General features: G+C 41.7%; 1 protein-coding gene and 1 long non-coding RNA gene across 2 annotated transcripts; one reads left to right on the forward strand and one right to left on the reverse strand.

The window, feature by feature from the left end:
- Positions 1 to 36,933: 36,933 nt before the first annotated feature.
- Positions 36,934 to 38,533, reverse strand: LOC311294603. The gene is made up of 3 exons (XR_014628089.1): positions 38,340 to 38,533; positions 37,842 to 37,887; positions 36,934 to 36,986 (listed from the first exon to the last, which is right to left on the reverse strand). It is a non-coding gene; the product is annotated as an uncharacterized lncRNA (long non-coding RNA).
- A 46,964-nt stretch (positions 38,534 to 85,497) lies between these two features.
- Positions 85,498 to 243,057, forward strand: LOC311295562 (uncharacterized protein). Its single transcript, XM_084417035.1, has 53 exons — positions 85,498 to 85,627; positions 111,722 to 111,781; positions 121,546 to 121,581; positions 121,859 to 121,906; positions 122,436 to 122,471; positions 122,749 to 122,796; positions 128,960 to 129,001; positions 131,896 to 131,931; positions 132,209 to 132,256; positions 140,679 to 140,720; positions 141,250 to 141,285; positions 141,547 to 141,594; positions 148,573 to 148,614; positions 152,106 to 152,141; positions 152,420 to 152,467; positions 153,005 to 153,040; positions 153,318 to 153,365; positions 157,136 to 157,177; positions 157,707 to 157,742; positions 158,005 to 158,052; positions 163,600 to 163,641; positions 165,720 to 165,755; positions 166,035 to 166,082; positions 166,619 to 166,654; positions 166,933 to 166,980; positions 170,740 to 170,781; positions 171,312 to 171,347; positions 171,609 to 171,656; positions 177,204 to 177,245; positions 179,324 to 179,359; positions 179,639 to 179,686; positions 180,223 to 180,258; positions 180,537 to 180,584; positions 184,355 to 184,396; positions 184,926 to 184,961; positions 185,224 to 185,271; positions 190,819 to 190,860; positions 192,939 to 192,974; positions 193,254 to 193,301; positions 193,838 to 193,873; positions 194,152 to 194,199; positions 197,958 to 197,999; positions 198,528 to 198,563; positions 198,842 to 198,889; positions 213,343 to 213,384; positions 213,915 to 213,950; positions 214,229 to 214,276; positions 223,281 to 223,316; positions 223,524 to 223,571; positions 240,789 to 241,002; positions 241,112 to 241,255; positions 241,359 to 241,445; positions 242,674 to 243,057. Exons 1-53 carry the CDS (start codon positions 85,611 to 85,613, stop codon positions 242,848 to 242,850), a joined length of 2,673 nt encoding a protein of 890 aa, XP_084273161.1. The 5' UTR covers positions 85,498 to 85,610; the 3' UTR covers positions 242,851 to 243,057.
- The last annotated feature ends 11,567 nt before the right edge of the window (positions 243,058 to 254,624 follow it).

Consider the following 254,624-nt stretch of genomic DNA (forward strand, 5'->3'; position numbering starts at 1 on the left):
CGTCCTGCTCCTCTTCTTTCTCATCTTGATTAACCTCGAGCCAGTTCGTAACACCTTCTAAGAAACTTTTGAAAAGGTGATATTTAGGTTGGTACCAGTCTAAGTTATCAGCCTCCTTTTCGTATGCATCTTTCGTCAATTTTTGTACAGTTGCTTGTAAACTAATAAACTCAGCGAAAAATCCATCAAACGAGTTAACTTGTTTCCTAACAGTTTCTTTGTCCTGTCCAGCTTCAATAAGACTATTAATTTCATTTCGTTTGCGTGTTAAAACACCAAGCTTCCCCCTACGTGTTGCAATTAACTTAAACAGTTCTTTTTCTTCGTACAAATCCTGCTCTTCAGGCTCTTCGTCAGACATTTTTTCAAGGATTAACTCAAAGTTCAACACATAAGTGAGAAAACAAACGCAAGTGAAAGGTTCAGTTTGTGGTGTAAGCACGGCGGCTCACATTCAAAGTCATTTTATGAGCGCAGCGGCTCGCTTCAATTCAGCGTTTTACTCACAAACGTCCAAGGAGATAAAGGTTAAATCCTCCCATATTTCCAGCAGGAAACGTGTATAATCCACATACTTTAAAGAATGCAGCTCCCAATCTTCCAAGTATTCTTAGGATAAATCCGCAAATCAAACTTTCCAAACGCAGGTGACTACCAAATGTTCCAATGCAGCAGGTTTCACTTTCCAATAGCAGGGTTTTTCAACTATGTAGTGCCTTCCATAAGTCACTTCGGACGCCTCAGGGGTTTCAATAAATTGTTCATTTTATTCCAGTATAGCATTTTGTCACTAAACTGGTAAATAAACCAAAAGTAAATAAATTGAAAAACCATATGCCTGCTGGCGTCCATGCATTTCCAACATCCAATTCCAAACTTTTCAACACCTCAAGGATTCCTCCTTTGTCTACCTCTATGCCACTAATTGGCACAGGTGTGCAATTTTAACTCCTTCTGAGCCAAGGCCTTCCAAGGCCGCAAGGTCATAATTCACCAGCAGGGGTCATTAAATTAAATTTAACATAAATGTAACAAATGGCTCTTACACATGCTGATATCAAGAGAAACTATGCTGCACAATTTGGGGAATACATTTAAGATTTTTCAGGTTAAAATAGCTTTTTAAAATGTACAGAATACACACACACATATATATATATATATTAGCCTACTTTTACCATGCTGTGTTTTATTAGAATATAAAAACATCCTCGTGTTGAACACATAGGCTATACAAGCACTGAAAGGTTGCCTATCATTCTAGTTCACATTTCACATTTCATGTTTCTGTCTACATGTACATATATGACATTAGGCTTAGTTCATGTTTTTACTCCAAACTCATTTCATAACATACATTTTAATCTGGCACGACCAGTTTAACATGTCTTACCTTAAAAATCTTCTCATCTTCAAATCGCGTTGTTCTGAGGTAAATCCGAGGAAATTCAAGGTAAACAGCACAGCACAGCACAGCTTACAGTTGTCCAAACCCGATGAAAGCAGAGAAGAGTAAGTTACGAAGTCTCTGCTTCTTTGTTTTGAGGTGATGAGGGCGTTTACAGGTCTGCGTTTCTCCACATGGATCATTTGCATGTCAATCGCTCGTGCGCACGTAGGCGTGTTCAACTTAAATTTAATGAGGACGCGTTTGAGAAACTGTACATGCCGCTGCTTTCGTATGGATTACTTAAAAATAGAATATTTGTTTTTTATATAATTTACATACTTTAAAAATAGAGATTCCAAGCGTTGTATAGACATGCGTTTCAAGTCTGTGTGACAAACATTCGCTGAGTTACAGGTCATTTTCTGTCGCGTTTCAGAATGAGTTTCACATTGAGAGAGACGGCAGAACGCGCATCATGTTTATTTTCTTTGTTTTACGAAAAACACAACATTTTGTTTTTATAATGAGTGTACACAAATAAAAGAAGACATTTAACAGTTTTGAATGATGTACAATACAAGTATGTAAAATCAAAATCAACAGAGTATTTTGCACTGATATAAAAAAAAAACGAGCAGATCACGCCGGCGTGATTGCCGACCTCAGAGGGTTAACCAAGATGGCCTTTGTTGTAGCCTGGGAAAACCCAGACAGCTTCCGGCAAATTCAGATTTGCTCGAGAAGTAAGTCTGGCAAAGAGCTCATTCAAGCCCATTTCCATGGCCTAGAAATCGCGGACCAATCAGAAACGTTGAGGCTGGCTTTACACAATGACGATCGCTCTGATTGGTTTTAGGTCTATCCAATTGCACCCAGAGGCATTTGAGCCGACGTCCGTTCAACTTTTGAATGCATTATTATATTCAAATTGCAAACACATGAGGACAGTCTCCATGAAAGACCCACTGGCAGATGAACGTGCTACTACATTTCTCTCCCAAACGGTAGGAAATTAAATGAGATTTCATGAGTTCACATCTACATATAATTAGTACAATAAGTTTATGCGTATTTGGCGTGCTGTCCGGGGGGAGGGCTCCGAGCTCGGAGTTAGGCCCGAACCCAAAGTACTCCCCCCAGTTGGTAAGTGTAGATGGAACTGGAAGTGAGGAGATTGGGTGGAGGAGGGATGCTGACAAACTTTCAATGAACAGAGATAGGTCTGCTGTGAATTTATACTCTGTCATTGAGTTGATTACTGATTAATCTCCAGCTGTGCATAATTTGGTTAATTATCTGAACCTGCTCCTCCCGAACTTTGTTAATAAAACATCATTTAATAGAGGATTTTAACTGTGACACGATGATTGACAGGGCAGTTTACGTGACAGGATGCACGCGACAGATGCGTCCAATAAAGATGACGAAGTAGTATATCCCAAAGCTTGCCTACTTTTTTGCTACATATTCAAAAGTAAATACCTTTTCTTCACAAAAAGAGTACATACTTTTATGGCGTAGTGTAACTTAGGCGAATTGGGAAGCAGCATATGGCTTTACAAGATGACGATCGCTCTGATTGGTTTTAGGTAGGTCTATCCGACGTCCGTTGGTGACGCCCCTTTGGAAATGATTTGTCTATGGAGCTTTGCCAGACCATAACTCAGTTACAACTGAGAATGGTCTGGGGTCCGTTCTTCGTACGTCGCTAACTCACTTAGCTGGATTTGATTGTTGGCGATTTGGCATGATCTTGGATTGTTTGGTTCTTCAACGCTCATCCTGGACTTGCTGTCATAGCAACAGGTGCGCAATCTTAAACCTGCTCGGGAGCAGGCTTATTTCATGTTAACAGTATTAGATCCCGGCTTCATAAGCGGAGCTGATACGGGAAGTCCAGCGCAGCGCGATAGTGCACTTTCTGAGAGATATATTTTTTCTCGTGACTCGTGAGATTGTCGTTTTTTGTCGCTTTTAGGTTTAAAAAACAGTTTTAGTTTTTTTTGTGGTATTTCCAAGCCACGTAAGACCCAATGTTGTAAAGCAATTTTTTTTTTTTTAGGCTATCATAATTTTTTATGAAGATCATACAATCATGACCATGCCGATTACAGATATGTCACTCAGGCTTCACTAACGTGATTGGTACCATAGACTGCCATCAAGGCCTCAATGAAGGGAATTATGTGAACAGAAAGGGGGATTGTGTGAACAGAAAGGGGGATTATGTGAACAGAAAGGGGGATTATGTGAACAGAAAGGGGGATTGTGTGAACAGAAAGGGGGATTATGTGAACAGAAAGGGGGATTGTGTGAACAGAAAGGGGGATTATGTGAACAGAAAGGGGGATTATGTGAACAGAAAGGGGGATTGTGTGAACAGAAAGGGGGATTATGTGAACAGAAAGGGGGATTATGTGAACAGAAAGGGGGATTGTGTGAACAGAAAGGGGGATTATGTGAACAGAAAGGGGAATTATGTGAACAGAAAGGGGGATTATGTGAACAGAAAGGGGGATTGTGTGAACAGAAAGGGGGATTATGTGAACAGAAAGGGGGATTATGTGAACAGAAAGGGGGATTGTGTGAACAGAAAGGGGGATTATGTGAACAGAAAGGGGGATTATGTGAACAGAAAGGGGGATTGTGTGAACAGAAAGGGGGATTGTGTGAACAGAAAGGGGGATTATGTGAACAGAAAGGGGGATTATGTGAACAGAAAGGGGGATTGTGTGAACAGAAAGGGGGATTGTGTGAACAGAAAGGGGGATTATGTGAACAGAAAGGGGAATTATGTGAACAGAAAGGGGGATTGTGTGAACAGAAAGGGGGATTATGTGAACAGAAAGGGGGATTATGTGAACAGAAAGGGGGATTGTGTGAACAGAAAGGGGGATTATGTGAACAGAAAGGGGGTTCACAATGTAAATGTGCAGCCCAGTTACTATTGTGATTCTTAATATTCCAGATTAGTAATATTATATAAAAAAAAAAAAAAAAGGCAGTTGACTAACATCTTCCATATCACAAATGTGAAAGCAAAATGGCCAGGATCTGTGCATGACTTAAGAATGTTCAGAGATTCACATTTATGCACATTATTTGAAAGAAAAGAAAAGTTCCACAATTAAATATCAAGCTCACTGTATTACATACACTTATGCTGATCCTAACAGAACTGCATTTTTCATAGGTGATTATGACATGTTCCTGCAGACAGGTGTTTTATGACCCCATTCCCTGACCCAAACCAGTTACAATGCAGCTCTAGCCAGGACAAGGGCACACAATGAAATGAACTTCAGCTAACTAAAGGGAAGATTTCAGTGTCTGAAAAGTCTGAGGGTTGCACACCTGACAGGGCCTGTGACATTGCTGCATGTGCCATATTACACAACACTGCCAAAAAAACACTTTTCATTAAATGTTTAATAAAAGACAAATATGCTTAGTTCCTTGAGTTTTATTTCAATTGTTCTTTGTAAAGAAAAGCCAGTGGTCAAGTGCCTGCAACAAGAGATATTAAACACATCATGCAACAAATAAAAAGGAAAAGTTGGCTATCCACTGCCCACCTGTAGGCCTATGTGTCCTCTGTCTGTGCAGACTCTTCTGTAGGCCTTTCTGTAGATGTGCAATCCTGCAACTTATATTGCAGCCATAAAGCATACAAGTATAAATGAAGTAAAGTTATTTATGCACTTGCAGGTAGGCTAGTTCCTCCATATGACAGTTATCTGAGAGGGTTTATTCACTGTCCAGTGCAATGGAAACAAATGGACATTACAAAGTCTTATACTTTCTTTCCTTTGGAAAGTTAGAAAATGTCCACTTACTGCACATATTTCAGCTCCACTTTCTTGGGAACAGATACAAGTGTTTGTGTTTTCCTCTTTTGTGCACTTTTACACAATACACCATGTCATTACAATGAACTACACTCGGGAAAAATGTGATCAATAACTCATGGCAAAATATTTTTACATTAACATAAGTTTATCAGTTTTCACTTTCACAAGTCAAAGCAGTTCATCATTACTCAAGATTTAACAGCTGAAATGACTATACAGCCTTAATTTAATGCAGCAAAAATGATTTTACAGTGTAGGAGAGTAAGATCTTTTCTATTTTTTTTTCAGCCTTTTTCTTGGTTGCTTTTATAAACACAACCATTTATTTAACAGTGCCTTTTATAAAAGAGACTATAATATAACTAAAAATGACCATTATGTAGAATATTTTTGTACTTCACTTTTATTTGTTCCCATGTTCTAGTGTGGCGACTCTGACATTAAAATGCACAAAGTAATTATGCAATTATTAAAATACAAAAATTTAGGCTAATAAGTGATAAAAACATCTAGCATGGCCACTTCTAACGGATTTAAATTGTCTGCTACTGTTTGCCAGCCCTCTCTCCTGGCTTTTGCAGACTTTGAGGTGTTCCCTGGCGTTTTGATTAAACATTAAAATTCCGAATAAACTTCGACTATTAGTTCTTGCTCTGCTAAGGAGAAAAACTGAGCCGCTCTTTGGCCACGCTGAGCAACCAATAGCAGTGTTGCTGATCAATGTTTCTACTATCGATACATATCCCCTTTTAAACCAGCGCATGAACACGCAATTATCTCAGATAACTCAATCCAGCTATACTAATCATATCCGGCAAGTGTGTTCGAAGAACCGAGTTAGCCAGATCATGATTCGCACGATGATATCATCTTGGATGTGTCATTTGATCTCGGATGTAATAAGCAACGTACGAAGAACGGGCCCCTGGTTTTAACCAGGCTACCTTTGTTGTTGATATGAGTGTGTGTTGTCTCGTTTTTTCACCATAATTCTTAAAGTTAATATAATCTGACTGAGGAATCTTAGACCTGTAAATATTTTAACTGTGGTCAAATGTAAATGAACTTGTGCTTATTTAACTTTATTCAAAGAATTATTATTTAATTCTGCAATTTGCCTTCATTAGCGATTATCATCAATTTGATTACACAGATACTAATTAAACTAAACGGAGCTAGACAATGACATCTCTGAATTCAATAATGAAATGCCTTTAACTGAAAATTGAATATTTAATCTTATTATTATACATTACTGACACTCTATCCTCCAATTTGATACTGTTAAGTGCTTTGACACAATCTGTATTGTTAAAAGCACTATATAAATAAAGGTGAACTGACTTGACTTCATGTCGATCCAGTTGTTTTCGCGTTATGCACGCACGTTTGCGTTTAAATCTGTTCATCAAATAACGTTAATGTGTTAACCAGCATTTATGCTTTTGAACAAGTGCACTACCTCTGGACATTTTTTTTCATGTAAAATATACCTCATTGTCATGTTCTAGACTTGTTATATTTAGCTTTAAATAAATAAAAAATGCCCCCTTTAACCCTCTGGGGTCTGAGAGGTTTTTGGGGTCCTTGAGATGTTCTGACATGCTCTGACATTTGTGCTTTTTTCAGTTGCTTATAAACATATTAATGGCAAAGGTGTAAATTCACTCTATTTAGCACAAACAGGGCTACCATAATATGTGAACAACTTGCATGTACATGTTTGTATTTTTGAGAGAATAATGTTTATGCATGGTTTTTTAAAAAACAAAAAACTAAAGTTTCTGAAATAAGGCCATAAAACACATTCTAAATATATGTAAATAAGACTTTTGACTAATGGATGTCATTGCCTACTGTTTTTTCTTCAGAATTATGTGAAAATCATCCTGCCTAATCATTCACATAACACAATACATTGATTTAAATCTTGTAAAACACTTTTTGTTTGGAAAGGCCATATGCGGGTGGGCGTGATTCACACCTGCAGAGTCAATGGGGCCCGCATAATGAGGCTGCATACGTAATGAGCCTTTCATTCAGGTGTGTGACTGAGCCACAAGAATGCAAGGACAATATATAACTGGTTTGTTGTTTTTTCCACAAATTTTGCTTGCAAATTGTACAATATCCAAGGTAAACATTTCTAGTAATTGTGCAGTTAATTGTTCTCATACTGTCAGATTTGGAATATATTCTCTTCCCAAATGTGTCACTAATAAAGCATAATAAAATTATTTAAAGAGAAGGCTTATAATGACCTTTTAAGATTTTGTTTACATCTATCCTTATATAGGCCTATATATATATATATATATATATATATTAAGGTTATACAATTACAACAACATTTAAAATTGTAACAGTATTTCCAGTGTAATCTTTCTTTGTATTCGCGATTCATATTAAAACAGTATTTTTGCCAGCTGTAGTAACTCCACAACAGCGCGCATCTGTGCGTTCATTCATTCCGATTAGAACAAAGCAAACAGAACTGACCTATTCCTCAGCGGGATCCGTTTGCTCCTCGAAATGATACTTCCAGAACTTCTGAGGTACATTTTTGCAGGATTATTATCAAGATAGTATTATTCCTCACAGCATCGTAAAGTACATACGTCTGAAAGTGAACTCGCGGTGTGTGTTATCCAGCTGATGTGGGCGTTTCACAGGTTTGTATGGATCGGCTTACATTTGCGTTTGAATAGCGCGCGCTCTCCGTGGGCGGAGCACATTATAACGTAATTAGCTGAGATGAGAACGACTGACATCTCTCTCTTTGCATACATATTACATAAACTGTGAATATTTGTTTTTTATAAAAATTACTTCATTTAAAAGAAGAGAATTCAAGCTTCATGTCTGTATGCCTGTATGCCTGTTTGACTGAGTATTCGCTGAGTTATGGTTCATTTTCGGACGCGTTTCAGAATGGACTACACTGAAAGAGAGGAGGCAGAACTCGCTTCGTTTTTATTTTTCTTTATTTGGCAAAAAGCACAACACTTTGTTTTTATTGTGAGTATACACAAAAATAATACACATTTAACAGAATCTATTGATGTATGAAACTCCAATGAAAAATCAAAGTCAACAGAGTATTCATTAGTTTCTTTTACACTGCTAAAAAAAAAGCGAGCTGGTATCGCCGGCGATACCGCCGACCTCAGGGGGTTAATATTGTGGCAGTTTTTTTCTCCGTGGTATCGAAAATGGTATCGAATATCGATATTTTTCAAGGTATCGTATCGAAGGTAGAAATTCTAGTATCGTGACATCACTAATACAGGTTATGGTGAATAATCTGGTCTGATGAAGGGAACCAATGAGGATGGCTTCTGTCTTTGAGCTGTTCAACTGGAGAAAGTTGTGATTCATCCAAGCTCTTATTCATCCAACTACTGGATGAATTTATCCAACTACTGTTCGGACGTTCCTGCTTACTGCTCCGCACTTTGCTCTATCGCTTTTATATTTTATCTCCTAATTTTAACTTCAGCAAATCAGCATAGTGCTAAATCGACGTAGCTTGGCATCAGCGTTAAAACTAGAAACTTTTGTGACTGGAAGATTACTACAAATAAGCGGTTTTCCTATCCGACCAGCCACTGCCATCAGCTTACATTCCAGAGAAGGGAAAACACAGCTGCCTACATCCAAAAGGATAAGAAACAAAATGCCTCTTCTAGAATACAGAATACTTTGTTCCCTTTCGTCCTGGGAACTCCAATGTGTCGTCGGGGGAGTTCCCCTGACGAACTGGGATCACGCTAGGAAGACCAATTGCCTACGAGTGAATTAAAACGAGCCAATGAAATTGGCATGCAGGATTTGCATCCCAACCAGCGGGGGTATATAAAAGGCGGAAGCAACGCATGCATAGTGCTTTTTGCTTCGGAGCCGACCGATTGTGTCCTCTCTGAGTGAATGAGCTTTAAGATTGTATTTATCTTACGCTCTACGAGTCTGCTGTTTCGGGAAGGGATCTCTCTGTGTTGGCTTGACGGCGTTTCAGCGGCCGCGCGATTTCCTGTCTGCCGGCTGCGTCTACACGCTGTTAATTTAAAAGCTGTTTTCACAGCTGGTAAACGGTTGAGTGCGCACAGCGGGCTTGCAGTTTCCCCGCTGTGTTGCCGCGTTGGGTCCCTGTGTGCTTCAGCACAATAAAGAGAGTACTTTCTTCCTGAGAGAGCAACACGGGTGAAGATCGCGTCCTTTTCAGGATGACGTTTCACTCGTGTGTTTCTGGATGCGATCGTTTCCTGTCCTCATTTGACGGCCACGTTCATTGTTTCACATGCCTAATCAGTGTGTGAGACTGCGTTCGTGGGTGGTTCATGTTCTCTCAGGAGTGCATGACCACGTCGGCACGTTGTTCGTCTCCCCTTTTTAAATGCTCAAGCCGCTCAGCGTGCCATGTGCCGTCGAGCGCTGGTTGACAGCGCGGGTTGTCACGGCAACCCAGCGCGCGTCATTCGGCGCTCAAGATGTGTGGTCAAGATCAAGACTCGCGTGCCTCTATGAGGTGAGTCCCTTTGCTTATTTCCCGATCTAGTTTCTCTTCTAGTGCACCAGAGGAGGGCTACTTTGGCGAATAACATTGGTGATCTGAGGGTTATAGTGAGCACGAACCACTCACTCCTCTAGCGCATCACAAACATGCTGAGACTGTGTTTGTGGGTGGTTTGTGCTCTCTACATGAGAGCATGACCACGTCGGCACGTTGTTTGTCTTGCCTGAGGGCTTGAACGCTCAGCGTGCCATGTGTCATCGAGGCGATAGCCACGTTCACTGTCTTGCATGCCTGGTTGACGGCCATGATCGCTGTTTCACATGCCTAATCAGTGTGTTGAGACTGCGTTCATGGGTGGTTCATGTTCTCTCATGAGTGCATGACCACGTCGGCACGTTGTTCGTCTCCCCTTTCTCGTAAAGGCTTGAGCCGCTCAGCGTGCCGTGTGCCGTCGAGGCTTTGAATGGGATTTTGGTCCTTCTCATGAGGGACCAAGCATTTCATTCGGGGCCCCAGGGGAGGGCAGATGTCGATCGCTACATCGGAGAGAGGGCTGTTATACTCTGAAAATGATGCTGAGTTCCTACTGTAATGGTGTGTTCTCATGCTGAAGATTCAGACTTAACAGCCACACTTCCTGGGTCTAAAGTGCCTGGATGCGTGTGAAAAATTTTGGCAGTATGGAAGCATTTTGGTGCCAATATGGCAAGCCAAAAATGCCTAAATCTGCAGAAGTTTTTCCTCTCTCACTACCCCTGCACATTCAGTGCACGTTGGTAGTTCTGATTTGGGGTGGAGCTGTCCTTAGTGACTGACCGTAATTAGTCACAGCGCTGGCCCTCGGTCAGACGATGTCCACACTGGTGGTCCAGAAGCGCCTCAAAACCGCCCGCTCGGAGTTCGTTTCCCCCCCTCAAAGGGTAAGGGAAACGACCCTGAGAGGAGCGACCCGGAGTATGTGATGTCTGCTCTTCGGGAGTGTGTGTCATCACCACTCCTTCCCCCGGGGGAGGGCCGGGTGGAGAATTTCATTTCTGTTCCGCCGCTGGTCATCCAGTCAGCGGTACCCAAATTTGAGCAGTCCACTTCCTCTGAGTCACTCACGGGCCCCAGTGCTCAGATGACAGTGAGGGCTTCGGCCTTGTCACTCTCGTCTCTCGCTGGGTGAGGAGGTGGGAACCAGGACTCGATGCCCCCGGGCCTCGCTCCTCGTTTCCCCTCACGGTCGAGTCTGGCAGACCAGTAAGACCAGTCTCCTCCGTCCGAGAGGGTCAGAATGGCAGTGCGCGCCGCCCACTAACGGCGCCACTCCCATTCCCCTCTCCCCAGCTCGCGGATAGCAGTGACGCAGCCTCAGCTGCGTCGCTCCTGTCTGCAGCTGGGCCCGGAGGCGCTGAGACCAGGTCAAAAGGAGTCAGGGCCTCGTTCCTCGTCTCTCCCCCTCCCCTTGCCACTGGACAGCCCGCAGCAGAATGCCCACGGCCTTCTCTGCCGTCTGCCCACAGGTGGAAGCAGGTTGGTGTCAAGTTAACCCTCTGGGGACCAAGCTGTTTTTGGGGTCCTTGAGATGTTCTGACATGCTCTGACATTTGTGCTTTTTTCAGTTATTTATAAACATGTTAATGGCAAAGGTGTAAATTCACTCTATATAGGACAAACAGGGCTACCATAATATGCGAGCAACGTGTATGTAGATGTTTGTATTTTTAAGAGAATACAAATGTTTATGCGTGGTTATTGGAAAAAAATTAAAATGAAAGTTGCTGAATTAAGACCACAAAACACATATTAAATATGTGTCCACAAGACTTTTGACTAATGGATGTTGTCCCTTTGAGTTCTAGCTTCAAAATTATGTGGAAATAGTCTTGCTTTATCGTTCACAAAAAAAAATACATTGATTTAAATGGTGTAAAACAGGTTTTGCTTGGAAAGCCAATATGCGAGGGGGAGGAGTAGTTTACACCTTAGATTACAATGTCCCACCCACTCTGCATAATGACTCTGCATAATTAGCCATTCATTCAGGTGTGACACTGACTGAGCCACAATGCAAGGACAAAATATGTATTTAGAAGAAGACTTATATTGACCATTTAAGATTTCGCTTACATCTATCTTGTAAATATGTTTTGCTATTTTATTAAAAATGTTACAATTACAACAATAATTACAATTTCAACAATATTTCAAGTGTACTCTTTCTTTGTAAAAAAGAAAAAGAAAAAAGATTATAGGCATACATTTTATCATATGTATTCATTATTTTGAATATAGCAAATATATATATATATATATATATATATATAATATATATAAATATATATAATATATATAAATAATATAGTTATATATATATATATATAGTTATATATATATATAACGTTAGATATGAGCAGAAATTGCTAAACAAAAGCTTAGGCTATTTGATGTGGCAGTATATTCTACAGTAGCCTAAAAACTGTACCCAAATCTAGTCAACAAGTGACTGACTGTAACGTTGTTTTTATGAAATATTAGGGCATATAAATGCTAATTTGCAGTTTAATACGTTGCTTATACAAATACATTTTATTTCAACATATTCCAGTCGATTTTTACTCATCTCAGTAGGCTACAGCAAAGCAGTTTATTCTTTCACACACAGACGCGCGATTCATATTTAGGCTAAACAGTCTTTACAAATATGTACCCTTCATTCATCTCACAGAAAGGCGAGTCATATTATAGAAATGCGATTCATCTTTTTGCGGTTTGCATAGGCCTACACTAACGTTATTCCATAACGTTATTCCACATCAACACTTGAGAAAAGAAAACAGCCTACCTCACTCCTCAGCGGGATCTATTGCTCCTCATATCAGGAGATATTGCTCCTCATATCAGCACTGTTCTGAGGAAACTTTTCTCCAGGTAGGCTATATTAAGCCTCACTCGATTGCAACGCGCTTTGTTTACAGCTGATGTGGGCGTTCTCAGAATTTGCGTTTGAATAGCACGCGCTCTCCGGGGAGTGGTCAAATTACTTTTGAATGGCTCGTAATGAGCTCGACTGGAGTCACTCTCTTTTTATACAGATTACAGAAGCTGAGAATATTTGTTTTTTAAATAAATTACTTCATTTAAAAGCTGCGATCTCAAGCTTTATGCCCGTGGGTCTGTTTGCCTGTTTGACTGAATTTTCGCGGAGTTATAGATCATTTTCGAACGCGTTTCAAATGGGAGTTTACTGACAGAGAGAAGGCAGAAATCGCATCATGTTAATTTTTCTTTATTTGTCAAAAAGCAAAACACTTTATTTTTATTGTGAGTATACAGAAAAAAAATAGAAACTGAACAGGATCGATTGATGTATTACACGAAAATGAAAGATCAAAATTAACAGAGCATTTAGTGTTTATTTTCATTGCTAAAAAAAAAAAACTAGCAAAACTCGCGGGCGCGTTTTTGGTCCCCAGAGGGTTAAAACGCCCAGTACAATGCCACCAGAGCCGGGTCCCTGTCTTCCACCTCGCTGCCCCTCCGCGGGTACGCCGGTGGTTCGGGTGGGTGTGTTGAGACGGTATCTGGAAGCCTGGCTAGCGCTTCCGGGTCCGTCCCGATGGCTCATCCGCACCATTCGGTTCGGCTATGCAATTCAGTTTGCACGCCGGCCTCCCAAGTTCAGGGGCGTCCACTTCACCCGTGTGCAGTCAGTGGGTGCCCCTGTCTTGCGGAAAGAGATCGATGTCCTGCTGGCGAAGGACACGATCGAGACGGTCCCTCCTGCCGAGATGAGGTCCGGGTTTTACAGCCCATACTTCATTGTACCCAAGAAAGGCGGTGGGTTATGGCCAATCCTGGACCTGCGAGTTTTGAATCGGGCCCTGCACAAACTCCCGTTCAAAATGCTCACGCAGAGGTGCATTTTCGAATGCATCCGTCCCCAGGATTGGTTTGTAGCAATCGACCTGAGGGACGCGTACTTTCACGTCTCGATTCTTCCTCGACACAGACCATTTCTACGGTTTGCGTTCGAGGGTCGAGCATATCAGTACAAAGGTCCTGCCCTTCGGGCTGGCCCTGTCGCCCCGTGTCTTCACGAAGGTCGCCATTGTTCCCATGAGAGAACAAGGCGTTCGCATTCTCAACTATCTCGACGAACTGGCTCATTCTAGCTCACTCGCGAGATGTGTTGTGCGATCACAGGGACATGGTGCTCCGGCACCTCAGTTGGTTGGGGCTTCAGGTCAACTGGGACAAGAGCAAACTCTGCCCCGTGCAGAGGATCTCTTATCTCGGTATGGAACTGGACTCTGTCGCCCAGACTGCACGCCTCACAGAGGAGCACGTCCAGTCAGTGCTCACCTGCCTCAAGTCCTTTCGAGGCAGGACAGCGGTTCCACTGAAACAATTTCAGAGGCTCCTGGGGCATATGGCAGCCGCAGTAACGCCGCTCTGCTTGTTACATATGAGACCGCTTCAGCGCTGGCTTCACGATCGAGTCCCGAGGTGGGCGTGGCAGAGCGGTACGCTCCGGGTCAAAGTTACCCCACGCTGCTGCCAAACCTTCTTCCCATGGTCGGACCCTGTGTTTCTACGGGCCGGAGTGCCCCTAGTCCAGGTTTCCAGGCATGCTGTGGTGTTCACGGATGCCTCTGCCATGGGTTGGGGGGCCACTTACAACGGGCATGCAGTCTCGGGTCTGTGGACGGGGCCCCAGCTGCATTGGCACATCAACTGCCTAGAGTTGCAAGCAGTATGTCTAGCTTTGTGTCGCCTCAAGGGGTTTTTCAGACACAAGCATGTACTGGTCCGTACGGACAGCACTGTGACCATTGCGTACATCAACCATCAAGGTGGTCTACGCTCCCGTCGTATGTCGCGACTCGCCTCCCACCTCCTCCTATGGAGTCAGAAGCATCTGAGGTCGCTTCGTGCCGTTCATCTTCCAGGGGAGCTCAACCGTGTGGCAGACGAGCTCTCACGGCTGCCTCCCCTGCCAGGAGAATGGCGACTCTATCCCCAGACGGTCCAGCTGATTTGGAGTGTTTTCGGAGTCGCACAGGTAGACCTGTTTGCTTCTCCGGACAGGACCCATTGCCAGTGGTTTTACTCCCTGACCGAGGGGACCCTCGGCACGGACGCCCTGGCTCACAGCTGGCCCCGGGACCTGCGCAAGTATGCGTTTCCCCCAGTGAGCCTTCTTGCACAGACTCTGTGCAAGGTCAGGGAGGACGAGGAGCAGGTCCTGTTAGTGGCGCCGTATTGGCCCACCACTTGGTTCACGGAACTCATGCTCCTCGCGACAGCCCCTCCTTGGCCGATTCCTCTGAGGAAGGACCTTCTTTCTCAGAGACGGGGCACTCTTGGCACCCGCGTCCAGACCTCTGGAAACTCCATGTCTGGTCCCTGGACGGGACGCGGAGGTTCTAGGTGGCCTGCCACAGGCGGTGGTAGACACCATCACTTCCGCTAGAGCCCCCTCTATGAGGCGCCTCTATGCGTTGAAGTGGAACCTGTTTGTCGAATGGTGTTCCTCCCGTCAGGAGGACCCCCGAACTTGCCCGATCAGAGTCGTGCTTTCCTTCCTGCAAGATGGGTTGGAGCGAAGGCTGTCTCCCTCCACCCTCAAAGTGTATGACGCTGCAGTAGCAGATCATCACGATGCAGTAGAATGTAAGTCCTTGGGGAAGCACGACCTGATCATCAGATTCCTTAAGGGTGCTAGGAGGTTAAATCCACCTCGTGTTTTGCACTCTGTACCCTCTTGGGACCTAGCTCTGGTTCTTAGAGTTCTTCAAAGTCCTCCCTTTGAGCCCTTGTCAGCAGTTGAGTTGAATATCCTGTCCATTAAGACAGCGCTCCTGTTGGCATTGGCTTCTTTCAAGAGGGTCGGGGATCTGCAGGCTTTTTCAGTCGACGAGTCGTGCCTAGATTTCGGGCCGGGCCTTTCTCATGATGTATTGAGACCCCGGCTCGGATATGTGCCCAAGGTTCCTACCACTCCCTTCGTGGACCAGGTAGTGGACCTGCAAGCGCTGCCCCAGGAGGAGGCAGACCCAGCCCTAGCTTTTCTCTGTCCCGTCCGCGCCCTGCGGGTTTATACTGACAGAACGCAAAGCTTCAGAACCTCAGATCAGCTCTTTGTCTGTTACGGAGGCCAGCAGAAGGGGAAGGCTGTCTCCAAGCAGAGGTTAGCCCACTGGTTAGTGGATGCTATCACCCGAGCGTATGAGTCTCTGGGTGAGCCTTGTCCTCCCAGGTTGCGCGCTCACTCTACTAGAGGTGTTGCCGCTTCCTGGGCTTTGGCTCAAGGCGCCTCGCTGACAGACATCTGTAGAGCTGCGGGCTGGGCAACACCGAACACGTTCGCTAGATTCTATAGCCTATGTGTGGAACCTGTTTCCTCCTGAGTACTCGCTATGGCCAGTGGTGCGAGGGAATAGATTGTGTCGGCTTGCTACGCCACTCCGCGCCTCGGCCGGATACGTGCGTCCTTTGCTCCGTTGGCGCCCTACGTCGGTGAGCCTCGTGAGTTCCTCCATCACCCCTCCGGGGCCAGGCGTGGCGGACCGCCTGGCGCCAGGTCTGCTACATCTAGTAGGAGTTGCTAGTAGACTGGGTGTTTTTCCAGTGGTCTCTATGGTGACCCATGATGCCACGTGCAGTTCAGCCGTGTCTTCCCCTTGACAGACTCGTTCTGTCGTCCCTGTTGAGTACGCTCCCACTTCCCTCGGATTGGGACTACCTCAGGGACTGCCATATGTTTCACTACCCCAAATGGTTAGTACATAGGTTTTTCACTTCACTGGCTCTATGTACTTCAGGGATTGACATTAACCCCATGGGGTCGGCAATCACGCCGGCGTGATCTCCTCGCTTTTTTTTCTGATCAGTGCAAAAGAGACTCAAAATACTCTGTCGATTTTGATCTTACATACAAGTGTTCATGTTAAGTGTCTATTTTTTTGTGTATACTCACAATAAAATCAAGGTGTTGTGCTTTTTTCCAAATAAAGAAAAATAAACATGATGCGAGTTCTGCCTCTCTCTGTCAGTGAAGTCCATTCTGAAACGTGTCTGAAAAAGAACTGTAATTCAGCGAATACTCAGGCGTGAAGCTTGAATTCTCTTCTTTTAAATGAAGTAATTTATATTTAAAAAAAAAAAGAGAGAGATGTCAGTCATTCTCATCTCAGCTCATTAAGTTTTAATGTGACCCCGCCCACGGAGAGCGCACGCTATTCAAACGCACATGTTCTGGCAAACGTGTCAACGCCCACATCAGCTGCATAAAACACATTTGTTTTATCAGACTCATGCACTTTGCCTCGTCTTGCTTCGCTGTGAGGAATAATCCTTAGGAATAATTTAGTTTCACATCGAGGAGCAACGGATCCAGCTATTCAGAGGACTGTAGTAAATTTTTTATTCTTAAGTGCTTTGTTCTAATCGCGATATGCAATAGTAAAACTCGACTGAAATATGTTGAAATAAAATGTCTTTGTATAAGCAACGTATTGAACTGCAAATTAACATTTATATGCTGATATATCATAAAAATGATATGTTAAAGACGAAATATGAATGTTTAGACAAGATTTCGTTGATTTGTTTTTTATAAAGTTTTTACTGTAAAAAGACTACTGTAAAATCATATAAGCATTGTTTGCCAATTTCTGCTCATATGTTAAATATGTAGTATGTGATGTTTTGTTAAAAATAAAGTCAACTAAGAATTAGTTGAATTATCAACTAAGATGTTATTATAGTGTTTGTTCCAATATTCAAACTAATGAATCCTTAACTTTGAAATACGTTTGATAAAATCGATGTATACTTTTTAACAAGAAATATTACACTTGAAATATTGTTAAAATTGTAATTGTTGTTGATTTATATGTTAAAAATGTTTAATAAAATAGCAAAACATATATTTACAAGGTAGATGTAAGCCACATCTTAATAGGTCAATATAAACATTATCATTAAATTATTTATTATAGTTTTTTTTATTAGTGACATATATTCCAAAACATTCTGAAAATACAGTATGAGAATTAACTGCATAGTTACTAGAAATGTTTACCATGGATATTATGCAATTTGTATGCATACAAAATAAGTCCTCACATTCTTTACTTGTCAAGTCAAGTCAAGTCAAGTCACCTTTATTTATATAGCGCTTTTTACAATACAGATTGTATCAAAGCAGCTTCACATTGAAAAAAAATGAAAATAATACAACATAGTTTGTTTCTAGAAGAAAATTGCATCATTGTCTACCCTAATTAGGCAGATCAATAATATCGTTGAATAATAAATGTCCCCAACTAAGCAAGCCAAAAACCAAGGCAACAGTGGCAAGGAACCAAAACTCCATCAGGTGACAGAATGGAGAAAAAAACCTTGGGAGAACCCAGGCTCAGTCGGGGGCCAGTTCTCCTCTGGCCAACGAGCGAACAGTGTATGATTATGATCCAGGCAGCATTACGGGTCAGAAGTCAGATTGGTCGTGTCGATGAGGCCGGCACTTCAGGGATGCGTCATGGTTGGGTCCACATGCAGATCCACCATCTAATCTGGATACAGCTGGAGTCCACCTCACTTCAGAAAGGGAGAGACTGGTTGACACTTCAGTACTGCGTTGTCGTCGTGTCCAGGCGCAGGTCCTTCATCGGATCTGGATACGGCCTGGATCCGGCGGACTGCGGTAAACCTCGGTATAAGCAGAGAGACTAATATTAATGTAGACGCCATTCTTCTTATGATGTAACGAGTACATCAGGATTCATGGGAAGTGTTCCCGGTTCCGGCTGAACTAATCTATGCAGCCTAATATGGAATTATAGAAGTCTATAATGTGTTATGTGTATGCTAGGTCAAAAAGATGTGTTTTTAGTCTAGCTTTGAACTGACAGAGTGTGTCTGCTTCCCGGACAATGTTAGGAAGACTGTTCCAGAGTTTTGGTGCTAAATAGGAAAAGGATCTACCGCCAGCAGTCGATTTTGATATTCTAGGTATTATCAACTGGCCGGAATTTTGAGATCGCAATAGACGTGAAGGACTATAATGCGTTAAGAGCTCGCTCAAGTACTGCGGAGCTAAACCATTTAGTGCTTTGTAAGTAATCAGCAATATTTTAAAATTTATATGATGTTTAATAGGCAGCCAGTGCAGTTTTGACAGAACCGGGCTAATATGGTCATACTTCCTGGTTCTGGTAAGAACTCGAGCTGCTGCGTTTTGAACCAGCTGTAATTTGTTTATTAAGCGTGCAGGGCAACCACCCAGTAGAGCATTACAATAATCTAGCCTTGATGTCATGAACGCATGAACTAATTGTTCCGCATTTGTCAATGAGAGCATATGGCGTAATTTAGATATATTTTTAAGATGGAAAAATGCGGTTTTACAGATACTAGACACGTGACTTTCAAATGAAAGATTGGTATCAAAGAGCACACCCAGGTTCCTAACCGACAACGAAGACTTAACAGAGCAGCCATCAAGTGTTAGACAGTATTCTAGGTTATTACGTGAGGAAGTTTTTTGTCCAATAATTAGAATCTCTGTTTTTTCAGAATTTAGTAGTAGGAAATTACTAGTCATCCAATTTTTTATATCAGCTATGCATTCCTTTAATTTAATGAATTGGTAAGTTTCGTCTGGGCGTGAAGAAATATAGAGCTGAGTATCGTCGGCATAACAGTGAAAGCTAATGCCATGCTTCCTAATGATATCTCCTAATGGTAGCATGTACAGAGTGAACAGCAGCGGTCCTAGTACTGAGCCTTGTGGTACGCCATACTGAACTTGTGATTGATAAGACATCTGTTCATTTACTGCTACAAACTGATAACGGTCAGATAAGTATGATTTAAACCATGCTAGTGCAATTTCACTAATCCCAACATAGTTTTCAAGTCTATTTAAAAGAATGTTGTGGTCAATGGTGTCAAACGCAGCACTAAGATCGAGTAACACTAATAGAGAGATACAACCACGATCGGATGATAAGAGCAAATCATTTGTGACTCTAATGAGAGCAGTCTCAGTACTATGGTATGGTCTAAATCCTGACTGGAAATCCTCGCAGATATCATTTCTTTCTAAAAAGGAACATAGTTGTGAAGAGACTGCCTTTTCTAGTATCTTTGACAGAAAAGGTAGATTCGAGATCGGCCTGTAATTGACTAATTCTGTAGGATCAAGTTGCGTTTTTTTAACAAGCGGTTTAATCATAGCCAGCTTAAAGGTTTTCGGTACATATCCTAATGATAAAGATGAATTAATGATATTAAGAAGAGGATCTATGACCTCTGGAAGCATCTCTTTCAGTAGCTTAGTCGGTATAGGGTCTAACATACATGTTGTTGATTTAGATGATTTAACGAGTTTAGTAAATTCTTCCTCTCCTATAGCAACGAATGAATCAAATTTTTCCTCAGGGAGACTACAATGCACTGCCTGATGCGATACTGTCGTAGACGGTTGCACAGTTATAATTTTCTCCCTGATATTATCAATCTTGTTAGTAAAGAAGTTCATAAAGTCATTACTGCTGTGCTGCTTAGAAACTTCTGGGGTTGAAGATTTATTTTTTGTTAGTTTAGCCACTGTTTCAAATAAATACCTAGGATTATTTTTATTTTCTTCTAATAGGGTTGAAAAATAACCAGATCTAGCAGCTTTTAATGCCTCTCTGTAAGTAATCGAGCTCTCCTTCCATGAAATGCGAAATACCTCTAGTTTTGTTTTCTTCCAGTTTCGCTCCATTTTTCTGGCTGCTCTCTTAAGGGCCCGAGTGTGCTCGTTGTACCACGGCGTTGGACTATTTTCTTTAATTTATTCCGTGTGATAATATTAGATCTAGAGTATGATTACGACAATGAGTAGGTCCTGACACGTGTTGTCTAACTCCAATAGAGTTCAGAATGTCTTTAAATGCAAACGCCAATGCGTCTTTTTTGTTATCCACATGTATATTAAAATCACCAACAATTAGGACTTTATCTGCAGCCAATACTAACTCTGATAGAAAATCAGCAAATTCTTTGATAAAGTCTGTATGGTGCCCTGGTGGCCTGTATACAGTAGCCAGCACAAATGTTAAACGTGATTTATCATTTACACTAGATAGTGTTACATTTAGCAACAACACTTCAAAAGAATTATATTTAAAACAAGTCTTCGCAGAAATTCGGAAAATATTACTATAAATTACAGCAACACCTCCCCCTTTGCCCTTCAGACGAGGTTCATGTTTATAACAGTAATCTTGCGGGGTGGACTCATTTAAAGTAATATAATTGTCTGGTTTTAGCCAGGTTTCTGTCAAACACAGCACATCTAGATTATAGTCTGTAATCATATCATTAACAATAAGTGCTTTTGAAGTAAGGGATCGAATATTTAGCAACCCAAGCTTTATCATTTGTTCATTCGTATTATGTCTGTTTTTTATTTGTTGAACATCAATTAAATTTTTACCCTTGAATGGGTTTAGGAGTTTTTTGTATGTCGTAATTCGGGGAACAGACACAGTCTCTATATGATGATAGCTAGGTGAAAGAGGCTCTATGTGGTGGGATTTATCTGACCTTGGTGAGGTGAGACAGCTAGCAGACGGTCGGTTTAGCCAGTCTGTCGGCTTCCTGACCTGAGCCCCAGATTGTCATGTTTGAGCTCTAAGACTATTAGCCATATTACTAGAGAGAAGAGCAGCACCATCCCAGGAGGGATGAATACCATCTCTTTTCAACAGGTCAGGTCTGCCCCAAAAACTTTTCCAATTGTCTATGTGGTACCCTCTTAGTGACACACCTGAATGAAAGGCTAATTATGGAGCTCATTATGCAGCTCATTATGCGGGTCATTGTCTTCTCAGGTGTGAATCACGCCCCCACGCATATTGCCTTTCTAAACAAAATGTGTCTTACAAAGTTTAAATCAATGTATTGTTTTATGTGAATGATTAGGCAGGATGATTTTCAGATAATTTTGAAGAACAAACTCTAAGCGACAACACCCATTAGTCAAAAGTCTTGTGGACATATATTTAGTATGAGTTTTGTGGCCTTATTTCAGAAACTTTAATTTTTTGTTTTTTCAATAACCATGCATTATTGAGAAACATTATTCTCTTAAAAATACAAACATCTACAAACATGCTGCTCACATATTATGATAGCCCTGTTTGTGCTAAATAGAGTATAATTATTCCTTTGCCATTAATATGTTTATAAGCAACTAAAAAAAAGCACAAATGTCAAAACATCTCAAGGAACCCAAAAGCACCTCAGACCCCAGAGGGTTAATGGGGACCTTCCTGCTATTGCTCATCCACTTTGTTAAAGTGAAGCCTCTGCTGGCACACAGGGTACAAAGATCTTTAGTCAAAGTCACCGCATCTTCTTCTTTAGCTACACTCTTCAGAAAGTCATCTACGTAGAAGTTGCGCAGAACTGTCTGGACAGCTTCTGGAGATGCATCAGCCTTGTGATCTTCAGCAGTTCTTTTCAGTGCATATGAGGCAACACTTGGTGAAGAAGTGGCTCCGAAGAGGTGCACGGCCATTCGGAATTGCTCCATAGACTCGTTCAAATTGCTGTTGGGCCACCAAAGAAAACAGAGTAGGTCTGCGTCACGCTCCGGCACCTTGACCTGATAAAACATCGACTCAATGTATGCCATTATAGCTACTGGCTCCTCACGAAATCTTAAAAGCACACCAACTAATGTGTTGGTCAAATTGGGTCCTTGAAGCAGTTCACTATCCAGAGACCTATCCTGAAATGAAGCTTTGCAGTCGAAGACCACCAGCAACTTTCTCTTCGGGTAATACACCCCATGATGCGATATGTAAAATAACCTGTTGTCGTCATGGTTCATTGCTGTGCTTCCCAGGTCCAAAAAGGCGTATTTTTCAACACTTGTCACTTTTCGACTTGATCTTCACTGGTACTATTGACAGTGTTGTGGCAAATTCAAAGTCCGTGGTTCAGGTCTCAAAGAAATGATTAAGTTCCCAGCGAGCAAAAAGTCGTCTAGAAGACGTCTAAAAGACATCATTCTTAGACATCCAGAAGACGTCCTCACAGGAGCCAGAATGAAAGTTTTTTATACGTCTTTTCTGGACATTGTATAGACGTCAATTAAAGACGTGCTAAAGACGTCATTCTTAAACATCCAGAAGACGTCCTCACAGGAGCCAGAATGAAAGTTTTTTATACGTCTTTTCTGGACATTGTATAGACGTCAATTAAAGACGTGCTACAGACGTCATTCTTAAACATCCAGAAGACGTCCTCACAGGAGCCAGAATGAACGTTTTTTATACGTCTTTTCTGGACATTGTATAGACGTCAATTAAAGACGTGCTAAATACGTCATTCTTAAACATCCAGAAGACGTCCTCACAGGAGCCAGAATGAAAGTTTTTTATACGTCTTTTCTGGACATTGTATAGACGTCAATTAAAGACGTGCTACAGACGTCATTCTTAGACATCCAGAAGACGTCCTCACAGGAGCCAGAATGAAAGTTTTTTATACGTCTTTTCTGGACATTGTATAGACGTCAATTAAAGACGTGCTAAATACGTCATTCTTAAACATCCAGAAGACGTCCTCACAGGAGCCAGAATGAAAGTTTTTTATACGTCTTTTCTGGACATTGTATAGACGTCAATTAAAGACGTGCTACAGACGTCATTCTTAGACATCCAGAAGACGTCCTCACAGGAGCCAGAATGAAAGTTTTTTTTACGTCTTTTCTGGACATTGTATAGATGTCAATTAAAGACGTGCTACAGACGTCATTCTTAGACATCCAGAAGACGTCCTCACAGGAGCCAGAATGAAAGTTTTTTTTACGTCTTTTCTGGACATTGTATAGACGTCAATTAAAGACGTGCTAAAGACGTCATTCTTAGACATCCAGAAGACGTCCTCACAGGAGCCAGAATGAAAGTTTTTTATACGTCTTTTCTGGACATTGTATAGACGTCAATTAAAGACGTGCTACAGACGTCATTCTTAGACATCCAGAAGACGTCCTCACAGGAGCCAGAATGAAAGTTTTTTATACGTCTTTTCTGGACATTGTATAGACGTCAATTAAAGACGTGCTACAGACGTCATTCTTAAACATCCAGAAGACGTCCTCACAGGAGCCAGAATGAACGTTTTTTATACGTCTTTTCTGGACATTGTATAGACGTCAATTAAAGACGTGCTAAATACGTCATTCTTAAACATCCAGAAGACGTCCTCACAGGAGCCAGAATGAAAGTTTTTTATACGTCTTTTCTGGACATTGTATAGACGTCAATTAAAGACGTGCTACAGACGTCATTCTTAGACATCCAGAAGACGTCCTCACAGGAGCCAGAATGAAAGTTTTTTATACGTCTTTTCTGGACATTGTATAGACGTCAATTAAAGACGTGCTAAATACGTCATTCTTAAACATCCAGAAGACGTCCTCACAGGAGCCAGAATGAAAGTTTTTTATACGTCTTTTCTGGACATTGTATAGACGTCAATTAAAGACGTGCTAAATACGTCATTCTTAAACATCCAGAAGACGTCCTCACAGGAGCCAGAATGAAAGTTTTTTATACGTCTTTTCTGGACATTGTATAGACGTCAATTAAAGACGTGCTAAAGACGTCATTCTTAGACATCCAGAAGACGTCCTCACAGGAGCCAGAATGAAAGTTTTTTATACGTCTTTTCTGGACATTGTATAGACGTCAATTTAAGACGTGCTACAGACGTCATTCTTAGACATCCAGAAGACGTCCTCACAGGAGCCAGAATGAAAGTTTTTTATACGTCTTTTCTGGACATTGTATAGACGTCAATTAAAGACGTGCTACAGACGTCATTCTTAAACATCCAGAAGACGTCCTCACAGGAGCCAGAATGAAAGTTTTTTATACGTCTTTTCTGGACATTGTATAGACGTCAATTAAAGACGTGCTAAATACGTCATTCTTAAACATCCAGAAGACGTCCTCACAGGAGCCAGAATGAAAGTTTTTTATACGTCTTTTCTGGACATTGTATAGACGTCAATTAAAGACGTGCTACAGACGTCATTCTTAGACATCCAGAAGACGTCCTCACAGGAGCCAGAATGAAAGTTTTTTATACGTCTTTTCTGGACATTATATAGACGTCAATTAAAGACGTGCTAAAGACGTCATTCTTAGACATCCAGAAGACGTCCTCACAGGAGCCAGAATGAAAGTTTTTTATACGTCTTTTCTGGACATTGTATAGACGTCAATTAAAGACGTGCTAAATACGTCATTCTTAAACATCCAGAAGACGTCCTCACAGGAGCCAGAATGAAAGTTTTTTATACGTCTTTTCTGGACATTGTATAGACGTCAATTAAAGACGTGCTACAGACGTCATTCTTAGACATCCAGAAGACGTCCTCACAGGAGCCAGAATGAAAGTTTTTTATACGTCTTTTCTGGACATTGTATAGACGTCAATTAAAGACGTGCTAAAGACGTCATTCTTAAACATCCAGAAGACGTCCTCACAGGAGCCAGAATGAAAGTTTTTTATACGTCTTTTCTGGACATTGTATAGACGTCAATTAAAGACGTGCTAAATACGTCATTCTTAAACATCCAGAAGACGTCCTCACAGGAGCCAGAATGAAAGTTTTTTATACGTCTTTTCTGGACATTGTATAGACGTCAATTAAAGACGTGCTACAGACGTCATTCTTAGACATCCAGAAGACGTCCTCACAGGAGCCAGAATGAAAGTTTTTTTGACGTCTTTTCTGGACATTGTATAGACGTCAATTAAAGACGTGCTAAAGACGTCATTCTTAAACATCCAGAAGACGTCCTCACAGGAGCCAGAATGAAAGTTTTTTATACGTCTTTTCTGGACATTGTATAGACGTCAATTAAAGACGTGCTACAGACGTCATTCTTAGACATCCAGAAGACGTCCTCACAGGAGCCAGAATGAAAGTTTTTTATACGTCTTTTCTGGACATTGTATAGACGTCAATTAAAGACGTGCTAAATACGTCATTCTTAAACATCCAGAAGACGTCCTCACAGGAGCCAGAATGAAAGTTTTTTATACGTCTTTTCTGGACATTGTATAGACGTCAATTAAAGACGTGCTACAGACGTCATTCTTAGACATCCAGAAGACGTCCTCACAGGAGCCAGAATGAAAGTTTTTTTACGTCTTTTCTGGACATTGTATAGACGTCAATTAAAGACGTGCTACAGACGTCATTCTTAGACATCCAGAAGACGTCCTCACAGGAGCCAGAATGAAAGTTTTTTTTACGTCTTTTCTGGACATTGTATAGATGTCAATTAAAGACGTGCTACAGACGTCATTCTTAGACATCCAGAAGACGTCCTCACAGGAGCCAGAATGAAAGTTTTTTTTACGTCTTTTCTGGACATTGTATAGACGTCAATTAAAGACGTGCTAAAGACGTCATTCTTAGACATCCAGAAGACGTCCTCACAGGAGCCAGAATGAAAGTTTTTTATACGTCTTTTCTGGACATTGTATAGACGTCAATTAAAGACGTGCTACAGACGTCATTCTTAGACATCCAGAAGACGTCCTCACAGGAGCCAGAATGAAAGTTTTTTATACGTCTTTTCTGGACATTGTATAGACGTCAATTAAAGACGTGCTACAGACGTCATTCTTAAACATCCAGAAGACGTCCTCACAGGAGCCAGAATGAACGTTTTTTATACGTCTTTTCTGGACATTGTATAGACGTCAATTAAAGACGTGCTAAATACGTCATTCTTAAACATCCAGAAGACGTCCTCACAGGAGCCAGAATGAAAGTTTTTTATACGTCTTTTCTGGACATTGTATAGACGTCAATTAAAGACGTGCTACAGACGTCATTCTTAGACATCCAGAAGACGTCCTCACAGGAGCCAGAATGAAAGTTTTTTATACGTCTTTTCTGGACATTGTATAGACGTCAATTAAAGACGTGCTAAATACGTCATTCTTAAACATCCAGAAGACGTCCTCACAGGAGCCAGAATGAAAGTTTTTTATACGTCTTTTCTGGACATTGTATAGACGTCAATTAAAGACGTGCTAAATACGTCATTCTTAAACATCCAGAAGACGTCCTCACAGGAGCCAGAATGAAAGTTTTTTATACGTCTTTTCTGGACATTGTATAGACGTCAATTAAAGACGTGCTAAAGACGTCATTCTTAGACATCCAGAAGACGTCCTCACAGGAGCCAGAATGAAAGTTTTTTATACGTCTTTTCTGGACATTGTATAGACGTCAATTAAAGACGTGCTACAGACGTCATTCTTAGACATCCAGAAGACGTCCTCACAGGAGCCAGAATGAAAGTTTTTTATACGTCTTTTCTGGACATTGTATAGACGTCAATTAAAGACGTGCTACAGACGTCATTCTTAAACATCCAGAAGACGTCCTCACAGGAGCCAGAATGAAAGTTTTTTATACGTCTTTTCTGGACATTGTATAGACGTCAATTAAAGACGTGCTAAATACGTCATTCTTAAACATCCAGAAGACGTCCTCACAGGAGCCAGAATGAAAGTTTTTTATACGTCTTTTCTGGACATTGTATAGACGTCAATTAAAGACGTGCTACAGACGTCATTCTTAGACATCCAGAAGACGTCCTCACAGGAGCCAGAATGAAAGTTTTTTATACGTCTTTTCTGGACATTGTATAGACGTCAATTAAAGACGTGCTAAATACGTCATTCTTAAACATCCAGAAGACGTCCTCACAGGAGCCAGAATGAAAGTTTTTTATACGTCTTTTCTGGACATTGTATAGACGTCAATTAAAGACGTGCTACAGACGTCATTCTTAGACATCCAGAAGACGTCCTCACAGGAGCCAGAATGAAAGTTTTTTATACGTCTTTTCTGGACATTGTATAGACGTCAATTAAAGACGTGCTAAAGACGTCATTCTTAGACATCCAGAAGACGTCCTCACAGGAGCCAGAATGAAAGTTTTTTATACGTCTTTTCTGGACATTGTATAGACGTCAATTAAAGACGTGCTAAATACGTCATTCTTAAACATCCAGAAGACGTCCTCACAGGAGCCAGAATGAAAGTTTTTTATACGTCTTTTCTGGACATTGTATAGACGTCAATTAAAGACGTGCTACAGACGTCATTCTTAGACATCCAGAAGACGTCCTCACAGGAGCCAGAATGAAAGTTTTTTTGACGTCTTTTCTGGACATTGTATAGACGTCAATTAAAGACGTGCTAAAGACGTCATTCTTAGACATCCAGAAGACGTCCTCACAGGAGCCAGAATGAAAGTTTTTTATACGTCTTTTCTGGACATTGTATAGACGTCAATTAAAGACGTGCTAAAGACGTCATTCTTAGACATCCAGAAGACGTCCTCACAGGAGCCAGAATGAAAGTTTTTTATACGTCTTTTCTGGACATTGTATAGACGTCAATTAAAGACGTGCTAAAGACGTCATTCTTAGACATCCAGAAGACGTCCTCACAGGAGCCAGAATGAAAGTTTTTTTTACGTCTTTTCTGGACATTGTATAGACGTCAATTAAAGACGTGCTACAGACGTCATTCTTAGACATCCAGAAGACGTCCTCACAGGAGCCAGAATGAAAGTTTTTTATATGTCTTTTCTGGACATTGTATAGACGTCAATTAAAGACGTGCTAAAGACGTCATTCTTAGACATCCAGAAGACGTCCTCACAGGAGCCAGAATGAAAGTTTTTTTACGTCTTTTCTGGACATTGTATAGACGTCAATTAAAGACGTGCTACAGACGTCATTCTTAGACATCCAGAAGACGTCCTCACAGGAGCCAGAATGAAAGTTTTCTATACGTCTTTTCTGGACATTATATAGACGTCAATTAAAGACGTGCTACAGACGTCATTCTTAAACATCCAGAAGACGTCCTCACAGGAGCCAGAATGAAAGTTTTTTATATGTCTTTTCTGGACATTGTATAGACGTCAATTAAAGACGTGCTAAAGACGTCATTCTTAGACATCCAGAAGACGTCCTCACAGGAGCCAGAATGAAAGTTTTTTTACGTCTTTTCTGGACATTGTATAGACGTCAATTAAAGACGTGCTACAGACGTCATTCTTAGACATCCAGAAGACGTCCTCACAGGAGCCAGAATGAAAGTTTTTTTTACGTCTTTTCTGGACATTGTATAGATGTCAATTATAGACGTGCTACAGACGTCATTCTTAGACATCCAGAAGACGTCCTCACAGGAGCCAGAATGAAAGTTTTTTTTACGTCTTTTCTGGACATTGTATAGACGTCAATTAAAGACGTGCTACAGACGTCATTCTTAGACATCCAGAAGACGTCCTCACAGGAGCCAGAATGAAAGTTTTTTATACGTCTTTTCTGGACATTGTATAGACGTCAATTAAAGACGTGCTACAGACGTCATTCTTAGACATCTAAAGGCAGCCAGAATAAAAGTTGTATTAGACGTGTTTTATGTAGTAGAAATGTCAAAGACCCATACTGACATGGAAATCCTATATGTGCATTTTACAAGGATCCAACTTTAAAAAATATTTACTTACAAATATTTACAAAACAGTGGCAGTGAGTGAGCTAGTTCTCACTGAGAAAAACCCAGTTACTCATTGTTAATGGTTGTCGTGTCATGAAACTGCAGACACACAGACCATAGACCTAGATAAGATTTTTAAGAATATTGATAATATTAAATATTCAATTGAATAACTGTGTAGTGTATATACTTGCATTTGTATATCTTAACAATATAACTGTAATAAACTGCTTACCATTTTCCTGTAAACCAAACTAATCACTCCAAGAAATCAACTATTTAAATCTCAAAATATATTTTTATTACTATTTTGTTCTGCTGGACCAAGACTTAACAGCCGGAAGATTAAAGTATAAATTAACACAATACACAACTTAAAAGCCAGAACAGTAAAGTTGTAAATTAACACAATTTCCCTTTAAATAATCTATAAAATGTTGTTAAACAATATAACATAACAATTAACAAAATATGGCTGCTATAAGCTTCATTTATAGCAGCAAGCAGTTTCAGATGATCGGCTACAGACTTTATTTGGGCCTCTGTTGCAGCTGGGTCCCATTTCATGACAGCAGCTACAATCAAAGCAAAAAAATCCACATGTAAAATAAATAAATACAAATGCCACTGTTGTGGTTTAGCTTATAGCAGAGATACATAGTTGAAAATTTGAGTACTCGAATCAATTAAATGAAATAAATCACAAATCAAGTAAAATTACATCAAGCCTGATATAAGGCATTCCACACACACACACACACACACACACACATACACACACACACACTCACACACACATATAGGTGCCATTTACAACTTCATGCGATTTTAGTGATCGGATAGCTATATGATCATGAAAAGACCAGGTGTAAATGCCCTCCGAAACGCATTCGTGACGCATTTGAATCTGAATGCTCAAACCACTTCAGGAGGAGGTCTGGGCCGCATTCCAGAAGAAACTGGACAAGTGTAAATGAATCTGGTTGTTGAAACCACATTTAAATTTTACTCCTCCCAAAAACGCTCTAAACCTCTACCGTTAGGCTATTCATCAAGCCAACGCGCAAACTATCGCAAATCAAAGTGAAAGTAAGTCCCTGATGCTTAACACACAGTTATCATCATTAAAAGTAAAGAAACAAAATGATCTTACCAGGGCTGTTGCGCTCTCTCCTATTGCAGTCTTTGATTTAGAAATTTTAACGGATGATCAATAAAATGCAGCTCATATCTGTTGCTTTCGGTGACGTGAACGCCATTACATTTGCATAGCGAGGGAATCGAAGATCTGATTTATATCCGTTTTGCAAAAACACATTTATGTGACCAGGTGTTAATGGAATTGTTGTGATGAAACAGATAGCTATCCGATCTGAGAAAACGCATTAAGTGGCCAGGTTTAAACAGCCCCATATACACACACACTAGGGCTGTGCAATTAATCGCAATCGCAAAAAAATCGCGATTTAAGCACATGCGATTTCTAAACCGCATAAGGCTGCGATTTTATCTATTAATTTATTTAGATTTTTATACAGAATGCGTTCTTGTGCGCATGATTTTAATATGTTAACCAACCAGAGCTTACGCAGCGCACAGCTAAGCTGAGCGGGAGAAAGATGTTAACCAATCAGAGCTCACTCAGCGCACGACGAAGCTGAGCGGGAGAACCGAATAGGCGAGCGGGAGGAAAGAACATAAAATATGGATGCAGGTCAAAATAAAAATGAATTGGTGCCAAAGAGAAATTCAACGTCAGTCGTTTGGGAGTATTTTGGATTCAGGAGAGAGGATGTGTCACAGAGCAAGGTAATTTGCAAGACTTGTGAAATGATAATTCCAACGAAACGGAGCAATACTACAAATCTGTTCCAACACTTAAAACAGCGTCATAAAAAACTGCATGATCAATGCATGTCGACAAAGTCCATCGAAACAAACAAAAGCACACATCATAGCCAGCCCGAACAGCCTGAACAAGTATCCATTGCTCAAGCATTTGCAAGCGCCGTGCCTTATGAGAAAGGATCAAAACGGCACAAAGAAATTACAGACGCAATCACCTATCATATATGCAAAGATATGATGCCTGCGCACATCGTGAGTAAAGACGGCTTCCGAAGACTAATTCAAACACTTGACAAAAGATACCAGCTGCCATCTCGCACTCATTTCACACGATTTGCTATTCCCGAAATGTATGAGAAATGTAAGGCGGGCGTTGAACACGAGCTCAAGCAGGTGAAATACTTCGCCACGACCACAGATTTGTGGTCCAGCAGAACGATGGAGCCATACATGAGTTTAACGGTCCACTATATGAATGACAACTTTGAAATGAAAAGTCGATGTTTGCAAACAGCATTCTTCCCAGAAGATCACACTGGAGAAAATATATCTGAAGGTTTAAAAGAAGCTTTAGCATCATGGGGACTTTGTGAAGAGCAACAAGTGTCTATCACCACAGACAATGGAACTAATATAGTGAAGGCTGTCACTTTGAACAACTGGACACGATTGCAGTGCTTCGGACACAGACTGCATTTGGCAATTGGTAAGTTTGATTTTATTATACTTCACATTAAGTAATGTATAATTTACATTAGGACACTTTGTAGGGCATTACAGTTACTTTTTTATTAAGAAACAAATTGCGCAAAGATGTTTAATATGAAAACGTATTATAATGTTTTGTAATAGTATTTTCAACTTGTACCATAGTTGGTACCATAAGTCTGAAGGAAACCGATTGTCATCAGAAATTTTTGGATGTCATTTTATTTTTATTTTTCCATAACTTACATGCCCGATAAAGCAGCCGAGCGTTGCAATGCTTTGTATATAGCGTTACCAAGGAAACCGCTCTCTGTTAACGTTAGTTCATGTCAGCCTCCTACTGGCGGAGAATGAATTTGCATATATGTCGCCACAAATACTAATATTTTAGCTAACAATAAACAATTTTCTTTTTCAGCATTTATTCATTCTTGTTAATGTTAGTTCATGTCACTACAGCTATTCATGTTAGTTCATGGTGCATTAACTAATGTTAACAATGACAACGTTTGATTATAATGTATTAATAAATGCTAAAATTAACATGAACTAACATTATTAGTATTGCTCATTGTCAGTTCATTTTAGCTAATGTATTAACTAGTTGTTAACAAATAGCACCTTTTTGTAAAGTGTTACTCAATAGTTTTATATTTAAATGAATGAAATACACATTTTCATTATGTTTTGCAATATTTTATTTTTTAGAAAATGCAATCAAAGATGAACCTCGCATTTCCCGAGCCAACGGTTTGTGTAAAAAGCTAGTGGGACATTTTTCCCACAGTTGGAAAAAAAAGAAGATGTTAGCCGAAGCCCAGGAAGAACTCCAGCTTCCCCAACATGCCCTCATAACATCATGCCCAACAAGATGGGGCTCAATGCAACAAATGATAGACAGGGTTTTGGAGCAACAGAGGGCACTGTCCCAGGTCCTGTCAGCTGACCGTAAAACAAGACACCTAGTGCCCCAATGGCAAGACACAGATGTTCTAGAATCTGTAAGTAAGGCATTAGGTCCACTTCAGGAGTTCACGGATGCCCTTTCCAGTGAAAACTACATCAGTGTGTCGTATGTGAAACCGGTTCTTCACCTGCTGAACACCAAGATACTTGCAGTGGAGGATGTAGATACTGACTTGACAAAGACTATAAAGTCAAAAATTCTGAACTACCTCAACAAACATTATGAGGATGAAACTACCCAAGAGCTTCTGGATACAGCAACATTTTTGGATCCAAGATTCAAAACCAGCTACACTGATGAGGATAAACTTCCAAACATTAAGGCCAGGGTCATGTCTGACATGGAAATGAGTTCACACAAGGTGAGTTAATTTATGTAAACTGGATGAAACTGTCATCTCCTTAGATAAACACTATTTCATATGGCTTTTTAATCTTTTCTTTCTGTTCTGTATGTCGAAGGACACATCTGAATCTGTGAGTAACACATGCAGAGAGAATCCTGACATCGATCTACCTCCACAAGGCAAAAAAGCACGGAAGTCCTTAGGAAGCTTCTTCAAAACGACATCAGCCATGCCAGCAGCTCTGCGACTTGAAGAAGCCATAGCCGCTGAGTTAAACAGCTACCTGCTTTCTCCATCCATTGACAGTGAGGAAGATCCTCTGAAATGGTGGAGACTCCATCAGATACATTTTCCAAGAATGAGCTGGGTTGCACAAAAGTATCTTTGTATTCCTGCCACCAGCTCACCTTCGGAGAGAGTGTTTAGTACTGGGGGAAATGTGGTGACATGTCACCGGTCATGCTTAAAACCAGAAATGGTGGACATGCTGGTTTTTCTTGCAAAAAACCTTTAAGAGAGCAATCTGGTTTTTTTTTTTTTTTTTGATTTACGTTAGTTTTTAATTATTGTTATGACTGAAATTGAGGCTAGTTAATCTTTATTTTGTTCATGTTGTCTGTTTAAGACAATTTATTACAGTTTTATCAAGCAGTTAGTACTACTGTGTACAGTATGTTATTACTGTAACTAGAGTTTGAGGTTAGTTAATCTTGATTTATTTTATGTTGTCTGTTTTAAAGACAATTTTACTACAGTTTTGTTTATTAAACTTAATACTATGTTATTTCATTGTGAAATGTTTTGTTATGCACTTCTTGTGCACTGAATACATTTAGAATGTATGGCTGTAGCTTGTTTGAAAAAGCAAAAACAGTTGCCAAAATCGCAAATAAAATCGCAATCGCAATATTCGTTCAAAAAATCGCAATATGATTATTTTGTCCATATTGCACAGCCCTAACACACACACACGCACATATTAGGGGTGTAAGTTAACGGTTCACAAAATCCATGGTTCGGTTCAATACGATACACTCGTGTCACGGTTCGGTACGTTTTCGATACAGGAAAAAGAAAGAAATTGCCAGAGAAATTTCCTTGATTTAATACTTTTTTTTTTGTATTAAACCTAACATCATAAAGTATGATTTTTTTTTTTACTTTGAGGAATGATGAAGCTATAATTGACTCTTAGAAGCATGTAAAACAGCTCCTTGAAAAAAAATGTAATGTAATATTGTAGTTATAAACAAAGGTTTATTTTAGTTCAGATTAACATTTGAGGGCAGTAATTTTATTCATGTCAAAATTAAACCAACGTAATGTAACTTGAAAGCATTATAGCCTACTATTCCTGCCAAACTTCCATGGTTACAGTTAGTGTTACTACAGTAAATCCATGGTGAATGTTGCTGATCTGTGGACACTGGATTGTTCATTCATGGCACAATGTTTCCACGTCAGCACTGTTTGATCCGTTAATAACAGAGAAATATGAATGCTTCTCACTAGATCTCGCAGCGATGTTATTACTTCAGTGGGGATCTATTAGCACCGTGTAGAAGCCTAACAGTGTCGCTTGATCAAGATCGGCTCGCGCTGCACTGGTCCAAACTGATAAACGGCCCGTGAAGCACATAATAACAGCACCTGCTTTCTGGTCAGTTAGCCTACAGTACCTGCTTTTTTTGTAGAAACCAAATCTTTTGATTGTGAGAGAGCCATGTGTTAAAAGTCAGATGGCACTTAAGCTACTTTATGATTTGCCCTATGTCTGAACAAAAGAAATAAAAGTTAACTATCTATACCATATTGAATTGCATAGCATCATATTTTTGCAATGCGTTGAATCGAAATCGAATCGCACCGGATCGTAATAATAGTGAATCGTATTGCATTGCATCGGTAGCTGGCAGCTGCTTATCTGTATCATTAATGTATTGTATCGTTGGCTATGCATCGAGATGCGTATCGTATCGGCCTCAGTTATGGAGATGCACATCCCTAATACCTACATAGGAAAAGTAACTACATTTACATACTGTGAATCGTTTTTTTATTTATCGAGAATCGTTTTTGAATCGAAAATCGCAATCGTATCGAATTATGACATTTTCTTAATCTTACACCCCTAATATAAACATACATATAGTACTTTGGAGACCAATTGTGTTGAAATAACATTGAGACAAAGGAGGTAGAGGACGAATACTCACTTCTCTTGGTAGCTGTTCCGATGAATGACGGATCCTGGCCACAGAAAGATAAAAGAGAGAGGTAAAAGGGGGGAATAAATTAGCATGGGTCACATTTCATTCGTTTTGTCTGGTATCTAAAACTTATGTCTGATAGAAAAATGTGCATCACCAAAAGAAGGAACATGTAGATTAACACAGTGGATCTGTCCAAATGGTAATCGTTTTAATAACGTTGTCATCTGAACAAAGAAAGAACTCTTCCGTTTTTAGTACATTGTTGTTGTGTAAAAGTTCCTTAAGTTTGTGTGTTCTTGACGTCTTTTCTTTTAACCCTGCAGGTAGTTACATTAACGCATCTATTAATAAAAGTTTTACCTATGGAACTTCGGTATGATGAAAATGTGTGTAATATAGCAAACCCAAACAAACAACTCAATTATTCTGTGTTAAATGGAACTCTTCCACCATATCTAGTTTTAAAATGAATCACAGGAACTTGCCATCCTAGGTCACATTACCATAAATATAATATAAAATTACTATAAGATAAAATTACTTCAGTTAATTTACCATCGCATGCATGTCCCCCTTTGCTAACCCTTTTGTGGAAGGGCTCGTTGTGAAGGGATTTAGATGTTTGCTTGGAACACCCCTTTAATTTTACATTTATTAAATCACATGTAAGGTTTATAAATAATACTAGGTAAAGGAGAGCAAACTGATTCCCCCTTCATTTTATCTACCTTATGCCGACCGAAAGGTATATGATTTTCTTTCTTCAGATGAAAACACATATTTTAGAAAAAATAAACTAGACTTTTAGAAATATTATCCATCTCTTGTGTTTGTGTGTCAAATAATGCAAGTGAATAGACACCAAAATGCTGAAGGTCGAAAAAGTCCAAGAGCATTGCTCACATGATAAGTGCAGAAAACATCTTGTGTGAACAACACAGCAAGCTGTGAGTATAGGCTGTATGAAGTTTCTGGCGTATGCACTTGCATTATATTGGCTTAGAATAATGGATAATTAAAAAATATATATTTGTGGAAAGAAAGTCAGATATACATCTGGAATGGCACGAGTGAAGAAAAAAAAGAGATCATTTTTTAATTTCGGAGTGCATTGTGCCTTTAAAATTGACTGTGAATTTAGATACTGGGTAACACTTTATTTGGATAGTCCACTTTAGACATTCTACTAACTATAAGTAACTTTGCAACTACATGTCAACTATATTAGAGTATTAGTAGACTGTCTGCTTAATATTTGCTAACACTCTGTTTTGTTGGTCCCCTAACAGACATTCTACTGACTATAAGTTACTTGGCAACTACAAGTCAACTTATTCTCCTAACCCAAATCCTACCATCTAAACTTAACCTACCAGTCTATTGACTGTCTACTACAGCCTACTAATACTCTAATGAGAGTTAGTTGACATATTAGTGAAAGTGGACTATCGAAATAAAGTGTAACCAGATACTGCAGTGGATACTTACTAGTGATGGACTTTTTTCTCTGTTGGTGCCTATTCTGCTCCGTAAGTCCAATGCTTGATCTAAATAAAAAAATAAAAAAAGCAAAGTGTGTTAATAGGATTATTGATCGGGTAACATAGGACCATTTTTTTATGTTCCATAAGTGTTATATAAATCTGGAGAACCCTTACTAAAAATTAACACTGTTTTGCGACACTAACCAAATGGTAATACATTATTGTAATACGTAAAATAGGAAAGAGGCCGCACTATGCATAAACTTTTATTTGCAAAAACAGGTTTCGGCGCGTGCCTTCATCAGTTTGCACCCGCCGAAACGCATTTTTGCAAATAAAAGTTTATGCATAGTGCGGCCTCTTTCCTATTTTACGTATTACAATTATCCAAAAAAAATAATACTATGGAAGTCAATGGGACCCAAGTTACAGACATTCTTCAAAATATCTTTGTGTTCAGCAGAAGAAAGAAATTCATTCAGGTTTGAAACAACTTGAGGGTGAGTAAATGATGACACAATTTTCAACTTTGAGGTGAACTAATCCTTTAAAAGAACAGCTCATCCAAAAAAAAAAAAAAAAAAAAATAGTTATCTCATTATGTAGCTTACTCACCCTCATGTTGAAATTGTATGAGATTCTTATGTAGAACCATAATTAAGATATCTTGAAAAATGCCTTTTATTTTTGTCATAGGTTACAACGAATACAGTTGTTTTATTCTCAAAATTCTTGTGTTTCACAAAAGTAAGTTATACAGGTTTGAAAATACTTTCATTTTGAAAGACATTTATTTTTGGGTCAGCTAGGCCTGTAAACTCAAGAAGATAAAGCTTGTCTGGAGGGTTTGAACCAGTGCATTTGAGCAGAGTAACATGTTCTGTCTCTATTTCACGTGTATTTTATGACAATACTCACCGCATCTGAACATCGTGTGGCTGGATAATATTTATTCCCAAAATGCCTGGATCATGAAGGAAACACACACATACACATCAATATTAGTTATTTGTTTTACTTACTAACGGAGACATTTGCAAAAGCTTGCTAAATTGACGTACCAGCTCCAAAACATATTATTACGACTCGTTAATTTAACTGATCGGTTAGCCATCCCACGATCAATAGATTCATAAGCCTAGTTTGCAGATTCTTAGAGTAAGACTGTGACAGTTCCTTTCTGTCTAAAGATACAATATATATTCTCAGTTCACTCGTTGTAAAGCTCCCATGCTGAGTTTTATTTTATTTTTTATCATAAACTAGGCTAAGTTAGACAAGTGAAGTTACACATGCTAGCAGCACGTAACATGAATACCGTATGCACTAATAATATTGTTCTAATCGCGTTTAAGTTCTCAATTTAATACACTTTATCTTGATGTAGCAGAATTTGTATAAAATAAAGTTATTTACCTTCCGTAGATTGCAATATGTCCGTTGTTAAAATTCTTTGTCCATTTCCTTGTTTGTTCTTCATTTACACCCAGCAACTCGCTCAAAATAAACATTTAGCAGTCCGATGTAAAATAATCCATGTTTTAAACGATGTAAAACCCACAGAATAGGCTAATATTGAAGATCCCGCGCAGCAGCAAAGCAAACACCGACTCGCTCAACTGACGTTTATTCAAACTTGACTCGTAAAGGCGCGCTTAGTTGTCATTGGCTAGATTCCTGGATGACAGTCAGAATAAACAGAGAATAACCAATCATGCTCAAAACAGCTAGGAGAGACAGCCAATAGTGTGGCAACATTGCAATTACAGGAAAATATGAATATATATATATATATATATATATATATATATATATATATATATATATATATATATAATGTGCTATTTATTTGGTTGTATTTGTAGGCTGGCTGTATATTTAATCAATTGGTTAAATTGTTTTTTCATTGCAGTGCATGATTAAAAATTAAATAATAAAAATGAAAGATAAAAAATACTGTAAGAACTTACAGTAACTGACCATATATAATATTTATTTACCACTGTTCTTATAAAGCGCAATTTAATAGAGCAAACAGTGTATTAAACAGAGCAAACACTGCATATATTCATATACAATTCTGTATGTAGATCTATATGAAAATCTAATGAATTGGTGTCATGGTGGTGACAGTTACATTCATGTGACCCATAATGACCCTTTTACACTTTCACAAATTCTTGACCTTTCCTTTAGAAACACTCTTATGCCTAATAATGTCAACATCCTTTTTCACCCTGAGTGGCACTGGTACACAACCTGTTGGTTTAGAGTTAATCCTCTGTCCAACGCAACACTTTGGTAACATTGGCATAATTATATACAAGTTTCGGTAACACTTTACAATAATAGTACATGAATTATCATGTACTAATACCTGAATTAATAATTACTTTACTATGAACTAATGATGAGTTAAGACATGTACTAATGAGGAACTAACCTTAACTACGACATGAGTCATATGAATTCCTGCATGAATATACCATCTTAACTACACGTTAGTACATGCTTGTTAATTAATGTATTAATTAACATTTCGGGGTAAACTAACTCAAACTTTCTCTAGAAAATGGACACATTTAGTGTCCCAAAAGAAGAGCAAGAACCCTAACTGACTAACATCCGACTGCATTATGATATAAAGACAGTAAACCAATCCATAAAATAACCACATAAATAACCATCATCTGTGCTAACACTGATTTTAATTTTGAAAATTGCATCTGCATGTTAGTGTAGGTATTTCACTCTTGATGGCAGCAGTGGAATCACTTAAAACAGAATGAGATTAAATAGTTTTTAATGATGAATGCATCATTGTGTGTTCAATGAGTAAGGTTAAATGTAAACATTGCAAGACATCTAGTGTCATTCACTGATGTTTGTGACAGTTGCTGGTGTCAAATTTATGAACAATTTTACATTGTGCCCTTTTAGTACATCTTTCTTCTGATCTGGAACATGTTTGATTTAGTTTAAACCCGAAATGTTAACTAATACATTAATTAACAAGCATGTACTAACGTGTAGTTAAGATGGTATATTCATGCAGGAATTCATATGACTCATGTCGTAGTTAAGGTTAGTTCCTCATTAGTACATGTCTTAACTCATCATTAGTTCATAGTAAAGTAATTATTAATTCAGGTATTAGTACATGATTATTCATGTACTATTATTGTAAAGTGTTACCCAAGTTTCAACATAATACCCTTTTTTTTCTAAAGCACATTTTTAAAAGCTATAATTAAATACCCAAATTGAACTAAGGACAAATCCTGGCTTTATCTAAACCCTGTCTGTGAAACCGGGTCTGGGTTAGAAATTAAGGGTTAAGGTTAACCCTAACCCTAACCTTAAGACTTGCCTACAGACTTTTATTTAACAGCATGGTGTTAACTGCAGTGGTTAGGCCTTTAGCATTGCTAAAGAACAAAAATCTTCTCACTGTGACAGTCTGTTTAGTAAAGATTGTTTGTATGGATTGTCCCTAAACTAGAGCTATTGATGCATTCAAAACATACCTGTATCATAAAGATCGTATTTACAAATTGAACACACATGAACGCCGCCACAATGATGAAAATATGAGTAGGAAGCTTGGGATTTTCTTTAATCCACAATCTCGAGTTATGAGTGTGTCAGTGAGAAACATTGTGGAATACCACAATACTTGGGTATTTACATTGTCAGGCTTTTCTATTTACGATGAAGTAAGTTAATGCCTGCACAAAATATGACAGTATTATAGTATAACAATATAACTTGTAGGCTAATGATAAATTTGACAGTGGCTTCATAAATTAATTTAAAACATAAAAATAAAAAATAAAAAAAATAAAAACCTCATGAATACAAACTTCCCAGGAGGACTTAAAAGCATCATGTGTGCATCATGAACCCTGTTGGTGTCTGACCAGCAAGATCAATTTAACAGTTAATGATATAGTCCGTAAATTAACAGTCAGTTAATTAATTTACAGATTTTGTTTGTCATTTTGTTCTGAATTAGTTCTGGCTGTCAGTCATTGACTGTTTCTGGATTTCAACGGACGTCCAGATCAGTATGAACGTCTTTTCTGAACTAGTTCTGGCTGTCAGTGGACGTTTAGATTATGGCTGGATTGGACATCTTTATTCACGTCATTTATGGACTGTTTCTGGATGTCAACGGACGTCCAGATTATAGTCAGTATGAACGTCTTTTCTGAACTAGTTCTGGCTGTCAGTGGACGTTTAGATTATGGCTGGATTGGACATCTTTATTCACGTCATTTATGGACTGTTTCTGGATGTCAGCGGACGTCCAGATTATAGCCAGTATGAACGTCTTTTCTGAACTAGTTCTGGCTGTCAGTGGACGTTTAGATTATGGCCAGATTGGACATCTTTATTCATGTCATTTATTGACTGTTTCTGGATGTCAAAGGACGTCCAGATTATAGCCAGTATGAACGTCTTTTCTGGACTAGTTCTGGCTGTCAGTGGACGTTTAGATTATGGCCAGATTGGACATCTTTATTCACGTCATTTATGGACTGTTTCTGGATGTCAAAGGACGTCCAGATTATAGCCAGTATGAACGTCTTTTCTGGACTAGTTCTGGCTGTCAGTGGACGTTTAGATTATGGCCAGATTGGACATCTTTATTCACGTCATTTATGGACTGTTTCTGGATGTCAACGGACGTCCAGATTATAGTCAGTATAAACGTCTTTTCTGGACTAGTTCTGGCTGTCAGTGGACGTTTAGATTATGGCCAGATTGGACATCTTTATTCACGTCATTTATGGACTGTTTCTGGATGTCAACGGACGTCCAGATTATAGCCAGTATGAACGTCTTTTCTGAACTAGTTCTGGCTGTCAGTGGACGTTTAGATTATGGCCGTATTGGACATCTTTATTCACGTCATTTATAGACTGTTTCTGGATGTCAACGGACGTTCAGATTATAGTCAGTATGAACGTCTTTTCTGAACTAGTTCTGGCTGTCAGTGGACGTTTAGATTATGGCTGGATTGAACATCTTTATTCACGTCATTTATTGACTGTTTCTGGATGTCAAAGGACGTCCAGATTATAGTCAGTATGAACGTCTTTTCTGAACTAGTTCTGGCTGTCTGTGGACGTTTAGATTATGGCCAGATTGGACATCTTTATTCACGTCATTTATTGACTGTTTCTGGATGTCAAAGGACGTCCAGATTATAGTCAGTATGAACGTCTTTTCTGAACTAGTTCTGGCTGTCAGTGGACGTTTAGATTATGGCCAGATTGGACATCTTTATTCACGTCATTTATGGACTGTTTCTGGATGTCAACGGACGTCCAGATTATAGCCAGTATGAACGTCTTTTCTGAACTAGTTCTGGCTGTCAGTGGACGTTTAGATTATGGCCGTATTGGACATCTTTATTCACGTCATTTATAGACTGTTTCTGGATGTCAACGGACGTTCAGATTATAGTCAGTATGAACGTCTTTTCTGAACTAGTTCTGGCTGTCAGTGGACGTTTAGATTATGGCTGGATTGAACATCTTTATTCATGTCATTTATGGACTGTTTCTGGATGTCAAAGGACGTCCAGATTATAGCCAGTATGAACGTCTTTTCTGAACTAGTTCTGGCTGTCAGTGGACGTTTAGATTATGGCTGGATTGGACATCTTTATTCACGTCATTTATGGACTGTTTCTGGATGTCAAAGGACGTCCAGATTATAGTCAGTATGAACGTCTTTTCTGAACTAGTTCTGGCTGTCAGTGGACGTTTAGATTATGGCCAGATTGGACATCTTTATTCACGTCATTTATGGACTGTTTCTGGATGTCAAAGGACGTCCAGATTATAGCCAGTATGAACGTCTTTTCTGGACTAGTTCTGGCTGTCAGTGGACGTTTAGATTATGGCCAGATTGGACATCTTTATTCACGTCATTTATGGACTGTTTCTGGATGTCAACGGACGTCCAGATTATAGTCAGTATGAACGTCTTTTCTGAACTAGTTCTGGCTGTCAGTGGACGTTTAGATTATGGCCAGATTGGACATCTTTATTCACGTCATTTATAGACTGTTTCTGGATGTCAACGGACGTCCAGATTATAGTCAGTATGAACGTCTTTTCTGAACTAGTTCTGGCTGTCAGTGGACGTTTAGATTATGGCCAGATTGGACATCTTTATTCACGTCATTTATAGACTGTTTCTGGATGTCAACGGACGTCCAGATTATAGTCAGTATGAACGTCTTTTCTGAACTAGTTCTGGCTGTCAGTGGACGTTTAGATTATGGCCAGATTGGACATCTTTATTCACGTCATTTATAGACTGTTTCTGGATGTCAACGGACGTCCAGATTATAGCCAGTATGAACGTCTTTTCTGGACTAGTTCTGGCTGTCAGTGGACGTTTAGATTATGGCCAGATTGGACATCTTTATTCACGTCATTTATGGACTGTTTCTGGATGTCAACGGACGTCCAGATTATAGTCAGTATGAACGTCTTTTCTGAACTAGTTCTGGCTGTCAGTGGACGTTTAGATTATGGCCAGATTGGACATCTTTATTCACGTCATTTATAGACTGTTTCTGGATGTCAACGGACGTCCAGATTATAGTCAGTATGAACGTCTTTTCTGAACTAGTTCTGGCTGTCAGTGGACGTTTAGATTATGGCCAGATTGGACATCTTTATTCACGTCATTTATAGACTGTTTCTGGATGTCAACGGACGTCCAGATTATAGCCAGTATGAACGTCTTTTCTGAACTAGTTCTGGCTGTCAGTGGACGTTTAGATTATGGCCGTATTGGACATCTTTATTCACGTCATTTATAGACTGTTTCTGGATGTCAACGGACGTTCAGATTATAGTCAGTATGAACGTCTTTTCTGAACTAGTTCTGGCTGTCAGTGGACGTTTAGATTATGGCTGGATTGAACATCTTTATTCATGTCATTTATGGACTGTTTCTGGATGTCAAAGGACGTCCAGATTATAGCCAGTATGAACGTCTTTTCTGAACTAGTTCTGGCTGTCAGTGGACGTTTAGATTATGGCCAGATTGGACATCTTTATTCACGTCATTTATGGACTGTTTCTGGATGTCAACGGACGTCCAGATTATAGTCAGTATGAACGTCTTTTCTGAACTAGTTCTGGCTGTCAGTGGACGTTTAGATTATGGCCAGATTGGACATCTTTATTCACGTCATTTATAGACTGTTTCTGGATGTCAACGGACGTCCAGATTATAGTCAGTATGAACGTCTTTTCTGAACTAGTTCTGGCTGTCAGTGGACGTTTAGATTATGGCTGGATTGGACATCTTTATTCACGTCATTTATAGACTGTTTCTGGATGTCAACGGACGTCCAGATTATAGCCAGTATGAACGTCTTTTCTGAACTAGTTCTGGCTGTCAGTGGACGTTTAGATTATGGCCAGATTGGACATCTTTATTCATGTCATTTATTGACTGTTTCTGGATGTCAAAGGACGTCCAGATTATAGCCAGTATGAACGTCTTTTCTGGACTAGTTCTGGCTGTCAGTGGACGTTTAGATTATGGCCAGATTGGACATCTTTATTCACGTCATTTATGGACTGTTTCTGGATGTCAAAGGACGTCCAGATTATAGCCAGTATGAACGTCTTTTCTGGACTAGTTCTGGCTGTCAGTGGACGTTTAGATTATGGCCAGATTGGACATCTTTATTCACGTCATTTATGGACTGTTTCTGGATGTCAACGGACGTCCAGATTATAGTCAGTATAAACGTCTTTTCTGGACTAGTTCTGGCTGTCAGTGGACGTTTAGATTATGGCCAGATTGGACATCTTTATTCACGTCATTTATGGACTGTTTCTGGATGTCAACGGACGTCCAGATTATAGCCAGTATGAACGTCTTTTCTGAACTAGTTCTGGCTGTCAGTGGACGTTTAGATTATGGCCGTATTGGACATCTTTATTCACGTCATTTATAGACTGTTTCTGGATGTCAACGGACGTTCAGATTATAGTCAGTATGAACGTCTTTTCTGAACTAGTTCTGGCTGTCAGTGGACGTTTAGATTATGGCTGGATTGAACATCTTTATTCACGTCATTTATTGACTGTTTCTGGATGTCAAAGGACGTCCAGATTATAGTCAGTATGAACGTCTTTTCTGAACTAGTTCTGGCTGTCTGTGGACGTTTAGATTATGGCCAGATTGGACATCTTTATTCACGTCATTTATTGACTGTTTCTGGATGTCAAAGGACGTCCAGATTATAGTCAGTATGAACGTCTTTTCTGAACTAGTTCTGGCTGTCAGTGGACGTTTAGATTATGGCCAGATTGGACATCTTTATTCACGTCATTTATGGACTGTTTCTGGATGTCAACGGACGTCCAGATTATAGCCAGTATGAACGTCTTTTCTGAACTAGTTCTGGCTGTCAGTGGACGTTTAGATTATGGCCGTATTGGACATCTTTATTCACGTCATTTATAGACTGTTTCTGGATGTCAACGGACGTTCAGATTATAGTCAGTATGAACGTCTTTTCTGAACTAGTTCTGGCTGTCAGTGGACGTTTAGATTATGGCTGGATTGAACATCTTTATTCATGTCATTTATGGACTGTTTCTGGATGTCAAAGGACGTCCAGATTATAGCCAGTATGAACGTCTTTTCTGAACTAGTTCTGGCTGTCAGTGGACGTTTAGATTATGGCTGGATTGGACATCTTTATTCACGTCATTTATGGACTGTTTCTGGATGTCAAAGGACGTCCAGATTATAGTCAGTATGAACGTCTTTTCTGAACTAGTTCTGGCTGTCAGTGGACGTTTAGATTATGGCCAGATTGGACATCTTTATTCACGTCATTTATGGACTGTTTCTGGATGTCAAAGGACGTCCAGATTATAGCCAGTATGAACGTCTTTTCTGGACTAGTTCTGGCTGTCAGTGGACGTTTAGATTATGGCCAGATTGGACATCTTTATTCACGTCATTTATGGACTGTTTCTGGATGTCAACGGACGTCCAGATTATAGTCAGTATGAACGTCTTTTCTGAACTAGTTCTGGCTGTCAGTGGACGTTTAGATTATGGCCAGATTGGACATCTTTATTCACGTCATTTATAGACTGTTTCTGGATGTCAACGGACGTCCAGATTATAGTCAGTATGAACGTCTTTTCTGAACTAGTTCTGGCTGTCAGTGGACGTTTAGATTATGGCCAGATTGGACATCTTTATTCACGTCATTTATGGACTGTTTCTGGATGTCAACGGACGTCCAGATTATAGTCAGTATGAACGTCTTTTCTGAACTAGTTCTGGCTGTCAGTGGACGTTTAGATTATGGCCAGATTGGACATCTTTATTCACGTCATTTATGGACTGTTTCTGGATGTCAACGGACGTTCAGATTATAGTCAGTATGAACGTCTTTTCTGGACTAGTTCTGGCTGTCAGTGGACGTTTAGATTATGGCCGGATTGGACATCTTTATTCACGTCATTTATTGACTGTTTCTGGATGTCAGCGGACGTCCAGATTATAGTCAGTATGAACGTCTTTTCTGAACTAGTTCTGGCTGTCAGTGGACGTTTAGATTATGGCCAGATTGGACATCTTTATTCACGTCATTTATGGACTGTTTCTGGATGTCAACGGACGTTCAGATTATAGTCAGTATGAACGTCTTTTCTGGACTAGTTCTGGCTGTCAGTGGACGTTTAGATTATGGCCAGATTGGACATCTTTATTCACGTCATTTATGGACTGTTTCTGGATGTCAGCGGACGTCCAGATTATAGTCAGTATGAACGTCTTTTCTGAACTAGTTCTGGCTGTCAGTGGACGTTTAGATTATGGCCGGATTGGACATCTTTATTCACGTCATTTATGGACTGTTTCTGGATGTCAACGGACGTCCAGATTATAGTCAGTATGAACGTCTTTTCTGAACTAGTTCTGGCTGTCAGTGGACGTTTAGATTATGGCCAGATTGGACATCTTTATTCACGTCATTTATGGACTGTTTCTGGATGTCAACGGACGTCCAGATTATAGTCAGTATGAACGTCTTTTCTGAACTAGTTCTGGCTGTCAGTGGACGTTTAGATTATGGCCATATTGGACATCTTTATTCACGTCATTTATGGACTGTTTCTGGATGTCAACGGACGTCCAGATTATAGTCAGTATGAACGTCTTTTCTGAACTAGTTCTGGCTGTCAGTGGACGTTTAGATTATGGCCAGATTGGACATCTTTATTCACGTCATTTATGGACTGTTTCTGGATGTCAACGGACGTCCAGATTATAGTCAGTATGAACGTCTTTTCTGAACTAGTTCTGGCTGTCAGTGGACGTTTAGATTATGGCCAGATTGGACATCTTTATTCACGTCATTTATGGACTGTTTCTGGATGTCAACGGACGTCCAGATTATAGTCAGTATGAACGTCTTTTCTGGACTAGTTCTGGCTGTCAGTGGACGTTTAGATTATGGCCAGATTGGACATCTTTATTCACGTCATTTATGGACTGTTTCTGGATGTCAACGGACGTTCAGATTATAGTCAGTATGAACGTCTTTTCTGGACTAGTTCTGGCTGTCAGTGGACGTTTAGATTATGGCCGGATTGGACATCTTTATTCACGTCATTTATTGACTGTTTCTGGATGTCAGCGGACGTCCAGATTATAGTCAGTATGAACGTCTTTTCTGAACTAGTTCTGGCTGTCAGTGGACGTTTAGATTATGGCCAGATTGGACATCTTTATTCACGTCATTTATGGACTGTTTCTGGATGTCAGCGGACGTCCAGATTATAGTCAGTATGAACGTCTTTTCTGGACTAGTTCTGGCTGTCAGTGGACGTTTAGATTATGGCCGGATTGGACATCTTTATTCACGTCATTTATGGACTGTTTCTGGATGTCAACGGACGTCCAGATTATAGCCAGTATGAACGTCTTTTCTGAACTAGTTCTGGCTGTCAGTGGACGTTTAGATTATGGCCAGATTGGACATCTTTATTCACGTCATTTATTGACTGTTTCTGGATGTCAGCGGACGTCCAGATTATAGTCAGTATGAACGTCTTTTCTGAACTAGTTCTGGCTGTCAGTGGACGTTTAGATTATGGCCAGATTGGACATCTTTATTCACGTCATTTATGGACTGTTTCTGGATGTCAACGGACGTTCAGATTATAGTCAGTATGAACGTCTTTTCTGGACTAGTTCTGGCTGTCAGTGGACGTTTAGATTATGGCCAGATTGGACATCTTTATTCACGTCATTTATGGACTGTTTCTGGATGTCAGCGGACGTCCAGATTATAGTCAGTATGAACGTCTTTTCTGAACTAGTTCTGGCTGTCAGTGGACGTTTAGATTATGGCCGGATTGGACATCTTTATTCACGTCATTTATGGACTGTTTCTGGATGTCAACGGACGTCCAGATTATAGTCAGTATGAACGTCTTTTCTGAACTAGTTCTGGCTGTCAGTGGACGTTTAGATTATGGCCAGATTGGACATCTTTATTCACGTCATTTATGGACTGTTTCTGGATGTCAACGGACGTCCAGATTATAGTCAGTATGAACGTCTTTTCTGAACTAGTTCTGGCTGTCAGTGGACGTTTAGATTATGGCCATATTGGACATCTTTATTCACGTCATTTATGGACTGTTTCTGGATGTCAACGGACGTCCAGATTATAGTCAGTATGAACGTCTTTTCTGAACTAGTTCTGGCTGTCAGTGGACGTTTAGATTATGGCCAGATTGGACATCTTTATTCACGTCATTTATGGACTGTTTCTGGATGTCAACGGACGTCCAGATTATAGTCAGTATGAACGTCTTTTCTGAACTAGTTCTGGCTGTCAGTGGACGTTTAGATTATGGCCAGATTGGACATCTTTATTCACGTCATTTATGGACTGTTTCTGGATGTCAACGGACGTTCAGATTATAGTCAGTATGAACGTCTTTTCTGGACTAGTTCTGGCTGTCAGTGGACGTTTAGATTATGGCCGGATTGGACATCTTTATTCACGTCATTTATTGACTGTTTCTGGATGTCAGCGGACGTCCAGATTATAGTCAGTATGAACGTCTTTTCTGAACTAGTTCTGGCTGTCAGTGGACGTTTAGATTATGGCCAGATTGGACATCTTTATTCACGTCATTTATGGACTGTTTCTGGATGTCAGCGGACGTCCAGATTATAGTCAGTATGAACGTCTTTTCTGGACTAGTTCTGGCTGTCAGTGGACGTTTAGATTATGGCCGGATTGGACATCTTTATTCACGTCATTTATGGACTGTTTCTGGATGTCAACGGACGTCCAGATTATAGCCAGTATGAACGTCTTTTCTGAACTAGTTCTGGCTGTCAGTGGACGTTTAGATTATGGCCAGATTGGACATCTTTATTCACGTCATTTATGGACTGTTTCTGGATGTCAACGGACGTTCAGATTATAGTCAGTATGAACGTCTTTTCTGGACTAGTTCTGGCTGTCAGTGGACGTTTAGATTATGGCCAGATTGGACATCTTTATTCACGTCATTTATGGACTGTTTCTGGATGTCAGCGGACGTCCAGATTATAGTCAGTATGAACGTCTTTTCTGAACTAGTTCTGGCTGTCAGTGGACGTTTAGATTATGGCCGGATTGGACATCTTTATTCACGTCATTTATGGACTGTTTCTGGATGTCAACGGACGTCCAGATTATAGTCAGTATGAACGTCTTTTCTGAACTAGTTCTGGCTGTCAGTGGACGTTTAGATTATGGCCAGATTGGACATCTTTATTCACGTCATTTATGGACTGTTTCTGGATGTCAACGGACGTCCAGATTATAGTCAGTATGAACGTCTTTTCTGAACTAGTTCTGGCTGTCAGTGGACGTTTAGATTATGGCCATATTGGACATCTTTATTCACGTCATTTATGGACTGTTTCTGGATGTCAACGGACGTCCAGATTATAGTCAGTATGAACGTCTTTTCTGAACTAGTTCTGGCTGTCAGTGGACGTTTAGATTATGGCCAGATTGGACATCTTTATTCACGTCATTTATGGACTGTTTCTGGATGTCAACGGACGTCCAGATTATAGTCAGTATGAACGTCTTTTCTGAACTAGTTCTGGCTGTCAGTGGACGTTTAGATTATGGCCAGATTGGACATCTTTATTCACGTCATTTATGGACTGTTTCTGGATGTCAACGGACGTTCAGATTATAGTCAGTATGAACGTCTTTTCTGGACTAGTTCTGGCTGTCAGTGGACGTTTAGATTATGGCCGGATTGGACATCTTTATTCACGTCATTTATTGACTGTTTCTGGATGTCAGCGGACGTCCAGATTATAGTCAGTATGAACGTCTTTTCTGAACTAGTTCTGGCTGTCAGTGGACGTTTAGATTATGGCCATATTGGACATCTTTATTCACGTCATTTATGGACTGTTTCTGGATGTCAACGGACGTCCAGATTATAGTCAGTATGAACGTCTTTTCTGAACTAGTTCTGGCTGTCAGTGGACGTTTAGATTATGGCCAGATTGGACATCTTTATTCACGTCATTTATGGACTGTTTCTGGATGTCAACGGACGTCCAGATTATAGTCAGTATGAACGTCTTTTCTGAACTAGTTCTGGCTGTCAGTGGACGTTTAGATTATGGCCAGATTGGACATCTTTATTCACGTCATTTATGGACTGTTTCTGGATGTCAGCGGACGTCCAGATTATAGTCAGTATGAACGTCTTTTCTGGACTAGTTCTGGCTGTCAGTGGACGTTTAGATTATGGCCGGATTGGACATCTTTATTCACGTCATTTATGGACTGTTTCTGGATGTCAACGGACGTCCAGATTATAGCCAGTATGAACGTCTTTTCTGAACTAGTTCTGGCTGTCAGTGGACGTTTAGATTATGGCCAGATTGGACATCTTTATTCACGTCATTTATTGACTGTTTCTGGATGTCAGCGGACGTCCAGATTATAGTCAGTATGAACGTCTTTTCTGAACTAGTTCTGGCTGTCAGTGGACGTTTAGATTATGGCCAGATTGGACATCTTTATTCACGTCATTTATGGACTGTTTCTGGATGTCAACGGACGTTCAGATTATAGTCAGTATGAACGTCTTTTCTGGACTAGTTCTGGCTGTCAGTGGACGTTTAGATTATGGCCGGATTGGACATCTTTATTCACGTCATTTATTGACTGTTTCTGGATGTCAGCGGACGTCCAGATTATAGTCAGTATGAACGTCTTTTCTGAACTAGTTCTGGCTGTCAGTGGACGTTTAGATTATGGCCATATTGGACATCTTTATTCACGTCATTTATGGACTGTTTCTGGATGTCAACGGACGTCCAGATTATAGTCAGTATGAACGTCTTTTCTGAACTAGTTCTGGCTGTCAGTGGACGTTTAGATTATGGCCAGATTGGACATCTTTATTCACGTCATTTATGGACTGTTTCTGGATGTCAACGGACGTCCAGATTATAGTCAGTATGAACGTCTTTTCTGAACTAGTTCTGGCTGTCAGTGGACGTTTAGATTATGGCCAGATTGGACATCTTTATTCACGTCATTTATGGACTGTTTCTGGATGTCAGCGGACGTCCAGATTATAGTCAGTATGAACGTCTTTTCTGGACTAGTTCTGGCTGTCAGTGGACGTTTAGATTATGGCCGGATTGGACATCTTTATTCACGTCATTTATGGACTGTTTCTGGATGTCAACGGACGTCCAGATTATAGCCAGTATGAACGTCTTTTCTGAACTAGTTCTGGCTGTCAGTGGACGTTTAGATTATGGCCAGATTGGACATCTTTATTCACGTCATTTATTGACTGTTTCTGGATGTCAGCGGACGTCCAGATTATAGTCAGTATGAACGTCTTTTCTGAACTAGTTCTGGCTGTCAGTGGACGTTTAGATTATGGCCAGATTGGACATCTTTATTCACGTCATTTATAGACTGTTTCTGGATGTCAACGGACGTCCAGATTATAGTCAGTATGAACGTCTTTTCTGGACTAGTTCTGGCTGTCAGTGGACGTTTAGATTATGGCCAGATTGGACATCTTTATTCACGTCATTTATGGACTGTTTCTGGATGTCAACGGACGTCCAGATTATAGCCAGTATGAACGTCTTTTCTGAACTAGTTCTGGCTGTCAGTGGACGTTTAGATTATGGCTGGATTGGACATCTTTATTCACGTCATTTATGGACTGTTTCTGGATGTCAACGGACGTCCAGATTATAGTCAGTATGAACGTCTTTTCTGAACTAGTTCTGGCTGTCAGTGGACGTTTAGATTATGGCCAGATTGGACATCTTTATTCACGTCATTTATTGACTGTTTCTGGATGTCAGCGGACGTCCAGATTATAGTCAGTATGAACGTCTTTTCTGAACTAGTTCTGGCTGTCAGTGGACGTTTAGATTATGGCCAGATTGGACATCTTTATTCACGTCATTTATGGACTGTTTCTGGATGTCAGCGGACGTCCAGATTATAGCCAGTATGAACGTCTTTTCTGAACTAGTTCTGGCTGTCAGTGGACGTTTAGATTATGGCCAGATTGGACATCTTTATTCACGTCATTTATTGACTGTTTCTGGATGTCAGCGGACGTCCAGATTATAGTCAGTATGAACGTCTTTTCTGAACTAGTTCTGGCTGTCAGTGGACGTTTAGATTATGGCCAGATTGGACATCTTTATTCACGTCATTTATGGACTGTTTCTGGATGTCAACGGACGTCCAGATTATAGCCAGTATGAACGTCTTTTCTGAACTAGTTCTGGCTGTCAGTGGACGTTTAGATTATGGCCAGATTGGACATCTTTATTCACGTCATTTATGGACTGTTTCTGGATGTCAACGGACGTCCAGATTATAGTCAGTATGAACGTCTTTTCTGAACTAGTTCTGGCTGTCAGTGGACGTTTAGATTATGGCCAGATTGGACATCTTTATTCACGTCATTTATGGACTGTTTCTGGATGTCAACGGACGTCCAGATTATAGTCAGTATGAACGTCTTTTCTGAACTAGTTCTGGCTGTCAGTGGACGTTTAGATTATGGCCATATTGGACATCTTTATTCACGTCATTTATAGACTGTTTCTGGATGTCAACGGACGTTCAGATTATAGTCAGTATGAACGTCTTTTCTGAACTAGTTCTGGCTGTCAGTGGACGTTTAGATTATGGCCAGATTGGACATCTTTATTCACGTCATTTATGGACTGTTTCTGGATGTCAACGGACGTTCAGATTATAGTCAGTATGAACGTCTTTTCTGAACTAGTTCTGGCTGTCAGTGGACGTTTAGATTATGGCCAGATTGGACATCTTTATTCACGTCATTTATGGACTGTTTCTGGATGTCAACGGACGTTCAGATTATAGTCAGTATGAACGTCTTTTCTGGACTAGTTCTGGCTGTCAGTGGACGTTTAGATTATGGCCAGATTGGACATCTTTATTCACGTCATTTATTGACTGTTTCTGGATGTCAGCGGACGTCCAGATTATAGCCAGTATGAACGTCTTTTCTGAACTAGTTCTGGCTGTCAGTGGACGTTTAGATTATGGCCAGATTGGACATCTTTATTCACGTCATTTATGGACTGTTTCTGGATGTCAACGGACGTCCAGATTATAGCCAGTATGAACGTCTTTTCTGAACTAGTTCTGGCTGTCAGTGGACGTTTAGATTATGGCTGGATTGGACATCTTTATTCACGTCATTTATGGACTGTTTCTGGATGTCAACGGACGTCCAGATTATAGTCAGTATGAACGTCTTTTCTGAACTAGTTCTGGCTGTCAGTGGACGTTTAGATTATGGCCAGATTGGACATCTTTATTCACGTCATTTATTGACTGTTTCTGGATGTCAGCGGACGTCCAGATTATAGTCAGTATGAACGTCTTTTCTGAACTAGTTCTGGCTGTCAGTGGACGTTTAGATTATGGCCAGATTGGACATCTTTATTCACGTCATTTATGGACTGTTTCTGGATGTCAGCGGACGTCCAGATTATAGCCAGTATGAACGTCTTTTCTGAACTAGTTCTGGCTGTCAGTGGACGTTTAGATTATGGCCAGATTGGACATCTTTATTCACGTCATTTATTGACTGTTTCTGGATGTCAGCGGACGTCCAGATTATAGTCAGTATGAACGTCTTTTCTGAACTAGTTCTGGCTGTCAGTGGACGTTTAGATTATGGCCAGATTGGACATCTTTATTCACGTCATTTATGGACTGTTTCTGGATGTCAACGGACGTCCAGATTATAGCCAGTATGAACGTCTTTTCTGAACTAGTTCTGGCTGTCAGTGGACGTTTAGATTATGGCCAGATTGGACATCTTTATTCACGTCATTTATGGACTGTTTCTGGATGTCAACGGACGTCCAGATTATAGTCAGTATGAACGTCTTTTCTGAACTAGTTCTGGCTGTCAGTGGACGTTTAGATTATGGCCAGATTGGACATCTTTATTCACGTCATTTATGGACTGTTTCTGGATGTCAACGGACGTCCAGATTATAGTCAGTATGAACGTCTTTTCTGAACTAGTTCTGGCTGTCAGTGGACGTTTAGATTATGGCCATATTGGACATCTTTATTCACGTCATTTATAGACTGTTTCTGGATGTCAACGGACGTTCAGATTATAGTCAGTATGAACGTCTTTTCTGAACTAGTTCTGGCTGTCAGTGGACGTTTAGATTATGGCCAGATTGGACATCTTTATTCACGTCATTTATGGACTGTTTCTGGATGTCAACGGACGTTCAGATTATAGTCAGTATGAACGTCTTTTCTGAACTAGTTCTGGCTGTCAGTGGACGTTTAGATTATGGCCAGATTGGACATCTTTATTCACGTCATTTATGGACTGTTTCTGGATGTCAACGGACGTTCAGATTATAGTCAGTATGAACGTCTTTTCTGGACTAGTTCTGGCTGTCAGTGGACGTTTAGATTATGGCCAGATTGGACATCTTTATTCACGTCATTTATTGACTGTTTCTGGATGTCAGCGGACGTCCAGATTATAGCCAGTATGAACGTCTTTTCTGAACTAGTTCTGGCTGTCAGTGGACGTTTAGATTATGGCCAGATTGGACATCTTTATTCACGTCATTTATGGACTGTTTCTGGATGTCAACGGACGTTCAGATTATAGTCAGTATGAACGTCTTTTCTGAACTAGTTCTGGCTGTCAGTGGACGTTTAGATTATGGCCAGATTGGACATCTTTATTCACGTCATTTATTGACTGTTTCTGGATGTCAGCGGACGTCCAGATTATAGTCAGTATGAACGTCTTTTCTGGACTAGTTCTGGCTGTCAGTGGACGTTTAGATTATGGCCAGATTGGACATCTTTATTCACGTCATTTATTGACTGTTTCTGGATGTCAACGGACGTTCAGATTATAGTCAGTATGAACGTCTTTTCTGGACTAGTTCTGGCTGTCAGTGGACGTTTAGATTATGGCCGGATTGGACATCTTTATTCACGTCATTTATTGACTGTTTCTGGATGTCAACGGACGTTCAGATTATAGTCAGTATGAACGTCTTTTCTGGACTAGTTCTGGCTGTCAGTGGACGTTTAGATTATGGCCGGATTGGACATCTTTATTCACGTCATTTATTGACTGTTTCTGGATGTCAACGGACGTCCAGATTATAGTCAGTATGAACGTCTTTTCTGGACTAGTTCTGGCTGTCAGTGGACGTTTAGATTATGGCCAGATTGGACATCTTTATTCACGTCATTTATTGACTGTTTCTGGATGTCAGCGGACGTCCAGATTATAGTCAGTATGAACGTCTTTTCTGGACTAGTTCTGGCTGTCAGTGGACGTTTAGATTATGGCCAGATTGGACATCTTTATTCACGTCATTTATTGACTGTTTCTGGATGTCAGCGGACGTCCAGATTATAGTCAGTATGAACGTCTTTTCTGAACTAGTTCTGGCTGTCAGTGGACGTTTAGATTATGGCCAGATTGGACATCTTTATTCACGTCATTTATGGACTGTTTCTGGATGTCAACGGACGTCCAGATTATAGTCAGTATGAACGTCTTTTCTGGACTAGTTCTGGCTGTCAGTGGACGTTTAGATTATGGCCAGATTGGACATCTTTATTCACGTCATTTATTGACTGTTTCTGGATGTCAGTGGACGTCCAGATTATAGTCAGTATGAACGTCTTTTCTGAACTAGTTCTGGCTGTCAGTGGACGTTTAGATTATGGCCAGATTGGACATCTTTATTCACGTCATTTATGGACTGTTTCTGGATGTCAACGGACGTCCAGATTATAGTCAGTATGAACGTCTTTTCTGAACTAGTTCTGGCTGTCAGTGGACGTTTAGATTATGGCCAGATTGGACATCTTTATTCACGTCATTTATGGACTGTTTCTGGATGTCAACGGACGTCCAGATTATAGTCAGTATGAACGTCTTTTCTGGACTAGTTCTGGCTGTCAGTGGACGTTTAGATTATGGCCAGATTGGACATCTTTATTCACGTCATTTATTGACTGTTTCTGGATGTCAGCGGACGTCCAGATTATAGTCAGTATGAACGTCTTTTCTGAACTAGTTCTGGCTGTCAGTGGACGTTTAGATTATGGCTGGATTGGACATAATTTCTCAGTGTCATTAATCGACTAATTCTGGCTGTCAATGGACGTTCAGATCATGGCCTGGACGGGCGGACTTGATATCAACCTGTTTTGTACGTCCACAGACGTCGCTTGCTCAGTGGGTTATAGCAAATTTGAAGTCCTTGGTTCAGGTCTCAAAGGAATTTGTCAGAGTTGAAGTTCCAGGTCAGAAGAATTAACTTTATTGACAAGCAACAAAGTGAGAAGCCAGCTGGCCATCTGAGGTTACAATGGCCAGTGTCTTGACTTTAGTCCCACCTTCACTTTTGTCCCAGAATGTATCTTAATGAATAAACCTCTCTCTGTTATCTATCAATCATGGCCAATATAGACCATCCATCTTTCTTATCAATAGGCTTTCAACATAAAGGTACACTTTTGATTTCCAGTATAATCAACATATCTCAGTGTGCAGACTTGAAGTTAGGATTGTCCCACGGTGCCAGAGGAACTGCACAGGCGCTTCCGGTGGCCTGGAGTGCTACCTGGGTTGCTCCATCGTTGACAGAGGTGCCCTGGTCCTGTCTAGGGCGCTATCTGGTGTTGGAGCAGACAGCGGGTTTTTAAACCACCAGTTGAGTCTGCCCTTGCTGGTCTGGCAATTGGTGACCGCGCTTGTAATTAATTTCTAATTAATTAATTAATTAATTTGTAATAAAAAAAAAATTTATCCAGTGGAAACATTTTCCAGTAGTCTAATGCATGTACTTCACATTTAATTCATAAAAAACTTTAAAATGTTAAAAGAACTCTTTTATAGCAAGTAAAGTGATTAATAAGTGATAAAAGTAGTAAAAACATTCTTATCTTTTTCCTTTATATCTGGTTGCATTACCTCGTACCAAGGGCAATGACCTGCTTCAAACCTTGTATCGTCCCCTCTCATTTACATATTCATATTTTGTGAACAGTTAGTGTGATTATATAAAATATACTGAGTAGGATTATATGTAAAATATATGTAAGAATATACTCTGGAAGGAGCCCTTGTATCAAATCAAAAAACAAAATTAACCCCTCTACCTAACTCCCTGCACTACCCATGTGCTGCATATTATACATCTCAACAACCGAAGGACGAGTTCCTCGCTAGTGTCTTGCAGAGCAGTATGGATTTTGAACATCTAGGTCCTGGGCCGATGACCCGGGCTCGTGCTCGACTGCATCAGTCTGTTTGTTGGATCGCTGATCGATTGCTCCTGTCTGCCTCGCTGCCTGCTGTGAGTGTGTTTGCCTCGGTGCTGTAAGCTCCGTCTTAGCCTCGTATTTCTTTGTTTTGAACCATCATTTACTACAATTTGTAGTTGTTTATACTAAATACAGCTTACCCAACATCTCAGATTGACATCGCTAGCTTCCATTACTACTAGCACAACACGCTAATTCGCTACTGCTAGCCTGTTAACGCGCCACCCGTGCGCTCAGCTGTTTTATTTATTTATTTTTCTCTCGCGCGCTCGCGCCTTTGAGTTAATAAAAGCTCAGGTAAGTAATAATCAGTCAACAAACACGGTGAGTAATGTCTTGTCCTGTTATTGTCACCTGCACTTCATGTCACATGTTTAGCATAGACTTCTCTGTTGGCAATGTAGGATTTATATGTGATAAATGTAAGGAGACAGTTAGGCTGACAGAGAAGATTTCAGAATTAGAGACATGCATCCAAACTTTAATTGAGGATAGTAAGAGTGCTAGAGCTTTAGATACTATTTTGGATGCGCCTAGCATAGTGAACTCTTTACATGAGTCGGTTCCAGCTGAAGTAGAGCCTGTGCAGCCGGGCAAATGGGTGACAGTGAGGGATCGCTCTAGTCGCGGATCAAAAAACCACTCTTCCGTTCCGATTACCATAACAAATCGATTTGCCCCGCTCAGTGAAACACCCACTGAGAATTCTGTTGATTGTGCCCTAGTAATTGGTGATTCGATCACACGGAACGTGAAAATAAAGACACCAGCGAACATAGTCACATGTTTGCCGGGAGCCAGAGCGCCTGACATCAAAGCAAATTTAAAAGTGCTGGCTAATGCTAATCGTAAATTCTCTAAGATCATTATTCATGTCGGCACTAATGATGTTCGACTCCGCCAGTCGGAGATCACCAAAATTAATATTAAAGAGGTGTGTGAACTTGCAAGTACGATGTCAGGCACTGTAATTTGCTCTGGCCCCCTTCCTGTTCGCAGGAGTGATGAGATAGTTAGTAGATTGTGTTCACTGAATCGCTGGCTGTCTGAGTGGTGTCCGTGTAATAATATAGAATTCATAGACAATTGGAAAAGTTTTTGGGACAAACCTGACCTGTTGAAAAGAGATGGTATTCATCCCTCCTGGGATGGTGCTGCTCTTCTATCTAGTAATATGGCTCATAGTCTTAGAGCTCAAACATGACAAATTGGGCACCAGGTCAGGAAGCAGACAGACTGGCTAAACCAACCATCTGCTAGCGGCCTCGCGTCACCCAGGTCAGATAAATCCCATCACATAGAGCCTCTTTCACCTAGCTATCATCATATAGAGACTGTGTCTGTTCCCCGATTTTGGAAATCCAAAAATTTTTTAAACCTATCTAAGGTTAAAAATTTAATTGATGTTCAACAAATAAAAAACAGCTATAATACAGATGAGCAAATGCTAAAGCTTGGGTTGCTGAATATTCGATCCCTTACTTCAAAAGCACTCATTGTTAATGATATGATTTCAGATAATAACCTAGATGTGCTGTGTCTGACAGAAACCTGGCTAAAACCAAACGATTACATTACTTTAAATGAATCAACCCCGCAAGATTACTGTTATAAACATGAGCCTCGTCTGAAACGCAAAGGGGGAGGTGTTGCTGTAATTTATAGTAATAGTTTCAAAACCACTAAGAAATCAAGTTTTAAATATAATTCTTTTGAAGCATTGGTGCTTAATGTAAAAATATATAGTATAAATGATAAATCACGTTTGAGATTTGTGCTGGCTACTGTATACAGGCCACCAGGGCACCATACAGACTTTATCAAAGAATTTGCGGACTTTCTATCAAGAGTTAGTATTGGCTGCAGATAAAGTACTAATTGTTGGTGATTTTAATATACACATCGATAATGAAAAAGATGCATTGGGATTGGCATTTAAAGACATTGTAAACTCAATTGGAGTTAGACAACACGTGTCAGGACCTACTCATCGTCGTAATCATACTCTAGATCTAATATTATCACATGGAATAGATGTTGATGCCGTTGAAATTCTGCAGCAGAGCGATGACATCTCAGATCATTATCTAGTCTCGTGTAATTTGCATTTAGCCAAGGCTGCAAAGCGGACTCCGTGTTTCAAATATGTTAGACCTATCACTTCTGCTACTAAAGATTGCTTTATTAATAATCTTCCTGATCAGTTTCATCATCTCAGCATCTCAGATAGCTTAGAAGAACTAGATATTACAACAGAAACGTTTAACTCTCTCTTTTCCAGCACTTTAGACACAGTTGCTCCGTTGCGCTTAAAGAAGATTAAAGAAAATAATCCAACGCCGTGGTACAACGAGCACACTCGGGCCCTTAAGAGAGCAGCCAGAAAAATGGAGCGCAACTGGAAGAAAACAAAATTAGAGGTATTTCGCATTTCATGGAAGGAGAGCTCGATTGCTTACAGAGAGGCTTTAAAAGCTGCTAGATCTGCTTATTTTTCAAACCTATTAGAAGAAAATAAACATAATCCTAGGTATTTATTTGAAACGGTGGCTAAACTAACGAAAAATAAAGCTTCAACCCCAGAAGTTTCCAAGCAGCACAGCAGTAATGACTTTATGAACTTCTTCACTTATAAGATTGATAATATCAGGGATAAAATTATAACTATGCAACCGTCTACTACAGTATCGCATCAGGCAGTGCATTGTAGTCTCCCTGAGGAAAAATTTGATTCATTCGTTGCTATAGGAGAGGAAGAATTTACTAAACTCGTTAAATCATCTAAATCTACAACATGTATGTTAGACCCTATACCGACTAAGCTAATGAAAGAGATGCTTCCAGAGGTCATAGATCCTCTTCTTAATATCATTAATTCATCTTTGTCTCTAGGATACGTACCAAAAAACTTTAAGCTGGCTATGATTAAACCGCTTGTTAAAAAAATGCAACTTGATCCTTCAGAATTAGTCAATTACAGGCCGATCTCGAATCTACCTTTTCTGTCAAAGATACTAGAAAAGGCAGTATCTTCACAACTATGTTCCTTTCTTGAAAGAAATGATATCTGCGAGGATTTCCAGTCCGGATTTAGACCATACCATAGTACTGAGACAGCTCTCATTAGAGTCACAAATGATTTGCTCTTATCATCCGATCGTGGTTGTGTCTCTCTATTAGTGTTACTCGATCTTAGTGCTGCGTTTGACACCATTGACCACAACATTCTTTTAAATAGACTAGAAAACGATGTTGGCATTAGTGGAATTGCACTAGCATGGTTTAAATCATACTTATCTGACCGTTATCAGTTTGTAGCAGTAAATGAAGAGATGTCTTATCAATCACAAGTTCAGTATGGCGTACCACAGGGCTCAGTACTAGGACCGCTGCTGTTCACTCTGTACATGCTACCATTAGGAGATATCATTAGGAAACATGGAATTAGCTTCCACTGTTATGCCGATGATACTCAGCTCTATATTTCTTCAAAACCTAACGAAACTTACCAATTCACTAAATTAACAGAATGCATAGCTGATATAAAAAATTGGATGACTCGTAATTTCCTACTTCTAAATTCTGAAAAAACAGAGTTTCTAATTATTGGACAAAAAACTTCCTCACGTAATAACCTAGAATACTGTCTAACACTTGATGGCTGCTCTGTTAAGTCTTCGTCGTCGGTTAGGAACCTGGGTGTGCTCTTTGATACCAATCTTTCATTTGAAAGTCACGTGTCTAGTATCTGTAAAACTGCATTTTTCCATCTTAAAAATATATCTAAACTACGCCATATGCTCTCATTGACAAATGCGGAACAATTAGTCCATGCGTTCATGACCTCAAGGCTAGATTATTGTAATGCTCTACTGGGTGGTTGCCCTGCACGCTTAATAAACAAACTACAGCTGGTCCAAAACGCAGCAGCTCGAGTTCTTACCAGAACCAGGAAGTATGACCATATTAGCCCGGTTCTGTCAAAACTGCACTGGCTCCCTATTAAACATCGCATCAATTTTAAAATATTGCTGATTACTTACAAAGCACTAAATGGTTTAGCTCCGCAGTACTGGAGCGAGCTCTTAACGCATTATACTCCTTCACGTCTATTGCGATCTCAAAATTCCGGCCAGTTGATAATACCTAGAATATCTAAATCGACTGCTGGCGGTAGATCCTTTTCCTATTTAGCACCAAAACTTTGGAACAGTCTTCCTACCATTGTCCGGGAAGCAGACACACTCTGTCAGTTCAAATCTAGATTAAAGACACATCTCTTTGACCTAGCGTTCACATAATACATTATAGACTTCTATAATTCAATATTAGGCTGCATAGATTAGGTCAGCTGGAACCGGGAACACTTCCCATAAATCCTGATGTACTTGTTACATCATGTGAAGAATTGCATCTACGCTAATTTTAGTGTCTTTGTTTATCCCAAGGTTTTCCCGCAGCCTGCCGGATCCAGGCCGTTTCCAGATCTGATGAAGGACCTTCGCCTGGACCGATGTCAACGCAGTGCTGAAGTGCCAACTAGTCTCTCCCTATGGAGGATCCCTTTCCCACTCTACAGATAACGCGTCGTCGGGAAAACTCAATTTGCGTATCTACCCCAAATTGATAAAATAAAATTCTGAATCAAAACTATAAGGAAACACCAGTAATTTGTTTAGGTTTGGTTTGTAGGGAATTCCAAACCTGCACACATATATTCGAACGCACATAACTATAGAACCCGTTCTTAATGCGCATGTGAACGCCATCAGCGTTTCTCACAGGTTCGCGTTTAAAGTCTGTGTAGAGAGAATGGTGTCGTCTTGGCGGCCCTAATTTAAAAACAAATGATCGTTGCGACGGAAGCGAATCAATCAAAACTAACTTTAGCTGGAAAATAACTTTATTAAAGAACCGCTATAAAGCCAAACAATCTTACGTTAAATTATACATTTATCTCTGTAAAGCTGCTTTGAGACAATCTACATTGTTAAAAGCGCTATATAAATGAAAATGACTTGACTTGACTTGACTTGACGACGACAGCCGGTCTAAATGTCCCAGTGGTGTTTGCTGTGGACGGTGGTGAACCTAAACAACCAAAGGGCGAGTGTTTCGCTGATGTGTTGCAAAGCAATCCGGGCTGTGTATATCGGAAACCCAGACTGTTGAAATCCAGCTTGAGTGTTCCTGAAACACAAGGACTTGTAGATGGTATATTTCATCAAGTGAAGGGTGAGTGCTCCGTTATGGTGTCACAGAGCAATCAAGATTCTACACAGCTCCCAAAGACAGACGTGAGTAATCCAGACTCTTTACCATCCGAAAATGTGTTGGCTGTTTCATCTTCACAATTTTTAAATCAAGAAAGCTTAAAGGTTGGATTTAAGTATAGAGTAAACCCGGCGATTGTCAAATTGCAACAAATGAAACTTTTTAAAACTGTAAATCATGCACGGATCTTATGGGACACTGATGCCAAACCAAAAGGACTGTTGGGCGGTCATTTAAATATTCGCAGTATTATGGCAAAGTGTGATGAAATGAAACATCTTGTCAGAAATTCGAATTTAGATTTTTTATGTCTGACTGAAACATGGCTAAGTAGTACTTCACCATCAGCAATGTTAGATATCCCTGGCTATAATATTTTTCGAAGAGATAGGTTGGTTGGTAGGGGTGGGGGTATGTTAGGGATAGTATTAGGTGTACAGAGCTACAAATAGCTTATAATTTTGATATTGAATGTATAGTTTTAGATGTTTCCCTCTCACCACAAATGTCATTTATAATTATAGCTGTTTATCGACCACCATCAACAAATAATGAATTTTATGATAAATTACTTGGGCTTCTTAAAATGTGCGATTTTACTAAAGAAGTTATTCTACTCGGTGACTTAAATGTAAACTGGTTAGATAAAATTGGGAGGAAAAAATTGAAAAACATAACTAGAAGTTTTGATTTGGAACAACTTGTAAATGGACCTACAAGAATAACTAGATCGTCTGAAACACAAATTGATTTAATCTTTACCAATAAATCTGATCATATAGTTAAGTCTTTTAATATGATTACAGGATTGTCTGACCATAACTTAACACTTATAGTGAGAAAATTGACAAAAAAAACAAGGTTTAGTCATCAGGCTTTAAATTAAAAAAAAACCAGATCATTTTAGAATACCAAAAAGTGAATTTAGTCATTTAAAAAGGCTTTAGAAGACATAAATTGGGAAGAGCATTTCTCTCATAATTGTACTGAAAAAGATTCAAAGGTTTTATCAGATATCATTCAAAATACTGTAGATAGTTTTATGAGACAAGTTAAAAGTAGACAGAGGAAGCAAAATTGTCTGCCGTGGTTAAATGAAAATATTTGGTCACTTATGAAACAGAGAGATTATGCACTGAAACAGTTTCTTAAATCTAGGATGGAATACGAGAAGCGACATTTTAATAAATTAAGGAATAAAGTAATAAGTGAAATAAAAAAAACAAAAGCTAAATTTTATATTTCTATAATAGAAGAAGGAAAAGGTAATACAAAACGCATATGGGAAAATTTGAAAAATTTAACAGGAAAATATAAAAGAGTGCGAAATATAGAACTTGAGTTAGAAGGAAAATGTATTAGTGATCATGGTATGATAGCAAATACTTTTAACAATTACTTTGTGGACACAATAAGCGTTCTCTCGAAGTCATTTTGTCCAGAAATTCCTTGTATTACAGTGACGGATACTGCTCTACCTACATTTACTCTTAAGCAGGTGTCCAGCACAAATGTTGACAGAATAATAAGCTCTCTTAAAAATTCCAGAGCTAGAGATAAATATGGATTAGATTCCATTTTTTTAAAAACTCATAAAGATTTGCTCAGAGAACCACTAACTCAGGTTATTAATTTATCAGTAAAGCAAGGAATCTTTCCCTCTGTATGGAAATATGGAGTAATTACACCAATTTATAAATCTGGAAATTGTGTAGAAATAAGTAATTACAGACCAATAAGTATTCTCCCCATAATGTCTAAAGTTGCTGAAAAATGGGTAGCAGAGCAAATAATTACATATCTCAATAAAAGTATGTTTTCTCTTCATCCTATGCAATTTGGTTTTAGAAAAAAATATTCAACAGAAACAGCAAACTGTTTTATGTTGGAAAATATCAAATCTAAGATGGACAAAGGAGGGGTAGTTGGTGCTGTGTTCTTGGATTTTAAGAAAGCCTTTGAAACTGTGAATCATGACATTCTACTTTTTAGGTTACTTAATTTTAATTTTTCGCCTGAAGCCATTATGTGGTTCAAATCTTATCTAAAAAATAGAAAACAGTGTGTAAGAGTTATAAATGCAATATCAGACTATCGAGATTATAATATTGGAGTTCCACAAGGTTCTATTTTGGGTCCATTGTTGTTTATGTGACAGGTTGATAATCTAACGTTCAGTTTTGCTCATTGGAATTGGGGAACTTGTAATGGTTGCATATTGCGAATGACTAGACACGCCCACCGGCGTTGAGCCGCAGTTGATATTGAGTACACCTGTGCGGTGCAATCATGAGGGTGCGTCTGTGTCTAGTGGCGTGATAAAAACCCTGTCTAAGTTTGGTTGATTGTTGTTCTTCTCTGTGCGGTGTGAAGTAACCGGCTACCCATTTCTAGTTGATTTGCCTCTCTGGAATGTGTGTGTGTGAAGTGGCGAGCGCAGGGAACATAAAGGTTACTATAGCTTAAATTCCCCTACGAGGTGCGGCCCAAGAGCGCTAGCTGCTGTTTGTTTTTAATTATTTTTATTATTTATTTTGTCACTGTTTCATGGTCCTAGTACAACTGACGGCAGCGGATATTGCGGTTTGAACCGCTAACGATCGAGCTCTTTAACGAGCTGCTCGTAAGAAATGTGTTGAAATACAAATGTATGTTCGATGGGCTATTAAGTTATAGTAAACTGCTATGCTGGTAGCCTGGTCCATTTTAAAGCAGGGCAATCTTGGCGTATAGTCGGCAGGGTAACCTTTTGTGTGAAGTGGAGATGTGACCTTATTACTCTGTATGTGTTATCAATTTTTTTATTTTTTTATTATTATTTTTTTTTACAGCAGCTAGCGCATTAGAATACTGTTTTGTACTTTCCTCTCCTGTGTTTTTGTTTGTCACTTAGATTGTCACTATGGAGGATGAGGTGCAGCAATTGCGAGACTTGGTAGCCCAACTTAAGGCTGATAATGAACACCTGCGGCAAGAACGTTTGGAGGTTCAGGCAAGTCCGAGTGTTGCGCCCTCTGAGTTTAATCATAGGGGGGCGGGGTTGGACACGGGCCCGAGATCTTCCTCCAATGGTAATTCAGTAGTGACGGAAAGGCTGATCTATGTGCTTAGGGAGAAGAAATGTCCTATTTTTAGGGGCCGCACCGGAATTTCTTTGGAAATAGGGCGTGATAAAAACCTTGTCTAAGTTTGGTTGATTGTTGTTCTTCTCTGTGCGGTGTGAAGTAACCGGCTACCCATTTCTAGTTGATTTGCCTCTCTGGAATGTGTGTGCGTGAAGTGGCGAGCGCAGGGAACATAAAGGTTACTATAGCTTAAATTCCCCTACGAGGTGCGGCCCAAGAGCGCTAGCTGCTGTTTGTTTTTAATTATTTTTATTATTTATTTTGTCACTGTTTCATGGTCCTAGTACAACTGACGGCAGCGGATATTGCGGTTTGAACCGCTAACGATCGAGCTCTTTAACGAGCTGCTCGTAAGAAATGTGTTGAAATACAAATGTATGTTCGATGGGCTATTAAGTTATAGTAAACTGATATGTTGGTAGCTTGGTCCATTTAAAGCAGTGTAAACAATATTAACATGAGTCTTAATTGAGAAGTGAAATATGATGTTACTGTGACTGAGTGGTGTAATTATTTTCTTTTCTGTTCGTTTTTTTGTATTATTAAATCCATTTGCCAGTTATATCCGCTGGTGGCTGGGACATATTGAGGCTTAACAGAAGGGGGAGTGTATTTGTTCTCTTTTGATATTCTCTTTATTTGATGTGACACTTATTTTATGTTTTGTTTACTCACTGATTTGCTGTGTTTTTCCCTTCTGTTAAAGTGGTCCAATTGTGGTCTCTTGTTTCTGTCGGTATTAATTGGTAAGCTGTATTTGAGATCTATTTTGATGTTTTTAAGTGAATGATTTCTTCCCTGTGATAAATAAATTTGGTATATTTTTGTAAAGTCACGTCTCCGTCTTCAGTGCAATCCGAACCAGCAGGGTCCTTCCTCTTGTTGTAATTCTTTTTGGTTTAACTTTCTTTTTGGGTTATTTGTATTATTTTTATACTTTCCTGGGTAGAGAAGGAACCTAGGTGGCGTAGTCGGGTATTTTTATATCTAACCAAAGGTTACATTTAGTATGTATGTAAATGATTTGCCAAATGTTTGTCCTCCAGATGTTATTTGTCAAATGTATGCTGATGATGTTGTCCTGTATGTACATGCGAAAAGTCAAAAACAGGTGGCACAGAAATTGACTGATACCATGGAACTGGTTTCAAAATGGATCGTTAAATCATGTTTACATCTTAATATAAAAAAAACTGTTTGTATGTTTTTTACTAAAAGGCCAGATCATGATGCAAAAGCAGAAGTATTCATCCAGGGGCAGAAAATTGAGGTAGTACACGGATTTAAATATTTAGGAATAATAATAGATTCTCAGCTTTCTTTTAAAAAACATGTGAAAAAAGTGATAAACACAGTGAAATTTAATTTAGCAAATTTTAGATTTATTAGAAATTGCTTGACTACAGAGGCAGCAGTGTTATTTATGAATTCAATGATTGTTCCACATATTACATATTGTATGACTACCTGGACAAACACATTCAAGTCATTTCTTAAGCCCATTGAAAACATATATAAACAAACTCTCAAGGTTTTAGATAAAAAGCAAAATAGTTTTCATCATTGTAGTATTTTAGCAAAGTACTCCCTTTTAAGTTGGGAACATTTGATTCAATATGCTGATTTGATACTTATTTTTAAAATTCTGAATGGCATTGCTCCTCCGGTTTTTAAGGATTATATTGATCAGCTAACAGGACGGTATACACGAGCTGGTATTAGGGGTGATTGTAAGGTGCCATTAAGAAAAACTACCTTTGGCCAGCTATCTTTGGCTTTTAGAGGAACACATGAATGGAATAGACTTCCAACGGAGTTGAAAGAATTAAAACAAATAACAGGTCATTGTGGTTTCTCAAAAAAAGCTGAAAAGTTGGTTAATGTTAAATCAAAATTGTGAACATTTATAGGTATTTTGGTATGGTAGTTTTCTATTTGTTATTTTTTTTATATTGTGCTGTATATGTCCTTAACATCAACCTGCAGAAGGGACAACGGATGAAAATTTGCCAGTGTTGGCTAAATCTGTCCCATTTTACATATGGCTATGTATTATTGGGGATATTTTGGGGATATTTAATTTTATTCTATCAATCAATAAATTCCATTAGAAACAAACTTTGTTGTATTATTTTATTTTAATTTAATACTGTGAAGCTGCTTTGATACAATCTGTATTGTGAAAAGCGCTATACAAATATACTTGATTTGATTTGATTAGATTATTAATGTGTATTGTCCCTGATAAAAAAAAAAAAATAATTATCTATTTAATTTTACCCCAAAAATAAAATACACAGTGTGGCTACCTCCCTCTCTATCAAAAACACTGTCAAATTGTTAAACCCAATAAAGGTAAAGTAAAAAAAAAGAAAAAAGAATAAACAAGGCAAATTATTGCTTCCTTACTCCTCCACTAGGACTTCTTACAGGAAGTCATCTAGCTCATCCAGTCCTTGTCCAATTGGGTACACTCCTGAGTTTGTGCACCCGATGTCAACTCCTGATGGTTTGACTGACACATTAATCATCTGTCTGGCGGCCACGTTGGCTAGCATGGATCTGAGAAAAGGCACAACACAGCAGAACAACAAAAGAAAAATGACAACAGCCACAGCTATTATTATTCCCACCTTAATGAACCATTTTTTCCAGGACCCAAATACAGAGTCAAATCAGTATCCAACGTGTCTGTCTCTCCCCGCATTTTCAGCAACTTCTTGTCTTAGATCCTTCAGATTCTTCATGGCCCTAGTAAAAGCTCCAACAGAGGCTGTTTTATTCGGATTAAAGGTACAACAGTCAGTTCCAAACATCACACATACCCCTCCTTTTTCTGCCAGTAGCCAATTCAGAGCTTGTCTGTTTTGCCATGTCATTTTGCTGGTGTATTTTAGTTGATGGCCTAAGGCATCCATTGCTTGATCTGTGTAATCTCTGCTTGATCTGTGGTAATAAATCTCTACTGATTATAATAAATATAGCTGATCTACTCTTGATTCTTATTTGGTAATATCCATACAAGTATCGACTCCCAACCTGCTGATATCTCATTTCTAGCTTTAAATTCATGGGGTATCCCCCTTGGTTGTCCAATTGAATGTATCATTACTTTGGGGTCTGGGACATAGGCTCTTTTAACTCTGTGTTTTTGTCTATTTAGTTTCTCCAGTGTTCCTGTGTCATTAGGATCCCAGTCTACAATTCCCACCTCCTGGGCTAATCTTAATCTGACACAAAGAAGATTTCACAACTAGAGACACGCATCCAAACTTTAATTGAGGATAGTAAGAGTGCTAGAGCTTTAGGTACTATTTTGGATGCACCAGCCTGTATAAGTTTCGGGATCTGAGACCGCCCTGGCGATTTATGTAGGACACCACAGACATGTTGTCCGAGCGGACTAAGACGTGGTGGCCCTTTATTTGGGGACGAAAACGCGTCAGCGCGTTGTCCACTGCCAGCATTTCCAGGCAGTTGATATGTTGAAGCTTCTCCCGTTCTGACCACTGGCCGAAGAACGGTCTGCCCTCGAGCAGCGCTCCCCATCCCGAGGTGGAGGCATCTGTCGACATCACTTTCACTCTCGAGGAAGTCCCCAGGCTTACACCTGATTGGTACCAGTCGCTTGCCTTCCAAGGTTTCAGAGTTTCAGAGCCGCAGCGGAAAAAGCTCGCTGCGCGCTGAATGTCTAGCACGCGCTGTGATGACAGCCGCTATCATAGACTGCGAGTCCAGTTCTGTGCCCAGAAACGACATCGTTTGTTCATCAGTTCATCAAACATATCAATTGACTCTGAGACCAAGATTTTTGAGGTGATCGAGTAAAATGGTCCTGTGTTTCATGAGCTCTGATCGTGATTGAGCTAGAATCAGCCAGTCGTCCAAATAGTTCAGCACTCGCATGCCTCGGAGTCTGAGAGGCAGGGTTCGTACGGTCATGAAAAACCTGGAAAAGTCATGGAATTTTAAAATGGCAATTTCCAGGCCTGGAAAAGTTTTGGAAAATGAATAAACTCAGAAAGTTTTGGAAAAGTCATGGAAATTTGTTTTTCAAAATATCCGTGTTCTTTAATTTGTTTAATTAATATTATTGGTGAAACAAATTGCAATACTTTTTTCTTTAGGGTGATCAGTCGAATCACGTGACTCACTTGCGGCAGATTTTGATTGTAGGTGGGGCCTCCAGAAAACTAGATGGGCCAAAAGAAATGGGTTCCCCTTCATGTCCGTTTCAGCGCTTTTCTGCGGCACTGAGGACAGCGACTAAGTATAGCCATACCTGTGTGGCTCTTGTGTCGCTGTCCTCAGCTCAGTGCTTCAAATGAAGATAAGCTGCTTTGCGTTTTCATATTAGCTTTAGCTATACCGTCTGTATGCGCCTTTCCATTACAGATTTGAGCAAAACTTTTTTTTCCTTCTAAATATCGATAAATAACTATTGCAAAATGACGGCGTTTCCATTAACCGATGTTAAGCGACTAAAACGTTCTTTTTTCCTCTCGCGATCAGTCATTCCAAAAAGCATGGCAACGGAGGACCAGGTAGGTTTATATCTCAGCCACCGGCCTACAAATTATTATTATTAATGGAAGGAGACGTGTCTTATCCAAGCATTAATGTCAGGGAAAGACCCTTTTATGCGAACGGCACATATAGTATATAGTATATATATAGTTTATTTTATGAATTTAATAAAGAACCCTGGCTGTCATGTATTCTTTCTGTCCAAAAGGTCCGTGTTCTTTTGTGTCCACTCGTTTTTCCTTTAACCCCCAAATGAAAAACGAAAAATGAAGAGTTGTTGTAAGTAGGCTATTTTTAAAACGCAAAGTTGAACACCAACATTTGAATTTGAACTGTAGGCTACACCAAATACTGCGCGAAAAAAAATATATATATATCGACGAATTTTCTGATTTTTGTTTATGACTTTTTGCCTCTTTGTTAAACATTTTTAATACATACAAATTAATATGGATGATTTTTTTCTTTAAAAAAAATGTCTTTTATTTTCCGTGTTCGCATTTATGAGGAAAAAACAATGTTACATGACCGTTCTCCATTACGGTAATGAGTGCTCTGAAAGCGGCACTAAAAGACTTTAAAACTTACACAGAGACCTCAAACAGAAAGCACAAAGCCTTTCTAAACGAATTTCGTTTTGTATTAATTGTATCTTGATTTTAAAATATGTTTCATTAACCAATTGCTTAATAAATAAAAAGTAAATTGCAGAAAATAGATAGGCTAATCACGACACAGAGGCGCCGGAGTGAACTGGAGCTTAAGCTATCATCCATGAACCGAAACTCAGCGTAAAAGGTAGACTACTCGCCTCACAGACCTAAACAAAACTGAAATAGGCCTATATCTATTATCTACAGAAATCTCTACTTTTAAACAGAACCATTCAAAACAAAATAAAACGATGCAGCCTAATCCGTATGAAATGTGCATTTCTCTCCGGCGTGTTCAAGATCGCGAGTCAGTCAACTTCGTCTTTGCAGTCGACACAGAAAACACTTGTTTATTAATAAACAATTAAAATTGAGAGAGAGAGAATATAAGATTAGTTTGACTCATTTTGAGGACTGTTAAGCACTAGCGGCGCCAGGATTTTGATTGTAGGTGGGCCTCCAGAAAACTGGATGGGCCAGTTAAAATAAGCGAAAAAAAAAAAAAAACGGGTTCCCCTTAATCTCCGTTTCAGCGCTTTTCTGCGGCACTGAGGACCGCTACTCACTAGCCTACCTGAATTTAATGCGTAATTAGCATAGGTTTAAAAAAAAAATAAAAAAAATAACGGAATTTTTTTGCTGCTTTTTTAAAAACAATTACAATTTAATTTAATTTAAATTAAATTACGTTTCGTTACGTTACGTTAGGATGAGATGCGCTCCTGTTCACGAGCAATGCAAGTGAGCGCGCGGGCGCCTCCATGATTTTATTGTCTGCTATATTTTCTTCTTATTTATTAAATCCAATTGGAAATTGGTTGATAAAAAAATTATTAAAATTAAGATACAATTTATACAAAACGAAAAGTGGTCAAAATCATGTCTGACCCACATCTCTCGATATATTGCGCATCCTATCTTACTCGTGCCGTGCGTTCACTTTTCATAATCAACATAGATGAAAAAATAACATTATAATATTTTAACAAATATTAAACTAAATGAGCTTATTTAATGGCTACAACACATATAGTAGGCCTACAGACTATCTATTTGTACAAATTGCTGCACATTCATTTTATTCTGAATTTTGCACGCATAAGTTGAAAGGCATTTGTTTGCATGCATAGTAAAACATATCTGCAACATTTATCAAGTTCACTGATAATTATGCGTTATTAATTATTATCTTAATGAATAATGTAACAAGGACGAAGCATGTAAACTGCGTTGTTTGTTTAGAATGGAATGGATCGCAAATAGATCCGAATGAAGAAACGTACAAAACCATAGTAGAAAATGGATGGGCCCGGACCTAAAATGGGTGGGCCCAGGCCCACCCGGGCCCAATGGTAGCGCCGCGGCTGCTGTTAAGATAGCGAACGTTCACCGAATTCTGATTAGTCGAGAGGATTTATCCGTTTAGGCTAAAAGGTCGGCGCTTCGCGGTTTGGAAAGAAACTGCATCTTGCAGTGGCCTACATTTTAAACAAGGAAATATAGCGATTTGGCATGAAACGTTGATGGAGCAGTGAATAGGGAAAATCTCGTTTTTTTTTTTTTTTTTAATGGCGTTTATCGTGTTTTGGAAAAGAGCTCTTCAAGCACATTTTTCATCCGCTACTAACGTTACCCGCCCGTGAATTTTAGGAATGTCACAATCCAAATTTTTATTCTTATTTTACATGTATACACAGACGTTTTATGGAACATTATGTCATGAATATTTACCTTTAAGTCATGGAAAAGTCATGGAAAAGTCATGGAAATTTAATGGTAAAAATGTGTACGAACCCTGGAGAGGTGTGAGTGCTGCATCCATACACCTCGTAAATGTACGGGGGGCTAGGGACAAGACGAACGGCAGGACTGTGTACTGATATGCCTGGCCCTCGAAGGCGAATCTCAAGTATCGCCTGTGATGTGATGCTATCTGTCTCCTCGGCGAATCTGCGCGAGGATTTCTCTGGTCATGAGCATTTTGAAACTGCGTTTCGCCAATGCTTTGTTCAGCTGTCTTAGATCCAGTATGGGTCTGAGACCCCCATCTTTTTTCGGTACCAGGAAGTATCTGCTGTACAGCCCCCCTTCGCTTTGAGCTTGAGATAAAGGCTCTATTGCCCCTTTGTTCAGCAGTTTTGATAATTCGGCTCGAAGTAGGTGTGCTACTTCTGAATTCACCGTAGTTTCGACACGCGCTATGAAGCGGCGAGGGCGTCGACAAAACTGTAGCGAGTAGCCTCTCTTTATAATGTCTAGCACCCATTCCGAAACCCCTGGAAGCACTGCCCATGCATCCGCTTGGTTGGCTAAGGGTTGGATGCGAAGCGCGCTCTGTTCGCTGGGTGACAGAAGCGCTTCGGCATGCTGTAATATAGGCGTCATGCCTGTGACATCCGAGGCGGGGAGCGCGCTGATCACAGCGGGCAGAACGCTCGCTCTCGACCCCACTACGGTGCTTAACCGAGTGAGGGAGGGCTGAGCGAGTCCCGAGGGACTCATAATGTCTGTGAGTAAGTGTGGGCGCGGGGGAGCGGGCACATTTACTGCTTTGGACGCGCTGTCTGCCTGAGCAGAGCGAGCGCGCACTGGTTTCGTCTTTACAGAAACCATGCGACATGTATGACATAGTGTTTGTGGGCACTGGGCAGTGGGCATGTTTACTATGGCGAGTGCGCAATCGACCTGAGTCGATTTTATGACCTGCGTGAAGGGCTGTGCTTGTGTGTAGGGATGGGCACTGGATAGTGGGCACCAGCTCTACACTTATAGCACCATCGGCCATGGCCGGGACACCAGAAAATACACTCTTTACAGGATTTATCTGGGTAGCCGTAAAAACGGCTTTTGTGTACAGGCAAGCGGGCAGCTGTACGGGCTTGCGCATTGCAGAGTACGCTGAGACAGTCACAATTCCTGGAACTGAAACAGTGGTGCGCTTTGGTGAGAGTTCGGCCGCGGCGGGACTCAAACATCGGCGCTTTCCCAGGCGTGCTAGGATGGTTTCGGGGCTTCCGGTTTCGCCGCAATCCTTGGCCGTGGCCCACACGGAGCGGGGCGGCGGCTAGTCGAGCGAGAGCGCAGAAGGCGAGGCTGTGGCTGAGAGTTCCGAGCAGTCGGCTTTGCACGACCCGCTGAAGAACTGGAGCACTTCGGGAAGAAGTTTTGCGTCAGATTGCGTCAGGTCCCATCTCGTCCAGCTTTCGGAGGAGATCACCCAGGAAAATCTGCAGCGTGGCCATCGTGTGTAGTGCAGACGCAGCCTGCCCAGCGGCGGAGAATATTCGCGCGAGCAGTGTTGACGTCGTGCGGCAGGCTTTGGATGGCAGCACCGGTTTCGACAGCCGTCCAGCAGAGGGCGGGCAGAGGTGGGCTGTTATCGCCTGTTCGACCGGCGGAAGTGAATAGTAACCTCTGTTTTTAGCATCGTCGAGGGTGGCGAATGCTGGCGACACAGACGAACATGTTCGTGCTGAGAAGGGAGTGCTCCAAGCTTTAGCAACCTCTTCGTGAAGCTCAGGAAGAAAAGAAGCGGGCTTGGATTCAGACGAAGCGCGCTCCCCGGGAAGGAAGCAACCATCCAGCCGTGTGTGAGAGGGGAGTTCCGGTGCAGACCACTCGAGGCCGAGGCTCACCGCGGCCAGCGCGAGTATCCGCATCAGTTCCCTCTCGATGTTAGCTCTCTTGTTAGGTTTACGAACAGAAGGCACGAGATCCACAGAGCTCGCCCAATCCTCGCTGCCCGAGGCTAGCAGAGAGCACGTGTCATCCTCCCCCGACGCGGCTTTAGAATCATCCTCCTCAAAGGAAGCGGCGGCAGACAGCGGCCGCTGTGCATCAGGAAGTGATTCAGGGGCGAGCTTGGTCGGGCTGGAGAAGGTTCCGGGACCCACTGAGAGCGGCGCTTTTTATGGTGTGGCAACACAGCGGGGGTTGCAGGCTCGGAGAAAACTGCCAGGCGAGTCCTCAGAGTCACCATCGGCAGTAGCTCGCAGTGAGGGCAGCCAGGCAGGAGACGCAGATGACATGGCGGTCTCCTTCGCTGAGTGGGGCTCGGCACGAGCCGCAGGAAGGCATCTTTAAAAAAGACGTGAGCTCTTTTAGAGTGTGTGTCGCAGAGCGAGCACACACACACACACACAAAGAACAGTTTTAGAAAAGCTTAGTGAAAGGATATAAGCGCCGGATAGCGCAGCGGGAGCGGCAGTAGAAGGCGGCGTTGGCCAGCAGCTTCAGATGATGTCTCGTCCCGCTGAAAGGCTTCTTCAGACGGCGCGGCTTCTCTCGTGATCCAACGATACGTGAGCTTCGCTGAAGAGATGAAAAATCAGAGAACCAGCCTCCCGAGCTTCCCTTTATAGGACTAAGCCACGCCCGTTTCGGCGGGAAGTGGCGCGGAGGGCGCAAAGCGCCCTCATTGGCCTGATGTCACTTCAGGCCTCGCTCGATAGGCTGATGCAGTTGCCGCAGAGCAGCCAATGGGCGAGCGAGCCGTCTCGCCCATGGCCGCATGCTGCTGAAAGGATAGTGGATAGTGGCTCCAACACGCTTTGCAATAATTCAAAATTATAAGGATCATTTTTTGGCTTCAGTATCTCGTGGAAAAGAGGTTTTCCCCATTGCGTTTTTCAAACACAGTACGAGAGACCTTTCGTAAGAGAACACAAGTTTATTCAGATCATTACTTGTTTACACCGTCTCGCAGCGCTGTGAGGAATAATAATAATGGAAAATGTACCTCAGAAGTGCGGGTATATCGAGGAGCGAGCTGAAGAATACTGTAGTAAGTTTTTTTTCCTTCTCACGTGAATCGGGTTTCTGTTTGTGAATGAATGATGATGTTTTAGCAAACTGTATTGCTATACTGAGATGAGTAAAAATCGACTGAAATATGTTGAAATAAAATGTAGGCTATTTGTATAAGCAACGTATTAAACTGCAAATTAACATTTATATGCCCTAATATTTCATAAAAACAACGTTACAGTCAGGCGAAATATGAAAGACAACATTTTGTTGACTAGATTTGGGTACAGTTTTTACTGTAGAATATACTGTCACATCAAATAAGCTTTTGTTTAGCAATTTCTATATATATAAAATACTATTTTTGTAAAAAATAAAGTCATCAACTAAGATGTTAGCTGTTCCAATGTTGGCTATATTCAAACTAATGAATACATAGATAAAATGTAGGCCTATAATCATTTTTTTTTACAAAGAAAGAGTACACTTGAAATATTGTTGAAATTGTAACTATTGTTGTAATTGTAACCTTTTTAATAAAATAGCAAAACATATTTACAAGATAGATGTAAGCAAAATCTTAAATGGTCAATAGTCTTCTTCTAAATATATATTTTGTCCTTGCATTGTGGCTCAGTCAGTGTCACACCTGAATGAATGGCTCATTATGCAGAGTGGGTGGGACATTGTATTCTCAGGTGTAAACCACTCCTCGTTCACGCCCCCCTCGCATATTGGCTTTCCAAGCAAAACCTGTTTTACATCAATTTAAATCAATGTATTGTTTTAATGATAAAGCAAGACTATTTTCACATAATTTTGAAGCCAGAACTCGAAGCGACAACATCCATTAGTCTAAAGTCTTATTGACACACATTTATTATGAGTTTTGTGGTCTTATTTCAGCAACTTTCATTTTTATTTTTTTCAATAACCACGCATAAAAATTATTCTCTTAAAAATTAAAAAATATACATGCATGGTGATCACATATATTGGTAGCCCTGTTTGTCCTATATAGAGTGAATTTACACCTTTGCCATTAACATGTTTATAAATAACTGAAAAAAGCACAAATGTCAGAGCATGTCGAACACCTCCAGGGCCCAGAAAACCGCTCAGACTCCAGAGGGTTAATGAGAGGTTTTATAACTGCCAATTTAAATGTTCTTGGAACATGACCTAAAGATAAAGATGAGTTAATAATATTGAGGAGAGGCTCTTCCACTACAGGTAACACTTCTTTCAGTAGTTTAGTTGGTATAGGATCTAATAAACATGTTGTTGTTTTAGATGAAGTGATAAGTTTATTTAACTCTTTTTGTTCTATAGTTGTAAAGCACTGTAATTGTTCTTGCGGGGGGATAATTGAGGCTGAATTATAAGGCGCGATTGAGGATTGAACGTTTACAATTGTGGTTCTGATGCTTTCTATTTTCTCAGTGAGGAACTTCATGAAATCATTACTACTAAACTGTAACGGGATATTTTGTTCGGGTTACGTCTGTTTATTTGTTAATCTAGCCACGGTGTTAAATAAAAACCTAGGATTGTTTTGGTTATTTTCTATTAGTTTGCGGAGGTGCTCAGCCCTGGCCGCTTTTAGGGCCTTTTTATAACGTGACATACTGTCTTTCCACACGATTCTAAAGACCTCTAAATTAGATTGTTTCCATTTACGCTCTAAATTACGGGTTTCTCTCTTTAGAACATGCGTAGTATTGTTGTACCATGGTGCTTTAATTTTCTCTCTGACCTTTTTTAATTGAATGGGTGCAACAACATCCAATGTTCTAGAGAGAATGGTGCTCATAGTGCTAGTTAATTCCTCTAGTTCATCTGTTTGTTTGGGTTAAGGCAGCAGCTGAGACAGATCAGATAAGCAATTTGAAAAATTATCTATGGTGGATGGAAGGATTGTTCTGCCTGATCGATAACGCGGCGCAGCATGATATATTACAGGAGTACGTAATATGCAAGTTAACATGTAATGGTCAGTGACATCGTCACTTTGTGGAATGATATCTATATCGGTTGGATCGGTTCCATGTGATATAATTAAATCGAGTGTATGATTAAGACGATGAGTTGGTCCGGTGACGTTTTGCTTGACCCCAAAGGAATTTAATAATTCTGTAAACGCAGCCCCTAACGCATCATTTGGATTATCTACGTGTATGTTAAAATCTCCAACAATTAATGCTTTATCGACATTGACCAATAGATCTGAGAGAAAATCTGTAAACTCTTTTAGGAAATCAGCGTAAGGCCCAGGCGGTCTATATACGGTAGCCAAGGCTAGAGATAATAGGGATGTTTTTCTAACATCTAAGAGCGTAACATTTAGTACAAGTACTTCAAACGAAATAAACTTATAGCCCGTTTTCTGAGTAACATTGAGAATATCTCTATCAAATCAAATCAAATCAAGTATATTTGTATAGCGCTTTTCACAATACAGATTGTATCAAAGCAGCTTCACAGTATTAAATTAAAATAAAATAATACAACAAAGTTTGTTTCTAGTGGAATTTATTGATTGATAGAATAAAATTAAATATCCCCAAAATATCCCCAACTGAGCAAGCCAAAGGCAACAGTGGCAAGGAACCGAAAAAAACTCCATCAAGTGACCTAATGGTGTCCTAAAACTCCATCAGGTGACCCAATGGAGAAAAAAAAAAAAACCTTGGGAGAACCCAGGCTCAGTCGGGGGCCAGTTCTCCTCTGGCATTTATGAACTAGAGGCCGGATTGTAGTTTGAACTGTGAGATTAACAATATTATATGAATGCCTGGCCGAAAAGATGCGTCTTTAATCTAGTTTTAAACTGGGAGAGCGAGTCCGAGCAACGAACAGTATCAGGAAGGCTATTCCAGAGTTTCGGAGCCAAATGTGAAAATGCTCTCCCTCCTTTGGTTGATCTAGATATCCTAGGTATGACCAAAAGCCTCGAATTTATTGATCTTAAAGAGCGCGATGGATTATAGGGCGATAGAAGATCGGTTAAATAGACTGGAGCTAAGCCGTTTAGGGCTTTATAAGTCAGTAGCAATACCTTATAATTAATACAGAACTTTATAGGTAGCCAATGCAGTGATGATAAAATCGGTGTTATATGATCATATTTTCTTGATCTAATAAGAACTCTAGCAGCTGCATTTTGGACTAACTGTAGCTTGTTTATTGAGGATGCAGGACAACCGGCTAATAAAGCATTACAGTAATCTAGTCTCGAGGTCATGAATGCATGAACTAACTTTTCTGCATCAGAAACTGATAGCATGTTACGTAGCTTAGCAATGTTTCTAAGGTGGAAAAAGGCTGTTTTTTTAAAATACGAAATATGATTTTCAAAAGACAGGTTACAATCGAGTATAACACCCAGGTCTTTTACTGTAGAGGATAAAGTAACAGGACATCCTACTATATTAAAGTTGTATTGCGAGAGGTTTTGTGGGCGGTTTTTTGAACCGATAAGTATTACCTCTGTCTTGTCTGGATTTAATAAAAGAAAATTACACGTCATCCAATCTTTTATATCTTTAACACACTCTGTCAATTTGGATAATTTAGCGTTTTCATCCGGCCGTGATGAAATATATATTTGAGTGTCATCAGCATAACAATGGAAACTAATTCCATGTTTCCTTATAATATTTCCAAGTGGCATCATATATATTGAGAATAATAGAGGGCCCAACACAGATCCCTGCGGCACTCCATAGTTTACTAGAGTTATGATCGATTTTTCTCCATTTAAATAGACAAAATGGTAGCGGTCAGATAAGTATGATCTAAACCAGCTTAATGCTTGTCCTTGAACACCAGTATAATTTTGTAGTCGATCTAAGAGTATTGTGTGATCTATAGTATCGAACGCAGCACTTAGATCAAGTAAAACTAGTATTGAGATACAGCCTTGGGCCCGGTTTCCCAAAGCGTTCTTATCTCTAAGTAGTTCTTAACCTATTCCTTAACCTCTCTCTTAACCTTATGGGACGGTTCCCGAAACGTTTGTACGCTAAGTATATCTTTTGTAAGTCACACTTTCGTAAGGTTGGTCTGGACCATTCGTAGCTCTCTCTTAGCGTTGTTGCAGGTCTAAATGAATATAATTCTGAAGTTTTAATACACCCAGACAGTATTAAATTAGGCTAATTCAAGTGTTTTCATGCAAAGAATAAAATTGTCATTACACTGATTGTTGTTAGATTTTTAATTATATTATTATACAATATTATTAATTGAATTAAAACGCTCTTTTAAAGGCCAGTGAAAGCATAGGCTACTGTCAGTTAAGTCCTATTCGGACGCTAATATTGTTTCTCATGGGCTCGTCCGGTATTTTAAACATTTACAGGGGTAAGTCGGTGATTTTAGTGCCGGCGAAACCATAATATCAGTGTTTTTCTCACCCAATCCGCGTAAAAATCCCTGGCCAAATTAGTACCTTCTGTTTTTTGACAAACAGGTCGTGTGGTAATTTAATTGCCGTCTGAATCCACATCTCCGAGTTTACAAGAGATTCAAAATTCACGGTTTAAATCCTTTTTGATCACTGCCGAGCACCGTACGCAAGATGTAAACTTTTATTACTGAAATGCTTGAAAGTATTTACACAAGAACAATATTTCATCGCAGCTCCACCTCAGCGAACAAAAATGGGAAAGAAAAGGCGGCACGTAAATTTTTGAAAAGGTTATTGTGGCAGCAATAGGCTATATGTTACAATTTTAAAATATGTAGGCTACGCTTTTATAGGCTATTATAGTTTGAATAATTTTTTATAATATCCAATAATCATAATAAATAGAAATTTCAACTATTTCTGAAGTGCTTCTTTTATAAATATGACCGCTTTTTCACATAAACAGCCCCTGCACGAGAGAATAATTGATTCTCGAGCCATCGATTTCAAACAATTCAGCACCATTGGCACGGACAGCGCCTGGTCACGTCCCACGTAAGAAGGTATATCTTAAAGTGTAAGTTGCAGGTTAACCACCACAGCCAATTAATGTGTAAATTAAAGTGCTCTATATGTATATATTTAATTATTTCTGTCTTAAAATGCGTTAAAATAACATTTATTGGGGTTTCTTCAAAGGTAGCGTGTTTTTTCAGTTACTGGGTGATGACGTCACAAGAGGAACTCGCAACCCATACTCTGCTAGATTCCTACTGTATTATGGCTATTTGGAGAACGACTGAGGATGTGGGAAACCATCAAATTCTTTATGGACCACAGCCCTACAATTTTTAACCGGTCAGGCGTGAGAGAGGGGAGCCATGGCACTCAAAGAGTTATTAATGCTTGGTGTGAGGAGAATGAGTGGAGGGTTGGCCAGGTGTCCTGGTGAGTAATGTTAGCTACGTTAGAGCTAGTCTAGCCTAGTGCAAACTTAACCCGGATAATATAACGGAACAAGCAAGTCTTTTCAAAATATTGCCGTCATGTAGAATAGCAAGGAGGGACAACGACTGAAGACATTATTTACTTACAGTACATGGTGTCAGTCCAAATCAGAGCTGTAGAGATGCACACACTGCACAGGCACCAATCGCTAGTCTCATCGGCGCCTCAAACGTCATGTAATACCTTTCCTCAATCCACGCGTTATCAATTTCTCACGATTTAATTAGCGATGTTTACTGTCAGAAAAGAAAAAGAGAGATCGATGTCCCCATCACTGTGTTTGTGTGGGCTATGCCACCCAGTTGATTCAGCAGTGGAGAGTATGTGCTGCCGTGAGGTGAACGCATTTTGGAGTTTAGTGGAACAGACCTGCGACCGGCTGATCTGACGTGCCTGAACCCGTTTGTTTTGCGAATAGCGTATTCTCATTTCAGGCAGGATCACGGTCCCCTTGAAGTCAGCACACACGAGTATGTTTACAGTTGAGTTATTTTATCCATAATTTTTTTTATCAAATAAAATATACAACCAACTTTTCTGAAGTTATGTAAGGCGAATATAGCTGCTAGCGTACGGTAATTCTACTAGTGAGTTCCTCTTATGACGTCATGGGTAACACTTTATTTTGATAGTCCATTTGTTGAGACTTTACTAGTTATTAGTAGCCATTCAGTATCTTGTCAACAGTGCATCAGTTGACATTCAACAACACTGTTTCAACTGACAAGTAACAAACGTTCAACTGACTGCCTATAGACTATAAGGTAGTCTAAGTGTTAATCTATAGATTTTACAACAAAGTGCCTGTTGACTGTCAATATTATTTTGCAACAGGTTATTAACCAATTGTCGACTAACTTTCAATTGTCAACCAACTTTCTGTAGATTGAGTACCAACAACTCAAGATCAATCTGTCAGTTAAAAGTCAACAGTCATGTCAGCATATGAAGTATATGATACTGTATATCCTACTCAAGGGGTATCATGTGCATCAAATTAATGATTATTTTAGCTGATTTAAAACTGTTTTTAAAAATGTTTTAACCATTTGTAGATAATCTGTTGATAGTCAACTAAAGATTAGATCTGTTGCTTGTCAACAAATAAATTGTTTATGATCAGTAGACTATTAATAGACATTATCCACTAAGTGTTAGTAGATACATTTTAGGACTATCTAATTAAAGTGAAAAACAGTTTATATCAGTAGAAAGTCTATAACCTATCAACAGATTAATATACTGTTTATGATCAGTAGACTATTAATAGACATTCTCAACTAAGCGTTAGTAGATATCTTTTAGGACTATCTAATTAAAGTGAAAGACAGTTGATATCAGTAGAAAATCTTTAGTTGACTATCAACAGATTATCTACAAATGGTTTACAATTTTTAAAACAGTTTTAAATCAGCTAAAATAATCATTAATTTGATGCACATGAGACCCCTTGAGTAGGATATACAGTATCATATACTTCATATGCTGACATGACTTTGACTTTTAACTGACAGATTGATCTTGAGTTGTTGGTACTCAATCTACAGAAAGTTAGTTGACAATTGAAAGTTAGTCGCCAATTGGTTAATAACCTGTTTGCAAAATAATATTGACAGTCAACAGGCACTTTTTCGTAAAATCTGTAGATTAACACTTGAATTGTACCTTATAGTCTATAGGCAGTCAGTTGAACGTATGTTACTTGTCAGTTGAAACAGTGTTGTTGAATGTCAACTGATGCATTGTTGACAAGATACTGAATGGCTACTAATAACTAGTAAAATCTCAAAATCAAAATAAAGTGCTACCACGTCATGCCCCATCTAGTGGAAGGGAGCGGTTAAAACCACTGTTAAAAGTGCCAACTTTTCATATTATATCAGCATTTTGGTATAAAAAACAATGGTGGGCGGTTCTTATCTTTATGTTTAATAAACACATTGCATTACTTCGTGAAAAATTTAACCTGCAACTTACACTTTAAGCGGCTTCCTAAGGTATAGTTCGGGGAACACACTTAGGAAAATAAACAAATTTGGTAAGATATATCTTTCGAGTCTTCTTAGCAGGCTAAGAGTGAGCGTTATCGGGAAACCGGGCCCTGGTCAGAAGCTTAAAGTAAATCATTTGTGATTTTAACGAGCGCAGTTTCAGTGCTATGATGCGGCCTGAATCCTGACTGAAACTTTTCATAGATGTCATTTTCTTGCAAGAAAGAGCCCAGTTGAGCGGACACAACTTTTTCTAGTATTTTAGACATAAAAGGTAGATTTGAAATGGGTCTATAATTTGCTAGATTATTATGATCTAATTGTGGTTTCTTAATGAGAGGTTTTATAACTGCCAGGTTAAATGTTCTTGGAACATGACCTAAAGATAAAGATGAGTTAATAATATTGAGGAGAGGCTCTTCCACTATAGGTAACACTTCCTTCAGTAGTTTAGTTGGTATACATACCTAGTTTTGCTCACATACCTAATGCCAGAAAAGTCACCAAGTTTCGTAACATTCCGATGAAGCTGTGATTTAAAAAAATTCAAAACAGATTTTTTGTAATCTGAATTTATTGGTGTGTATGTGTATAAAAGTGTGTTTGTATGTGTGTGTGTGTGGGTGGGTGTGAATGTTTTGCACTCTTGATGTTGTAGAGTGTCACCCCTTTACTGCTGTGTACTTTTTTTTAGAATCGTGGCCGATTTGTAGATTGTACAGATAAATTGTTGCAGCAGAGACTATGATTTGGACTTTTGGTTACTAGTCAAAAGGTATTTAACATTTTGGAGATGTTATCCGACAGATAAAAAAAAAAAAAAAAAAAACGATTATGCATCCCACACACACACACACACACACACACACAAACAATAGCAACATTTAAACATAAAACGTTTAAATGTTTAAAAATTATTCCGTACCACTCGCTTGATTCAGGAAATTAAGCTCCTCAACAATATTGAAAAGACTCGCACCAGTCGCATCACCTGAAATGCAGAGAACCTAAGTAACGCAATAGAACAGTGACTCTCGTATAAATAAAGTTTCTTAACAACATTACTAATAAAAAACACTTACTGTTAAGACAGGCGTCCATCTTCTTGTGAAGTATGCACACGTTTCCAATAACGAAATGCAGCGTGGAAAATAGTAGTTTGAGAACAAGACAGAGACGCTGACGCGAACTGCTTGCTTAGATTACTGATGAAGTGAACCCCAATTTTATACAGGTACCATTGGATGGTCAAAAGTGTTAAATGTAAGCTGTTCCCTTACAACGGCATTTACATACACACCTAGCACCACAGATAATGACGCAATACACATCCTGCATCCTGTCCAGAAACAGTTTATCCCCATCAGACTGGAAGGAGCCAGATACCATTCAACAAATGACCAGACCGTTTGGCACTGTAAATCAGAGACACGTCTGTTTGATCTGTTTTTGTCTTTTAAAATATCCCCCACCGGACATCATCACGGGTGGACATGTGACAACGCGGTCACATATCAATCAGGACGCAAATCTCAGCCAGTTTGGCACTGTAAATCAGAGACACTGTTTTCTTGACACCTGGATTAGGCTACCTGACAGCCACGTGTGACAATCATAAATCAACCAAAAGTGACACATGGTATATGTTAATACTACTGCTATCGCTCTTAAAGCTGAAGGCTTATCTGCTGTATGATGTGCCAAAATCTATAGCAATGTACAGAAATGTTGCCATTATGTTACTTCTTAAACAAAGAACAGTACGGTTTGTGCTCTCTCTTATTTATATTCATTATATGCTTTCACTTTTGTTAAACCACCCACAAAAAGGGTTGGCTCCTCTAAAACTATAAAGTAGACAGCCATAACTAATGCTCGTCATAACAGAAGCAACCTTAGGGAGGATTGAAATAATTTTGCTTAATACAATTCATTTGGTTTAATACTAAATAGATTTTTGTTTCTGCTTTGTCTTGCTGTTAGTGAAAACAATATGGGTGGTGGATTCAGGTAAGGATATTTAAATATCTGTCTTTTTTGATAAATTAAGTACAATGTTTCTTTATTGATATTGTAATCAATCTGTGTTGACTTTTAAACATGAATCTTATGTTTGAAAAATTAAATATGTTTTTTTTTTTTTTTTCATGTTTTATTTATAGCTGGTTGATGCAAGTTATAAATTATATACAAGGGAGAAATGTGCACCAGAACGAGTATGAATCTGTACAAATTTTTTACATTTTTGTATTAAAAATATATAAAAATTAAAAGTGCAACAACTGATTGCAATGCTGAATGTAAGAATCTGAAATTTTTAAAAACTAGTAAAGTATATTATATTGAACTATAAAAATAACATTCTTTATTGCAACTTTTAAATAGTTTTAATATGGGTTGTAATATCAGTGGGGAATAAAGGACAAGAAAATGTTTAAATATAACACAATTGAAATTTTGGCATCATGTTTTCATAGTTTGTTTACTTTTCATGTTTGCTGCTGAAACTATTTTTGTAGACACACAAACATAGGAACATAGAAAACATTTGCATTTGGGTGGGCCTCCATAAAATGTGTCAGACTATACCTCAAGGGCTTTTTAATAAAATAATAGCAGACCATTAATGTAAGCAGTGCACTGTAAAAACATAAGTGTACATTTACAGTAAACTGCTGGCAGCACGGACACCAGCACACTACTATAAATAAACCATATAGTGCTTGCTTTAAATAATAACAACATACCTTATATTAAGTAGAGTACACAAAATGATTTAATGCAATACGCTGTAGTAATATTTTTACAGTCAGTTATAATTTTACATACACCTCCTGTATATATAGACCAATATAATGTAATCATCAAATCCAACACAACGACATGTCGTAACTACATATAATTAAACATGAAGTTGGAATGTATTCCCAATAAAATGGTACATGATAGACACCACAGCTGTACAAACATTTTAATATTTTAATGTTTAATAATATTTTAATCTAGGGGCCAGGGCCAGTAGGGCTTTTGAATTAAATTTTAGAATTAAAAAGGTGACTGTATTGTATTTCAATGAATGAATCATTCACTTGGTGCAGAGTATGCTGGGATCAAACTTAAGTGGCTGCATGAAATGTTCTAAAAATACACTTTCCTTTTTATTTTTTTAAGTATGTCCATGTCCGACCTGTTTTACCTGTTCTCTGAAGCACTGTAATAAAACACCATGCTGTTTGAATGCTGCTTTACATCCAGATAAACACCCACTCTTATGATTGCTAAATGCCTTTGCATGAAAAAAAACTTTCTGAAAACTTTTTTTGAAAACACCAATTGTGTAGTAACACCGCACTCAAGACACTAGAGGTGTTTCCTGAAGTGTGTGAGTGAGTGAGTGTGTCATATGAACTTCCTCATGTGATTTCGAGCACCAGCTAAGGAATTCCACCCTAACTGCTTCAACGGTACCATTACATATTTGTGATTGTAGAACAAGTGGTGACATCACCAACTACTAGACAGAATGGCTAGATAAGCCTTTCACTTACACATACTATTACATTCCTCTGGCCTATAGGTGTCACAAGCACATTTTGTTTTGGGTACCCCTGGTAGAGTTCTGTAAGTTAATGCAGTCACCAAGCCCGATAATTTCCCTCTGCCTCGTACAGATGGCTGTATAGACAGGGTTGGATCTGACAATTTTGTCAGCAGTTTCGACCTGCTAAAAGCGTATTGGCAGATCCCCCTGACTCCCCACACTAATTCGTTTTTACAATACCATGAGATGGCATTTGGCATGCAAAACGCTCCCGCTACCTTCCAGTGGTTCATAAATATAATGTTGAAAAGTCTAGAGGGGAGCGAAGCTTACCTGGATGATGTCGTTTTCTGTAGCCGGAACATTTGAAAAAAAAAAAAAAATCAGCATTTTGAGTGTCTGTTCAATGCCAGCCTAACTATCAATTTGGGAGAATGTGAGTTCGGAAAAGCCACAGTGACCTATCTGGGTAAGGTGGTAGGTAGAGAGCAGTAATATTAAGTTCCCAGCTCCAAAGGACCGCCGGCAGCTGTGTCGCTTCTTAGGAATGGCCGGTTACTATAAGAACTTTTGCCGGAATTTCTCGTCCATCGTAGCTCCACCGACAGACCTCCTCAGGCCTATACATGATTTTCTGTGGTCTGAGTCATGTCAGTGGGCTTTCAAAAATGTTCATACGTAAAATCAGTAGTTTGATATCAGGGATCAGGGAGCACCACTGATCTGCACCAGTTTTCCATAATGAGAAAACACACTCCACCACCGCGTGACTTTGCCGTGATATCTGAGTCTCGATCCGTTCGATACACTGTGGAGCCAGTTAGTACAATCTAACTTCATGGGGTGCTCTCATTCAGCCATGTTTCTGTGATTGCCAGCATACAAGCATTTCTGTATTCATGCAAGTAGTGAAGATTTGCTGTTAATTCATCCATTTTTCCCCTCAGGGACTGGGCATTCATTAATAAGTTTGTGGGCAAGGGTAGTTTATTTCCCATTCTTTTTAATCTCTGCCGAATCCCACATCTCTCTCCTCATCTCCATTTCATTTTGTCATCTTGAGAAGATTGCAGATAACTTGGAATGTGATGATAAGATGTGGACATATTTGCTGCACTGAAGTAAGAATTCCCAGCTGTACCAAACAACACCGTCTACAGCGTTTTCAGCATTTAGTGCATTGATAAAATACTTAAAACCCAACAATTCATCCATGAAACTCCATAGTTGTGAATTGTACTCTAAGTCAGCAGGCGATTTATAAAAGCAGTGTATTTATAAAACAACATACTCCGTCACAAACAAACAAACCAAACATTCTTATTGGCTACATTCATTTGAGAAAAACCTACCACCTACTATTAAAATACATATTTGACACTATACTAGCTTATTTCAAACTGTAAGATATTTGTAATTTGTAGTGATTCGTCAATTTAGCTCAAAGGAATTATTAATTAATTTATAGGGAATTCGAAAGAGTCACTTATTACAACCGAGCAAATGACTCGTTCGCGGTTCATTTGAACTGGCTGTAACTATCAACTCTGCAATGGATATAAATATCCGAACTATAGTGAAACACTATAGTTAGCAAGGTAATTAGATCAGAAGTTTAAGACATTAAATTTCGTAAGCACATAACACAAGTAATTTCTCTTTAAAATACAAACAAGACTTTATTGATTATTCTAACACATAAAACTAATATCTAACACAAACACAAACACACACATTCATACGCGTTGCAGCAAGAAAATATCCAGGTATCCAGAGCACATCAACTGACCACAGGGGTTCCCCAGGGTTCAGTTCTTGGTCCCCTCCTCTTCTCCATCTACACTACATCACTGGGACACATCATACAGGCACACGGCTTCTCCTACCACTGCTATGCTGATGACACACAGCTCTTCCTCTCGTTTCAACCAGATGATCCCACAGTAGCTGCACGGGTCTCAAACTGTCTGGCGGACATCTCCACATGGATGAAGGAACATCACCTGCAGCTCAACCTGGCAAAGACTGAGCTTCTCGTCCTCCCTGCCAATCCGTCTATACAGCACGACTTCACTATCCAGCTAGATTCATCATCAATCACCCCATCAAGGTCGGTCAGAAATCTCGGAGTAACGCTTGATGACCAGCTGTCCTTCACAGATCACATTTCAAAGACAGCTCGATCATGCAGGTTTGCACTGCACAACATTAGGAAGATCAGGCCTTTCCTAACTGAGCATGCAACACAACTTCTCGTCCAGGCCCTGGTCATTTCTAGGCTTGACTACTGCAATGCTCTTCTGGCCGGACTTCCATCATGTGCATCTAAACCTCTACAGATGATCCAAAATGCTGCAGCTCGTCTTGTCTTCAACGAGCCCAAGAGGGCCCACGTCACTCCTCTGTTCATCTCTCTGCACTGGCTACCTCTCGCTGCTCGCATCAAATTCAAGGCATTGACGCTTGCTTACAGATCTATCACAGGCTCAGCTCCCTCCTACTTTCACTCACTTCTACGAGCCTACATCCCTACCAGACGCCTACGATCGATCAACAAGCGACGTCTCGTGGTTCCATCACAGAGAGCCACAAAATCACTTTCCAGAACATTCTCATTCACAGCTCCATGCTGGTGGAACGCTCTCCCCGGCCTCATCCGGAATGCAGAATCACTGGCAACATTCAAAAAACAGCTGAAAACCCATCTCTTCCGTGAACACTTAACCTTATAAAAAAAAAAAAAAAAAAAAAAAAACCTTCGAAACATCACTTATCAGGCTTATGCTACTCTGAATAATGCCTGAACTTTGTATTCTGAGCACTTCTTGCGTTGTTGTTGTTTTTGCCTCTTCATGATGACTCGCTTAATTTAGTCCTAATTTGTAAGTCGCTTTGGATAAAAGCGTCTGCTAAATGACTAAATGTAAATGTAAATAAGAAAATAGTTAGGAAAGATTAAGTTTTAAGAGTGAGTTTAAGAGTGAGATGATGGAATCCCAAGTTTCTATATGCACTTATAAGACATGACCTGGAACGAACCATCAATCATTAATTTAACCCTTCTATCGTTATTTAGACAGGTTAATACATTTATATCAATACACCAGTAGTTCAGCTTACAGTCTGGAGGTTACTTGCTCGTTTTGCGTTCCTTTTGGGAATTCCTTTGGTCGGCGTCAAAGGGGTTTCCCGAGTTCGTTCGTTGGCTGGTCTCCTCGTGCCTGATGTCTGGGGCGGCCAGTCATGTGGTGTGCTGGCGGCTGGATTGAAAGTCTTTGTCTGAAGCTGGTTTTGTCGAATCGTGGAACGAAACTTTGCCGCAAAACTTAACTTAGAACCGAGACTCACACGGAAAAGAAAGGAAACTAAGAAAAGAAAGGAAATTGAGAGGAGAGTAGATGATGGCTTGAATGAAATTGTTTAACCCATGTTCTTCTGATCTTGATTTGGGTTATTTCGTCCGCGCGTTTGTTACATGGTTGCTAGTCTGTCTAGATCTTCATCTCTGGCTGCATTTTTGGTTCTGCACCCTCTTGAGAGTGATAGCAGAGCGTTTCTTGAGAGCTAACACAAAAGACAGAGAGCTTTGTTTCGGGTCTAAGATTTTTTACTCAAAAGTTTGTCCCACCTCCTGAAGAGATCGGACCAATTAGACACTGGCTTTATTTGTCTCATCGTAAATCATGCGTTATCTGGGATCTCCTTACTCTCTAAGCTCTAGCAGAGAGGACAGAGGCCACAGTTTAGACATTATTACTATTATAAGAATACGAACATTTTACACAGATTTCAATCAAGCCATCTTTTGAATCACGAGCATACGATCATACTGATATGAAACACAACACACTTTCATTCAAACATCTAACAGGTATAACCATTAAAGGACTTACATGGGATATAATCTTATTAAACATGCATATAAGTGGTGGAAACAACACAGGATTATGTAGTTGCATGATGTATAAGTATAAGTATAGTATAAGTCCATCGAAAACTGTTCTGGATGATTTTATGTATTGTTATAGGAAAAATCTCAGTTTTCTGGTTTGAAGAGAAGAGAATTGGTTTGGTCCTTCAGAGGTCCTTAAGGAGGAGGGGGTCTGGAATGTTGTGGGCTCGAGCAGCTTCTGCTGTTATCTTTATTGGGCACTGAGTTGTCATCTCTGAACCAATCATTCTTTTCCTAGCCATCTCCCATTGACAAGTTCTTCCTTTAGCTGGGCTCATAAAAGTTCTTAGTTGGGGGTTTTCGTTGGTTAGCGTAGACTAGCTGGAGCCTGATTTTATGGCTCTGGATTGGTGATTTGGGTTCTGGAATGTTGAGTTCTGTGTGGAATTATGTTTGAACAAATCACCTGGAAGATTAATTTGTGTTTGATTCGCACTCAATCCTACAAAACACTTCTCCAAGTGTACAGTGTTATCAGGCCCCAGGGTTCAGCTTTCAGCTTCCAACTAGAAATATGGATATTTTGTTCTTGTGCAGTGTTGTTTTTCTCAATAACCAATCTTCTTCTTTGTTTTTAACCCTCTGGGGTCTAAGGTGTTTTTGGGGTCCTTGAGATGTTTTGACATGCCCTGACATTTGTGCTTTTTTCAGTTGCTTATAAACATATTAATGGCAAAGGTGTAATTCACTCTATTTAGCACAAACAGGGCTACCATAATATGTGAGCAACATGTATGTACATGTTTGTATTTTTGAGAGAATAATGTTTATGCATAGTTATTGAAAAAACTAAAAATTAAAGTTTCTGAAATAAGGCCACAAAACACATACTAAATATGTCAAGTCAAGTCAAGTCAAGTCATCTTCATTTATATAGCGCTTTTAACAATTTAGATTGTTTCAAAGCAGCTTTACAGAGATAAACGTATAATTTAAGGTACCAGAGATTGTTTTGGCTTTATAGCGGTTCTTTAATAAAGTTATTTTCCAGCTAAAGTTAGTTTTGACTGATTCGCTTCTGTCGTAACGATCATTTGTTATTATATTAGGGGCCGCCAAGACGACACCATTCTCTCTACACAGACTTTAAACGCGAACCTGTGAGAAACGCTGATGGCGTTCACATGCGCATTTAGAATGGGTTCTATAGTTATGTGCGTTTGAATATGTGTGCGCAGGTTTGGAATTCCCTACAAGCCAAGCCTAAACAAAGTACTGGTGTTTCCTTATCATTTTGATACAGAATTTTATTTTATTTGCCACTTCGGGGTAGATACGCAAATTGAATTTTCCGGCGACGCCTTATCTGTATAGTGGTAAAGGGATCCTCCATAGGGAGTGACTAGTTGGCACTTCAGCACTGCGTTGTCACCGGGTCCAGGCGAAGGTCCTTCGTCAGATCTGGATACGGCCTGGATCCGGCAGGCTGTGGGAAAACCTCGGGATAAACAAAGACACTAATATTAGCGTAGATGCCATTCTTCTCATGATGTAACGAGTACATCAGGATTTATGGGAAGTGTTCCCGGTTCCGGCTGACCTAATCTATGCAGCCTAACATTGAACTATAGAAGTCTATAATGTATTATGTGAATACTAGGTCAAAGAGATCTTTAATCTAGCTTTGAACTGACAGAGTGTGTCTGCTTCCCGGACAATGTTAGGAAGACTGTTCCAGAGTTTTGGTGCTAAATAGGAGAAGGATCTACCGCCAGCAGTCGATTTAGATATTCTAGGTATTATTAACTGGCCGGAATTTTGAGATCGCAATAGACGTGAAGGACTATAATGTGTTAAGAGCTCGCTCAAGTACTGCGGAGCTAAACCATTTAGTGCTTTGTACGTGATCAGCAATATTTTAAAATTGATGCGATGTTTGATAGGGAGCCAATGCAGTGTTGACAGAACCGGGCTAATATGGTCATACTTCCTGGTTCTGCTAAGAACTCGAGCTGTTGCGTTTTGAACCAGCTGTAGTTTTTTTATTAAGCGTGCAGGGCAACCACCCAGTAGAGCATTACAATAATCTAGCCTTGAGGTCATGAACGCATGAACTAATTGTTCCGCATTGGTCAATGACAGCATATGGCGTAATTTAGATATATTTTTAAGATGGAAAAATGCAGTTTTACAGATACTAGACACGTGACTTTCAAATGAAAGATTGGTATCAAAGAGCACACACACACACACACAAACACACACACTTAACAGAGCAGGGACCAAGTGTTAGACAGTATTCTAGATTATTACGTGAAGTTTTTTGTCCAATAATTAGAATCTCTGTTTTTTCAGAATTTAGTAGTAGGAAATTACGAGTCATCCAATTTTTATATCAGCTATACATTTCGTTAATTTTGTGAATTGGCAAGAAAAAGAAAAGACAGAAAAGGTAGATTCGAGATCGGCCTGTAATTGACTAATTCTGTAGGATCAAGTTGCGTTTTTTTAACAAGCGGTTTAATCATAGCCAGCTTAAAGTTTTTTTGGAACGTATCCTAGAGACAAAGATGAATTAATGATATTAAGAAGAGGATCTATGACCTCTGGAAGCATCTCTTTCAGTAGCTTAGTTGGTATAGGGTCTAACATACATGTTGTCGATTTAGATGATATAATGAGTTTAAAAAATTCTTCCTCTCCTATAGCAACGAATGAATCAAATTTTCCCTCAGGGAGACTACAATGCACTGCCTGATGCGATACTGTAGTAGACGGTTGCATAGTTATAATTTTGTCCCTGATATTATCAATCTTATAAGTGAAGAAGTTCATAAAGTCATTACTGCTGTGTTGCTTGGAAACTTCGATGCTCGAAGCTTTATTTTTCGTTAGTTTAGCCACCGTTTCAAATAAATACCTAGGTTAATGTTTATTTTCTTCTAATGGGGTTGAAAAATAAGCAGATCTAGCAGCTTTAAAAGCCTCTCTGTAAGTAATCGAGCTCTCCTTCCACGCTATCTGGGATGCTGAGATGATGAAACTGATCAGGAAGATTATTAATAAAGCAATCTTTAGTGGCAGAAGTGATAGGTCTAACATATTTGAAACACGGAGTCAGCTTTGCACCCTTGGCTAAATGTAATTTACACGAGACTAGATAATGATCTGAGATGTCATCGCTCTGCTGCAGAATTTCAACGGCATCAACATCTATTCCATGTGATAATATTAGATCTAGAGTATGATTACGACGATGAGTAGGTCCTGACACGTGTTGTCTAACTCCAATAGAGTTTACAATGTTTTTAAATGCCAATCCCAATGCATCTTTTTCATTATCGATGTGTATATTAAAATCACCAACAATTAGTACTTTATCTGCAGTCAATATTAATTCTGATAGAAAGTCCGCAAATTCTTTGATAAAGTCTGTATGGTGCCCTGGTGGCCTGTATACAGTAGCCAGCACAAATCTCAAACGTGATTTATCATTTATACTATATATTTTTACATTAAGCACTAACACTTCAAAATAATTATACTTAAAACTTGATTTCTTAGTGGTTTTGAAACTATTACTATAAATTACAGCAACACCACCCCCTTTGCGTTTCAGACGAGTCTCATGTTTATAACAGTAATCTTGCGGGGTGGACTCATTTAAAGTACATTTACATTTACATTTAGTCATTTAGCAGACGCTTTTATCCAAAGCGACTTACAGATTAGGACTAAGTTAATCGAGTCATCATGAAGAGGCAAAAACAACGCAAGAAGTGCTCAAAATACGAAGTTCAGGCATTATTCAGAGTAGCATAAGCCCGATAAGTGAGGTTTTTAAAGGGAAAGGGAAGGTTTTTTTTTTTTTTTTTTTTGAGGTTAAGTGCTCACGGAATAGATAGGTTTTCAGTTGTCTTTTGAATGTTGTCAGGGATTCTGCATTCCGGATGAGGGTGGGGAGAGCGTTCCACCAGCATGGAACTGTGAATGAGAATGTTCTGGAAAGAGATTTTGTGGCTCTCTGTGATGGAACCACGAGATGTCCTTCGTTGACCGATCGTAGGCTTCTGGTAGGGATGTAGACTCGTAGGAATGAGTGAAAGTAGGAGGGAGCTGAGCCTGTGATAGATCTGTAAGCAAGCGTCAATGCCTTGAACTTGATGCGAGCAGCGAGAGGTAGCCAGTGCAGAGAGGTAAACAGAGGAGTGACGTGGGCCCTTTTGGGCTCGTTGAAGACAAGACGAGCTGAAGCATTCTGAATCATCTGTAGAGGTTTAGTTGCACATGATGGAAGTCCGGCCAGAAGAGCATTGCAGTAGTCAAGCCTAGAGATGACCAGGGCCTGGACGAGGAGTTGTGTTGCATGCTCAGTAAGGAAAGGACTGATCTTCCTGATGTTGTGCAGTGCAAACCTGCATGATCGAGCTGTCTTTGAGATGTGCTCTGTGAACGTCAGCTGGTCATCAAACGTTACTCCAAGATTTCTGACCTACCTTGGTGGGGTGATTGATGATGACTCTAGCTGGATGGTGAAGTCGTGCTGTAGAGACGGATTGGCAGGGAGGACGAGAAGCTCAGTCTTTGCCAGGTTGAGCTGCAGGTGATGTTCCTTCATCCATGTCGAGATGTCCGCCAGACAGCTTGAGATCCGTGCAGCCACTGTGGGATGATCTGGTTGAAACGAGAGGAAGAGCTGTGTGTCATCAGTATAGCAGTGGTAGGAGAAGCCGTGTGCCGGTATGATGTGTCCCAGTGATGTGGTGTAGATGGAGAAGAGGAGGGGACCAAGAACTGAACCCTGGGGAACCCCTGTGGTCAGCTGATGTGCTCTGGATACCTCGCCTCTCCATGCGACCCTGAAGGACCTACCTGTGAGATAGGACTTGAACCAGTGGAGTGAAGTTCCTGTGATGCCCAGTGATGAGAGGCTGGACATAAGGATCTGATGATTCACAGTGTCCAAGGCAGCAGACAGATCCAGGAGAATGAGGAGTGAAGATTTGGAAGCAGCTTTTGCGATCCGTAGGGCTTCTGTGACCGACAGTAGTGCAGTCTCAGTTGAATGCCCTTTCTTGAAGCCGGATTGGTTGACATCCAGCTGGTTGTTTAGAGACAAGAAGGATGTTACTTGGTTGAAAACAGCTCTTTCAAGTGTTTTCGCAATGAATGGTAGGAGAGAGATAGGTCTGTAATTCTCTACAGATGAAGTGTTTAGTGTTGGTTTTTTAAGCAGAGTTACCCGAGCCTGCTTGAATGCTGTAGGGAAAGTGCCAGTATGGAGGGATGAGTTGATGATGTGTGTGAGTGCTGGTAGAAGTGTGGGAGAGATGGCTTGTAGGAGGTGTGAGGGGATGGGGTCTAGAGGGCAGGTGGTAGGATGACTGGAGAGGAGAAGTGTAGATACTTCTTCCTCGGTTAGCGGAGAAAAGGAGAACAGAGGGATATTGGCTGTGGAAGGGGTCGGTCTGGGTTCCTGTGCGTGTGGAGCTGAGAATTGACTGCTGATAGATGTTGTTTTGTTGGTCAAGAAGTTCGCAAAATCGTCAGCAGTTAAAGAGGAGGTGGGTGGTGGTGGAGGTGGACAGAGGAGAGAGTTGAATGTCTTGAAGAGTGATCGTGTGTTGGAGGAGCTGTTGATCTTGTTGTGGAAGTAGGAAGATTTTGCAGCATGAACATCCACCGAAAAGGAAGAGAGGAGAGATTTATACATACTCAGGTCAGATGTGTCTTTTGATTTGTGCCATTTCCTCTCCGCTGCCCTGAGTTCGGTCCGGTGTTCACGAAGAACCTCAGATAACCAGGGGTTAGGGGGAGTAGCGCGTGCTGGCCTGGAGGAGAGAGGGCAGATATTGTCTAGAGAAGAGGTTAGAGTGGAGCATAAGGTATCCGTTGCGGTATTCACATCCAGAAATGAGAATTGTGAGGGTGGGGGAAGACAAGATGACACGGCAGAGGAAAGGTGGGAGGGAGAAAGTGAGCGCAGGTTTCGCCTGAAAGTGACTGGTGGTGGGGTTGGAGGTGCAGGGGTAGAGAGTTGTAGACTTAAAGTAATGAGGAAATGATCTGAAACATGGAGAGGTCTCACCAAAATGTTGTCTGTGATGGAGTTGCATGTGTAAACCAGGTCCAGTTGGTTGCCTGATTTGTGAGTTCCTGTGGTGATGAGTCGTTTGAGATCGAAAGAGGCTAGGAGAGAGATGAAGTCTGTTGCATGCGGCTTTTCAAGATGAATGTTGAAGTCACCAAAGACTAGAAGTGGGGTGCCGTCCTCAGGGAAAGAGGACAGCAGCACATCCAGCTCCTCGACGAAGTTACTCAGCTGACCTGGGGGGCGATAAATGACTACAATATGGATCGTATTGGGAGTTGTAAGTGTAATAGCATGGTATTCAAATGAGTTGTTGTTGCATAGAGAGGAGAGCGCTGAGTATTTCCAATTGTTAGAAATGAGAAGCCCTGTACCCCTACCCCTCCCAGACTGGCGAGGGGAGTGAGAGAAGGAGAAATTGCTAGAGAGAGCAGCGGGGGTTGCTGAGTCTTCTGGACGAATCCAGGTCTCAGTCAAGCCCAAGATACTAAGAGTAGAATGAGATGCAAAGGCTGGAATAAAGTCAGCTTTATTGACTGCTGACTGACAATTCCATAGACCCACGGAAAGAGAGGGAGGTGTGTGTGAGGATGAGAAAATGAGACGCAGATTAGCAGTATTGCGATGCCTTTTGCGCGTGATGAAAGGGCGTTGCCGAGAGATAACAGGAATGTATTGAAAGCACATGTTGAGTAAGGTGTAATATAACAGAAAAAGTGGTTAGGGAAAGGGAAAAGGAGATACTTGAGTGCCTTTCTGGTGTCCTTGCTCGGTGGAGTCGCGCAGGTAGAGTCGATGGTCTTTACCAGAGTCGGTCTTCACACGAGGAGGCTGAACACGAGAGCTGAACGCTTCCGCTGACGCTTCCGCGACAACGCGCGGACTACAGAGATATAGTGCTGTCACCGCCTGAGTGAGGACAGCTGTGTCGCCGAGCAATTAAAGCAATAAAGCGAAAATGGCTCAAATCGAAACTGCTACAAGCCAATACTTAAGTTCAATTAAACTGCAATAATAGCCTAATAATAATTTCCACTTGCGGCTGTTAGTTACAGTAATTAACGCGTCTAGATAAAATACAGATTAGTGAGAAGGTAAAAATGTAAAATAAACAGAGAATCGAAAACAGCCTTACCTTGAGTCAAATGCAACACTGAATAACAGCAGAACTGGTGTATTTAGAAAAAATCACTTGCGCGCTCTCGCCGAACTTCACCAACTGACTGCTTGTCCTGAATGTGATCTGAAACTCCTCTCTATTTATATATTTCTCCATTAAAGTAATGTAATCGTTTGGTTTTAGCCAGGTTTCTGTGAAACACAGCACATTTAGGTTATTATCTGAAATTATATCATTAACAACGAGAGCTTTTGAAGTAAGCGATCGAATATTCAGCAACCCAAGCTTTAGCATTTGCTCATCTGTATTATAGCTGTTTTTTATTTGTTGAACATCAATTAAATTTTTAACCTTAGATGGGTTCAAACGTTTTTTGGATTTCCAAAATTTGGATTTCTAATCATACATGTTGTTGATTTAGATAATTTAATGACTTTAGTAAATTCTTCCTCTCCTATAGCAATGAATGAATACAATTTTTCAGCTTTTAAAGCCTCTCTGTAAGTAATCGAGCTATCTTTCCATGAAATGCGAAATACCTCTAGTTTTGTTTTCTTCCAGTTGCGCTCCATTTTTCTGGCTGCTCTCTTAAGGGCCCGAGTGTGCTCGCTGTACCACGGCGTTGGACTATTTTCTTTAATCTTCTTTAAGCGCAAAGGAGCGACTGTGTCTAAAGTGCTGGAAAAGAGAGAGTTAAAAGTTTCTGTCGCAATATCTAGTTTTTCTAAGCTATCTGGGATGTTGAGATGATGAAACTGTTCAGGAAGATTATTAATAAAGCAATCTATAGTGGCAGAAGTAATAGGTCTAACATATTTGAAACACGGAGTCGGCTTTGCAGCCTTGGCTAAATGAAGTTTACAAGAGACTAGAAAATGATCTGAGAACGTTATTTATAATTTACACTATATGAGCACTTCCTGCTCAGCTACTGTTCGGACGCTCTTGCTTACTGCTCCGCGCTTTGCTCTATCGCTTTTACATTTTATCTCCTATATTTTTATATTTTAGTTCCTTTTATCACCTAATTTTAAATTCAGCAAATCAGCACAGTGCTCAGACAACAAAGTTTGGATTACTACAAAAACGCAGAATTCTTTTACCCGACCAGCTTACATACCGGGAAAGGAAAACACAACTGCCTACATTCATAAGGATAAGAGAGAAAATGCCTCTTCAGGTTCAAGAATCTACTTGCTGCACTAACTGCCATAGACTTTTACAAAGGATTGCAGTTCTAGAAACAAAGTTACTTACGGGACCACCAAACCAGACGAAGCACACAACAGAGCTTCGTCATGGACACCCTCAGCATACAACCGGTGAGTCCCATGAAACTAGTGCTCCTCGACAGGTAGAGAAACAAGCCGATCGACTTACTAATCGATGGCACAAACAGGGAGCGAGACCCAAAGGCACTCGAGACATCAGATTGTCACGAGCCTCACATATTGCCGCAGTAGCATGCTCTACCCCAGATACAGCTCTGACAAGGATTGCAAACACTGGTCTCCTACCACTGCCTATACATCTTGAGAACAGATTTGAAGTAGTAATGAATGTAAATGAGGAATCCCCAAATGTGATGAAAGTGATCGAACACAGACTGAATGGGCCAGTAGCTAACACTGATGCTAACTGGCGCTCGAGGTCGAGCAGACAGCGGCACTCAGCTCAGAGCGCAGCCGAGCCCAGGACTCTGATAGTGGGGGACTCCATAATCAGAAACATTAGCGGCAGGGATACAACTACGTGCTGCCTTCCACAAGCAACAACCTCTGATATAAACAGGGAACTTCAGAACATTCTGATGAAACATAAGACTGCAAATCGACTCATAATTCATGTGGGGAAGAATGATATTCATAAAGAGCAGTCAGAACTCCTTAAGAAGGATTTCAATGAACTTTTTGAAACACTTAAAAGACTGAAAGTTCAAACATTCATCAGTGGACCACTCCCAGCAAGAGGAACAAACAGGTTTTCACGGTTGCTTGGGCTAAATACATGGCTGCAAAAAACCTGCAATATAAAAGGAGTAAACTTCATTGACAATTTCAATCTTTTCTGGAGTCAGAGACAACTTTTTCATCGGGATGGCCGTCACCCAAACAAACTTGGTTCAAGAGTGTTAAAGGACAATTTCTACTTCTCCCTCAATCATCCTTCTGCAATGTGTGCCAATCCACTCAATCTGAATGGCACACACACACCTGGACACAGTATGAATGACCACAGGACTTCACTTCAGCAGCAAAATGGACATGCGGTTGACATATCACACAAGGACAATGATAACACCACTCCGCCACAACAACCTCTGCTCACGGACTCAATCTCAGCTGAGCCCTGCCCACAGAGCTCACCACAGACAGACATATTAGAGCTGCTCCAAGATTCAGCACCCAAGGACGACTTCCTGGAAAATAGCCAGGGAAGCCAGGACAGCATATCACAGCCTCCAATAACACCAGAGCAACAGCCCCTTTCACCAGACACCTTTTCTCTCTCCCCAGCATCGCCACTACTGTGCTTCTCACAGAGAATGGAAGAACTGGTGCATGCTGGAACCAAACTATCCCACTCTTTTGCTGCAAGCCCCCAGATACCAACCAAAAAACGACAGGCACCGCTACCACCAAAGCCTGCGGGCCCAGCTCGACCTCCCCCTCCTGTGAGAGCTCTTCGGCCTCTGCCACAACGCCAGGGCCCACACCCTCCTCCATCTGCTCGAGGTGAACCAAAAACAACTGATACCAGCTCTCAGTGATATGTGTCGGGTGCCCGCTCTGATAACAGTAACTTTCTCAAATGTTTACAGAACAAGCGGGAACCCAGTGTGCCTGTATATTTCTCTATTGCTGTTCTATCACAAGAAAGAAAGTTTAAGGCCTTCAATAGCCGTACAGCAAACCTAACTAATCTGGTGCCTATTACACGTCAAAGTAAGATTGATGTGGGGACAAAAAGTAAGACTGTTAAGTTAGCACTTTTAAACATTCGTTCACTTAAAAATAAATCACTTCTAGTCAATGACTTAATAACCACAAACAACCTAGATTTTATGCTTCTAAATGAAACCTGGCTAGAAGACAGCTACAGTGCAACAATCCTCAATGAAGCAGCCCCTCCTAACTTTACTTTTATGAGTGTCTGCAGAGCTGTTAAGAGAGGTGGGGGTCTAGCTGCTCTTTTTAAAGATATCTATCAATGTAAGCAAATATCATTTGGGAATTACTTGTCTTTCGAATATCTGGGTACTGTGTTAAAAGGTGCTCCACGCATTTTACTTATCATTATTTACAGGCCTCCAAAATACTCTCCAGCCTTTGCTGAGGACTTTACAGAACTGTTATCAACAATTACCTCAGAGTTTGACTGTTTTGCCATTGCTGGAGATTTTAACATCCACATAGATAATGCAGAAAACAATATGGCAAAAGAAATCAAAACTGTTCTAAAAACTTTTGATCTGACTCAGCATGTACTAGCCTGACGTCGTCATACTCAATTCTAGTCAGAATGTGAGTCTGATACTTCTCCATTGAGCTTTGATTATGGGGCGTGTTTCAACCGAACCAGGAAAAAAAATTCCTCTGCACTCAATTGGATAGACCTACAACCAATCAGAGCAACGGAGTAAGTGACGTATGTTTTTCATTCATGTTTCCGATCGCGGTTCTCTGTTCCTCTTTTAAAATTAATGCGCTGTCGATATCTTCTATAACAGACGCAATGGCGGAATCTACACATGATGTTTTATAAACAAATTTCAGGAGGAGCACATTCAAATAATCAATCCAATCAACCGTCTATCAGCATGAGAGGAAAGCATATATTTATTCACTCGGTCAACTCACCTAACATGACAGTTTTCAGCATCCCTGCACTCACTCTTGGCTTGTTCTTCCACAGCCAGGAATACGGGGGGAGTACTTTGGGTTCGGGCCGAATACCGAGCCCGAAGCCTCTCCTCAGACAGCACGCCAAATATGCATTTATTCTATCTGACTTATTTGTAAGCGTGAACTCGTGAAATCTCAATTCTTCAGCGGCAGTCATTTGAATTCAACCCAAGCGCTCGTTGATGACGTGGATGATGACGTTACCGTTGCTTATCTGTCCATCATCGTATAAAGCCCGCCCTGACAATTTGATTGGTCCGAACAATTTTTGTTCGGGCATAATAGCTCCTCAACGGAGCGAGTCCAGACCGAACTTCCCGACCAAAAAATATTGTGGGCGGGGTTCGGGCTGGCACCCAGGCTAAGCATGTACATGGACCCACACACAATCGTGGACACACTCTAGATTTACTTATCAGTAAGGGTCTAAACATTTCATTGATTGTTATTAAGGATGTAGCACTGTCTGATCATTTCTGTATTTTCTTTGATATATAGATCTCTCCTGCCACTGAAGCGAGATCTGTGTCTGTCAAGAAGAGATGCTTAAATGAGAACACTGGTGTCCTATTTATGAAGGCTATATCTTTAATACCAAGCATATCTGCAGACTCTGTTGATTTTCTCCTTGTTTCTTTTAACTCAAAAGTTAAAGGTGTAATTGATGATATTGCTCCTGTGAAAGTCAGGAAGAAGAGTGGCAGACAAAAAGCACCTTGGAGAAACTCAACAGCAGTGCAAAATATGAAAAGACAATGCAGAAAAGCTGAGCGCATGTGGCGGAAGACAAAACTTGTAGTCCATTATAACATCTACAAAGACAGCATCCATGCTTTCAAAATGGAACTAGGCAAAGCTAGACAGACTTTCTTCTCAAATATTATAAACAGCAATTTAAACAACACACACACTCTTTTTGCTATTGTAGAGAGACTGACAAACCCCCCAAGCCAGATTCCCAGTGAAATGCTCTCAGACAGCAAGTGCAGTGAGTTTGCTTCTTTCTTCTCTGAGAAAATCAAGAATATCAGAAAGGTGATCAGCACATCCTTGAGTTACGCTGGGGTCAGACAGATCAATCCACCTGAGAAAGTAGTTACGATGTCTGATTTCAAAGAAATTGATGGCAAAATTTTGGAAGAAACCGTACAGCACCTTAAAACATCAACATGCGCTCTTGACACACTTCCCACATCTTTTTTCAAAAGTGTGTTAAACAGTTTAGAAGCAGATCTTCTAGAAGTGGTAAATGCTTCACTTCTCTCTGGGAGTTTTCCAAACTCCCTGAAAACTGCAGTTGTCAAGCCCCTCCTGAAAAAGAGCAATCTGGATAAGACCATATTAAGCAACTATAGACCGATCTCAAATCTTCCTTTCATAGGCAAGATCATTGAAAAAGTTGTCTTCAATCAGCTGAACAAATTCTTGAGCTTGAATGGATCCTTTGACAATTTTCAATCTGGTTTCCGACCGCACCACAGCACAGAGACAGCGCTCATAAAGATAATAAACGATATTCGCTTAAATACTGATTTTGGCAAATTATCAGTGCTGGTGCTACTCGACCTCAGTGCTGCATTTGACACTGTCGATCACAACATACTTCTTGACAGGCTGGAAAACTGGGTAGGGATTTCTGGGATAGTCCTAAAATGGTTCAGGTCATACTTAGATGGGAGAGGTTATTATGTGAGTATAGGAGATCATAAGTCTGAGTGGACATCCATGACATGCGGAGTCCCTCAAGGCTCAATTCTTGCGCCACTCCTGTTCAACCTGTATATGCTCCCAATGAGCCAAATAATGAGAAAGAACCAAATTGCTTACCACAGCTATGCAGACGACACACAGCTCTACTTAGCCCTATCGCCTAACGATTACAGCCCCATTGACTCCCTGTGCCAATGCATTGATGAAGTCAACAGTTGGATGTGTCAAAACTTTCTTCAGTTAAACAAAGACAAAACTGAAGTCATTGCGTTTGGAAACAAAGATGAAGTTCTCAAGGTGAATGCATACCTTCACTCTAGGGGTCAAACAACTAAAAATCAAGTCAGGAATCTTTGTGTGACACTAGAGTCAGACCTTAGTTTCAGTAGTCATGTCAAAGCTATAACTAAATCAGCATACTATCATCTGAAAAATATTGCAAGAATAAGATGCTTTGTTTCCAGACAAGACTTAGAGAAACTTGTTCATGCTTTCATCACCAGCAGGGTGGATTACTGTAATGGACTCCTCACTGGACTTCCCAAAAAGACCATAAGACAGTTGCAGCTCATACAGAACGCTGCCGCCAGGATTCTGAGCAGAACCAGAAAATATGAACATATCACACCAGTCCTCAGGTCTTTACACTGGCTCCCAGTTAAATTTAGGATTGATTTTAAAGTATTATTACTGGTATATAAATCATTCAATGGCCTAGGACCTCAATACATTGCAGATATGCTCACTGAATATAAACCCAACAGATCACTCAGATCATTAGGATCATATCAGCTAGAAATACCAAGGGTTCACTCTAAGCATGGTGAGTCTGCTTTTAGCTATTATGCCAGCCGCAGCTGGAACCAGCTTCCAGAGGAGATCAGATGTGCTCCTACAGTAGTCATGTTCAAATCCAGACTCAAAACACTTCTGTTTAGCTATGCATTTACTGAATGAGCACTGTGCCAATGTTCGTCCGACTGTTTGTACTGTACTGTATTTTATTTTATTTTTCTAAACTGTTTTAATTATTCTTATTTCTTTTATTATTTTAATTTCTTCTATGTAAAGCACTTTGAATTGCCATTGTGTATGAAATGTGCTATATAAATAAACTTGCCTTGCCTTGCCTTGCCTATATATTTTTATATTAAGCACCAACACTTCAAAATAATTACATTTGACACTAGATTTCTTAGTGGTTTTGAAAATATTACTATAAATTACAGCAACACCACCCCCTTTGTGTTTCAGACGAGGTTCATGTTTATAACAGTAATCTTGTGTGGTGGACTCATTTAAAGTAATGTAATCGTTTGGTTTTAGCCAGGTTTCTGTCAAACACAGCACATCTAGGTTATTATCTGAAATCATATCATTTACAATGAGTGCTTTTGGAGTAAGCGATCGAATATTCAGCATCCCAAGCTTTATCATTTGTTCATCTGTATAATATCTGCTTTTTATTTGTTGAACATCAATTAAATTATTACCCTTAAATGGGTTTGGGAGGTTTTGTATTTCCTAATTCGGGGAACAGACACAGTCTCTATATGATGATAGCTAGGTGAAAGAGGCTCTATATGATGGGCTGATCTGACCTTGGTGACGCGAGGCCGCTAGCAGACGGTCGGTTTAGCCAGTCTGTCTGCTTCCTGACCTGAGCCCCAGATTGTCATGTTTGAGCTCTAAGACTATGTGCCATATTACTAGAGAGAAGAGCAGCACCATCCCAGGAGGGATGAATACCATCTCTTTTCAACAGGTCAGGTTTGCCCCAAAAATGTTTCCAATTGTCTATGAATTCTATATTATTAAGCGGACACCACTTAGACAGCCAGCCATTGAGTGAGGACAATCTACTAACTATCTCATCACTCCTGCGAACAGGAAGGGGGCCAGAGCAAATTAGTCCTTGACATCGTACTTGCGAGTTCACACACCTCTTTAATATTAATTTTGGTGATCTCCGACTGGCGGAGTCGAACATCATTAGTGCTGACATGAATAATGATCTTAGAGAATTTACGATTAGCATTAGCCAGCACTTTTAAATTTGCTTTGATGTCAGGCGCCCTGGCTCCCGGCAAACATGTGACTATGGTGGCTGGTGTCTCTATTTTCACGTTCCGTGTAATAGAATCGCCAATAACTAGGGCACAATCATTCTCAGTGGGTGTTTCACTGAGTAGGGAGAATCTATATAGAGCAAGCTGCTTATGATTGTTTCAATTGTGACATGAAGATGGCGCCGCTGTGTTTGGCTGGCCGTCTTCCTTTGCTCTGTGTTATTGTGTTTGGTAATTTTGTCACATTTTGCACAGAATGTGTCACCACTGTTAGTATATGATCGCCAGACTCTTCTGAATATAAGGAATTATGTGGTTAAACCTACAACTCGTGGCTCTAGTGGACAGTCTAATATGCCGCCACCATTACTGTCATCCGTACCTTCACACCTGTGGCATGTGCCCCGCTTGTTACCTGCCATCAACTGCTACAGAAAGCGCAGCAGACGGCGTGGGCGGAGAGGCGGTAGACTTGTCAGATTAAGAAGAGCCTACCTGACTCGGACCTCGGCATCTGATCCTTGCAGTCTCATGGCGCTCTATCGAAAGTACGACGGTTGCGCTGTGAAGTGTTCCTCAGAATACTGCTACCGGTGGCTTGGACCCATTGTTCCCGACACTGAGTATACACACGCTTGCCGACGGCCCGTAAGGATCTGCAAACGGCATTCCGTAAAGGAGAATCTTCGCCCGCTTGCACGTAACGTTATCTCCCAGCAATCTGGCCTCAACACATTACGTGTTGCTTTGATCAACACTAGATCGATAACTAACAAAACTTTCATTTTGAAAGATTTTTTTATTTCTCACTCTTTGGATTTTATTTTGTTGACGGAAACCTGGGTTAAACCAGGTGACAACAGTGCCTTTACAGAGCTCCTCCCACCTCGGTGCTGTTTTTTCAGCTCCCCGCGAGTGTCGGGGCGTGGAGGAGGCGTGGCTACTGTTTTTAAAGACAATTTTAAATGTCGACTTTTATCTATAAATGATTATTCTTGTTTTGAGCTACAGCTATTTTTAATTGAGTTTACACGCCCTGTGTTGTGTGCTGTTGTTTATCGTCCACCTAAATACAATAAGAATTTTATTCAAGAGTTTTCGGAATTTTTAGCTGATGTTGTCCCAAAGTATGACCAACTTTTTATTTGTGGTGATTTTAATATCCATGTTTGTTGTCCGTCTGATCACTTGGCCAATGATTTTAAACAACTTTTGTCATCTTTCCATTTACATCAATTGGTGGATCGACCCACACATCTTATTGGACACACTTTGGACCTTATTATTTCTCATGGGCTCTCTATATCCCTTACTGAAATATCTGAGACTGCTATCTCAGATCATTTCCCCATTATTGTTGAATTTCCAGTCCCGTCTTCAGTAGCCAGCAGGTCTATTGCTTCGCCATGTTATCGTCGTATTCTCACTTCTTCAACAGCTGAAGAATTTTCTGCTGCTTTTATGGACTCTGAACTTTATGCCCTTAGTGAATCTGTCTCTTCTATATGCCCTGATGGCCTGCTTTCATCTTTTAATTCCACCTGTTCTGAAATTTTAGACGTTATTGCTCCTTACAAACACAGATCTCCTAAGTTAAGAGCAGATCCCTGGATAAATGATGCCACCCGCACCCTTCGGCAGCGCTGTAGACAGGCAGAGCGGAGATGGAAGAAGGACAAATTACATGTGTCTTTGGAAATATTAAGGGGCTGTCTTTTTGATTATCAAAGGGCTGTAAAGGAAGCAAAATCTAAATATTTGTCAAATATCATCACTAATAGTGGGCATTGTCCAAGGGTGATGTTTAATACAATTAATTCTGTCATAAACCCACATACTTGTTCTCTGACAGATGCCTCAGTCTCCACTTGTGAGAATTTTCTTCACTTTTTTATTAATAAAGTGGAGTCTGTCAGACAACTCATGACTAATAGTTCTGTAACTGATTCAGTTGTCGCTGCAGCACATTCTGCTGTGTTTGAACAGTTTGAACCAGTCTCACTATCATTTTTTAACCCTTAGGGGTCGGCAATCACGCCGGCGTGATCTGATCGCTTTTTTCCTTATCAGTGCAAAAAGTAATCAAAATTCTAATATTAATTTTTATTTTATATGCTTGTGTTATACATCAATCGATTCTGTTAAATGTGTATTATTTTTCTGTATACTCACAATAAAAACAAAGTGTTGTGCTTTTCGCCAAATTAAGAAAAATAAACACGGAGCGAGTTCTGCCTTCTCTCTGCCAGTGTAGTCCATTCTGAAACGCGTCCGAAAATGAATCATAACTCAGCGAATACTTCTCACACAGGCACGTGAGATATGTCTTTATGAAGCTTGAAATCTCTTCTTTTAAATGAAGTAATTAATATAAAAAACAAATGTTTTCAACTTATGTAATCCGTTTGAAAGCAAGGAGAGGTACCGTTTTTTCCTTCTGCCTAATTATCTCTATAATGAACTGAGGCCGCCCCGCCCCCGGCGCTATTCACATGGTAAATAGTTTAGGTAATCTATGCTTCGCACCCGCCCGCCGATCAATGCCTTGAAAACACGAAGTTTCATCAGACCAGATTCACTGATAGTTCATCGCGTTTAGAGAGGATGGCGCGTTTCTCCGGTAAAGACGCTCTTCAGATGATTCTGGACAGCGAGGAATAACTCACCTTGGCTTTTCCTCAGAGGAAGATTGTAACTCAGACGAACGGCAGCATGTTCAAGAGCGAATTGATCACGCCGAGTAAACACCGAGTTTTCACGTGGGTAAATACGTGAACTCAAGTGGTCTAGTGGTAGAACATTTGCCAAGCGTGTCAGAGGTTCTGAGTTTGAATCCGCACTCATATAGTTTTTTTTTTTTTTTTTTTTTTTTAAATCAGATTATGTTTATCAGTGGTTGTATATCAGGCAGAGACATGTTTGTGTGTATTTTGTTTTGTAATTTTGATATCCAATAAAACAAACACAGTATCCGCGTCTGACTGAGGCAATCCACGGCGCAAACCTGTGAACGCTCGAGAAAACACAAGTTTTTTCAGATCATTACTTGTTTACACCGTCTCGCAGCGCTGTGAGGAATAATAATAATAATGGAAAATGTCCCTCAGAAGGTAGATGTAAACAAACTATTAAAAGGTAAATATAATTTTTTTTCTTTAAATAATTTTTATTGTGTTTTATTAGTAACAAATTTGGGGAGAGGATAAATATTCCAAAACTGAAAATACAGTATGAGAATTAACTGCACAATTACTAGACATGTTTACCTTGGATATTATACAATCTGCAAGCACAATTTGTAAAAAATAAAATTAAATATATAAAAAAATATAAATAAAATTTATATTTGTGTATAAATATATACATATATATATATATATATATATATATATATATATATATATATATATATATATATATATATATGCGTGTGTGTATGTATGTATGTGTATATATATATATATATATATATATATATATATATATATATATATATGTGTGTGTGTGTGTGTATGTATGTATGTATGTATGTATGTATGTATATATATATATATATATGTGTGTGTGTGTGTGTGTGTGTGTATATATGAAGAGTTCAGATGCAAAAGCCTCTAAATGCCATCTGAAATTTTCTTCTAGAATGATCATTTTTATGAAGCTTGTATATTTAAGTTAGCTATAGGTGACACACCTGAATTAATGACTCATTAAGTATGCAGGGGCAGGGGGTGTGAACTACTAAATATGCACGCCCCATCCGCATATTGCCTTTCCAAACTAAAAGTGTTTCACAAAACTTAAATCAATGTATCTTTTTATGTGAATGATTTTCACATCATTTTGAAGAAAAAACCCTAGGCTAAAAAATGCATTATTCAGAAGTCTTATTGACACATATTTAGTATGTGTTTTGTGGCCTTATTTCAGAAACTTTCATTTTTAGTTTTTTCAATAACCATGCATAAACATTATTCTCTCAAAAATGAAAACATGTACATACATGTGGCTCACATATTATGGTAGTCCTGTTTGTGCTAAATAGAGTGTAATTTTTTTTGGCCATTGATATGTTTATAAGCAACTGAAAAAAACACAAATGTCAGGGCATGTCAGAACATCTCAAGGACCCCAGAGGGTTAATGAAGTAGTGCAAAAAATGAAAATTACAAATTGCCCCCTGGACTTTGTTCCAACTAATTTGTTAAAAGAGGTTTTTACCACAGTTGGGCCTTTCCTGTTGGTTTTTATTAATAAATGTCTTAGCTCAGGATCTGTCCCTGCTGTGTTTAAACATGCTGTGGTTAGGCCTTTTCTTAAAAAACCAAACCTGGATCCCTCAGTTTTGTCTAATTTCAGACCAGTTTCTCACCTGCCTTTTCTCTCAAAAGTGTTAGAAAAAGTTGTTTTTATACAATTACAATCTTTTTTAGAAATAACTCTTTGTTTGAGAAATTTCAATCAGGTTTTAGATCGCGACATAGTACTGAGTCTGCACTGTTAAAGGTGTAAAACGATATTGGCCGGTTTGTTGATGCCAAGAGCCCTGTTATTTTAGTGCTCCTCGATCTCACGGCTGCCTTTGATACAGTGGACCATGCAATCCTTCTGTCTCGCCATAATCACTATGTTTGGCATTAAGGGTACTGCGTTTCAGTGGTTCTCATCATATTTGACTGACAGAACCTTTTCTGTAGTGATTGAAAACTCGTCCTCCTCTACTACTTCTCTCTCCTGTGGGGTGCCACAAGGCTCTATTCTTGGACCGGTTTTATTTTCACTCTACATGCTGCCTCTTGGGTCCATCATAGCCAGGCATAACATATGCCAACAAATCAACTTTTGCTGGAAGCCCCAAGGACAAGGTACAGTCTCTGGGGTGACCGGGCTTTTTCTGTAGCTGGGCCAAGCCTCTGGAACAAGCTACCTGCTGATATACGTACAATCACTGACTTGGGCCTCTTTAAGGCTAAGCTTAAGACTTATTTATTTAGACTGGCTTTTAATTTATAGCAGTTGTTGTGGCATTTTGTGTTTTCTTTGTGGCATACATTTTGTTTATATACTTTGCTTTGTGGCATTATATATTGTATATATATATATATATATATATATATATATATTATTATTATTATTATTATATTTGGCATTATATTGTTGTCATTATATATTTTGTTTTTATTTTTTATTTTATTTTTCCTGGAAAGCACTTTGGTTCACTTTGAGTGTTGTAAAGGGCTGTATAAATAAATAAATAAAGGTTGATGTTATGGTAATCGGAACGGAAGAGCGGTGTTTTGTCCCGCGACGACAGCGTCTCATGGTCACCCAGTTGCCCTGCTGCACGGGCTCTACAGCCGGAACCGAACAATGTACAGAGTTCACTCCAAAGCAGTATCTAAAGCCCTTGCACTCTTACTATCCTCAATTAAAGTTTGGACGCGTGTCTCTAGTTCTGAAATCTTCTTCGTTAGCCTGACTATCTCCCTGCATTTATCATATATAAATCCTTTGGTGCTGACAGAGAAGGCTATGCTAAACATGTGACATGAAGTGCAAGTGACAATAAGAGGAGATGACTCACCATGTTTGAGAAAAAAAAAAGAAAAACGCCAGGTACGGATATATATAAAATAGTTTGTAATCGGAAAAAATAAATGAAAACAATGGAAATGGAATCAGTAAAGTTGCTATAGAACTCAAGTACAGTTAAAAGAAATCCCCAACTTTTATTAATTGTCAAAAAACCCTTAAAGTTGTTTTTGTTTGTTTTTCTAAGTCAGGAGAAGTCAACTGGAGACTCCCCAGAAAGCAAGGGAATAGAAGAACCTCAAAAAAAGTTAAGTAAAAAAACAGTATATAGTTGTGACAGCAATATAATAATTATAATAACTGAAAAAAAGGGTAACCCTTCCTTTTACAGTCCCCTAATTACTAGGTATTTACCTGGTAAATATATGGTAAGTTATAGTTGTTTATTGGTAATTACCACAGGTAACAAGTATGTAAATGCAGAGAAACTACAAACTAACTACTAAGTATTTACCTGGTAAGCATATGGTAAATTATAGTATTTTAGTGTGTAATTACTTAAGGTGATTAGAGAAACTACCAGGAAAAAAACACCACTGTTAAATATCAACTCAACAAAGTACTGTGTACTTGTTACCTGTTTAGGTTGGTAATAACTCCGATTTAATTGTGTACTTCCTCAGAATGTAGGCAGACTATTTTTAGAAACACCTCCAGTATTACCCATCAATTCAAGTTAGGTTTGTAGTTATCCTAGGGTTATGTTGGTAACAGTCCATGTTTATTTATTACTATCTTGAAATTAAGACGTAGTTTCCAATAAATTACCTTGTCTTACATAGTTGTTGTTCATTGCTACACCCATTTATAGAGGGTTTATCAAATAATTTACCTTACACTTACCTGGTAACTACCCCGCAGGAACAGTTTTCCCTAATGTCATGGCACATCTTAAATACTGGGTATGTTCTTGCAAATGTTTTTACAATTTACTCAGTAAGTAAAGTGTAACTGTACTGTAAAAGGAAGCCTTGTTTATTTCCATGGTATTACCGGAATTGTACCATATAACCTGATCATTCCCCTTTTCCATATAGTCACAATTTTTTACCTCGTATGTCCTGCAACGTTACCAAGGAAAACATGACAATTTACTCAGTAAGTAAAGTGTAACTGTTCTGTAAAATTAAGCCTTGATTATTTCCATTGTATTACCAGAATTGTACCATATAACCTGATCATTCCCCTTTTCCATATAGTCACATTTTTTTACCTCGTATGTCCTGCAACGTTACCAAGGAAAACATGACAATTTACTCAGTAAGTAAAGTGCAACTGTACTGTAAAAGGAAGCCTTTTTATTTCCATGGAATTACTGGGATCTTACCCTATAATCTGTTATAGCTACGTAACTGTACCTATTACAGATTATAGGGTAAGATCCCAGTAATTCCATGGAAATAAAAAGGCTTCCTTTTACAGTAACGTTTCAGTTTCACTTTACTTACTGAGAATGTTCAACGTGATCTCATGAGAATACGTGTGTATTTTTACGTAAAGTGTAATTCTACCATACGTACATTTACTTACGTTTTATACACACAGAAACGTATAGTATTTTCAGCACTAAAACGTAAAATGTTTGCATTAACAGCACAAAAACATGTATTATTTACGTATGAACAACTCTATCCCAACGTATTTGTACGCATTCTTATTTATGCATATTAAAATCGTGGCATTAATGTTTTGACTCTATTGCATTCAAATGTCTTATCAATTACGTTTTCAGTCGCATTTATGCAGTTTACTCAAGAAATAGACTAATAACATTTCGCTCTGTTCGTGCCTTCTGCTGCAAACTCGTTTCGGAGGATTAGCATACATGTAGTTAAACAAGAATACACTTTAAAACCTTAAAAGTACCTTATTTAATCGTTTAACCATTTTAATATTTAGTTTATTTACAGTGAGACACAAAATGCGTTTTTTCCAATAGAACAATAATACACCAAAACCCAACATAAATTCACAAAAGACATCAATTTTATTATAGCCTACTTGATATAATCCAAATCTTTAGAATCCATACGTTTGCAAGAAAGAGATCCAAATTCAGCCCTTTATCCAGTGAGTGATCTTCATCTCCATTCCACAGGCTTTAACAACAGCGCAGTCTGTAACTGTCAAATCCCGCGGACCCGCGCTCGTTGATGAATTCAAATTCAAAAATTGCGCCCTCAAGAAGCGTTACGACATGTTTTACGGCAGTGATATCAAACGCTCATTGGCTCTCGCCTGTTGCGACATGTCGTATTTCAGTCGGTAAACTACATTTGAAATGGAGAAGCGCGCGCCTTCACACAGAGCGAAGCCGGATTAATCATTTAAATTCTGCTCTGTAAGTTACCTCATTCAAAATTATTATATACTGAAAGAGAGGACTGTGACTGCAACACATCGTAATTTGAACGACTTTTGGTACCGGTGTCGTGCCGAATTTTGACTCCTGCCAAATTATTACCCCCCTAGTATTGGTAGGTTTAGGATTAGTTGTGGGGGTGGGGTTAGGATTAGGGGTGGGGTTAGGATTAGGCAATCAGGTACTGACTTCAACGAGGGGGGTAATAATTTGGCAGGGGGTCGAAATTCGGCACAACACCGGTTTTGACATTTTCGCAATAAATAAATTATTGTGATTACACGTATGTTGTTTTTCTTCATAACTGTAGCCTATGTAGTTTTCTATCTTTGAAAATTACGTGTTAATACTATGTATTAACAATGAGACCAGGCTGGAATGTTTTAGTTAAGTTGCAGAACACACATGGTAAAAGTTTGTGATTTCAAAAATGTTTAAGCAGTAGCAAAGGATGTGGTAAGAGTCTGGTAATACCATGGAAATAAACAAGGCTTCCTTTTACAGTACAGTTTCACTTTACTTACTGAGTAAATTGTCATGTTTTCCTTGGTAACGTTGCAGGACATACGAGGTAAAAAAATTGTGACTATATGGAAAAGGGAATGATCAGGTTATATGGTACAATTCTGGTAATACCATGGAAATAATCAAGGCTTAATTTTACAGAACAGTTACACTTTACTTACTGAGTAAATTGTCATGTTTTCCTTGGTAACGTTGCAGGACATACGAGGTAAAAAAATTGTGACTATATGGAAAAGGGGAATGATCAGGTTATATGGTACAATTCTGGTAATACCATGGAAATAAACAAGGCTTCCTTTTACAGTACAGTTTCACTTTACTTACTGAGTAAATTGTCATGTTTTCCTTGGTAACGTTGCAGGACATATGAGGTAAAATAAAAAAAATATGTGACTATGGAAAAGGGAATGATCAGGTTATATGGTACAATTCTGGTAATACCATGGAAATAAACAAGGCTTAATTTTACAGTACAGTTTCACTTTACTTACTGAGTAAATTGTCATGTTTTCCTTGGTAACGTTGCAGGACATACGAGGTAAAAAAAAAATATATGTGACTATGGAAAAGGGAATGATCAGGTTATATGGTACAATTCTGGTAATACCATGGAAATAATCAAGGCTTAATTTTACAGAACAGTTACACTTTACTTACTGAGTAAATTGTCATGTTTTCCTTGGTAACGCTGCAGGACATACGAGGTAAAAAAATTGTGACTATATGGAAAAGGGGAATGATCAGGTTATATGGTACAATTCCGGTAATACCATGGAAATAAACAAGGCTTCATTTTACAGTACAGTTACACTTTACTTACTGAGTAAATTGTCATGTTTTCCTTGGTAACGTTGCAGGACATATGAGGTAAAATAAAAAAAATATGTGACTATGGAAAAGGGAATGATCAGGTTATATGGTACAATTCTGGTAATACCATGGAAATAATCAAGGCTTAATTTTACAGAACAGTTACACTTTACTTACTGGGTAAATTGTAAAAACATTTCCAAGAACATACCCAGTATTTAAGATGTGCCATGACATTAGGGAAAACTGTTCCTGCGGGGTAGTTACCAGGTAAGTGTAAGGTAAATTATTTGATAAACCCTCTATAAATGGGTGTAGCAACAACAACTATGTAAGACAAGGTAATTTATTGGAAACTACGTCTTAATTTCAAGATAGTAATAAATAAACATGGACTGTTACCAACATAACCCTAGGATAACTACAAACCTAACTTGAATTAATGGGTAATACTGCAGGTGTTTCTAAAAATAGTCTGCCTACATTCTGAGGAAGTACACAATTAAATCTGAGTTATTACCAACCTAAACAGGTAACAAGTACACAGGACTTTGTTGAGTTGATATTTAACAGTGCTGTTTCCCTTTCAAGGGAACTCCCGTTGCGTCGAAAGCTGACGCTATGGGAACGCTTTGCGTGATGACGTCTTGAAGCACATGTAAAATCAGTCCAATGGTGTGGCGGAACGTCAGAGGCGGGTGACGTCACGTACCAGGAAGCTATAAAAGCCGGCCCGAAACAGAAAACGAAAGCTTTCTGAGTCTTCAGTTGCGCTCTGTGTTGAATCTGTCCTTGTTATTTGGTGTTGTCTGTCTATATTATATATATATATTCAGTATGGCGAGCAAGCAGCAGTTTAGAGTGTGTGTCCATCCCTGCCCGCGTTATTTAACGGGAGGTGATACTCACACTCTTTGTGTTGTTTGTTTGGGTGAGGAGCATGCCCAGTCAGCACTCGAGGGTGGTGACTGTGTGCATTGCGACGCGCTTCCATTGCGCACGCTCCGATCCCGCTTGGCTCGGTTCAATCCCGATCGCGTTCCCCAGGGCTCGGGTCCCGCCGCGGCTGAGGCTCGGCGGCGATCTCAGACCTGGGGTTCGCAAATGGATCTGTCAGTGGATGTTGAGACGGGCTCTGCCTTATCTCAGCATCAATCTGACAGATCCAGTGCCTCTCATCAGGGTGTGGAAGCACGCATTGCGGTTTCTTCCCCCCCGATAGAGGCACCAATACTGCAACTGTCCAGCTCTGAGGAGTTGGATGTTGTGAGTATTGAAGCTGAGTCTGAGGATTCGCCACCTCAGTCTCATGCGTTTGAGGAACTGCTCGATGTTATTACTAGAGCAGTTGACAGACTATCTATTGAGTGGCCAGAGGATAGGCAGGACGTTCGTTCGAAAAGTAAGCTCGACGAACGCTTCCTGCCATCTCGTACACAGCCTCAGCGAAGAAGCCTTCCGTTTTTCCCCGATCTCCACACCGAGGTGTCGAAATCGTGGGGAAAACCGGTTTCATACAGAGTGTATGCACCACAAACATCCCACTATTCTTCCATTCACAAATATAAAGAATATGGTTATGGGGAGATGCCGAAGGTGGAGGAGACGCTTGCGAGCTATCTCTCTCCAGCAACGGCATCTTCCCTGAAAGCTCCTTCACTTCCCTCTAAGCCAGTAAAATTCACATCATCTCTGGTTCATAAATCGTATGCAGCCGCTGGTCAAGCTGCAGCGTGTCTGCATACGATGTCTATTATGCAAGCCTATCAGGCAGAATTATTGGGGGATTTAGAGGAGGGCGGGGGAATTGGTCCTGACACAGTGGCTGAACTACGCAGAGCCACAGATCTGTCTCTCAGGGCCACCAAGGAGACCGCTAAATCAATCGGGCGGTCTATGGCAGCCCTGGTGGCCACTGAGAGGCATCTGTGGCTCAATTTGAGCGATATAAAAGAGAAAGAAAAGCACGTTCTCTTAGATGCTCCGGTTTCCACTGTTGGTTTATTTGGTGATGCAGTAAACAGTGCGGTAGCTAAATCTCAGGAAGCTGCTAAACAGGCAGCTGCATTACAAAAACTTCTCCCCCGCCGTTCTTTCATTGAGGCTGCTGAGCGGGAGCAGCCTCACTCCTCTAAAAAGAGCGCTGAACATCGTGCCACTCAAAAACAGAGTGTGTCCTCTCGTGCTCCCCCACAAAAATCTCGGGGACACGGAGGGCGCTCTCAAACCCAGCAGTCTTCGAGGGGTAAAACGGATCTGCGGACCGTTATTACCGCCAAGAAGGCTGCTGGGAAAAAGTCCTGATGTCTGAGGGCTCAGGACAAATGAGGGTAGTCCCCCCGAAGCAGAGCGGTTAACACCTCTTTTCACGGTGCCCGTCTCTCTTCGGTGCCCTCAGGGGACCGTTCTGCCAACCCTGCCACCTCTGGTGTTACAGGGCGCAGTGGTCTCCGGCGAGCACATATCTCAAGGTCCACCCGGAAACGTAGTGGCCTCGGGATGCCCGCCCCCTCTGAGGAGGGTGCTAGAGCAGTCTGTTTGGTCGTTCCCTGCCGGTGCGCCGTTACAGGGCGACGAACCGACTACTCAACAGCAGGAGAAAAATACGGTGCCGTCTCTCTTCGGTGCCCTCAGGGGACCGTTCTGCCAACCCTGCCGCCTCCGGTGTTACAGGGCGCAGCGGTCTCCGGCGAGCACATATCTCAAGGTCCACCCGGAAACGTAGTGGCCTCGGGATGCCCGCCCCCTCTGAGGAGGGTGCTGGAGCAGTCTGTTTGGTCGTTCCCTGCCGGTGCGCCGTTACAGGGCGACGAACCGACTACTCAACAGCAACAAAATCCAGAAACCAGTCTCGAGAGACTGGTACCTCTAGTAGAATCTTTGACAGCGTGGAAGCTACTGTCAAATGTTTCTCGTTGGGTCCTGCAGACCGTGGAAAAAGGGTATTAGATACAATTCTATTAACGCCCACCGCGGTTTATGGGGGTCCTGCCCACAGTGGTGGGCCCCGAGCAGGTTCTGGTTATGGAACAGGAAGTAAACACTCTGTTAGAGAAAGGGGCCATAGAATATGTACCTCCCTCCAACAGGGAAACCGGGTTTTACAACCGGTACTTCATAGTTCCAAAAAAGGACGGGGGATTGCGTCCCATTTTAGATCTTCGAGTTCTGTACGAGTACATGCAGCTCAAGTTCAAAATGTTAACCTTGAGACAAATCGTGCCACAGATCAGGTCCGAGGACTGGTTTGTCACGATAGACCTCAAGGACGCATATTTCCATCCGTCCGTGTCATTGGAAGTTCCTGAGGTTTGCTTTCGGGGGCAAAGCATACCAATATCGAGTTCTTCCATTCGGCCTGGCTTTATCACCCCGCACTTTCACCAAATGCGTGGATGCAGCTCTGGCGCCTCTGCGCCTCCGGGGTATTCGCATCACGAACTACATCGACGATTGGTTGATTTTAGCTCAGTCGCATTAGATGGCGGTTCAACATCGAGATGTTGTTCTCGCCCATATGAAAGAGTTGGGGTTACGGCTGAACGCCAAGAAGAGTGTGCTTTCTCCATTTTAGAGGACCACTTTTTTAGGCGTGGTTTGGGATTCAGTGTCGATGCAGGCGCGCCTGTCATCGCCACGCTTCGATTCCATCCTGGCAGCTGTGAGAAGTGTAAAGCTAGGCCAGCTACTCACTGTCAAACAGTTCCAGAGACTGTTGGGTCTCATGGCAGCAGCTTCCAACGGGATACCTTTTGGACTGCTGCACATGAGGCCCCTGCAGTGGTGGCTCAGGACCAGAGGGTTTTTCCCCGAGGGGCAACCCATTTCGCACAATCAAGGTCACGCGGTGATGCCTAAGTGCCTTGGTTATGTGGAAGAAACCTTGGTTCCTGTCCCAGGGCCCAGTGCTGGGAGCTCCTTGTCGTCGCAAACTGCTAACGACGGATGCTTCCCTCACGGGTTGGGGAGCGATCCTGAGGGTCGCTCATCTCAAGGTCTGTGGGAAGACCATCATCGTTCCTGGCATTCTATAGCCTAGAGATGTTAGCTGTCTTCCGGGCTCTGAGGAGCTTTATCACAGGTCTCAGGGGACACCATGTGTACTACATACGGACAACACGTCGGTAGTCGTCTATATCAAGGGGGTTTGCGCTGGCATGCCATATCCTCTTGTGGTCCCAGGGGAAGTTGCTGTCACTCAAGGCAGCCTACATCCCCGGGGTCCAGAATATAGGAGCAGACACTCTGTCGAGACAGGGGCCGAGGCCCGGGGAATGGTGGCTCCACCCCCGAGGTGGTGGAGCTGATATGGAAATTATAAGTGGATCTGTTTGCGTCTCGAGAGACGTCTCACTGTCCACTTTGGTTCTCCTTCACGCATCCAGCTCCTCTGGGACTGGATGCTATGGTACAGACGTGGCCGAGGCTACGTCTGTACGCCTTTCTCCCAGTTGCTCTGCTCCCGGGAGTTCTGGAAAGAGTTCGCAGGGACCGGGTTTGCCTGCTTTTTATAGCCCCGCGCTGGCCGGGCAGAGTATGGTTTCCCGATATTGTGTCCCTCCTCGACGGGCATCCTCTGGAGTTACCCGTCAGGAGGGACCTTCTGTCCCAGGCAGAGGGCTCGATATTTCACCCTCGGCCAGAACTGTGGAACCTGTGGGCTTGGCCTCTGAGGGGGCCCAGCTCATAGAGTCAGGTCTCTCAACCGAGGTTGTTGAGACCATTCTACAGTCCAGAGCTCCCTCCACGAGGAAACTTTATGCCCTGAAATGGAGAGTATTCACTTCTTGGTGTAGTGACCGTCGGTTGGACCCAGTCCACTGCCCAATTGGTACAGTGCTGGAGTTCCTGCAGGAACGGTTCACTGCAGGTCTGACCCCGTCCACTTTAAAGGTCTATGTGGCGGCCATAGGTGCTTACCACAGTCCTTTGGGTGGAATGTCTGTGGGGAAAGACCCCTTGGTATCTCGTTTCCTTCGTGGCACTTGGAGGTCCTCCTCCCTTTCGAAATCGGACCAGGAGGCGAATAATTTGCTTTGCCCTGTTCGGGCGTTAGACGCGTATGTCCACAGAGCTGCCCTGTGGCGTAAAAGTGACTTTTGCTCCCCTAACAAGGGAGGTCCAGTGTCTAAGCAAAGGATGAGCAAGTGGGTGGTTGAGACTATCTCACTGGCTTATGAGGCGGCTGGACAGCCTTCTCCTTTGGCTGTCCGGTCGCTCTCTACTAGGAGTATGGCGGCCTCTAAGGCCCTTATATCAGGAGTATCGTTACAGGACGTCTGTGATGCGGCAGGCTGGTCCTCACCGCACACCTTCGTCAGGTTCTACTCTCTGGATTTAGACTCTACTCTAGGGTCTCATGTTTTGACTTCTTAGTGCTGCTCACATGATTACACACAGGACAGACATTTGTAGCTATGGAGGCGTTGGTATAGACGTTCCCATAGCGTCAGCTTTCGACGCAACGGGAGTTCCCTTGTAACGAGCGTTGCGTCGCCTTGCCATATCTCCTTCATGCCTGTCAGCGCGACTTCAGACTTTACGAAGCTTTCGTTTTCTGTTTCGGGCCGGCTTTTATAGCTTCCTGGTACATGACGTCGTCACCCGCCTCTGACGTTCCGCCACACCATTGGACTGATTTTACATGTGCTTCAAGACGTCATCACGCAAAGCGTTCCCATAGCGTCAGCTTTCGATGCAGTCGTAACCGAGGCGTTTTTTCCCCCTGGTAGTTTCTCTGTAATTGCATACTAATCACCTTAAGTAATTACACACTAAAATACTATAATTTACCATATGCTTACCAGGTAAATACTTAGTAGTTTCTCTGCATTTACATACTTGTTACCTGTGGTAATTACCAATAACCAACTATAACTTACCATATATTTACCAGGTAAATACCTAGTAATTAGGGGACTGTAAAAGGAAGGGTTACCAAAAAAAGATTATGAAAAGATATAAATGAACCTCATGTCCAACCTGTTTTATTGTATTACTCGATACAAAATCTATAGAAATGTAAATTAGTCTTAATCAGTTACAATAAATATACTAGTGTATATAAGAACTGTATTGCTTTCAGCGAGATGCAGTCTTTAAATCTTTAGATTATTCTCCCCACTCTCTCTCCCAACTGCATTCTTGTTCATCTGTACTGTGCTATCAATTTAAAAATGCCAAATAATAATATTTATACATATAGCTGCAATCCATAATTATAGAGCCAAGCACTTAAATGACATCCTTAAAGTTGTATTCTTGTTTTACATGTATTATTATATAACTGTATACATTTGTATTCTTTAATACAGTGAAAATGAATACAAAGAGGAGCTGAAACAAACAAGGTAATATAAACTGAAGTATTTTACAACATTACTAAAAGTGTGTTATAATCATATGTGTTATGTGTTGTATACATATTTGTGCACCAAGTAATGAATAAATGATTTAAACTCATAGTTCAGTGTATTGTAGACCTTGATACTACTTATAAAAGTGCATAAAAATCATATTCACAACATGTTTTTCTGCAAATACAAAAATGACAGTTTTCTCAGTTAAAATCACAAAATAATGTATTTTTATTTGGTGTATTATTATATGTTATATTTTAATTTCTAGAGATGAACTTAAACAATACAAGAAGAATTTTGAGCACTTCCAAGCAAGGTATAGTATTATAGAATATATCATTATTTTCAAGAGACCTTAACAATTGTTTTACAATGAAAAAAATCTACAGAAATGCAAATTAGTCTTAATCAGTTACAATAAATTAATAAATAAAGATATACATACTCACCAGTCATGTAATTAGGTACACCTTGCTAGTACCAGGTTGGACCCATTTTGCCTTCAGTATTATGCCTTAATTTTAACAAGGTACTGGAAACATTTCTTGCCACATGTCAGAGCTGTCACAGTCATCGGCTGCTCTTACTAGTGTATATAAGAACTGTATTGCTTTCAGCGAGATGCAGTCCTAAATCTTTAGATTATTCTCCCCACTCTCTCTCCCAACTGCATTCTTGTTCATCTGTACTGTGCTATCAATTTAAAAATGCCAAATAATAATATTTATACATATAGCTGCAATCCATAATTATAGAGCCAAGCACTTAAATGACATCCTTAAAGTTGTATTCTTGTTTTACATGTATTATTATATAACTGTATACATTTGTATTCTTTAATACAGTGAAAATGAATACAAAGAGGAGCTGAAACAAACAAGGTAATATAAACTGAAGTATTTTACAACATTACTAAAAGTGTGTTATAATCATATGTGTTATGTGTTGTATACATATTTGTGCACCAAGTAATGAATAAATGATTTAAACTCATAGTTCAGTGTATTGTAGACCTTGATACTACTTATAAAAGTGCATATAAATCATCTTCACAACCTGTTTTTCTGCAAATACAAAAATAACAGTTTTATCAGTTAAAATCACAAAATAATGTATTTTTATTTGGTGTATTATTATTTGTTATATTTTAATTTCTAGAGATGAACTTAAACAATACAAGAAGAATTTTGAGCACTTCCAAGCAAGGTATAGTATTATAGAATATATTATTATTTTCAAGAGACCTTAACAATTGTTTTACAATGAAAAAAATCTACAGAAATGCAAATTAGTCTTAATCAGTTACAATAAATTAATAAATAACGATATACATACTCATCAGTCATGTAATTAGGTACACCTTGCTAGTACCAGGTTGGACCCCTTTTGCCTTCAGTATTATGCCTTAATTTTAACAAGGTACTGGAAACATTTCTTGCCACATGTCAGAGCTGTCACAGTCATCGATTGCACTTACTAGTGTATATAAGAACGTCTCGGTTACAAATGTAAACCTCGTTCCATGAAGGAGGGAATGGAGACTTAGTCGATCGTACCGACTGATGGGATCACGCCAGGGAGCCAGATATCTTTGATATAGTATACAAATCAAGCCAAATGAGCTTTGGCAGGTGCACAATCCACACCCTGCCCTGCAGCGCGGGTATAACAGGCAAGTGGATGCACCCACCATTCATTTTTTTTGCTGAGGAGCCGAGCGGAACCCAGGCCAGCGGTGGTCCAGTAATAGTGGCAAGGGGACTAAGTCTCCGTTCAGAGGGTTACATTGGTAACCAAGACGTTCCCTTTCAGTCGGGTAACATTCGACTTAGTTGATCGTACCGACTGATGGGATCCTCTAACACGCCACTATTACTGCCACCTTCCAGTGCCCAGAAGAAAGCCTCCTAATCTTTTCGCAGCAGTTCTGGGGTGAAGAAGATAGGGCTAAATCTTACGTAGCAAGCCGACATGAGTGTGCTTGACTCAAGGGTGCCCTGTATTTGAAGAGAGCACCTGAGAAGCTACTGGCTCAACACGTAAGCAGCTCTACAAACATCTGCCAGCGAGGCACCCTGCGCCAGCGCCCAGGAAGCAGCAACACTCCAGGTGGAGTGGGCATGCAACCCTGGGGGACAAGGTACACCTTGGGTATCGTACGCAGAGATGATGGCATCCACTATCCAGTGGGCCAGCCTTTGCTTAGAGACTGCCTTCCCTTTCTGCAGGCCTCCGAAACAGATGAAGAGCTGATCTGAGGTTCTAAAGCTTTGCGTTCTGTCCAGATAAGTCCGTAAGGCATGGACTGGACAGAGAAAAGCTAGGGTTGAGTCTGCCTCCTCCAGGGGCAGCGCTTGCAAGTTCACCACTTGATCTCGAAAGGGAGTAGTGGGAACTTTCGGCACATATCCAGGCCGAGGTCTCAGTGTCACCTGAGGGTCAGCCGGCCTGAATTCCAGACACGATTCGTCTACCGAGAAAGTGTGCAGGTCCCCTACCCTCTTGATAGAAGCCAGTGCAAGCAAGAGAAATGTCTTGAGAGACAGAATTTTTAACTCCACTGTCCGTAGGGGCTCAAAGGGAGGTCTCTGAAGTGCTGTTAACCCTCTGAGGTCGGCAAACGCGCCCCCGCGTTTTGCTGGATTTTTTTCACATAGCAGCAACATAAACTTAAAAAAGTCCGTCATTTACGGTCATATTAATAAAATAAATACATGATTATAAACTATAGAGGGTCTTCTTTTTTTTGTGTACACTCACATTAACATCAAAACCTTGTTTTTATTTTTAATTAAATAAAATAAACAGGGTGCGCTTTCAGCTCACACAAATCTTTCTGAAACAAGTCTGGAAAATGAACTGAAACTCAGCTAATACTTATCACACAACCATGAAACATGCGTCTAAAGAAAGCTTTAAATTTCTACTTTTAAATAAAACAATTCACATTCAAAACAAATATTCTCCTGCAATGTAATCTGTAAGAAACTAAAGAGAAGTACAGTTTCTCCCGTCTCACCTAATTATCGGTAATGAGTTCACACCCACTCGCAGAGCGCGCTATTCATAAGATAATGAGCTGAGGTGATCTATGCAAAATAAGGTAAACGCCCCCTGAAATGCCTTAAAACCAGCAAGTTTCATTTATTCACTTTCCTGCGCTGTTGGAAGATGACACGAGTTCAAATTTTGCTCAGAAGAAGAGCAGGACTCTGACGACGAACGTTTGTATTTTGAGCGACGAACGTTGAGCGACTTGATCCAGCCGTGGATAATATTTCGGGTAAGTCTTTTTAAATTTACTTGCATTAGTTGACACATGTTCGCATTTATGAGGAAAAAACAATATTACGTGACAGTTCTCCATTATGGACGCGAGCGCTCTGAAGCAGCACTAAAAGACTTTCAAACTTTCACAGAGACTTCAAAACAGAAAGCACAAATCCATTCTTTAAAACGAATTTCGTTTTGTTTTAATTGTATCTTAATTTTAATATTATTTTCATTAACAAATTTCCTGGATTTAATACATAAAAAGTAAAAAGGCTAGCAATCAGCGCGTCCTCCTCTGATTGCTGTGTTCTGACTGAAAAAGTGCGTGCAGAAGCACATGCGCAAAACGTAGGTTTGTAAAATGTCCTTTTTTTCAAAATGATATATGATAAAATAAAAATAATTCATTTATCATTTTACAAAATGGTTTTGCGCATGTGCTTCTGCGCGCACTATTTCGAATTTACGTAACGTTTTTGACGACACGGGACCATGGGCTGGGCCACTCGGAGGTTGCTTCCGGGAATAGTAGGCTACTGCCCTACAGTATTAAAAGTCGCATATAATTTATAACATATTATTGTTTATAAGGTTATAGTGTGCGTTATTTGTTTTCTCTTTAACTTCTTTCAGCTCTTTTCATGTTTGGGGGGTCGGATTGTACAAGTTACTTTTGTTTATCGCTCACAATTGCTTTGTTTATAACAGACTGATTATTTTTTTTTATTTTGGTCACATTTGATTTGCTTAGAGCAAATTTAGAACATTATGTTCCTCCACATAGAGGAATTACAATAAAACAGATTGAAAAACAAAACCTCCTCTACTTCTTTTGTTCAGGCTGCGATGGGCCATTAGTCATTGGGGGGGTGTCTATGTCACACCCCTGGTCTGAATCTCATTAATATTTATAGCCATTACCACTCCCATGCATAAACCTCTTCTGACAAAAAAACTGTTTTACAACGTTTAAATCAATGTATTGTTTTATGAGAACGATTAGGCAGGATGATTTTCACATCATTTTGAAGAAAAAATCCTAGGCAACAACATCCATTTGTCAAAAGTCTTGTGGACACATATTTACTATATGTTATGTGGTTTTATTTCAGCAACTTTCATTTTTATTTTTTCAAATAACCACGCATAAACATTATTCTCTAAAAAACACAAAGATTTACAAGCATGTTGATCAGATATGATGGTAGCCCTGTTTGTGCTTTATAGAGTGAATTTACACCTTTGCCATTAACATGTTTATAAATAACTGAAAAAACAACAAATGTCAGAGCATGTCAGAACACCTCCAGGGCCCAGAAAACCCCTCAGACTCCAGAGGGTTAACACCAGAGATAGGTCCCAAGAGGGTATGGAAGAGATGCGAGGAGGGTTCAACCTTCCTGCTCCCTTAAGGAACCTGACGATTAGATTGTGCTTCCCCAGGGATTTCTCACCAACTGCATCGTGATGTGCTGCGATATAGAGGCAACATACACTTTGAGGGTGGAGGGAGACAGCCCTCGCTCCAACCCCTCTTGCAGGAAAGAAAGCACCGATCCGACCGAACAGACTCAGGGGTTTTCTCCGTAAGAAGAACACCAATCGACGAACAGATTCCACCTCGATGCATAAGTCAGTCTCGTGGAGGGGGTTCTAGCAGAGGAGATAGTGTCTACGACAGCCAGTTGACCCAATAGACTGATATGACCCAATAGACTGATAGACCCAATAGACTGATATGTTGGAGCAGCAAGTCTCTGTGTTCACACAACTGTTCCCGCGACTGAGCCAGTATCAGCCAGTCGTCAAGGTAGTTGAGGACACGAACGCCCTGTTCTCTCAAGGGAGAAATGGACAACTCTGCGAGCTTCGTAAAGACGCGGGGGGACAGAGACAGTCCAAAGGCTATGACTTTGTACTGATACGCCCGACCCTCGAACGTGAACCTCAGGAATGGCCTGTGTCGCGGCAGGATGGAGATGTGAAAGTACGCGTCCTTCAGGTCTACCGCTGCAAACAAATCTCCTGGACAGACACATCTATATATGTCCTTGAGTACTATCATCTTGAACGTGAGCTTGTAAAGGGCCCGATTCAAGATGCGTAGGTCCAAGATTGGTCTTAATCCGCCTTCTTTCTTTGGCACAATGAAGTAAGGGATGTAAATCCCTCGCTTAATGTCGGCTACAGACACCGGTTTTATTGAATCCTTTGCCAGTAGGACAGCAATGTCCGCACGCAAGATTGGGGCAGATCTGCTCTTCACAACCGTGGAGCGAACGCCAGCAAATCTGGGTGGGTGCCGGTGGAACTGAATCATGTAGCCACGTGCAATGGTGCTCAGGAGCCAGCTGGACGGTCTGCAGAGGTCTTTCCAGGCTTGCAGAAACCGTACCAGGGGGGCTCGTGGCACCACTGATGTACCAGGAGGAGGGCAGCGAAGTGGAGGGCAGGGACCCAACCCGGAGGGCCCTAAGGCAGTCCGGAGGGGGTCTGTGTACGTATCACACGAACCTGCCTCCACTTGGTGGCATTGAGTACGGGAGGAGACAAACCTGGGTCCTTGAACCGTACTCGTCTGTCAACTGGCGACACAAGAGGGAATTGAGACAGGCCAGACTGATCTGGGGTGTCTGATAATCTGAACCTCTTGAAACCCAGGGTTGAGAATTTCTGTGCCTTTGGCGATTCGGAAACAACTGTACTCCAGAGAGACAATGGTGAAACAACAACCACCAGAGAAACTTTCGTCCCCAACCCTGTTTGGCCTGTATCAGGGACGCTTATTACTCTTGCCTCCTGGACTGGCAAGATCTGACACAGGCTGGGCAGCCTGCCTATGGCTAGCTCTATGCTGAGGCCCGAGCTGTGGCGGGGGCCTAACAGGCTGAGCAGCCTTAGGGGGCGCCCTCGGCGACATGCTGGTGGAGTGACTGCTAGCGTAGACGGGGTGAGAAGCTCAGCAGGCCGTCGCGGCAGGGTGTGACGGGCTTCCTCCACCTGCGACTGAGCTACAGAAGGGTGTTGAGCATCACCCACTGTAGCGTCGCCGAACAACCCCGTCTGGGAAATTGGGGAGTCCAGGATCCGAACCTTGTCCGCATCCTCCATATCAACCAGACCGAGCCAATGATCGCGCTGCTGAACCACCAGAGTGGACATTGCCAGACCGATCGCGCAGGTTGCCACACTTGTGCTCCAAAGAGCCAAGTCAGTTGCCTTACAGAGCTCACCCATGAGCTGACAGTCTGGCCTACCCTTTTGCACGTCCTGGAATGTTTTAGCCTGAAAAAGCTGTAACAAGGCCAAGGCGTGCATAGAGGCGGCGGCGGCTTGTCCACAGGCTCCATAAGCCGCGTCTGACAAAGCAGACAATGACTCCAGAGCCTGTGAGGGGAAACACAGTTCTCCAGAGCTGGATGTAGCGGCCGCCGGACACAGGTGTGCCAGAACAGACCGCTCCACCGCGCGCCGCACTCAAGGGTAGCGAGGGGGGAGGAGCCATCCTGGTCACTTAAGGCAGTAAAGGGTGCCTTCCATGACAGATTCAGAAGCTCGCGATCACCGCTGCCACACACTGTAACGTCAGCACTGGGAGAGCTTCCAACAGAAGTGCTGACACACACAGGCTTGTTATTAAAGTACACTTTCAGAGATATCAACGTAACAACCGATCGGCTCCGAAGCGAAAAGAATGAATGGTGGGTGCATCCACTTCCCTGTTATACCCACAGTGCAGGGTGGGGCGTGGATTGCGCACCTGCCAAAGCTCATTTGGCTTGATTTGTATACTATATCGAAGACATCTGGCTCCCTGGCGTGATCCCAACAGACTAAGTCGAACGTTACCCGACTGAAAGGGAACTGTATTGCTTTCAGAGAGATGCAGGCCTAAATCTTTAGATTATTCTCCCCACTCTCTCTCCCAACTGCATTCTTGTTCATCTGTACTGTGCTATCAATTTAAAAATGCCAAATAATAATATTTATACATATAACAGCAATCCACAATTATAGAACCAAGAACTTAAATGACATCCTTAAAGTCTTGTTTTACATATATTATTATTATTATTTGTTATATTTTCATTTCTAGAGATGAACAATACAAGAAGAATTCTGAGCTCTTCCGAGCAAGGTATAGTATTATAGAATATATTATTATTTTCAAGAGACCTTAACAATTGTTTTACAAAAAAAAAATCTACAGAAATGCAAATTAGTCTTAATCAGTTACAATAAATTAATAAATTGTAGCGTGGCCACATAAGGGGAAGTATATTTATAGTAGATCGACTAAAAAGTGTGATTGGTTGATCGTTTTATTTTAAATGCTTTCTCCTTTGTTTGTATTGCTCCCTAATGTGTATATGTGTTGTTGTGCTGCATTTCCCGTCTCGCGAGATGCGTTCCGAGCGAGACGTGTTGTCACGTGATTACACGTCACCCAAACAGGAACTGGGAGGGTGTTTTTAAATATATAGGACCGGCATACCGGCGTTCGGGAGCGCGCCCATTCATTCACAATACGGACACAATCGTAGTGGATTACCTGTATTTTTTGCCTGGCTGTTTTTGGAGTGTGGACTGGATGCTTGGCAGTGAAAGGAGTGGAGGTTGATAGGGAAAAGACTCTTGCTGTTTACTGATACTGGTATTCCCCATTTTGCTGACATCACTGCCCCTTTGAATCACCTAAAAAAGAAGGGAGTAAAATGGGACTGGAATTCTGAGTGTCAAACAAGCTTTAATACCATCAAACAAGTGCTACAAGACCCTCCGGTATTGATGCAGCCTGACCTCAACCAATCTTTTTAGGTGCATACGGATGCCAGTGATGTAGGTTTAGGAGCCATTCTCACCCAACAAACACAAGAAGGGGAAAGAGTAATAGCTTATGCATCTAGGACCTTAAGAGGAGCAGAACTAAATTACTCTACCTCTGAAAAAGAGTGTTTGGCGGTGGTCTGGGCAGTGGAAAAATGGAGGCATTACCTTGAAGGGAGTCAGTTTGATATTTACAGCGATCATGCTGCTTTAACTTGGGCCTTCAATAGTCCCAAAACTTCCTCACGACTAACCCGATGGACTCTTAGGTTGCAGCAATTCAACTTCCAAGTACACCATAGGAAAGGATGTCTCAACCTAGGTCCAGATGCCTTGTCTAGAGTCAGTGAACCTGAGGAGAGAGAAGAGGCTTATTGTATGACCATAACAACGACGAGGTGCTCATCAGACATACCGCACACACTAGCAGAAATTTCACTAGCACAAAGTACTGACAGCACTGTTGCTCACCTGAAGTCAGACCCCAAAGTCAGAAAGGTACAAGACCAACAGATTACCTTCGAGGTCCAACAGGGGGTGTTGTATCGTCGGGTACCGGTAAAGAACAACGGAGACACATTCCTATTGGTTGTTCCTCAGGTATTAATTCCGGGCTTTCTACACTACTTTCATGACAACCCCCTAGGAGGACATCTGGGTCGACTTAAAACGCTATTGAGGCTATTGGAGGTGGCTTGGTGGCCCACTGTCCGCAAAGACGTCTGGCAGTACGTCAAGGAATGCAGTATCTGTCAAAAGTATAAACATGACAACACTAAACCCAGTGGCTTTTTACAGCATACCCAAGTGACAGAACCAGGGCATACATTAGGCATGGATTTGATGGGACCTTTCCCCAGCAGTAAGAAACAGCACACATACCTCCTAGTGATTGTAGATTACTACACCAAATGGGTAGAGATGTTCCCCCTTAGGGATAGCAAGACACAGAAGATTGTTAAAATTCTAAGGGAAGAAGTTTTTACTCATTGGGGGGTTCCCAAAAACCTGATATCAGACAGGGGAGCACAATTCACCTCCCACATACTGGCTGAGTTATGCAAGACCTGGGGAAGTATCCAAAAACTCACCACCAGTTATCACCCTCAGACAAACCTGACAGAGAGGATAAACCGGACATTAAAAACTATGATTGCATCATATGTGGGACAATACCATCAAGCCTGGGACCAGTAGTTACCTGAGTTAAGATTTACTATTAATACTGCACACCAAGAAACCACCGGTAGAACACCGGCAGAGTTGATGCTTGGCAGACAGCTTCTCGGACCGCTGGAGAGGTTAATCCTCAAACCCCCCACACCAGCGTGGCCACATAAGGGGAAGTATATTTATAGTAGATCGACTAAAAAGTGTGATTGGTTGATCGTTTTATTTTAAATGCTTTCTCCTTTGTCTGTATTTCTCCCTAATGTGTATATGTGTTGTTGTGCTGCATTTCCCGTCTCGCGAGATGCGTTCCGAGCGAGACGGGTTGTCACGTGATTACACGTCACCCAAACAGGAACTGAGAGGGTGTTTTTAAATATATAGGACCGGCATACCGGCGATCGGGAGCGCGCCCATTCATTCATAATACGGACACAGTCTTAGTGGATTACCTGTATTTTTTGCCTGGCTGTTTTTGGAGTGTGGACTGCCTATCCTTTGTGGAGTATATCCTTTCTTTGGAGTGTGGATTATTCATCCGGGGGACTTTAAACAGCTGGAGACACCACAGATTCTGCTCACGGATTTACCAGCCTTGCCGGTGAGGCTGATCTGACTTTGTAAATAGTACACGCTGGACTGAGAGACTTGTACACACACACACACACACACACACACATGCCTTCAGTATTATGCCTTAATTCTTCATGATATATATTTAACAAGGTACTGGAAACATTTCTTGCCACATGTCAGAGCTGTCACAGTCATCGGCTGCTCTTACTAGTGTATATAAGAACTGTATTGCTTTCAGCGAGATGCAGTCCTAAATCTTTAGATTATTCTCCCCACTCTCTCTCCCAACTGCATTATTGTTCATCTGTACTGTGCTATCAATTTAAAAATGCCAAATAATAATATTTATACATATAGCCGCAATCCACAATTATAGAACCAAGCAACATAAATTACATCCTTAAAGTTGTATTCTCGTTTTACATCTATTATTATACATTTTGTATTATTTTAATACAGAGAAAATCGATACAAAGAGGAGCTGAAAAAAACAAGGTAATATAAACTGAAGTCATTTATAACATTACTAAAAGTGTGTTATAATCATATGTGTTATGTTTTGTATACATATTTGTGCACCAAGTAATGAATAAATGATTTAAACTCATAGTTCAGTGTATTGTAGACCTGGATACTACTTATAAAAGTGCATATAAATCATCTTCACAACCTGTTTTTCTGCAAATACAAAAATAACAGTTTTCTCAGTTAAAATCACAAAATAATGTATTTTTATTTGGTGTATTATTATTTGTTATATTTTAATTTCTAGAGATGAACTTGAACAATACAAGAAGAATTCTGAGCTCTTCCGAGCAAGGTATAGTATTATAGAATATATTATTATTTTCAAGAGACCTTAACATTAGTTTTATAATTTCAAAACTCTACAGAAATGCAAATTAGCCTTAATCAATTACAATTAATTAATAAATAATGACATACATACTCATCATGTAATTAGGTACACTTTGCTAGTACCAGGTTGGACCCCTTTTGTCTTCAGTATTATGCCTTAATTTTAACAAGGTACTGGAAACATTTCTTGCCACATGTCAGAGCTGTCACAGTCATCGATTACACTTACTAGTGTATAGCATGTGCCGGTATCAAATTTTCATGCTGCGATTAATTGATTGAGCTTTTATCACGGTATACGGTATTATCACGATATTTTAATTGCTCAAGAGAAACGGATGGATTGGGGGTGATGTAGAAAAAAAACAACTTGCATCACAATAGGTGTAATTGTGATTGTCAAAACATTTGGTAACTAAACTGAATTTTACACAATTTTCACGATTTCAATTCGATTCTTATGATTTGATTTCAATCTTGATTCAATATTGACTCTTTGGATAAATATTAGGTAGGCTACAGTAGATAGCCTACATGTTAATTTTTCTCAAGAAATAATAAATCTCACATAATGCTGTAAACATACAGAGAGCCCTGTCAGCTGGTATTATTAAAGGTTAAAAATTAACAAATTAAATTAAATATAATTTGGTTTCCATTATAATAACAATTATGACACAAGTAAAAATATAATACAAATGTAATATAGTGCACATATTTAGCAAAATACTCCTATTTTTTTCTAGTCAACTAACGTGTTGGTCATTGAATGGCTTTCCTGAGGTAAATGTAACGTTCTGTGAAATAATTGTTCACCTGCAGTTTTATTGACCTCTTTCCGTGGTTGAAAAACACTGATTGATCGATATTATGTATGAGGCATAAATACATTTCGGTAAGTTGTACTGTATCTTTAAATAAAAAGTAACAGATGATAGGTTTACTTGAACTGAGGTGCTACAGCGATCGGTCACGTCACATTTACAAGCGCCAAAACGGTATTTATTGCCTGAATTTCATAATAAAATGGATAGAACCTGAGAGCTGAGATTTTTTATTATATCAAAAGTAACCTGCTCTGTCTAGTCTGTCGGGTGTCAGTGTCCTCTTTGCTCCATGATTTAGGTAACCCTAACCCTAAAGGTACGTAGCAAGCCGACATGAGTGTGCTTGACTCAAGGGTGCCCTCTATTTGAAGAGAGCACCTGAGAAGCTACTGGCTCAACACGTAAGCAGCTCTACAAACATCTGCCAGCGAGGCACCCTGCGCCAGCGCCCAGGAAGCAGCAACACTCCGGGTGGAGTGGGCATGCAACCCTGGGGGACAAGGTACACCTTGGGTATCGTACACAGAGATGATGGCATCCACTATCCAGTGGGCCAGCCTTTGCTTAGAGACTGCCTTCCCTTTCTGCAGACGTCCGAAACAGATGAAGAGCTGATCTGAGGTTCTAAAGCTTTGCGTTCTGTCCAGATAAGTCCGTAAGGCGTGGACTGGACAGAGAAAAGCTAGGGTTGAGTCTGCCTCCTCCAGGGGCAGCGCTTGCAAGTTCACCACTTGATCTCGAAAGGGAGTAGTAGGAACTTTCGGCACATATCCAGGCCGAGGTTTCAGTGTCACCTGAGGGTCAGCCGGCCTGAATTCCAGACACGATTCGTCTACCGAGAAAGCGTGCAGGTCCCCTACCCTCTTGATAGAAGCCAGTGCAAGCAAGAGAAATGTCTTGAGAGAAGGAATTTTTAACTCCACTGTCCGTAGGGGCTCAAAGGGAGGTCTCTGAAGTGCTGTTAAAGGGGGGGTGAAATGCTCATTTTCACTCAATCTCCTGTTAATCTTGAGTACCTATAGAGTAGTATTGCATCCTTCATATTTCCAAAAAGTCTTTAGTTTTATTATATTTATAAAAGAAAGATAGGCTGTACTGAGTCTTTCCGGAAAAAAAACGAGCGTCTGGAGGCGTGCCGTGTGGGCTGCGTGTGGGCGAAGCTAATAGCTGATAGCTAACAACAACACACAGAGACATTTGAAGCAGTTTACTCACCGCCTGCGACCGCGAAACTTTATCATTGTGACTGCTCGATCCTTAAGCATTAGACGATTTGCAAATCCGTCGATCTGGGCTTTGTTTATAAAACAATCATCGTCGAAATGCAGGGAACAAACAGTCTTAGGCTACACAACTCGTTTTTGCCCCGGAAAAACAATCTGCATCCACTGTTCCTAACGTTGGGTTCTTTGGGAAGCTGAACACGGTAAGCTTTCCCTCACATCCAAAAGCACACTTTGGAGATACTATGCAGCGCTGCCGATGATTTCCTGTTGAAGCGCGTTGATGTGCGCGGTCTCGCTCTCCTCTGGTCGGCGTGTGCGCGGGCGCGCTTTTCCGGGAGAAATGCTCATATAAGGAGTTCCACTCTCGTCTACGTCATTAGATCCACGATCGGCCGAAATCAGACGAAACTTGTACCAACCCGGAAGTAAGATTTTCGGCACAGAAATTCTCCGTTATTCGTCCAAAATATTTTTTTAAAACTTTGGCCATGTTAAGAATGAGAATCCATCTCTTTAACACTGTAAACAACTCTGAATACATGAAACACCATTGTACCCCCCCTTTAACACCAGAGAGGTCCCAAGAGGGTATGGAAGAGATGCGAGGAGGGTTCAACCTCCTTGCTCCCTTAACCTTCTGGGGTCTGGGCTGTTTTTGGGGCCCTTGAGATGTTCTGACATGCCCTGACATTTGTGCTTTTTTCAGTTGCTTATAAACATATTAATGGCAAAGGTGTAAATTCACTCTATATAGCACAAACAGGGCTACCATAATATGTGAGCCACGTGTATGTTTTCATTTTTGAGAGAATAATGTTTATGCATGGTTATTGAAAAAAATAAAAAATAAAGTTTCTGAAATAAGGCCACAAAACACATAGTAAATAGGTGTCAACAAGACTTTTGACTAATGGATGTCGTCGCCTAGAGTTTTTTCTTCAAAATTATGTGAAAATCATCCTGCCAAATCATTCACATAACACAATACATTGATTTAAGTTTTGTGAAACACTTCTAGTTTGGAAAGCCAATATGCGGATGGGGTGTAAACGATCATGCATATTTAGTAGTTCACACCTGATGTGCTGAAGGGCCGCTGTGCCTTGGTGAAACGGTGTTTGTACGTAAAGAGCTCTTTTCCAAAATGCCATAAACCTAAAAAGCTGCCTCAAAGATCCACCAAAAGTAATGATTATGAATATGTAAAATATTGCAATAAGACATTTTAATTGTTTATTAACTTCTGGCAAAGATGAAGTTGACGATAGGCTATTGACTCGCGATCTTCGCAGTAGGCTAGTGAACGCACCGGTGAAATGCACATTTATTAGGCTACATAGTTTTTTGTTTTGGATGGTTTTGTTTAGAACCAGCTTTCTGTAAATATATTTCACATTTTTTAGACATGTGAGGCGAGTAGGCTACGGTCTGGTTCATGATGATCTCCAGTTCAAGCACCTTATGTTGTGATTGCTAGCCTATATTTACTTTTTATGTATTAAATCCAGGAAATTTGTTAATGAAAAAATTATTAAAATTAAGATACAATTAATACAAAACTTTCGTTTTAAAGAAAGGATTTGTACTTTCTGTTTTGAGGTCTCTGTGAAAGTTTGAAAGTCTTTTAGTGCTGCTTTCAGAGCGCTCGCGTCCATAATGGAGAACTGTCACGTAATATTGTTTTTTCCTCATAAATGCGAACATGAAAAATAAAAGACAAAAGACTTTTAAGTAAAACTTACTCCGAAATTGTGTTCTCGGCGGAATTCGCTCTTCAAAATGCTGCCGTTCGTCGTCTGAGTTACAATCTTCCTCTGAGGAAACAACTCGGTATCATGCATTCTTCCTCGCTGTCCAGAATCATCTGAAGGGTGTCTTTACCGGAGAAGCGTGCCATACTCAAAACGCGATGAACTATCAGTAAGTCTGATGAAGAAACTGTGTTTTTATGGCATTGATCGGGGGGCGTATGCGATGCATACTAGATCACCTAAACTATTTACCATGTGAATAGCGCCGGGGGCGGGGCGGCTGCAGCTTATTATAAAGATAATGAGGCAGAAGGAAAAACGGTACCTCTCCTTGCTTTCAAACGGATTACATGAGTTGAAAACATTTGTTTTTTATATAAATTACTTCATTTAAAAGAAGAGATTTCAAGCTTCATAAAGACATATCTCATGTGTCTGTGTGAGAAGTATTCGCTGAGTTACAGTTCATTTTCGGACACGTTTCAGAATGGACTACACTGACAGAGAGAAGGCAGAACTCGCTTCGTGTTTATTTTTCTTTATTTGGCGAAAAGCACAACACTATATTTTTATTGTGAGTATACACAAAAATAATACACATTTAACAGAATCGATTGATGTACGAAACTCCTATGAAAAATCAAAGTCAACAGAGTATTTATAAGTTTCTTTTACACTGATAAAAAAAAAGCGAGCTGGTATCGCCGGCGATACCGCCGACTTCAGGGGGTTAAGGAACCTGACGATTAGATTGTGCTTCCCCAGGGATTTCTCACCAACTGCATCGTGATGTGCTGCGATATAGAGGCAACATACACTTTGAGGGTGGAGGTAGACAGCCCTCGCTCCAACCCCTCTTGCAGGAAAGAAAGCACCGATCCGACCGAACAGACTCAGGGGTTTTCTCCGTAAGAAGAACACCAATCGACGAACAGGTTCCACCTCGATGCATAAGTCAGTCTCGTGTAGAGGGCTCTAGCAGAGGAGATAGTGTCTACGACAGCTTGTGGTAGACCACTCAGAACCTCCACTTCCCGTCCAGTGACCAGGCCTGGAGTCTCCACAGGTCTGGACGTGGGTGCCAAATGGTGCCCTGCCCCTGAGAGAGAAGGTCCTCCCTCAGGGGGATGGGCCAGGGAGGGGCTGAAGAGAGAAGTATGAGTTCGGAGAACCAGGTCCAGTTGGGCCAGTAAGGGACAACTAGCAAGACCTGCTCCTCTTCCTCCCTGACTCTGCACAGGAATTATAACTGTGGAATTAGGCTCACCGGGGGAAATGCATACTTGCTTAGATGCGTCGGCCAGCTGTGTGCCAGTGCATCCACACCGATAGAGTCCTTGGTTAGTGAATAAAACAACTGGCAGTGGGTCGTTTCTGGAGAGGCAAACAGATCTACCTGTGCGGCCCCGAAACGATCCCAGATCTGCTGAACCGACTGGGGGTGGAGTCGCCATTCCCTAGGCTTTATTTGCTGTCATGAGAGCCTATTGGCGACACGATAGAGCAGACCTGGAATATGAATGGCATGAAGCGACCTCAGATGCTTCTGACTCCACCAAAGGAGGAGACGGGCGAGTTGTGTCAGATGACGTGAATGTGCACCACCTTGCTTGTTGATGTACGACACGGTCGTGGTATTGTCCGATCTGACCCAATACATGCTTGCCGAGCAGCAGCGTTTTGAGGCGCCTCAAAGCAAGTAGTACCGTTAACAACTCAAGGCAATTGATATGCCAATGCAGCTGAGGACCTGTCCAGCGTCCTGCTACTGCATACCCGTCGTGCGTGGCCCCCCAACCTGTCTTGGAGGCATCTGTGAACACCACCGCATGCCTGGACGCTTGTATCATGGACACACCGGACCGGAGAAACACAGCATCTGACCAAAGTTGGAAGGTTTTCCGGCAAGTTTGAGAATCGCAACCGGCAACCTGCCGTCTTTCTAAGCCCTCCATGGGACCCGGCCAAGAAGCCAATGCTGAAGTGGTCTCATATGTAACAACCCCAGCGGCGTGACTGCCGCAGCGGAAGCCATATACCCCAGAAGCCTCTGAAAGTATTTCAGTGGAACCACCTTCCTGCTCTTGAATGTATCCAAGCAGTTCAGAATCGACTGGGCACGATCCTCCGTTAGACATGCGTCTGTTTGACCGAGTCCATCTCCATACCGAGAAAAGAGATACTCTACCCGGGGGTGAGCTTGCTCTTTTCCCAGTTGACCTGAAGACCCAATAGACTGATATGTTGGAGCAGCAAGTCTCTGTGTTCACACAACTGTTCCCGCGACTGAGCCAGTATCAGCCAGTCGTCAAGGTAGTTGAGGACACGAACGCCCTGTTCTCTCAAGGGAGAAATGGCCAACTCTGCGAGCTTCGTAAAGACGCGGGGGGACAGAGACAGTCCAAAGGCTATGACTTTGTACTGATACGCCCGACCCTCGAACGTGAACCTCAGGAATGGCCTGTGTCGCGGCAGGATGGAGATGTGAAAGTACGCGTCCTTCAGGTCTACCGCTGCAAACAAATCTCCTGGACAGACACATCTGTATATGTCCTTGAGTACTATCATCTTGAACTTGAGCTTGTAAAGGGCCCGATTCAAGATGCGTAGGTCCAAGATTGGTCTTAATCCGCCTCCTTTCTTTGGCACAATGAAGTAAGGGATGTAAATCCCTCGCTTTATGTCGGCTACAGACACCGGTTTTATTGCATCCTTTGCCAGTAGGACAGCAATGTCCGCATGCAAGATTGGGGCAGATCTGCTCTTCACAACCGTGGAGCGAACGCCAGCAAATCTGGGTGGGTGCCGGTGGAACTGAATCATGTAGCCACGTGCAATGGTGCTCAGGAGCCAGCTGGACGGTCTGCAGAGGTCTTTCCAGGCTTGCAGAAACCGTACCAGGGGGGCTCGTGGCACCACTGATGTACCAGGAGGAGGGCAGCGAAGTGGAGGGCAGGGACCCAACCCGGAGGGCCCCAAGGCAGTCCGGAGGGGGTCTGTGTACGTATCACACGAACCTGCCTCCACTTGGTGGCATTGAGTATGGGAGGAGACAAACCTGGGTCCTTGAACCGTACTCGTCTGCCAACTGGCGACACAAGAGGGGATTGAGACAGGCCAGACTGATCTGGGGTGTCTGATAATCTGAACCTCTTGAAACCCAGGGTTGAGAATTTCTGTGCCTTTGGCGATTCGGAAACAACTGTACTCCAGAGAGACAATGGTGAAACAACAACCACCAGAGAAACTTTCGTCCCCAACCCTGTTTGGCCTGTATCAGGGTCGCTTATTACTCTTGCCTCCTGGACTGGCAAGATCTGACACAGGCTGGGCAGCCTGCCTATGGCTAGCTCTATGCTGAGGCCCGAGCTGTGGCGGGGGCCTAACAGGCTGAGCAGCCTTAGGGGGCGCCCTCGGCGACATGCTGGTGGAGTGACTGCTAGCGGCGACGGGGTGAGAAGCTCAGCAGGCCGTCCCGGCAGGGTGTGACGGGCTTCCTCCACCTGCGACTGAGCTACAGAAGGCTGTTGGGCATCACCCACTGTAGCGTCGCCGAACAACCCCGTCTGGGAAATTGGGGAGTCCAGGATCCGAACCTTGTCCGCATCCTCCATATCAACCAGACCGAGCCAATGATCGCGCTGCTGAACCACCAGAGTGGACATTGCCAGACCGATCGCGCAGGTTGCCACACTTGTGCTCCGAAGAGCCAAGTCAGTTGCCTTACAGAGCTCACCCATGAGCTGACAGTCTGGCCTACCCTTTTGCACGTCCTGGAATGTTTTAGCCTGAAAAAGCTGTAACAAGGCCAAGGCGTGCATAGAGGCGGTGGCGGCTTGCCCACAGGCTCCATAAGCCGCGTCTGACAAAGCAGACAATGACTCCAGAGCCTGTGAGGGGAAACACAGTTCTCCAGAGCTGGATGTAGCGGCCGCCGGACACAGGTGTGCCAGAACAGACCGCTCCACCGCGTGCGGCACTCAAGGGTAGCGAGGGGGGAGGAGCCATCCTGGTCACTTAAGGCAGTAAAGGGTGCCTTCCATGACAGATTCAGAAGCTCGCGATCACCGCTGCCACACACTGTAACGTCAGCACTGGGAGAGCTTCCAACAGAAGTGCTGACACACACAGGCTTGTTATTAAAGTACACTTTCAGAGATATCGACGTAACAACCGATCGGCTCTGAAGCGAAAAGAATGAATGGTGGGTGCATCCACTTCCCTGTTATACCCACAGTGCAGGGCCGGGCGTGGATTGCGCACCTGCCAAAGCTCATTTGGCTTGATTTGTATACTATATCGAAGACATCTGGCGAACGTTACCCAACTGAAAGGGAACTGTATTGCTTTCAGAGAGATGCAGGCCTAAATCTTTAGATTATTCTCCCCACTCTCTCTCTCTCCCAACTGCATTCTTGTTCATCTGTACTGTGCTATCAATTTAAAAATGCCAAATAATAATATTTATACATATAGCAGCAATCCACAATTATAGAACCAAGAACTTAAATGACATCCTTAAAGTTGTATTCTTGTTTTACATCTATTATTATTATTATTTGTTATATTTTCATTTCTAGAGATGAACAATACAAGAAGAATTCTGAGCACTTCCGAGCAAGGTATAGTATTATAGAATATATTATTATTTTCAAGAGACCTTAACATTAGTTTTACAAAAAAAAAATCTACAGAAATGCAAATTAGTCTTAATCAGTTACAATAAATTTATAAATAAAGATATACATACTCATCAGTCATGTAATTAGGTACACCTTGCTAGTACCAGGTTGGACCCATTTTCCCTTCAGTATTATGCCTTAATTTTAACAAGGTACTGGAAACATTTCTTGCCACATGTCAGAGCTGTCACAGTCATCGACTGCTCTTACTAGTGTATATAAGAACTGTATGGCTTTCAGCGAGATGCAGTCCTAAATCTTTAGATTATTCTCCCCACTCTCTCTCCCAACTGTATTCTTGTTCATCTGTACTGTGCTATCAATTTAAAAATGCCAAATAATAATATTTATACATACAGCTGCAATCCATAATTATAGAGCCAAGCACTTAAATGACATCCTTAAAGTTGTATTCTTGTTTTACATGTATTATTATATAACTGTATACATTTGTATTATTTTAATACAGAGAAAATCAATACAAAGAGGAGCTGAAACAAACAAGGTAATATAAACTGAAGTAATTTACAACATTACTAAAAGTGTGTTATAATCATATGTGTTATGTGTTGTATACATATTTGTGCACCAAGTAATGAATAAATGATTTAAACTCGTAGACCTGGATACTACTTATAAAAGTGCATATAAATCATCTTCACAACCTGTTTTTCTGCAAATTCAAAAATAAGTTTTCTCAGTTAAAATCACAAAATAATTTATTTTTTATTTGGTGTATTATTATATGTTATATTTTAATTTCTAGAGATGAACTTGAACAATACAAGAAGAATTCTGAGCTCTTCCGAGCAAGGTATAGTATTATAGAATATATTATTATTTTCAAGAGACCTTAACATTAGTTTTATAATTTCAAAACTCTACAGAAATGCAAATTAGTCTTAATCAATTACAATAAATTAATAAATAACGATATACATACTCACCAGTCATGTAATTAGGTACACTTTGCTAGTACCAGGTTGGACCCCTTTTGCCTTCAGTATTATGCCTTAATTTTAACAAGGTACTGGAAACATTTCTTGCCACATGTCAGAGCTGTCACAGTCATCGATTACACTTACTAGTGTATAGCATGTGCCGGTATCAAATTTTCATGCTGCGATTAATTGATTGAGCTTTTATCACGGTATACGGTATTATCACGATATTTTAATTGCTCAAGAGAAACGGATGGATTGGGGGTGATGTAGAAAAACAAACAACTTGCATCACAATAGGTGTAATTGTGATTGTCAAAACATTTGGTAACTAAACAGAATTTTACACAATTTTCACGATTTCAATTCGATTCTTGGGATTTGATTCCAATCTTGATTCAATATTGACTCTTTGGATAAATATTAGGTAGGCTACAGTAGATAGCCTACATGTTAATTTTTCTCAAGAAATAATAAATCTCACATAATGCTGTAAACATACAGAGAGCCCTGTCAGCTGGTATTATTAAAGGTTAAAAATTAACAAATTAAATTAAATATAATTTGGTTTCCATTATAATAACAATTATGACACAAGTAAAAATATAATACACATGTAATATAGTGCACATATTTAGCAAAATACTCCTATTTTTTTCTAGTCAACTAACGTGTTGGTCATTGAATGGCTTTCCTGAGGTAAATGTAACGTTCTGTGAAATAATTGTTCACCTGCAGTTTTATTGACCTCTTTCCGTGGTTGAAAAACACTGATTGATCGATATTATGTATGAGGCATAAATACATTTCGGTAAGATGTACTGTATCTTTAAATAAAAAGTAACAGATGATCGGTTTACTTGAACTGAAGCGCTACAGCGATCGGTCACGTCACATTTACAAGCACCAAAACGGTATTTATTGCCTGAATTTCGTAATAAAATGGATAGAACCTGAGAGCTGAGATTTTTTATTATATCAAAAGTAACCTGCTCTGTCTAGTCTGTCGGGTGTCAGTGTCCTCTTTGCTCCATGATTTAGGTAACCCTAACCCTAAAGGTACGTAGCAAGCCGACATGAGTGTGCTTGACTCAAGGGTGCCCTCTATTTGAAGAGAGCACCTGAGAAGCTACTGGCTCAACACGTAAGCAGCTCTACAAACATCTGCCAGCGAGGCACCCTGCGCCAGCGCCCAGGAAGCAGCAACACTCCGGGTGGAGTGGGCATGCAACCCTGGGGGACAAGGTACACCTTGGGTATCGTACGCAGAGATGATGGCATCCACTATCCAGTGGGCCAGCCTTTGCTTAGAGACTGCCTTCCCTTTCTACAGGCCTCCGAAACAGATGAAGAGCTGATCTGAGGTTCTAAAGCTTTGCGTTCTGTCCAGATAAGTCCGTAAGGCACGGACTGGACAGAGAAAAGCTAGGGTTGAGTCTGCCTCCTCCAGCGGCAGCGCTTGCAAGTTCACCACTTGATCTCGAAAGGGAGTAGTAGGAACTTTCGGCACATATCCAGGCCGAGGTCTCAGTGTCACCTGAGGGTCAGCCGGCCTGAATTCCAGACACGATTCGTCTACCGAGAAAGCGTGCAGGTCCCCTACCCTCTTGATAGAAGCCAGTGCAAGCAAGAGAAATGTCTTGAGAGACAGAATTTTTAACTCCACTGTCCGTAGGGGCTCAAAGGGAGGTCTCTGAAGTGCTGTTAACACCAGAGATAGGTCCCAAGAGGGTATGGAAGAGATGCGTGGAGGGTTCAACCTCCTTGCTCCCTTAAATCAAATCAAATCAAATCAAGTATATTTGTATAGCGCTTTTCACAATACAGATTGTATCAAAGCAGCTTCACAGTATTAAATTAAAATAAAATAATACAACAAGGTTTGTTTCTAGTGGAATTTATTGATTGATAGAATAAAATTAAATATCCCCAAAATATCCCCAACTGAGCAAGCCAAAGGCAACAGTGGCAAGGAACCGAAAAAACTCCATCAAGTTTCCTAATGGTGTCCTAAAACTCCATCAGGTGACCTAATGGAGAAAAAAAAAACCTTGGGAGAACCCAGGCTCAGTCGGGGGCCAGTTCTCCTCTGGCATTTATGAACTAGAGGCCGGATTGTAGTTTGAACTGTAAGATTAACAATATTATATGAATGCCTGGCTGATGAGATGCGTCTTTAATCTAGTTTTTAACTGGGAGGGCAACGAACAGTATCAGGAAGACTATTCCAGAGTTTCGGAGCCAAATGTGAAAATGCTCTCCCTCCTTTGGTTGATCTGGATATCCTAGGTATGACCAAAAGCCTCGAATTTATTGATCTTAAAGAGCGCGATGGATTATAGGGCGATAGAAGATCCGTTAAATAGACTGGAGCTAAGCCGTTTAGGGCTTTATAAGTCAGTAGCAATACCTTATAATTAATACGGAACTTTATAGGTAGCCAATGTAGTGATGATAAAATCGGTGTTAAATGATCATATTTTCTTGATCTAGTAAGAACTCTAGCAGCGGCATTTTGGACTAACTGTAGCTTGTTTATTGAGGATGCAGGACAACCGGCTAATAAAGCATTACAGTAATCTAGTCTCAAGGTCATGAATGCATGAACTAACTTTTCTGCATCAGAAACTGATAGCATGTTACGTAGCTTAGCAATGTTTCTAAGGTGGAAAAAGGCTGTTTTTGTAACATACGAAATATGATTTTCAAAAGACAGGTTACAATCGAGTATAACACCCAGGTCTTTTACTGTAGAGGATAAAGTAACAGGACATCCTACGATGTTAAAGTTGTATTGTGAGAGGTTCTGTGGGCGGTTTTTTGAACCGATAAGTATTACCTCTGTCTTGTCTGGATTTAATAAAAGAAAATTACGCGTCATCCAATCTTTTATATCTTTAACACACTGTCAATTTAGATAATTTAGCGTTTTCATCCGGCTGTGATGAAATATATATTTGAGTGTCATCAGCATAACAATGGAAACTAATTCCATGTTTCTTTATAATATTTCCAAGTGGCAGCATATATATTGAGAATAATAGAGGGCCCAACACAGATCCCTGCGGCACTCCATAGTTTACTGGAGTTATGATCGATTTTTCTCCATTTAAATAGACAAAATGGTGTCGGTCAGATAGGTATGATCTGAACCAGCTTAATGCTTGTCCTTGAACACCAGTATAATTTTGTAGTCGATCTAAGAGTATTGTGTGATCTATAGTATCGAACGCAGCACTTAGATCAAGTAAAACTAGTATTGAGATACAGCCTTGGTCAGAAGCTAAAAGTAAATCATTTGTGATTTTAACGAGTGGAGTTTCAGTGCTATGATGCGGCCTGAATCCTGACTGAAACTTTTCGTAGATATCATTTTCTTGCAAGAAAGAGCCCAGTTGAGTGGACACAACTTTTTCTAGTATTTTAGACATAAATGGAAGATTTGAAATGGGTCTATAATTTGCTAGATTATTATGATCTAATTGTGGTTTCTTAATGAGAGGTTTTATAACTGCCAGTTTAAATGTTCTTGGAACATGACCTAAAGATAAGGATGAGTTAATAATATTGAGGAGAGGCTCTTCCACTACAGGTAACACTTCTTTCAGTAGTTCAGTTGGTATAGGATCTAATAAACATGTTGTTGTTTTAGATGAAGTGATAAGTTTATTTAACTCTTTTTGTTCTATAGTTGTAAAGCACTGTAATTGTTCTTGCGGGGGGATAATTGAGGCTGAATTATAAGGCGCGATTGAGGACTGAACGTTTACAATTGTGGTTCTCATGTTTTCTATTTTCTCAGTGAAGAAGTTAATGAAATCATTACTAATAAACTGTAACGGGATATTTTGTTCGGGTGACGTCTGTTTATTTGTTAGTCTAGCCACATTGTTAAATAAAAACCTAGGATTGTTTTGGTTATTTTCTATTAGTTTGCGGAGGTGCTCAGCCCTGGCCACTTTTAGGGCCTTTTTATAACGTGACCTACTGTCTTTCCACACGATTCTAAAGACCTCTAAATTAGTTTGTTTCCATTTACGCTCTAAATTACGGGTTTCTCTCTTTAGAACATGCATAGTATTATTGTACCATGATGCTTTAATTTTCTCTCTGACCTTTTTTAATTTAATGGGTGCAACTTAAGGAACCTGACGATTAGATTGTGCTTCCCCAGGGATTTCTCACCAACTGCATCGTGATGTGCTGCGATATAGAGGCAACATACACTTTAAGGGTGGAGGGAGACAGCCCTCACTCCAACCCCTCTTGCAGGAAAGAAAGCACCGATCTGACCGAACAGACTCAGGGGTTTTCTCTGTAAGAAGAACACCAATCGACGAACAGGTTCCACCTCGATGCATAAGTCAGTCTCGTGGAGGGGGCTCTAGCAGAGGAGATAGTGTCTACGACAGCTTGTGGTAGACAACTCAGATCCTCCACTTCCCGTCCAGTGACCAGGCCTGGAGTCTCCACAGGTCTGGACGTGGGTGTCAAATGGTGCCCCTTTCCCTGAGAAAGAAGGTCCTCCCTCAGGGGGATGGGCCAGGGAGGGGCTGAAGAGAGAAGTATGAGTTCGGAGAACCAGGTCCAGTTGGGCCAGTAAGGGACAACTAGCAAGACCTGCTCCTCTTCCTCCCTGACTCTGCACAGGAATTATAACTGTGGAATTAGGCTCACCGGGGGAAATGCATACTTGCGTAGATGCGTCGGCCAGCTGTGTGCCAGTGCATCCACACCGATAGAGTCCTTGGTTAGCGAATAAAACAACTGGCAGTGGGTCGTTTCTGGAGAGGCAAACAGATCGACCTGTGCGGCCCCGAAACGATCCCAGATCTGCTGAACCGACTGGGGGTGGAGTCGCCATTCCCTAGGCTTTATTTGCTGTCATGAGAGCCTATTGGCGACACGATAGAGCAGACCTGGAATATGAATGGCACGAAGTGACCTCAGATGCTTCTGACTCCACCAAAGGAGGAGACGGGCGAGTTGTGTCAGATGACGTGAATGTGCACCACCTTGCTTGTTGATGTACGACACGGTCGTGGTATTGTCCGATCTGACCAATACATGCTTGCTGAGCAGCAGCGTTTTGAGGCGTCTCAAAGCAAGTAGTACCGCTAACGGTATTTAAGCCTTTGTACCGTTGCACTTAAGCCTTTGCTACAAGCACTTTCGTTTTGGCCCATTGTCGCCTTATTCACTTAATTGCACGACCGAAACAGCATCTGTAGGAATACATTTAAATAGAGTAGGTCCAGATCATTCCCGTAGGACAAGCGAGCATACAAGAGGCACGACAGGAGCGCGCAAGTGTGTTTTCTCTAGAATACTCTGTTCTCCTGCTTTTTCAAAATCTTCATACTTCCACAACAAGATCAACAGCTCCCCCAACACACGATTACTCTTCAAGACATTCAACTCTCTTCTCTGTCCACCTCCACCACCACCCACCTCCTCTTTAACTGCCGACGATTTTGCGAACTTCTTCACCAACAAAACAACAACCATCAGCAGTCAGTTCTCAGCTCCACACACACAGGAACCAAGACTGACCCCTTCCACAGCCAATAACCCTCTGTCCTCCTTTTCTCCGCTAACCGAGGAAGAAGTATCTACACTTCTCCTCTCCAGTCATCCTACCACCTGCCCTCTAGACCCCATCCCCTCACACCTTCTACAAGCCATCTCTCCCACACTTCTACCAGCACTCACACACATCATCAACACATTCTTCCATACTGGCACCTTCCCTACAGCATTCAAGCAGGCCCGGGTCACTCCACTGCTTAAAAAACCAACACTGAACACATCATTTGTAGAGAACTACAGACCTATCTCTCTCCTACCATTCATTGCGAAAACACTTGAAAGAGCTGTTTTCAACCAAGTAACATCCTTCTTGTCTCTAAACAACCAGCTGGATGTCAACCAATCCGGCTTCAAGAAAGGGCATTCAACTGAGACTGCATTACTGTCGGTCACCGAAGCCCTACGGACTGCTAAAGCTGCTTCCAAATCTTCACTCCTCATTCTCCTGGATCTGTCTGCTGCCTTCGACACTGTAAACCATCAGATCCTTATGTCCTGTCTCTCATCACTGGGCATCACAGGAACTTCACTCGACTGGTTTGAGTCCTATCTCACAGGTAGGTCCTTCAAGGTCGCATGGAGAGGCAAGGTATCCAGAACACATCAACTGACCACAGGGGTTCCCCAGGGTTCAGTTCTTGGTCCCCTCCTCTAACCCCATCCTGGTCACTTAAGGCAGTAAAGGGTGCCTTCCATGACAGATTCAGAAGCTCGCGATCACCGCTGCCACACACTGTAACGTCAGCACTGGGAGAGCTTCCAACAGAAGTGCTGACACACACAGGCTTGTTATTAAAGTACACTTTCAGAGATATCGACGTAACAACCGATCGGCTCTGAAGCGAAAAGAATGAATGGTGGGTGCATCCACTTCCCTGTTATACCCACAGTGCAGGGCCGGGCGTGGATTGCGCACCTGCCAAAGCTCATTTGGCTTGATTTGTATACTATATCGAAGACATCTGGCTCCCTGGCGTGATCCCAACAGACTAAGTCGAACGTTACCCAACTGAAAGGGAACTGTATTGCTTTCAGAGAGATGCAGGCCTAAATCTTTAGATTATTCTCCCCACTCTCTCTCTCTCCCAACTGCATTCTTGTTCATCTGTACTGTGCTATCAATTTAAAAATGCCAAATAATAATATTTATACATATAGCAGCAATCCACAATTATAGAACCAAGAACTTAAATGACATCCTTAAAGTTGTATTCTTGTTTTACATCTATTATTATTATTATTTGTTATATTTTCATTTCTAGAGATGAACAATACAAGAAGAATTCTGAGCTCTTCCAAGCAAGGTATAGTATTATAGAATATATTATTATTTTCAAGAGACCTTAACAATTGTTTTACAAAAAAAAATCTACAGAAATGCAAATTAGTCTTAATCAGTTACAATAAATTAATAAATAACGACATACATACTCACCAGTCATGTAATTAGGTACACCTTGCTAGTACCAGGTTGGACCCATTTTGCCTTCAGTATTATGCCTTAATTTTAACAAGGTACTGGAAACATTTCTTGCCACATGTCAGAGCTGTCACAGTCATCGACTGCTCTTACTAGTGTATATAAGAACTCTATTGCTTTCAGCGAGATGCAGTCCTAAATCTTTAGATTATTCTCCCCACTCTCTCTCCCAACTGTATTTGTCACATTCACCACCTTCACCGTCTGTCTTCACTTCACTACACTTCCCAGCATCCCTCGTGTCTTCACACCAGCACTCACTCTCCCCTGAGTAATCATCATCACCTGTACCTCGTCATCTCACCCCTTTATATTCAGCACTCACCCTTCAGTCATCGTCTGGTCTCGTCAATTCATGACACTCAGACTCCCCGAACACTCACCTGGTTCCTTACCTGAGACGCTATCATCCTTCATCTGTCCGCCTACCTTCTTCATCGATCCTCCGTCATCACCAGAGTATGTGAGCGGAGTGGAGCGGAAAGAATTTGCGCTCCACGCTCAAAGCATTTCATAATTACTCCGCTCAAGCTCCGCTCTAGGTGTACAACTTTCCGCTCCTCGCTCCGCTCCCACTCCGTCCTTAATACGTCTCGCTCCGTATTCGCTCCACGGTAAATTTTTATCCTTTTTTAATTTATTTTATTTTTAAATAACACAACCTCTGATTAGAAAATAAATACTGTACAACGAATACGCAGTACTAAGAGAAAAACATCCACATACTTTATTGGAATTTTAAACAGCCCCAAACCAATAAATTAGGCTATCCTTTAGCTCACTTTAAAACAAAGCAAAATAGAAATCACATCGACTCTTTTGACGTTGTAATCACCTCCCCGCACTCGCGTTCTCCTTTGTCATCACTACCTTTTACAATTTATATTGTTTCCCCTTCTTCAGGTAATATTTCGGAAACGATCTGAAGAGAAAACGCAAAAGTACTTTTTATTCTGCGTTTAGACGACCGTTATGGGAGGGAAATCTGTGTGCATATGGTGACGCAAAAGTGTGAAATTCAATGTAGTATGCACTCAGTGGCAAGGTGGCAATGTAAGGCACTGATCGGTGCCTTCACTGTCTAGCAGACTTTTGCTTTTACCTTTTAGACGGAAACACGACGGTGGAGCATTTTTAAGATTTCCACTCTGGAGGGTGGTTTCACTTTTTTGTGTTTTTAAGCCCCAAAAACGCTGTCGCCGTCTAAACGAAAGGCACATCTGATAAAATATTTTTACGTTTTCACCCACGAGCGTTCTCGTGTAAACTGGGCCTTATAAAATCGTCCATATAATGGAGTTGCACAGGCGGAAATCGCGAGGGGGTCGGTAAAATATCATTAAAAGCACGTGTAAAATTAATTACATGATATATACTTTATATAAATGTTTGTGAAAGTACTAGTAAAACAATATAAATGCAAAATATGATTAGAAACATTTTGAGTCCCCCTCCATTGCCTCACAGTGGTTTGGTCCTGAGCGATAGTGGAGCGTTTTCGGAGCGAGAGAAAATCACAACGCTCCGACATTAAAAAAATTCGCTCCTCGCTCTGGGCAAAATCACGCAACTCCGCTCCTCGCTCCGCTCCCGCTCCGCTCCCACTCCGCACCGCTCACATACTCTGGTCATCACCATCTGCAAGAAAGAAAGAAAGAGAGACTTTACCATTCAGCTAAGACCATTCAAGATTATTTGTGTTGCTGTTACTCACCTATTGTCTTCATCTCCGATTCATTCTGCAATTAAACCTTTAAACTTACCATCTTGTCTGTTTCATCTGTAAACCCTGACAGAAGACCAGACCAAAGATGCAGAATCTTTTGGATTCCAGAGCTAACCTATTGTCCCTATATGACACAGCCCCGTTCATCCGGTTGGTTCCTGCCGAGCCGGCATTCCAGTTCGGATCCAGAACGCAACACTACGATGATTTCTCCAGTCCCCCTTTTCCACTGCTCCCGCCCAGCCCACCCTCATCATCGCTGGATCTGCCCAGCACAAAGCCCTCATCGCTGGATCTGCCCAGCACAAAGCCCTCATCGCTGGTTCTGCCCAGCACAAGGCCTTCATTGCTGATCCTGTCTTCTTCAAAGCCGCCTTCGTCTCAGTTCCTGTCCAGTCCAGTGCCTTCTCATCCTGTTTTGCCAGCTGGGTCGGTGGATCTCCGTTTTTCGCCTCCAACCTCCGTGTCCAGTACTCTGCCTCAGCCCATCTGTTCATCACCATCCCCTTGGCTCCTACCTCCTTCAGTTCCTCCGTGGCCCATCAGTACACCAGTTCCGCCAGGCTCCCTCGTCCCCCCGGATTCACCTTGGTCATTCGTCCACCTTCCCTCACCTCTGGACTTCACTCCTCTGGCTACGCCTCGTCCCTTCGTCCCCCCCCCAGCTCTGTTGGACTCCTCACTCCCTTCAGTTCCTCCTTGGTCCTCAGTCCCTCTGCCTTCACCGTGCCCTTTTGTGTCCCCGTCTGCACTTCTGTCACCAGAGCCGGCGGTTCCGCCATGTCCAGCTGTATCTTCGGCGTCGCCTGGGCTCGTCGGCTCTCCGGCTCCCCCCGGATCTCCTCTCCCTTCTGCTCCGCCTCCGTCTGTCGTCCCCCTGGAATCTGCAACCCTTCCTCCTCCATGGCTCCTCACTCCGTCAGCTCCACCTTGGTCATCTGCGGCGCGAGGACGCGCCTTCCGGGAGGGGGGAGTAATGTCACATTCACCACCTTCACCGTCTGTCTTCACTTCACTACACTTCCCAGCATCCCTCGTGTCTTCACACCTGCACTCACTCTCCCCTGAGTAATCATCATCACCTGTACCTCGTCATCTCACCCCTTTATATTCAGCACTCACCCTTCAGTCATCGTCTGGTCTCGTCAATTCATGACACTCAGACTCCCCGAACACTCAACTGGTTCCTTACCCGAGACGCTATCATCCTTCATCTGTCTGCCTACCTTCTTCATCGATCCTCCGTCATCACCATCTGCAAGAAAGAAAGAAAGAGAGACTTTACCATTCAGCTAAGACCATTCAAGATTATCTGTGTTACTGTTACTCACCTATTGTCTGCATCTCCGTTTCATTCTGCAATTAAACCTTTAAACTTACCATCTTGTCTGTTTCATCTGTAAACCCTGACAGTATTCTTGTTCATCTGTACTGTGCTATCAATTTAAAAATGCCAAATAATAATATTTATACATATAGCTGCAATCCATAATTATAAAGCCAAGCACTTAAATGACATCCTTAAAGTTGTATTCTTGTTTTACATGTATTATTATATAACTGTATACATTTGTATTCTTTTAATACAGAGAAAATCAATACAAAGAGGAGCTGAAACAAACAAGGTAATATAAACTGAAGTATTTTACAACATTACTAAAAGTGTGTTATAATCATATGTGTTATGTTTTGTATACATATTTGTGCACCAAGTAATGAATAAATGCTTTAAACTCATAGTTCAGTGTATTGTAGACCTGGATACTACTTATAAAAGTGCATATAAATCATATTCACAACATGTTTTTCTGCAAATACAAAAATAACAGTTTTCTCAGTTAAAATCACAAAATAATTTATTTTTATTTGATGTATTATTATTTGTTATATTTCCATTTTCTAGAAATGATCTTGAACAAAACAAGAAGAATTTTGAGCACTTCCAAGCAAGGTATAGTATTATAAATATATTATTATTTTCAAGAGACTTCAGCAATTGTTTTACAATGAAAAAAAACAATCTACAGAAATGCAAATTAGTCTTAATCAGTTACAATAAATAAATAAAGACATACATACTCATCAGTCATGTAATTAGGTACACCTTCTTAGTACCAGGTTGGAGCCCCTGTTGCCTTCAGTATTATGCCTTAATTCTTCATGATATATATTTAACAAGGTACTGGAAACATTTCTTGCCACATGTCAGAGCTGTCACAGTCATCGACTGCTCTTACTAGTGTATATAAGAACTGTATTGCTTTCAGCGAGATGCAGTCCTAAATCTTTAGATTATTCTCCCCACTCTCTCTCCCAACTGCATTATTGTTCATCTGTACTGTGCTATCAATTTAAAAAGGCCAAATAATAATATTTATACATATAGCTGCAATCCATAATTATAGAACCAAGCAACTTAAATTACATCCTTAAAGTTGTATTCTCGTTTTACATCTATTATTATACATTTTGTATTCTTTTAATACAGAGAAATTCAATACAAAGAGGAGCTGAAACAAACAAGGTAATATAAACTGAAGTAATTTACAACATTACTAAAAGTGTGTTATAATCATATGTGTTATGTGTTGTATACATATTTGTGCACCAAGTAATGAATAAATGATTTAAACTCATAGTTCAGTGTATTGTAGACCTTGATACTACTTATAAAAGTGCATATAAATCATCTTCACAACCTGTTTTTCTGCAAATACAAAAATAACAGTTTTCTCAGTTAAAATCACAAAATAATCTATTTTTATTTGGTGTATTATTATATGTTATATTTTAATTTCTAGAGATGAACTTGAACAATACAAGAAGAATTCTGAGCTCTTCCGAGCAAGGTATAGTATTATAGAATATATTATTATTTTCAAGAGACCTTAACATTAGTTTTATAATTTCAAAACTCTACAGAAATGCAAATTAGTCTTAATCAATTACAATAAATTAATAAATAATGATATACATACTCACCAGTCATGTAATTAGGTACACTTTGCTAGTACCAGGTTGGACCCCTTTTGCCTTCAGTATTATGCCTTAATTTTAACAAGGTACTGGAAACATTTCTTGCCACATGTCAGAGCTGTCACAGTCATCGATTACACTTACTAGTGTATAGCATGTGCCGGTATCAAATTTTCATGCTGCGATTAATTGATTGAGATTTTATCACGTTATACCGTATTATCACGATATTTTAATTGCTCAAGAGAAACGGATGGATTGGGGGTGATGTAGAAAAACAAACAACTTGCATCACAATAGGTGTAATTGTGATTATCAAAACATTTGGTAACTAAACAGAATTTTACACAATTTTCACGATTTCAATTCGATTCTTGGGATTTGATTTCAATCTTGATTCAATATTGACTCTTTGGATAAATATTAGGTAGGCTACAGTAGATAGCCTACATGTTAATTTTTCTCAAGAAATAATAAATCTCACATAATGCTGTAAACATACAGAGAGCCCTGTCAGCTGGTATTATTAAAGGTTAAAAATTAACAAATTAAATTAAATATAATTTAGTTTTCATTATAATAACAATTATGACACAAGTAAAAATATAATAGAAATGTAATATAGTGCACATATTTAGCAAAATACTCCTATTTTTTTCTAGTCAACTAACGTGTTGGTCATTGAATGGCTTTCCTGAGGTAAATGTAACGTTCTGTGAAATAATTGTTCACCTGCAGTTTTATTGACCTCTTTCCGAGGTCTGGACAGGCTTTTTTTTATTTCACCTGTCCAGCGTCCTGCTACTGCATACCCGTCGTGCGTGGCCCCCCAACCTGTCTTGGAGGCATCTGTGAACACCACCGCATGCCTGGACGCTTGTATCATGGACACACCGGACCGGAGAAACACAGCATCTGACCAAAGTTGGAAGGTTTTCCGGCAAGTTTGAGAATCGCAACCGGGAACCTGCCGTCTTTCCACGCCCTCCATGGGACCCGGCCAAGAAGCCAATGCTGAAGTGGTCTCATATGTAACAACCCCAGCGGCGTGACTGCCGCAGCGGAAGCCATATACCCCAGGAGCCTCTGAAAGTATTTCAGTGGAACCACCTTCCTGCTCTTGAATGTATCCAAGCAGTTCAGAATCGACTGGGCACGATCCTCCGTTAGACATGCGTCTGTTTGACCGAGTCCAACTCCATACAGAGAAAAGAGATACTCTACCCGGGGGTGAGCTTGCTCTTTTCCCAGTTGACCTGAAGACCCAATAGACTGATATGTTGGAGCAGCAAGTCTCTGTGTTCACACAACTGTTCCCGCGACTGAGCCAGTATCAGCCAGTCGTCAAGGTAGTTGAGGACACGAACGCCCTGTTCTCTCAAGGGAGAAATGGCCAACTCTGCGAGCTTCGTAAAGACGCGGGGGGACAGAGACCGTCCAAAGGCTATGACTTTGTACTGATACGCCCGACCCTCGAACGTGAACCTCAGGAATGGCCTGTGTCGCGGCAGGAAGGAGATGTGAAAGTACGCGTCCTTCAGGTCTACCGCTGCAAACAAATCTCCTGGACAGACACATCTGTATATGTCCTTGAGTACTATCATCTTGAACGTGAGCTTGTAAAGGGCCCGATTCAAGATGCGTAGGTCCAAGATTGGTCTTAATCCGCCTCCTTTCTTTGGCACAATGAAGTAAGGGATGTAAATCCCTCACTTTATGTCGGCTACAGAAACCGGTTTTATTGCATCCTTTGCCAGTAGGACAGCAATGTCCGCACGCAAGATTGGGGCAGATCTGCTCTTCACAACCGTGGAGCGAACGCCAGCAAATCTGGGTGGGTGCCGGTGGAACTGAATCATATAGCCACGTGCAATGGTGCTCAGGAGCCAGCTGGACGGTCTGCAGAGGTCTTTCCAGGCTTGCAGAAACCGTACCAGGGGGGCTCGTGGCACCACTGATGTACCAGGAGGAGGGCAGGGAAGTGGAGGGCAGGGACCCAACCCGGAGGGCCCTAAGGCAGTCCGGAGGGGGTCTGTGTACGTATCACACGAACCTGCCTCCACTTGGTGGCATTGAGTACGGGAGGAGACAAACCTGGGTCCTTGAACCGTACTCGTCTGCCAACTGGCGACACAAGAGGGGATTGAGACAGGCCAGACTGATCTGGGGTGTCTGATAATCTGAACCTCTTGAAACCCAGGGTTGAGAATTTCTGTGCCTTTGGCGATTCGGAAACAACTGTACTCCAGAGAGACAATGGTGAAACAACAACCACCAGAGAAACTTTCGTCCCCAACCCTGTTTGGCCTGTATCAGGGACGCTTACTCTTGCCTCCTGGACTGGCAAGATCTGACACAGGCTGGGCAGCCTGCCTATGGCTAGCTCTATGCTGAGGCCCGAGCTGTGGCGGGGGCCTAACAGGCTGAGCAGCCTTAGGGGGCGCCCTCGGCGACATGCTGGTGGAGTGACTGCTAGCGGCGACGGGGTGAGAAGCTCAGCAGGCCGTCGCGGCAGAGTGTGACGGGCTTCCTCCACCTGCGACTGAGCTACAGAAGGCTGTTGGGCATCACCCACTGTAGCGTCGCCGAACAACCCCGTCTGGGAAATTGGGGAGTCCAGGATCCGAACCTTGTCCGCATCCTCCATATCAACCAGACCGAGCCAATGATCGCGCTGCTGAACCACCAGAGTGGACATTGCCAGACCGATCGCGCAGGTTGCCACACTTGTGCTCCGAAGAGCCAAGTCAGTTGCCTTACAGAGCTCACCCATGAACTGACAGTCTGGCCTACCCTTTTGCACGTCCTGGAATGTTTTAGCCTGAAAAAGCTGTAACAAGGCCAAAGGCGTGCATAGAGGCGGTGGCGGCTTGTCCACAGGCTCCATAAGCCGCGTCTGACAAAGCAGACAATGACTCCAGAGCCTGTGAGGGGAAACACAGTTCTCCAGAGCTGGATGTAGCGGCCGCCGGACACAGGTGTGCCAGAACAGACCGCTCCACCGCGTGCGGCACTCAAGGGTAGCGAGGGGGGAGGAGCCATCCTGGTCACTTAAGGCAGTAAAGGGTGCCTTCCATGACAGATTCAGAAGCTCGCGATCACCGCTGCCACACACTGTAACGTCAGCACTGGGAGAGCTTCCAACAGAAGTGCTGACACACACAGGCTTGTTATTAAAGTACACTTTCAGAGATATCGACGTAATAACCGATCGGCTCTGAAGCGAAAAGAATGAATGGTGGGTGCATCCACTTCCCTGTTATACCCACAGTGCAGGGCCGGGCGTGGATTGCGCACCTGCCAAAGCTCATTTGGCTTGATTTGTATACTATATCGAAGACATCTGGCTCCCTGGCGTGATCCCAACAGACTAAGTCGAACGTTACCCAACTGAAAGGGAACTGTATTGCTTTCAGAGAGATGCAGGCCTAAATCTTTAGATTATTCTCCCCACTCTCTCTCTCTCCCAACTGCATTCTTGTTCATCTGTACTGTGCTATCAATTTAAAAATGCCAAGTAATAATATTTATACATATAGCAGCAATCCACAATTATAGAACCAAGAACTTAAATGACATCCTTAAAGTTGTATTCTTGTTTTACATCTATTATTATTATTATTTGTTATATTTTCATTTCTAGAGATGAACAATACAAGAAGAATTCTGAGCACTTCCGAGCAAGGTATAGTATTATAGAATATATTATTATTTTCAAGAGACCTTAACAATTGTTTTACAAAAAAAAAATCTACAGAAATACAAATTAGTCTTAATCAGTTACAATAAATTAATAAATAAAGATATACATACTCACCAGTCATGTAATTAGGTACACCTTGCTAGTACCAGGTTGGACCCATTTTGCCTTCAGTATTATGCCTTAATTTTAACAAGGTACTGGAAACATTTCTTGCCACATGTCAGAGCTGTCACAGTCATCGACTGCTCTTACTAGTGTATATAAGAACTGTATGGCTTTCAGCGAGATGCAGTCCTAAATCTTTAGATTATTCTCCCCACTCTCTCTCCCAACTGCATTCTTGTTCATCTGTACTGTGCTATCAATTTAAAAATGCCAAATAATAATATTTATACATACAGCTGCAATCCATAATTATAGAGCCAAGCACTTAAATGACATCCTTAAAGTTGTATTCTTGTTTTACATGTATTATTATATAACTGTATACATTTGTATTATTTTAATACAGAGAAAATCAATACAAAGAGGAGCTGAAACAAACAAGGTAATATAAACTGAAGTAATTTACAACATTACTAAAAGTGTGTTATAATCATATGTGTTATGTGTTGTATACATATTTGTGCACCAAGTAATGAATAAATGATTTAAACTCGTAGACCTGGATACTACTTATAAAAGTGCATATAAATCATCTTCACAACCTGTTTTTCTGCAAATACAAAAATAACAGTTTTCTCAGTTAAAATCACAAAATAATTTATTTTTATTTGGTGTATTATTATATGTTATATTTTAATTTCTAGAGATGAACTTGAACAATACAAGAAGAATTCTGAGCTCTTCCGAGCAAGGTATAGTATTATAGAATATATTATTATTTTCAAGAGACCTTAACATTAGTTTTATAATTTCAAAACTCTACAGAAATGCAAATTAGTCTTAATCAATTACAATAAATTAATAAATAACGATATACATACTCACCAGTCATGTAATTAGGTACACTTTGCTAGTACCAGGTTGGACCCCTTTTGCCTTCAGTATTATGCCTTAATTTTAACAAGGTACTGGAAACATTTCTTGCCACATGTCAGAGCTGTCACAGTCATCGATTACACTTACTAGTGTATAGCATGTGCCGGTATCAAATTTTCATGCTGCGATTAATTGATTGAGCTTTTATCACGGTATACGGTATTATCACGATATTTTAATTGCTCAAGAGAAACGGATGGATTGGGGGTGATGTAGAAAAACAAACAACTTGCATCACAATAGGTGTAATTGTGATTGTCAAAACATTTGGTAACTAAACAGAATTTTACACAATTTTCACGATTTCAATTCGATTCTTGGGATTTGATTCCAATCTTGATTCAATATTGACTCTTTGGATAAATATTAGGTAGGCTACAGTAGATAGCCTACATGTTAATTTTTCTCAAGAAATAATAAATCTCACATAATGCTGTAAACATACAGAGAGCCCTGTCAGCTGGTATTATTAAAGGTTAAAAATTAACAAATTAAATTAAATATAATTTGGTTTCCATTATAATAACAATTATGACACAAGTAAAAATATAATACACATGTAATATAGTGCACATATTTAGCAAAATACTCCTATTTTTTTCTAGTCAACTAACGTGTTGGTCATTGAATGGCTTTCCTGAGGTAAATGTAACGTTCTGTGAAATAATTGTTCACCTGCAGTTTTATTGACCTCTTTCCGTGGTTGAAAAACACTGATTGATCGATATTATGTATGAGGCATAAATACATTTCGGTAAGATGTACTGTATCTTTAAATAAAAAGTAACAGATGATCGGTTTACTTGAACTGAAGCGCTACAGCGATCGGTCACGTCACATTTACAAGCACCAAAACGGTATTTATTGCCTGAATTTCGTAATAAAATGGATAGAACCTGAGAGCTGAGATTTTTTATTATATCAAAAGTAACCTGCTCTGTCTAGTCTGTCGGGTGTCAGTGTCCTCTTTGCTCCATGATTTAGGTAACCCTAACCCTAAAGGTACGTAGCAAGCCGACATGAGTGTGCTTGACTCAAGGGTGCCCTCTATTTGAAGAGAGCACCTGAGAAGCTACTGGCTCAACACGTAAGCAGCTCTACAAACATCTGCCAGCGAGGCACCCTGCGCCAGCGCCCAGGAAGCAGCAACACTCCGGGTGGAGTGGGCATGCAACCCTGGGGGACAAGGTACACCTTGGGTATCGTACGCAGAGATGATGGCATCCACTATCCAGTGGGCCAGCCTTTGCTTAGAGACTGCCTTCCCTTTCTACAGGCCTCCGAAACAGATGAAGAGCTGATCTGAGGTTCTAAAGCTTTGCGTTCTGTCCAGATAAGTCCGTAAGGCACGGACTGGACAGAGAAAAGCTAGGGTTGAGTCTGCCTCCTCCAGCGGCAGCGCTTGCAAGTTCACCACTTGATCTCGAAAGGGAGTAGTAGGAACTTTCGGCACATATCCAGGCCGAGGTCTCAGTGTCACCTGAGGGTCAGCCGGCCTGAATTCCAGACACGATTCGTCTACCGAGAAAGCGTGCAGGTCCCCTACCCTCTTGATAGAAGCCAGTGCAAGCAAGAGAAATGTCTTGAGAGACAGAATTTTTAACTCCACTGTCCGTAGGGGCTCAAAGGGAGGTCTCTGAAGTGCTGTTAACACCAGAGATAGGTCCCAAGAGGGTATGGAAGAGATGCGTGGAGGGTTCAACCTCCTTGCTCCCTTAAATCAAATCAAATCAAATCAAGTATATTTGTATAGCGCTTTTCACAATACAGATTGTATCAAAGCAGCTTCACAGTATTAAATTAAAATAAAATAATACAACAAGGTTTGTTTCTAGTGGAATTTATTGATTGATAGAATAAAATTAAATATCCCCAAAATATCCCCAACTGAGCAAGCCAAAGGCAACAGTGGCAAGGAACCGAAAAAACTCCATCAAGTTTCCTAATGGTGTCCTAAAACTCCATCAGGTGACCTAATGGAGAAAAAAAAAACCTTGGGAGAACCCAGGCTCAGTCGGGGGCCAGTTCTCCTCTGGCATTTATGAACTAGAGGCCGGATTGTAGTTTGAACTGTAAGATTAACAATATTATATGAATGCCTGGCTGATGAGATGCGTCTTTAATCTAGTTTTTAACTGGGAGGGCAACGAACAGTATCTGGAAGACTATTCCAGAGTTTCGGAGCCAAATGTGAAAATGCTCTCCCTCCTTTGGTTGATCTGGATATCCTAGGTATGACCAAAAGCCTCGAATTTATTGATCTTAAAGAGCGCGATGGATTATAGGGCGATAGAAGATCCGTTAAATAGACTGGAGCTAAGCCGTTTAGGGCTTTATAAGTCAGTAGCAATACCTTATAATTAATACGGAACTTTATAGGTAGCCAATGTAGTGATGATAAAATCGGTGTTAAATGATCATATTTTCTTGATCTAGTAAGAACTCTAGCAGCGGCATTTTGGACTAACTGTAGCTTGTTTATTGAGGATGCAGGACAACCGGCTAATAAAGCATTACAGTAATCTAGTCTCGAGGTCATGAATGCATGAACTAACTTTTCTGCATCAGAAACTGATAGCATGTTACGTAGCTTAGCAATGTTTCTAAGGTGGAAAAAGGCTGTTTTTGTAACATACGAAATATGATTTTCAAAAGACAGGTTACAATCGAGTATAACACCCAGGTCTTTTACTGTAGAGGATAAAGTAACAGGACATCCTACGATGTTAAAGTTGTATTGTGAGAGGTTCTGTGGGCGGTTTTTTGAACCGATAAGTATTACCTCTGTCTTGTCTGGATTTAATAAAAGAAAATTACGCGTCATCCAATCTTTTATATCTTTAACACACTGTCAATTTAGATAATTTAGCGTTTTCATCCGGCTGTGATGAAATATATATTTGAGTGTCATCAGCATAACAATGGAAACTAATTCCATGTTTCTTTATAATATTTCCAAGTGGCATCATATATATTGAGAATAATAGAGGGCCCAACACAGATCCCTGCGGCACTCCAGAGTTTACTTAAGTTATGATCGATTTTTCTCCATTTAAATAGACAAAATGGTAGCGGTCAGATAAGAATGATCTAAACCAGCTTAATGCTTGTCCTTGAACACCAGTATAATTTTGTAGTCGATCTAAGAGTATTGTGTGATCTATAGTATCGAACGCAGCACTTAGATCAAGTAAAACTAGTATTGAGATACAGCCTTGTTCAGAAGCTAAAAGTAAATCATTTGTGATTTTAACGAGCGGAGTTTCAGTGCTATGATGCGGCCTGAATCCAGACTGAAACTTTTCATAGATATAATTTTCTTGCAAGAAAGAGCCCAGTTGAGTGGACACAACTTTTTCTAGTATTTTAGACATAAATGGAAGATTTGAAATGGGTCTATAATTTGCTAGATTATTATGATCTAATTGTGGTTTCTTAATGAGAGGTTTTATAATTGATTGAGCTTTTATCACGTTATACCGTATTATCACGATATTTTAATTGCTCAAGAGAAACGGATGGATTGGGGGTGATGTAGAAAAAAAACAACTTGCATCACAATAGGTGTCATTGTGATTATCAAAACATTTGGTAACTAAACAGAATTTTACACAATTTTCACGATTTCAATTCGATTATTAACCAATACATGCTTGCTGAGCAGCGGCGTTTTGAGGCGTCTCAAAGCAAGTAGTACCGCTAACAACTCAAGGCAATTGATATGCCAATGCAGCTGAGGACCTGTCCAGCGTCCTTCTACTGCATACCCGTCGTGCGTGGCCCCCCAACCTGTCTTGGAGGCATCTGTGAACACCACCGCATGCCTGGACGCTTGTATCATGGACACACCGGACCAGAGAAACACAGCATCTGACCAAAGTTGGAAGGTTTTCCGGCAAGTTTGAGAATCGCAACCGGGAACCTGCCGTCTTTCCACGCCCTCCATTGCTCTTTTCCCAGTTGACCTGAAGACCCAATAGACTGATATGTTGGAGCAGCAAGTCTCTGTGTTCACACAACTGTTCCCGCGACTGAGCCAGTATCAGCCAGTCGTCAAGGTAGTTGAGGACACGAACGCCCTGTTCTCTCAAGGGAGAAATGGTCAACTCTGCGAGCTTCGTGAAGACGCGGGGGGACAGAGACAGTCCAAAGGGTAGGACTTTGTACTGATACGCCCGACCCTCGAACGTGAACCTCAGGAATGGCCTGTGTCGCGGCAGGATGGAGATGTGAAAGTACGCGTCCTTCAGGTCCACCGCTGCAAACAAATCTCCTGGACAGACACATCTGTATATGTCCTTGAGTACTATCATCTTGAACGTGAGCTTGTAAAGGGGCCGATTCAAGATGCGTAGGTCCAAGATTGGTCTTAATCCACCTCCTTTCTTTGGCAAAATGAAGTAAGGGCTGTAAAACCCTCGCCAGACCGATCGCGCAGGTTGCCACACTTGTGCTCCGAAGAGCCAAGTCAGTTGCCTTACAGAGCTCACCCATGAGCTGACAGTCTGGCCTACCCTTTTGCACGTCCTGGAATGTTTTAGCCTGAAAAAGCTGTAACAAGGCCAAGGCGTGCATAGAGGCGGCGGCGGCTTGTCCACAGGCTCCATAAGCCGCGTCTGACAAAGCAGACAATGACTCCAGAGCCTGTGAGGGGAAACACAGTTCTCCAGAGCTGGATGTAGCGGCCGCCGGACACAGGTGTGCCAGAACAGACCGCTCCACCGCGCGCCGCACTCAAGGGTAGCGAGGGGGGAGGAGCCATCCTGGTCACTTAAGGCAGTAAAGGGTGCCTTCCATGACAGATTCAGAAGCTCGCGATCACCGCTGCCACACACTGTAACGTCAGCACTGGGAGAGCTTCCAACAGAAGTGCTGACACACACAGGCTTGTTATTAAAGTACACTTTCAGAGATATCGACGTAACAACCGATCGGCTCCGAAGCGAAAAGAATGAATGGTGGGTGCATCCACTTCCCTGTTATACCCGCGCTGCAGGGCGGGGCGTGGATTGCACACCTGCCAAAGCTCATTTGGCTTGATTTGTATACTATATCGAAGACATCTGGCTCCCTGGCGTGATCCCAACAGACTAAGTCGAACGTTACCCAACTGAAAGGGAACTGTATTGCTTTCAGAGAGATGCAGGCCTAAATCTTTAGATTATTCTCCCCACTCTCTCTCTCTCCCAACTGCATTCTTGTTCATCTGTACTGTGCTATCAATTTAAAAATGCCAAGTAATAATATTTATACATATAGCTACAATCCACAATTATAGAACCAAGAACTTAAATGACATCCTTAAAGTTGTATTCTTGTTTTACATCTATTATTATTATTATTTGTTATATTTTCATTTCTAGAGATGAACAATACAAGAAGAATTCTGAGCTCTTCCAAGCAAGGTATAGTATTATAGAATATATTATTATTTTCAAGAGACCTTAACAATTGTTTTACAAAAAAAATCTACAGAAATGCAAATTAGTCTTAATCAGTTACAATAAATTTATAAATAAAGATATACATACTCATCAGTCATGTAATTAGGTACACCTTGCTAGTACCAGGTTGGACCCATTTTGCCTTCAGTATTATGCCTTAATTTTAACAAGGTACTGGAAACATTTCTTGCCACATGTCAGAGCTGTCACAGTCATTGACTGCTCTTACTAGTGTATATAAGAACTGTATTGCTTTCAGCGAGATGCAGGCCTAAATCTTTAGATTATTCTCCCCACTCTCTCTCCCAACTGTATTTGTCACATTCACCACCTTCACCGTCTGTCTTCACTTCACTACACTTCCCAGCATCCCTCGTGTCTTCACACCAGCACTCACTCCAGACCATTCAAGATTATCTGTGTTGCTGTTACTCACCAATTGTCTTCATCTCCGATTCATTCTGCAATTAAACCTTTAAACTTACCATCTTGTCTGTTTCATCTGTAAACCCTGACAGAAGACCAGACCAAAGATGCAGAATCTTTTTGGATTCCAGAGCTAACCTATTGTCCCTATATGACACAGCCCCGTTCATCCGGTTGGTTCCTGCCGAGCCGGCATTCCAGTTCGGATCCAGAACGCAACACTACGATGATTTCTCCAGGCCCCCTTTTCCACTGCTCCCGCCCAGCCCACCCTCATCATCGTTGGATCTGCCCAGCACAAAGCCCTCATCGCTGGATCTGCCCAGCACAAAGCCCTCATCGCTGGTTCTGCCCAGCACAAGGCCTTCATTGCTGATCCTGTCTTCTTCAAAGCCGCCTTCGTCTCAGTTCCTGTCCAGTCCAGTGCCTTCTCATCCTGTTTTGCCAGCTGGGTCGGTGGATCTCCGTTTTTCGCCTCCAACCTCCGTGTCCAGTACTCCGCCTCAGCCCATCTGTTCATCACCATCCCCTTGGCTCCTACCTCCTTCAGTTCCTCCGTGGCCCATCAGTACACCAGTTCCGCCAGGCTCCCTCGTCCCCCCGGATTCACCTTGGTCATTCGTCCACCTTCCCTCACCTCTGGACTTCACTCCTCTGGCTACGCCTCGTCCCTTCGTCCCCCCCCCCAGCTCTGTTGGACTCCTCACTCCCTTCAGTTCCTCCTTGGTCCTCAGTCCCTCTGCCTTCACCGTGCCCTTTTGTGTCCCCGTCTGCACTTCTGTCACCAGAGCCGGCGGTTCCGCCATGTCCAGCTGTATCTTCGGCGTCGCCTGGGCTCGTCGGCTCTCCGGCTCCCCCCGGATCTCCTCTCCCTTCTGCTCCGCCTCCGTCTGTCGTCCCCCTGGAATCTGCAACCCTTCCTCCTCCATGGCTCCTCACTCCGTCAGCTCCACCTTGGTCATCTGCGGCGCGAGGACGCGCCTTCCGGGAGGGGGGAGTAATGTCACATTCACCACCTTCACCATCTGTCTTCACTTCACTACACTTCCCAGCATCCCTCGTGTCTTCACACCTGCACTCACTCTCCCCTGAGTAATCATCATCACCTGTACCTCGTCATCTCACCCCTTTATATTCAGCACTCACCCTTCAGTCATCGTCTGGTCTCGTCAATTCATGACACTCAGACTCCCCGAACACTCAACTGGTTCCTTACCCGAGACGCTATCATCCTTCATCTGTCTGCCTACCTTCTTCATCGATCCTCCGTCATCACCATCTGCAAGAAAGAAAGAAAGAGAGACTTTACCATTCAGCTAAGACCATTCAAGATTATCTGTGTTACTGTTACTCACCTATTGTCTGCATCTCCGTTTCATTCTGCAATTAAACCTTTAAACTTACCATCTTGTCTGTTTCAACTGTAAACCCTGACAGTATTCTTGTTCATCTGTACTGTGCTATCAATTTAAAAATGCCAAATAATAATATTTATACATATAGCTGCAATCCATAATTATAAAGCCAAGCACTTAAATGACATCCTTAAAGTTGTATTCTTGTTTTACATGTATTATTATATAACTGTATACATTTGTATTCTTTTAATACAGAGAAAATCAATACAAAGAGGAGCTGAAACAAACAAGGTAATATAAACTGAAGTATTTTACAACATTACTAAAAGTGTGTTTATAATCATATGTGTTATGTTTTGTATACATATTTGTGCACCAAGTAATGAATAAATGCTTTAAACTCATAGTTCAGTGTATTGTAGACCTGGATACTACTTATAAAAGTGCATATAAATCATATTCACAACATGGTTTTCTGCAAATACAAAAATAACAGTTTTCTCAGTTAAAATCACAAAATAATCTATTTTTATTTGGTGTATTATTATTTGTTATATTTCCATTTTCTAGAAATGATCTTGAACAAAACAAGAAGAATTTTGAGCACTTCCAAGCAAGGTATAGTATTATAAATATATTATTATTTTCAAGAGACTTCAGCAATTGTTTTACAATGAAAAAAAACAATCTACAGAAATGCAAATTAGTCTTAATCAGTTACAATAAATGAATAACGACATACATACTCACCAGTCATGTAATTAGGTACACCTTGCTAGTACCAGGTTGGAGCCCCTTTTGCCTTCAGTATTATGCCTTAATTCTTCATGATATATATTTAACAAGGTACTGGAAACATTTCTTGCCACATGTCAGAGCTGTCACAGTCATCGACTGCTCTTACTAGTGTATATAAGAACTGTATTGCTTTCAGCGAGATGCAGTCCTAAATCTTTAGATTATTCTCCCCACTCTCTCTCCCAACTGCATTATTGTTCATCTGTACTGTGCTATCAATTTAAAAAGGCCAAATAATAATATTTATACATATAGCTGCAATCCATAATTATAGAACCAAGCACTTAAATGACATCCTTAAAGTTGTATTCTCGTTTTACATCTATTATTATACATTTTGTATTCTTTTAATACAGAGAAATTCAATACAAAGAGGAGCTGAAACAAACAAGGTAATATAAACTGAAGTAATTTACAACATTACTAAAAGTGTGTTATAATCATATGTGTTATGTGTTGTATACATATTTGTGCACCAAGTAATGAATAAATGATTTAAACTCATAGTTCAGTGTATTGTAGACCTGGATACTACTTATAAAAGTGCATATAAATCATCTTCACAACCTGTTTTTCTGCAAATACAAAAATAACAGTTTTCTCAGTTAAAATCACAAAATAATTTATTTTTTATTTGGTGTATTATTATATGTTATATTTTAATTTCTAGAGATGAACTTGAACAATACAAGAAGAATTCTGAGCTCTTCCGAGCAAGGTATAGTATTATAGAATATATTATTATTTTCAAGAGACCTTAACATTAGTTTTATAATTTCAAAACTCTACAGAAATGCAAATTAGTCTTAATCAATTACAATAAATTAATAAATAACGATATACATACTCACCAGTCATGTAATTAGGTACACTTTGCTAGTACCAGGTTGGACCCCTTTTGCCTTCAGTATTATGCCTTAATTTTAACAAGGTACTGGAAACATTTCTTGCCACATGTCAGAGCTGTCACAGTCATCGATTACACTTACTAGTGTATAGCATGTGCCGGTATCAAATTTTCATGCTGCGATTAATTGATTGAGCTTTTATCACGGTATACGGTATTATCACGATATTTTAATTGCTCAAGAGAAACGGATGGATTGGGGGTGATGTAGAAAAACAAACAACTTGCATCACAATAGGTGTAATTGTGATTGTCAAAACATTTGGTAACTAAACAGAATTTTACACAATTTTCACGATTTCAATTCGATTCTTGGGATTTGATTCCAATCTTGATTCAATATTGACTCTTTGGATAAATATTAGGTAGGCTACAGTAGATAGCCTACATGTTAATTTTTCTCAAGAAATAATAAATCTCACATAATGCTGTAAACATACAGAGAGCCCTGTCAGCTGGTATTATTAAAGGTTAAAAATTAACAAATTAAATTAAATATAATTTGGTTTCCATTATAATAACAATTATGACACAAGTAAAAATATAATAGAAATGTAATATAGTGCACATATTTAGCAAAATACTCCTATTTTTTTCTAGTCAACTAACGTGTTGGTCATTGAATGGCTTTCCTGAGGTAAATGTAACGTTCTGTGAAATAATTGTTCACCTGCAGTTTTATTGACCTCTTTCCGAGGTCTGGACAGGCTTTTTTTATTTCACCTGTCCAGCGTCCTGCTACTGCATACCCGTCGTGCGTGGCCCCCCAACCTGTCTTGGAGGCATCTGTGAACACCACCGCATGCCTGGACGCTTGTATCATGGACACACCGGACCGGAGAAACACAGCATCTGACCAAAGTTGGAAGGTTTTCCGGCAATCGCAACCGGGAACCTGCCGTCTTTCCACGCCCTCCATGGGACCCAGCCAAGAAGCCAATGCTGAAGTGGTCTCATATGTAACAACCCCAGCGGCGTGACTGCCGCAGCGGAAGCCATATACCCCAGGAGCCTCTGAAAGTATTTCAGTGGAACCACCTTCCTGCTCTTGAATGTATCCAAGCAGTTCAGAATCGACTGGGCACGATCCTCCATTAGACATGCGTCTGTTTGACCGAGTCCAACTCCATACCGAGAAAAGAGATACTCTACCCGGGGGTGAGCTTGCTCTTTTCCCAGTTGACCTGAAGACCCAATAGACTGATATGTTGGAGCAGCAAGTCTCTGTGTTCACACAACTGTTCCCGCGACTGAGCCAGTATCAGCAAGTCGTCAAGGTAGTTGAGGACACGAACGCCCTGTTCTCTCAAGGGAGAAATGGCCAACTCTGCGAGCTTCGTAAAGACGCGGGGGGACAGAGACCGTCCAAAGGCTATGACTTTGTACTGATACGCCCGACCCTCGAACGTGAACCTCAGGAATGGCCTGTGTCGCGGCAGGAAGGAGATGTGAAAGTACGCGTCCTTCAGGTCTACCGCTGCAAACAAATCTCCTGGACAGACACATCTGTATATGTCCTTGAGTACTATCATCTTGAACGTGAGCTTGTAAAGGGCCCGATTCAAGATGCGTAGGTCCAAGATTGGTCTTAATCCGCCTCCTTTCTTTGGCACAATGAAGTAAGGGATGTAAATCCCTCGCTTTATGTCGGCTACAGAAACCGGTTTTATTGCATCCTTTGCCAGTAGGACAGCAATGTCCGCACGCAAGATTGGGGCAGATCTGCTCTTCACAACCATGGAGCGAACGCCAGCAAATCTGGGTGGGTGCCGGTGGAACTGAATCATGTAGCCACGTGCAATGGTGCTCAGGAGCCAGCTGGACGGTCTGCAGAGGTCTTTCCAGGCTTGCAGAAACCGTACCAGGGGGGCTCGTGGCACCACTGATGTACCAGGAGGAGGGCAGCGAAGTGGAGGGCAGGGACCCAACCCGGAGGGCCCTAAGGCAGTCCGGAGGGGGTCTGTGTACGTATCACACGAACCTGCCTCCACTTGGTGGCATTGAGTACGGGAGGAGACAAACCTGGGTCCTTGAACCGTACTCGTCTGCCAACTGGCGACACAAGAGGGGATTGAGACAGGCCAGACTGATCTGGGGTGTCTGATAATCTGAACCTCTTGAAACCCAGGGTTGAGAATTTCTGTGCCTTTGGCGATTCGGAAACAACTGTACTCCAGAGAGACAATGGTGAAACAACAACCACCAGAGAAACTTTCGTCCCCAACCCTGTTTGGCCTGTATCAGGGACGCTTACTCTTGCCTCCTGGACTGGCAAGATCTGACACAGGCTGGGCAGCCTGCCTATGGCTAGCTCTATGCTGAGGCCCGAGCTGTGGCGGGGGCCTAACAGGCTGAGCAGCCTTAGGGGGCGCCCTCGGCGACATGCTGGTGGAGTGACTGCTAGCGGCGACGGGGTGAGAAGCTCAGCAGGCCGTCGCGGCAGGGTGTGACGGGCTTCCTCCACCTGCGACTGAGCTACAGAAGGCTGTTGGGCATCACCCACTGTAGCGTCGCCGAACAACCCCGTCTGGGAAATTGGGGAGTCCAGGATCCGAACCTTGTCCGCATCCTCCATATCAACCAGACCGAGCCAATGATCGCGCTGCTGAACCACCAGAGTGGACATTGCCAGACCGATCGCGCAGGTTGCCACACTTGTGCTCCGAAGAGCCAAGTCAGTTGCCTTACAGAGCTCACCCATGAGCTGACAGTCTGGCCTACCCTTTTGCACGTCCTGGAATGTTTTAGCCTGAAAAAGCTGTAACAAGGCCAAGGCGTGCATAGAGGCGGCGGCGGCTTGCCCACAGGCTCCATAAGCCGCGTCTGACAAAGCAGACAATGACTCCAGAGCCTGTGAGGGGAAACACAGTTCTCCAGAGCTGGATGTAGCGGCCGCCGGACACAGGTGTGCCAGAACAGACCGCTCCACCGCGTGCGGCACTCAAGGGTAGCGAGGGGGGAGGAGCCATCCTGGTCACTTAAGGCAGTAAAGGGTGCCTTCCATGACAGATTCAGAAGCTCGCGATCACCGCTGCCACACACTGTAACGTCAGCACTGGGAGAGCTTCCAACAGAAGTGCTGACACACACAGGCTTGTTATTAAAGTACACTTTCAGAGATATCGACATAACAACCGATCGGCTCTGAAGCGAAAAGAATGAATGGTGGGTGCATCCACTTCCCTGTTATACCCGCGCTGCAGGGCGGGGCGTGGATTGCACACCTGCCAAAGCTCATTTGGCTTGATTTGTATACTATATCGAAGACATCTGGCTCCCTGGCGTGATCCCAACAGACTAAGTCGAACGTTACCCGACTGAAAGGGAACTGTATTGCTTTCAGAGAGATGCAGGCCTAAATCTTTAGATTATTCTCCCCACTCTCTCTCTCTCCCAACTGCATTCTTGTTCATCTGTACTGTGCTATCAATTTAAAAATGCCAAATAATAATATTTATACATATAGCAGCAATCCACAATTATAGAACCAAGAACTTAAATGACATCCTTAAAGTTGTATTCTTGTTTTACATCTATTATTATTATTATTTGTTATATTTTCATTTCTAGAGATGAACAATACAAGAAGAATTCTGAGCACTTCCGAGCAAGGTATAGTATTATAGAATATATTATTATTTTCAAGAGACCTTAACAATTGTTTTAAAAAAAAAAAAATCTACAGAAATACAAATTAGTCTTAATCAGTTACAATAAATTAATAAATAAAGATATACATACTCACCAGTCATGTAATTAGGTACACCTTGCTAGTACCAGGTTGGACCCATTTTGCCTTCAGTATTATGCCTTAATTTTAACAAGGTACTGGAAACATTTCTTGCCACATGTCAGAGCTGTCACAGTCATCGGCTGCTCTTACTAGTGTATATAAGAACTGTATTGCTTTCAGCGAGATGCAGTCCTAAATCTTTAGATTATTCTCCCCACTCTCTCTCCCAACTGCATTCTTGTTCATCTGTACTGTGCTATCAATTTAAAAATGCCAAATAATAATATTTATACATACAGCTGCAATCCATAATTATAGAGCCAAGCACTTAAATGACATCCTTAAAGTTGTATTCTTGTTTTACATGTATTATTATATAACTGTATACATTTGTATTCTTTTAATACAGAGAAAATCAATACAAAGAGGAGCTGAAACAAACAAGGTAATATAAACTGAAGTAATTTACAACATTACTAAAAGTGTGTTATAATCATATGTGTTATGTGTTGTATACATATTTGTGCACCAAGTAATGAATAAATGATTTAAACTCGTAGACCTGGATACTACTTATAAAAGTGCATATAAATCATCTTCACAACCTGTTTTTCTGCAAATTCAAAAATAAGTTTTCTCAGTTAAAATCACAAAATAATTTATTTTTTATTTGGTGTATTATTATATGTTATATTTTAATTTCTAGAGATGAACTTGAACAATACAAGAAGAATTCTGAGCTCTTCCGAGCAAGGTATAGTATTATAGAATATATTATTATTTTCAAGAGACCTTAACATTAGTTTTATAATTTCAAAACTCTACAGAAATGCAAATTAGTCTTAATCAATTACAATAAATTAATAAATAACGATATACATACTCACCAGTCATGTAATTAGGTACACTTTGCTAGTACCAGGTTGGACCCCTTTTGCCTTCAGTATTATGCCTTAATTTTAACAAGGTACTGGAAACATTTCTTGCCACATGTCAGAGCTGTCACAGTCATCGATTACACTTACTAGTGTATAGCATGTGCCGGTATCAAATTTTCATGCTGCGATTAATTGATTGAGCTTTTATCACGGTATACGGTATTATCACGATATTTTAATTGCTCAAGAGAAACGGATGGATTGGGGGTGATGTAGAAAAACAAACAACTTGCATCACAATAGGTGTAATTGTGATTGTCAAAACATTTGGTAACTAAACAGAATTTTACACAATTTTCACGATTTCAATTCGATTCTTGGGATTTGATTCCAATCTTGATTCAATATTGACTCTTTGGATAAATATTAGGTAGGCTACAGTAGATAGCCTACATGTTAATTTTTCTCAAGAAATAATAAATCTCACATAATGCTGTAAACATACAGAGAGCCCTGTCAGCTGGTATTATTAAAGGTTAAAAATTAACAAATTAAATTAAATATAATTTGGTTTCCATTATAATAACAATTATGACACAAGTAAAAATATAATACACATGTAATATAGTGCACATATTTAGCAAAATACTCCTATTTTTTTCTAGTCAACTAACGTGTTGGTCATTGAATGGCTTTCCTGAGGTAAATGTAACGTTCTGTGAAATAATTGTTCACCTGCAGTTTTATTGACCTCTTTCCGTGGTTGAAAAACACTGATTGATCGATATTATGTATGAGGCATAAATACATTTCGGTAAGATGTACTGTATCTTTAAATAAAAAGTAACAGATGATCGGTTTACTTGAACTGAAGCGCTACAGCGATCGGTCACGTCACATTTACACGCACCAAAACGGTATTTATTGCCTGAATTTCGTAATAAAATGGATAGAACCTGAGAGCTGAGATTTTTTATTATATCAAAAGTAACCTGCTCTGTCTAGTCTGTCGGGTGTCAGTGTCCTCTTTGCTCCATGATTTAGGTAACCCTAACCCTAAAGGTACGTAGCAAGCCGACATGAGTGTGCTTGACTCAAGGGTGCCCTCTATTTGAAGAGAGCACCTGAGAAGCTACTGGCTCAACACGTAAGCAGCTCTACAAACATCTGCCAGCGAGGCACCCTGCGCCAGCGCCCAGGAAGCAGCAACACTCCGGGTGGAGTGGGCATGCAACCCTGGGGGACAAGGTACACCTTGGGTATCGTACGCAGAGATGATGGCATCCACTATCCAGTGGGCCAGCCTTTGCTTAGAGACTGCCTTCCCTTTCTACAGGCCTCCGAAACAGATGAAGAGCTGATCTGAGGTTCTAAAGCTTTGCGTTCTGTCCAGATAAGTCCGTAAGGCACGGACTGGACAGAGAAAAGCTAGGGTTGAGTCTGCCTCCTCCAGCGGCAGCGCTTGCAAGTTCACCACTTGATCTCGAAAGGGAGTAGTAGGAACTTTCGGCACATATCCAGGCCGAGGTCTCAGTGTCACCTGAGGGTCAGCCGGCCTGAATTCCAGACACGATTCGTCTACCGAGAAAGCGTGCAGGTCCCCTACCCTCTTGATAGAAGCCAGTGCAAGCAAGAGAAATGTCTTGAGAGACAGAATTTTTAACTCCACTGTCCGTAGGGGCTCAAAGGGAGGTCTCTGAAGTGCTGTTAACACCAGAGATAGGTCCCAAGAGGGTATGGAAGAGATGCGTGGAGGGTTCAACCTCCTTGCTCCCTTAAATCAAATCAAATCAAATCAAGTATATTTGTATAGCGCTTTTCACAATACAGATTGTATCAAAGCAGCTTCACAGTATTAAATTAAAATAAAATAATACAACAAGGTTTGTTTCTAGTGGAATTTATTGATTGATAGAATAAAATTAAATATCCCCAAAATATCCCCAACTGAGCAAGCCAAAGGCAACAGTGGCAAGGAACCGAAAAAACTCCATCAAGTTTCCTAATGGTGTCCTAAAACTCCATCAGGTGACCTAATGGAGAAAAAAAAAACCTTGGGAGAACCCAGGCTCAGTCGGGGGCCAGTTCTCCTCTGGCATTTATGAACTAGAGGCCGGATTGTAGTTTGAACTGTAAGATTAACAATATTATATGAATGCCTGGCTGATGAGATGCGTCTTTAATCTAGTTTTTAACTGGGAGGGCAACGAACAGTATCAGGAAGACTATTCCAGAGTTTCGGAGCCAAATGTGAAAATGCTCTCCCTCCTTTGGTTGATCTGGATATCCTAGGTATGACCAAAAGCCTCGAATTTATTGATCTTAAAGAGCGCGATGGATTATAGGGCGATAGAAGATCCGTTAAATAGACTGGAGCTAAGCCGTTTAGGGCTTTATAAGTCAGTAGCAATACCTTATAATTAATACGGAACTTTATAGGTAGCCAATGTAGTGATGATAAAATCGGTGTTAAATGATCATATTTTCTTGATCTAGTAAGAACTCTAGCAGCGGCATTTTGGACTAACTGTAGCTTGTTTATTGAGGATGCAGGACAACCGGCTAATAAAGCATTACAGTAATCTAGTCTCGAGGTCATGAATGCATGAACTAACTTTTCTGCATCAGAAACTGATAGCATGTTACGTAGCTTAGCAATGTTTCTAAGGTGGAAAAAGGCTGTTTTTGTAACATACGAAATATGATTTTCAAAAGACAGGTTACAATCGAGTATAACACCCAGGTCTTTTACTGTAGAGGATAAAGTAACAGGACATCCTACGATGTTAAAGTTGTATTGTGAGAGGTTCTGTGGGCGGTTTTTTGAACCGATAAGTATTACCTCTGTCTTGTCTGGATTTAATAAAAGAAAATTACGCGTCATCCAATCTTTTATATCTTTAACACACTGTCAATTTAGATAATTTAGCGTTTTCATCCGGCTGTGATGAAATATATATTTGAGTGTCATCAGCATAACAATGGAAACTAATTCCATGTTTCTTTATAATATTTCCAAGTGGCATCATATATATTGAGAATAATAGAGGGCCCAACACAGATCCCTGCGGCACTCCAGAGTTTACTTAAGTTATGATCGATTTTTCTCCATTTAAATAGACAAAATGGTAGCGGTCAGATAAGAATGATCTAAACCAGCTTAATGCTTGTCCTTGAACACCAGTATAATTTTGTAGTCGATCTAAGAGTATTGTGTGATCTATAGTATCGAACGCAGCACTTAGATCAAGTAAAACTAGTATTGAGATACAGCCTTGTTCAGAAGCTAAAAGTAAATCATTTGTGATTTTAACGAGCGGAGTTTCAGTGCTATGATGCGGCCTGAATCCAGACTGAAACTTTTCATAGATATAATTTTCTTGCAAGAAAGAGCCCAGTTGAGTGGACACAACTTTTTCTAGTATTTTAGACATAAATGGAAGATTTGAAATGGGTCTATAATTTGCTAGATTATTATGATCTAATTGTGGTTTCTTAATGAGAGGTTTTATAATTGATTGAGCTTTTATCACGTTATACCGTATTATCACGATATTTTAATTGCTCAAGAGAAACGGATGGATTGGGGGTGATGTAGAAAAAAAACAACTTGCATCACAATAGGTGTCATTGTGATTATCAAAACATTTGGTAACTAAACAGAATTTTACACAATTTTCACGATTTCAATTCGATTATTAACCAATACATGCTTGCTGAGCAGCGGCGTTTTGAGGCGTCTCAAAGCAAGTAGTACCGCTAACAACTCAAGGCAATTGATATGCCAATGCAGCTGAGGACCTGTCCAGCGTCCTTCTACTGCATACCCGTCGTGCGTGGCCCCCCAACCTGTCTTGGAGGCATCTGTGAACACCACCGCATGCCTGGACGCTTGTATCATGGACACACCGGACCAGAGAAACACAGCATCTGACCAAAGTTGGAAGGTTTTCCGGCAAGTTTGAGAATCGCAACCGGGAACCTGCCGTCTTTCCACGCCCTCCATTGCTCTTTTCCCAGTTGACCTGAAGACCCAATAGACTGATATGTTGGAGCAGCAAGTCTCTGTGTTCACACAACTGTTCCCGCGACTGAGCCAGTATCAGCCAGTCGTCAAGGTAGTTGAGGACACGAACGCCCTGTTCTCTCAAGGGAGAAATGGTCAACTCTGCGAGCTTCGTGAAGACGCGGGGGGACAGAGACAGTCCAAAGGGTAGGACTTTGTACTGATACGCCCGACCCTCGAACGTGAACCTCAGGAATGGCCTGTGTCGCGGCAGGATGGAGATGTGAAAGTACGCGTCCTTCAGGTCCACCGCTGCAAACAAATCTCCTGGACAGACACATCTGTATATGTCCTTGAGTACTATCATCTTGAACGTGAGCTTGTAAAGGGGCCGATTCAAGATGCGTAGGTCCAAGATTGGTCTTAATCCACCTCCTTTCTTTGGCAAAATGAAGTAAGGGCTGTAAAACCCTCGCCAGACCGATCGCGCAGGTTGCCACACTTGTGCTCCGAAGAGCCAAGTCAGTTGCCTTACAGAGCTCACCCATGAGCTGACAGTCTGGCCTACCCTTTTGCACGTCCTGGAATGTTTTAGCCTGAAAAAGCTGTAACAAGGCCAAGGCGTGCATAGAGGCGGCGGCGGCTTGTCCACAGGCTCCATAAGCCGCGTCTGACAAAGCAGACAATGACTCCAGAGCCTGTGAGGGGAAACACAGTTCTCCAGAGCTGGATGTAGCGGCCGCCGGACACAGGTGTGCCAGAACAGACCGCTCCACCGCGCGCCGCACTCAAGGGTAGCGAGGGGGGAGGAGCCATCCTGGTCACTTAAGGCAGTAAAGGGTGCCTTCCATGACAGATTCAGAAGCTCGCGATCACCGCTGCCACACACTGTAACGTCAGCACTGGGAGAGCTTCCAACAGAAGTGCTGACACACACAGGCTTGTTATTAAAGTACACTTTCAGAGATATCGACGTAACAACCGATCGGCTCCGAAGCGAAAAGAATGAATGGTGGGTGCATCCACTTCCCTGTTATACCCGCGCTGCAGGGCGGGGCGTGGATTGCACACCTGCCAAAGCTCATTTGGCTTGATTTGTATACTATATCGAAGACATCTGGCTCCCTGGCGTGATCCCAACAGACTAAGTCGAACGTTACCCAACTGAAAGGGAACTGTATTGCTTTCAGAGAGATGCAGGCCTAAATCTTTAGATTATTCTCCCCACTCTCTCTCTCTCCCAACTGCATTCTTGTTCATCTGTACTGTGCTATCAATTTAAAAATGCCAAGTAATAATATTTATACATATAGCTACAATCCACAATTATAGAACCAAGAACTTAAATGACATCCTTAAAGTTGTATTCTTGTTTTACATCTATTATTATTATTATTTGTTATATTTTCATTTCTAGAGATGAACAATACAAGAAGAATTCTGAGCTCTTCCAAGCAAGGTATAGTATTATAGAATATATTATTATTTTCAAGAGACCTTAACAATTGTTTTACAAAAAAAATCTACAGAAATGCAAATTAGTCTTAATCAGTTACAATAAATTTATAAATAAAGATATACATACTCATCAGTCATGTAATTAGGTACACCTTGCTAGTACCAGGTTGGACCCATTTTGCCTTCAGTATTATGCCTTAATTTTAACAAGGTACTGGAAACATTTCTTGCCACATGTCAGAGCTGTCACAGTCATTGACTGCTCTTACTAGTGTATATAAGAACTGTATTGCTTTCAGCGAGATGCAGGCCTAAATCTTTAGATTATTCTCCCCACTCTCTCTCCCAACTGTATTTGTCACATTCACCACCTTCACCGTCTGTCTTCACTTCACTACACTTCCCAGCATCCCTCGTGTCTTCACACCAGCACTCACTCCAGACCATTCAAGATTATCTGTGTTGCTGTTACTCACCAATTGTCTTCATCTCCGATTCATTCTGCAATTAAACCTTTAAACTTACCATCTTGTCTGTTTCATCTGTAAACCCTGACAGAAGACCAGACCAAAGATGCAGAATCTTTTTGGATTCCAGAGCTAACCTATTGTCCCTATATGACACAGCCCCGTTCATCCGGTTGGTTCCTGCCGAGCCGGCATTCCAGTTCGGATCCAGAACGCAACACTACGATGATTTCTCCAGGCCCCCTTTTCCACTGCTCCCGCCCAGCCCACCCTCATCATCGTTGGATCTGCCCAGCACAAAGCCCTCATCGCTGGATCTGCCCAGCACAAAGCCCTCATCGCTGGTTCTGCCCAGCACAAGGCCTTCATTGCTGATCCTGTCTTCTTCAAAGCCGCCTTCGTCTCAGTTCCTGTCCAGTCCAGTGCCTTCTCATCCTGTTTTGCCAGCTGGGTCGGTGGATCTCCGTTTTTCGCCTCCAACCTCCGTGTCCAGTACTCCGCCTCAGCCCATCTGTTCATCACCATCCCCTTGGCTCCTACCTCCTTCAGTTCCTCCGTGGCCCATCAGTACACCAGTTCCGCCAGGCTCCCTCGTCCCCCCGGATTCACCTTGGTCATTCGTCCACCTTCCCTCACCTCTGGACTTCACTCCTCTGGCTACGCCTCGTCCCTTCGTCCCCCCCCCCAGCTCTGTTGGACTCCTCACTCCCTTCAGTTCCTCCTTGGTCCTCAGTCCCTCTGCCTTCACCGTGCCCTTTTGTGTCCCCGTCTGCACTTCTGTCACCAGAGCCGGCGGTTCCGCCATGTCCAGCTGTATCTTCGGCGTCGCCTGGGCTCGTCGGCTCTCCGGCTCCCCCCGGATCTCCTCTCCCTTCTGCTCCGCCTCCGTCTGTCGTCCCCCTGGAATCTGCAACCCTTCCTCCTCCATGGCTCCTCACTCCGTCAGCTCCACCTTGGTCATCTGCGGCGCGAGGACGCGCCTTCCGGGAGGGGGGAGTAATGTCACATTCACCACCTTCACCATCTGTCTTCACTTCACTACACTTCCCAGCATCCCTCGTGTCTTCACACCTGCACTCACTCTCCCCTGAGTAATCATCATCACCTGTACCTCGTCATCTCACCCCTTTATATTCAGCACTCACCCTTCAGTCATCGTCTGGTCTCGTCAATTCATGACACTCAGACTCCCCGAACACTCAACTGGTTCCTTACCCGAGACGCTATCATCCTTCATCTGTCTGCCTACCTTCTTCATCGATCCTCCGTCATCACCATCTGCAAGAAAGAAAGAAAGAGAGACTTTACCATTCAGCTAAGACCATTCAAGATTATCTGTGTTACTGTTACTCACCTATTGTCTGCATCTCCGTTTCATTCTGCAATTAAACCTTTAAACTTACCATCTTGTCTGTTTCAACTGTAAACCCTGACAGTATTCTTGTTCATCTGTACTGTGCTATCAATTTAAAAATGCCAAATAATAATATTTATACATATAGCTGCAATCCATAATTATAAAGCCAAGCACTTAAATGACATCCTTAAAGTTGTATTCTTGTTTTACATGTATTATTATATAACTGTATACATTTGTATTCTTTTAATACAGAGAAAATCAATACAAAGAGGAGCTGAAACAAACAAGGTAATATAAACTGAAGTATTTTACAACATTACTAAAAGTGTGTTTATAATCATATGTGTTATGTTTTGTATACATATTTGTGCACCAAGTAATGAATAAATGCTTTAAACTCATAGTTCAGTGTATTGTAGACCTGGATACTACTTATAAAAGTGCATATAAATCATATTCACAACATGTTTTTCTGCAAATACAAAAATAACAGTTTTCTCAGTTAAAATCACAAAATAATTTATTTTTATTTGGTGTATTATTATTTGTTATATTTCCATTTTCTAGAAATGATCTTGAACAAAACAAGAAGAATTTTGAGCACTTCCAAGCAAGGTATAGTATTATAAATATATTATTATTTTCAAGAGACTTCAGCAATTGTTTTACAATGAAAAAAAACAATCTACAGAAATGCAAATTAGTCTTAATCAGTTACAATAAATGAATAACGACATACATACTCACCAGTCATGTAATTAGGTACACCTTGCTAGTACCAGGTTGGAGCCCCTTTTGCCTTCAGTATTATGCCTTAATTCTTCATGATATATATTTAACAAGGTACTGGAAACATTTCTTGCCACATGTCAGAGCTGTCACAGTCATCGACTGCTCTTACTAGTGTATATAAGAACTGTATTGCTTTCAGCGAGATGCAGTCCTAAATCTTTAGATTATTCTCCCCACTCTCTCTCCCAACTGCATTATTGTTCATCTGTACTGTGCTATCAATTTAAAAAGGCCAAATAATAATATTTATACATATAGCTGCAATCCATAATTATAGAACCAAGCACTTAAATGACATCCTTAAAGTTGTATTCTCGTTTTACATCTATTATTATACATTTTGTATTCTTTTAATACAGAGAAATTCAATACAAAGAGGAGCTGAAACAAACAAGGTAATATAAACTGAAGTAATTTACAACATTACTAAAAGTGTGTTATAATCATATGTGTTATGTGTTGTATACATATTTGTGCACCAAGTAATGAATAAATGATTTAAACTCATAGTTCAGTGTATTGTAGACCTGGATACTACTTATAAAAGTGCATATAAATCATCTTCACAACCTGTTTTTCTGCAAATACAAAAATAACAGTTTTCTCAGTTAAAATCACAAAATAATTTATTTTTTATTTGGTGTATTATTATATGTTATATTTTAATTTCTAGAGATGAACTTGAACAATACAAGAAGAATTCTGAGCTCTTCCGAGCAAGGTATAGTATTATAGAATATATTATTATTTTCAAGAGACCTTAACATTAGTTTTATAATTTCAAAACTCTACAGAAATGCAAATTAGTCTTAATCAATTACAATAAATTAATAAATAACGATATACATACTCACCAGTCATGTAATTAGGTACACTTTGCTAGTACCAGGTTGGACCCCTTTTGCCTTCAGTATTATGCCTTAATTTTAACAAGGTACTGGAAACATTTCTTGCCACATGTCAGAGCTGTCACAGTCATCGATTACACTTACTAGTGTATAGCATGTGCCGGTATCAAATTTTCATGCTGCGATTAATTGATTGAGCTTTTATCACGGTATACGGTATTATCACGATATTTTAATTGCTCAAGAGAAACGGATGGATTGGGGGTGATGTAGAAAAACAAACAACTTGCATCACAATAGGTGTAATTGTGATTGTCAAAACATTTGGTAACTAAACAGAATTTTACACAATTTTCACGATTTCAATTCGATTCTTGGGATTTGATTCCAATCTTGATTCAATATTGACTCTTTGGATAAATATTAGGTAGGCTACAGTAGATAGCCTACATGTTAATTTTTCTCAAGAAATAATAAATCTCACATAATGCTGTAAACATACAGAGAGCCCTGTCAGCTGGTATTATTAAAGGTTAAAAATTAACAAATTAAATTAAATATAATTTAGTTTTCATTATAATAACAATTATGACACAAGTAAAAATATAATAGAAATGTAATATAGTGCACATATTTAGCAAAATACTCCTATTTTTTTCTAGTCAACTAACGTGTTGGTCATTGAATGGCTTTCCTGAGGTAAATGTAACGTTCTGTGAAATAATTGTTCACCTGCAGTTTTATTGACCTCTTTCCGAGGTCTGGACAGGCTTTTTTTTATTTCACCTGTCCAGCGTCCTGCTACTGCATACCCGTCGTGCGTGGCCCCCCAACCTGTCTTGGAGGCATCTGTGAACACCACCGCATGCCTGGACGCTTGTATCATGGACACACCGGACCGGAGAAACACAGCATCTGACCAAAGTTGGAAGGTTTTCCGGCAAGTTTGAGAATCGCAACCGGGAACCTGCCGTCTTTCCACGCCCTCCATGGGACCCGGCCAAGAAGCCAATGCTGAAGTGGTCTCATATGTAACAACCCCAGCGGCGTGACTGCCGCAGCGGAAGCCATATACCCCAGGAGCCTCTGAAAGTATTTCAGTGGAACCACCTTCCTGCTCTTGAATGTATCCAAGCAGTTCAGAATCGACTGGGCACGATCCTCCGTTAGACATGCGTCTGTTTGACCGAGTCCAACTCCATACAGAGAAAAGAGATACTCTACCCGGGGGTGAGCTTGCTCTTTTCCCAGTTGACCTGAAGACCCAATAGACTGATATGTTGGAGCAGCAAGTCTCTGTGTTCACACAACTGTTCCCGCGACTGAGCCAGTATCAGCCAGTCGTCAAGGTAGTTGAGGACACGAACGCCCTGTTCTCTCAAGGGAGAAATGGCCAACTCTGCGAGCTTCGTAAAGACGCGGGGGGACAGAGACCGTCCAAAGGCTATGACTTTGTACTGATACGCCCGACCCTCGAACGTGAACCTCAGGAATGGCCTGTGTCGCGGCAGGAAGGAGATGTGAAAGTACGCGTCCTTCAGGTCTACCGCTGCAAACAAATCTCCTGGACAGACACATCTGTATATGTCCTTGAGTACTATCATCTTGAACGTGAGCTTGTAAAGGGCCCGATTCAAGATGCGTAGGTCCAAGATTGGTCTTAATCCGCCTCCTTTCTTTGGCACAATGAAGTAAGGGATGTAAATCCCTCACTTTATGTCGGCTACAGAAACCGGTTTTATTGCATCCTTTGCCAGTAGGACAGCAATGTCCGCACGCAAGATTGGGGCAGATCTGCTCTTCACAACCGTGGAGCGAACGCCAGCAAATCTGGGTGGGTGCCGGTGGAACTGAATCATATAGCCACGTGCAATGGTGCTCAGGAGCCAGCTGGACGGTCTGCAGAGGTCTTTCCAGGCTTGCAGAAACCGTACCAGGGGGGCTCGTGGCACCACTGATGTACCAGGAGGAGGGCAGGGAAGTGGAGGGCAGGGACCCAACCCGGAGGGCCCTAAGGCAGTCCGGAGGGGGTCTGTGTACGTATCACACGAACCTGCCTCCACTTGGTGGCATTGAGTACGGGAGGAGACAAACCTGGGTCCTTGAACCGTACTCGTCTGCCAACTGGCGACACAAGAGGGGATTGAGACAGGCCAGACTGATCTGGGGTGTCTGATAATCTGAACCTCTTGAAACCCAGGGTTGAGAATTTCTGTGCCTTTGGCGATTCGGAAACAACTGTACTCCAGAGAGACAATGGTGAAACAACAACCACCAGAGAAACTTTCGTCCCCAACCCTGTTTGGCCTGTATCAGGGACGCTTACTCTTGCCTCCTGGACTGGCAAGATCTGACACAGGCTGGGCAGCCTGCCTATGGCTAGCTCTATGCTGAGGCCCGAGCTGTGGCGGGGGCCTAACAGGCTGAGCAGCCTTAGGGGGCGCCCTCGGCGACATGCTGGTGGAGTGACTGCTAGCGGCGACGGGGTGAGAAGCTCAGCAGGCCGTCGCGGCAGAGTGTGACGGGCTTCCTCCACCTGCGACTGAGCTACAGAAGGCTGTTGGGCATCACCCACTGTAGCGTCGCCGAACAACCCCGTCTGGGAAATTGGGGAGTCCAGGATCCGAACCTTGTCCGCATCCTCCATATCAACCAGACCGAGCCAATGATCGCGCTGCTGAACCACCAGAGTGGACATTGCCAGACCGATCGCGCAGGTTGCCACACTTGTGCTCCGAAGAGCCAAGTCAGTTGCCTTACAGAGCTCACCCATGAACTGACAGTCTGGCCTACCCTTTTGCACGTCCTGGAATGTTTTAGCCTGAAAAAGCTGTAACAAGGCCAAAGGCGTGCATAGAGGCGGTGGCGGCTTGTCCACAGGCTCCATAAGCCGCGTCTGACAAAGCAGACAATGACTCCAGAGCCTGTGAGGGGAAACACAGTTCTCCAGAGCTGGATGTAGCGGCCGCCGGACACAGGTGTGCCAGAACAGACCGCTCCACCGCGTGCGGCACTCAAGGGTAGCGAGGGGGGAGGAGCCATCCTGGTCACTTAAGGCAGTAAAGGGTGCCTTCCATGACAGATTCAGAAGCTCGCGATCACCGCTGCCACACACTGTAACGTCAGCACTGGGAGAGCTTCCAACAGAAGTGCTGACACACACAGGCTTGTTATTAAAGTACACTTTCAGAGATATCGACGTAATAACCGATCGGCTCTGAAGCGAAAAGAATGAATGGTGGGTGCATCCACTTCCCTGTTATACCCACAGTGCAGGGCCGGGCGTGGATTGCGCACCTGCCAAAGCTCATTTGGCTTGATTTGTATACTATATCGAAGACATCTGGCTCCCTGGCGTGATCCCAACAGACTAAGTCGAACGTTACCCAACTGAAAGGGAACTGTATTGCTTTCAGAGAGATGCAGGCCTAAATCTTTAGATTATTCTCCCCACTCTCTCTCTCTCCCAACTGCATTCTTGTTCATCTGTACTGTGCTATCAATTTAAAAATGCCAAGTAATAATATTTATACATATAGCAGCAATCCACAATTATAGAACCAAGAACTTAAATGACATCCTTAAAGTTGTATTCTTGTTTTACATCTATTATTATTATTATTTGTTATATTTTCATTTCTAGAGATGAACAATACAAGAAGAATTCTGAGCACTTCCGAGCAAGGTATAGTATTATAGAATATATTATTATTTTCAAGAGACCTTAACAATTGTTTTACAAAAAAAAAATCTACAGAAATACAAATTAGTCTTAATCAGTTACAATAAATTAATAAATAAAGATATACATACTCACCAGTCATGTAATTAGGTACACCTTGCTAGTACCAGGTTGGACCCATTTTGCCTTCAGTATTATGCCTTAATTTTAACAAGGTACTGGAAACATTTCTTGCCACATGTCAGAGCTGTCACAGTCATCGACTGCTCTTACTAGTGTATATAAGAACTGTATGGCTTTCAGCGAGATGCAGTCCTAAATCTTTAGATTATTCTCCCCACTCTCTCTCCCAACTGCATTCTTGTTCATCTGTACTGTGCTATCAATTTAAAAATGCCAAATAATAATATTTATACATACAGCTGCAATCCATAATTATAGAGCCAAGCACTTAAATGACATCCTTAAAGTTGTATTCTTGTTTTACATGTATTATTATATAACTGTATACATTTGTATTATTTTAATACAGAGAAAATCAATACAAAGAGGAGCTGAAACAAACAAGGTAATATAAACTGAAGTAATTTACAACATTACTAAAAGTGTGTTATAATCATATGTGTTATGTGTTGTATACATATTTGTGCACCAAGTAATGAATAAATGATTTAAACTCGTAGACCTGGATACTACTTATAAAAGTGCATATAAATCATCTTCACAACCTGTTTTTCTGCAAATACAAAAATAACAGTTTTCTCAGTTAAAATCACAAAATAATTTATTTTTATTTGGTGTATTATTATATGTTATATTTTAATTTCTAGAGATGAACTTGAACAATACAAGAAGAATTCTGAGCTCTTCCGAGCAAGGTATAGTATTATAGAATATATTATTATTTTCAAGAGACCTTAACATTAGTTTTATAATTTCAAAACTCTACAGAAATGCAAATTAGTCTTAATCAATTACAATAAATTAATAAATAACGATATACATACTCACCAGTCATGTAATTAGGTACACTTTGCTAGTACCAGGTTGGACCCCTTTTGCCTTCAGTATTATGCCTTAATTTTAACAAGGTACTGGAAACATTTCTTGCCACATGTCAGAGCTGTCACAGTCATCGATTACACTTACTAGTGTATAGCATGTGCCGGTATCAAATTTTCATGCTGCGATTAATTGATTGAGCTTTTATCACGGTATACGGTATTATCACGATATTTTAATTGCTCAAGAGAAACGGATGGATTGGGGGTGATGTAGAAAAACAAACAACTTGCATCACAATAGGTGTAATTGTGATTGTCAAAACATTTGGTAACTAAACAGAATTTTACACAATTTTCACGATTTCAATTCGATTCTTGGGATTTGATTCCAATCTTGATTCAATATTGACTCTTTGGATAAATATTAGGTAGGCTACAGTAGATAGCCTACATGTTAATTTTTCTCAAGAAATAATAAATCTCACATAATGCTGTAAACATACAGAGAGCCCTGTCAGCTGGTATTATTAAAGGTTAAAAATTAACAAATTAAATTAAATATAATTTGGTTTCCATTATAATAACAATTATGACACAAGTAAAAATATAATACACATGTAATATAGTGCACATATTTAGCAAAATACTCCTATTTTTTTCTAGTCAACTAACGTGTTGGTCATTGAATGGCTTTCCTGAGGTAAATGTAACGTTCTGTGAAATAATTGTTCACCTGCAGTTTTATTGACCTCTTTCCGTGGTTGAAAAACACTGATTGATCGATATTATGTATGAGGCATAAATACATTTCGGTAAGATGTACTGTATCTTTAAATAAAAAGTAACAGATGATCGGTTTACTTGAACTGAAGCGCTACAGCGATCGGTCACGTCACATTTACAAGCACCAAAACGGTATTTATTGCCTGAATTTCGTAATAAAATGGATAGAACCTGAGAGCTGAGATTTTTTATTATATCAAAAGTAACCTGCTCTGTCTAGTCTGTCGGGTGTCAGTGTCCTCTTTGCTCCATGATTTAGGTAACCCTAACCCTAAAGGTACGTAGCAAGCCGACATGAGTGTGCTTGACTCAAGGGTGCCCTCTATTTGAAGAGAGCACCTGAGAAGCTACTGGCTCAACACGTAAGCAGCTCTACAAACATCTGCCAGCGAGGCACCCTGCGCCAGCGCCCAGGAAGCAGCAACACTCCGGGTGGAGTGGGCATGCAACCCTGGGGGACAAGGTACACCTTGGGTATCGTACGCAGAGATGATGGCATCCACTATCCAGTGGGCCAGCCTTTGCTTAGAGACTGCCTTCCCTTTCTACAGGCCTCCGAAACAGATGAAGAGCTGATCTGAGGTTCTAAAGCTTTGCGTTCTGTCCAGATAAGTCCGTAAGGCACGGACTGGACAGAGAAAAGCTAGGGTTGAGTCTGCCTCCTCCAGCGGCAGCGCTTGCAAGTTCACCACTTGATCTCGAAAGGGAGTAGTAGGAACTTTCGGCACATATCCAGGCCGAGGTCTCAGTGTCACCTGAGGGTCAGCCGGCCTGAATTCCAGACACGATTCGTCTACCGAGAAAGCGTGCAGGTCCCCTACCCTCTTGATAGAAGCCAGTGCAAGCAAGAGAAATGTCTTGAGAGACAGAATTTTTAACTCCACTGTCCGTAGGGGCTCAAAGGGAGGTCTCTGAAGTGCTGTTAACACCAGAGATAGGTCCCAAGAGGGTATGGAAGAGATGCGTGGAGGGTTCAACCTCCTTGCTCCCTTAAATCAAATCAAATCAAATCAAGTATATTTGTATAGCGCTTTTCACAATACAGATTGTATCAAAGCAGCTTCACAGTATTAAATTAAAATAAAATAATACAACAAGGTTTGTTTCTAGTGGAATTTATTGATTGATAGAATAAAATTAAATATCCCCAAAATATCCCCAACTGAGCAAGCCAAAGGCAACAGTGGCAAGGAACCGAAAAAACTCCATCAAGTTTCCTAATGGTGTCCTAAAACTCCATCAGGTGACCTAATGGAGAAAAAAAAAACCTTGGGAGAACCCAGGCTCAGTCGGGGGCCAGTTCTCCTCTGGCATTTATGAACTAGAGGCCGGATTGTAGTTTGAACTGTAAGATTAACAATATTATATGAATGCCTGGCTGATGAGATGCGTCTTTAATCTAGTTTTTAACTGGGAGGGCAACGAACAGTATCAGGAAGACTATTCCAGAGTTTCGGAGCCAAATGTGAAAATGCTCTCCCTCCTTTGGTTGATCTGGATATCCTAGGTATGACCAAAAGCCTCGAATTTATTGATCTTAAAGAGCGCGATGGATTATAGGGCGATAGAAGATCCGTTAAATAGACTGGAGCTAAGCCGTTTAGGGCTTTATAAGTCAGTAGCAATACCTTATAATTAATACGGAACTTTATAGGTAGCCAATGTAGTGATGATAAAATCGGTGTTAAATGATCATATTTTCTTGATCTAGTAAGAACTCTAGCAGCGGCATTTTGGACTAACTGTAGCTTGTTTATTGAGGATGCAGGACAACCGGCTAATAAAGCATTACAGTAATCTAGTCTCGAGGTCATGAATGCATGAACTAACTTTTCTGCATCAGAAACTGATAGCATGTTACGTAGCTTAGCAATGTTTCTAAGGTGGAAAAAGGCTGTTTTTGTAACATACGAAATATGATTTTCAAAAGACAGGTTACAATCGAGTATAACACCCAGGTCTTTTACTGTAGAGGATAAAGTAACAGGACATCCTACGATGTTAAAGTTGTATTGTGAGAGGTTCTGTGGGCGGTTTTTTGAACCGATAAGTATTACCTCTGTCTTGTCTGGATTTAATAAAAGAAAATTACGCGTCATCCAATCTTTTATATCTTTAACACACTGTCAATTTAGATAATTTAGCGTTTTCATCCGGCTGTGATGAAATATATATTTGAGTGTCATCAGCATAACAATGGAAACTAATTCCATGTTTCTTTATAATATTTCCAAGTGGCATCATATATATTGAGAATAATAGAGGGCCCAACACAGATCCCTGCGGCACTCCAGAGTTTACTTAAGTTATGATCGATTTTTCTCCATTTAAATAGACAAAATGGTAGCGGTCAGATAAGAATGATCTAAACCAGCTTAATGCTTGTCCTTGAACACCAGTATAATTTTGTAGTCGATCTAAGAGTATTGTGTGATCTATAGTATCGAACGCAGCACTTAGATCAAGTAAAACTAGTATTGAGATACAGCCTTGTTCAGAAGCTAAAAGTAAATCATTTGTGATTTTAACGAGCGGAGTTTCAGTGCTATGATGCGGCCTGAATCCAGACTGAAACTTTTCATAGATATAATTTTCTTGCAAGAAAGAGCCCAGTTGAGTGGACACAACTTTTTCTAGTATTTTAGACATAAATGGAAGATTTGAAATGGGTCTATAATTTGCTAGATTATTATGATCTAATTGTGGTTTCTTAATGAGAGGTTTTATAATTGATTGAGCTTTTATCACGTTATACCGTATTATCACGATATTTTAATTGCTCAAGAGAAACGGATGGATTGGGGGTGATGTAGAAAAAAAACAACTTGCATCACAATAGGTGTCATTGTGATTATCAAAACATTTGGTAACTAAACAGAATTTTACACAATTTTCACGATTTCAATTCGATTATTAACCAATACATGCTTGCTGAGCAGCGGCGTTTTGAGGCGTCTCAAAGCAAGTAGTACCGCTAACAACTCAAGGCAATTGATATGCCAATGCAGCTGAGGACCTGTCCAGCGTCCTTCTACTGCATACCCGTCGTGCGTGGCCCCCCAACCTGTCTTGGAGGCATCTGTGAACACCACCGCATGCCTGGACGCTTGTATCATGGACACACCGGACCAGAGAAACACAGCATCTGACCAAAGTTGGAAGGTTTTCCGGCAAGTTTGAGAATCGCAACCGGGAACCTGCCGTCTTTCCACGCCCTCCATTGCTCTTTTCCCAGTTGACCTGAAGACCCAATAGACTGATATGTTGGAGCAGCAAGTCTCTGTGTTCACACAACTGTTCCCGCGACTGAGCCAGTATCAGCCAGTCGTCAAGGTAGTTGAGGACACGAACGCCCTGTTCTCTCAAGGGAGAAATGGTCAACTCTGCGAGCTTCGTGAAGACGCGGGGGGACAGAGACAGTCCAAAGGGTAGGACTTTGTACTGATACGCCCGACCCTCGAACGTGAACCTCAGGAATGGCCTGTGTCGCGGCAGGATGGAGATGTGAAAGTACGCGTCCTTCAGGTCCACCGCTGCAAACAAATCTCCTGGACAGACACATCTGTATATGTCCTTGAGTACTATCATCTTGAACGTGAGCTTGTAAAGGGGCCGATTCAAGATGCGTAGGTCCAAGATTGGTCTTAATCCACCTCCTTTCTTTGGCAAAATGAAGTAAGGGCTGTAAAACCCTCGCCAGACCGATCGCGCAGGTTGCCACACTTGTGCTCCGAAGAGCCAAGTCAGTTGCCTTACAGAGCTCACCCATGAGCTGACAGTCTGGCCTACCCTTTTGCACGTCCTGGAATGTTTTAGCCTGAAAAAGCTGTAACAAGGCCAAGGCGTGCATAGAGGCGGCGGCGGCTTGTCCACAGGCTCCATAAGCCGCGTCTGACAAAGCAGACAATGACTCCAGAGCCTGTGAGGGGAAACACAGTTCTCCAGAGCTGGATGTAGCGGCCGCCGGACACAGGTGTGCCAGAACAGACCGCTCCACCGCGCGCCGCACTCAAGGGTAGCGAGGGGGGAGGAGCCATCCTGGTCACTTAAGGCAGTAAAGGGTGCCTTCCATGACAGATTCAGAAGCTCGCGATCACCGCTGCCACACACTGTAACGTCAGCACTGGGAGAGCTTCCAACAGAAGTGCTGACACACACAGGCTTGTTATTAAAGTACACTTTCAGAGATATCGACGTAACAACCGATCGGCTCCGAAGCGAAAAGAATGAATGGTGGGTGCATCCACTTCCCTGTTATACCCGCGCTGCAGGGCGGGGCGTGGATTGCACACCTGCCAAAGCTCATTTGGCTTGATTTGTATACTATATCGAAGACATCTGGCTCCCTGGCGTGATCCCAACAGACTAAGTCGAACGTTACCCAACTGAAAGGGAACTGTATTGCTTTCAGAGAGATGCAGGCCTAAATCTTTAGATTATTCTCCCCACTCTCTCTCTCTCCCAACTGCATTCTTGTTCATCTGTACTGTGCTATCAATTTAAAAATGCCAAGTAATAATATTTATACATATAGCTACAATCCACAATTATAGAACCAAGAACTTAAATGACATCCTTAAAGTTGTATTCTTGTTTTACATCTATTATTATTATTATTTGTTATATTTTCATTTCTAGAGATGAACAATACAAGAAGAATTCTGAGCTCTTCCAAGCAAGGTATAGTATTATAGAATATATTATTATTTTCAAGAGACCTTAACAATTGTTTTACAAAAAAAATCTACAGAAATGCAAATTAGTCTTAATCAGTTACAATAAATTTATAAATAAAGATATACATACTCATCAGTCATGTAATTAGGTACACCTTGCTAGTACCAGGTTGGACCCATTTTGCCTTCAGTATTATGCCTTAATTTTAACAAGGTACTGGAAACATTTCTTGCCACATGTCAGAGCTGTCACAGTCATTGACTGCTCTTACTAGTGTATATAAGAACTGTATTGCTTTCAGCGAGATGCAGGCCTAAATCTTTAGATTATTCTCCCCACTCTCTCTCCCAACTGTATTTGTCACATTCACCACCTTCACCGTCTGTCTTCACTTCACTACACTTCCCAGCATCCCTCGTGTCTTCACACCAGCACTCACTCCAGACCATTCAAGATTATCTGTGTTGCTGTTACTCACCAATTGTCTTCATCTCCGATTCATTCTGCAATTAAACCTTTAAACTTACCATCTTGTCTGTTTCATCTGTAAACCCTGACAGAAGACCAGACCAAAGATGCAGAATCTTTTTGGATTCCAGAGCTAACCTATTGTCCCTATATGACACAGCCCCGTTCATCCGGTTGGTTCCTGCCGAGCCGGCATTCCAGTTCGGATCCAGAACGCAACACTACGATGATTTCTCCAGGCCCCCTTTTCCACTGCTCCCGCCCAGCCCACCCTCATCATCGTTGGATCTGCCCAGCACAAAGCCCTCATCGCTGGATCTGCCCAGCACAAAGCCCTCATCGCTGGTTCTGCCCAGCACAAGGCCTTCATTGCTGATCCTGTCTTCTTCAAAGCCGCCTTCGTCTCAGTTCCTGTCCAGTCCAGTGCCTTCTCATCCTGTTTTGCCAGCTGGGTCGGTGGATCTCCGTTTTTCGCCTCCAACCTCCGTGTCCAGTACTCCGCCTCAGCCCATCTGTTCATCACCATCCCCTTGGCTCCTACCTCCTTCAGTTCCTCCGTGGCCCATCAGTACACCAGTTCCGCCAGGCTCCCTCGTCCCCCCGGATTCACCTTGGTCATTCGTCCACCTTCCCTCACCTCTGGACTTCACTCCTCTGGCTACGCCTCGTCCCTTCGTCCCCCCCCCCAGCTCTGTTGGACTCCTCACTCCCTTCAGTTCCTCCTTGGTCCTCAGTCCCTCTGCCTTCACCGTGCCCTTTTGTGTCCCCGTCTGCACTTCTGTCACCAGAGCCGGCGGTTCCGCCATGTCCAGCTGTATCTTCGGCGTCGCCTGGGCTCGTCGGCTCTCCGGCTCCCCCCGGATCTCCTCTCCCTTCTGCTCCGCCTCCGTCTGTCGTCCCCCTGGAATCTGCAACCCTTCCTCCTCCATGGCTCCTCACTCCGTCAGCTCCACCTTGGTCATCTGCGGCGCGAGGACGCGCCTTCCGGGAGGGGGGAGTAATGTCACATTCACCACCTTCACCATCTGTCTTCACTTCACTACACTTCCCAGCATCCCTCGTGTCTTCACACCTGCACTCACTCTCCCCTGAGTAATCATCATCACCTGTACCTCGTCATCTCACCCCTTTATATTCAGCACTCACCCTTCAGTCATCGTCTGGTCTCGTCAATTCATGACACTCAGACTCCCCGAACACTCAACTGGTTCCTTACCCGAGACGCTATCATCCTTCATCTGTCTGCCTACCTTCTTCATCGATCCTCCGTCATCACCATCTGCAAGAAAGAAAGAAAGAGAGACTTTACCATTCAGCTAAGACCATTCAAGATTATCTGTGTTACTGTTACTCACCTATTGTCTGCATCTCCGTTTCATTCTGCAATTAAACCTTTAAACTTACCATCTTGTCTGTTTCAACTGTAAACCCTGACAGTATTCTTGTTCATCTGTACTGTGCTATCAATTTAAAAATGCCAAATAATAATATTTATACATATAGCTGCAATCCATAATTATAAAGCCAAGCACTTAAATGACATCCTTAAAGTTGTATTCTTGTTTTACATGTATTATTATATAACTGTATACATTTGTATTCTTTTAATACAGAGAAAATCAATACAAAGAGGAGCTGAAACAAACAAGGTAATATAAACTGAAGTATTTTACAACATTACTAAAAGTGTGTTTATAATCATATGTGTTATGTTTTGTATACATATTTGTGCACCAAGTAATGAATAAATGCTTTAAACTCATAGTTCAGTGTATTGTAGACCTGGATACTACTTATAAAAGTGCATATAAATCATATTCACAACATGGTTTTCTGCAAATACAAAAATAACAGTTTTCTCAGTTAAAATCACAAAATAATCTATTTTTATTTGGTGTATTATTATTTGTTATATTTCCATTTTCTAGAAATGATCTTGAACAAAACAAGAAGAATTTTGAGCACTTCCAAGCAAGGTATAGTATTATAAATATATTATTATTTTCAAGAGACTTCAGCAATTGTTTTACAATGAAAAAAAACAATCTACAGAAATGCAAATTAGTCTTAATCAGTTACAATAAATGAATAACGACATACATACTCACCAGTCATGTAATTAGGTACACCTTGCTAGTACCAGGTTGGAGCCCCTTTTGCCTTCAGTATTATGCCTTAATTCTTCATGATATATATTTAACAAGGTACTGGAAACATTTCTTGCCACATGTCAGAGCTGTCACAGTCATCGACTGCTCTTACTAGTGTATATAAGAACTGTATTGCTTTCAGCGAGATGCAGTCCTAAATCTTTAGATTATTCTCCCCACTCTCTCTCCCAACTGCATTATTGTTCATCTGTACTGTGCTATCAATTTAAAAAGGCCAAATAATAATATTTATACATATAGCTGCAATCCATAATTATAGAACCAAGCACTTAAATGACATCCTTAAAGTTGTATTCTCGTTTTACATCTATTATTATACATTTTGTATTCTTTTAATACAGAGAAATTCAATACAAAGAGGAGCTGAAACAAACAAGGTAATATAAACTGAAGTAATTTACAACATTACTAAAAGTGTGTTATAATCATATGTGTTATGTGTTGTATACATATTTGTGCACCAAGTAATGAATAAATGATTTAAACTCATAGTTCAGTGTATTGTAGACCTGGATACTACTTATAAAAGTGCATATAAATCATCTTCACAACCTGTTTTTCTGCAAATACAAAAATAACAGTTTTCTCAGTTAAAATCACAAAATAATTTATTTTTTATTTGGTGTATTATTATATGTTATATTTTAATTTCTAGAGATGAACTTGAACAATACAAGAAGAATTCTGAGCTCTTCCGAGCAAGGTATAGTATTATAGAATATATTATTATTTTCAAGAGACCTTAACATTAGTTTTATAATTTCAAAACTCTACAGAAATGGAAATTAGTCTTAATCAATTACAATAAATTAATAAATAACAATATACATACTCACCAGTCATGTAATTAGGTACACTTTGCTAGTACCAGGTTGGACCCCTTTTGCCTTCAGTATTATGCCTTAATTTTAACAAGGTACTGGAAACATTTCTTGCCACATGTCAGAGCTGTCACAGTCATCGATTACACTTACTAGTGTATAGCATGTGCCGGTATCAAATTTTCATGCTGCGATTAATTGATTGAGATTTTATCACGTTATACCGTATTATCACGATATTTTAATTGCTCAAGAGAAACGGATGGATTGGGGGTGATGTAGAAAAAAAACAACTTGCATCACAATAGGTGTAATTGTGATTATCAAAACATTTGGTAACTAAACAGAATTTTACACAATTTTCACGATTTCAATTCGATTCTTGGGATTTGATTTCAATCTTGATTCAATATTGACTCTTTGGATAAATATTAGGTAGGCTACAGTAGATAGCCTACATGTTAATTTTTCTCAAGAAATAATAAATCTCACATAATGCTGTAAACATACAGAGAGCCCTGTCAGCTGGTATTATTAAAGGTTAAAAATTAACAAATTAAATTAAATATAATTTAGTTTTCATTATAATAACAATTATGACACAAGTAAAAATATAATACAAATGTAATATAGTGCACATATTTAGCAAAATACTCCTATTTTTTTCTAGTCAACTAACGTGTTGGTCATTGAATGGCTTTCCTGAGGTAAATGTAACGTTCTGTGAAATAATTGTTCACCTGCAGTTTTATTGACCTCTTTCCGAGGTCTGGACAGGCTTTTTTTATTTCACCTGTCCAGCGTCCTGCTACTGCATACCCGTCGTGCGTGGCCCCCCAACCTGTCTTGGAGGCATCTGTGAACACCACCGCATGCCTGGACGCTTGTATCATGGACACACCGGACCGGAGAAACACAGCATCTGACCAAAGTTGGAAGGTTTTCCGGCAATCGCAACCGGGAACCTGCCGTCTTTCCACGCCCTCCATGGGACCCGGACAAGAAGCCAATGCTGAAGTGGTCTCATATGTAACAACCCCAGCGGCGTGACTGCCGCAGCGGAAGCCATATACCCCAGGAGCCTCTGAAAGTATTTCAGTGGAACCACCTTCCTGCTCTTGAATGTATCCAAGCAGTTCAGAATCGACTGGGCACGATCCTCCGTTAGACATGCGTCTGTTTGACCGAGTCCAACTCCATACCGAGAAAAGAGATACTCTACCCGGGGGTGAGCTTGCTCTTTTCCCAGTTGACCTGAAGACCCAATAGACTGATATGTTGGAGCAGCAAGTCTCTGTGTTCACACAACTGTTCCCGCGACTGAGCCAGTATCAGCCAGTCGTCAAGGTAGTTGAGGACACGAACGCCCTGTTCTCTCAAGGGAGAAATGGCCAACTCTGCGAGCTTCGTAAAGACGCGGGGGGACAGAGACCGTCCAAAGGCTATGACTTTGTACTGATACGCCCGACCCTCGAACGTGAACCTCAGGAATGGCCTGTGTCGCGGCAGGAAGGAGATGTGAAAGTACGCGTCCTTCAGGTCTACCGCTGCAAACAAATCTCCTGGACAGACACATCTGTATATGTCCTTGAGTACTATCATCTTGAACGTGAGCTTGTAAAGGGCCCGATTCAAGATGCGTAGGTCCAAGATTGGTCTTAATCCGCCTCCTTTCTTTGGCACAATGAAGTAAGGGATGTAAATCCCTCACTTTATGTCGGCTACAGAAACCGGTTTTATTGCATCCTTTGCCAGTAGGACAGCAATGTCCGCACGCAAGATTGGGGCAGATCTGCTCTTCACAACCGTGGAGCGAACGCCAGCAAATCTGGGTGGGTGCCGGTGGAACTGAATCATATAGCCACGTGCAATGGTGCTCAGGAGCCAGCTGGACGGTCTGCAGAGGTCTTTCCAGGCTTGCAGAAACCGTACCAGGGGGGCTCGTGGCACCACTGATGTACCAGGAGGAGGGCAGGGAAGTGGAGGGCAGGGACCCAACCCGGAGGGCCCTAAGGCAGTCCGGAGGGGGTCTGTGTACGTATCACACGAACCTGCCTCCACTTGGTGGCATTGAGTACGGGAGGAGACAAACCTGGGTCCTTGAACCGTACTCGTCTGCCAACTGGCGACACAAGAGGGGATTGAGACAGGCCAGACTGATCTGGGGTGTCTGATAATCTGAACCTCTTGAAACCCAGGGTTGAGAATTTCTGTGCCTTTGGCGATTCGGAAACAACTGTACTCCAGAGAGACAATGGTGAAACAACAACCACCAGAGAAACTTTCGTCCCCAACCCTGTTTGGCCTGTATCAGGGACGCTTACTCTTGCCTCCTGGACTGGCAAGATCTGACACAGGCTGGGCAGCCTGCCTATGGCTAGCTCTATGCTGAGGCCCGAGCTGTGGCGGGGGCCTAACAGGCTGAGCAGCCTTAGGGGGCGCCCTCGGCGACATGCTGGTGGAGTGACTGCTAGCGGCGACGGGGTGAGAAGCTCAGCAGGCCGTCGCGGCAGGGTGTGACGGGCTTCCTCCACCTGCGACTGAGCTACAGAAGGCTGTTGGGCATCACCCACTGTAGCGTCGCCGAACAACCCCGTCTGGGAAATTGGGGAGTCCAGGATCCGAACCTTGTCCGCATCCTCCATATCAACCAGACCGAGCCAATGATCGCGCTGCTGAACCACCAGAGTGGACATTGCCAGACCGATCGCGCAGGTTGCCACACTTGTGCTCCGAAGAGCCAAGTCAGTTGCCTTACAGAGCTCACCCATGAGCTGACAGTCTGGCCTACCCTTTTGCACGTCCTGGAATGTTTTAGCCTGAAAAAGCTGTAACAAGGCCAAGGCGTGCATAGAGGCGGCGGCGGCTTGCCCACAGGCTCCATAAGCCGCGTCTGACAAAGCAGACAATGACTCCAGAGCCTGTGAGGGGAAACACAGTTCTCCAGAGCTGGATGTAGCGGCCGCCGGACACAGGTGTGCCAGAACAGACCGCTCCACCGCGTGCGGCACTCAAGGGTAGCGAGGGGGGAGGAGCCATCCTGGTCACTTAAGGCAGTAAAGGGTGCCTTCCATGACAGATTCAGAAGCTCGCGATCACCGCTGCCACACACTGTAACGTCAGCACTGGGAGAGCTTCCAACAGAAGTGCTGACACACACAGGCTTGTTATTAAAGTACACTTTCAGAGATATCGACGTAACAACCGATCGGCTCTGAAGCGAAAAGAATGAATGGTGGGTGCATCCACTTCCCTGTTATACCCACAGTGCAGGGCCGGGCGTGGATTGCGCACCTGCCAAAGCTCATTTGGCTTGATTTGTATACTATATCGAAGACATCTGGCTCCCTGGCGTGATCCCAACAGACTAAGTCGAACGTTACCCGACTGAAAGGGAACTGTATTGCTTTCAGAGAGATGCAGGCCTAAATCTTTAGATTATTCTCCCCACTCTCTCTCTCTCCCAACTGCATTCTTGTTCATCTGTACTGTGCTATCAATTTAAAAATGCCAAATAATAATATTTATACATATAGCAGCAATCCACAATTATAGAACCAAGAACTTAAATGACATCCTTAAAGTTGTATTCTTGTTTTACATCTATTATTATTATTATTTGTTATATTTTCATTTCTAGAGATGAACAATACAAGAAGAATTCTGAGCTCTTCCAAGCAAGGTATAGTAATATAGAATATATTATTATTTTCAAGAGACCTTAACAATTGTTTTAGAAAAAAAAATCTACAGAAATGCAAATTAGTCTTAATCAGTTACAATAAATTTATAAATAAAGATATACATACTCACCAGTCATGTAATTAGGTACACCTTGCTAGTACCAGGTTGGACCCATTTTGCCTTCAGTATTATGCCTTAATTTTAACAAGGTACTGGAAACATTTCTTGCCACATGTCAGAGCTGTCACAGTCATCGACTGCTCTTACTAGTGTATATAAGAACTGTATTGCTTTCAGCGAGATGCAGTCCTAAATCTTTAGATTATTCTCCCCACTCTCTCTCCCAACTGCATTCTTGTTCATCTGTACTGTGCTATCAATTTAAAAATGCCAAATAATAATATTTATACATACAGCTGCAATCCATAATTATAGAGCCAAGCACTTAAATGACATCCTTAAAGTTGTATTCTTGTTTTACATGTATTATTATATAACTGTATACATTTGTATTCTTTTAATACAGAGAAAATCAATACAAAGAGGAGCTGAAACAAACAAGGTAATATAAACTGAAGTAATTTACAACATTACTAAAAGTGTGTTATAATCATATGTGTTATGTGTTGTATACATATTTGTGCACCAAGTAATGAATAAATGATTTAAACTCATAGTTCAGTGTATTGTAGACCTGGATACTACTTATAAAAGTGCATATAAATCATCTTCACAACCTGTTTTTCTGCAAATACAAAAATAACAGTTTTCTCAGTTAAAATCACAAAATAATTTATTTTTTATTTGGTGTATTATTATATGTTATATTTTAATTTCTAGAGATGAACTTGAACAATACAAGAAGAATTCTGAGCTCTTCCGAGCAAGGTATAGTATTATAGAATATATTATTATTTTCAAGAGACCTTAACATTAGTTTTATAATTTCAAAACTCTACAGAAATGCAAATTAGTCTTAATCAATTACAATAAATTAATAAATAACGATATACATACTCACCAGTCATGTAATTAGGTATACTTTGCTAGTACCAGGTTGGACCCCTTTTGCCTTCAGTATTATGCCTTAATTTTAACAAGGTACTGGAAACATTTCTTGCCACATGTCAGAGCTGTCACAGTCATCGATTACACTTACTAGTGTATAGCATGTGCCGGTATCAAATTTTCATGCTGCGATTAATTGATTGAGCTTTTATCACGGTATACGGTATTATCACGATATTTTAATTGCTCAAGAGAAACGGATGGATTGGGGGTGATGTAGAAAAACAAACAACTTGCATCACAATAGGTGTAATTGTGATTGTCAAAACATTTGGTAACTAAACAGAATTTTACACAATTTTCACGATTTCAATTCGATTCTTGGGATTTGATTCCAATCTTGATTCAATATTGACTCTTTGGATAAATATTAGGTAGGCTACAGTAGATAGCCTACATGTTAATTTTTCTTATTTATTGCCTGAATTTCGTAATAAAATGGATAGAACCTGAGACCTGAGATTTTTTATTATATCAAAAGTAACGTCTCGGTTACATATGGTAACCCTCGTTCCCTGAGGGAGGGAACGGAGACGTACGTCGTGGTGAACGACGAATAGGAATCTCGCTAGAGAGGCCAATCTACTTCGAGTGAAACTAAAACAAGCCAATGCACATTGGCGTGCAATCATTTGCATCAGCTGTGCAGCCTCGCAGCGCGGGTATTTAACGAGCAGCTGGTGTGATTGCACTTCAGTTTTTTGCTGAGGAGCCAAGCCTGAAAAGCTGGTCGCCCCGGCGGGTAGCGGCAGATGTGGCGACGGGACGTACGTCTCCGTTCCCTCCCTCAGGGAACGAGGGTTACCATATGTAACCGAGACGTTCCCTATCGTTCGGTCACTACGACGTACGTCGTGGTGAACGACGAATAGGAATCCCTACCAAAGTGCCACAGCTGCTGCACCCCATCCAGCACCCTGAGTAAGCCTCTACACCTTCTTGCCTGAAGGACGATAGGAGAGGGCTTACACCGAGAGTATCCCTCACTGTTGTTCCGTGATAACCCATACAGTGGGATTATTGGATAACACTGGGAAGCGTGCCCGAACTGAGGGAGGGGAACGCTGCGGAACCCACATTCTTAAGAAGAGTTATGTGGGAAAAAACATATGGACTAACCCAAGGGTTGTACTGCATATGAATAGTGGGTGACTTAGCCCAAGGGAAGACACGGGCTTCCGTTAGGAGCAGCCGTGGAAGATATACACATATGGGATCCCCGTAGGGTCACACATATGGGACCCAGCCTAGACCCGGTTCTCAAGGATTCAGCGGGTAAAGGCCTGGCACTGGACGCTCCGCCATGTCCGGGCCGAGGGTGTTTGGAGGACTCGACAGGTTTTGACTCTGGAGCAACAAGGGTGCACAGTAGGGTGCAGCAAGCCGACAGAGCCGGTACTCTCAGTGCTTCTACCCGTTTAGGGCGAGAACACGGGAGGACACCGGCTCTACACGTAGGCTATAGTATCTAGCGAACATGTTAGGTGTCGCCCAGCCCGCAGCTCTACAGATATCTGTTAGCGAGGAGCCACGTGCCAGCGCCCAGGAGGATGCAACGCCTCTCGTGGAGTGTGCATGCAACCTGAGCGGGCAGGGCACGCCTTGAGCTTGGTAAGCCAAGGCGATGGCATCCACTATCCAGTGGGCCATCCTCTGCTTGGAGACAGCCTTCCCTTTCTGCTGGCCTCCGTAACAGACAAAGAGCTGGTCTGAGGTCCTGACGCCTTGAGTTCTGTCCACGTACATACGCAGAGCGCGAACGGGACAGAGCAAAGCCAGGGCTGGGTCTGCCTCCTCCAGGGGCAGCGCTTGCAGGTTCACTACCTGATCCCTAAAGGGAGTGGTAGGAACCTTGGGCACATAGCCAGGCCGGGGTCTCAGTACAACATGGTTGTCACCCGGCCCGAACTCTAGGCACGATTCGTCGACCGAAAATGCTTGCAGGTCCCCTACCCTCTTGATCGAGGCCAGTGCAACCAGCAGCAAAGTCTTCAAGGAGAGAAGCTTTAAGTCTGCTGACTGCAAAGGCTCAAAGGGAGCATCCTGAAGTGCTCGGAGCACCAGGGAAAGGTCCCAAGAGGGTATGGAGGGGGGGCGAGGAGGATTTAATCGTCTCGCCCCCCTAAGGAACCTGACGACCAGGTTTTGCTTCCCAACCGTTTTGCCATCTATGTGGTCATGATATGCTGAAATAGCAGCAGCATGTACTTTAAGGGTGGAGGGAGACAGCCTTCGCTCCAACCCTTGCTGCAAGAAGGAAAGCACTGACCCTATCGAACATCTTCGGGGGTCCTCTCTGCGGGAGGAACACCACTCGACGAACAGGTTCCACTTCAAGGCGTACGCACGTCTTGTAGACGGCGCTCGCGCAGAAGTGATGGTGTTAAGTACCTCTGGGGGTAAGTCACCTAGAACCTCCGCGTCCCGTCCAGGGACCAGACATGGAGTTTCCAGAGGTCCGGACGCGGGTGCCAAAGGGTGCCCCGTCTCTGAGTCAGAAGATCCCTCCTCAGAGGAATGGGCCAGGGAGGGACTGTCACGAGGAGCATAAGTTCTGGGAACCAAGTCCGGGTGGGCCAATAGGGAGCCACCAGAAGGACCTGCTCCTCGTCCTCCCTGACTTTGCACAGGGTCTGTGCAAGTAGGCTCACTGGGGGAAATGCATATTTGCGGAGGCCCCGGGGCCAGCTGTGTGCCAGTGCATCCGTGCCGAGTGTCCCCTCGGTCAGGGAATAAAACAACTGGCAATGGGAGGTCTCTGAGGAGGCAAACAGGTCTACCTGAGCCTCTCCGAACTCTCTCCAGATCAGCTGAACCGCCTGGGGGTGGAGTCGCCATTCTCCCGGGAGCACAGCTCGTGATAGCTCGTCGGCCACACGGTTGAGCACACCAGGGACATACATGGCTCGAAGCGACCTCAGATGCTTCTGAATCCAAAGGAGGAGATGGCGGGCGAGTTGCGACATGCGACGGGAGCGTAGACCACCTTGTCGGTTGATGTACGCAACGGTCGCAGTGTTGTCCGTGCGGACCAGCACGTCTCTGCCCTGTAGCGGCCTTTTTAGGCGGCTCAGAGCGAGACGTACTGCTAACAACTCGAGGCAGTTGATGTGCCAGTGCAGTTGGGGGCCCGTCCACACCCCTGACACTGCATGCCCGTTGTACGTGGCACCCCAGCCCGTGGCAGAGGCATCTGTGAAAACCACAGCATGCCTGGACACCTGTTCCAAGGGGACTCCTGCCCGGAGGAACGAGAGGTCTGACCACGGACTGAAGGTCTGGCGGCACTGCGGTGTGATTGCCACCCGGTGAGTGCCGTGATGCCACGCCCATCTCGGGACTCGGCCGTGAAGCCAGTGCTGAAGCGGTCTCATATGGAGCAGGCCGAGCGGAGTTACCGCTGTTGCCGCTGCCATATGCCCCAGGAGCCTCTGAAAGAATTTCAGTGGGACCGCCGTCCTGCCCTTGAATGTGTTCAAGCAGTTCAGCACCGACTGAGCGCGTTGCTCTGTGAGGCGCGCTGTCTGTGCGACCGAATCCAACTCCATACCGAGATAAGAGATCCTCTGCACGGGGGCGAGTTTGCTCTTCTCCCAGTTGACCTGAAGGCCCAGCTGGCTGAGGTGCCTGATCACGAGGTCCCTGTGTTCGCATAACTGATCTCGAGAGTGTGCTAGTATGAGCCAGTCGTCGAGATAGTTGAGAATGCGAACGCCCTGTTCTCTCATGGGAACAAGGGCCCCCTCCGTGACTTTCATGAAGACTCGGGGAGACAGGGCCAGCCCGAAGGGCAGGACCTTGTACTGATATGCTCGACCCTCGAACGCAAAGCGCAGAAACGGCCTGTGTCGAGGAAGAATCGAGACATGAAAGTACGCGTCCTTCAGGTCGATCGCTGCAAACCAATCTTGGGGACGGATGCATTCGAAAATGCGTCTCTGCGTGAGCATTTTGAACGGTAGCTTGTGAAGGCTCCGATTCAAAACTCGCAGGTCCAAGATCGGTCGTAACCCACCACCTTTCTTGGGTACAATGAAGTAGGGACTGTAGTGCCCTGACCTCATATCGGCTGGAGGGACCGGCTCTATCGCGTCCTTCGCCAGTAGGACTGCGATCTCCGCGCGCAAGACATGGGCATCGGCTGCTCTCACTGTAGTGGAGTGGATGGCCCGAAACTTGGGGGGACGCCGGGCGAACTGAATCGCATAGCCGAGCCTGATGGTCCGAATGAGCCAGCGAGACGGACTGGGGAGCGCTAGCCAGGCTCGCAGAGACCGTACAAGCGGGACCAAGGGGACCGTAGGCGTACCCGGAGTGGGGCAGTGAGGTGGAACACAGGGGCTTGGCTCGGGAGGCTCTCTCTGGGAGGCGGCCCGTAGCGGAGTCTGAGTGTGCTGTGCAACACTTACCTGGTTCCACGAGGCCGGAGGTGCAGGAGACGGCTGGGTTGCGTTCTCGAACTGCACACTGCTGCCTGCTGGCGATAGAAGAGGCGGATGAGAGTGGTGAGGATTCTCTCCCCCCACTGCTCTCCGGGCCCTCTTCGGACCCAGAGACGGAAGAAACTGCTCTTTTATTGAAAATTTGGGTACCGCTGGTTTTGAGGCCAGCGGCGGAACAAAAAGAAAAGGAAAACAAAGATTTTCCACCCGGCCCTCTTCCGGGGGATGGAGCGATGCAGTCATCGTCTCCTGGAGAGCAGTCCCTGCCATCTCTGGGTCGCCCGTCCTAGGGCCGCTTGCTCCTGGCCTTGCCGCCCTTCTTAGCAGGGTCCTGGACGGGCGGGGCGGTCCGCCTGCGACTGGCTCCACGGTGCCGTTTGGATGGAGGCTGCTGCTGCGGCGCGGGAGCAGGGGCAGACGCAGGAGGCCGCCCTCGGCGACGAGCAGACTGAGGAGCCGCAGGCGGAGGGGTGGGAGCAGCAGCTGGCCGCCGCGGCAGGATGTGACGGATGGCCTCGGTCTGCTTTTGTACAGCCGAGAACTGCTGGGCGAAGTTCTCGACCGCGTCGCCGAAGAGGCCGGTCTGGGACACGGGGGGAGTTCAGGAACCGGAGCTTGTCAGACTCCCGCATGTCTGCCAGACACAGCCAGAGATGGCGTTCCTGGACCACCATGGTGGACATCGCACGACCCACCGACCGCGCGGTCACCTTCGTCGCACGAAGCGCGAGGTCCGTCGCGATACGAAGTTCCTGAAGAACTTGGGGATCATGACCACCCTCGTGCAGGTTTTTCAGTGCCTTGGCCTGATGAACCTGCAGCAACGCCATGGCGTGCACGGCAGAGGCAGCTTCCCCACAGGCCTTGTAAGCCTTGCCGGTTAGATCCGACGAGTACTTACAGGCCCGTGAAGGGAGACACGGTTCTCCACGCCAAGTGGAGTTAGGGCACAGTTGCATGGCAACGGCCCGTTCCACTGGCGGGATGCGCGTGTAACCCTTAGCTGCCCCGCCATCAAGGGTGGTGAGGGAGGAGGAGCCACCGGAACGGTTTCTGGCAGTAAAAGGTGCCGTCCACGTCCCCGCAAGCTCCTCATGCACTTCCGGGAAGAAAGGCACTGGGGTGGGTTGCTGAGAACCAGCGCACGCCACCCCGAGATACCAATCGTCCAACCTCGAGGGTTCGGGACACGGTGGAGGGTTCCACACGAGCCCGACCCCGTTGGCGGCCCGGGAAAGCATGGCCATCATCTCCGGGTCCGTCTCAGGCACCGTTGACACACCCGAAGGAGGCAACGGCGCCGCGTCGTCGTCGGAGGCAACCCTGGGCGCCGAGTCTGACCCACCCTCCGATGCCGCGATCGACATCTGGTCTTCACAGGGAGCCTCAAAGGAGACAACCGGTACACACCGCGAGGATGGTCCAGCTTTCTCCAATGGGGGCTCAACTGGCTGCGGAGCATGAGAGGGGTGAGGGCTCCTAGGGGGTTGGTTCCCCGAAGGAGACGCGCTCACCGTAATCCTCAGGTCAGCCATGTCACTGCCCGCAGCAACCCTCTGAGGAGGATTGGATCGAGGCAGCGGCACGGGGACTCCGCCCCTTTGCAGGAACAAGAGTCTCGACCGTAGCTCCGCGATGGTCATCTTCCCACAATGGGTACATGACTCATCCACAAACGCTGCCTCAGCGTGTTCAATACCCAGACACACGAGGCAGCGCTTGTGACCATCCTGTGAACCCAGGTAACGACCGCATCCAGAAACACACAGATAGAAAGTCATTTTTTCCTTTTTTGAAAAAGATGCTTTTCTATCTGTGTAAGCTCTTTTTAGGGACTGCTCTCACTGGTACGAAACACACAGGGGGAACAGACACTGCGAACACAGACGGGAATGTGCACCCGTCTGTGCGCTGTTACCAGCTGTGATAACAGCCTTTGAGCGCTCGCGGCGCACCTTACCAGCTGTTAAAACAGCTTTTGTTTGCTCAGTTTTTTTTTTTTTTTCAAGAGAAAGACAAACAAACACAAAGAAGACTGTCCCCGCTGCCGTGTTGTGACACCCGCACCGAAAGAGAGATCCAATGGCTCGATTCTTCCACTCTCAGAAGACGCATCGAAGTGCTTGGCTCCGAAGCGAAAAGCTGAAGTGCAATCACACCAGCTGCTCGTTAAATACCCGCGCTGCGAGGCTGCACAGCTGATGCAAATGATTGCACGCCAATGTGCATTGGCTTTGTAGCGAATACGACTCTGGGGTAAATAGAATTAGCTCAAGAATATAGGGAATTTTGGAAATATTAATAATTATAACTCATGGTCATAATTCATAAGTCGCATGTACATTTATTTTATCGATTATCGAGATTACCTTGTTCTGTAACTGGTCTGATCACAATTCAATTCGTCCCGCGAATAGATGCAAGATCATCACAGTCAAGAAGGGGTAACTTATTTACAAACTCCGAGAAAGTTTTATCTTCTGGCCACGAACATCAAACTTTCTGAGTTTATGAATTAAGAATTACTCAATGTATTCTATAATAACGAGCTTGTAGCTTCAGATCTTTTAAAATTTCATTGACTTATAAGGTGGATTTTGAAACACAGAGGCAGTTAAAAGTATAAATGGATTTATTAATAAAATGGCACACACTAAGAGATTATATAATCTACAAATATAAACGTACGTAAAATGCAAACAATAAACAAACAAACATATAACCAAACAATAACATAAGTGATCAGAATGAAATGAAAGAAAGAAAGAAAGAAATAAAGAGGAGGGAAAAGCTAGTAATTATTACATACAGAAACCTAAGTTTACGAGACACCAGGAAATTAGCTTTCATAGGATTCAATATACTTGCACGTTTGTTCTCTGTTCGAGTGATGCTGAGGTAGGAAGAAAGCACGGACGGTGTCCTTTTTCTGCTGCGTCTTCTAGTGCCGCGGGAACTTTGAAAAGGCTCACTGAATGTAATATTACTGAGAAAGTTCAGATTCGTCTCCCGGGAAGGGAGAGGCTGTAGAATCTTTGTTGCAAAGGCCGGCTACGACTCGAACATGTGTTCGTTCGATAGAGAAGGCCAGGGCCTCCTTCAGATGTTCCTTGGAGAAGCGTTGCGCTGGGAAGAAGAGGAGGAAGGGTGAGAGATCAGGGTGAGAGAGGCCGGAGAAGAGGAAGTGGGATCAGCGGGATCGATGAGAGAAGAGAGAGAGCGAAGAGACAGGGTCTCTTGCTTTTTAAAGACATCTGTTTACGCCCTGTTTTCGGTGACAACAGCCAATCAAAACTTCTGATCTGTAGCGGGAAGAAGTCTTCTTTGTGTGAAGAAAACACGCCCCCTTTTACCATATGTCTTCTGAGCGAAATAATTAATATTTCCTCTTAAGATTATACACCCAGAACAATACATGTTACTGATATTTACTATGTGCGACGGGTTGAATTAAAACAGGACGGTCAGACAGATACTAATTATGACAGATAAAGGTCGGGGAAACATAATGTTACATTTATATGCCTAATTACACACACGTAAAGTTTGATTAAACACACAATAAAATTGTCAGCGTTTCCGTTATGGCAAGTGAAGGCACCTGGGAAACAAAGGAATATGTATCAAACATTTGAAGAGTTTTCTCTGAAGAGTTCCATAAAAAAGTTCCATGTGTGTCAATGTGTTGGAATGTTGGTTTGCCAAGGTCGTAAAGTTTTATGGTCTGAGGTAGGATTACCACAAGACACTATTGAGGAACTTCTTTCAGTGAATATTTAGAATCCAAACCTATACTCTAACAAACCACACTTCTACTATAAAGCAAAGCTAATCACACACATACATATCGGAAGGTATACACTCAAGAGCCATATTTCTACATGAAATTGTACTCAAAGGAGGTTTTGTGTGTGTGGGGGTGTGTGTGTCATGAGGTTGTAAAGTTGGGGGAGACCCAGCCAAACTGGCGCTGGCAAATTGGTCCTTGTAGGGTAATTATTAACCAGTAAGGACAAAGACGATGTGTTTTGACGTCACATGATTCCTTAATTTGAAAAGCAGATGCCATTGTCGCTACAGCTTGTTTTAGTTTCACTCGAAGTAGATTGGCCTCTCTAGCGAGATTCCTATTCGTCGTTCACCACGACGTACGTCGTAGTGACCGAACGATAGGGAACCTGCTCTGTCTAGTCTGTCGGGTGTCAGTGTCCTCTTTGCTCCATGATTTAGGTAACCCTAACCCTAAAGGTACGTAGCAAGCCGACATGAGTGTGCTTGACTCAAGGGTGCCCTCTATTTGAAGAGAGCACCTGAGAAGCTACTGGCTCAACACGTAAGCAGCTCTACAAACATCTGCCAGCGAGGCACCCTGCGCCAGCGCCCAGGAAGCAGCAACACTCCGGGTGGAGTGGGCATGCAACCCTGGGGGACAAGGTACACCTTGGGTATCGTACGCAGAGATGATGGCATCCACTATCCAGTGGGCCAGCCTTTGCTTAGAGACTGCCTTCCCTTTCTGCAGGCCTCCGAAACAGATGAAGAGCTGATCTGAGGTTCTAAAGCTTTGCGTTCTGTCCAGATAAGTCCGTAAGGCGCGGACTGGACAGAGAAAAGCTAGGGTTGAGTCTGCCTCCTCCAGCGGCAGCGCTTGCAAGTTCACCACTTGATCTCGAAAGGGAGTAGTAGGAACTTTCGGCACATATCCAGGCCGAGGTCTCAGTGTCACCTGAGGGTCAGCCGGCCTGAATTCCAGACACGATTCGTCTACCGAGAAAGCGTGCAGGTCCCCTACCCTCTTGATAGAAGCCAGTGCAAGCAAGAGAAATGTCTTGAGAGACAGAATTTTTAACTCCACTGTCCGTAGGGGCTCAAAGGGAGGTCTCTGAAGTGCTGTTAACACCAGAGATAGGTCCCAAGAGGGTATGGAAGAGATGCGTGGAGGGTTCAACCTCCTTGCTCCCTTAAATCAAATCAAATCAAATCAAGTATATTTGTATAGCGCTTTTCACAATACAGATTGTATCAAAGCAGCTTCACAGTATTAAATTAAAATAAAATAATACAACAAGGTTTGTTTCTAGTGGAATTTATTGATTGATAGAATAAAATGAAATATCCCCAAAATATCCCCAACTGAGCAAGCGAAAGGCAACAGTGGCAAGGAACCGAAAAAACTCCATCAAGTTTCCTAATGGTGTCCTAAAACTCCATCAGGTGACCTAATGGAGAAAAAAAAAACCTTGGGAGAACCCAGGCTCAGTCGGGGGCCAGTTCTCCTCTGGCATTTATGAACTAGAGGCCGGATTGTAGTTTGAACTGTAAGATTAACAATATTATATGAATGCCTGGCTGATGAGATGCGTCTTTAATCTAGTTTTTAACTGGGAGAGCAACGAACAGTATCAGGAAGACTATTCCAGAGTTTCGGAGCCAAATGTGAAAATGCTCTCCCTCCTTTGGTTGATCTGGATATCCTAGGTATGACCAAAAGCCTCGAATTTATTGATCTTAAAGAGCGCGATGGATTATAGGGCGATAGAAGATCCGTTAAATAGACTGGAGCTAAGCCGTTTAGGGCTTTATAAGTCAGTAGCAATACCTTATAATTAATACGGAACTTTATAGGTAGCCAATGTAGTGATGATAAAATCGGTGTTAAATGATCATATTTTCTTGATCTAGTAAGAACTCTAGCAGCGGCATTTTGGACTAACTGTATCTTGTTTATTGAGGATGCAGGACAACCAGCTAATAAAGCATTACAGTAATCTAGTCTCGAGGTCATGAATGCATGAACTAACTTTTCTGCATCAGAAACTGATAGCATGTTACGTAGCTTAGCAATGTTTCTAAGGTGGAAAAAGGCTGTTTTTGTAACATATGAAATATGATTTTCAAAAGACAGGTTACAATCGAGTATAACACCCAGGTCTTTTACTGTAGAGGATAAAGTAACAGGACATCCTACGATGTTAAAGTTGTATTGTGAGAGGTTCTGTGGGCGGTTTTTTGAACCGATAAGTATTACCTCTGTCTTGTCTGGATTTAATAAAAGAAAATTGCGCGTCATCCAATCTTTTATATCTTTAACACACTGTCAATTTAGATAATTTAGCGTTTTCATCCGGCTGTGATGAAATATATATTTGAGTGTCATCAGCATAACAATGGAAACTAATTCCATGTTTCTTTATAATATTTCCAAGTGGCATCATATATATTGAGAATAATAGAGGGCCCAACACAGATCCCTGCGGCACTCCATAGTTTACTTAAGTTATGATCGATTTTTCTCCATTTAAATAGACAAAATGGTAGCGGTCAGATAAGTATGATCTAAACCAGCTTAATGCTTGTCCTTGAACACCAGTATAATTTTGTAGTCGATCTAAGAGTATTGTGTGATCTATAGTATCGAACGCAGCACTTAGATCAAGTAAAACTAGTATTGAGATACAGCCTTGTTCAGAAGCTAAAAGTAAATCATTTGTGATTTTAACGAGCAGAGTTTCAGTGCTATGGTGCGGCCTGAATCCAGACTGAAACTTTTCATAGATGTCATTTTCTTGCAAGAAAGAGCCCAGTTGAGTGGACACAACTTTTTCTAGTATTTTAGACATAAATGGAAGATTTGAAATGGGTCTATAATTTGCTAGATTATTATGATCTAATTGTGGTTTCTTAATGAGAGGTTTTATAACTGCCAGTTTAAATGTTCTTGGAACATGACCTAAAGATAAGGATGAGTTAATAATATTGAGGAGAGGCTCTTCCACTACAGGTAACACTTCTTTCAGTAGTTCAGTTGGTATAGGATCTAATAAACATGTTGTTGTTTTAGATGAAGTGATAAGTTTATTTAACTCTTTTTGTTCTATAGTTGTAAAGCACTGTAATTGTTCTTGCGGGGGGATAATTGAGGCTGAATTATAAGGCGCGATTGAGGACTGAACGTTTACAATTGTGGTTCTGATGTTTTCTGTTTTCTCAGTGAAGAAGTTAATGAAATCATTACTAATAAACTGTAACGGGATATTTTGTTCGGGTGACGTCTGTTTATTTGTTAGTCTAGCCACATTGTTAAATAAAAACCTAGGATTGTTTTGGTTATTTTCTATTAGTTTGCGGAGGTGCTCAGCCCTGGCCACTTTTAGGGCCTTTTTATAATGTGACATACTGTCTTTCCACACGATTCTAAAGACCTCTAAATTAGTTTGTTTCCATTTACGCTCTAAATTACGGGTTTCTCTCTTTAGAACATGCATAGTATTATTGTACCATGATGCTTTAATTTTCTCTCTGACCTTTTTTAATTTAATGGGTGCAACTTAAGGAACTTGACGATTAGATTGTGCTTCCCCAGGGATTTCTCACCAACTGCATCGTGATGTGCTGCGATATAGAGGCAACATACACTTTAAGGGTGGAGGGAGACAGCCCTCACTCCAACCCCTCTTGCAGGAAAGAAAGCACCGATCTGACCGAACAGACTCAGGGGTTTTCTCCGTAAGAAGAACACCAATCGACGAACAGGTTCCACCTCGATGCATAAGTCAGTCTCGTGGAGGGGGCTCTAGCAGAGGAGATAGTGTCTACGACAGCTTGTGGTAGACCACTCAAAACCTCCACTTCCCGTCCATTGACCAGGCCTGGAGTCTCCACAGGTCTGGACGTGGGTGCCAAATGGTGCCCCTTTCCCTGAGAGAGAAGGTCCTCCCTCAGGGGGATGGGCCAGGGAGGGGCTGAAGAGAGAAGTATGAGTTCGGAGAACCAGGTCCAGTTGGGCCAGTAAGGGACAACTAGCAAGACCTGCTCCTCTTCCTCCCTGACTCTGCACAGGAATTATAACTGTGGAATTAGGCTCACCGGGGGAAATGCATACTTGCGTAGATGCGTCGGCCAGCTGTGAGTCCTTGGTTAGTGAATAAAACAACTGGCAGTGGGTCGTTTCTGGAGAGGCAAACAGATCTACCTGTGGGGCCCCGAAACGATCCCAGATCTGCTGAACCGACTGGGGGTGGAGTCGCCATCTCTAGGCTTTATTTGCTGTCATGAGAGCCTATTGGCGACACGATAGAGCAGACCTGGAATATGAATGGCACGAAGTGACCTCAGATGCTTCTGACTCCACCAAAGGAGGAGACGGGCGAGTTGTGTCAGATGACGTGAATGTGCACCACCTTGCTTGTTGATGTACGACACGGTCGTGGTATTGTCCGTCCTGCTACTGCATACCCGTCGTGCGTGGCCCCCCAACCTGTCTTGGAGGCATCTGTGAACACCACCGCATGCCTGGACGCTTGTATCATGGACACACCGGACCAGAGAAACACAGCATCTGACCAAAGTTGGAAGGTTTTCCGGCAAGTTTGAGAATCGCAACCGGGAACCTGCCGTCTTTCCACGCCCTCCATTGCTCTTTTCCCAGTTGACCTGAAGACCCAATAGACTGATATGTTGGAGCAGCAAGTCTCTGTGTTCACACAACTGTTCCCGCGACTGAGCCAGTATCAGCCAGTCGTCAAGGTAGTTGAGGACACGAACGCTCTGTTCTCTCAAGGGAGAAATGGTCAACTCTGCCAGCTTCGTGAAGACGCGGGGGGACAGAGACAGTCCAAAGGGTAGGACTTTGTACTGATACGCCCGACCCTCGAACGTGAACCTCAGGAATGGCCTGTGTCGCGGCAGGATGGAGATGTGAAAGTACGCGTCCTTCAGGTCTACCGCTGCAAACAAATCTCCTGGACAGACACATCTGTATATGTCCTTGAGTACTATCATCTTGAACGTGAGCTTGTAAAGGGGCCGATTCAAGATGCGTAGGTCCAAGATTGGTCTTAATCCACCTCCTTTCTTTGGCAAAATGAAGTAAGGGCTGTAAAACCCTCGCCAGACCGATCGCGCAGGTTGCCACACTTGTGCTCCGAAGAGCCAAGTCAGTTGCCTTACAGAGCTCACCCATGAGCTGACAGTCTGGCCTACCCTTTTGCACGTCCTGGAATGTTTTAGCCTGAAAAAGCTGTAACAAGGCCAAGGCGTGCATAGAGGCGGCGGCGGCTTGCCCACAGGCTCCATAAGCCGCGTCTGACAAAGCAGACAATGACTCCAGAGCCTGTGAGGGGAAACACAGTTCTCCAGAGCTGGATGTAGCGGCCGCCGGACACAGGTGTGCCAGAACAGACCGCTCCACCGCGTGCCGCACTCAAGGGTAGCGAGGGGGGAGGAGCCATCCTGGTCACTTAAGGCAGTAAAGGGTGCCTTCCATGACAGATTCAGAAGCTCGCGATCACCGCTGCCACACACTGTAACGTCAGCACTGGGAGAGCTTCCAACAGAAGTGCTGACACACACAGGCTTGTTATTAAAGTACACTTTCAGAGATATCGACGTAACAACCGATCGGCTCTGAAGCGAAAAGAATGAATGGTGGGTGCATCCACTTCCCTGTTATACCCACAGTGCAGGGCCGGGCGTGGATTGCGCACCTGCCAAAGCTAATTTGGCTTGATTTGTATACTATATCGAAGACATCTGGCTCCCTGGCGTGATCCCAACAGACTAAGTCGAACGTTACCCGACTGAAAGGGAACTGTATTGCTTTCAGAGAGATGCAGGCCTAAATCTTTAGATTATTCTCCCCACTCTCTCTCTCTCCCAACTGCATTCTTGTTCATCTGTACTGTGCTATCAATTTAAAAATGCCAAATAATAATATTTATACATATAGCAGCAATCCACAATTATAGAACCAAGAACTTAAATGACATCCTTAAAGTTGTATTCTTGTTTTACATCTATTATTATTATTATTTGTTATATTTTCATTTCTAGAGATGAACAATACAAGAAGAATTCTGAGCTCTTCCGAGCAAGGTATAGTATTATAGAATATATTATTATTTTCAAGAGACCTTAACAATTGTTTTACAATGAAAAAAATCTACAGAAATGCAAATTAGTCTTAATCAGTTACAATAAATTAATAAATAAAGATATACATACTCACCAGTCATGTAATTAGGTACACCTTGCTAGTACCAGGTTGGACCCATTTTGCCTTCAGTATTATGCCTTAATTTTAACAAGGTACTGGAAACATTTCTTGCCACATGTCAGAGCTGTCACAGTCATCGACTGCTCTTACTAGTGTATATAAGAACTGTATTGCTTTCAGCGAGATGCAGTCCTAAATCTTTAGATTATTCTCCCCACTCTCTCTCCCAACTGCATTCTTGTTCATCTGTACTGTGCTATCAATTTAAAAATGCCAAATAATAATATTTATACATACAGCTGCAATCCATAATTATAGAGCCAAGCACTTAAATGACATCCTTAAAGTTGTATTCTTGTTTTACATGTATTATTATATAACTGTATACATTTGTATTCTTTTAATACAGAGAAAATCAATACAAAGAGGAGCTGAAACAAACAAGGTAATATAAACTGAAGTAATTTACAACATTACTAAAAGTGTGTTATAATCATATGTGTTATGTGTTGTATACATATTTGTGCACCAAGTAATGAATAAATGATTTAAACTCATAGTTCAGTGTATTGTAGACCTGGATACTACTTATAAAAGTGCATATAAATCATCTTCACAACCTGTTTTTCTGCAAATACAAAAATAACAGTTTTCTCAGTTAAAATCACAAAATAATTTATTTTTTATTTGGTGTAGTATTATATGTTATATTTTAATTTCTAGAGATGAACTTGAACAATACAAGAAGAATTCTGAGCTCTTCCGAGCAAGGTATAGTATTATAGAATATATTATTATTTTCAAGAGACCTTAACATTAGTTTTATAATTTCAAAACTCTACAGAAATGCAAATTAGTCTTAATCAATTACAATAAATTAATAAATAACGATATACATACTCATCATGTAATTAGGTATACTTTGCTAGTACCAGGTTGGACCCCTTTTGCCTTCAGTATTATGCCTTAATTTTAACAAGGTACTGGAAACATTTCTTGCCACATGTCAGAGCTGTCACAGTCATCGATTACACTTACTAGTGTATAGCATGTGCCGGTATCAAATTTTCATGCTGCGATGAATTGATTGAGCTTTTATCACGGTATACGGTATTATAACGATATTTTAATTGCTCAAGAGAAACGGATGGATTGGGGGTGATGTAGAAAAACAAACAACTTGCATCACAATAGGTGTAATTGTGATTGTCAAAACATTTGGTAACTAAACAGAATTTTACACAATTTTCACGATTTCAATTCGATTCTTGGGATTTGATTCCAATCTTGATTCAATATTGACTCTTTGGATAAATATTAGGTAGGCTACAGTAGATAGCCTACATGTTAATTTTTCTCAAGAAATAATAAATCTCACATAATGCTGTAAACATACAGAGAGCCCTGTCAGCTGGTATTATTAAAGGTTAAAAATTAACAAATTAAATTAAATATAATTTGGTTTCCATTATAATAACAATTATGACACAAGTAAAAATATAATACAAATGTAATATAGTGCACATATTTAGCAAAATACTCCTATTTTTTTCTAGTCAACTAACGTGTTGGTCATTGAATGGCTTTCCTGAGGTAAATGTAACGTCTGTGAAATAATTGTTCACCTGCAGTTTTATTGACCTCTTTCCGTGGTTGAAAAACACTGATTGATCGATATTATGTATGAGGCATAAATACATTTCGGTAAGTTGTACTGTATCTTTAAATAAAAAGTAACAGATGATCGGTTTACTTGAACTGAAGCGCTACAGCGATCGGTCACGTCACATTTACACGCACCAAAACGGTATTTATTGCCTGAATTTCGTAATAAAATGGATAGAACCTGAGAGCTGAGATTTTTTATCATATCAAAAGTAACCTGCTCTGTCTAGTCTGTCGGGTGTCAGTGTCCTCTTTGCTCCATGATTTAGGTAACCCTAACCCTAAAGGTACGTAGCAAGCCGACATGAGTGTGCTTGACTCAAGGGTGCCCTCTATTTGAAGAGAGCACCTGAGAAGCTACTGGCTTAACACGTAAGCAGCTCTACAAACATCTGCCAGCGAGGCACCCTGCGCCAGCGCCCAGGAAGCAGCAACACTCCGGGTGGAGTGGGCATGCAACCCTGGGGGACAAGGTACACCTTGGGTATCGTACGCAGAGATGATGGCATCCACTATCCAGTGGGCCAGCCTTTGCTTAGAGACTGCCTTCCCTTTCTGCAGGCCTCCGAAACAGATGAAGAGCTGATCTGAGGTTCTAAAGCTTTGCGTTCTGTCCAGATAAGTCCGTAAGGCATGGACTGGACAGAGAAAAGCTAGGGTTGAGTCTGCCTCCTCCAGGGGTAGTGCTTGCAAGTTCACCACTTGATCTCGAAAGGGAGTAGTGGGAACTTTCAGCACATATCCAGGCCGAGGTCTCAGTAGCCGAGTTTCCACTATCGGGCCAGGGCCGGGCCGTGCTAGTGCGTGCCAGGGCCAGTCGCGTTTCCACTGTCACTTCCGGGGCTTGATCGGGGCTTGATCGGGGCTTACTCGGGGCCAACGGCCAGGATTTCTGGCCCTTCGAATACCTTGGGCCAAAGCGGGCCAGCTCGGGCTAGAGGAGTGGTTACCAACAGAGGAGGAGTTTACCGTTGGGAGACGGCAGCGCCGGATGATTCTGTCAGCATTAAAGACTTAAAAATAAAATAATTTAAATCGCGTTCATGTTTGAATGCCTTCTGTTTGTGATGCAAAAGACTATGCGCGCTAACCGTTACCATAGTAAACATAGTAAACGCTTGAAGATACGCATAGTAAAAAAAAACCATAGCGAACGCTTGAAGAAATCAGACCAATCTTAAAGGCTTTTACAGTCATGTTTTTATTTTATCTGCCATAGCCTACGTCTCGTCTCTTTAAACCGGACTATCATAAAATAAAGTAACTTTTTTTTCGGGAGCTTCCTCTGTTTCTCTGACTGAAAATATCTGTATGGGAGTCGAGAGAGTGCTAAAGCTCCTCAGGTCGTATGGCATATATTTGTAGAAATTATAATTTTTTCTAAATGTGATGTAAATATGTCCTGTAACTACCAGATAAAGAAACAGACGCGACTGAAAAAGTAAGTGTGTCCTCTTTCTTTTGTGAAATAGACCTAACGGTAATTTCTGAGTGACTAAGTTAATGTGCAATTTTGACATTTTTTAATTTATTATGATCAATGTATCACTGTTTATTGTAAACCTGTGGTAAAACATCGATGCTTGGGTTTTAAATATTCAAGTAAACAAACAAACAAAAAAAGCTAGCAAACGGCCGCTTTTATCGTGTTTGTTTTCAACGCTGTTTCCAGTGATTTCTGATTAGTTTTCTGATACAACTTCCATTTGTTGGTGAAATGATGGGTTAGTGTGACGTTGTTCCAGAGAGGCGTGTTACGGGCGTGTTTTAGTGAAGCTCTGTGGAGCTTCTGGCCCGACAGTGGAAACGCAGGCCCGGTGCTATTGGCCCGAGGCTATTAGCCCGGCACGGCCCATTTAAGGCCCTGGCCCGGCCCTAGCCCGACAGTGGAAACACGGCTAGTGTCACCTGACAGTCAGCCGGCCTGAATTCCAGACATGATTCGTCTACCGAGAAAGCGTGCAGGTCCCTTACCCTCTTGATAGAAGCCAGTGCAAGCAAGAGAAATGTCTTGAGACAGAATTTTTAACTCCACTGTCCGTAGGGGCTCAAAGGGAAGTCTCTGAAGTGCTGTTAACACCAGAGATAGGTCCCAAGAGGGTATGGAAGAGATGCGAGGAGGGTTCAACCTCCTTGCTCCCTTAAGGAACTTGACGATTAGATTGTGCTTCCCCAGGGATTTCTCACCAACTGCATCGTGATGTGCTGCGATATAGAGGCAACATACACTTTAAGGGTGGAGGGAGACAGCCCTCACTCCAACCCCTCTTGCAGGAAAGAAAGCACCGATCTGACCGAACAGACTCAGGGGTTTTCTCCGTAAGAAGAACACCAATCGACGAACAGGTTCCACCTCGATGCATAAGTCAGTCTCGTGGAGGGGGCTCTAGCAGAGGAGATAGTGTCTACGACAGCTTGTGGTAGACCACTCAGAACCTCCACTTCCCGTCCAGTGACCAGGCCTGGAGTCTCCACAGGTCTGGACGTGGGTGTCAAATGGTGCCCTGCCCCTGAGAGAGAAGGTCCTCCCTCAGGGGGATGGGCCAGGGAGGGGCTGAAGAGAGAAGTATGAGTTCGGAGAACCAGGTCCAGTTGGGCCAGTAAGGGACAACTAGCAAGACCTGCTCCTCTTCCTCCCTGACTCTGCACAGGAATTATAACTGTGGAATTAGGCTCACCGGGGGAAATGCATACTTGCGTAGATGCGTCGGCCAGCTGTGTGCCAGTACACCGATAGAGTCCTTGGTTAGTGAATAAAACAACTGGCAGTGGGTCGTTTCTGGAGAGGCAAACAGATCTACCTGTGCGGGCCCGAAACGATCCCAGATCTGCTGAACCGACTGGGGGTGGAGTCGCCATTCCCTAGGCTTTATTTGCTGTCATGAGAGCCTATTGTCGACACGATAGAGCAGACCTGGAATATGAATGGCATGAAGCGACCTCAGATGCTTCTGACTCCACCAAAGGAGGAGACGGGCGAGTTGTGTCAGATGACGTGAACGTGCACCACCTTGCTTGTTGATGTACGACACGGTCGTGGTATTGTCCGATCTGACCAATACATGCTTGCCGAGCAGCGGCGTTTTGAGGCGTGTCAAAGCAAGTAGTACCGCTAACAACTCGAGGCAATTGATATGCCAATGCAGCTGAGGACCTGTCCAGCGTCCTGCTACTGCATACCCGTCGTGCGTGGCCCCCCAACCTGTCTTGGAGGCATATCTGTGAACACCGCCGCATGCCTGGACGCTTGTATCATGGACACACCGGACCGGAGAAACACAGCATCTGACCAAAGTTGGAAGGTTTTCCGGCAAGTTTGAGAATCGCAACCGGGAACCTGCCGTCTTTCCACGCCCTCCATGGGACCCGGCCAAGAAGCCAATGCTGAAGTGGTCTCATATGTAACAACCTCAGCGGCGTGACTGCCGCAGCGGAAGCCATATACCCCAGGAGCCTCTGAAAGTATTTCAGTGGAACCACCTTCCTGCTCTTGAATGTATCCAAGCAGTTCAGAATCGACTGGGCACGATCCTCCATTAGACATGCGTCTGTTTGACCGAGTCCAACTCCATACCGAGAAAAGAGATACTCTACCCGGGGGTGAGCTTGCTCTTTTCCCAGTTGACCTGAAGACCCAAAAGACTGATATGTTGGAGCAGCAAGTCTCTGTGTTCACACAACTGTCAAGGTAGTTGAGGACACGAACGCCCTGTTCTCTCAAGGGAGAAATGGTCAACTCTGCGAGCTTCGTAAAGACGCGGGGGGACAGAGACAGTCCAAAGGGTATGACTTTGTACTGATACCCCCGACCCTCGAACGTGAACCTCAGGAATGGCCTGTGTCGCGGCAGGATGGAGATGTGAAAGTACGTGTCCTTCAGGTCTACCGCTGCAAACAAATCTCCTGGACGGACACATCTGTATATGTCCTTGAGTACTATCATCTTGAACGTGAGCTTGTAAAGGGCCCGATTCAAGATGCGTAGGTCCAAGATTGGTCTTAGTCCGCCTCCTTTCTTTGGCACAATAAAGTAAGGGCTGTAAAACCCTCGCTTCATGTCGGCTACAGACACCGGTTTTATTGCATCCTTCGCCAGTAGGACAGCAATTTCCGCAAGCAAGATTGGGGCAGATCTGCTCTTCACAACCGTGGAGCGAACGCCAGCAAATCTGGGTGAGTGCCGGTGGAACTGAATCATGTAGCCACGTGCAATGGTGCTCAGGAGCCAGCTGGACGGTCTGCAGAGGTCTTTCCAGGCTTGCAGAAACCGTACCAGGGGGGCTCGTGGCACCACTGACGTACCAGGAGGAGGGCAGCGAAGTGGAGGGCAGGGACCCAACCTGGAGGGCCCTAAGGCAGTCCGGAGGGGGTCTGTGTACGTATCACACGAACCTGCCTCCACTTGGTGGCATTGAGTACGGGAGGAGACAAACCTGGGTCCTTGAACCGTACTCGTCTGCCAACTGGCGACACAAGAGGGGATTGAGACAGGCCAGACTGATCTGGGGTGTCTGATAATCTGAACCTCTTGAAACCCAGGGTTGAGAATTTCTGTGCTTTTGGCGATTCGGAAACAACTGTACGCCAGAGAGACAATGGTGAAACAACAACCACCAGAGAATCTTTCGTCCCCAACCCTGTTTGGCCTGTATCAGGGACGCTTACTCTTGCCTCCTGGACTGGCAAGATCTGACACAGGCTGGGCAGCCTGCCTATGGCTAGCTCTATGCTGAGGCCCGAGCTGTGGCGGGGGCCTAACAGGCTGAGCAGCCTTAGGGGGCGCCCTCGGCGACATGCTGGTGGAGTGACTGCTAGCGGCGACGGGGTGAGAAGCTCAGCAGGCCGTCGCGGCAGGGTGTGACGGGCTTCCTCCACCTGCGACTGAGCTACAGAAGGCTGTTGGGCATCACCGACTGTAGCTTCGCCGAACAACCCCGTCTGGGAAAAAGTCCACGATCCGCATCCTCCATATCAACCAGACCGAGCCAATAATCGCGCTGCTGAACCACCAGAGTGGACATTGCCAGACCGATCGTGCAGGTTGCCACACTTGTGCTCCGAAGAGCCAAGTCAGTTGCCTTACAGAGCTCACCCATGAGCTGACAGTCTGGCCTACCCTTTTGCACGTCCTGGAAGAGCCCAACCCGCTCCAAGAAACCAATCATCCAGCCAAGACTGAGCATGCCTGGGCTGAGGATTCCACTCGAGCCCGACAGCCTCGGCGACCCGTTTCAGCATAGCTGACGACTGTGGATCTGACTCAGGCCATGCTGTACAACCCAGGGGGGACAGCATGGGGGAATCGTCCCCGACAGTATACAGCTCGCCCTCAAATGTACTGGTCGCCATCCTATCCCCCTGGTGAATTTCCAATGGAACGTCTAATTCACCCATTACAGATGAATCAGTGTGCTCAACACTAGAATCCAAAGGTATCGATGTGAAGGAGTTGTGATGAGTCCATGGGGAATAATCTCCGGACGGAGCCTCAAACACAACTCTGCGATCACCTGACTCACACCACCCCCGAGGGAGTGGCGCAAAATCAGGGACTCTACATTCGCGAGCGAACGAGAGTCTAGATCTCAACACCGAGATAGGCATATTTTCACACAAAAAACATGCACCATCCACAAAAGCTGCCTCAGCGTGTAGTATGCCCAAAAATACTTCACAGAAATTGTGATCTGTACAGAGGGCTAGGGAACGACCACATCCAGCAGCGCACAGGTGGAAAGACATCCTTCTTCCGGAGAAAAAAGATGAAAAACCCAGCCGTTTACTTCCTTGGAATAACGCCCTTCACCAGAACTGGAGCACACAGGGATGTCCATGGCGACACTGACGGGAAACCCCATCAGTGAAGCACTCACTTTCCTCAACCGTCAGCCAACAAACACAAAGGCTGCTGTGAGAACAGCAGTTAAGAGATTCAGAAGCTTGCGATCACCGCTGCCACACGCTGTAACGTCAGCACTGGGAGAGCTTCCAACAGAAGTGCTGACACACACAGGCTTGTTATTAACCCTCTGGGGTCTAAGGTGTTTTTGGAGCCCTTGAGATGTTCTGACATGCCTTGAAATTTGTGCTTTTTTCAGTTATTTATAAACATGTTAATGGCAAAGGTGTAAAATCACTCTATATAGCACAAACAGGGCTACCAAAATATGCGGGCAATGTGTATGTAGATGTTTGTATTTTTAAGAGAATAATGTTTATGCGTGGTTATTGGAAAAAATAAAAATGAAAGTGGCTGAATTAAGACCACAAAACACATATTAAATATGTGTCCACAAGACTTTTGTCTAATTGATGTTGTACCTTTGAGTACTGGCTTCAAAATTATGTGAAAATAGTCTTGCTTTATCGTTCACAAAAAAAAAATACATTGATTTAAATGGTGTAAAACAGGTTTTGCTTGGAAAGCCAATATGCAAGGGGGAGGAGTAGTTTACACCTTAGATTACAGTGTCCCACCCACTCTGTATAATGACTCTGCATAGCCTAATTAGCCATTCATTCAGGTGTGACACTGACTGAGCCACAATGCAAGGACAATGTATTTAGAAGAATACTTATATTGACCATTTAAGATTTCACTTACATCTATCTTGTAAATATGTTTAGCTATTTTATTAAAAATGTTACAATTACAACAATAATTACAATTTCAACAATATTTCAAGTGTACTCTTTCTTTGTAAAAAAAAAAAAAGAAAGAAAAAAAAAGATTATAGGCCTACATTTTATCATGTATTCATTAGTTTGAATATAGCCAACATTGGAACATCTAACATCTTAGTCTATGACTTTATTTTTGACAAAAATAGTGTGACTAACGCCTGACTAACGTTGTTTTATTGAAATATCAGGGCATATAAATGTTAATTTACGTTGCTTATACAAATACATTTTATTTCAACATATTCCAGTCGATTTTTACTCATCTCAGTTGGCTATGGCAAAGCAGTTTATTCTTTCACACACAGACACGCGATTCATATTTAGGCTAAACACTCTTTACAAATATGTACCCTTCATTCATCTCACAGAAACGCGAGTCATATTATAGAAATGCGATTCATCTTTTTGCGGTTTATAGGCCTAAACGTTATTCCATAACGTTATTCCACACTTGAGAAAAGAAAACAGCCTACCTCACTCCTCAGCGCGATCTGCTGCTCATATCAGGAGATATTTCTCCTCATCAGCACTGTGGAAACTTTTCTCCATAAAGGCTATAATGTCTCACTCGCGACGCGCTTTGTTTACAGCTGATGTGGGCGATTCACAGACTGAAATGGTTCTCGGAATTTGCGTTTGAATAGCACGCGCTCTCCGGGGAGTGGTCACATTACTGTGAATCATCTCGTAATGAGCTCGCGTTTCAAATGGGAGTTTACTGACAGAGAGAAGGCAGAAATCGCATCATCTTAATTTTTCTTTATTTGTCAAAAAGCAAAACACTTTATTTTTATTGTGAGTATACAGAAAAAAAATAGAAACTGAACAGGATCGATTGATGTATTACACGAAAATGAAAGATCAAAATTAACAGAGCATTTTGTGTTTATTTTTATTGCTAAAAAAAAAAAACGAGCAAAACGCGCGGGCGCGTTTTTGGTCCCCAGAGGGTTAAAGTACACTTTCAGAGATATCGACGTAACAACCGATCGGCTCCGAAGCGAAAAGAATGAATGGTGGGTGCATCCACTTCCCTGTTATACCCGCAGTGCAGGGCCGGGCGTGGATTGCGCACCTGCCAAAGCTCATTTGGCTTGATTTGTATACTATATCGAAGACATCTGGCTCCCTGGCGTGATCCCAACAGACTAAGTCGAACGTTACCCGACTGAAAGGGAACTGTATTGCTTTCAGCGAGATGCAGGCCTAAATCTTTAGATTATTCTCCCCACTCTCTCTCTCTCCCAACTGCATTCTTGTTCATCTGTACTGTGCTATCAATTTAAAAATGCCAAATAATAATATTTATACATATAGCAGCAATCCACAATTATAGAACCAAGCACTTAAATGACATCCTTAAAGTTGTATTCTTGTTTTACATCTATTATTATATTACTGTATACATTTGTATTCTTTAATACAGTGAAAATCGATATAAAGAGGAGCTGAAACAAACAAGGTAATATAAACTGAAGTAATTTACAACATTACTAAACAGTGTGTTTAATCATATGTGTTATGTTTTGTATACATATTTGTGCATATAAATCATCTTCACAACATGTTTTTCTGCAAATACAAAAATAACAGTTTTCTCAGTTAAAATCACAAAATAATTTATTTTTATTTGATGTATTATTATTTATGTTATATTTCCATTTCCTAGAAATGAACTTGAACAATACAAGAAGAATTTTGAGAACTTCAAAGCAAGGTATAGTATTATAGAATATATTATTATTTTCAAGAGACCTTAGCGATAGTTTTATAATTTCAAAACTCTATAGAACAGCAATTATTCTTATTCAATTTAAAGCTGCAATCCGTAACCTTTGGGTTAAAAATAAACAATCAATTATTGAGCAAGTACATTATAAACAGTGTTCAAAACTGTCCTCTTATCTTACCCTGATTCAGAATAATAACGATTTATAATTTGAGTGGTTGGGTCAGTTTTTGTGGGAAATTTGAGTTTGCAGGCATTCCTCTTTGCGTCATTACAGAAAGACAGTCGCTTATAATTTAAATTGTAATCTAGATGCAATAAAGTTGTGGATAGATTTTATTTGACCAGAAGGTAAATATGAGTGTCATCGACATGAAAGTGGTAGGAAATACCATACTTGCTGATAGTAAAACCCAGAAGGATCATATACAAGAATGTTGCCCTGTACCACATGCAGTGCGAGACAAAGAAGAGGTAAACTTGCCTGGCTTTTATTAAATAGAATTTAAACGATATTCCCTTTTAAACCCCAACATTATCAAATGCTGAAGTCAAATCTAATGCCTCGTTTCCACTGAGCAGTACGGTACGGAACGGAACGGTACGCATTTATTTGCGTTTCCACTATCAAAAGTTGTAAATGGTACCAAAATGCCGAACCGTACCGTACCACTTTTTAGGTACCCTTCCATTGGGGTACCTAGCACAGTGGAACGGTACTAAAAGGTGGAGCTAGACTCACTGCAGGACGTTGATTGGTTGACAGAGAATCGTCACTTGCGCGTGCTACAAGGGGAATGACAACATGAGAAGCGCCATTTTTTAATATACAGTTTAATATAATACCACTGTTACTGTATCACGAAATGTAATTTTAAGAGTTTTTCAGGCGAGAATGTAGTTGTTTAAAGCTCAAATCTGTGGTTTATTTATAAAGATGATTTTTTTTTCCTCCGGTTGTGAGATTCATGCGTTCAGCGGGCGCTCGGCGCTCATGTTTCCCGGCTGGATGAGCCTTTCCTCGGCTAGTCTTCTGACGTTCGTCGCTGACTTCGACGGTAGTGGTTAAACATGAGATATAATTCGTCTTGTGTAGACCTGGGCGATCTTTGCTCTCGTGAATATATAATGAGTTCCCTGTCAATCGTTTTGGCTGAGGGCTAAGTTTAGTTTCATATTAACGTTATATGCTATTTGTATTTAACTTTACTTGTAATGTTAGACGAGCGCTGCATTTGGATATTTGACTGAATTGTTTGCTTTATTTCTTATTGTATAGCTTCTTGTACCTTTTACTTAAACTTTTATATAGGCTATTATTGATATAACTGAAATTTTACAAAAAGAAATATGGTTTCTTGTCATTTTTTTATTACAAGATTATCACTGATGTTTATTGCAACATTTGTACAAATGCATATATTGCCTGGAATATGTTTAATTTTTTTTTTATTTAAACGAAAAGAGGCAACGTTAGGGTTGTGTTTTAAATTTTGTTTTGTTATAAATAGAATAACATAACGTGCAGTGAATAATCAATATGCGTTGCGCATGAATCACATTTGTGTCCCTATAATGTTTAATTTATTTAAATGAAAACAAAAAGAGGAAGAGTGGTGTTTTATAACATATTTCGTTTTATTGTTGCTTAAAATGTATATACAGAGTAAGTTAACAGAGATAACTGGAGTAGCAGAGCGAGCTGAGTGACGCTTTTAAGAACGCGCTGTACCATTTGCATGTAGGAGTCGCACATGGCAAGTACAAACTTTGCGTACTTGATATTGAGATAAGCCTAATGTCGGCGCTTGTCTTCTTGTGACAAACATGTCGAGGAGCAAGAACAAGATCTGCTGCATGTCATCCATTGTAGTTTACTATGTTCTTCTTCGCCCGAAAATGACGTCGATCGAAACACCACGCCTATCAAGTAAGGGTACTGTTGGCAGTGGAAACGCTAGCCAGATCATGGTTAACAGACCCGAACCGTACCGTCCCGTACCGTACCGTACTGCTTAGTGGAAACGAGGCATAAAAGAACTAAAATCACAGAACAGAATTGGTAACAAATAAAATTTAATTTAAAACTCGTGGTTTCAAAAATTGTAAAGGTTTCAAAACGTTGGAGACAGAAATAAGTCAGAAATTATTTTAAATAGATGCATTAAGTGCAGGCTCTGAGTAAAGGAGTGAAAGCTGCAATTTTGATGCAGTTTAATTTTATGCAGTTATTTAAATTATTCTAGTTTGCCCTGATGGACTCGCTCCTAAACTAGTAGTGGGAAGTTCTCGTAAATTTTTTTTTTTTCAGTCGTCAATCTTTTTTCGAGTCATTTCGTTCATTTCAGCTAATGTATTTAAAATGTTACATGTTAATAGCCAAATTCCCCAAGCACAACAAATGTTGATCGCATTTAGAATAAGAAAAAAAACTGCAATGCAAGAAAAAGGCCAAATTAGTAGAAACAGAAACGATTAATTTATTTATCTGGGTCTTCAGGCTATGCAGTCTGTTAGTTTACCTCTCCTCCCAATCTGAGTCATTCGTTCATCCCGTGACATCCTCATAAACTGAGCTATGCAGTCTGTAGTACCGGACACATAATTGATTGGTTCACGTTTCGAGTCTATCGACTTCAGGTTCGAGTCATGCATTCATCACGTGACAAAAGAACGAAAGACCCAAAGACTCGAGAGATGAGCTAGTCATTTCTGTACAGAACCCAAAGGATGTCGTGCATGCACGGTCAACACAAAATGAACCAATCACTCTCTGAGACAACTCGGTAGTCCCAATTGTTGTAAACTTTATTCCTTCATCTACCAAGACCAGGATATGTTGGGATATCGTTCAAGCAGAAGTTATTTTTTATTGAGGACTTCGCGTCGCGTTGCTGCAGTTCCCTTTCGTTGCGGCATAAACTTTATTGTCCTCAAGGGCAATTCTTTGTGTAGACAGCAGTATACACATACACATATAACAACACGACACACAAATTACAATAAATAATTTAAAAACCTAACTGCAGCAGGTATAAATGAATTTCTATATCTATTTGATTTACACAAGGGGAGTTTAAATCTCCGTCCTGAAGGAAGTAGTTGAAGATCAACACACAATAGATGAGTGATATCGGAAAGGACTAAATGGCCCTTCCTAGTCGTCCTATGCTCATAAATTTGTGCAATAGTCCTTAATTCAATCCCCACTATCTTACTGCACATTATAACTATGATTGACAACTTCCTCCTATTCTTAACATTAAGATTACCATACCAACAAATAATAGAAAAACTTAAAACTGCTTCGATAAAACAAGTATAAAACATTTTCATCAAAGAAACATCGATGTTGAAGGATCGAAGTTTCCTTAGAAAATACATACGCTGAAGAGCTTTTCCTCTTATAATATCAGTGTTTGCCTCAAATTGTAATTTATCATCAAGTACAGTCCCTAAATATTTGTACTGGGTAACCACTTCTACCTGATGTCCCTTAATAACAGAAGGCAACACAGGTACAGAGCTGCTCTTACGGAAATCAATTAAAGTCTCTTTTGTTTTCGAAGCATTAATATTTAAAAATGAAGCATCACACCATTGGATAAAATGATCTGTCACTGGACCAGAATCTGATTCAAACTCATTAAGAAGAGACTTAATCACGGAGGCCTATAATCTTTAAGAGAAGGAGAATTTCTTTTTTTCGCAATTGGCACCACAATGGCATCTTTCCATAGACGAGGGACTTTAGAAAGTTGTAATGATTCATTGAAAATAAATGAATAAATCCCTGAAAGCTGCTCTACACAATTCCTCAACAGCCTACCACCAATATGATCAGGGCCTGGACTTTTCCCAACCTTAACCTGACCAAAACAACTACGTACATCAGCCTTATTAATTTGAAATGTAACAGTAGTATTCGGAGTCACTGAATTCCCACAATAATCAGATAATTCTTTTGAAAAATCATGATTGTCAAAACGTGTGTAAAAAGAGTTAAAATCATCAGCTAATTCATGATCAGATTTCCCACCTAAAGTAATACATTTATTCTTCTGTTTAATTCCAATTATAGACTTTACTCCATCCCAGGCTACATGAGACTTCCCATTTGTAAACATAGTTTCTATCTTTTCCTTATACCGTAATTTTGCTAATTTCACCTCATTTCTAACTAGTTTGTTAGCCTCTTTGTACCGAATACTATCGCCTTGTTTCAAATAAATATTCCTTCGATTAATCGAGTTTTTGACATGTTTAGTGATCCAAGGCTTATTATTCGGGAAAACTATACAAGGTTTCTTTTGAATTACCAAATCTTCACAAAATACAATATAATTAGTCACAGTTTCAGTAAGATCGTCTACATCAGTACACTCGGATTAAAACAATTCCCAATCGGTACATTCAAAGCATCCCCTCAACTCTTCAATTGAGTCTTCAGACCACACAGGAACTAATCTCTTCTCTGTTTTTTCCTTTTTAAGGTAGGTTTATAAACAGGGGCACATTATGACTGGCCCAAAGGGGCTCTCAAAGACGACTCATATGCCCCTTTAATAGACCCATAACACAGATCCAAACATTTTCCATATCTGGTAGGACAGTCCACATATTGATCAAAATGGTAAAGTGATGTCTTCATTTTACAATGATTAAAATCTCCCATCACAATATTGGGTGCATCAGGGCCCAGGGGAGATGCTTTGCAGCCGGTGCACCACTTTACATAAAATGTCTGATGCATTTTCCACATTAGCCTTTGGGTGAATATATACAACAGAAATTAATATTTGTGGGAACTCTCGGGGCAAGTAAAAGGGGCTTGCACCAACGCTGGTTAACATAGATGCATACGCCTCCACCCAAAGATTTTCCAGTCACAGTGGCATCCCTATCCAACCGCACTGGAACACCAAAGCCCTCTACTTCCAGAACTGAACAATTGCTGGTATTTCGTCCAGTTTTTTCCTGAGAGACTCAGTTGGCTAAAATTATTGATGGAAGTGGAATGCGATTCAATCCCCGTTTACGCAGTCTCTGACGCAGTCCCCCCTTCTTTCCCCGTTTCCTCACCTTCTGGCTAGTAGTCTTTTCTGTGCCCGCGGTGGAAAACTCAGTCCTTAAAATTTCTGCCGGCCAGTCGCGGATTTGATCCAACGCGCCGTAGTCAAAAACACGGCACTCCATAAGAAAGTCACGACTATAGTGAAGGCGCCCACGCTGTCCTCTCACAAGATATCCAAAGATTAGGCAAACGATCAGATGGTTCACCAACATGCGATATATCATCTTGATGGTTCAGTGTAGACAATGGAGGGAAGAAAAAACTATAAGTAAAAACTATAAGTAAAAACAAAAAACAAAAAACAAACAAACAACGAACAAACAACGTCCACGAGAGCTGGTACTTCGGCTGGCGGCCAGGGTGACCTGAGGGTTACGGTGTGGAACAAAGCGCCGACTATTCCACGCTCCACACCCCCCTCTAGCACTGTGCAACCCGTGAGTGTTCCGAATGAGCCTGCAGTACAGTCCACTGACTTGCCGCAGGTCTCATTCGGCGCTCCAGAGGAAGATGTGATGTCGATCGCTGCATCACAAGGTGGGCAGGAGTCCTTGGGAAGTGACGATTCGGCTGTGCTGCCACCCTCGGGTGTCTCAGCATTGCCCGAGTCGGATCCCGAGCTGACGGCCATGCTTTCCCGGGCAGCCGCGGCCATTGGACTAGAGTGGTCCCCGCCACCTGGTCCAGTGCGCTCGCGGCTGGACGATTGGTTTTTGGGTGCAGCCGCTGACCCTCGTCGGCGTTCAACCCCAATGCCTTTTTTCCCGGATGTACATGAGGAGGTCACGAGGTCCAGGAAGGCACCCTTGTCTTCCCGTGATCGCTCGGCGACCTCCTCCGCCTTTCCTCCTCTCGATCAGGCGGCTGCCAAAGGGTACACTGGGGTTCCCCAGGTTGAACGCTCTGTTGCGATGCAGCTGTGTCCTCAGAGTGCTTCTTCCCGCGGTGACCCAAAGCACCCCTCCAAGGCCTGTAGGTTCTCCTCCACCCTCGGGGCGAAGGCCTATGGAGCTGCGGGGCTGGCGGCCTCCTCACTGCATGCCATGGCGACTCTGCAGGTCTACCAGGCCCAGATGTTACGTGACATGCACGAGGGGGGGACTGACCCAGCACTCTTTGATGAGTTGCGTGCCGCCACCGACCTTGCTCTCCGAGCGACGAAGGTGACCGCACGCTCGCTGGGTCAGGTGATGTCCACCTGTATGGTCCAGGAGCGACACCTGTGGCTCAACCTGGCCGATATGCGGGAGGCCGAGCGGACCCGGTTCCTCGACACCCCCATATCCCAGACTGGCCTCTTCGGCGGTGCAGTCGAGGACTTTGCCCAGCAGTTCTCGACTGCCCAGAAGCAGACTGAGGCTCTAAATCATGTCTGCACAGAATCCTCAGCCTGCTCGCTGCCGAGGGCGCCCTCCTGCGGCTCCCGCCCCTCCCGATCGTCCCCAGCAGTCCGCTGCTTCCGGGTCGCGTCATGGAGGAAGCCGCAGGAAGGCGCCACAGCCCTCTCCCGCCCCGCGCCCCGCTAAACGCCAGGCTAAGCGGCCCTCCTGAGACGGGCTGCTCAGAGATGGCTTTGAGTTCTTTTCAGGAGACGGTAGCAGGGCCGCTCCTTCCCCCGGTGGAGGGCCGGGGGAGAATCCTTGGTTGTCCCACTCCCGCTGCTCGTCCCACGACGGGCAGCACCCTAATGTGGTTAAAGAAAGAACTCACTCCCCCATCTCTGAGCACACAGAGTTCTCGGATGACAGTGCGCGCCGCTCACGAGCCTCGCCACTCTCGAGCCTCGCCACTCTCGTCCCCCTCTGTCGCCAGACCCCTGCCAGAGCACGCCCCCGTGGGACGCTGGTCCTACCCTGGCCTCCTCTGGCAGGACGCGGCTAATGACCGTGCCCCCGCACCGGGCCGCTATGCCACCCTCACCTGGGCCGGTTATTCCGCTTCGCTGCACCACCGAGGTTACGTCTGTGGTCCACATGACCCCGCTGGCACAGTTCCTGGGAGCCTGGCTAGAGCTTCCCGGTCTGTCCCGCTGGGTTGCGAGGACCATCAGGCTCGGCTACGCGATTCAGTTCGCGCAATCTCCTCCCCGCTTCAGGGGAGTCCGCTTCACTATGGTCGGTGGCAATGCCCTGTCTCCTCGCGTCTTCACGAAGGTCGTCGAGGCAGCCCTTGTTCCCCTACGAGAACACGGGGTTCGCATCCTGAACTATCTTGACGACTGGCTGATCCTAGCTCACCCTCGAGACCAGGTCTGCGAACACAGGGACCTTGTGCTCCGGCACCTAGCTCGTCTGGCCCTTCGGGTCAACTGGGAGAAGAGCAAACTCTGCCCCGTGCAGAGGATCTCTTTTCTCGGTATGGAGATCGACTCGTTCGCCATGTGCGCGCAGCTTACGAGCGAGCGCACGCAGTCACTGCTGACTTGCCTTCGTCAGTTCGAGGGCAAGAGCGCGGTTCCACTGAAACTATCTCAGAGTCTCCTGGGGCATATGGCATCCGCAGCCGCAGTAACGCCGCTCGGTTTGCTTCATATGAGACCGCTTCAGCTTTGGCTTCGCGATCGAGTCCCGAGGTGGGCATGGCAACACGGCACGCTCCAAGTCCCAGTGACTCCAGCCTGCCGTCAGACCTTCACCCCGTGGTCGAACCTCAATTTTCTACGGGCCGGAGTGCCCTTAGAACGAGCTTCCAGGCATGTTGTTGTATCAACAGATGCCTCCACCACGGGCTGGGGTGCCATGTGCAATGGACATGCTGCCGCGGGCTCCTGGATAGGACCCCAGCGCCTTTGGCATGTCAATTGCCTCGAGTTGCTGGCTGTACGCCTTGCCCTGCACCGCTTCCGTGCGTTGCTCAGGGGTCAACACGTACTAGTCCGATCAGACAATACCGCCACAGTAGCGTACATCAACCGTCAAGGTGGTCTACGCTCCCGCCATATGTCACAACTCGCCCGCCACCTCCTCATATGGAGTCATAAGCATCTGAGGTCGCTTCGAGCCATTTATATCCCGGGAGACCTGAACCAGGCGGCCGATGAGCTGTCTCGAGATCGGCCTCTCGCTGGAGAATGGAGACTCCATCCCCAGTCGGTTCAGCTGATTTGGGATCAGTTTGGGGACGCACAGGTAGATCTCTTTGCCTCCCACGACTCGTCCCACTGCGACCTGTTTTATTCTCTGACCGAGGGCACGCTTGGCACGGATGCACTGGTGCACAGCTGGCCGCGGGGTTCCAAGTATGCGTTTCTCCCAGTGAGCCTTCTTGTGCAGACTTTGCGCAAAATCAGGGAGGACGAGGAGCAGGTAATTTTGGTTGCCCCGTATTGGCACAACCACACCTGGTTCCCAGAACTAGTACTCCTCGCGACAGCACCTCCCTGGCCAATTCCTCTGAGGAAGGACCTGCTTTCTCAGGGACGGGGCACTCTTTGGCACCCTCGTCCCGATCTTTGGAACCTCCACGTGTGGCTCCTGGATGGGACGAGGCAGGTTTGAGTACCCTACCACCAGCGCTGGTGGCTACCATCACTTCCGCTAGAGCATCGTCCACGAGACATGCCTATGCGTTGAAGTGGAACCTCTTCGTCAACTGGTGTTCTTCTAAACTTCAAGAACCCACGAAAGTCCCGATCAGTGTCGTGCTTTCCTTCCTGCAAGAAGGGTTGGAGTGAAGGCTGTCTCCCTCCACCCTGAAAGTGTATGTTGCCGCCATTGCCGCACATCACGACGCAGTCGATGGTAAGTCCTTGGGAAAGCATGACCTGATCGTCAGGTTCCTGAGGGGAGCGACTGAATCCTCCTCGCCCTCCTCTCGTTCCCTCTTGGGACCTCTCAGTGGTTTTAACTGCTCTGCAGAGCGCTCCCTTTAAGCCTCTGCAATCAGTGGAGCTTAAGTTCCTGTCAATGAAGACAGCGCTCCTGGTTGCATTGGCCTCCATCAAGAGGGTAGGGGACCTGCAGGCATTTTCGGTTGACGAAGCGTGCCTGGAATTCGGCCCGGCTAACTCTCACGTGATCCTGAGACCCCAGCCTGGATATGTGCCCAAGGTTCCCACCACACCCTTTCGAGACCAGGTGGTGAACCTGCAAGCGCTGCCCTTGGAGGAGGCAGACCCAGCCTTGGCACTGCTCTGTCCAGTACGCGCCCTCCGTGCTTACGTAGACAGAACGCAGTGTTTCAGGACCTCAGACCAGCTCTTTGTCTGTCATGGTGGGAAGCTGAAGGGAAAGGCTTTCTCCAAGCAAAGGTTGTCTCACTGGATAGTGGACGCCATTGCTTTGGCTTACCAGCAGCAAGGTAGACCATGCCCCCTTGGTGTGACGGCCCACTCCACTCGAAGTGTGGCATCCTCTTGGGCTCTAGCGCATGGCGCCTCGCTAACAAACATCTGTAGAGCTGCAGGCTGGGCGACACCTAACACATTCGCGAGATTCTACAATCTCCGAGTAGAGCCAGTTTCTTCTCATGTACTCGCGTAACCGTAACCGAGACGTTCTTCCAACAGTCTAATCTAAAGTAACTTTCATGGTATCTTATAGGCATTTTAGGAGGAGGGACTTTTGGAGGTGGAGACCTTCCCTTTACAAAGTATGCAAATACAAAATAGACGTCAGCTCGTTACCAGAATTTCCGCAGCTCTGATCTCATCAGCATAACAGTGATCCAATCATCCTGACTAGATCGCCCAAACATTAACATTATCATAGAGACAAAAGCACAGCTGAACATTTGAGCTTAATGGTCAGGAAATGCATAAAGACAAAGGGTGAGGGTAAGAGTCTCATCAATTGACTCATTTAGAGAACTGGATTGGCAGGAATCTCTTGATATAATCAGCATAACAGCTGCTAAACTTTCTCAGTTTATATTGGAATCTAAATTGAAACCTCAAATGCTAAAATCAATATTCTTCACCGTGATGTTATGTAAGGAAGCATATCTGAAATAGATTCTTAAATTTGTAATCCTTCATATTAAAGATTCGTTCAAAATTAACGAATCGTTCATGACCGACCCATCACTACCCTAAAGTTGAAGCAAGTGCATAATTTTGTATTTTTGCTAGAGGGTGGGGTTACCCTCTAGCAAAAATACAAAATTATGCACTTGCTTCAACTTTTATAAAGACAATTTGAAAAACACAAATACGTATTTATTTCAAAGCACACAAAATAAAATGTGTTTCACTTAAAACAAAAAAAAAAGATTAAATTTTAATTTCAAACACATTCATTGTTTGCACATTTCTCCTCCTTTTCTTGCCTTTTTCCTAATCTGGGCACTTGATGGCTTAGACATTTTTTCTTATCAATAATGTTTTTGTGTGTTGATTTAGAAGTTCTCCAGCTCCTCTCCGGCTCTGCCCCTCCTTCTCGCACTTATTCGTCATCATGCAGAGCTGCTCTGACCGATTGGCGTATGACATAAGAGTACCATGTGATCGATTCAAAAGCATTTAGCTCTCTAATCCCTCTTGCAGTAGCCTACTTGATGTCATATATCGATTGGTCTGTGCTCTGGTCCTGCCCAGGTTAACTAATCACACAGTCACATGAAATGATTGACATGTCATGCAAATGAGCAGTAAAAAAGATAATTGCGCATTCCATTTCTTTTTTCACGGGCGCCCTGTACTGCCACCCTCAACATGCCAACCTGGGTGGCTGCCCATGTCACCCATGTCGCTCATGCCTAAATCTGTCACTGAGCTTTACCCTTTCATATGTGAGTTTTGAATTCCCCTCTGAAGTGAGTTTGGAGGTGAGAACAATGCTTTGATGTAGGCAGCTGAAAACTAAGCGCTGATATTGACACTATATATACACACTAGGATATGTGTTAGAAATATGTTGGTATAAATTCAGGTTAGGGTTAGGGTTAGGGTTAAATACTAAAAATGCTGCGCTTTTACTTTGCTGCTTACACAACAGAGAAGAACAGTGCTGACGATCGCTAGGAATTAATTTATATGTTTCCCTTAACGGTGAAAAATTGTATTGAAGTACTTATTTGATTGTTTTGGTGTCTTGTAAGTATATCATGCTGTATGTAAGAGTGACTAAGGTATACAAGGTGTTTTATATGGGATTCCTTTAGCTCTATTCATAGTTTTAAGTCACATGGAGACTTGTGAAAATGTGCATAGAACTGAATTACAGACCTGTCTCTCTGTCCCTCTCTTCTCGCTAGAGAGGCCAATCTACTTTGAGTCTAACTAAAACGAGCCAAAGCACAATTGGCGTGCGATAATTGCATCACCTGGGCTGCATCACGGACAAAAAGGGGCTGTTTACACCTGGTCACTTCATGCGTTTTCTCAGATCAGATAGCTATCTGATTTATCAAAACGATTCCATTTACACCTGCTCACATAAATGTGTTTTCACAAAACGGATATAAATCCAATCTTCAATTCCCGCGCTATATGCAGATTTAATGGAGTTCATGTCACCGAAAGCAACAGATAAGAGCTGCATTTTATTGATCATCAGCTCATTTCAAAATCAAAGACCGCAATAAGAGATAGCGGCAACAGCCCTGGTAAGATAATTTTGTTTCTTTACTTTTAATGAAGCTGATTGTGTGTTAAGTGACTTACTTTCACTTTCAGCCAGATTCCCAGTGAAATGCTCTCAGACAACAAGTGCAGTGAGTTTGCTTCTTTCTTCTCTGAGAAAATCAATAATATCAGAAAGGTGATCAGCACATCCTTGAGTTGCGCTGGGGTCAGACAGATCAGACCACCTGAGAAAGTAGTTACTATGTCTGACTTCAAAGAAATTTATGGCAAAATTTTGGAAGAAACCGTACAGCACCTTAAAACATCAACCTGCGCTCTTGACACACTTCCCACATCTTTTTTCAAAAGTGTGTTAAACAGTTTAATTTAATTTGTGTTGTTTTTATTGGAATGTAAACATTACAAAATGCCAGATAACATCAATTAAGTGAAATGTACGTCGCATTATTTCATAACATTGGCTGTTATGATGTCATTAGACATGATTATTGCAATTTATCATAATAGTTTGCAAATTGTGCTCGTTTACACTATTTACAACCTCTATGTTAGGCTTATTTATGTCCTGATAACTATGTGAGATATTGAAAACTGTTCTCATGATAATCGCAGGAATCAACGTCAACAGTGTCGTCTGATATCCCTCAGGACTACGTGATAAATACACCTCACAACACCTGAGTTCAGCTGGCAAACTAATTTGTGAGGCATAGCTATATGATTTATCAAAACGATTCCATTTACACCTGGTCACATAAATGTATTTTTGCGAAACGGATTTAAATTCGATCTTCAATTCTCGCGCTATATGCAGATTTAATGGAGTGCACGTCACCGAAAGCAACAGATATGAGCTGCATTTCATAGATCATCAGCTAAAATTTCAAAATCAAAGACCGCAATAGCCTAAGAGAGAGCAGTAAGCCTGGTAAGATCATTTCGTTTCTTTACTTTTAATGATAAAGATTGTGTGTTAAGCGTCTGTGACTTACTTTCACTTTGATTTGCGATAGTTTGCACGTTGGCTTGATGCAGTTGCTCATCTGCGGTGATGCGTGTTCCAGTGCGTCGTCATAGGATATAACATATAGCCTATAACACGCTTTCACATGTTTTTTTTTTTTTTTTGTAGCATTTTTGGGAGGAGTACAATTTACATATGTGGTTTCTTTCAACAACCATATGCATTTACACTTGTCCAGTTTCGTCTGGAATGCGTCTCAGACCTCCTCCTGAAGTGGTTTGAGGGATCGGATTCAAATCCGTCTCAAATGCGTTTCGGAGGGCATTTACACCTGGACTTTTCACGATCGGATAGCTATCAGATCTGAGAAAACGCATGAAGTGGCCAGGTGTAAACAGCCCCATGACAAAACATACGCACGAAAGCCGAAAACAAACGCTGCGGTTGGCCTCTCACGTCCACATTTGAGGAAGTGGTGGGGGAAGTGACGTATGCCGTAAAGCAGTCGAATTTTGTAGTTATTTTTGTGCTCTGGTTACTACCCGAACCCCGAAGTTACATAGTGCCAGTAAAAGCGATACAGACCCTGTCAGGCTATGGCAGACGCGTCATTCAACCTATTGTAAGTCGATGTACCATCACAAGGATCTTGGAAATATATTATGAAGGTTGAAAAGTTCCATGTTGTTGCTTTAAATACTGATTCAGGCAAATTATCAGTGCTGGTGCTACTCGACCTCAGTGCTGCATTTGACACTGTCGATCATAACATACTTCTGGACAGGCTGGAAAACTGGGTGGGGCTTTCTGGGATAGTCCTAAAATGGTTCAGGTCATACTTAGATGGGACAGGTTATTATGTGAGTATAGGAGATCATAAGTCTGAGTGGACATCCATGACATGCGGAGTCCCTCAAGGCTCAATTCTTGCGCCACTCCTGTTCAACCTGTATATGCTCCCAATGAGCCAAATAATGAGAAAGAACCAGATCTCTTACCACAGACGACACACAGCTCTACTTAGCCCTATCGCCTAACGACTACAGCCCCATTGACTCCCTGTGCCAATGCATTGATGAAGTCAACAGTTGGATGTGTCAAAACTTTCTTCAATTAAACAAAGACAAAACTGAAGTCATTGCGTTTGGAAACAAAGATGAAGTTCTTAAGGTGAACGCATACCTTCACTCTAGGGGTCAAACAACTAAACATCAAGTCAGGAATCTCGGTGTGACACTAGAGTCAGACCTTAGTTTCAGTAGTCATGTCAAAGCAATAACTAAATCAGCATACTATCATCTGAAAAATATTGCAAGAATAAGATGCTTTGTTTCCAGACAAGACTTAGAGAAACTTGTGCATGCTTTCATCACCAGCAGGGTGGATTACTGTAATGGACTCCTCACTGGACTTCCCAAAAAGACCATAAGACAGTTGCAGCTCATACAGAACGCTGCCGCCAGGATTCTGAGCAGAACCAGAAAATATGAACATATCACACCAGTCCTCAGGTCTTTACACTGGCTCCCAGTTAAATTTAGGATTGATTTTAAAGTATTATTACTGGTATATAAATCATTCAATGGCCTAGGACCTCAATACATTGCAGATATGCTCACTGAATATAAACCCAACAGATCACTCAGATCATTAGGATCATATCAGCTAGAAATACCAAGGGTTCACTCTAAGCATGGAGAGTCCGCTTTTAGCTATTATGCCAGCCGCAGCTGGAACCAGCTTCCAGAGGAGATCAGACGTGCTCCTACTGTAGTCACATTCAAATCCAGACTCAAAACACTTCTGTTTAACTATGCATTTACTGAATGAGCACTGTGCCAATGTTCGTCCGACTGTTTGTACTGTACTGTATTTTATTTTATTTTTCTAAACTCTTTTAATTATTCTTATTTCTTTTTATTATTTTAATTTCTTCTATGTAAAGCACTTTGAATTGCCATTGTGTATGAAATGTGCTATATAAATAAACTTGCCTTGCCTTGCCTTGCCACTTTGATTTGCGAAAGTTTGCATGGCTTGATGAATAGATGCTCATCTGCGGTGATGTGTGCTGCAGCGCCGTCATATCTGGCTATAAACATGACATATAGCCTATAACACGCTCTCACACATTTATTTTTTGGTATTGTTGGGAGGAGTAAAATTTACATATTTACACTTGTCCAGTTTGGTCTGGAATGCGGCCAAGACCTCCTCCTGAAGTGGTTTGAGTGATCGGATTTAAATCTGTCTTGAATGCGTTTCGGAGGGCATTTACACCTGGGGCCTCATTTATAAACGTGGCGTACGCACAAAACGGGGCTGAAAATGTGCGTACGCTGCTTCCGACGCATAAGTTGTGATTTATAAAAACAAACTTGACGGGAAAATGTGCGCACCTGCATGCAAACTCTGACCCATGCGTACGAGCGCTTTGGAGATGGAGCAGTTTGGTGACACCGATGGTGAGCTGGAGTTAAGCGTCTTTTTGTTGACTTTTAGACAGAAAATCTAAAGAAATACAAGATAATACAAATATAATTTCACTCACCAAGCCTGCCACTTGAAGCAAATATCCATCCCTTCTTAAATGTCCGCGCCAGCGAGCGCGTTGGGCCGTTTAGTGGAACTGACGCAGTTTAAATAAATAAAATAATGATTTAAACTATGTTTTATTTCTGATATAAACATTTAGATTAAATATGCCCCTCAAATTAATGGAGAACACTTAAACATGAAATCATTACTGAGAAGTTACAACATTTTTTATATTCAAATTCAATCAATAGAAATATTTGTTGTGGATGCGATGTTTTTGAACACGTTTCCTGTGGCATGCTGTGTTTTAATGTTTTAACCACAGAGATAATTGCTTATCATGATAATACAAGATTGTCTGAGAAAATAGTTTTGTGCAAATAATGCCCAAGGCCTGTTTCCATTAAAAATATAAATCAATTAAAAATATTATTCGGCCAGTGGAAAAGATAAAATGTATTTTACACTATTTGATTTATGTATTCAAAAACAAGACAAGGATAGGCAAGTACATAATTTTTATCAATGTAATGTGTCTTGTACCATTAAACGTTATCACGTGGATGAATAATCATATGCAAATGATATGCAGATGAGGGTATGCATAGTAAAACTAGGCGTTGTAAGCTCCATATATGGTTATTTCGGTGTGGAGACGCATGTGCGCACAATCTTACGCTGACTGGGATTTATAAAGTGAATTCTGCGCAGGTTCTGGCGTACGAACGGTTTTATAAGTCTGAATATTTTTTTGCGTACGTCATTTTTGGCTTTCAGGCGCACGTACACTTTTAGTAAGGATCCTACGCACAGTTTTATAAATGAGATCCCTGGTCTTTTCACGATCAGATAGCTATCCGATCACAGAAAACGCATGAAGTGGCCAGGTGTAAACAGCCTCATAATGAGCAGCAGGTGCATCGCATCTTCGGGTTTTCGCTTCTGAGCCGAGCAATTACTTTGTTCCTGTCTCTAATCTGCAAGCAGTGTTCTCTAAAACAGCCAGTTCTCAAGGAAGAAGCTTTCTCTTCATTGGTGTTGGTGTGACGGCGATACAGCGGTGATCGAGTCCTCTTGTTTGTGTGTGTGCGCCCTCAGTGAGCGCTAAAAAGCTGTTCTTACAGCTGGTAAGAGCTGCGTCTTCAACAATCTGCTCATCCTGGCCGACGAGTACACACTGTTGGATGCAATTCCAAGATCTGGCGTAACTGAAGTTCTTCATTGTGAGGCAAGATTGCTTCCTTAATTGCTTTGTAAATTAAGACTTGATCCTCTTTAAGTGTAGAATCAGTCTCTTGTGATGCTAATAGGAGTTGCGGCAGAGAAAGGTTTTGTTTTTAACTGCTTGGTTTCCATGGACATGGAACTCTACTTTACTTGTAGGTATGCTTGGTTGTATTCCATTTCAGGTGCACATTTAAAAAAAGATTTCCATCAGCAATATTGAGTTGAAGACCACTTAGGAATATGAAGTCCAGCCCTAAGACTGCTACATATGTCAAAGATGTTGAAGTAAGGACTACAGCCTTCAAAGGAAAACTCTGCTTATGAAGTATAATCAGTACTTTGACCCATCCAAGCCGAACTTCGGCCTCACCATTCGCTACATAGAGATGTCCTGAGGTCCATGGATGAAGACTCTCTTGCTGAGACTGTGTTCGTGGGTAGATTATGTTTTTGCATGGGAACGTGACCACATCGGCACACCGGACGACTCTTCTTTCTCTGGAAAGCTCGAGTCCCCTCTGTTGTTGGCCAGCCGCCGCTTGTGTGTAAAAGTACAGCCGCAGGTCTGCTTGACACTCTGGGAGACCGTGGAGATCAAAAGCCCAGACAGACCTCTGGCTCATTTTAGTTACACTTGAAGTAGATTGGCGATTTAGACAAGGATGTATACAATATTTTAACCAAGTTTAATTAACCATATCAAGACCTTTTAAATGTAGTGTTGTAGTAATTACTGTGGAAATGTTGTTGCTGAACTCTTCTGGCTGCATCATTTATGATTTAAGAAGCATGATTTTTCTCTATATGTAATTGCCTGTGACACCATTCAATCATTCATTCATGATTTTTATAGTATTTGTTTTGTTGATTCTTTTCGAGGATGGCTTTTGAAGCGTCTGTCGACATGGGAAGCAGCGGAGCTTTATGTGAGGACCTGAATAATCCTTGCAGGGAAACCGAGCTAAAGAAGATGTATGATAAATTGAGACTACAAATGTTGTCAAAGTATATACTTGAAATAAAAAGCAAATCAAAGAAAGACAAAACCATAAATGAAAGAAAAGAAAAGGAAAAGCTAAAAGCAAAGCTACAGGTAATGTTCTCTAGCCCTAAAATTCTCTGTTATCATTCCTATAGAAACATTGTTTATTGAGGTGAAACTGTCACATCTACATAAACTCACAATGTATTCTCTATCATAGGAGGTTTTCGATAAAGCTCAGGATGACATGACTAAAAAGAAGGAAGATTTTTTATCTTTCTTTCAAGTTGACCATAAAACAGAGGAAGGTGAAAAGGGGGAGGTAAAGAAAACACAACACAAAAGTACAAAACAGCAAACGAAGGTACAGAACTGCAAACAAAGAAATCATATATGTGTTAATTAAAAAAATCTAATCTAAAGAGAAGTGACATTAAACCATTGTACTCATTTGTTTTGTTTTTCAGAAACTGAAATACATAGAATTAGCTCTCCAAAATCTGCAAATGATAATATTTCATGAAGAGACTAGATACTCCCAGACCGAGCACAAGGTAAAGACAAATACAGTTCTCTTCTAAGATTGACAATATAACATATAATGTGCAAATATATTATGGAGCTTATATTATGACAAAATGATTTGAATTTGAATTGTGTAAATTTGAATTATTTACAAGTGTAATCTAACAAAATTGAATTTTAGGTGGTAGTTTAAATAGTTCTGAATTAGATTTTTTTTTTTTACGAATATTGAACATTTGAAATTTAACAAATTGAAATGTTTTTATGGCTGAATTTTATAGACATGTATTTTCAAACAGCTAGTTTTTTTGTTCTGAATTCTTATACTGCAAATATTCAGTTTAAAAAAAAATACAGATTCAAGTTTTCAAGATGAAGAAATTCGGAACTTCAAATTCAGTTTTCTAAAATTCAATCTCAAAAATTCAAACTCAAAAATTCAGATCTTACAGAAAGTAGGTCACAGGTCATTCACAGGGAAGAGTAAAGGATCTCAGATAAGTCGAACAGAGCATTTTGGCTGCACTGCAGTAGTTTTCTGCCGCAAACGCGGTGGTGGTTCAAGAGAATCCGTGTATCTTTCGTTCAGTCGTTTGTTTTATTTAATATTAAGAGTAGAAAAATTAGAAAACAGCTTGAGTATTAGATTTCTAATATTCTAGTAATAATAGTCCGCTGCAGCAGTTGCACGGAGCTTACAAAACTTAACGCGTATATTGCAACTATAGGCTACATTTAATTTTCTCATCAAACAACTAGACTAACGAATGGCTCGGTACAACAGAAGAGCCCAGAAAGGGCTTTTTCTCTGTGTAGACCAGCAGTTGGTCTGAGTTTGCTATAACCTATAGGCTAGCCTATTTTCCGGACTGTATAGGCTAAGTCACGTTTTATCATGACACACGCTGTGATTTATTCCAAAGTGACTTGGGCATATATAATGCATTTAACGTTAAATAATCTAAATGTTGACTTTCAAAAGTAGGCGTGCCAAGAAGGCTATTCTCTGTATTTTGGTTAATTTTTGGTGTGCGCCAGATCTAAAGAGACCGAGACGCGCTAAAGCAGCTCATCATGTTGTTTTATTTATTTTTCAATGGCATGAAAGTCATTGTAGTCATTTTGAATGTACACAAATAAAAATATACATTTTACTGTAATATATACTCATAATATAAAGCTCCATAATATATGATGTGTTTTATTCCCCATTTAATCACTAATTGTTAATCAATTTGTCTATCTGGAATCGTTCAGCAACTTGGTGACAGTGAACCTGACCCACTGTGTGTGTTGGCTGATGAATGTTACAAGGTTGGCTGCCTGATGGCTTTACACAATCCACCCCTGCTGCTTGACTGGAAGAACAAGGGGCCATCAGATTACCTGCCACCAATTAAGATTGAGGAGACATCTGTAAAGACTGCTTTATAGATTTAAAATACGGCTGTATGAACAAAAATCAGCAACAGCATTAGAGAGATTAGAGATTGCATAGAATGATTTATGTAGATTACATACATTTTAAAGCTTTTTAACCAATAGTCAGTACTTGTACTGTGAATGCTTAAGGGGTTGGTAAGAATAACAATTTTGACAACGTTTTGCATAGTAAATATGTATTGTATAATTTTTCATGATAAAAAAAATACATTTAAGAAAATCTGGATTTTAAGCCATGTTTTTGCCTGATCGTCAGTCAGATACTCTACTTCCTCAGATAATGTCTTGTCAGACTTTCTTCTCAGTGATTCTCAGTGTAGATATTCCAATCTGCTCTGAAGGGGATTGTAAATTTTAAGCACAGATGTGGAGAGACAGTCCAGAATTCCATAATGAACCTTTGAATAATCAATTTAATTTTTATATCAATTTTATTTGTTATTTTAATACAGTGCTCAGCACAACTTCTTGTCAGCTAACCTGTAGAGTTTAGTATATATTAAGTGTATCTTTATTTCAAATAATTCTGAAACCTTGGTTTGATCATATGGGTGGAAGGCATCATGATTTATTAAGTTGGCTTTAGAGAGCCAACTTACTGATATTGTACTTAAACTTATTAGTGGTGCTTGCCAAAGGCAAGGCATCACTAGTGTTCTCTTGCATAATTATTAAGTTAAATCAACTTACTGATATTGTAATTAAACTTATTATTATTATTATTTTTATTATTATTCTGAGAATAAAAGTTTCTGACTCAAACTCCTAGAGCTTTAACTCTACATACTCCAAACTCGGCTCAGACACTCAAACTGATCTGACTCGGTATGCTATATCTTTTCAGACTGATAGGACTTATGGTTTTCCTAAAAATGACGATCAAAACTCAGAAAAACTCCCATTGACTTAACATTGTGGAATGTTTTCATTTTCAAACTCACCAACTGACAAAAATTTAAATCTAAACACCTTGAAGACTAAATCAAACTGTCGTTCTATATACTATTGTCATGATCCTGTTTTTTTTTCCTCTTTCTCTGTCTCCCTCTTGTGGTCACACACTCACTCACACAATCACGCACACACATCCTCTCCTCCGCTAATAATCTCTTACAGCTGTTCCCCTTTCGTTCCTATCTCCTCACCTGTTCCCTTTTTCCTCTTGATTGTCTCAGCTTCTTATTCCCTCTTCCTAGCCCTGTCTTGTTGTCGGATTATTCAATGACCTCACGGAAGAAACGTCTGTGCTCGCGTCCTGTCCTGTCCTGTCCTGTCCTGTCTGTATCCGTCTGTGAAAAGTGATACCATTTATTCTACTGTGAGTTAAACTGCCATCAGACTGTGTATTATCCAGCTGTGCCTATTTGCAGAGTACCTGTTCAGCGCCTGCTCACGGCTGTTCACCCTCTCTGCTGTCTTTACTATTCCTGACTGGCTGAAAGCATCTCGGGTCCCTGGTCTCTGTCCTTGTGGAAGTTTATGTTGTTTTCCTAAGATCCAGTCATCTGGCAGTTTCTGTTCTGGCTCTGATTAATGCCTGTGATTTGTGTTCTAATTATTCATTGAGGACTATTTCCTTCATTCATTAAAGACTGTAAACTGCATCCCGCCCTGGTCTTCCATCATTCTTACCATAACAACTATATGAGCCATTGAGACTCATTTAAACTAATAAACTCATGAATTCATAGACTTATGAACTCTTAAACTCATAAATTAATAAACTCTGAACTCAAACTCATTTAAACGAACTCTAAACTCAAAAACTCGTACACTTATAAACTCATCAGTTTATACACTTATAAACTCTAAACTCATAAACTCTGAGTGTGCGTTTGTGTGTCTGAGTGAGTGTGTGCACGAGTTATTGTGTGTGTACTCGTCTACCTATCTAAGTGGGGACCCTGGTGTCGTCACACACACACCAACAGGGGACCGCCGAGCCAAGTGGGGACATTTTTCAAGTCCCCTGTTGGTCATGCTTTAAAACATGTTAAATTCAGCTAAAAACCGCACTGGTGAATGTTTTACATTTTTGACCAAGTGGGGACCTACAGGTGTGTGTGTGTCTTTAAGTCCATACTCAGCAGCGCTCCTGTAGGCTGGAGCAGGGACTGCAGTGGCCCATTAACACACGTCGTTCACACTTCTCTATTGTCTGAATGGCTGCTGTCCTAGAGGCTCTGAGACTGTAGAGCTGCTGTTTAACTGGCTGCTTAGTTCAGGAACTTTCAGTAACACTTTATAATAACTCCACGCTATTAATCATTAGTTAAGCATTAGTAAACAGTTAATTCATTTATAAAGCATTAATAGACATTAATAAGCAGTTTATAAATACAGCTATAAATGCTTTATTCTTGTTTTAAAAGCATATTTATAATGTTTAATAATTGTATTTTCATATGTTATTATCAATTTATCATTTCTAAATGAAGTATAGCATTATTTACAAACCAGTTTTTTAGGAGTTGTCAGTGGGTCAATAGATCACTTAGATGTTAAATGTACATTCATACATCTTATTATTCAGACATATAGTAATAGTTACTTAGTGTGTTTAATAAAGGGTTTATTAACGTATTTCTACTGTAATTCATGGTTAATTCGGGTAGTTATTAAGCATTTAGTAGTGGTCAGTTAACTATTTTTGTGAGCTCATCTAAAGTGAGGACTAGTTATGCCTTGTAAAGCATTTATAAAGGAGATGTAAAGACTCAGTTTAATATTTCTATGTTCTGTATCAACAAAGTTCGGATTACTACAAAAACTGAGAATTCTTTTACCCGACCAGCTTACATTCCGGGAAAGGAAAACACAACTGCCTCAAGGATAAGAGAAAATGCCTCTCCTGGAATCTACTTGCTGCACTAACTGCCACAGACTTTTACAAAGGATTGCAGTTCTTGAAACAAAGTTACTTACGGGACCACCAAACCAGACGGAGCACACAACAGAGCTTCGTCATGGACACCCTCAGCATACAACCGGTGAGTCCCATGAAACTAGTGCTCCTCGACAGGTAGAGAAACAAGCCGATCGACTTACTAATCGATGGCACAAACAGGGAGCGAGACCCAAAGGCACTCGAGACATCAGATTGTCACGAGCATCACATATTGCCGCAGTAGCATCCTCTACCCCAGATACAGCTCTGACAAGGATTGCAAACACTGGTCTCCTACCACCGCCTATACATCTTGAGAACAGATTTGAAGTACTAAGGAATGTAAATGAGGAATCCCCAAACGTGAATGTGATCGAACACAGACTGAATGGGCCAGTAGCTAACACTGATGCTAACTGGCGCTCAAGGTCGAGCAGACAGCGGCACTCAGCTCAGAGCGCAGCCGGGCCCAGGACTCTGATAGTGGGGGACTCCATAATCAGAAACATTAGCAGCAGGGATACAACTACGTGCTGCCTTCCACAAGCAACAACTTCTGATGTAAACAGGGAACTTCAGAACATTCTGATGAAACATAAGACTGTAAATCGACTCATAATTCATGTGGGGAAGAATGATATTCATAAAGAGCAGTCAGAACTCCTTAAGAAGGATTTCAATGAACTTTTTGAAACACTTAAAAGACTGAAAGTTCAAACATTCATCAGTGGACCTCTCCCAGCAAGAGGAACAAACCGGTTTTCATGGTTACTTGGGCTAAATACATGGCTGCAAAAAACCTGCAATATAAAAGGAGTAAACTTCATTGACAATTTCAATCTTTTCTGGAGTCAGAGACAACTGTTTCATCGGGATGGCCATCACCCAAACAAACTTGGTTCAAGAGTGCTAAAGGACAATATCTACTTCTCCCTCAATCATCCTTCTGCAGTTTGTGCCAATCCACTCAATCTGAACGGCACACACACACCTGGACACAGTATGAATGACCACGGGACTTCACTTCAGCAGCAAAATGGACATAACACCACTCCGCCACAACAACCTCTGCTCACAGACACAATCTCAGCTGAGCCCTGCCCACAGAGCTCATCACAGACAGACATATCAGAACTGCTTGAAGATTCAGCACCCAAGGACGACTTCCTGGAAAATAGCCAGGGAAGCCAGGACAGCATATCACAGCCTCCGATAACACCAGAGTAACAGCCCCTTTCACCAGACACTTTTTCCCTCTCTCCAGCAACTCCACTTCTGTGCTTCTCACAGAAAATGGAAGAACTGGTGTATGCTGGAACCAGACTATCCCACTCTTTTGCTGCAAGCCCCCAGATACCAACCAAAAAAAGACAGGCACCACAACCACCAAAGCCTGCGGGCCCAGCTCGACCTCCCCCTCCTGTGAGAGCTCTTCGGCCTCTGCCACAACGCCAGGGCCCACACCCTCCTCCATCTGCTCGAGGTGAACCAAAAACAACTGATACCAGCTCTCAGTGATATGTGTCGGGTCCCCGTTTTGATAACAGTAACTTTCTCAAATGTTTACAGAACAAGCGGGAACCCAGTGTGCCTGTATCTTTCTCTATTGCATTTGCATTCTATTTGTTCTATTACAAGATAGAAAGTCTAAGGCCTTCAATAGCCGTACAGCAAACCTAACTAATCTGGTGCCTATTACACGTCAAACTAATATTGCTGTGGGGAAAAGTAAGTCTGTTAAGTTAGCACTCTTTAACATCCGCTCACTTAAAAATAAATCACTTCTTGTCAACGATTTAATAAACACAAAACAACCTGGATTTTATGCTTCTGAATGAAACCTGGCTAGAAGACAGCTGCAGTGCAACAATCCTCAATGAAGCAGCCCCTCCTAACTTTACTTTTATGAGTGTCTGCAGAGCTGTTAAGAGAGGTGGGGGTCTAGCTGCTCTTTTTAAATATATCTATCAATGTAAGCAAATATCATTTGGGAATTACTTGTCTTTCGAATATCTGGGTATTGTGTTAAAAGGTGCTCCACGCATTTTACTTATCATTATTTACAGGCCTCCAAAATACTCTCCAGCCTTTGCTGAGGACTTTACAGAACTGTTATCAGCAATTACATTAGAGTTTGACTGTTTTGCCATTGCTGGAGATTTTAACATTCACATAGATAGTGCAGAAAACAATATGGCAAAAGAAATCAAAAGTGTTTTAAAAACTTTTGATATGACTCAGCATATACATGGACCCACACACAATCGTGGACACACTCTAGATTTACTTATCAGTAAGGGTCTAAACATTTCATCGATTGTTATTAAGGATGTAGCACTGTCTGATCATTTCTGTATTTTCTTTGATATATTGATCTCTCCTGCCACTGAAGCTAGATCTGTGTCTGTCAAGAAGAGATACTTAAATGAGAACACTAGTGTACTATTTATGAAGGCTATATCCTTAACACCAAGCATATCTGCAGACTCTGTTGATTTTCTCCTTGATTCTTTTAACTCAAAAGTTAAAAGTGTATTTGATGATATTGCTCCTGTTAAAGTCAGGAAGAAGAGTGGCAGACAAAAAGCACCTTGGAGAAACTCAACAGTAGTGCAAAATATGAAAAGACAATGCAGAAAAGCAGAGCGCATGTGGCGGAAGACAAAACTTGTAGTCCATTATAACATCTAAAAAGACAGCCTTCATGCTTTCAATATGGAACTAGGCAAAGCTAGACAGACTTTCTTCTCAGATATTATAAACAGTAATTTAAACAACACACGCTCTCTTTTTGCTACTGAAGAGAGACTGACAAACCCCCTAAGCCAGATTCCCAGTGAAATGCTCTCAGAGAACAAGTGCACTGAGTTTGCTTCTTTCTTTTCTGAGAAAATCAATAATATCAGAAAGGTGATCAGCACATCCTTGAGTTGCACTGAGGTCAGACAGATCAGACCACCTGAGAAAGTAGTTACTATGTCTGACTTCAAAGAAATTGATGGCAAAATTTTGGAAGAAACCGTACAGCACCTTAAAACATCAACATGCACTCTTGACACACTTCCCACATCATTTTTCAAAAGTGTGTTAAACAGTTTAGAAGCAGATCTTCTAGAAGTGGTAAATGCCTCACTTCTCTCTGGGAGTTTTCCAAACTCCCTGAAAACTGCAGTTGTCAAGCCCATCCTGAAAAAGAACAATCTGGATAAGACCATATTAAGCAACTATAGGCCGATCTCAAATCTTCCTTTCATAGGCAAGATAATTGAAAAAGTTGTCTTCAATCAGCTGAACAAATTCTTATGCTCGAATGGATACTTTGACCATTTTCAATCTGGTTTCCGACCGCACCACAGCACAGAGACAGCGCTCATAAAGATAATAAACGATATTCGCTTAACCCTCTGAGGTCGGCAAACGCGCGGGCGCGTTTTGCTGGATTTTCTCCACATTGTAGAACTATAAACTTAAATTACTCCGTCATTTATGGTCATACAGAAAAAAGAAATATAAAGAAAGAATCTGTGATATTTCTACTTTTGTATGTGTCCACTTACAATCAAATCAAAACATTGTGCTTTTTTAAAATAAAGAAAATAAACAGGGTGTGCGTTCTGCCTCTCCGTCGCGGTGAACTTTTTTTTCTTGAGCACGTCTATAAACTGAAACAAAACTCAGCGAATACTTGTCACACATTTATGAGCCATACACCTTTATAAACATTTAAGTGTGTACTTTTAAAACGATCGGGTTCAAAACGAAAACAAATATTCTCTGTTTAAGTAATTTGTATAAAACCAACAAGATGTCCAGCTTCTCAAACGCTTGCTCATTACAGTTAATTTGGCCACGCCTACTCGCGCAAAAGATATTCACATGCAAATCTCCACATGGAACGCGATCGCGCTCATTACCTCAAAAACAAAACACCAAAACACTTCACTTTTCGTCGAGTTAGGCGCACCGTGAGCTTACATTGGATTTAGGCTACCTCAGAAGAAGAAGAACGCGATTTGAAGACAAGAAAGATTTAAGGTAAGAAATTCTTACATATTAGTTTGTTATTGTTGCATAAATGTCACATTGCAGTTGAACTGTTGCTAGATATATGGTGAATATTGTAATATTTAGACCCGTGTTTACTGTTACTGTGTTTGTGGATATCTGGTCAAACGTAGATATGTATGGTAACCATAATGTTTTATATTTGAGCGCGATCGCGTTTGAATGTATCATTTGAAAATTTGAAAAGCAAAACACACCAAACAGCTTCATGTTTTTACTATTATCTCATTTCATATCATCATAACGAATGGAAACATTTGAAGTAACATGATAATCAATATATTTTTCTCTAGCTTGGTTGTTACTGAAATCTTTTGGAAGATTTATACTGCTATCTATTGTTATTATTATTTTACCCAGCACTGCGCATAGCCTATGCCTACAAGGCACAACAAACCTGGTGTTCATTATATTATATATTGTTGGAAACATTTGTGTGTGTGTGTATTTTGTGAATTTTAAAAAGCAATTTTAACCAGAAAAATCTAATATTTATTTCCAAAATCGTGCAGGCCTTTCTCTTGATATCAGTATGTTCACTTTTTTTTCCAGGGCCCAGATGCCACTGAGTCCTGCCGACTTCAACATTCACATGAGTCTCTGGAACATGAACATGGTAAAGTGAAAATCAAACACCTTGGAAATGAAAGGTATGTACAATGTTTTTAGGAATGGCACAAAGGTCTCTGTCTTTCAATAAGTGCTTTTTTGCCATTTGTTGTGTCTATTTGGATTATGTTGTGTAAATAAATCCAAACAATCTAAAAGCCATTCTTTTTTAAATCTCCTCATTTACAGTATTGTGCAAGGTTGCTCAGAATGACAGGGGCCTGATAGCTCCTAATAGGGCCGTTAGGGGAGTGTCTTTGTCTTTCTCAGGTGTGAAAATCCATACATATTAATGAGCTCACGCATAGAGCTTTCTCACACAAAACACGTCGTAAAAATTTTAAATCAATATATTTAAAGTCTACGGAGGTCGGTTTTGGTAGCAGAGCCGAACCAGACGGTGATGGAAGTGCAAAGGATGGACTGGATGACAGCTGAGTAGAACTGTACGAGCAGCTCCTGTGGCAGGTTGAATTTCCTCAGCTGACGCAGGAAGTACAGTCTCTGTTGGGCTTTCTTCACAATAGAGTCTATGTGAGTGTCCCACTTCAGATCCTGAGAGATGGTGGTGCCCAGGAACCTGAATGACTCTACTGCAGTCACAGTGCTGTCCATGATGGTGAGTGAAGGGAGTGCAGGGGGGTTTCTCCTGAAGTCCACGATCATCTCCACTGTTTTGAGCGTGTTCAGCTCCAGGTTGTTATAACTGCACCAAAGAGCCAGCTGCTCCACCTCCTGTCTGTACGCAGACTCGTCACCGTTCCGGATGAGTCCGATAACAGTAGTGTCGTCCGCAAACTTCAGGAGCTTGACAGAGGTGTCTTTAGAGGTGCAGTCATTTGTGTACAGGGAGAAGAGCAGTGGTGAGAGAACACATCCCTGTGGAGCACCGGTGCTGATGGTGCGGCTGTCGGACGTGATTTTGCCCATTCTGACTAGCTGTTGTCTGTCTGTCAGAAAGCTGGTGATCCATTGACAGATGGAGCTAGGGACAGAGAGCTGGGTCAGTTTGGTCTGGAGCAGTGATGGGACGATGGTGTTGAAGGCAGAACTAAAGTCCACGAACAGAATCCTTGCATAGGTCCCTGGTTTGTCCAGATGTTGTAGGGTGTAATGCAGTCCCATATTGACCACATCATCCACAGACCGGTTTGCTCTGTAGGCAAACTGCAGGGGGTCCAGCAAGGGTCCAGTGATGTCCTTCAGATATGCTAACACCAGTCTTTCGAATGACTTCATGGCCACAGATGTAGTGTAGCGGATAGTTCGGACTGCTGAGCGAATCACTGGCACTACCCTTCCCACACTCAAAGTACTGCACTCATCCAGAGTGAGTAAAAGGGCTCGCAAAATCACTCTGGACCCGTCACACCCAGCACACTTTCTGTTTGAACTGTTACCGTCTGGTCGACGCTACAGAGCACCGAGCACAAAAACAACCAGACACAGGAAAAGTTTCTTTCCCCAGGCCATCTACCTCATGAACACTTAAATGTTCCGCTACTGTGGAACAAACATGTGCAATACTTCCCTCAGACATTTCATTATAGCACCTTATAACTTTATATATATTTATAATTTATAATCTTTTTATTTTTATTTTATTTTTATTTTTTCTATTTTTTATTTATACCTATGTTACTTGTCTTGTCACTTTATATTGTATGTGTACTGGAAGCTACTGTCACCAAGACAAATTCCTCGTATGCGCAAGCATACTTGGCAATAAAGCTCTTTCTGATTCTGATTCTGATTCTGATTCTGATATTGTCTTCTCTGAATGATCAGTGATTTTCACATAGTTTTAGAGCAAATATTCTAGGCTACGTGATACAATTTTCAAAAGTCTTGTGAAGAAATAATCAGTATGGGTTTCATGGCCTTATTTCAGTGAGAATTTTTTTTTTGTATTTTCACAAACCACGCATAAATGTCATTATCTCAAAACTACAAACTTTTACATACATGCTGTTGATATATTATTGTAGCAGAGTTTGTGCTGAATACAGCGTAATTAGACTTTAGCCATGAAAATGTCACAAGTAACAGAAATAACCAGAAATGTCAGAGCATGTCAGAACACCTCCAGGGTCCAGAAAACAGCTCAGACCTCAGAGGGTTAAACACTGATTCAGGCAAATTGTCAGTGCTGGTGCTACTCGACCTCAGTGCTGCATTTGACACTGTCAATCATAACATACTTCTTGACAGGCTGGGAAACTGGGTGGGGCTTTCTGGGATAGTCCTAAAATGGTTCAGGTCATACTTAGATGGGAGAGGTTATTATGTAAGTATAGGAGACCATAACTCTGAGTGGACATCCTTGACATGCGGAGTCCCTCAAGGCTCAATTCTTGCGCCACTCCTGTTCAACCTATATATGCTCCCAATGAGCCAAATAATGAGAAAGAACCAAATTGCTTACCACAGCTATGCAGACGACACACAGCTCTACTTAGCCCTATCGCCTAACGATTACAGCCCCATTGACTCCCTGTGCCAATGCATTGATGAAGTGAACAGTTGGATGTGTCAAAACTTTCTTCAGTTAAACAAAGACAAAACTGAAGTCATTGTATTTGGAAACAAAGATGAAGTTCTCAAGGTGAATGCATACCTTCACTCTAGGGGTCAAACAACTAAAAATCAAGTCAGGAATCTTGGTGTGACACTAGAGTCAGACCTTAGTTTCAGTAGTCATGTCAAAGCAATAACTAAATCAGCATACTATCATCTGAAAAATATTGTAAGAATTAGATGCTTTGTTTCCAGACAAGACTTAGAGAAACTTGTGCATGCTTTCATCACCAGCAGGGTGGATTACTGTAATGGACTCCTCACTGGCCTTCCCAAAATTCTTATTCTTATTTCTTTTTATTATTTTAATTTCTTCTATGTAAAGCACTTTGAATTGCCATTGTGTATGAAATGTGCTATATAAATAAACTTGCCTTGCCTTGCCTAATGAAACAAAACCACACAAGTGTACTAGACGTATGAAATCAATGTGGGTAAAATATATATATATTATGAACCCCAAGTAGATTTACACAAACTGAGAAAGTCAAATGGTGTTTGGTGGTGCCCCGCAATCACCCATATGCCTACACATAATGAGCCTATTTAACATACAGTACATCTTCTGTCGATTTTTAAAAAGAGAGGAAGAAAAAAAAAAACGGGATTTGCTTACGGGTCATTCTATGGAAATGTCAAATTTTCTGTCCCTAGCCTTTACGGAAATATTACACTTAACAAACACTTAGATTGTATGCCAAATGTAACAATTTAGTCTCATCTACTTAATTATAGTTGAAGAATAATGATCTTTGGTCTTATGTGTGTCACTGGTGATTCATTGTGTCACTGGTCCTTTTTTTCTGTCACATTAAATACAATGTCACATGTGACATGATAATAATTTTACATCTATTTAATTCTGCTACACTCAAAAGTTAGGATTTAAAGGATTGCATCATTACTTGATTTTAACCGGTTTTCAAATATTTTCATCGTTATAGGAAAATAATGGTTGCACATATGAACTAACATCATTCTGTCAGGATATAAACCAGGAGATCGGAGGTAAGTGATACAAACAAAGCTTTATTCATAGATGATCAGAGTGCAAGGTGAGTATTAACTCAATTTAAGTGCAGATTCCGTGATGAGTCGAAGTGGGGCGAAAAGCAGGTAAGCACTTTCACTTCAGATAAGTTGATGTCAAGTAATCACAGTTCAGTTACTTTGTCTCTTCTCTTTCAGATGTGGTTGGCAGTAAGCAGGTTCGGATGAAACACTGGACACTCGAAGGAACATAGGATCTCAGACAGCATGGAATCGGACAGGAATTCTGAAGACGGCACAACAAGATCTAGGGGTTAGTGTTTCAGGTGAGTATACATTACTTCTTGGAGTCTTGATGTATCAGCGGTAACAGAGACAACAGCATATGATCTGTTCCTGTTGGAGACTTGACAAAGACGTAAATCACAGTGAAGGTTTTAGGCGTTGACTGATGAGGTAATTGATTATGAACAGGTGTGTGCGATTAATATTCTGGAGAGAGTGATCTTTGAATGGTGGATTGAAACGAGCTTGATTGATCTCTGACACATTCAAGCACACACTTTTAACAAACTTGATTAAAATAAATAAAAACACAATCTCCTTATTTGTTGCATTATTATTATTTTTCTGTAAC

This window comes from Rutilus rutilus (assembly GCF_951802725.1).
Source record: "Rutilus rutilus genome assembly, chromosome: 8".
Lineage (NCBI taxonomy): Eukaryota > Metazoa > Chordata > Actinopteri > Cypriniformes > Leuciscidae > Rutilus > Rutilus rutilus.

What these genes read in the sequence shown, in the direction of transcription:
- LOC311295562 (XM_084417035.1), top strand. An exon ending in GAGGAGCTGAAACAAACAAG is followed by an intron (nt 153,041 to 153,317) that starts GTAATATAAACT and finishes TTTAATTTCTAG; the next exon opens with AGATGAACTTGAACAATACA. An exon ending in TCTGAGCTCTTCCGAGCAAG is followed by an intron (nt 171,657 to 177,203) that starts GTATAGTATTAT and finishes TTTCATTTCTAG; the next exon opens with AGATGAACAATACAAGAAGA.